At 39.6% G+C, this 212,500-nt stretch overlaps 16 protein-coding genes and 8 non-coding genes across 30 annotated transcripts in view; 11 read left to right on the forward strand and 13 right to left on the reverse strand.

Annotated features, from left to right (window-relative positions):
- The window catches only part of LOC140952460 (uncharacterized), a 20,089-nt gene extending 14,824 nt beyond the window's left edge, over positions 1 to 5,265 (forward strand). Inside the window, exons 16-20 of the mRNA XM_073401886.1 lie at positions 761 to 1,142; positions 1,554 to 1,580; positions 2,130 to 2,483; positions 3,137 to 3,703; positions 4,396 to 5,265. Of these exons, the coding sequence (XP_073257987.1) occupies positions 761 to 1,142; positions 1,554 to 1,580; positions 2,130 to 2,483; positions 3,137 to 3,703; positions 4,396 to 5,042 (1,977 nt within the window). The 3' untranslated portion in view covers positions 5,043 to 5,265. The remainder of the gene's footprint in view (positions 1 to 760; positions 1,143 to 1,553; positions 1,581 to 2,129; positions 2,484 to 3,136; positions 3,704 to 4,395) is intronic.
- Positions 5,266 to 10,578: 5,313 nt separating this feature from the next.
- Positions 10,579 to 26,358, forward strand: LOC140952204 (organic cation transporter protein-like). The gene is made up of 9 exons (XM_073401625.1): positions 10,579 to 10,959; positions 11,771 to 11,917; positions 12,767 to 13,047; positions 13,527 to 13,775; positions 23,346 to 23,478; positions 24,301 to 24,388; positions 24,662 to 24,770; positions 25,793 to 25,865; positions 25,964 to 26,358. The coding sequence occupies exons 1-9, from the start codon at positions 10,633 to 10,635 to the stop codon at positions 26,204 to 26,206; spliced, it is 1,650 nt and encodes a 549-aa protein (XP_073257726.1). The 5' UTR covers positions 10,579 to 10,632; the 3' UTR covers positions 26,207 to 26,358.
- Positions 26,359 to 26,665: 307 nt separating this feature from the next.
- LOC140952203 (organic cation transporter protein-like) lies at positions 26,666 to 35,033 on the forward strand. The gene is made up of 9 exons (XM_073401624.1): positions 26,666 to 27,244; positions 27,590 to 27,736; positions 28,639 to 28,919; positions 29,771 to 30,010; positions 31,626 to 31,760; positions 32,477 to 32,562; positions 32,958 to 33,066; positions 34,476 to 34,548; positions 34,667 to 35,033. The coding sequence occupies exons 1-9, from the start codon at positions 26,933 to 26,935 to the stop codon at positions 34,907 to 34,909; spliced, it is 1,626 nt and encodes a 541-aa protein (XP_073257725.1). The 5' UTR covers positions 26,666 to 26,932; the 3' UTR covers positions 34,910 to 35,033.
- Positions 35,034 to 36,573: 1,540 nt separating this feature from the next.
- On the forward strand, positions 36,574 to 51,084 carry LOC140952202 (uncharacterized). The gene is made up of 9 exons (XM_073401623.1): positions 36,574 to 37,435; positions 38,621 to 38,707; positions 40,814 to 41,047; positions 41,695 to 41,868; positions 42,607 to 42,777; positions 43,918 to 44,079; positions 46,705 to 46,863; positions 48,151 to 48,303; positions 49,211 to 51,084. The coding sequence occupies exons 1-9, from the start codon at positions 37,315 to 37,317 to the stop codon at positions 49,879 to 49,881; spliced, it is 1,932 nt and encodes a 643-aa protein (XP_073257724.1). The 5' UTR covers positions 36,574 to 37,314; the 3' UTR covers positions 49,882 to 51,084.
- Positions 39,504 to 39,576, forward strand: Trnak-cuu (transfer RNA lysine (anticodon CUU)). Its single transcript has one exon. It is a non-coding gene; the product is annotated as a tRNA-Lys (tRNA).
- On the reverse strand, positions 44,788 to 44,860 carry Trnak-cuu (transfer RNA lysine (anticodon CUU)). The gene has a single exon. It is a non-coding gene; the product is annotated as a tRNA-Lys (tRNA).
- Trnak-cuu (transfer RNA lysine (anticodon CUU)) lies at positions 47,262 to 47,334 on the reverse strand. The gene has a single exon. It is a non-coding gene; the product is annotated as a tRNA-Lys (tRNA).
- On the reverse strand, positions 47,588 to 47,660 carry Trnak-cuu (transfer RNA lysine (anticodon CUU)). The gene has a single exon. It is a non-coding gene; the product is annotated as a tRNA-Lys (tRNA).
- Trnak-cuu (transfer RNA lysine (anticodon CUU)) lies at positions 50,872 to 50,944 on the reverse strand. The gene has a single exon. It is a non-coding gene; the product is annotated as a tRNA-Lys (tRNA).
- Positions 51,085 to 64,511: 13,427 nt separating the features above from the next.
- LOC140951394 (LON peptidase N-terminal domain and RING finger protein 2-like) lies at positions 64,512 to 70,186 on the forward strand. The gene is made up of 2 exons (XM_073400635.1): positions 64,512 to 66,332; positions 69,285 to 70,186. Exons 1-2 carry the CDS (start codon positions 64,759 to 64,761, stop codon positions 69,949 to 69,951), a joined length of 2,241 nt encoding a protein of 746 aa, XP_073256736.1. The 5' UTR covers positions 64,512 to 64,758; the 3' UTR covers positions 69,952 to 70,186.
- Positions 70,187 to 75,605: 5,419 nt separating this feature from the next.
- On the reverse strand, positions 75,606 to 78,977 carry LOC140951962 (uncharacterized). Of its 2 annotated transcripts, none has more exons than XM_073401348.1 (3): positions 78,723 to 78,977; positions 78,237 to 78,395; positions 75,606 to 77,672 (listed from the first exon to the last, which is right to left on the reverse strand). In XM_073401348.1, the coding sequence occupies exons 2-3, from the start codon at positions 78,331 to 78,333 to the stop codon at positions 76,693 to 76,695; spliced, it is 1,077 nt and encodes a 358-aa protein (XP_073257449.1). In that variant the 5' UTR covers positions 78,334 to 78,395; positions 78,723 to 78,977; the 3' UTR covers positions 75,606 to 76,692. The 2 variants fall into 2 exon arrangements, with proteins under 2 accessions (XP_073257449.1, XP_073257448.1); XM_073401347.1 differs by having other exon boundaries at positions 75,609 to 77,672; positions 78,237 to 78,341; positions 78,723 to 78,975.
- A 1,288-nt stretch (positions 78,978 to 80,265) lies between these two features.
- LOC140952461 (uncharacterized) lies at positions 80,266 to 97,790 on the forward strand. Its single transcript, XM_073401887.1, has 11 exons — positions 80,266 to 80,513; positions 82,034 to 85,122; positions 86,017 to 86,190; positions 86,679 to 86,933; positions 87,129 to 87,362; positions 89,136 to 89,300; positions 92,709 to 92,900; positions 93,837 to 93,902; positions 94,906 to 95,079; positions 96,811 to 96,984; positions 97,603 to 97,790. The coding sequence occupies exons 2-11, from the start codon at positions 82,038 to 82,040 to the stop codon at positions 97,788 to 97,790; spliced, it is 4,707 nt and encodes a 1,568-aa protein (XP_073257988.1). The 5' UTR covers positions 80,266 to 80,513; positions 82,034 to 82,037.
- Trnastop-uca (transfer RNA opal suppressor (anticodon UCA)) lies at positions 88,433 to 88,519 on the reverse strand. Its single transcript has one exon. It is a non-coding gene; the product is annotated as a tRNA-Sec (tRNA).
- Trnak-cuu (transfer RNA lysine (anticodon CUU)) lies at positions 94,219 to 94,291 on the reverse strand. Its single transcript has one exon. It is a non-coding gene; the product is annotated as a tRNA-Lys (tRNA).
- On the reverse strand, positions 94,545 to 94,617 carry Trnak-cuu (transfer RNA lysine (anticodon CUU)). Its single transcript has one exon. It is a non-coding gene; the product is annotated as a tRNA-Lys (tRNA).
- Positions 97,571 to 110,312, reverse strand: LOC140952207 (ras-related protein Rab-35-like). Its single transcript, XM_073401628.1, has 6 exons — positions 110,155 to 110,312; positions 107,654 to 107,704; positions 106,914 to 107,037; positions 104,838 to 104,962; positions 102,573 to 102,697; positions 97,571 to 100,970 (listed from the first exon to the last, which is right to left on the reverse strand). The coding sequence occupies exons 1-6, from the start codon at positions 110,207 to 110,209 to the stop codon at positions 100,845 to 100,847; spliced, it is 606 nt and encodes a 201-aa protein (XP_073257729.1). The 5' UTR covers positions 110,210 to 110,312; the 3' UTR covers positions 97,571 to 100,844.
- A 1,333-nt stretch (positions 110,313 to 111,645) lies between these two features.
- Positions 111,646 to 128,184, forward strand: LOC140952206 (sn-1-specific diacylglycerol lipase ABHD11-like). Its single transcript, XM_073401627.1, has 5 exons — positions 111,646 to 111,832; positions 122,109 to 122,256; positions 123,604 to 123,945; positions 125,324 to 125,511; positions 126,920 to 128,184. Exons 1-5 carry the CDS (start codon positions 111,717 to 111,719, stop codon positions 127,074 to 127,076), a joined length of 951 nt encoding a protein of 316 aa, XP_073257728.1. The 5' UTR covers positions 111,646 to 111,716; the 3' UTR covers positions 127,077 to 128,184.
- Positions 128,185 to 128,282: 98 nt separating this feature from the next.
- Positions 128,283 to 130,433, forward strand: LOC140952205 (melanocortin receptor 5-like). The gene has a single exon (XM_073401626.1). It carries the CDS (start codon positions 129,231 to 129,233, stop codon positions 130,182 to 130,184), a length of 954 nt encoding a protein of 317 aa, XP_073257727.1. The 5' UTR covers positions 128,283 to 129,230; the 3' UTR covers positions 130,185 to 130,433.
- A 3,081-nt stretch (positions 130,434 to 133,514) lies between these two features.
- LOC140952464 (sn-1-specific diacylglycerol lipase ABHD11-like) lies at positions 133,515 to 138,637 on the forward strand. Its single transcript, XM_073401889.1, has 5 exons — positions 133,515 to 133,636; positions 134,854 to 135,001; positions 136,073 to 136,405; positions 137,540 to 137,727; positions 138,341 to 138,637. The coding sequence occupies exons 1-5, from the start codon at positions 133,515 to 133,517 to the stop codon at positions 138,513 to 138,515; spliced, it is 966 nt and encodes a 321-aa protein (XP_073257990.1). The 3' UTR covers positions 138,516 to 138,637.
- Positions 138,638 to 139,392: 755 nt separating this feature from the next.
- LOC140952050 (uncharacterized) lies at positions 139,393 to 145,042 on the reverse strand. The gene is made up of 5 exons (XM_073401460.1): positions 144,883 to 145,042; positions 142,502 to 142,537; positions 141,916 to 141,950; positions 141,298 to 141,376; positions 139,393 to 140,605 (listed from the first exon to the last, which is right to left on the reverse strand). The coding sequence occupies exons 3-5, from the start codon at positions 141,930 to 141,932 to the stop codon at positions 140,330 to 140,332; spliced, it is 372 nt and encodes a 123-aa protein (XP_073257561.1). The 5' UTR covers positions 141,933 to 141,950; positions 142,502 to 142,537; positions 144,883 to 145,042; the 3' UTR covers positions 139,393 to 140,329.
- A 677-nt stretch (positions 145,043 to 145,719) lies between these two features.
- On the reverse strand, positions 145,720 to 171,087 carry LOC140953033 (small G protein signaling modulator 1-like). Of its 2 annotated transcripts, XM_073402510.1 has the most exons (21): positions 171,039 to 171,087; positions 170,894 to 170,937; positions 170,596 to 170,671; positions 166,184 to 166,363; positions 164,576 to 164,756; positions 163,336 to 163,403; positions 162,311 to 162,597; positions 161,583 to 161,763; positions 160,701 to 160,985; positions 159,560 to 159,698; positions 159,106 to 159,170; positions 157,717 to 157,865; positions 157,353 to 157,421; positions 155,398 to 156,012; positions 154,283 to 154,407; positions 153,122 to 153,204; positions 151,981 to 152,090; positions 151,317 to 151,413; positions 149,956 to 150,067; positions 149,534 to 149,589; positions 145,720 to 149,219 (listed from the first exon to the last, which is right to left on the reverse strand). In XM_073402510.1, the coding sequence occupies exons 1-21, from the start codon at positions 171,052 to 171,054 to the stop codon at positions 149,131 to 149,133; spliced, it is 3,027 nt and encodes a 1,008-aa protein (XP_073258611.1). In that variant the 5' UTR covers positions 171,055 to 171,087; the 3' UTR covers positions 145,720 to 149,130. The 2 variants fall into 2 exon arrangements, with proteins under 2 accessions (XP_073258611.1, XP_073258612.1); XM_073402511.1 differs by lacking the exons at positions 164,576 to 164,756; positions 170,596 to 170,671; positions 170,894 to 170,937; positions 171,039 to 171,087 and having other exon boundaries at positions 166,184 to 166,221.
- Positions 171,088 to 178,130: 7,043 nt separating this feature from the next.
- On the reverse strand, positions 178,131 to 191,411 carry LOC140952761 (guanine nucleotide-binding protein subunit beta-like protein 1). 5 transcript variants are annotated; one of them, XM_073402209.1, is made up of 10 exons: positions 191,251 to 191,411; positions 187,957 to 188,079; positions 187,437 to 187,552; positions 186,447 to 186,493; positions 185,163 to 185,232; positions 184,656 to 184,799; positions 183,536 to 183,624; positions 183,115 to 183,221; positions 182,084 to 182,320; positions 179,692 to 179,824 (listed from the first exon to the last, which is right to left on the reverse strand). In XM_073402209.1, exons 1-9 carry the CDS (start codon positions 191,364 to 191,366, stop codon positions 182,134 to 182,136), a joined length of 999 nt encoding a protein of 332 aa, XP_073258310.1. In that variant the 5' UTR covers positions 191,367 to 191,411; the 3' UTR covers positions 179,692 to 179,824; positions 182,084 to 182,133. The 5 variants fall into 5 exon arrangements, with proteins under 5 accessions (XP_073258309.1, XP_073258307.1, XP_073258308.1 ...); XM_073402210.1 differs by lacking the exon at positions 182,084 to 182,320 and having other exon boundaries at positions 179,653 to 179,824; XM_073402208.1 differs by lacking the exons at positions 182,084 to 182,320; positions 183,536 to 183,624; positions 184,656 to 184,799; ... (3 more) ...; positions 187,957 to 188,079; positions 191,251 to 191,411 and having other exon boundaries at positions 178,131 to 179,824; positions 183,115 to 183,216.
- A 130-nt stretch (positions 191,412 to 191,541) lies between these two features.
- LOC140952597 (microprocessor complex subunit DGCR8-like) lies at positions 191,542 to 201,416 on the forward strand. Its single transcript, XM_073402026.1, has 9 exons — positions 191,542 to 192,051; positions 192,938 to 193,080; positions 195,082 to 196,026; positions 196,864 to 196,964; positions 198,351 to 198,450; positions 199,018 to 199,074; positions 199,831 to 199,908; positions 200,310 to 200,426; positions 201,198 to 201,416. The coding sequence occupies exons 1-9, from the start codon at positions 191,877 to 191,879 to the stop codon at positions 201,261 to 201,263; spliced, it is 1,782 nt and encodes a 593-aa protein (XP_073258127.1). The 5' UTR covers positions 191,542 to 191,876; the 3' UTR covers positions 201,264 to 201,416.
- Positions 201,417 to 204,654: 3,238 nt separating this feature from the next.
- On the reverse strand, positions 204,655 to 210,351 carry LOC140952918 (QRFP-like peptide receptor). Its single transcript, XM_073402374.1, has 3 exons — positions 210,296 to 210,351; positions 206,155 to 206,375; positions 204,655 to 205,418 (listed from the first exon to the last, which is right to left on the reverse strand). Exons 2-3 carry the CDS (start codon positions 206,372 to 206,374, stop codon positions 204,664 to 204,666), a joined length of 975 nt encoding a protein of 324 aa, XP_073258475.1. The 5' UTR covers position 206,375; positions 210,296 to 210,351; the 3' UTR covers positions 204,655 to 204,663.
- Positions 210,352 to 212,500: the final 2,149 nt, after the last annotated feature.

Consider the following 212,500-nt stretch of genomic DNA (forward strand, 5'->3'; position numbering starts at 1 on the left):
TTATTTCTGTATCACAGCACCTATTTGCATTTATCATGGACAACACTCGTTTGTAGTAATATAATTTCAGATATATATGTACTTAATATACAGTAACTCGAACTCTGAAGTGAAACAAAAAAAAAACAGTTCGAGTTAGCGGGGAATTCGAGTTATCCGAGTTCGAATAATCGAATGTTCCATTATATATAAATATTTTGTTTCTTAACAGATGTAAGGCTATTTTCTACTGGAAATGCTGCTAATAAACTTTACTATCATCACGGCATCATCATCATCATCATCATCATCTTTATTATTATTATTATTATTATTATTATTATCATTATTATTATTATCATTATTATTATTATTATTATTGTTATTATTATTATTATTATTATTATTATATTCGCCTTGGTTTTTCAAGGTCGATTAAACAGTAAACGTATGTATGGTGGGTTGTGAAAAGTGAGTATTTTTGATTTGTTGCACTAACTTTCCTTGTTGCGATTCGTGGTCGCTGGCATCCACACTTTAGAAATAAAAAATCTGTTATCACGGTCTGTGGAATCGATGGACGTCTGATGAGAATGACCTCTTTTACTCCGAGTGTAAACCCGAGTGAATCTCTACTCTACACGGCTTAAGCTAACTCTATGGCGCGAAAATCTGCGAAAGGAGTTAACTGGAGGTACACTTGTATCTCACCAAAGGTAAAGTAGATGTTTATGCTGTGGACTAGTAACCATGGTAACAAAACGATGCTTCTCTTCTGTAGGTGATATCAGGACTCGATGAGCATTATACAAAGTCAGAAGTTCTGTCCACCATCGAAGGAATCAGTTATCCTGGCGGTAATACAAAGATTGGAGCAGCCCTCACCAAAACTAAATTGGAACTCTTTGAGAAAAGTGCTCGTGCTGGAGTTTCCAACATTGCCATCGTCATTACAGATGGCAAATCACAGGATAACGTTGAGGCCCCAGCGCAACAGCTGAGGGACTCTGGTTGTACTGTGTTTGGTGTGGGAATCGGCAATAAATACGATAAGAAACAACTTCAGGAAATAGCTACGGATCCAGACTTGCAACATGTATTGGATGCCGATTTTGATGCACTTGATTCAATTATCGACAAGATCGTGGAAATTGCTTGTAAAGGTGGGTGCTCGCAATTTAGCGTTTTAGCCATTTTAGGAAGTAAACTTTTGTTTAGCGAATGCAATCCTCCCATTTTTAAAAAAATCGAGAATATCTGGCAATAACATGGCTTCACCCTGCATGTAAGATCTCCAATTCGCCGGGAATGGCGGGAGGCGAGGGGTCAGGCTGCACACGAGTTGCTTGGCTCGGAGAATCTTAGTATCCCCGCACTAACTTATCGCGTGTCAATCGCAGATTTCCTACGACCCTTTATCTTCTTGCAAGTTCCAAATGGAGAGCTTGTATTTAGGCTACATAAGCATAAGGTTATTTTTTTTTATGGGAGGATTTCTCCCCTTTCTATATTTGTTGTTTGTACTGCTATACGTTTTCTCAAACGCAAGATGTCTTCTGATTTTTCTTACACAGATGTAGGAGGGAAAATACAGCAACTGGGTAAGTTAGTTTTTAAAGAGTAAATAAAAATCCAAGAAAGCGCACTCCATCCATCTACATCTAATGTTGGTTTATAGAAAATTATTTTAGAATACTTTGGCATACACTGTAATTCCAAGCTCATTTAATAAAACAGTGTCATTTTTGAAGCAAAATCAGAATTAAATTCTGCGTTATTAAATTGCATAGAAATGATGAGGCTACTGATTCAGTACTTATCCTTACACTGGTCATAACGTGACAGTAAAATTTCAGGCAAACCCTGAAACCTAATGCTAGACAGCTGTTTGCAGCTTTGCAGTGACTTTTTTCTTCTTATTTAGTTTGCTTTGCAAATGGCATAAACAGGACTTATGACTGAGTCCGGATTGAAATGTTCACGCAGACTGGTTGGGCATGTGAGGAACTAACCTCAGGGAGTCTCAATCGCGTCTATTGAAGTTTACAAACTAATTAACTTTACACATTATTGTGAGTTGAGCCGATGAAAATCGTAGCTGTCATTGCAATATCTTTGCATTCGGACAGAGTTCTTTTCTTATCGTTTAGGTGGAGGAGGCGGTGGAAGTAGCTCAAAGTATATATCTATCAAAGGTGGAAAAAGTGGTGGCAGCTCAACTTCCGGAGGAAGTAGTTCCAAACTTATTAGCATTAATGGTGGAAGTAGTGGGAGCAGTTCTGGAGGAAGTAGTTCTGGAATTATTACAATGAAGGAAGGTGGCAGTAGTTCAAGCTCGTCGATTCGGATATCGTCTGGAAAAAAGTTGATAACCATTGGGAAGAAAATCACTTCGGGTAGTACATCGAAAGGTTCTACAAAGCAAGGAGACCCCTTGTCTATCACAGTGGACCAGGATACAGACAAGCTTGCCCAAGAAAATCTGTGGTCGGGTAGTCTTCTAGGTGTGTGTTTCAATGGCAATAATATGATGATAAATAACAACAGTAGGTTTTTCTTAGACTATAATCCACTCCCTTCAGTGAGGACAATAACAAAAAGAAGGACGATGAATATTATATGGTTTATGCATGATAACGACGGCTAAGAGACCAGAAAACGTCGCATTTCACGTGTCCAATGTAATACAAATGAGCTAGAACAATCGATTTTTTCCTTATTATTAATTTTGGCACATGCCAAACGCGACGTAGTTTGAATTGGGCCTTAGATGATGGTGATGGTGATGGTGACATTGAGAATGATGTTGAAAATTATTACCATAATTACTCACAAAGATGATGATAAAGAAAGAAGACGTGGATGATGCTGATAATGATAATGAAAATGATACTTTTAATGATTACTATAATAGTTATCATAATAATGAAGAAGATGATGATGGGGATAATGATGACACTGAAGATGGTGTTGTTATTGACATGTGATGATAATAATTATTACGATACTAAATGTTACACACGTATCGAGAATGAAAGCCATGCACAATTCCTGATAAATGATTGAATAAAAGACTTGATAAGTTGGAATTACTTTTTGAAAAGACAACCAATCAAACAAGCAAGTTTGATAATCTCTTTCATTCTATGATTAACAGGTTCTGGAGTCTGCAGGGAGAAGGTTGACTTGGCATTTCTCATTGATGCTTCGGGAAACAAGGACTCTAATGGACAGCAAAACTTCAAAACAAGTCTAGAATTTGCCAAAGCCATTGCAAGTATGTTTGTGATAAACCAAGTGGAATCCCATATCGGATTCGTCGTAGTCTCCACTAACTCTCAAGTCGTCCTCAATTTCAAGACATATTTTGACCAAAAGAGTGTGGAGAATGCCATAGATGATATACAGTATATGGGAGGTGTTACTGACATTGGTACCGGGCTGGAACTTGTTAAGACCGAACTATTTGATTCCTCCTCTAGACAAGAAGTGCCTCGTATTTTAATTGTCGTAACATCAGGGAAATCAACCAAGGACGTCATAGCTCCTTCAAAGGCTCTTAGAGATACTGGTGTCACCGTGTTTTGTGTTGGAGTTGGAAGTAATTTCAACCAAACTGAACTCGACGAAATGGCTACAGACCCCATTACTAGTCACGTGTTTTCAGCAGACGTCACCCAGATGGGACTCGTTGTAAAGGCAATTAAAGGCAAAGTCTGTCAAGGTATCGATTTGAATTGATATTTCTATATTGCAAGTTGAATCTGCATAGGAGTGGAAATCAAGGTTTTCAAGACAGGGCCTATGCATAGGTCTTTCGTCTAGTTCTTTGAGGAACTAGGTATTGTAGGTGACCTCCAAAAAGCCTAGCCTGCGTACATCGAGCTGTCCCGGAATCTCAAGCTCGCTGCATATGGGCAGGATTTGTTTTTCTTCTGGGGCACTCCACGCATTTCTTTTTTTCTTACATGAATCTCTATCCGCCATGTTCCACTTTGTAAATGTAAACAAAACTCATTTTCCCGCCACTGCAACGCGCATCTCTCGGCCGTAAAGGTCTGGGATATAAATGAAAACAGAGCACGCGCAGCAGTCGTTCACGGCTTCAGCAAGCCGCGGACAACGTTTCAGTGCAATTATACGAATACTTTCACGTCCAAGGTAAGCCGCGGCTTGGATAAGCCCATTCCAAAACCCCTTGGCCAGGATAAGCCGCGGCTTGTGCTGGCCTTGGGTTGAATAAGCCGTGAACATAGATTTTGTACCATTTATACGGGGTGTTCGCGTCTTATGTAAGCTGCGGCTTATTTTCTCTCGTATAAACGGCCCTATTGTGCAATCTAATGTAAGGACATATAATTGATTAGTCGGTTAGAAAATCTCATTTAAAATTTTATTTTCCTTTTTTTCTATAAGCCAACATTCAACCAGTGGCCATGTTTCCATTGAACGCCCGCTACAAGGCGAGGGACGTCATTGGAGGAAATCCCCCCGGGATAACGAACCTAGTGATAACAGCGGCGGGTCCGGACGGCCACGAAGGTGGTGCGCTTTCTTTCCTTGGGATACCGGAGAGCTACATCGAGTTTCCAAATGACGGAAAACTTGATACAAAGGACTCCTTAACGATTCTCGCGTGGATTTTCCCCGAGAAGGAAGGACCAATCTTCAACTTTAAGACAGATGGATGGGGAGCGAATCTGTGGCTAGCACAATCAAGAAAGTTATTCGCTCATTTCGTGGAACGAGGCCAGCACAAAATCAGCAAAGTGGAACCGTTGCAAAGTACTAAAGTTATTCCAAATCAGTGGAATTTTGTCGGTGCCACTTACGACCACACTACTGGAGCAGCTGGTTTGTGGATAAACGGAAAGTTTGAGGATTCCAAAAACTTGGGTCATATTGAACTCGCAACCAATTATAGCATTAGAATGGGAGCTCGGGATGGGGACAAAAGAAATTATCAAGGTCGTATCTCGTGTTTGCAAGTTTACGATGTATCGTTGACGGCTGACCAGATTAATAATGCGAGAGATAATTGTAAACCTTATGAGGAAAAGTGAAGTTAATTTAATGAGATTAAAGATGGAGTAATATTCAGCATAGCATTTAAAGTGAATGCCTCCTTTTGCGGAAGAGAACGCCATGTTCACTGCAGCGCGAAGTGGGCGAAAATTAAGCTCAGGAAGATCACCCTCATTTCAAGTTCGTGTGGTCGTTGTTATAATTGAAAACTGATCAGCATCACTTTAAAGTGCATGTAAAGAAGAAATACAGATGCACATCATGGCGGTTCAAATTTATCCTGGGTCCCCTGGGTGCCAGAGACTTTTCTAGCGCGGTTTCCGGTTTCTGTCAAGTCTTCGGCCAACACCTAAATTTCCCGCCGCACGCGAGAAAAACCTCTGGTACCCAGAGTAGTTCAAATTTGCTCCAAAATACTAGCCTGCCACGCAGGCTACCAAAATACAGTAAATGTTACAATAAAAGCTCAAACGACAAAAAACCCACGTATTTCAGTGAATATGTCGAACTTATCTTCCTCTCCTGTTTCCTCCTACGCAGTAAGCTTTGTCCTAGCTAAGTGAAAATTAAAATCTTTCGGTAGTGGTTGCAAGTCCCTCGATCTTACCCACCCCACCGGTGCCCCGGGGGGCCGGGTGCTTCGCTATCCACTCGAATGGGAAAGCCTGCTAGCAGGCTAGTCATCGCAGTCAAGCTGATTAGCGTGATCATCAATTATGTAGGAATGGTAATTTTGAACTCAAGGAAACATAATGTTACTGTTACTGTACTAAAAAAATAAAATATATAAGAGTGAAATTTTTCTGTGTTAATTAAAACGCAATCCATGGAATAATATAATACATTCGTAATAATTTAAAGTTTATCATATATCTTCCAAAACAATTCATCTATACATTGTCGATTCAGCTGTGACAATTGAAGGCTGGTTTCACAGTCCCTTAGATTTATAAGGGACGGAGACTCAAAAAAGTAGTAAACAGGGCGACACGCAACAAGAGCTAGGAGGTATAATGGAGACATTTAGTCCGAGAGTCACGTTAAAGGCAAACAGCGAACGTCAGATTCAATTTGAGAATTTCTCAAAATAGAAAATAAGTAGATAAGAACATTCCAAGACAATTGTTACAGGAGGGTCTCAATGGGGTGGTGGCTTTTACGGTTATCGGCTAAAATTTTGGCTCTTTTACGGCTATCGGTTAATTTTTTTCAGTTACGGTTAACGAAAAAGTTAAAAATTAACTTCTTTTGTTTCAAAAAGTTAAATATTAATTAACCTGTATTTTTTTTAATAAAGCTCTTCGGATCATCTCGGGATGAAATAAGCTATTCTTTTGAAAAATTTTAACATTTGATAGATTATACTTTTTATAAAGTCTTCCACTTCTAATATTATTTTACACTTAGAAATGTCAACAGTCAATTTAAAAATAATCTTTGTGAAAAAGCAAAAGCAGAAACGCGAACGTCCAACTCAAGGTCGGGGCGCGATATGTATTATAACAGGAATGGCCGTTTTCACACTAGAGAAGGATTATTCGTGTGAGACGGGTTATCCGTTTGATGATTCGCGTCAGACAGGTAATACGTCTTAATTTGAAAATGGAATAGTTTTATGTTTGAATGAACAATCCGCCTGACTTCTAAAGACGGGATTATCTGTTCCACATAGCCTGTGTACAGCCGCCCCCTCCCCCCAGAAAAAATCGGAGAAGAGGTGTCTCTGGGGAGGACGCGACTGTACACAGGCTAGTCTCAGACGGATGATCCATTTCTAGCTCTAGTGTAAAAACGGTCGATAACAAAATTCCCGTGTCCAGTGTTTTTAGTGATAGCGACGGACTGTACGGAACGACTGTCTGCCGTTGCCTTGTCCGCAGGCCGCATTATTCTGCGCGACTAATGCGTTTCGGGTCACGTGGTCCGAGCGAGTTCGCCACCGAAATGCCTTGACCGAGATTGCGTGGGAAGACGCTGTACAGGGACTAGGCATGGCAATGTCTACCGTAGAGTCAGAGAAAAACAGGGAAATGTTGTTTATCGGCAACGTGTTTTACAAACAGTGACATCTCTACGTGTTGTTTCACTAGTGTCTCGAGGGCACGACCTCCGGAAAGAAGCCACACTTTCGCTATGGAAAAATTAGTTCTCCGAGAGAGCGCCGGATGGAGCCTAGGTCTTGGTTAAGGCGCTTCGCCTAACGTGCGTACAGAGTCACACTAGCCGGGAAAATAAAAAACGCAACCATAAGTGAGTTTAGTACCTTCCTTAAAAGTAGCAAATCTAGGGAACACTTTCTTTTACGGTTAACTCTTTTTTACCCTATTTACGGCTAACGGTTAAAATTTTTCAATTTTTACGGCTATCGGCTAAATTTTTTACCGTTTTACGCCTATCGGTTAACCCCATTGAGACCCTCTTACAGACAAGACTAACGTGAAGCTATTATTTTTGCGATGAAATCTTCATATTTTAGCAGATTCTATTACCAGGCGGCCAATCATCGTATTACCAGTTGCGTTGCTCTCACAACGCAAAACTCTTATTAGTTCTTCCATGGAAATCTGTCAACATCTTTCAAAAACGCGCCAGCCACTATCAACACTCGACATAATCACAATTTACAGAACAAATAACAGCACAGAACAAATAACTAGAGTGGCTCTTGTACAAGCAACTAAGCAGAAAGCCAACCCCGCAACTGATGAGTTTCGCGTGGAGAACCAACCGAAACCATGGTCTTGCCTGATCACAAAGTGGGAGTAACAGAACGGTCGGAGGGCTGTTAAGCTAATTCAAAAGTTATCATCAAGGGAGGAACTACGTGCTCCAGTCCAAAAACTCACATTATCTGTAGAAAAACAAGCGGCAGAACGAGCACAGGGTCCAGAGGAGATGTGTTTGTCGTTAGAACATCAAAACCCGTCGAAAACCTCGGAAAAAATGGGTTATTTTGATCGCGTTACAGTTTCGTTACACATTCTATAGACCGCAAACCAGGAGACTGAGGGCTCGCAAGATCGGCTTCGCACTTCGTGCCTGGGTCGCCCTTCGGTCACCCTTCGGGTGACGTTCGTGCGCCAGCGAAGATATGGCTTGCGGTAATTGAGTTTCAAAATGGCGAACAACAAAGTCGATCTGGTCAGATAAGAAGCGAAGAAATCGTTTACAGTAGATTCATTAAGATCCCATTGGGCTAATTAATCGTGCTAAGCGACAGGTATAGAAATTTTTCAAGGTGAGACTTTAAATGAGTAATTCATTTATTCACACGAAACTCCTCTGGACCCCGTGGTACGAGCAGTCCCCGCCGCGTGTCGCCTTTTCTCGCGTGGGGTGATTTTCACTCGCGCTCGCGTTTCGCACGCTCTACTATCCCTGAGGAAAAATGGGGAACTACTCGTAGTCTACCAGAGGGAATAGGTTAGTTACTTAAACGATATCTGTTTAAGACCGCGGTTTAAGACAACCCTTACTGAACTTACTCTATAAAATTATCTGTTTAGAAATAAGGTATTTTGAGAAAAAAATATGTTCTTCTATTTTTTTCTTTATGTCACCGTGCTTATGTTTACGATCAGCAATGTTTGCTAAGGTGAGTTTAAGGTTGGGCAAGCTGAAAATAGATTCACAGTAACGTGACCGGTGCTTAAAAGAATCTAAGCCGATCACGCAGGAATTCAAAATACTAAGCTTGAAACGGATCATAGGGAAAAAAAGTACACCTCAATCAGATAAATTTGTTAATGCAAAAAGTATTTTTCTTTGAGGAATTTTCTCTGGATCTTTCAGATAGTACTATGTGCATTTTACCCGTAAATAGACAGATATTATTCCCCATCTTACTTTGCAGCAGTTACAGAGAGTTTGTGGTCGCATCTCTCACCGTTTCGTCCTGTTCCTTGTTTCATTTTATGGGTGTTCATTTCCCATTGTACTTTTACTAGCAAGCAGACGTTAGACAGCTTTAAGTATGAGGGCACTAACAGAATATAATAACCGTGATCAAGTCGGTCAATATGTTTCTGATATTTAATACTGTAAATTCTCTATTAAGCCCCAAGGGCTTATTTATTTCACCCGAGAACACGCATAACAAGGTATGCAAAATGGCCTTAGGGGTTCACTCTAAAGCAAGTAATCATGCTGTGAAGGGAGAACTCGGACGTTTTCCTCTCCATCTCATTATTCATATTAGAATTTTTAAGTACTTCTTAAGATTACTTACCTTACAGAATAACCAAATTTTAAATAGCGCCCTAGAGATAAACATCCATCTAAATAATATAGGTAAGCATTAATGGTTCACTACTGTGAGACACCTATTACACTTTACTAAATTAAATGATTATACCCCAAATCTGCCACATCTTGACTACAGGACATTTCCTCACCTGGTTAGAATGTTTAAAAGAAATTTGTTTAAAGAATACTAAGAATACTGGTCGAAAAGTCTGAACAAGGATAAATTCGACCCCTCAGTTGGCAATAAATTAAGTCTGTATAGTGAAGTGAAAAACGAAGTCAGATTTGAATGTTATCTTGATTTAATAAAGGACGTTAAGACAAGAGTGGCAGTAACCAAAATGTGTATTTCTTGCCACCTATTGAATCTGGGCGCTACAAGCAGATACCCAGAGTTGAGAGGCTTTGCCCCCTTTGTAATAGATCCGAAATTGGTGATGAATTGAAATGTACCCACTCATCACTTTCTCATATAAGGGGTATCTTCTTGGAGAGCCTATACTCGATAAACAGTAATTTTACGAATATGTCTTACAAGGCACTATTTCTATATATCATGTCCATGTGCTTTCAAAACATCTTAAATCTCAGTGCCTCTTATATTGAAAATATTCTAAATTGTTATGCATCCGAACTCTAATTAAACTTTCTTACCATACGAGTAGCGTAGAAGCCGTACATAGCCAAGTAATTTTTTCTTTTATGATAATATTCAATTGTTTCTTTGTTTCTTACTTAACTTTTATTTTACTTTTTGTCATTGTTATTGTTTTGGTACTGAAATCTTCTGGTCGAAGATAAAGTCAATAAAGTTGTTGTATTTATTTCAATTTTGGAGAGGGGTGTGTGGGCTTAACAGAGACGGGGGGCTAATTTAATTTAGAAAAGACGATGGTATCAATTTTCCATAAGGACCTAGCTAGAATACAAAGTGGAAAAGCTCAAGTACAAGAGGTTGGAGGTCACGCAGTCGAGGATCGAGGATCAAAAACAAACTCGAACTTCCAGTTACTGAATGAACCATCCAGGATCAGTCAACACGAAGTTTCAGAGTCGTGACTGATTGATACTGTCTACCATTTCTTAGTGAAGGATAGTGAGGGGAGGAAAGGGGGGCTAATTAACCTTCTTCCCCTGAAAAGGAGGGGCTTATTTGAGAGGAAAGGCTTAATAGAGAATTTACGTAGCCTCCCACGCAGACGCTCTTACGGGTTCGTCACGCAATCATTCCTCTCGTGGGGTAGGAACGCGTGACGAACCACTAAGAACGTTTGCGTGGGAGGCTAGGATTTACGGTGATACTGTGGTCAAGTCGGACAGGTTAATATACTTCCGAATTAATTATGCTCGCAAGGCAGGTTGGAAGCGTGAAGCACTGAGTAGATGATGAATAACCAAAAACAGTCGCCACCCCCTAAAGAGGGGATCGAGAACAACGACAAAATCATTACTGAAGACAAGAACTACGAGTTTGACGATCTCCTAAGGCTCACCGGGAAATTTGGTCGCTATCAAGTGGCTCTTTACGCCTTCATCTGTTTGGTGTCGATTCCAACTGGCGCTCAGCTCGGCATCCCAGTTTTTTACGGTATCTCTCCTCCTTTTAACTGTAAGACCATCGCTGGAAATGGAACTTGTTCAGCGGGGAAATGCTGCTCGAGTTGCGTGGAATACGATTTCAAAGGAAGTTTCACTAGTGCCGTGTCTGAGGTAAGAACCATTTCTCTCCCTGAGGCATATCTTTTTCTAGATGACATAAACTGACTATGAGTAGCTAGTTTTCCACTTGCTCACCATCGTTACCTGTCTGTTTTTGTGATGATTAACGACCTTTTTTCTGGGATGAAGCCCATGATCATAGCCCAAAGTAAAAATTTCAATTGGTGTTTTGTATTTCCGGCAAACGTGTGAATATTCGTGAGTATCGTAACCAAAAGATGACCTGAAACGTATAGAATTGAGAAAAAGCTGTAATTGACATTTTAGAGACAATACTGTGTTCTAGACGAAAATTTACTGATCTCTGTAATCATACTAAATTACAGCGTCCTCTACGTCTAGATTGGTCTCACTTCAAATATTTTTTAAACTTGAACTTGAATCACCACCCATTTTAAAGGCGGGTCCCTTCTTGATAACCCTGGGACCGGGAGTACGTGACTATCGTTGTGTCGTAGTATACTTTGCATAAGCCTTTCCAAAAATATCACGGAAACCGATTACTTCCTCCCCCACCTCAACCTAGATGTCCACGTATAGTATTTGTGGACAAGCCCAGTTATTACCAACCATTTTTTCGCCGAAAAATGCTGGCTACGCGCGAGTCTGGGAAAAGCTTAGTCCATGACTTTTTTAAAAATGCCTTAAAGAATAGTTTTTTCCTCGCAAGAACAAAATAAGCAACTTCGCGTTGCTAAGATTTTACCCTGCGGGTAGCTAATCAGAACACAGGCTTTTCTTCAACTTGCCCTTTAACGGAGCCAGCCAGTGGTGCTTGCCTATTTCCTAATTGTTTTTTTAGTGGGATATGATATGTGATCGTCGCCATTTACGTGCCATGAGTCGAGCGGTTTATATGTTGGGTATATTAGTTGGTTCTGCTGTATTTGGTGCTGTATCAGATCATTTTGGGCGAAAGATTGCGTTTTTTACCAGCATTGGAGTCATGGTGAGTGTATAATATCTATCCCTCAGCTTCAAGGGGGGCTTTCTTATTTTGGCACGTTCCGCCAAATCAAACAGGGTGTGGTTTTCGGGGTCTCGCGTTTAATGAGGGTCTTGAACAGGGTATAATTCTGAACCGGAAGCCGTGAACGAGTTTTGAACGTTGGCGGCTCGCTGACTGATGTCAGTTAAATAATAAAATAAAATAAATAATAATAAAAAAGATATTTCTGAGAGAGAAATTAAAGAAGACAGGGTCATGAAAAATAGTCTCTTGTACAACATGGGTAGCGAAATGAGTTAAGGTCGGGGTTTGAAGGGCTAGGCGGCTTTCCTCTCCCAGAACTTCCAAGTTTCTCACCCGTGGGGGCACTCCTGGGAATTCTTAGTGGGGGTGTGCAGCCCGGTTCCCCAAATCCTGACCCTTTTTCAGACCAAGAAAGGTCATTTTCCGCACCCGTTTTCAGACCAGACCTCTGAAATCCTTACCAGTTTTCAGACCTGGCCCTTTAGGCGCAGGCAGAAATTGTCACCATTACTCAGATTAGGGCGCAAACAAAAAATTTTTCAAACCATTTCGAATTTACGTATTTCTCTTTCTTTGTTACTCATTTCGAAAACCCTACCCGATGGGACGGCACATACCTATATAGCTTATATAAGGAAGTACCCCGGGGGTTTCTCTTATTCATAACCAAACAAGGGCATACGTAATGCCTAGGAATTTCCATAGCTCTAAAAGACTGAATGTCTGTTCCCAAATAAGATTTTCGTTTTCAAGAACTCCGTATAGCAGAACTCAAAGTTGTTTGACAATTTTTAACCTTTGCCGGCGTATTGCCTCATTTTCTAGGCTGTTGCTGGTGTAGTATCGGGAGTAGCTGACTGCCTGTCTCTATTCTTGTTGTTTCGTTTCATCGCTGGTGCTGGTACCATTGGCTGTATATTGGTCAAATTTGTTTACTGTGTTGAGATGGTCGCCAATACTCATCGATCATGGGTCGGTATTATAAACATGATGTTTCTCGGTATTGGAAGCTCGCTGTTGTCGTTGATGGCTTTCTTGATTCCAAACTGGCGCTATTTGATGTTGGCGGCGACAATACCAGCCTTCTTGCCGCTTCTTGCCTGGCGGTAAGTAAAACTGTTGCGTTGCTTTGAGTAAAAAAAATTCGTTATGGTTTCCACCAAATAACAAGTGGTTTTAACGAAGAGGCCTGTCTGATGAAAGAGAGAACTCGCCACTCCGCTTTATAAAAGATGATTTAACATCCACTTAGTCTCGGAATTAAGACAATTTTGGGCAAAAGTACCCTATACTGTCTTAAACAGGGAGAACATAGAAAAAAATGTTGCAATTTTCTTAGAAAGTACTTTACTCATGTTTTACCCTGGGTGTCAGTCGTTTTTCCTCACGTGCGGCGGGAATCTTCGGTGTCGGCCGAAACCACAAACTCCGATCCACCCCTGGCCTTCCCCCTGCCAGCCACTGCTCTCCCACCAAAACCTGCGTTCCATACATCCTTGGTAATTAAAGCTAAAACAATAGTATTGGTTTTAAAATCAACCCCAAGTCGCTAACTACTCATGCACGTACGGTATACTCGCGTCAGGTGGATTCCCAGATCGCCTCGTTGGCTTATCGCAAGCAACCATTTAGACGAGGCTTATGAAGTTCTCATGAAATATGCCGAAGGAAATAAAGTCCAACCGCCTGTGGACCCCACTCATCTTAAACACTTGATTCGAGTAGTTTGGGAGAATGACGCAAGGAAAGAGACGGACAAAAAAACGTATGGGTTTTTTGATGTCGTCAAGACTCCAAGACTACGAAAAAGATCTCTGATCATGTTTTTTAACTGGTAAGAGTTTACTTTAGGGTGGGGGAGGGGTTAAAACATATAATAGGTAGCTTAAGCGAAGGAGCTTTTGAGGGACGTATGTCAACTGGAAGTGAGGCCTTTCCCCTTTTAATATGCCTTGATGCAAACAAATCTGTATTGGCCAGTGTCTTTTCTCTTATAGACACGATCTGCCAGAGAATTTGAGCAAAACCACTGCCCAAGAATGCAAAACTTCTATCTCCGGTGGACCGTGCATCGTTCAAGAACGCCTTTGCGTAAGCCCCTTTATGAAAAAGTACCGCTATCGTACTAAAAACCTGAGCTGAGGGGAAAGCGGGTAGCTCTCGCCTTGAACAGGGAATTCGCATTTGAAGGTCACCGAGTGTCAACCCTCCGCACTTCCGTTAAACCTCTCCGGATACAGACACGTTCATAATGCGGACGCCCCCATTACAGTTCTTTTGGTCCCAAAGACACCAAACTTCGTATAATTGCTACCTCTATAATAAAAACACCTCTACAATGTGGGGGCTTACTGTCCCTTTGGTTTCTTGCTTTCTTTTGTAAGAAAGGTTCACCATAATTATTTGCATCTAAGAGATAACCTTTCGAAAAGACCTCGATTCGACGCAGACCTTTTTCTACTGGTGTTCAGTTGCTCATAGTTTTGTATTGAATCATTTTTGGGTGGGTAAGGGGGATGGGTATAGTATTGGGAAAAGTGCTGAGAAACAAGGCTCTTACGTTGTAAAAATGTACAAAATGATTGGTCATTCCTCCATTCATTGCAGTATTCGGTGTTGTAGAAAGGATTTGTTTGTTAAGCTGGTTCAGTCTGTTCTTTTACGAGATACTCTTAACATCTGAGCAAATCTCTGGAATAGTTACTGTAGTTTATTACAATCTGCAGTCCTGAGTGCAGAGACTTTACCCCATTCATTAGGGTGCCGTTCTCGCTTCCCGCTGTTCCAAACTATCACGTTTTCAACTTACATAAGAACCGATCGCGAGAATGATGCCTCAGTAGGGGTGATGTTCTAACCCCATAGCCGAGATCAGTCACTTTTAAGTTTAAAAGTTGGCTTTGAGTAATTAAACAAAAATGGCTATTACACTTAACTACCCCGTACAAAAAGTTTAAGAAGGAAGCTTGACTTTGGTTCTGCAAATATTTCCCTAGGAACGTCAATGCGATTATTTACTACGGTATCAACTACAATGTCCATAACCTAGCTGGGAATCTCTACCTAACTGCTTTTATTTTGACAACGGTTGGCTTCCCTTCCGCTGCACTGAACTGTTATTGCCTAAAGAGGTGGGTATCATAGTGCGTTTGATATCATTTGTGATATGAAAGTATAAACAATTTAGTTGTGTCTACCAGTTTGTAACTGCCACTAAGCAACCAGAACAACAACAATAACTACTACTACTACTGCTGTAGTATTACGTACGCAGCGTTTAACATTTAACTTTTTGCAATAACAGGTGCGTGCTTCTACTAATGTACCTTTTCATTAATGTCAGACTTATAAAGCCTACAAGACTTGAAATCCTTTGGGATTGCTCACGCAGTCTTCAAAAAAGACTAGTACCATTAACGATCAGAAATATGTGCAAAGCGAGAAACTGAATCTCTTTGTTTACTACGTACTATTAAATTAAAAGGATGGGTTATTGCAGGAGAATATAAAGGGGCCTCTTTTGGTTGTTGCTAGACACACGAAAGGGGCTTATACGCCTCTAGCTTCTTGAATACTTAGCAAATCTTCAAACTACATCCGCGCAATAACCAACAGTGGTGCCAATCATCGTTCCTGTCGATTGTCTTAGGCAGCGTTCACACTTGGTGCCCGAACACGGTACAGTCAACCCCCTTTATTGCGGACACTGTAGGGCTCTCGAGTTGGTGTCCTTATTAGCGAAACTCCATAATAGTGGTAGTTGATTTCAGTGAAACATCTGTAATTTGTTTTGGCCGGAGATTTAGCAACTGTCCGTGTTATCGGGGTGTCCGTTATAACGAGGTGTCCGCAAGGCGAGAGTTGACTGTACTCACTGGGTAGTAATGTGAACACACTTATTTTTCAAGTACCCACTCTAGATTTCGGGCACTGTACCCAGGCACTGGTTCCCGGGAACCAAGTGTGGACAGTCCTTTAGTCAAGGTGACTCACCACAGTGATTTGCCTATTAGGTTTGGTCGCCGTCTAACTTACAGCACGTTCATGATGTGTTGTGGAGTGACCTGTCTTGTGGCTCTTTCAGTAAAAGGTGAGCCTTTGATGGTATCTTATATCAAAGCACAGTGCATTTTAAGTTCAGAACATCTGCGAGCAGAGGCGAACAGATCATAGGAGGAAACCCAAAAACAATTACATTTTTGAACAATCCTGGAATTTAGTGGCAAAATGCAACGCTAGTTTCATTAAAAGGATCAACCAGTTAAAAAGTGATATACAATCCCTTCGATGTAAGAATTTCAGTCTCAAACAAGTGTAAGGTTTGATAGGGGAGGTGTGGACCCCCCTGACCCTCCCCCTGGATCCGCCACTGTATAAAAGGGTAAGCGGTTGGTCCTCGGGGCGAAGCCTCCCCGTGTACGTGCGTATAAGACTTTGTTGAGTGCTCCCCCCCCCCCCCGGAGGGGGGCAGACCTTTGGAAAGTGTAACACACAACCTGGTAAATGCCTGGGGGATGGACACGCTTGGAATTGACTGAGTCATAAAGTTCGTGATGTTTTTAAGACCTCTTTAGTGCACTGTGGTAATAACCACATAATGTCATTTACTTAACTGTCATAATGTAGATTATCCAGTGGTGCTCGTCGTACTTGTGATGTCTGCAAAATTTTGCATCTCCATTTCCTTCTCGGCGATCTACTTGCACACGGCAGAACTTTACCCAACAGTCATAAGGTAAATGAGGAAGGCTTGGCGATTTAATGTGTTACTAAATTCGGGTTTCGAGTTCAAGCATTTCCGGCATTGCGTAGTTTCCTGAGACAAAAAAAGATTGCTTCATGGCATTACCTCCAATACACCCAGGTATCCTATGCTAAGCTAGCATCCCTTCCAGGGGTGGAGGAAGGGGAAGTATAGCAATACTAGCGGCTTCTTTATTCCGATATAATCCCCGGCATAAGAGGGTCGAAGAGGATTAGCCTGGTATAGGACCGTTTAGGGGTCATCATTAAAGCTATTATTTTTACATCTACATAATTTTGCCCCAGGAAATGATTGACAAAACTTCACGGAAAACTTATGTGAAACAGCACGAAGAAACATTTGGTGGCAGATAAGATCCCTTTCCGCAAAACTACAAAATGAATGGGTTACTTATCATGGCCTTAGTGTTACCTCCGGAGGATCGCAGGTGGAAGGAAATTAGTAGCTGATTCGTAATCGAAGTTTTACTGGAAAAATGAACGTGTAGCTGTGAAAAACACAACTCCACCTCCCCTTCCCTCTCCTCTAAACCCAAAGAAAATTAAGGCGAAATTGATAGAGGGTAATATATTCCGGAGGTCGTCTAAGGCTACCTTGAACCAGTACTATCCAGCCAGGAAAAGCAAGTAGGAGGTACGCTAGAGACTTAAAATATCTCCTGGTAGTATTCTTTTATTTATCACTATCATTATTATTCATATTAATTTTTTTAGAAACAATGGAGTGGGATCTTGTGGAACTGTTGCCCGAATTGGCGGAATTGTTGCGCCTTATATCGTTTTACTGGTTTGTATATTTACATTACTCACAATTTATGCTACTTTTTTGATGTATTGAAGCAAAGATTAATTTGTCTTGGATTAAATGCTCTTTGATATCCCTTCCGTGGTACATACATAAAAAAATCAATACAAGTTTGTAAAGGCGTTACTCTTCGTCCAGGCCCTTACCTCGGTTAAACCAATAAGTTAGAGTTATCCTCTTTTACTTCTGTTAACGATATGTATTTATCATTGCTACATATAGCACTGCGCAGTGTTACTATTTACAGATCGAAAACTCGGATGAACTTTGTGAAATTAACGTAAAAGCGACTTCCTCACTTTTAATTGACGTGTATCATAAAGATGACATGTTAGCCTATGAAATTCAAAATGACAGAAGTCAGACAAAAATTGCAAATAAGTCACACTGACGTTATTCCTGTGCTGCGTTATTTACCCACTTCCTCAATTTCCCCACCCCACCCCACCGGATACCAGTAAGACTCCCCCACACTAGATTAAGTAACAATACTAAATTTTAATTTCCTTATTTGATAGTCCGATCTCCCAAATCTGATGAAAACATTTCCTTTGTTGATATTTGGAGTAATGGCGGTAGCCGCTGGTGTTATGGCGTTTTGGTTACCAGAAACTCTAACGTCTCTAATTATATAGCAGTCAGTTAATCCAGTATTGTCAGCACGGCTATTATCCTTTAATTTCTCAGAACTGTCCAATTTGGGATTTAATTTGGACAGTTTTCAATATGGAATTTGAGTAAAAAATGCAGAAACTGTCCTATTTGGGAAAAAATAGGACAGTTTGTTTCGGCCAATGAAATCCGAGAAAAAACAATGGATTGTGAAACCAACCAATCAGCAGTGAGCAAACGTCAGCACTAAAAGCCGCACAGGTCGCCATTGTTGTTGACAACATGGAGGAATTCAGTGAAGAAAATTTGCCAAATTTTTCCATCTTTAGCAGTTCTAACACAAATGAGAGATTTCCATGGTTGCAGGAAGAGGAAATTAATACTCTTAGAAGCAGAAACGAAAACTCAAACACCGCCAAGAGCACAAAAACGTGGCTGAACGTTTTCAACGAGTGGAAACTCCAGCGTAACGAAGCGAGACGTTTTGAAGATATCCCTCCAGAAGAGCTAGATGCAATTCTCTGCCGCTTCTTTGCCGAAATTCGAAAAAAAGACGGCGGCGAATATGAACCAGAAAGTCTGGCAGTGATGCAGAGCGCGTTGGACCGCCATTTAAAAAACGCTGGCAAAAAACACAGCATCAGGGCGGATAAAGGTAGGGCGGTGAAACGAGCGCGTCCGAGCAAAAAGGTGTGATGCAGTGGACTGGGACTCTGCTTAGAAATGTCGCTTGTTTTCGACTTCGGTCAGGGCTTGCGATGTGGTTTGTACATTAGACACTGCCGCTGTCACTGAATTATGGCAGCTTGAATTGTTTTCTTGCACTTCTTCCTCGTTACTTTGTGCTGGTACGCTGCCTCCGAGAGGCAAATGTTGCTATTTTTTGCGGGAGGTTTAGTTGGAGTAGACAAACATCTCTTTTAAAGGGTTTCTTTTATTACTTCCATGGCTCTACCACTGAATTATATTTTCGTTCTGCTACTTGCCAATGTCGATGTTATTCCAAAACAAAAACAACTAAGTACTGTCTAAAACACGAAGGAAAATCTCATCCATGTCATCCCTAGCAAAACTAAAAGACAGCAGTAGATGACGTGTATTTTATAAATGCGTGCAGCTCGTGCAAGGTGAAATTATGCTAATTTCAATCACCATCATCCTTCTTTTTAATTTTGAAAAAAACATCTCATACGTCTTTCTGTTACTTCGAAACTTCAAAATTAGTTTCCCCTCAGTTTTTACTGTTTACCTTGTTTTGTTTAAGAGAGAAAAACGGAGAAAAAACCTTAAAACTAACCTCAATAAATTTTGTTTACATGCGGTTGCCGGATTTTGCAACGCATTGCGCGAATCGCCATGGCGCGTTGCACCCGAGAAGCAAAGTTTGAAGAAGTACAACGCCACTATATCAATATATATCAATCTAATTTTTTGTTATGTTATATAAAATTTATCCCCCTTTAACATATGTAAAAATTGAGGTTAAGAAGTGTTAAGCTTTTGCAAACGAAACGGTGAAAGACGATCAGGTGATATTTAGTGGAAGGGGGAGCTATTCAACACTTTCAAATAAAACTCAAATTTTGGCATTATACGACCGACAAGTTTGACTTATGGACGTACAGACACAAACATATGAAACTGTTTATTGATATTGTTATGAAACGAATTTATCTATTTAACATTGTAGCCTGAAATTACAGAAAGAAAATAGGATTTCCGGTTTCCAAAAAGGAAAATTTCGCCGGCCTTCAAGCGCACCGGAAGCGCGGAAAGAGCGCTCGCGCCAGTCCTACTCCGCATCACACATTAAATGAAGAGCGGAGCGCTCGTTTCACCGCCCAACCTTTATCCGCCCTGCACAGCATCTTGCGAGACCGCGAATTTGAAAAGTCAAGGCAACAACTTGAGGCGAAAGCAAGAGAATTGAGAGTGAAGGGTTACGGAAAGCGAAAAAATGCATCTCACGCTTTGAATGAAGAAGACGAAGAATTCCTCTGGCAGTCAGGTCAGCTCGGTAAACATTCTGCTCAAGCTCTGGTCAATGTAAACTTTAAAAATGTCACTGAACACTTTGGCCTCCGAGGGAGACAAGAGCACTATTCAATGACGGTGGAAGATTTCAGCATCATAACCAGTCCTGACAGCGTTGTCAAATACATAACTTTTAAAGAAGGTCCTACAAAAACGAGGCAAGGAGGTCTCCGGATCGCCCACAGAGCTGTACAACCCAAAATGTTTTCGACTGGCGGCGAAAGATGCCCTGTAATGCTTTTCGAAGAAATGCTGTCTAGAAGACCACCAGAAATGAGAGACAGTGGGCCATTCTACTTGACAACTATTTCAAAACCCAAGGGCCAAGTATGGTTTAGCAGACAACGAATGGGTGAACACAAAATTGGACAGCTTATGAAAGACATGGCTGTCAAGTCTGGTCTAACTGCTGCCACTGGTAAGAAAATTACCAATCATTCGAGCAGAAAAACTTGTGTGCAAAAGCTAAAGAATGCTGGTGTCCCGAGGGACAAGATTATTGATGTTACTGGACACCGTAATATTCTCAGCCTTAATTCATATGAAGGAGATGACGAGAATCAGGCAAGGGAACTGTCAAACATAATCAGTGGATGCAAGCAAACAAGTGATATTCAACAACAACCTGCTAACAGCAGCCCCAATAAGGATAGACTACCCCTTCAAGCCAGTTCTTCCAGCAACAGTTTCAGTACCATCAACAACTTTACAGGTCCAGTGAATTTCTATGGTGCATTTCCTGGCTTTCCAGGTCTATCTAATATGCCAGTGCCAACTCACCAAAGCACAGAGCCACCACATACATGGAAAAGGATCAGAGCTTCTGTACTCTCAGACTCAGATGAGGACTAGCTATTGCTGACTGCACAAAAACTTTAAATTTACACCTTTCTTGTATTCATTGTAGTTTTGCACTTTTTTAATGTGTGCATGTTTTGTACAGACTAAAATAATTAATTTTATTTTTTCTGCACTTTGTTAATTGCATTCTTTTCTTAATCTTTTCCATCTTTATTGTGTGTGTGTTATTTCTTTACACACTTTTATTTCTTGATATTGAAAACTGGATAGTTTCAAAATAATGGAATTCTAAATTTTTTGACCTTAAAGTTTTACAGTATTGTTATATTTATTATATTTATTAAATTCAATGGTGATAATGAAATTCATTTCTATTTGGACTACAGCATGTATTTAAAAATGAATTAAAATAAAAAAATTATTAAGATTTCAGTCTGTTTTTTATCAGAGACAGTTCCCATAGTTTTCCTTGCAAAGCTGTGTTTCCTCACTAGCTATATAATTAATAAGTAAGAGGACTACATGCTTGTCCAATTTGGAAATAATTGGATTCAAAAAATTCCTCTGACAGCCAAATTGGACTCGGCCTACGGCCTCGTCCAATTTTGGCTGTCCTCGGAATTTTTTTCATCCAATTATTTCCAAATTGGACAGCATGTAGTCCTATTACATATACAAATGCCACAGACCGTCGAGCAAGCAGAGACATGGGAAGAGGATTATAACATCTACTGTTGCAAAAAGCCTGTGATCCAGTCCACTCGCGGGTTCGCTACGGCAGAAGACGAAACAGAAACTTCCATATAATATAGAAAGGGTACTTTCTGTTCGATGACACTGTTCAGTGGCACGAAGCATACTACAGCATAGTAAAGGGAAGGCTGCACTTATTGAAGACACTCTACACACTCATCTTCCTATATGTTCTGTACATAAAAAACCCTCTAATTTGCAGACATTGGCATCGGTGTCTACCTTAAACAGGTTTCACTTTCTTGAATCGAATATAAAACACTCATATTACACTTATGCAACAATTTCTGATCACTTTGGAAGAAAAATATCATTCTTCATGAGCATTGGATTTCTACTAAGCATCTTCTTTTTCCCCTTTATACAGTGGTGATTAGACTACCTAGGAAACACATCCTCTTTTTATCTCTCGTTCCAAGTTTCTCGAACTCAGAACTCGTCGTGGAAACGCCTCGCTACGCAGGCTAAGAGATAATAAATCAATCTTTATATGAAAGACTACTATATAGACAGAAGAGCTTATACGTGACTTTAAGCAGCAAAAAGTGGGTTAAATACAGTAAAAACCGACGAATAAGAACCTGGTTTTAAGAACCTGCTAAGCTAAAAGTATGCCAAAAAAGTGTTGTTTTAACGAGATTGAAACTGATTCTAAGGGTAGAAAATGGCTCATACAATTTAAATAAGACGTAAGATGGTCTTATAGGCTTTATTTTTCTGTATTTCGTTTTCTGTTGTGTTGGGTATTGTATATTTTAACATAGAATGGCGGACCGCCCAAAAAAGCAATGATAACTAGCAAATAACCGAATCATAGGTGGAAACGAAATCATTCCTGTAGCATGAGACTAAAACAGATAAGGTTCTAGTTTGCTTCTAAACACGAGTTTTTTTTTAAAGCGTTTACCTAACTACTTCCCTAATTTGTCGGTCAATCATGATTACTGTCCTTCAGTTTAACGTTCCGTTTCTAAGCTACCTCTTCGGCATTTACTCGATGCTGCTGCTATCTTTGATTAATTGTATGCGGTACCGAAGTCGCTTTAAACGCAAACCTGGTTTGCTTACCTCTCCTCTCTTTTACACCGAGACCAGCAAGCTTAAGTCAGCAGTTTACTCCCAACAGAAGAATTTTTGCCTGCATATCATTTGTGCTGAATGCACAGAGAAAACTATCTCCATGAAGGAGGATTTGATCGATACCTTTGTACCTCCATTTATTCACGAATCGGCAAGTAGAGCAGCATATAAGACCCTCACATAAATCTCTCGTCTTCCTCGAGATTAGTCACTAAAACGCTCTGGATCGAGACCTTGATGAATACTTCCACAAGCAAATAAAGACGTCTAGAAAATAAAAAAGCAATTACTAAACGCTCACTTCGTTCATAATCTGCTTGCTTTCTGGAAAATTATTCGAAATCTCTTGATCTCGTCCACCTACGTTTTACGTGATGTCATCGCAAAGGAGTGAATATCCCGGATAATAAGAAAACCAATCGACTGCGCATGTTTCTGATCTTACATCCGACAAAGTGTGACTTTTTCCCGCTATTGTAGAGAATAGTGTGCTGGCTCGCATAAGGCTTGCCAGTCATAAAAAGTGTACTAATTTAGCTATTTTTTCCGGTTCAGGATAGCCAACGCCTTGATCTTCAATGGATTGAACTACAATATCAGGAACCTGGCTGGGAATATGTACCTTAATTTCTTTACACTGTTTGTTATTGACTTCCCAGCTATTGCTGTATCTTGCTATTGCTTGCAACGGGTGAGAATTAACTACCACAAAACTGCCGGCTCGAAAAATTGAGAAGCCATAAGTTGAAAGGAAAATCACCCGACGTTTGTGTGAAGATGAACCTAGCATTACGATGATTTGGAGATGTGAGAAACGTTATTTGAAAATCCGATCGAAGCTACTATTTTACATTTTATTAAAGAATTGCCGAACTGTTGAAGTTGGTCGATTGAAATTGCTAAGTTTAGCCACAATCGGCGACAAAATTGTTGAGACAGTACTTCGGAGAACAAAACAATCTCAGTGTACCTCTCCCCTCTCCCCTCGATTCAAAGTTGGGGTGTTTGCTGTTTTTCACAGGTAGCTCGTACAGCGGCATATCATCGCCTTCAGGGGGTGGGTGAGGGAAAGTTTCATTTAACCTTTTTAAAGGTGGTAAATTGTTGCAAAGGCTCTTTAAGCAAAAGCGTCTAAAATTACGTTTTGTCGCCGATTATAGCTTTTATATTATAGAGGTACAGCGTTGTAGCAACTAACAGAAGACAGCAAGATGGACAGAGAAAGGTGCAAAAGAGACACAGGCCCGAATCCATTTTAGAGTATACACTGAAGTTTCTTTTGTGTGCCTCACAAAAATTGTTAGAATAGAGCAATACTTCTCCCGATATTGAATGACTTTTTCGCCTTTCTACGACCCTGGGAGAAGAAACCAGTGCGAGAGGCCCCTCTCGAACTCTGAAGAGGTCCACAATACCTGGGTGTCTGCCTCTTCCTCACATTATCCATCTCATCTCCTTATATGAAGTCGTGGAGTGTGTTAATTTTGTTGTAATTTAATTTGTGTTGAGCAGATTTGGTCGACGTTTGACTTACTCCTCCTTCATGACATTTTGCGGTGTGGCCTGTCTTTCGGCTGTGGCAATCCCGAGTAGTGATGGTAGGATGATACCTAGTCTGATTAGTTAATGACAATCAAGTTACGGTTCCCCGATTGCAGTCAACTCTCTGTTATCGTAAACGTACTTCTAGAGTTAGTCTCTATATTAACTCATTCGTCTTTCACTTAAGCCTTTGCTTTCTTAACAGTTTGGAGCATTAGCTTGCACTACGGGTACGATTCATTGATCTGTTATAGAATGAATGTTTGCCGCATTTCTCTTCCACTTCAGTCTTGAACAAGTGTTGAATAATATTGAGTTTAAATTTTCAGAATACCAAGTCGCCGTTGTCATTTTCGTGATGGTTGAAAAGTTTTTCGTAATTTCTACCTTCACCTCTGTCAGTGTGTATGCGGCTGAGCTTTATCCGACTGTAATAAGGTATGGACTCTCACAGTCTAACAAGCTAGTTGCCTTTCTAAAGATCAATTGAAAGTCAATGTTCTCCTTTTCGCGCCCCATTCGAGTAATCGCATACTCCATTTCTCACTTTTCCCTTCCCTTTCGAGCCACGCATAGTACTTGCGACATTGATCTTTACCCGGTTGGTCGCCCCATGAAAAGGTAACACACATTCCGGAATCCGGGAAATTTTGCTCGTGTAATCTGGAATCCTGGGCTTTGGAAACCGGAATCCACAAAGTGGAATCCAGAATCCAAGACTGCCTTGGATTACATTATATGGGGCGAGGCTCGATTATTACGTTACATTTGGCTTGAAATATTACGAATAAGAGAGAAGCAGGTGTGACGTTTATGTTAACGCTACCAGCTTTGGGGACAAACGGCGGGAATAAGCGCTAAGTGTTGAGAAACTCTTAAGAGAAGACGAGGAAGACTACGCCGTGGTAATCCCGTAGTAAGGAACACGTTTGCCCCTCTAGATTTGGAGATCCCTCCACATCAGCGTTCGGAGCTTAAGAATACCCTAGCCTGCGCGCAGACGAATATTAAACTCTGGTTAACTAATCAGAGTTTAGTTATCGTCTGCACGCAGGCTAGAATACCCCTGCGTAACACTAAACTGATTAAACGCTAACGCAGCGGGAATTCTCAACTAGTTATGTTAGCATCTCGCTTTAAATGTATATTCTAATTCCCATTTTTCTGGACTGCGAGCAGTCTCTTAATTTCTTCAAAGTCGCTCGGGACGCACCATGTCTGAGAACTCGACGGATCTTAAGAGAAAAGACGGACTGCTCGCAGTCTACCATTTTTCAGGTAATCTGAATTTTTTTTAGCTTTTTTCCATCTATGAACGTTTTTGAAAACTAGGTTATATTCGCGACTGACAATACTTGGAGATATTATCTAAATATCCTTCAGGTGGTTCTGTGTTATGGCTTTGTCGTTAGTAACGCTTCTTCATTGCTTAAAACATTATTTTATTTACGTCTTGATAGGAACAACGGTGTAGGATTGTGCTCAATGGTTGCTCGGGCTGGAGGAATAGTTTCTCCATATGTCGTCCTTTTGGTAATTTTTTTTTCCAGTATTCTCTCTTCTATAATATTTTACTTTGCCTTAACCTGATAGCGATCGCTTTGATATTTAGTTATTTTAAACCTTTTCAGGCCGACCTTCCAAATTTGGGGAAAACATTCCCGTTACTTATATTTGGTGTAGTGGGCATGGCTGCCGGTATTTTGGCGTTTTGGTTACCAGAAACTTTAACAGCAGAGATGCCACAGACAGTGGAGCAAGCAGAGGCATGGGACGAGGATTACAACCTTTACTGTTGCAAAAAGCCTCAGATCCAGGGTCCACGCGGTCGTAAAGAAGTGGCAACGGAAGGAGAAGATGCAACTTTAGCGTAGTCTAAAGACATAATTACATACTTAGAAAGCCTACGTCGTTAGATTTTATTCATTTTCAGCATTGCGTAAACTTGGAAGACGTTTTGAAAACGTCGCATACTGGCCGAAATGTTTTGGGGCACTTTCCTTCCCAGGAGGGGTACTCAACGAAGTCTTGTACGGGGAGGCTCCACCCCGAGGTCTAATCCCTTACCCTTTAATATACCATTTTTGACGGAAAAATGTACCCCTTTGGACGTAGCCTCACCGTATAGGCAACTATAGGGAGTATCCCCGAGCTTTCCTTTTCTCTCGTCCTTTGGTGTGATACCTTGCCTACAAGCAAGTTAAAGCTTCCCAGAGAGTTTGCTTGTAGGCTATGTGGTAGAAATGTAAAGGACCCACTTTGATAGATTCGCTTGCATTTGAATTTTGAACGTTGCACAAGTTGGGTTGGAGGGTACTCCTTGTTATGGATTGCAAAGTCCGTAAGCAAGCACCAAGTTTCTATTTGAAGGTGCTCGATCAACTCTTCTATAAATGAATATATTCAATGAGTGCGAGGTGAGAGTGTTGTGTGATAGAACAATATCCAAAACACGCAAACAATCACTTGATTTGCTTTCGTGACGATGTGCTAAGTAGCTAATAAGTAATTATTCAATGATTTTCAATGAAGCAAAAAGGTCGTGACATGACACCAGATATATATTGCTTGAATTTGCTTACCACATAGAATAAGCCAAAATGACTGAAATGAATGAAACAGCCGATTTTCAAGAATCTACCAAGAAAGACAAAGAAAACAAAATTTACGAGTTTGATGACCTTTTAAGGCTCACTGGAGGATTTGGCCGTTATCAGGTCGCTTTATACGCCTTCCTCTGTCTGATCTCCATTCCTACCGGAGCACAACTTCTGATTCAGGTCTTCTACGCTGCCTCGCCGCGTTTCTCTTGTGTTTCCGCGCCTAAAAATGAGACTTGCGATCCTGGAAAATGCTGCCCAAGTTGCCAAAAGTACGATTTTCAAGGTCCATTTACTAGCACTGTCTCCGAGGTATATAATTTATAATGAGTAAATTCGTTGTTTATTTGATAAGTGTTCATCGCAAAGGTAGTCTGACACATTGATAAACAGTATGTTCAACCAAAATAATGTGCATTGTTGAAATATCTCTAGTGCGGCAGTGGGAAAGCGTTCAGGGATTACACGATATAGTGGACCCCTTTTAAAAAGCTTCGAAAGTGACGAACGTCCGATCAAAGTCTCCAATGTTTGACTTGTCACGCAAACTCAAGTGACGAACTAAACTGCACTAAGACGGCCACACTTCTATGTTTTTACGCAAAGGTGACCTTTAAAAGGGAAACTTAGTAGTAAAAATTAACACTTATTTTTCAGTGGCATCTTCTCTGTGACCGGAGGCATCTCAAAGCAATGACTCAAGCTGTGTATATGGCAGGATTGCTGGTTGGCGCCATTGCATTTAGCAGCATTTCTGATCACTTCGGAAGGAAAATCTCATTCTTCATGAGCATTGGATTTCTGGTAAGCATTTTTTTTCCCTTTATAGTGATACTTAGCCTGCTTAGCACTCTCGCCATCGTTCTAAGTTTCTCGACGAACTCGTGAGGACAAGAGCAAAAGGTACGAGATTAATTTTCATAAGAAACTATTACCACCACAAAGACAGAGGAGTGTAAGGTTCCATACATTTTATAAAAGACTGTAATTATCAAAAAGGGGTTTAAATACAGTTCGAACGTAAAAGAAATATTTCACTTATTCATTGAAGGTTAACAGTGTCCGTGTTTTGTGGATTATTTATTGTTATGCGGGGAAGGGGGGAAGGGGCCCGCCTTATTTGGTTGGGGCTTAGCTTTATAAAGATGCTGGGATGAATTAAAGGTTATGAAAACCATCATCTAAGTAGCCTGTCTGCGTGTAGCAGATATAGTGAATTTCAAAAGAGGAGAAACTTTCTTGTATATCATATAAAGCGCGTGATGGCAATACAAGGTCAGAATAATCTTGCAAAGATTTCAGATGGAACACTGCCCGAATGTTATATTATCCTGTGACACTGACTGGCGCGTTTTCATTAATTTACTTTTGCTATGCTCCACCTTCTTGGTGGAACTTAAGGTTTTTCTTAGTAAGACTTTGGCCTCATCATAAAAAACGACTTCTTCAAAAACGTTAACAATTCTTTAGACAACGATAAAAACGTCAGCTTTTACTTATGCTTTTCTTGAACGAGAGAACCAAACTCTTGACGACGAAAATGGCAGACGGGAAAAATGTCTGGAAAATTGACGACGTGGTCATTTCTGTCGTTTTCCGTAAACGTGGAGAACGATCTTTCTTTAATCATAGCGGAGTAAGTTAACTGAGCCGACTGTCAGTTATATGAATAATATTTGCTTGGCTCTCCTGTTCTTGCTCGACAGGCGACCTTTGCAGTGGCTTCTGCTGTTGCGGACTGCCTATCGCTTTTTTCACTCTTGCGTTTTTTCGCTGGTGCTGGTACCATTGGCTGTTTATTGGTCAGATTTGTTTACTGCGCGGAAATGGTTGTTACTGTCCATCGATCGTTCGTTGGAATGATAAACATGCTGTTTCTCAGCGTTGGAGGATGTGTTCTCGCCTTGCTTGCTTACTTGATCCCAAATTGGCGACACCTCATGTTAGCTGTCTCGTTACCAAGCTTTTTGCCACTCGTCGTTTGGTGGTGAGTGATTCATTTCCTTTAGTAAAGAATAGCTGAACCATATTTCCCTATTATCTAGGCAGCACTTAATTAGCTTGCCACATGTTCAAACACTAAGAGAGAATTTCCTGCCCACCTTAGAAGCGTAAACTAGCTCTCATTTGCCATTCCTAAGTTGCCCAGAGACCAGGATCGATTTTCAGTGTGAGTCTATTCGCAGGAACGAGCGGATGGTAGCAACATCGAGTAAATGTCACAAAGGTAACTCAGGGAAGGAACATTTAAGGTGACGAGCAAAAATCATGATTGACCGCGAAAACTTAAGGAAGCAGTTTGGCAAACGCTTAAAAAAACTCGCTCGTGTTAAGAAACAAATCCGAAAGTTTTCTGTTCCATTATCATGATTATAACTTAAATTAGCCTGTTCCAGGCGTTCAGATAGTGGGGAGCGGTGCGAAGTAAAAGGAGCGCGCAAAAATAAAAGCGAGGGAGGGGGAGAGGTGAGAGAGGCTACGATTTATGTTGTGGTGGGTATCATATATCACAAGATAAAGAAAGGGACTGCCCTTAGAAGCAATAACAAGCAAATAACCGAGATAAAAATGAAAAAAAAAAAACATTTACGTTTAGCCTGTTCCAAGCGTTCAGATAGCTTCCCTCTCCCCCTCCCTCGCTTTTATTTTTTCGCGCTCCTTTTACTTCGCACCGCTCCCCACTATCTGAACGCCTGGAACAGGCTACATAAATCGAAATACTGAAGACTAACTACTTACTTACATCTTACTTTAATTGTATGACCCATTTTCCCCCCATTGGAATTAGTATAAAACAAAATGACTTTCTTTTGGCATGCGGAAATTCCTTGTTTTCAGGTGGATTCCTCGCTCTCCCCGTTGGCTTATTGCTAACAACCACTTAGAAGAAGCGAACGAGGTGTTACTTAAATACGCTAAGTACAATCACGTGACTGTGGACTCTAAGCATCTCAAACACGTCATACAGGAGGTTAGGAAGAACGACGCAAGAAAGTCTGTTGACGAGAAGTACGGAATTCTTGACACCATGAAAACACCCAAGTTACGGAAGCGAAGCTTGATCATGTTCCTTAACTGGTAAGAATTAAACGCTTACTCGGTCTTACTCCTCTACCCCGGCTGAACCTTCAAGTTACTGGATACCTTGAGAGGTGTCTCACGCGCAAGCTATGTAGCGCGTTCCGTTTCAAATGCAGGTACCTAAAACCTATATCAAATTAAAGCTTATTTAATGGCTTTCTTAATAATCCAACAGTTTTTTGAAAAATTGTACTGTCAATCTTGTTTAGGATTTTTTAATGCGAGCGATCGAATCAGCTTTCGAAAGCTAAAACTCAAAGGACTGTTTATTTGTCACTGATTTGATTTGTTAATTCAAGTGTTTGGATAGTCAAAGCCCTAAAAATGCGTGTCGCGGTTTTCCCATTTTCGAAAGTTACCAATTGAAAATAACGTTAAAAAAGAAGTTGGCTGATCGTAAAAAAATGCCTGTCAACAAAAAACGTTTATGAGATAAAAAATTCCCCGACATGTTTTTGTTGCTTACACATTAAAATAACATTACCCCAAATTCTAAGTCAATCGATCAAGTTCCCTCGAAGTTATAGCTTCTTCAAGTGTCCCCTCTAAACGAAAAATATTAGTCGACAAAAAGGCGATTAAAAACAATCCCTCGCTTATTAAACCTTCTCCGCCCACAAATACTTCTCAGGAATCTGGCACAATAAGCGCTTGTATAAGATTACTTCCGTTCGATTTTTGCGCTCTCTTTTCATTTTCAAACAACTCCACTTTTCGACTTCCACTGGGATCAATAGTGAGATCACTTTTTTTCGCAAAGCTGTGGAAATGAAAGACCACAAATGCAGCCTCCGCTCGGTCGAAAACCAAACTGGCCGGTAGAAGGTTCGGCGACTTCCACTGAGCCGACTATTGACATAGAGAGAGAGTGATGATTTAACAGCAATGGGACTACTCTGAGTAGACATGAAGCACTCCACTCAGCTATATTAGAACGAATGGTCGAAACGATCTTTTTCTTGGGCTGTTATTGTCAATTGCCTATCGAAATTTGTTTGAGAAATTTCATTCCCTTCCTTCTATGATATTCGTTTTAAGAATCATGCAGTCTTAAATTATGGTTATCTGCAACGGGTTGCCTTCTTAATTACTATTTTATTTTCACTTTTTTAGCTTAAGGAAGTGGGACTTGAAAAATGCTGAATATGTTCCCGAATTTTTAAAGACCCTTTCTGCTATTTTGATTCAATTTTCCGCCTGCTGGAACCGATGGGTTCATTGAACTCCAGGTTGGATTCCCACTCCTCAGACCAGTCTTTCGAATCCTTGGAAATAAGATCCTTTATCAGACTAATCTGACGCGGAAAGGCCAACTGTCTGGTCATCGTTCATTGAGATTCCCTTTCGCCCTTCACTTTGTGCGCTATTTTGAACTTGTCCATGGACATTTTAGTTATTACTACTTTTACTTCCATCTGAAGGTATCCACTAACCTCAAAAAGGTCATTCTTGAAGTCATTTGTTGTAAGCTAATAGAAACAGAACCACCCAACGCTCGTTTAGGCCCAAATCGCCGCCAGCGTAAAAAAGTTCTGTCCCGGCCTATCCTCAGCTCAGAAACAGACGTTATTATACAAAAAAGTGTACTAATTTAGCTATTTTTCCCTTTCAGGATAGCCAACGCCTTGATTTTCTATGGACTGAACTACAATGTTAGGAATCTGGCAGGGAATATGTACCTTAATTTCTTTATACTGCTTGTGGTTGACTTCCCATCTATTGCTGTATGTTGCTATTGCTTGCAAAGGTGCGAAACAGCTATCACCAAATTGCCTGTTAGAATAATAAAGTAGCCATAAGTTGAAAGGAAAATCACCCGACGTTTGTGTTAAGATGAGCCGTGCATTGCAATGATTTGAGATGTGAGAAAGGCTAATAAAAGAACGTTGTTTAAAAATCGAAGTTATTGTTTTACAGTTCATTAAAGTATTGCCGAACGTTGATGTTGGTCGATTGAAACTGCTAAGTTTAGCCACAATCGGCGACAAAATTGTTGAGACACTTTCCTTAAATGGGGTACTTCGGAAAATAAAAGAATCTCAGTGTACCCTTCCCCTCTCCCTTCTATTCAAATTTGGGGAGTTTGTTGTTTTTTACAGGTAGGTCCACGGCGGCACAAATACTTTGAGGGGGTAGCAAGATGGACAGAAAAAGGTGCAAAAGAGACACGGGGCCGAATTTGTTTTAGAGCATACACTGAAGTTTCGTTTGTGTGCCTCACGAAAAATGTATGTCTAAGAAGGCTAGCCATTAGAATAAAAACCTACTTTTCCTGATATTGTTTTAGACTTTTTTACATGTCTACTACTCTGGTACAGGAAACCCGTGCGAGAGGCCCCTCTTAAACTCTAAAGTGGCGCACACTATATGGGTGTCTGCCTCTCCTTACACTATCCGTCACATCTCCTTAAATCAAGTTGTGGAGTGTGTTATTTTGTTGTAATTTTAATTTCTATTGGGCAGATTTGGTCGCCGTTTGACTTACTCCTCCTACATGACATTTTGTGGTGTGGCCTGTCTTTTGGCTTTGGCAATGCCAAGCAGTGATGGTGAGATGATACATAGTCTGATTAGTTAATGATAATAGTTATCGTTGTCCGATTGCAGTCGACTCTCTCCTATCGTAAAGGTACTTCTAGAGTTAATCACTACATGAATTAATTCGTCTTTCACTTGAGCCTTTGCTTTCTTCACAGCTTTGAGCATTACCTTGGGTACGTTTCATTGATCTCCTATAGAATGAATGTTTTACAAATTCTTATATCACTGTAGAAGGGATTGTAAATTGTCTGGGGAGCCGTAGGGATTTTTATTCCTTACCATCATCATCATCATCATCATCATCATCATTATTATTATTATTGTTGTTGTTGTTGTTATTGTTAACATTATCACTATTATTATCATCATGATCATTAGAATGATCTTGAGTTTATATTTTCAGAATACCATGTCGCCGTTGTCATTTTCGTGATGATTGCAAAGTTCTTCGTAATTTCTACCTTCAACTCTGTCTATGTGTACACGGCTGAGCTTTATCCGACTGTAATAAGGTATGGAGTCTCACAGTCTAACAAGCTAGTTCCCTTTCTAATGATCGTTTGAAAGTCAATGTTCCCTTTTTCGCGACCCATTCGAGTCCTCGCACACTCCATTTCCCACTTTTCCTTTGCCTTTTGAGCCACGCAGGTTACTTGCGACATTGATCTTTGGGATCATTATATGTTTCTGGAAAACACCACTCCCCTAAGCCAAAGTTTTTGCCATAAGTGAGAAGTAACTGTTAATGTTGGTTTAGGGGAGGGGTAGGTGGGTAGTTTCCCAGAAAGGTACATTGATCAGATCTTTGCCCGTTGGTCTCCCCATGTAGGTAATCTAAATTCCGGAATCCGGGAAATTTTGCTCGTGTAATCTGGAACTCTATGCTCTGGAATCCGGAATCCACTGTGTGGAATCCAGAATCTAAGACTGCCTTGGATTACATTTTATGGGGCGAGGCTCGATTATTACGTTACATTTGAGATATTGAGAATAAGAGACGAGCAGGTGTGAAGTTTATGTTAATACCACTGGTTTTTGGGACAAATGGCGGGAATAAGTGTCAAGTGTTGGGAAACTCTTATGAGAAGACGAGGAAGCCTACGCCGTGGTAAACCGTAGTTAAGAACACGTTTGCCCCTCTAGATTTGGAGACCCCTCCACATGAGCGTTCGGAGCTTAAGAATACCCTTACCTAACACTAAACTGACTGAATGCTAACGAAGCCGCATCTCGCTTTAAATGTATATTCGAATTCCTATTTTTCAGGCAATTTGATTTTTTTTTTCGCTTTTTCCTATCTATGAACGTTGTTCAAAACTAGGTTGTATTAGCGACTGATAGTACTTGCAGATATTTTTTATTAGTATTCACCAAATCAGTGGATAGCAATTTTTGCGCGTTCTGATTGGCTCCCGTAACTCCCGTGTCCTTGGATATTCACTGTTTTGGGACGGGATTCAAACGGCTTCTCGTTTCGCGACAGTTTCGAAAGACCGCAGTAAATGAAGCAGCTGAACCAACAAATACCAAGAAAGAGACAAAATTTGGCTTGTCGGTGTTTACTGGCCGATGGAAAAAAATTTTCTCATTGAGTTTGCAACAAAATGATAAAAAATGATCCCCGAAACACTGTCAATTGAAACGTGCACAAACTCTAACTAAGTGACGTCGTTTATTTACAGAAAGTTCCTTTTTGATTTTTCCCAACCGATTTGGTAAATTCTAAAACAACTATCCCCCTCAGGGTCGGTTCATAGCGCTAGACATGTACCTCGACGCTTCGCATCTCAGTATATACTCCACTATTCACCTCCCCTTTGGGGGATAGTTGTATAATATCCTCTAAGGCGGTTCCGTGTTATGATTTTGTCGTTAGTAATGCTTTTCCTTGATTAAAACATTATTATTTACGTCTTCATAGGAACAACGGTGTAGGATTGTGCTCAATGATTGCTCGGATTGGAGGAATAGTTTCTCCATATGTCGTCCTTCTGGTAATAATGTATTTTCAGTATTCTCTCTTCTATAATATTTTTCTTTGCCTTAACCAGATAGCAATAGTTTTTCAGTGTGTTTTTGTTTAGTGTTCTTAGTTATTTTCTTCCTTTCCAGGCTGATCTTCCAAATTTGAGGAAAACATTCCCGCTACTTATATTTGGTGTTGTGGGCCTGGCTGCCGGTATTTTGGCGTTTTGGCTACCAGAAACTTTAACAGCACAGATGCCACAGACCGTGGAGCAAGCAGAGGCTTTGGACGAGGATTACAACCTTTACTGTTGCAAAAAGCCTCAGGTGCACGGCTCTCGCGGTCGCAAAGAGGTGGCGAAGGAAGGAGAAGATGTAACTTTAGTATAGCCTATGACTGCATTACATGACTGGAGAGGCCACGTAATCAAAGTTTTGTTCATTTTCAGCACTGCGTGTACTTGAAAGTCGTCTTGGAAAATGTTACAGAGCTCAATAAATTGTTATTTTTACAGTGAAATATACAACACATTTTTCAAAAAACTTTGTATAAGATACTTGGGAGCTTAAACAAGGGCGTTTGAGCGACACACGTCGACCAGAAGAGCGATCTTTTTCACTTAAACATAAATTGACTCTACCAAATTTGTATTTCTTAGTCTCTTTCTTGTTATAGAGACGATTTGTCCAAAAATTTGGGCAAAAATACCGCTCAAGAATGAAAAAAAGTCCACTTCCGGTTGACGTGCGTGGCTCAAAAACGTCTTTGCTTGAGTTCCCTATTATACAGTTTCGTTAATGTAAAAATTCTGGGTGCAGGTGTCAGAAATTGGAAAGAGGTTCAATTTAAGGTGGCCCTGAACCTTAGGTGCTTATAGTTGGGACGCCCTATCACCGGAAGTTTGTCAAAGTTATGAGCAAATACCTAGTCCCTTACACGAAAAACTACTGCAACAACAATAGCTAGATGTCAAGTGAACTCTAGGAGGGAAATCAATATAACCCGGACAAGATGTGTATAAGCTGTGTGTGTTTTCTGAGGCCCAACGTTCTCCGTGCTCGGTAAGGTGGGGGATAGGGAATGTACTTTTGATTCGCATAAAATGCCTTATAAGTCCAGCCTAGCAGCTGTGCTTACAACAGAACAGTTTTAGTTGATGCGCTGTAGTAGAAAGGACCCTTTTGATAAATCGATAGGCTCGATTTCAGCCGCTCTCTCGGGTCCGCCCCGGGTAGGAGCGCCGGTGAACTTATTTCCCGAACATCGCGGCAGGACTGAGAATCAAGCCTAAATATTCGACAAATCTTTCGCGGGCAATTGAATTTTAAATTCTGCTGGAAAAATTTGCTCTGTTTTTTCATGGTGGCTGCCTTGAAATTTTAACTCAGTTTAAAGGCTGTTATGACAATAAAAATTGCTGTTATAATGCTAAAAATATGAAAATTTGACATATCTACAACATTTAATCTTAGCTCCCTCAGTTAACACACCTTTGGCGGGGGTTGGGTAGTCCCTATTGTATGCGGGGATTTTCTGCTCGAAAGGTTTATGTTTTTCTGGCAGGGGGTATATGAATGGGTAGGGATTGTAGTTTAGTGCATCCATAAAGTACTTCATAGAGGAAAATGGAAATTGTATCTGTTGTTGTTAATACAGCTGATTTTTCCACGAAAAATAGATTCTTAATTTTGGATCTTGTGGGAAAAAGGAGATTGGTTTGTCACTAGAGCGAGTTTCGAATAACTGGGTGCAACGAAGAACATGCCCCTAAAGCACTCAATTCTTAAAAAGGGTTGAGTGGAGAAAATGATTGGGTATTTGCTTGATACCAAATTTTAGCACTGATTGTAATTGAGTCAATAACAAACTGCCTGGTTCTTAACTGCCCTTATTTCAATAATGCTTTTTACATAAAAAGTTATTCAAAGCTATTGTGAACCTATTTCACACGGACAACGAAGGGGCAGAGTCAAGTGTCCGCATTACAGAGGTTTCTGTATTGTAGAGGTAGGGATTTTATATGAAGTTTGTTTTGGGTGGACTGAGTGAGCTGTAGGCAATAATAAGGTTAATTCACAGCACAGATGCGCAAACCAAGTGAGGGCGTCCAAGCATTGAGGCTCACTAGTGACTATCAGTTATCAAGACGACCGTGAAAAGCAATTTCACGCAGATTGGTTTCACGACATAAACACCAACCATAGCACTGACCTGCCTAATTCTCTAAAGTTATTCGGGTCAGAGAATTTGTGATGTCAGTTCAAAGAAATTTAGCATCCTAACGGAAGACGAAATCTTTCGCTAAAATTACGAGTGAAATCTTTCCTTTTATGTCGCCATTTTTGTGTGTTTATCCTCCTTGTTTTTATCAAACCCGTTTTTCATTGGATAGGAAAAGATGATATTGTTGACACCTGTAGTCCGCTAAACTGCCAAGGTAAATTGTACACCATATAAGAATTGTTTGTACATTAGCGAGATTAAAACCAATTAACTAGATAGCTTAAAAAGTGTTGTTTTGGTTCTTGCCCAGCAGGAACAGAAAGTTTGATTTCAGTCATCTATGCCTTTCTTTTAAATTTAAATGTCAGACTATCAGCTCAGTGTACTCCTCAATTACACCCAAATGACATTTACCTGTTCTTGTTGTTAAATATAGCGAATTATTTTATCTTGGATTTAGATAAGTTTCATTTTCTAGACGTCCCTGCCCTTTGCAGCAATCGATCTCGTTCGCTGTGTTTTTCTCTTAGTAGATGGGGAATGCCGTTTTTTGATTGTAGAGGCGCTGAAAATGCACAAGAAAAAAGCGGGGAAGTTTATGTTTATTCGTAACGTGTTGGTGGTCGTATTTTTTCCATCTGTTGCCCTTCTAAACAACATCTCAGCGGAGTTGAACAGTTCGTCTGTGGCAGGTAAGCTGTGGCAATAAATTTAATTTTTACTCAATCAATGTAATTGTAAGTTGAAATTATAAATTGATCTAACTGCTGCAAGAGTTGGATACGAGAGATATCTCTCATAAGCTCCTTGCTTAAACAGTGCAACCGAGTAAGCGAAACGCACGGCGATAAATGCGTCGCAACAAAATTGTGAGAACTAGCTTTTAAAGACTGTCCACAACTCTCTATACGTGAAAAAAAAAAACTTCACTTCTTTAACTGACAAGTTAGTTATTTTATCAGTTAATTTGCAGTCATGGGAAAATATGTCTGCAGTAAGCATAGTATAAACAGCCGTCAAGTCGGAGGCGAACCGAACAGCGTTCCAGAGCGTGAACATGCACACTTGTGTCTACGTTTGCAGTTCAGGTGAAAGAGTTGGTCGCAAATCAAATTTAAGAAATGTGCCTTTGCAGTGTTTACTATTGTTAAGTTTAAGAGTTAAAAAGCTAAAAACTTTCGCGCAGAAACTTTATCAGCTCCTGCGAGTTTAGAGAGATTTAGAATCAAGTTTACGGCAAAAGTTAAACGGCAAACGACAAATTCATGTTGAGAAATTTTAAAATAGGAAATGAGCAGTGCAACCCCTGGCAACTGGTCAGTTAAATCTCAGGAAGAAATCAGTCTGGATTGAAGTTAATATAAGTTACCTTTCCGTTGTGATTCTCTAGTACATGTCAAAAAAAAAAAAAAAAAAAAAAAAATGCTAAATTTGGTCCGTCTTTTTCACCTGATCGCAAAATTCAGTTATGAGCTCAAAAGTGAATTTAATGATGGTAATAAGACTGAGTGGAGACTGAGTCCAATTCGGGTCTATAATCATACGAGTGTCGTTTTCACCTTATTGCAACTTTCATTTGTTTAACATGCCGGCTCAAAAGTGGATTTAGGCATGTCCACACAAATCAGCACATTTTTATTTACCTGGATTCGTGTGGACGGGGCTTAAACCGCTCTGAAGGGCGGTTTCAAAACAATGCGGTATCGGTGACCGGATTGACAGGTTTCGTGTGAAGGGAGCGCCCATTCGTGGAAAATAGTTTACGGTTTCAAAAATAACCAAATTCGTGCGAACGTAGTCTTAATCTACAAAATTATAGATACTCTGCATGATGAAAATACTCACGAATTCATGAATATTTTTCCTTGTCCATTCAGAACCTGCCCAGGATTTTTCCTCCATTATAGAATCTTTGATCCCTGATGGGGAAAAAGAGCTGGTTAAGAGGCAGCAGCAAACAAAGGGTAAGTAAAACAGAACTAAAAGGAACGCGCACTCTAAGGGACAGTTGGCAACTGAGACTTTGTTCCTTTCTTTCCACCTCCATTACAACTCCCCTATTTTGTTTTTGCCCATTTTCCTTCTTCTTTATGGAACTCAAGGTTTTTGTCATAGTAACTGACTTCAATAAAGAAAAGGGCTTAGCTTAGAACCTTTTTTTATCTGAAAAATAACCTTACAGAAAGCACTCGACACACGCCGGAGTTCCACTCTAACCCCCTCAAAATGTTTTACCACCATGGCAAAATTTCTCAGTCCTCCGATTTCAACCCTAACAGCCCTCAAATGCGCCCAATTGTACCGCTTAAAAGATCAGAGGCAAATATGTTTTACTCATAGGTCCTTGAGTCGATAGGATAAAAAGTTCTACGATGAATATACGCCAAAACAATTTCAGACTAACCTATTCTTAGGTGCACGCACAGCTTTATACTGCGGACAGTTTTCTTTGATCCAAAGATAATGATATTCAAAATTTCCTAAATTCTAAATTACGCGCATCTCCTCTATGCAAATTGTAGCTTGGTTAATAAAGGCACATGTAAGACTACAAGGTTCGACAAGGATTATTACAAGGATTACGGTTAAAAAGAGGTTTTTGCTGATTGTATTCCCACGACTGTAGTTGAACGGCTGAACGCTATCTAATCCCCGCGCAAATAATCAAACCAGTGGGTTTTTGGTGTTTTTCTTTTCTGCTCTCAGCAAAGGTCATTGCCAGAAGTACTGGTCAAAACGCTAATCCAAGGGCCATTAAGCGCCCGGCTAGCTCAGTCGGTAGAGCATGAGACTCTTAATCTCAGGGTCGTGGGTTCGAGCCCCACGTTGGGCGCACGTTTCTTTTTTCTTCTTTTTTGTTTGGTTTAAAAGATGCTTGTTTCATGAAATTAAAATAAAGTAAATTATAAAAACAAAGACACAATACTTGACTTATTCAAAGAAATTGTTTAAAGTTTCGCTTTGACTGTGGAGCGATGTCGACCAAGATGATTTGATTCTGTTTCTCGAGCTTAGTTACGCTAACCTTCCTTTGCGTCAATTTGTAAGTGCAATGTAGCTAGATACAGTACAATAATTGGGTCAATGATTAGTGCAAAATTAGTCTTGTGATAACATTATAGATTTAAAGGATTATTGGAGCTGGTTGGTGGAATCTTTCTAAATGAAAATGAAGAAAAAAATCAGTTTTAGGGAAGTTTAGCTGATGCTTGGACTCTTGGTGACTTCAAAAGATGTTTAAGTACTAGCGATGACGCCTTATTAACAGTAAGAAACGTAAGGCATCCGAAGAATAGGGGAAAAAGGCTTTTTATCCTTCCTTGATCTAAACTAATATGCTCACTGGATAATCCCTCCGTACATATCTTACTGTTATCGGACGCGCTCCAACAACCAGCTATGGAGGCTGGCAGTGAGAACGATCACAATGGTTTCACTCCAACGATACGGACTATACTAATATCGCATTGGACGGATGGGTCTGGTTTTGTACATCAGAGTCGAGCTTCCGTGCGCGACCACCCCTCGTAAGAGACCACCTCCCATAAGCGCCCAATTATCCAAAAACCTCAAATTTTCCCAGTCAAATCCCCATAAGCAAAACCTCTAGTAAACGACTACCTCTCATAAGCCACCGCGACCAGTTTATGGCCTAACGGTTTTATTATTTTTCAATGTTTTTAACGTCTCGTTAGCGATCTCTTGACGTATGATGTTGTCTCTGTTCACGGTATGTACTACGCCGCTCAGACTGTAACGAGAACTTTCAGTAACAACATGGAACTATACTTACACGAAACATAGAAATTGTATGTAATAAATTATCTTACAAAATTTAGATGTGTCAGGACTTCTTCTCGGAAGAGAACCATTGTTTGTCGATTCTCGTAATCGACCACTAAATCTTCACATTTTGGCTTGTCGCTTATGGGAGGTTCGACAGTACGTTTACCCAGTAAAGCTTTTAGAAAAAAAAAATCCTAACTGAAACCTCGGTTGAAAGACCCAATTCGCAAGGGTAGAATGGTTATTTTTTTTTCCTTAAGGTACTTTTAAACTGTTTATTCTAGATGAAAGAGACAACGAGGAGATCAATGAACTAAGTCGGCTTCAGGACCCAGCTGTCACTCAGGACCCGCCCCAGGTGGGTGGAGCCATAAACGATGGGGACTCTAACAAGGAAAACTTGAACTCTCCTGGTGGACATGCCCAGGTCCCCAGTGACCAAAAAGAGACAGGATCGAACGCTTTGGCCAACATTTCGGAATTTTTGAAAAACAAAGAAGGCGACGCAACTATTCCAGGTAGAAACTGATATCAGAAGCAAAAGATAAATGTACTTTTAATACAACAGACGTATTTAGCTCACTGAATGCAGACATCTTGGTTTAGACCGAACACCTTTTTGCGAGGAATGCTGTGGTCGCATTAAATTTCACTTACTTGACCGTAACTTAGCTATCTATCTTTTAAAGCACACACCTCTTTAAAGTAGGAACTGGTGGCTGGCTGGTGTGAGCTCAGTTTCACTCGTTAAACTTTCGGGGACTGATATTTCCCCAAGAAAGGTGGTTAACTGGTCTAAGCTTATTTTCACTTACTTGCCTTAACTCAGTAAACTCGCCGTGAGGCAGACACCTTTCAGTCTAAGATGGACATGGGGTTGACTGACCGAGGTTTAATTTCACTTGTTTGTGTGCAACGCAAAAACACTCTTTTCTCTTATTAAAAAAAACGAACAGCGCGCAAAAAAGAGGAAACGGCTTTCTTTCGCAGTAAAATGTTATACTGCGAAGCATGTTTAAGTTGGTTGTACAATTAAACGCGATTTTCAAACGGAAGGTCTTCAACGAGTTTGAAAGCGGAGAGTGAGACGGGCAGATCTGATAACAAATTGTTCCACAGGAACAGTTTTTGGTCGATTATCTCAAAATGTCTTTCTACTTTTTAGTGAATGGAGATTTCACGCTGTGGACGCCATGGTCCCCCTGTCCTGATGCGTGCGGTCGAACGGCGCTGAGATCACGTGAGCGCTATTGTACTAACCCAGCGCCCACGAATGGTGGAAAAAACTGCGAAGGACCTAGATTTCAACTAAAATTGTGTAAAATAAAGCAATGTGCAGGTTTGCGTACTTTTTCTTTTGTTGCTGTCATAGTAATATGTACATCTCATCAAACAAAAGACTGAGTTAAAATGCCTACCGGTACTACAATGGGATGGCCAGGCACAGATAACACAAGAATCAAAGGCAATGTTTGTTAGTTTTTTGTATCAATAAGTAGAAGAGTCAATTGTACTGAAACATAACGCATACCCGGTTTTCACAAGAATACAGAGCTAACTCCTCAAAAAAGTATTGACTGACAGAACCCATTCAAATCATTTCTTGAAATACTGTTGAAGTGACACGAACTCAAGTGCTATCGAGCAATGCATTGTTTTGTATACCATTTTGCACATGTTAAACTTGGGGCTGAAACGATGAGGTTGCACCCGTTCTCGCTGGCACAAGGGAGGCACATACTCTGAAAAGGAGATTGAGTTGTAGCAATTATAACCAAGAACCCAATGTGCATGCGGATTCGCGCAACAGGTAGTTGCAAGGGTAAGAGACGGTCAGAGCCGCCATCTCTCGCGTTGGAACGTAAAAACTGAAGGAAACCTTTCTTTGAAATACGTTCCTCAGACTGTTTAGATCAGTCATATCTTAAGGCGAGTAAATGTATGCGGCGAAATAAATAGCTAGTTTAGTCACGTTCCCTGTATTCAATTTCAATTCCAAGTGAGACACAAAAATATGGAAATCCCTTAACGGGATTTAGAAAAAGAGTTTGTGAGTTACGCTTCTTGACGCTTGCAGTGAATGGAGGTTTCTCATCTTGGTCCCACTGGAGCCATTGTTCTCAGAAATGCGGACAAGGAATGAAGCATCGACGCCGCTATTGCAACAACCCGAAACCGGCGAACGGTGGACAGACCTGTAAGGGATCTCACAAACAGGCCAAACCATGCTATGGCCGGCGCTGCCAAGGTACTGTGATCAGTGAGACTGTACTCTGTACATGTATCCTTGGTTAGCAACCGTGTGAGAAGGCGGCCATGTTGGTGGTCAACACAATAGAATTTTTTCTCGAAGAATTTACATGAGATTACCAGAGGAGAGAAATGCTTTTTTTCTTCACCACGAACATGGCAGCCGTCACACGTACAAACCAGCAATTGGTGTTGTCGTATCAAATCATACACCAATTCTTGGCACGTAAGACTCCTTCCCCGGCTATCCGTTTTAACCTTTCAGTATTTTCAAATGAAAACTATTATCGTCTAATCAAGGTCTGATCTCTTCACAGAACTTATGTACGTTCCTCTCTTTTTCGAGAATCGATTTCTTTTGTACACTAAATTCATTCATTTCTCTGATTTCTCCTTCCTTTCCTCACACCAAAACTATGCCTCACAACCATATCTCTTAGACTAAAACTTAATACTTTCCGTCCCCGTTGTACTCTTTTATTAACTAATGTGTTTTTTATCTCAGGTAATTTTTATTTCTCCTTTGTTTCCATTTCATTAGCATACATTACTATACCCAAAAACAAAAGAAAAACAAAAATTACCTGAGATAAAAAACTAACTACAACATACACATTAGTTAATAAAAGAGTACAACGACGGAACGTATTAAGTTTTAGCTTGGTTTTTCGAGAGCCTCAATAGGATACCGAAACCAGCTTAAAAAAACAAAAAAAACCCCAAAAAAACAGGAGCTCAAATACTCGATACTCTCTCTTTCAAACGTGGGTTAATGACCTTGGGTAATTGCACAGGAGTCTGATTTCAAAGTCATGCCACATTCAATGATCTCAGGTAAAAAAAAAACTGAAAGTGATGAATGTTTTGCGTAGTGAGACACGTTTTACTCTTGGCTTTTTTTCTTATATATGCAAGTTCTTAACTCAATAACCAACCTTTTGTAACTTCAAATGTCACGATAAATGATTTAGTTTGTGACTGACATGTTGAGGTGGTCTCATTGGGGTGACGTACATTGTAAGATAGGTGTATGCTTAAAATAACCTAGACGTGAACATATCACCCATTGCATCTCCTATGCAATACTCTCTCACGGTAGTTTTGCTTTTAAGGTTTACCTTTTTCCATTTTTTTACAGATCAAGACTCTATAGTTGATATAAACCCTCAGACAATATGTGGATATAATCCCTGTGCAGTGGCAAAGTGCATATTATTACCGTACGCAACGTGTGTCAGTGATTTTAAATGTAGGCCGGTTTTCTTTGATTCTGAGGAAAGAAAGGTTCCACAGTGCTCAGGTGAGTGAGCTACGTTTGATTAAATTTTAACGGCGAAGTTGCACAGAAATCATCGTGGGTTCCCATTAAGGTTCTTTAGCCCAGTCATCCCTACCCAAATTTTCCCTCAATCCAGTAATCCCGATGTGGCATCCCGTGCATACCTTCGATCCCGAAATTCACCCCATTTTGCTTTGAAATCCCGAATCTCGGGATTCAAACAACGAAAAACCTATTGGGGACTAACTTCATAGACACTCTAAACCGGCCATATGTTGAAGCAAGATCCCTAAACCGCTTGTGAGGACTTCATAATATAAATACCTTTTCGAGCTGAAAGAAGACTTTGATACACAACCAATGCGGGGCTATAAAAAATGTGATTCAAATGACATATTCTAACGCGGAAAATCTAGTCCCTTCCTTATGCGCACTTATGGTTTGACAATGTCTTCGAGAAAACTTATCCTACGGCAATGAGGTCTGAAAACTGACAAGAAAAAGTAAAAATGAAGGGAAGAGAGCGGAGAGGAAAGAGATAATAACTATGCTTCATGCGCGCCGCTTGAAATCACAAATGAACTGATCTCCCTTTGCACCAGAAATGAAAGCAGTTTCCAAATTTCAAAATAATTTTGCGTTTGCCACTTTATGTCAAGATCGAGTGCTGAAGTGGGTGAAAAGCAAAATAGTACACGACAAAAGTAAACTTTTTTGGCAAAAATAAGGCGCCCAACGTGGGGCTCGAACCCACGACCCTGAGATTAAGAGTCTCATGCTCTACCGACTGAGCTAGCCGGGCACATCCATAAACATCTTTTCAACTTTAAAGTATACATTTGGTAAAAGATTCAGGTGATGAAAGGCGCTGATATTATAAATATTCATAATGATCTCGCCAAGCACTCTCAGCTAAGGAGGATACAGTTAATGGAGTTTTAAGTAACAATTTCAGTTTTTAAAGTAGCCTGCTTAGAAGGTGGTCAAAACGGAGGAGAAAGGCGAAAAGGGCTGCTGGGCGTGAAACACGTTCTTCATGACAACACTACATATATATGCGTATTTGAATGGGATGGGTTTATTTTGGCTTAAAAGCATAAAACAAAAACTACCATGCCAATCAAAATTTTTTTCAATAGAAGGCAGGATAACCATAGTAGCTGGCCTAAATTTGTGTGGCTTTTATTTAATATTACTAAACCTAATTGTTGATAAAGCGGCAAATATTCCAGTGAAAGCGGCAAAATTACCGGCTGCCGGCTCATTGACTATTGTCTTGAATTTCAAAGAAGCCAACCTTGACAGGAGGAAATATTACTTTGGATTTGTTAATGTAGAACAATTTGTTAAATAGTGTGCGTGTTGGTATAGTAAATGAGCTTTATATTTATCCGTGTTTCAACAATTAATTTGGCTGGAAAACATTCGATTCGGTTGAGCCCAAGAAGTGCTACATGTAGCATGTTCAAGTTGGTTTTCGGCTCATTGCAATGTCTAACAAGAGAAGGCAATTTCTTTTAATAAGAACCAACAGGACTTTGCAGCAGTGCAATGCAGAAGAACATCGTTCGACCGACTGAACCTTCTTACCCAGTGAGTAAAGTGTCCAGTTAGGAGAGATGTCCGCTTATGACCCTCCAATATCGAAATACAAATTCTCCAGACTGATCTCCGTATTAATTTCCTTAAACAATAAGTTAACAGAATTTGTTTAAAGATAAATCAATTTCGAGGGTCTCAATGGCTTTGGCGGTTGACGTATAAAACTTTAGAGCTTTTGACAGTTGAGGGTACTGAATTAAGTGGAAAGTTTGACCAAGAGTTTAAGTAAATGTTAACCTCTGTATAAATTAATACTAACTGTTGTGTTTTGAAGGTTGAGTCTTGGCCTTTCACTCACAAAATTTCGAAATATTTTCGGATAAGAAATATTTTCGGATAAGGGCAAGTTGTGTGGTCTTGTAATGTCTAAAAAGTGAGTGTTTTCGAGAATACGGGAGCTGGTTTTTCCAGTTTAGGGACTCTTCAGGAGCCAGAATCCCTTAAAGACCAGCTGAAGTAATGAGATTTGAAATACCTTCTAAAACCTTTTTGACGGTTGACGGTAAAAAATAACCTTTTTTAACGGTTTATGGTTAAATTTTAGGGAACAAGAGATGTTTAGATGGAAGAATAGGTACGGGGTCTACGACCTCGCCTCGGTAATCATATTAGTGAGTTTACGCAACAGAGGCAGGAAGAAGAGGACGGCAAATCGCATGCGCGTGGCGACAAGGCTGTTACTTGCGTGTTTTGTCGTGATCTTCATTAACGTCAATGTTTTCTGGTCTTTTACAAAAAGATCTGTTTAAAGGAAAGTGAAGTTTGGTGAAAAGTTATTTCAAACAAAATTATTGTCTCGTTTGTCACACAAAGTTTGGCGTCTTCTTTCCTCTCCCGTCCTGTTGCGTAAGTTCACTATTTTGTTAAGTAAATCAGAGGGCCATATCTGTGGTAGGCGTAAGGCGAGGAGGAGGAAAACCCGCGCTCTCGCGCCCTAGCGAGCCAGATGGGATAACAGAAAAGGTTGTCCCAAGAAGACAAGTGTCTAACGACTCTTACCGCCCTTTATTAAGCACTGAAAGCATTTCCCATTATTTCTAACAGGCGATAATCTTTACCTGAACGTAAATGCTCAAACGGTTTGTCGTTTTGATCCCTGCAAGTATACCACCTGTCTTCAAGGTACTGCCGCCAAATGTGTTGTCAACACTAGGTGCCATCCCGTGTTTCTTGATGCTTTTGGAAAGATTATGAAATGCAAAGGTATGATTATTTGTAGCAAAAATAATAATACAGAATCAGAGATAGGGTCGAAGGCGTCTTAGGTAAACATTTTTTTTGGAACGCAATTAGGTGAAGACGTGGTTGTTTAGCTAACGCTGATACCTTGGAAATAAGGCTTTCACGGTGAAGCGGTGAACGGAGAACAAAACGTTTGTCGCGGAGTAGCTGGGTAGAGGGCAGTAGTCGCGGGGAATGGGAAGGCCTGATCACCGCAGGCAAACAGGCTCGCACTCACGCAAAAATTCATCTGAATCTTGGGAGAAAAACATTCCGCTTTTAACACTGGAAATTCGTGATATAAACGCGTTCTAAAATGATATGACCGGCGACAAATGGGGCGCAAATAAAGAAAAACCGGTAGAACGGTATTAAAATGACGCCCAACGTGGGGCTCGAACCCACGACTCTGAGATTAAGAGTCTCATGCTCTACCGACTGAGCTAACCGGGCGCTGTTGTGCTGGCAAGTTGCGGCAGAATTATAGGATGTTCAATCTCAAATAATTTACTGGACTACAGTTTCTTCGAAAGTACCCGATCCTATAATCCTGCTTCACCTTACCAAAAGTTCTGTCTATGTCTCCTTTGCAAGCATGCACAAAAAGGCAACCATAAAAGAAGGATCAAAATATCATTTCCGTAAGTTATTCAGCACATTCCTTTACTTCCAAAAAACAAATTAGTGGCCGAAGGAAAAAGCTGGACGCCCAACGTGGGGCTCGAACCCACGACCCTGAGATTAAGAGTCTCATGCTCTACCGACTGAGCTAGCCGGGCGGAAGGCGGTCACTTCAGGAGAAAATGATCCACTAGATCTCTGTTATATCTTCTTTGCGCGCATACAGAAACAATAAACATAGGCTTAAGATGAAAATCATTTGCAAAAGCTCTTTTCAGCCCATTCGTTAACTTACTAGCAAAAAAAGAAAAGGTTAGACCCTTGCCGTTAGGCTTAAGAGTCCCATGCTCTATTGAATAAGCTAGCCGGACGTATTTGAGGAAGGTGCATCACTTTACTTTGTCCCAACCACCACAAAACTGCATAATTTTGAATGTTTTAACTAAAAGAAATCAAAGGTATATATAAATAACCTACCTAACCTACCCCTCCCCTAATACAACGCTAACACTAACTTCTAATTTATGACAAAATGTTGGGTAAGGGGAGAGGTGCATAAGCAGTTTCTCAGAATCTTATCCTGATCCCACTATTCACCACACAAAATGGAGTACACTCACTGGTAGGCTATTCTGTTTTTCTGCACAGGTGTATTCAAGGTCCCAGCCAGGTATATCTGTGGTTATGACCCTTGTAGTGGAGCCACTTGCACTTCGGATCCCACAGCACGTTGTCTTGTGGACCATACTTGTAAATCAATGTTCGTCAATGCCTATAACCAGAAGACAAAAGGCTGCAGAGGTTAGTAAAGGTATTTGGTCATCTGAGTTAGGATGACAGTGGTCTTATAACACGCACAGCAGGACCCAGTTGTTCGATGGCCGATTAGCGCTAACTCAGCGTTAAATTAAAATCCGGATTGAAAGTCTGGGAAATTTTCTCTGCTCTTTTTAGAGCATCCAGTCATCAAATTGTAGACAAAAAGAATTAAACTGAGTAAATCTATATGTTTGAAATTTCGCACTAACGGTGGAATATCTCGCCCAGGTTGGGCGTGTTAAGGAATTAGTTCTGATTTTTATAAAACAAACAAATATAGCCTGAAAAACAACTGACATTTAACGGCGCCACCACAGGTTTCCCCGCGAAATGACGTCTGAGACGCGAGTGCAAAATTCCACACAGATGACGTATCGCTAACCAGATTTGGGTAGTGCTGCTTCTGATAGGGTTGAAGCAAATTTCTTTCACGGCAGGACCAATCGGAAGCAAAACCCAGATCTGGGTACTAACACGTCATCATTATGGAATTTCTGCGCTTTTGTCTCAGACGTCTCTTGCCGGGAAACCAGTGGGGGAGTCGTGAATTGTCGGCTGTTTTCTCAGGCTAAAAAAACAATAACAAAAAATAGTAGCGCAGAAAGAGGGGTCTCATGTTTAATCAGCTAATGAGTTCCATTATTTCGCTGGATAAAAAGGAGCGAGGTAACACTGTTTATGACTGCCTCTTGTTGTATGAAAAGTAATTAGATTTGCTTTGGATTTGTTTTGTAGGACTTTGTGGTTAGCTTGAACACTAAGAAGGGTTATATGCCCGAAAAGTTTGTTTCTTCAAAGACATTTATTACACTTTTTTATAATTTGTTACAATATCATCCTATGAGCTTTTAGTCAGAAAAGTCGTTCTTATTTATCACCTCTTATTTAGCTCGTCACCACATTATCAAAGACGATGAAGAGGGGGAGCAAGTCAGGGAGGAAGGAAATGCTAGCGATGATGAAGATCAGTTAAGCAAATTGGTGGATTCAAAATTAAACGGTGATGACAAAGATACTGATGCTGAAGATGAAGACGATGCTGACGACGATGGCGCACGTTTAAGAAAATTGATGCGTAGTGCAAAGCTTAGCACCCGTGAAAAATCCAACAATAACGATGATGAAGATGATGATGATGATAACCAAAAGTCAAAGGATAGTGGGGAAGTGGTTGAGAGTGTCGAAGATAATAGCGATAATGAAATTCTAGCCAAGTTGTTGAAGTCAAAGCTAAGAGGCAAAGAAAAACTTAACGATAACAAAGATGATGATGATGACGATGATAATGATGATGAAAGTTTACAAACCGAAGACAAACTTGCCAGTTCAAAAGAAGACGCCAGTGATGAAAATAGCGATGGTGACGATGACAACATTGATGCCAACAATTCTAACGAAACCGATGACAACAAAAAGCGAAGTAAATTTCCGCTGAGATTTAAACCTCCAAAATTGAAGGATACCCACAAAAGAGTTAAGAAGAGCAGATTTAGACATCCTAAGAAAAAATCAAAGCACTTGAAATCGAAGCATAAGCGATGGTTAGAGACTGCAAGCTGAATCACTTCATGGTTGGTTCATGATGAGAAAGGTTGCAAAATGGACAAATTTAATAATGGAAATTATGAAACCTTTACGAACACTATTATTATTGGTTTCGGTCAACCTTTTATATCGTCTTGACTGTTCCAAAGCAGTTACCTTCCCAATGCTTGCCCTTACAATTCCAGTAGGGGGAGAGTCTAACTTTGGGTTGAATGTTTAATAGATCGTTTCCCGGAATAACAATGTATTCACTTTGGAGCCAGGCTGAGCTTTTTGTACTCTCCATACATCTGAATATTGTATTTTGTACGGTGTTACAGATGTTACAGTCAAGTCATTACCGTAAGAAGCACTCTTTAGAGATTCATTCTTCTTTCTGAGAAAAGTCATCCAAAGCCCACTTTTCAGTAAGAATGCGGTAACGCAGCACGATGATTGCTTCTAGTGGGCATGCAGTTTTGATGGATTTTTGTTTGCTTTTTGAAGTCAGTGGTGAAACTTTTATCCTTAAAGAATTAACGGCATTACATATTTTTTTAGGTCACAGTCATTTGGTTCTTGAACAATATGTTCGTTAAGCAGTCACTGGATAAAATTAGCTGTCATCAACTTGAACATGCTCCAATGATAACTTGGCTTCCTTTTTTGAGCATCTCTTGACCTGTTCGTAAATAATCTCCTTGACAACCAAATATTTTTAACAGTTCTCAAATTGGAAATTCTCAATAATATTTTCTCAACAGATCCGCCTTTCCTTTCACAATTTTAGGTCTAAACAACTCAACATCAACATGGTCATAGTAACCAAGACCTCAGCTCCGGAGTAGACAGACTTTCTAGCTGATTCTTACTCTTCTTTTTTGCATTTCTTGGCAAAAAAAAAGAACACTGTGAGTCGTCTCAACGGCTTTTGATCACCTTGGTAACAAAACTGATCATGTTTAAAATAAAAATGAAAAGCACTTGTGCAATTGTTTTTTTTGAAGCGCACATAGAAAGAGAAGACGCCCAACGTGGGGCTCGAACCCACGACCCTGAGATTAAGAGTCTCATGCTCTACCGACTGAGCTAGCCGGGCTGTTGCACTATACATAGCAGACATTTTGATTGTGATTCGTTTTACTCTAAAGGCCGATTATAACTACACTTCGATTTTCATATTGACATTAAGCGATAATTAATCTATTTTTGTAAATAAAACGGCAATTTATTGCGCTATCTAAAGTCTGTTATTCAGTTTTTTTAATCTGGGAACCTCGTTTCCGCCTTGAAAACGACAGGACAACGAAATAGTATAAAGACTTCGGTTTATACTTAAGGATATTCTTCCGGATTCATTGATTTTCCCAGATTAATTACAATTGGGATGTTCGGATTCGTTTATACTAAAAAGCAATCTCCTCTAGTGTGAACCTAGCCCAATAGTTGTACACGCAATTGTTTCGAGTAGAATACCATGAAATATACAACGAGTTCGTCTTGTGCAACGAAGAACCTTTTAGTCTTGGATAACACACGAATCAACTACAGGATAACCCTGACTCGTCCCCAGTCGTCTCTCTTGAGAAAGGAGAGAAGCGCGAGGGGTGATGGGAACGAGGATAGGCCCGATGGAACGGCCTATTTCCAAATTTAAAATTTCAGCACCGTCCGCCACCTTGAAAACAGGATCTGCCAGTCGTCTCTCCCCTTTCCTCCTTCCCATCACCCCTCGCGCTTCTCTCCTTTCTCAAGAGAGACGACTGGGGACGAGTCAGCATAACTTCCACGTAAAATGAATACTAAACCTTTACATCATAGGTTATAACGGAAAAAGTCGTTTTTCGAGTTAACCCGCACCTTTCAAGTTTGCGCGCTTACCGATGACTGGTTGAATTCTTTATGACATTGGATATTATAAATAATGCAGTTCGGCAGGACTAATAAGGGATTCCCGACTATTTAAAGACAAAACACTATCATATATCGTAGGCGTTAACAATTGTAAAACAAGCGGGTTCGTGAAGGATGCAATACCGCTAGTTTGGGTCTCCTGTGCGTTTTTAGTTACAGCTTCATGAACAGTTCTTGATTATGTCAAGATGTTTTAACTTGAAATTGCAAATGATCTGCGTGAACAGCATTTAAGCTTTAGACAGCACCTTGGTACAGAGGTTTGAAAACCCGACGGTGTCCAGCAGAGAGGCATATTTGCTTTCACCTGCCTTGGCTTACAACCCGTGGAGTAAGACCAAGGTCTAAAACGATCTATTCATGATCCCTGGAGCACTCCCCGAATCTCATGCTACAGTAAGCTCAATCAACATCATTGTTGTATACATGTCATACGATATTATAAACGTATGAAATTTTAATAGATAACTCAACCATGAATAACACAGAAACCAACCGTAAGGTGTGTGTGGTGTGGTAACGGAAAGAAAAGGTGGCCGTTAGTGGAGGTACGACTATACTGCAGGTTGACCATTTATTCTCTAACGTGGTACCTTAATACACACCCTGTTACGCTTCATCTCTTTTACTACGCTCAGTCAGGCGGTGCTACGTCAATTAAAATCCACTCATGCGCGCCGAAAGATTACTCACTCGCTTATATTGTGATTCAACACTGTTCTCGTAAAGGATACAGCAACAAAAATGGGTTGAAAGAAGAGAATGGGAGGAAATCACAACTCTAAAGGCATTTGGATTTGTATTGTTCTAACGCTATGTGTCAATACAAACTGCAAGGGAGGTGGCCGGCAAGGTGAAGGTACATATTGAAGTGAATTCAAGTGTTAATTATGTTACACCTGTTTTGCTAATTCGCCTTGCGAAATTTAATTATACAAGATTGAAATAAGACATACTGAGCAAAACGTTTATATTAAAATACAGACACAGCACTTAGTAGGATAAGACCAACGTTTGTAATCTAAGGTGTAATTCCTCGTTTATTTTTCAAGTGCTGCTCTCAATATTCATTATCGAAGTTACGAGAGTTGGTTTGCCTAAGTGACCGCCTAAAACAGGTGTGATAGATAATTTTTGCCTTGACAAAATTAAATATAAACTAGAGAGAATTTTACTGATCAAAATTTTTTCGATAGGTTATTGAACTGGAAAGCGTTCAGGACGTCGCACGTTTCAATTTAGTTTAAGTTTAAAGTTCAGCAATAATGGACTCACATAGAAATATTTCAGCAGCTTATAATGACCAGAAATGTATGCTTTCCAGTGAGCGTAGAGATGTACATTTTTAACCATCAAAATGCAAGGTATTTTTGTACAATATTTGGCTGCGAATCCTTTACTACAGCCTAAAATGTAACCAAGATCTCTTGCAAAGGGATCTTGCGTCCCATTCTATCGCCCATTCAAAATAGAAGAACGAGAAGGTGGTTGAATCGCGTGGGTGAGCGCGCTGCGCGTGTCTCGTCACGTTATTTTAGTTACCAAGAACAAAGTGAGAGCGGAATCAAACAGGAGGAAAACGCCTTTTCATTAACAACCCTATAGAAAGTTTTGGATCAAGTACAAAACGTTTTGACCATTTTTGACCTTGGTTTGAGTCATATGAACACTTGCTAATGGTAGATAGTAGACGTACTTGTTTTATCTAACTATGGGGGTCTTCTATGCTGTTCTTCATTCTATTGCAATAGGCCAAAAAGACTTTGCCCAAGTTGAAAAAAGTATGGACTCAAAAGACTTGATGTTTCGAAGAAATGAAAACCATCAGCCATCTGTCTCGAACGAAGAAGTAATAGAGGTGGTAGATGACAACAAAGCTCAACCTTTTGATTTATTACCTGCTGAGCCAGCGCCTGAATCACTCGTTGAAGTTGTGGACGAAACCGACCACAATGAGTCTCAGGGTGGTAGCAATGAATTGAAAAACAGAAAAGCCTCAAAATCCTCTCTGGAAAGCAACAATTCTTTCATTCCGGAGGCTGTTTATAAGGCTCAACGAAACAACCTGTATGCCCCACTGATGCTTCATCGGCAAAACGTTCACATAAATACAAAAGAAAGTGCAAAAAGACAACATACATTCAAGTCAATGATAGTTCCAAGGGTTTCCATTCCTGGTGAACAAGGGATATTAATCAGAAATAAGGAGCGCAATGTGTCAAGCGCCCATGACGATTTCGACAAGTTCATTTCTACGATAGGGCTAGATAAATCGTCTAATCTGATTCGCGTGATTCCTGAGAAGGATATTACTTTTAGCCCACCCCGGACAAGCAAGAAAGCACACTGGTCAACGAAAACTATCAAAGGAACGTCCAAGAGTCTATCCGATGCACCACAGTCAGTCAACGTGTCTAAGGATTTACCTTTAAAGGAGAACGGGAGCATTTTGCCACTGAAACCTCAATCAGAAGGGAAAAATCAATCAAAATCAAAAGAACAATATCAACCAAAAAGCAATTATAGTGTCAGCGTGAAAGTTCTTTCTTCGGCGAACACGACGGGATCACAGCAGCCAATTGAAATGCAGTTTACAACCCTTTACAACAGAACTCACGTTGGTTCTATGGGTGCTGAGCAGAAAATTGACAAGAACTGTACCAAAAAACTGAGATTGCAAGACAATTGCGGAAAAACCCAAGGAAGTGATAGCGTAGAACTGAATAAAAATACTAACAAAAAAGACCTCGCAAAAATACCGCAGAATTCTAGTTACAGCAATTCCTCTAAAGAAAATCCTCGCAATTCTAATAGCAAACCAAATCAGCTACCAGCTCTGAAGGTAGTCCATGATACTAAAGATACGTCTGCTTTTAACCTGACTAATCCGTCGGCCACACCGATGATGAGACTTAATCCTACAATTACGAAACATTTGTACGATTTAATAAGGTTCTTTAAGACCTTCAATTTTCCAGTTAATGATACAAATAATAACCTCGGATCAAACAATGTGACTCATACAAATAAAACCATGAGGAGAAATAATGCAACAAACAAAAGCGACAAGCACATTTTGGAAAATATGCAGAGAGTTTTAAATTTTTTCCAGGCTAACAGATCCGATGGAAATGACATGAGAAACGTAATAGGACTGACAAACACTTCTCGCTCGCCTTCATATGACAAGGGAAAACGGCTCCAGCTATCGATTTACAGCGGGTGGAAAACGGCAAGTAAACGCAAAGAACTTCAGTTAAAGGAAAGTGACTCAAAGATTCTCAGGCAGACTCAAAGAATCAAGTTTTCCTCTAAGACAGAGGAAAACTTGACTAAAAATGAAGGGGGAGCTCTTGAGATTCGTCTTTTTGAGTTAATGAAAAATGTTAGTAGAAAAGAACTTGATAACCTAAAGAGCGACATCTTGAAAGCACTACACTCAAAACGACTGAGGACTAACGTCTCGGGAGAACATCACCAGTCAACTCAACGGCAACATCATAACGATCTAGGAAAACAGGGAGCCATAAAAAACCAAAAGCAACATGCACAAAAAGTAGTACCTCACCAAATGCAACAGAAAAGCGCACATCAAAACATTGATAATGCTTTTGAACTCGGCCTGTTTGAATTGATGAAAAATGTGAGCCAAAAAGAGCTTGAAAAATTGCGAAATGACATTATAAAGACATTGAGTTTCGAAAGACTGAGGAGTTTCTTAAGAGAACAGAAGCATCCTCATTTGCGACCACAACATCACATGCCTCTTGAAAAACAAAGCCAAGTATATAAACAAATACTGAATGGGAATAATAGCAACGGAACAAACCTTGGAAAAGGGCAACTTGAACAGAAGCAAAAGGTGCACAATCACACAGAGAAGGTGTACATGTTTCCACATGGAAAAGTCGACATAAAGATTGCTCAGCCAAATCAAACAGGGAAAAATAAAGACAATGACCACAATCAGGAGAACAAAGAAGCTGGGAAAGCGATGTTGCTTCTTAAAAATTTTCAAGTTAAGAGGCCGCGACTTCTAAAGCTAAAGATGGCTTATTCAAAGAATTCTAAAACACATCCAAACTGCAGCTCGGTCAACTTAAATGGTGCCGCGAAACATATTGAGAATGGGTGTGAGCAAAAATTGAGTTCTAATAATTCGGTCTTCCTTACCGATCAAATCAAACATTTCTTCAAAGACTACCTTGCAACTACAAAGTTAGATTCCGGTAATGACAATCAAAAACACCTGTGGGAGGGACGACGAAAACAGCAGGAGGAAAGTTCTTCCACTTCAAAAGAAAAAGGGGAAAAACCTTTGAATGAAAAACAGGGTGTCACAAAGGAAACAAGAGTCAACAAAATAACGAACTTTCGTCTACATGAGCAATCACCAGAGGTCGGACAAACGCAAATTCCAGCTAACCACTCTTCAAAACACCGTGTAGCATTAAGCATGTCTTATGTAGCGAATTCTACAAAAATTCAAAACTGTAGTAATCACCATTTGAAGCACCAAAACGAACTTGGGTGTCATCAAAAAGTCAGTTTTAACCCATTAGCTGTTCTTGCAGCTTCTGTTGTACATCCCAAGTTCGAAGGAATCAAGCCAGAGACTTCCAGTAATCTTCATCTGAATGCTTCGCATAATGATTCCGCGTTTGGGAGTCGTCCACTATTCAGACTGACGAAAAAGCTTCAAAATAAAGGTGGGAACAGCGTGATTATAACAAAACGCCCAACAGTTCCAAAACTAACAATGCATCATGATGTAAATGACGTTAACCCGAATATACCCACCCAGGAAGAAGCAGATCTTATAGGAGAATATTCTCAAACGCAAACCCTGGTGCAAAAACTAGGACCGGATGAAGTTGAATTGACTGAGTATGTCGAACAAGGTAAGCCATGATTCCACGATGCAAATTCACCTTTACGTCCAATGTCTGAGTTTCGGGATCAGGCTATAGTGTACATTGTACTGCGCCTACTAGTGACAAATTACTCTTGTGCAAAAGCAATATAGTTTTAAGAGATGGTTGGTCCACGAAAGATTAAATGTTTGCATGAGAAGAACAAGTAGGAGTAGAGTTCTTCGATTAAAAAAGACGGAAAAAAAAGCCTTTTTATAGTTTAAAGGCCCAGGGCTTTTTATGCAAGGGAATTTAAACCTTTTTATTCTGTCGATAATAAATCCCACGGTGGAATATTCAGATGTCACCTACGTAGTCTTTTATGGCATCAATTTCATATCTTATTGTTCGCTTTTCAGCCTTTCACGAAAAGAAATTTGAATTTTTCCACTTTGTCGATGGCAACGTTCGAGGTAAAAGGTTTAATGACACGTACGACGTTCTTACAATCTGGCCACAGTTAACTGTTGATTATTTCCATGTTACACAACTCAAGGAATATCAACCATTAAAACAATACTAATAACTTTACTGACAGCGTCTGATAAAGGGAATCTCACAGTTATGTGGTCTGAGTGGTCACCCTGTTCAGCGTCCTGTGGCAATAAAGCCACTAGAAGAAGAACTCAGTACAGATGCATAAATGGTTCGCGCGAGATTAGAGAATGCGAGGTCGGCGGTGAGCAGCAAGAAACATGCGCGAATAAGCCGTGTCCAGGTATGTATGTATCATTAACCATATGCCACTGTATTTCGCATTTTACACACGATGAAACATTACATGTCTTCGGGACAATGTACAGCTAAAACCTTGTATGAAGTAGACCTCATATAAAGTGCCTGCCAGACTTTCATTCTACTAATCTCTACGAAGAAACCTATAGATAACCTACTACGCAGACGTTCTTAGGGATTCGTCACGAGTTACTTCTCCACGTGTGTCTATACTCCCGATGTATAAATTAAATGTACTGCGTCTATTTCTAGTCAACGGTGGTCTGAGTAAGTGGTCAGAGTTTAGCCAATGTTCAAGGACTTGCGGAGGAGGGGTGAGCAAGCGCTATCGTCAATGCAACAATCCAGAACCTCGACATGGAGGAAGGAAGTGCAATCAGAGTGACATGCAAGAAACAAGATCGTGCGGCAACATTAAGTGTATAAATATTCTCAAGGGTAAGTGTACATTGCAAAATACCCTTATTCAATATTCCTTCCATCAGAGGTGGGCATTACACATAAGACCTTTGCGTGAGGTGTCCACGAAATATCAAAAAGCGTGCAACTGGAAGCTTGCCAGCTTAGTGCGGGACCGTTTTTGCTTGTTTGTTTTGTTTTAGAGAGCACGGGAACGTCGTGGTCTTATAGGAGTAGTTCGTAGTCTTATAGGAGGCGGCGTTGCCGAGCGGTAAGGGCGCTGGACTTGAAATTCGGGGGCCCCGAGTTCAATTCGCGGTCTGACCGCTAGCTGGATTTGTTTTCGGTAGTCCCGAGTCCAATCCTCGGCCTCACTTAGCCAACTGGTTAGCATCCGACCTGTTCGGATTCTTAACCATGTTATGTCTCATTTAAATTAGATTCAATATCCCTGAAAAGCCCTACAAGGGGAGAGGATAATTAAAGTATTATTATTATTATTATTATTATTAACGTCGTGCTGGAACATTCGATAACAGAGTTTTTCGGCTGCAATAAAAAGACTGGACAGAGTGAACATTCTTCATTACTACCTTAGAATTTTTTCATCTAAGTTGATTTCTCTAAATTTGCTATAGGTATTCACGTTGCTAAAGTAGACCCTAAATCACTCTGCGAGTTTAATCCGTGCGAAGAAGTTGGCTGTTTGTATGAACCAGCAGCAAAATGTATTGTCAATTTTGATTGCAACCCGGTCTTCTTCGACGCCGAAGGCAATATGCTCCCAAAGTGCAAAGGTAGGTAAGTGGTTACGTCAAAATAAGCGCATCTTGTAAGCACCGTTATCAAGGGAGTCCAGTCAGGCCAGGACGGATCTAGGGAGGGTGGGGGAGGCTCTCTCGTACTACATATTTAGTACTTTCTTAATTTTGAAGAGAGTAATCTACAAACGCTTAATCGTTAAATGCTCAACATTTTTATTCCGGTGAAGTAGATGTGCGAACTCTAACATTTATGTAACGTAGTAATCTTTAGATCAAGCAATACTTTTCTTAAACAAGGGATTCGAGGGATTTCCACATCTCGGTCACAGCAACCTAGTGGATGGTGCACCCAAACATGCCATAATTCAGACTATAAATTTCTCAGCCAATTTTATTCAACTTTTTATAGGAAAGAACGGACTGTATTCTCGCATTCCTGATGTAATTTGTAACTTCAATCCCTGCGTCTCCGAGCGGTGCTGGGAAATCAGAGACCAGTGTGTCGTTGACTTCAATTGCAGACCTATATTCATTGGAATTGACACACGAGCAATACCATTGCGATGTCGAGGTACCAGCATTGGCCATTTCCTTGCAAAATTGTCAGGTTTCAAAATTATATTCCTCAGGCCACTTAAGGCATGACTATCTAATTAAATATGCATATTTTGATAAAATGCTATTTAGAACGGTTTGCTTCTATCAATGATCCTGAAAATTGAACTACAAATGTAGCTTAATGCCCTTGGCAATATGAGTGCATTTTAGAAGCTCAAATTTTCGTCCCGTGACTGATAATTGAGAATTAACGGTCAAAATATTTACTCTATAATGGGGAAAGGATAATGAAGGAGCAACAAGTTCTTTTAGGTACATTTCAGAGGCTATTAAAAAGGTTCTTATAAATTCGCCTTGTGTGTGTGTTTACGTTATAAAATAAAGGGAAAAGGGTCACGTGACTTATTAATTGGTTAAATAGCTAATAGGATGAATAACATTTCCAATCATACAAGGCGAATTTACGATTTACACTGTTTATGTAACATTTTGGTAGTGAAAATTCCTAAGATTAAGGTTTGCAACCCTTCCCCATTTAGGAAGACGTGTTTTGTGACGTCATTGACGAAGCAATGTCACGTGTTCTCTGAAATCACATTTCACATGTTTTTTTTCGTTGAGCCACATTCGTAGTTCACTTTTCAGGAGCACTGATGGAAGCAAACCGTTCTAAATAGCATTTGCTAAAATATGCATATTTAATTAGGTAGTCATGCCTTAACTGGCCTGGGTTCACTCAAAGACATACACTACACGAACACTTGCTAGGAAGATCTAGTGTTCAACACATTGTGTCATGGGTTTTGCAACAAAATCAAATGAACAGTCCTCTTAAGCCTCCACGGTTGGAGAGCGGCTCTCAATTAAGTTCTGCTAAGGGTAACGTTCCTGATCAACCCCGACACCATATCCGACCGCACCCTTACATTTAAGGACAAACTACACACGATAAGAATTGAATGCTGATGCGCTTGAGACCTACAAACACCCGTCGGATGTAAGGACAATCGCACTCCCATACCATGGTTAGGACACTCCTTTTCTTGTTCTTTACTTTTGGACCAATTTTTCGTACAAAATATATTCTTAATAAAATAACTATGTCTAGTCTGTCTGTTATGTGTCTCATCAGTTCGTAGCGCTGTAAGAGTCGATCAGATCAAAAGCTACCAGAGCTGGAATCAACTAAGTTATAACAAACAACTTCCGGTAACCCTTGCAAGTGAGGTGATGCCATCATTTACGCGCCTCTGGTACCCAGTGGTTTCTCCTTCTGTAAGGCAGCCGGTTTTAAGGTACACCTGTAGGAGATATTATTGCTCGTTTGCAGGAGGTCGCGTTGATGGTCAAGAATTTTATTGCATTGCCACCAACATGGTCGCCTTGTCACGTGTTGAAAACCAAAAACTGGAACAAGAGCATGTCCTACATAGAGGATATTACATGGCCGGAGGAGATACGAAATTTCTCTTCAAGGGTTAAATAATATTCAGTTGTTCGCGAAATTTCGTATCTCCAGCGGCCGTCTAATGTTCTATTTATTAGAAAAATGCCAAAGAAATACCAAAGCACTACAATTTAATTTAGTTTTTGCTGTGAAAGGGGTTATTTATTATGTAACCACAGCAACGGTGAAGATGTCACGTTTTCGCCTACCGCGAAGGCTCAGCTGGTATTTTAGTGATGTTTATGTGATAAAATTTAAGATATTGTTTTATCGTTTTAAGAAAGGGCGTGACAGGAGTACCCGTGCTCACAGAGCAAGGGCATGAATCAACCATAAACTCAACCTACAAATGGATTTGAGCCGGACACACTGGTGCGAGGCGACTGCTCTCACAACTAAGGCACCCTTGCTGCTCTTCTTGGAAACGTTGTAAAATACAAAGTACAGTTGAACCTCTCCACAACGGCCACCTTGGGGACAGAAGAAACTGGCCGTTGTAGAGAGGTTTAAACAAGAGTAAATACCGTAAAATTCCGAAAAATAAGCCCCGGCGCTTATATTTTTCAAAGGCCCTTTTTGAGGGGCTTAATATTTTTGGAGGGGCTTATATTCGGACGGGCTTATCTACGGAGGGAAATTTGCGTTTCAAAATCGATTGGCCAAATTGTAAAGGGAAGGAAATTTGCCATTTTTGCTTTGTTTTTCTTTGTACTCGAGGGCAAATTCCAAGTACAAGCCCCCCCCCCCCCCGGGGGCTTATATTCGGAGGGGCGATTTAACAGAGGGTTTTTTGCGTTACGATTTTGGGGGACTTATTTTCGGAATTTTACGGTATATAGACTGTCCGCAAAAAAAACTGACCGTTGTAGAGAGGTGGCCGTTGTGGAAGGGTGACCGTTAGTGGAGGTTCGACTGTACACGTTTAGACCACTTGAGAAGTGACTTCATGAAATAAAGACGCCCTTCACGTTTTGCTTTCTGCATTCTCCTTTGCTTACTTTACGGCCCAAAGTCGCTATATTAGGTTTGGTCGGAGAGGCCAAAGTATTGAACAAAATACCGCGATACATGAAATATACCAGTTTAGTGCCTGTGTTTGCAGCTGATTGTTTGTATTGTTTTCGATCAAGGTTGTCTAAGACCCCATTAGCGTTTAGGCCAAGGGCTTATTACTACTTTACACACAGGAACAGAATGTTTACAGGTAAGCAAAGTTTAAAAGAGATTGCCCGCATAAGTTCATACAAAGCAAAAAAGTTCAACTTGAAGCAACTTTTTTATGTGTTGGTTTTGTGTCCATGTTTTTTTTTTTTTGCAAATTTGCAGCACAACCATCTAAACCGAGGGTCTTGACGGTTGCGATTGAAAAACCAGAAATCAGAAATTATGATGATGATGATGATGATGATGATGTTGATGTTGATGATGGCAAAGACGACGAAGATGACACCCAGCATGATGACGATAATGATGACGGATTTGTCCATGAAGACATTGATGATGATGATGATTCTGATCAAAAAGTAAATGCACCTGTCCCTTTTCTGGGGACAGAAGAAAGTGGCCGTTTGTAGAGAGATGGCCGTTGTTGAGAGGTTTAAGCAAGAGTCAATGTATGGGCTGTCCACCAAAAAAACTCTCCGTTGTGAGATGGTCGTTAGTGGAGGTTCGACTGTATCATGAATGCGAGCATCACCCTTGTTCCTGGGGATTTTCTCGCCAATCCCAATATTTACGTAAAGAGGTTGCAAGAGAAAAGGTTGCAAGAGTTAATGAAATGATCACCTTAGGGAAAATGCTTCCATCTTTATCAGCTAATTCTTTACAACTTTAAGCAAATGTAAGAAGATCATTCTAGAGAATTTGTATGTGGTTATTGGGGCTTACAGGGTTAATAAAATCTACGAAAAAAAAGTCTGTATAGCAGAGGCCTGAGAAATGGCGACGAAGGCCGCAAGGAGAAAAAGTCTCCCACGCATGTCCTCTTCCCTCTCGCGTGTCGCTCTCGTGTCCTTATTGTGCATCCACTGTGCATTAATAATTATACGCGATCAAACGAGTTAACAAATTAATGTTAGGCAAAGTACTTCAAAGGTAAGGTCGTAATTTTGTTTACGTTTGAAACATTTTAAAGGGACACAGTCAGCTGATGCACATGCGCATTAGATACTATTTCTTAGTTGATTTACATGTCACAAGACACGCGCGTGAAACAGAAAGTGAGAAGCGTATCCGGAATACTCAAAACATACCGGTGATTATAGGCCCTAAGCCACATGAGAGCACACATTTTTTAATATACCATTAAGAATTCACCGATGGATTTGTCCAGGAAAAGCCGAACATCGACGAATACTTCTGAATTCAATCATCAGCAGAGGTGAGAAAGGACACGGAGTCTGCATGAATAATTGTCGAAGGTTCAAGATCGAGAAAGCTTGATTTTTCCTAACACATGTAACCTTTTCCATCAATTTTCCAAATACATATAACGATTATTTGCTCGCCAATGTTATTGATTCATTTCTTTTGTTATTTTGGTAAACGAAAGCGATTTCTCCCGCCCGGCTCCTACGCGTTTCTCACCTCTTCTTTTCACGCTCCTTTGGATACTGTTTTTAACCAAATATGATAAAATAATGTCCGGGATGGGTTAAGTTTGTTCAAAAAAGAGGTTTTGCGTAAAGGATCGAGGATCGACAGAAACACTAGGCAAGATTGAAGCGGATTTCTAGATGTAGCCGACGCGTACATTTGATTTCGGGTTGAGGTAAACTCTTTTCCAACCGGCAAAAGTAGTGTCCAGGTCAGCGCGGTCACATAGCTGACTTACTAAACATTTTAAAAGTATACAAAAAAAAAGTTCTCAGTGAAACTGCAAACTTTCCGTCGCCATTTGCCAACACCTTTCCTCGGGCGAGAAGCATTTTTTAACGACAAGATGCTCTTTTAATATTTTGAGAAATGTGAAAGGAGAATACACATTCAAAAAGTATTTTAGACATAATTGGCGGTGTTGTTACGTCACTGTAAATAAAATCCCACTACCAGCTACATGTAAGAAAGCCTATGATGAGGCAAGAGCAAAAAACACAAAAACAAAACATGGCAATCGGTTTTGTTGTGCCTTCTTTCCTTGTCGTTCGTTAAATTTTCGCATGTTTGTAAGACTGTCATTAGTTGTGCGTGTCCGCACGATATGAAAATGCTTGGGTAGGTAGCTTTTTTAAGCTGATTAATCATTGGTCATAAGTATGCAAGTTGCAAAAACTGAAGTAATAAATCTGCGATATCGGACATAGTCGAGTAAGGAAAACCAAGCCCGGAAAAGCACCCTTATACTCTGTCTACTCTAGGGGTGTTCTACAAAACAACATACAAAACGAACACCATACTTTTTATGTATCTTAAGCATTTTTGGTCATTTCTGATAATGTTTCGTTTCGTTAAAAATAATACAGACAAGTAGGTTTGTTCTCAGCTTACCATATTTCAAAACATGTCATTGAAATAATAGTGTTCGATAGAAGCTGTCAAAGTTACTCGCGGTGAGATCATGATATTTTAAAACTTTATTGGCATGCTCAAGTCTATTGTTTCTTTTGTTCATCCCTTTGAATATTCTCGCACTTTTTTTAAATTTCCTCTACAGAGACAAAACCACGTGTGGATGGTTACGTAATTTACGCCAGTTTCATAATATTGTTTGTTTTAAGAACCTTAAGTGAATCTCTTAGCGAAGAAGTAAATATGATTTTTGCCAAGATTTATCTTTTGCATCATCAAAAGCGTGCGCAAAAAAAGAACTGACGGACAGTTGAGATGGCCGTAGTTTACTGGTGTCTACACTGCCTTAATTTAAATTCTGTTTATCAAACACGTGAGTACGGTCATGCACGCGTGATTATATAAGAACGATTACATAAGTACAAGTAAAGCACAGCCGGTAATCAAAACCGAAACACAATGATTTTCACTCATTCTGCGCCGAATGAATGTCAAGTTACTTCCTTCTTTTGAGCAAGAAGTGCTTGAAACACCATTTGTCGTTTTCGGCCACAGTACTGTATTTATCAGTTACAAAACAGCTGTAACGGTGGAAGAAGAGTTGAAATGAATATTTTTCTACCTGTTCGGTTGAATTTTAATTTTATTACGGCCGAGTATTTATAACTTATCGCTAATGACGGAGCCGTTGGAAGCTTACAGCGAGCTCAGTTCAGGATCAGGGGAGCAGCGTCCCAAAGAAGAGCCACAGTTTTCGCTCACGGAGGAGAACCTAAACGAAGGCGCAGAGAAAATCAGTCATGGTAGGCAGTCAAGGGAAAGCCAGCAGCCACAGTGTGACTCTGAAATACACGAAATTTTTCAAGGACATTCTTTTGATATGGCTAGTGACAGTTGTATAGAAATGGTAAAACCAACAATTGCTTGCTCGATAGTGGATTTTCAAAGGCGAGCTCTTCTGAAAGAGAAAGCAAATAAAATGATGAGATGCAAGGAAACAGCATTATTGCACTGTCCGCTTTGTAGCTGTTTTTACGTTGCACCTATCACGTTAACCTGTGGACACACGTTATGTAAGGACTGCATTTTGTCGGACAATGTTGATCAGATTCTGGCTAACATCGACTGTAAACAATGTGGATCTAAAAGCAATATACAGCAGCGTTCCGTAAACGTACTTGTTACTTATCTAATTCAAAAATGGTTTCCGCACGAATATGAAAGTGACGTGAAGAAACTGGAAGATATCCAGCGGGGCAGACTACAAGATGGAGAACAAAGAAAAGTAGTTGAAACTCTGTCGGGTGTTCTAAAAAATTCACCTTTGAATTTTAAGGCATTAAAGTGGCGAAGTCAAGCGCTATATCAGATGGGAATGTTCGGCCAGGCACTGAAAGACGCTGAATTGGCTTGCATGCTAAGGCCTTTTCTTCCTCAGGCCTTCTATCAGAGAGGGCTGATTTCGGTCGCTATGGACAACCACGAGGAAGCTGCATTAAATTTCGGGCGCTGTGTTGGTCTTGACTCGACCACTTCGGAATATTATGTACAACTTTTGTCGAGTCTGACTGAGGTTTTACGATCGGAAAGGTGTGTTCTTGGTAAAGAGGGAATCGCGGAACACTATGCGACTGAATTGACAAGCGAACGTTCCAAGAACACGGAAAATAAAGTATGTAACGAATCGGAAAGTGACAATATTGAAAAGAATTCACGTGTTTTAAAAAGCACGAAATCAATCATCAGCAGCAATCCTTCTTCTGTTCGGTCTGATTCTTACCAGGGAAAACAGACTGATCTAAAACGTCCATCAGAAAAATGTACTCTATCGTCCACACCAGAAAATACCTTCCCATCAAAACGCGTAAAACTTTCCAATCTAAACGCGGGCGAAACATTTATTACGAGAAAGGAGGGAGACTTAGAGCAAGAATCCATTACGACAAAGTGTGAAGACTCGATGCAAGAGTCCATTAGGCGAGAAAAGGACGATTTGACGTGCGAGATATGCTACAGTGTTCTCTTTCAACCAGTCACCACAACTTGTGGCCACACGTTTTGCCGAGATTGCTTGCAAAGAAGCTTGGACTTCAAGCCTGACTGCCCTTATTGCCGTCAGCCTCTCGACTGTGTAGTTGCCAGGAACTATCAAGTTACCAACGTCATAAAAGAGATCACCGAGAAACTATTCCCTGACGAATACGCGGCGAGGGAAAGTTGGTTCGCCAAAGAGAAAGCGAGTTGGAAAGGGTAAGTTCCGAAAGTGATTGCATAATATTTGAGCGGGCTTTCCTTAAAAAAGTAGTTAAAGCAAAAATAGAGTTTAATGGACGATGGCTTACTGTTTATTAGTCTCTCAGGAATCTTTTGGCAGGGTTTTCGATATATTGCAACGAGTTTTCACATCATTACTGAAGCGAAAAACAACTTAAAAGCTAATTCATCATTTAAAGTCGACGCCGAAGTCCGTCTTCTGTGCAATGATTAAGCGAAGAAAGACAAACTGAGCAGATGGACTTGTTCTATTGTAACTAATGGAAATAGCTAATGATTACTGGACAATGTGGCCCAAAACATTACCGAGCTAGCTCAATTACCCGGTCGTATCGATTCATTTCATCAGTATTAGAGCAAAGTGACAGACAAAAACAACTTCTATAACCTCCGTTAATTTATCTCAATACATGATTATTGTCGCGAACATTGCCGGTAAAAAAATGAAACAGTCGTCTCGCATAAGTTTCCGGCTCGCGAGAAAAACGTGCAGGTGACCGTAAAAACATGTGTACAGGAACGTGACTAAGAATATGCTACGATCCTTCATTTGTAAGAATATAATTCGACGAAAAAGCCACTCACGTTGACTGGCACACGTAAACAAACCTTTGCGGTTAACGCACTTCGAGGTTCGGCTCTGTGGTCAGCAAGTGTTTCTTAATGTCCTTTGAAGTCCCATACCTGTGGCGGTACTGCCAAAAAAACTATATGGGCATTTTCTGTCTTTTGAGGACACGGGATTACATTAAGTGTTTAGTCTTGCAGGTTGTAGGTGCTTTGGAAAAACAATCTATTGATCAAGGGTCTGTACTTAGCGTTAAGGTAGATTGCCACCGTCGCGCAATTTTTACGTGCGAACGCATTTAAAGTTAACGCGCGTAAATAAATAGAGTAATGTATGCAAGGTAGCGTGTAAACGTAATGGTTGAACCTCGCCCCTTTTACGTTTACGTGCGGCCTTTCATACATCGCCTCTTTTCTAACACGCATAAATAACGCGACAGTTGAATTGAAACTTTACACCCTTTGATTCCCCAAAGTAAAAAAAGATGGTAAAATCTGGATAACAAACACTTCAAGGAAAACCGATGACGCAGATTCGTATAAAAAGGCAGTTTTTCTTTCACTTCTGTAAATGCATATTTTTCTAATTCTTAAACGATTGGCTCGGTTTTTACTTTACATCGGTGAATTTTAAAATTACGATTTGATGCATGACCTTATCAAAAGGATCACAAAGCCAAAGTAATACTCTTGTTAAAGGCGGCAGTACGTCAAAACCATAATCTTTTCCCTGGTACATGAAAGTACCCCGGGGGATTTCACTGCGAAACTGCCCGGTGGTACGTGTATAAACATTTTAGTAAAGCGCCCTTTAATACAGGAATTGAAAATCCTGTATTGGGTAAGATCGGTAAGGATTAGTCGTGTAGCCTAGGGCAACAAGGCTGACAAAGAGTAGCTGCCGGTGACAAAAGTCCCGAGGATACAGCACAATAACTGTGGACAAATTCTTAAAAGAGAAGTTTTGAGTCACAGTTTTGAAACGTATATACTTATCTAGAAATTTGTCGTGCGTAATCCATGTCGAAAAGTCTCCCTAGAGATTAATATTCCTCGTTTGTTTGTTTGTATTTTTTTAAAAGAAATATTTTAAGGATTTCCATCAAACTAGAAAAATCGATCTAACTTTCTCAAGATGCAGAAACCGAGTCGTGCCCCTTGAAACTACCATCTGTAATGCAAATTTAGACTCTTCAGCATTGTAATCATTCCTGATTGCTTTTAATTTAAACGACGCCGGCTTTAATTTTGATTGCACGTGTTCCTCAAAATATCACTGAGCGAGACGAACGTATCAATACAACCCATTAACCTGGTGGCCGATGATATAGGATCTTAATGTTAGTAAACTCAAGGCAAATTTTATGCGCCTTTGACTTTCATTTCGGCTGGCGTTTTTGTTACATTTAGGCATGAACTCAAAACTAAACTTCACATAGCCTGACACGTAAAAATAATTCTATTATGCAACTTACTTTTTCGAAACACGTCAGCGTGAAAAACCCTCGAACAGAACGTTACGCGACTGTCGCACCATTTTTTACATGCATTTTCTTAAAATGTAATCTGAATTAGGATGTATTCCATTTCGAGTTTCTAGTGTGTAGGAAAATGAGGGGTGTTCACTATCGTACCGTACTAATAGTCCTTTCAACAAAAACAATTTAATATATCTCGATAATTTGTGGAAAAGTTTTGAGAGCGATTTCGTCACATGTCAATGGATGCTAAGCAACAGCGACCATACGTCGTGTTTTCTAACAAATAGCTACGTTGAAAAATTACATAACAAAATGCTATAATCTTAAGCTTATCGCTAATGCAGTGTGTCATTTCCATGATGGGCAGTTTGTGCGAAACCAGTAACTTACAAGTCCATCGCTGGAGGGGAATGAGTATCAATTAAAACGCAATTAGAAATTAGACACTAGAGTGTCCACGAACACAAATTACACCAGAAATTCAGCTAAAACTCTTAAAATTAGCGCAATGAAGCCGTTGCAGGGGAAAGTCAGCGTGCCAACGAGCACGCCGCGGCCGGCTCTCGCTAACACAATCTTAGATGCCATTTTGGCTCTTTTCATGATCCCAAAAGTTACACTGGCCATCAATCACAATCGTTTACACATTCTCTGTTCTTAAATTAAGCAGTCATGTGCTTTCGCTTTTCTAACATGAACCTCATCACGAATGAGTCTTAACCAGATTGGCCACTTAGCACTTGACCATATTTCTAGCTTTTGTATACATCTCATCTCAGTTCATCTGACTTTTCCTGTTTGAAGTTAGCCTACGTAGAATGTTTCGAACTGTTTTGTGTTGTTTTGAATGATGCTGATAAAACGTTAAATCTTGTTTCAGGTGCGGGGTCGATGATAGCGTTGATGTTCCCATCTTTGTTTGCATGCTGGCATTCCCTTCTCTGAAGTACCCTCTACACATTTACGAGCCTCGTTACCGCCTGATGATAAGACGATGTGTTGAGCTAGGATCCCGTATGTTTGGCATGTGCATGAGCGACCCGGACTGTGGATTCTCGGAATATGGTACCATGCTTTACATCGAGAACATGGAGGCGCTTCCTGACGGACGCTGTATAATTCAGACTACGGCCAGGAGAAGATTCCGCGTCATTTCACGTGTTTATAGAGACGGGTATAACACTGCGAAGGTTGAATGGCTCGACGATGAAATACCAACCTCATGCGCTGAAGAAAGGGAACTCGAAGCACTAAACAACGATTGCGGAAAATTGCTGGAACTTTGGTTTAACAGTTTAACTCAAATGCAGCAGAATTGTATAACAAATGCAATTGGACCTATGCCTCGCATTAACTCGGAGAGCCCAGTGTCTAGTTCTAATGGTTCTTCTTGGGAATGGTGGGCGTTAGCTGCTATCCCTCTTCAGGATAAAGCAAAGTTGATCATATTATCGATGAAGTCATTGGAAGAGCGGCTTCGAAGTATTCGCCGCTTTTTAGAGCTTTTAATAACTATGAGTTCGGGAAATGATTTAGGAGAAAAGTAGCGTCGCTGTCGAGCTAGTCACCACACAAGTTTTGCACTTCGTCATTACCACGATTCTTGCTGGTAAACCAAACGATCCAGAAAATGCTTGCACACAAATTTCGGCTTAGTCTTCTTGATGCTACTGTATTTTTTGAGTGAAAGAATAAGCTTTTTTGTTACCATTTCAGCGAGATTTTTTTAAAAGTAACGCTTTAGACCGTGACTAGGAGAATAAACTCAAAGTCGGCCTATCACCTGTTTTTTGTCCTGTTTTTCCTTTAAGATGAAGAAGACATCGTATAATGATACAATATATGTCTCTGCATCTTTTACGTACTGTTACCACTGTCACCTGTAGCCAGTTTCATCACTGGTTTGTTTGGTTTTTTGCCAAAAAAAAAGTAAGATCAGTAAGACAACGATGGAATTTCTGGCACTTACCTGGAGGAGGAGGCCACTTAAGGAAGTTTGCGTAGAAGTGTGTCGCCGAGGGCACAAAACCCCAACCCAGTTTAAGTCAAAATTCGTTCATTTCGTTACCCTATTTAACACAAGAGACCTCTTTCGCGCATTCCATTTCGCGTGCGGAACTAAGTATTTCTTTTAATTCTGACATCACAAAATTGAAAGTTAGCACCACAAGCATGCAGACCGCGCACCGCCAACCTACTATCTATTGGAATCTCCCGACAGGCATTTAGTGTTTTTTCTTGAGAAAATTTGAATTTTGTAGCACATGGGCATAAGCAGACAGCGAAGTGATGATGATAATGAGAATAATAGTAACAATAACAATAATAGTAATAGTAAATTATTTCTTATAGACCATTAGCGCTTTACAATAAATAAATAGGGTTTGGAAATACAAGAATTCAATGTTGATAAAATTTTTAAAACATTAAATTTTAAAATATATTAAAATCGTAAACATGAAGTAAAGATGTGCTTTTTGCTTTCTCTTTAAACATGCTAAGATTAAATTTGTATCGTATTCCAGAGTTTGGTGGCATATAAAAAAATTTGGAGATGTATTCGTAAGGACGAACTCAGAGATCCTCTTAAAAGTAGGATGAACCAGATAAACTAGTTAACCCTTTAAAGCCTAAGGAGTGGTCAGTATGAAATTTCCCCTTATATCAACGTTTTATAAAACCGCGTGGTCATAACAATTGAGGTTATGGTCAGGGAAGATTAATCTTATACTTTTTAGTTATAGATACCTACTAAGATAAATTCCCCCCACTACTTCTGCTGAAAACAAATAAGGACAACAAATGAGAATTTGAATTTTGATATTAGGGTTAAGAGGGTTAACAAGAGGAGAATAAGCCGATGAACAGACGGAGTGTCAAGGTGTTGACAGTGATTCACAAAGAGCCTTGACATAGGAGTATTTAGAGAGTAAACAAGTTCGTTCCATTGATTTTTTTATTGTTTTACCAGGGGAGTTTTTTGGAAATGGTCAACGAAAATTAATTGTCGTTCTTTTTTGTCAAAATAATACTTAACTGCAAAGCTCATTCACAGGAAACTGGAGTTTCAGGACATTCTTTGAATTTAAGGCACAGGGTCCACAGGAGCCCAGTTTGAACACATGAATTACTTTTTTTTAATGTCTTACCTTGTACGTATATATACCCTCATCGCTTCGCACAATTGAATAAGCCTAATTCCGGATCTTTATGGCCATTCGGAACAGATTTCCGACTCCGGCATTTTGAAAATAAAGAACTGCTTGGCCATTTCTTCGCAACTTCGTGGGTGCATAACTTTCCTGACTATGTATTCTTTAAGAGCCCTCTGTCCTGAGGTCTGCGGCATATATGATGCGTGACGAAACTGTAACGCGTGGATAACGTGATCCAGGAGGGAGTCATAAACTCGTGAGCGCGGCTGTCCGATGTGCCTGGCCATCGTGACGTCACAGCAAAGTGAAGCGTACGACGAGCAGAATTTTCGAAAATGGCGGTGTTATTGTTTTTCATGTGAACACTTTGAGCTTATTTTTTCCCGTGTCATGAAGCAGCAATGTGGTTTCTCTTTTGATCGAGGATACCATTACCTTATATTCCAACGGAAGAGGTAAGTGCATTTTGATTACTACGTGAAAATTCTGCAAAAAAGGTTTCTGAAGGGTTTAGGTGAGTCTCCAAGTTAGGAAAATTATGGGGGTGCGGTGCGACCTTTCGCTCGACAAAAACCCGTTTTTCCCTGGATAAAAAGCATGAGAAAACTTGTAGCTTTGCTCCAAAGTAGTTTATATCTCACAGAATCCATATAGCATATAATAAATGTCAGGGAATGAACCACAAAAATGATCAGTGTATTTATTCGAATCAGTTTCCTCCGTTATAATTTTGCAATCTTGTTGAAGTGAGGTTGGTTACGAAAATTTGTTATAAATGAGCTGTTTTGTAGTTATTTCGGTTCTTCAGTAAGACGTATAGAAGTATACTGAGTTGTTAAGCTTATTATGACCTCGTAAAAGCCCGATCGTGAAGAAGTTCACTCTTTTTGAGGCACTACGTACCATATTTAATCTAAATATTTGTTTAGCCCTTGTAAATTTTTGTACACCTTCTGAAAGTTAAATTATATATTAGGAAAGCCCCGGCGGTGGGGGGTAACACTCTTGAAACAAGAGACCAACAGGATAATTTTAAACCGCACTATCAAGCCTGCATGTGTACACATATGTACACTGTATTTCACTTTCAATACCCTCTCAACATCTGGTAGTATAATGCATCAGTCAATTGAAACCCCGGCCTCCTGATCCCTGAGACTTAGCGGTGAATTTAACATTAACACCACTAATTTTTTCCCTTCCCGAGCCAAGTAGTTTGTTAAAAGCACCTTATGGCAGGGAATTAGTAGTTGTAGTTCTAGGTTTGATTTAAACCGCTCTCTTCCATCTAGTACTCTGTATTTATTAATTTTATTTTCAAACCAATGGACCTGTTAAAAGAAACTCTCAACGGCATTCCATCCAATTCATGAGAAATGTCATCCACTAGCTGAACTTTGTAATTGCTAACAGCGCTTCCAACTGTCGGTTAGCCTGAGATCATGCCCTCTCCCTATTATCCCTTTATGTCTCTCACCGGAAGATGGCATGATACATTTCTTTGTCGGATCACATGTAAAAAAGCCAGAATCTGGACTTTTTTCTGATTGGATAGGAAACAATGCGGATGATTTGCGCTGCTCCAATTGGCCAAAATGCCACCATCCGTTAGTTGTGGTTGATTTCAGTCTGCATTTTTGCTTGCGTAATGAGCAGTGAATTCACACGCGAGTTTGTTATAAAATTTCTGCCGGTTCAGTTTTCTTGAATTTGAAGAATGCGTAAATAGAAATTTCATATTTTCCATCTCATTGTATACTAAAAAGTTGCAGTCAAAAGTTCACTGATCATTTGAATGCAATTTGATACTGGCTACAAGTTACAGAAACGACAAACGGGTTCACTTTTCAAATAATCAATTCATGAATGGAATCTTGACCTTGATTGACTGTAATTCCTCCTTCAGAAACCTGCGAATTATTCTGAGCAATCTTCGCTTTCACAACACCTTTCAGTTCGTAAAATATGTTGTGTCAGCCTAATTTTTTTTTCACTGCTTTCGAAGTCAACGAGCTCTAACCTGTAAATTCTTTATTATTTGTAGCTGTTAAATAAAGGTATGGCAGCTCCAGCTAGCAGTATTTCATCACAAAAACAACACATTTAAAAATTTTTTTTAGGAAGCACCATCTGAACATGGACGTACTTAAAAATGTTCTTTTCCCTAAAATTTATTTCAAAAGAGACATTAAAATATGATTCCCGTATGGTAAACGCTTATTGGCTAATAACATGACAGGTCAAGAAGACGTTACATTATGTAAATTAGGGGGCGGTTAAGAGCTTGTTAAATGAATGCATCAGGTGTTATTTTTTTTCCCTCTCGAGCCAAAGAAACAAAGAAGCAAAAAAAAAATTACGCCTGATCTCAGGTTATCTGTCGGTTTACTTTCGTTTTGCAGTGTGCTTTGCAGTACAAAACAGTATATAAATCGTAAACAGGTTTTCAGTAGTATCTATGGTGGTATGGACTAGAAAGGTGTATTGGTAATGCTAATCATTTTCTGTTTTTTCTACAGGATTAACACTACTTAGACCAACGACGTTTCCAAGCTTACATCTGTTACATGTAAACAGAATTGGAGACTAGACTGGCAGGCCTCTCATTATTACTTATTCTCTTGGCCTCTACATCATCGTTCGATCAAAAAATTTATGGTCACTCCAGAACATAACATTTGATCATCTACTTGTTCTTTTTTTTGTTATTGATAATGTGATGAGGATTTATACCTAGAAATTATTTTGGTGAAACTGCTCACAGACAGGATTTTAGAAGAAAAATAATGAATAATGTGTTTTAACCACCATAGCCTTCAAGTCAATTCATCACTGAAAGCTTTAGCCTGAGAATGCAGACAGATTTCCAGTTGTATTTTTTAGTGACGTGAAACTACAACCCAAAATGTTTTGTTTAATTTGATTATTTTTGTCCAGCTCTAGTGCTTCTTGTACTGTCTTAAGTAATATGACCTGTCTAGACATTTTTCCTGACCTTTTCTTTTATTTAGTAAGATTATCTTGCATAGTTCCATGGAAAGTAAAGAAAAAGTGTTAATAAAAGATTTACACTATAAGTATTTTGTTGCTGGGATACTTGGGTATCAGCTCTAGAAGCATAATTTCAAGTGAGGTAGATATACTCCCACATAACAACAGACTTGGGAAATAGTTTCCTTATATACTTACCTCTGAGGAGCAAATGGAGCAATTATTATTTACCAACGAAAAACTTACACCCGAATAGCTTCGGCAATCCAAGCATGTACAGTGTAGTTTAGGTGAAATGCTTGAATCTGCACTGATAGTTGGAATATGCGGACCCCCACGGAAACAGTTACTCCAGATTTCGAGCGTTTATTGACCAGTTTTAAAGGCGTCCTTATTACCATTTTTTTGGGGGGAAGATTGAACGGTATAGCTGAACCTTGACAGAATATTTGTCCTCTCATTGATACACGATTTGGTACCTTCAAGAACTGTCTCTTCAGGTCGTAAGCCGTTTTCAAGTAAGCTTCAATGTCGCTGTCCAGGTTCGAAGTGAAAATGTTCAAATCGCCGAGTCACTAGCCTTAGCGTTCTGTTCCCAATTCTGAGATATTTTCCACCTATTTATAAACGCCATTGTTTTGATTCTGATTTTTTCTTGAAGGTATTGTTTTCAGTGGAAGGCTCCTGTAGAATCTTGCGTCAGCCCAACTGGCTATAAACGTAGTATGGGTGTAACATATTTCTTAGGCAATTTGTAGACTTAAACTGTATTCAAGCCCCTCTCAAGTCCAAACATTGACATAAAAAGATACCCTCGAATTAATCGTATTACTCGTTTCAATTCGAGAGCTTTATTGTTGGATTAACTGGCTTATTTCTCTTGCCCTTCGCGGCTGACTCGCAAGGTACCTGCGGAAAGTAGTGTTTAAAGCCACTGATCATTTTTATGAAATTGTTATGAGATTTAATTTTTCAAAAATGAGAAAGAGTTTTGACCTCTGTAACTTATGTTTTTGTCTCCAAGCACAGTATTGTGGCGTTTCAGAGTTACAGGCCATTAAAGATGATCTTGGTGATGATTTTTATCGATCGGTAGGAGCGTTTGTCAACACTTTTGAGTCTTGTGGCCAGTGTGTTTTTTGTTTTCAGGTTAAAATTCCGTTATTGATACTTTAAATGATAACATCTGTAGCTTCGCTTTAGTGGTTGAAATGATTTGCTCTACTGTTACTGAGAAATTGGACCGTGAACTTTTCACGACAAGCATTTTGTTTACCTTCTTTCAAACCTTCCCGGGCGGGCTTGAACGTGACGTCACGATGGCCAGACACATCGGATTTTCATTCGCCAATATCTGCTCTAGTGCCCAGGCCTTAGTTTATGACTCCCTCCTGACGTGATCGAAATAAATCATTGGTTTTCAACAACAGGTTTTTCAAATTCTCTGATCTGGCCCTGTGCATTTGGGGGCCTGTTCGGCTCGCGTGAACAGCGAGCTCAAATCACACTTTGCGGCCAGAGCGGTATAACTATAACTACGTGTAAATTTTGAAAATAAAGCGATTTCTTTACCGTATGCTAAGTAATCTTTAGGTCATTTTCCCCTTTGTTTAGGCAATATAACTTAAGTTTTAATCCTGCCTGAGAAAGCGATCTTGTCCGAGCAGCGAAATATAATATCTCAGCAGCATATTAAAGATTTTAAGAACCTTGCGCAAATCAATTTCACATGCAATTGTTTTAGGCACTGGTGAGAGATGGGATGGATCTGAGTTACCTACGTATTATATTCTTTTCATTTTTTACTTTTAAAATTCTCTTTTCCTTTCCTTGACTTAAAAAATTCACTTTTCTATTTGTTTACTTTTAAAGTTTAACAACGTTCTGGATTTAAAGCTTTCAGTAAATGAACGAAAATAGGTCCTTACTTCTTTTTCACACTTTGGGTTCATCATAAAAAGTCCAGTAGATGTCCAATAGTTTGTACTTTTAAGCTATATAATGCCTAGACCGTTTGCCAGTAATTTTCTTGTTGTCCAATGAGGAGAAAGGAGAGTCCATGAACAAAATTAGCTCCTTACTGGATTTCCACAAATTCGTTTTAGTTATTAAACATCTAGTACAGTCCAATAGGTTGTATCTTCAGGATATATAATGCCTGGACCGTTTGCCAGTAACTTTCTTGTAGTCTAATGAGGAGAAAGGAGAGTCGACCAAGGCATCACGGCCAATGCCATGATCACTAGCAAGCGTATCATTTTCATCAATATCCCGCTCTAAGCTTGACACCGGAATGTCTTCAATCTCTCCGGGAACTGCTTGCTTTAGAAGCGCTTCCTGCATTTCCTTTTTCCCAAGAAGATCTCTTGTGTCCCCTTGTTTTGCGTCCTCATTGTTCTCTACGCTGCCATCGTATGCACTGGAATTGATGGTGAAGTCGTCTTTAAGGGCGTCGCGGATGAAGTCTTCAACTAGCGAGACATTCCTTCGAAATCGATCGATATTGAACGGAATCTCGCTTCGTTTGTCTATAGTGATCTTATCTAAGTCACTGTCGCTGTCTTCGTTTGAGTCTTGTTCGCTGTCCCCTTGATCGCCTTTCTTTTTCGACAAATATCCTTTCACTTCGTCAATGAGAGAAAAAAGCCTTCTTTCCAAGTTAGAGATCTCTTCGAGTTTCTCATGCACTTTTCCTTTCGTTTCATCGCTACCTGCAGCAACAGTGTCATGCACTTGCTGAGTGGCATCGCTGCCCAAATGGCTTGCGATTTCCTTCTGAACGACTTCATCGATCAGTTCCTTAGCAGTAACAGCATGATACTGACTACCACCAGCAGCAGGATGTGCAGCAGCAGCAGCTGCCCGTTGTTTCTTCTTGTGAAGTTTCTTCAGCGCATTGTCCACCGCCTCACGAATTCCCCCTTGGTCGGAATAACTGTTCTCTACCTTATCTTTGAGATCATCAGCAGTCAGCAGTGTATGTTCCTTGAATGCGTCCATTACAGGAAATGCAGCTCTTTGATCTGTGTCCTCTTGTTTTTCTTCATCCTTCAACAGGTTAGTTTCAACATTTGAGCCCAACAGGTCGTCCCCAAGCCCTAGATGAAGTCCCATTATATCATCTAAAAACGGAAAAGATATTTAAGATTTAATAGTTGAAACCAAGGCACAGAAACATCGGTAGTTAGAAAAGTAATGCCATGGAACTACTCTTGTGGATTAATTCCCATGTCTTGGTATAGCTCTTTGTCCGAAATAATTGAATCACATAGCAAACACTACTAAAAACGTTTAACCCCTGAGGAGTCAGGACCTTAAGATATGACTACGAGTACGAGTCCCGGAAGGTACTTTGTGAAAATTCAGCTGAGGTGTAAGCATATTTTCTGAAACTCTTGCCTTAGTCCGGACCGAAATATGAGATTTTCCCTACCCTATTTCAGACCCAAACAGTGAAACGCTTAAAACCAAGAAAAAGTTATCAAATAGCACTACGGTTAATTGACTTTATTCCCCTTCAGTGCAGTTTTCTAAATAGCCTCGACCGGAGCAATGATTGCTCCGGTCAAGGCTATTAAGACAAATACAGTACATTCGTGAAAATTTGTTAAGCCGGGTGGCCTGTGCAAAACACATGGATATTCGCAGCATATCGTTACTCACTATGGTAAGTAATTTTGACAAACCTCGTTTAGACGTTTTCGAAGCCGTCTTTGGATCGGACAATACTACAACAGCCATGCAGAAAACATTTGCAGCAATCCATGCACACTTCCAATACATAGTGGATTCTTCAAATCAAAAGAGAGTAGTCAAAAGCGATGAAATTGACTTGGTGACGCTCACTTAGTGATGTAGATTTAGCATGTTGGAGTAAACATAGCAATTCAAAGACGGTTATTGTAATTTTCCACATATTAATATTCTTCACAAATAATGTCTTTTGATACAGTCGAAAGCTCAAGGTTGCCAGTGTTTCGTAACAGCATGCAAGTACAGATATTGCTTTGACACGCTGTTCGTAACGAATAAAGGAATTTTCTTTATTTCTAATCCGTTTCCAATTAGTGTTACATCCTTCCTCTGCGAGTAGTCAAAGCAAGATCAAGAGCGCACGAAATACGTTCTTATTTTCAATCACATCTAAACAATCATAAATGCATGGACTATACCTTAGTATTGCTGTAGAAGTCTTTCCTTTACTGTAACCAAATCATCTGTCTTCTTGAATTCTCCTTCTAATTCCCGTTTTCCCTCTTAACTATAGGCGGATTACAGATATCTTCTAGCAGAAAGAGCTTATAAATTAGAAATAACTTTTCTGGTATTTTGCTCTCGTATGGCAGGTACCTGTCGAGTGGGACTTACAGACGAAAAAATCTGCGATAAGGGCTTAATTAAAAGAGCTTAGCATAATGAAGCGAACTGGTTTTCGTGAAAACGAAGTTATCGGTGCACCGATGCGGGGTGGTAGTGCATCTTAACTGAAAACGATGAACTATGATGTAAAATGATTTAGCTTCGAGTGCTCACATAAATGATCTATTAACGCATTCAAAACAACCAAAACGACCGGAGCACGAGGGAAGATGCGAATGCATCGATGTGACTACATGAGTAAAGATAATTACCATTTCTCAACACTGCCACTCATAAGTACTTGAATCGATGTTGCCAAGGGGAATTTGAACCCTGAAATAAGGTTGCTTTAAGTTTTTTGTTACTGTTAGCAACCAGATTATGTGTAACCATTTATTGTATTCAGCTACAGACATCACATGTACTGCCGTTCCACTCCCAAAATTAACCTCTGGATAGCCTCACTAGGAATCTTCAGCACGACAGAGACTGAGAGGAAGGAGTTCAATGAGGGATCTTTTAAAACATGCAATGGATCAAGTGAATACCCTCATCATTCTTATGAAATAATAAAGCTATGGAAAATATCTACATGAATTACACTGAATTACATTTCTCTTTTTCTTTTGCACTACGTTTTAGATAAAAATGATAACACCTTGTTAATATTACATTTTTTCTTTTACCACTATCCAAGGTCAAAAAACTTTCAGTCGCCTGGGCACGGTGTTACGTCATGAATGTACTGAAGTTACGAACTAACGCTCTAGAACCTGCAGGAAGTTATTCCTTGTGATTATGTTCTAGGCATGACAATTGCAGCTTTCAAGATATTCCTCTCCAAGCGGACACTAGATGGTAGTGTACCAACGACTTAACAAATAATAGGAAATCAGAGGTTAACCATCAAAGAAAAACTGAAGTACGTCTAACACGTTTTTCCAATAAAGGAAAACGAGACCAGGCTTTACCTTACTTATTGAAAACCCCTCGAAACCAATATAACAGACTTTAACCTGAAGTACATTGGGATAGACAACAGACAATTCGCATCCATGGGTAAGCGCTAACCTCTACGTTTCTGTTCCTCTAGCAGGATACGTGTTGCAAAAATAAGTCTACGCTCAGAACGTCCAGGAGTGAGCTACAATTGTAGGACATCCTCAATCGATATGATTGCCAGCTAGTCCCACACTCTATCGCATACCAGCAATCGAACATGACAGTCGTACTTTAGTCCACCTACTCACACAAAAACGCAAGAGAGTTGAGGGAGGTGAAAAACTTTTTGGTGTAGAGCACGTACAGACCTGACCCGACTGGCGATCAATCGATACACATTCCAAAGTGATTTCATGATTTTTGATTTCGGTCACGCTTGGATAGTTTGTTCCTGTTAGTGCCTTCGAAATTGTGCTACATGGATGGCGATTTATAATGTTCTTGAAGTTTATCGCAAGAAAATGAGATAGTTAAATGTATAAAGCTACAGACCTACATAATGCAAAGTTACATGGAGAGATGTAACCCATAAGGAGTTGATCGTTTTTTAGAAGAATGTTACGCCAGATAACACACTAGACAAATGAAAAACGGCTATTAAGGTACGAAGAATTAATATGTTATACGACCTTAATTATTAGGCAGTTTGTCTTGGTTTTAAGTGCTAAATAGTTTTTAGTTTGTCCGTATTTAAACAGACCTTTAGCCTTAAGGTAACACTACACTAACGTTTCATTTGAATCTAGCAAATGTTTGTTTGTTTAACTTTAAAATAAGCGATTTTCCGTCCCTTCACAACGGCGAATAAACTTCTGCATTTTGAATCTTTTTACCTGACTGGTCTCTCCTTCGAGAGAAAAAATATTTTTTTACCTTTAACACATAACGATTAAAATTCTTGTACAACTTCAAGGTGGTTAGATTCAGACTTAGTCATAACACAATTCAGTTAGCTTTCAAATAACCTATTAATTTACGCTAAAGTTGGATGGCAATCTATTTCGGGTGGCAATGTAGCAGTAATTGACCTATAAAATATATGAATTGAAAAATGACTGGACAAGTAAATATATGATTCCATTCTCTTAGAACTACTCATATGTCCCACGCTACAGGTAATGGTGTTTCACTTCGTTAGTTTCTTTGACCCATGCACTGTTTGGGTGAATGAATATTCAATGAAAAAGGCCGATTTAAGCGTCTACAAACTTTAGGACCAAAAAAACATATTTATGTGTGCTATAAAACGCTTTGCCCGAATAATCCACGGGTCTTAGGGAGGAGGTTGTAAATACAATTCTCGGTCCAATGAACTAGATGTGTAAGGGAAAATACACTGCTGCAAAGAAATGAAAAGACTCTTTCGGAAAATAGCGGACCTAGGGCGTTTTGTTTGTTTGTCTTTTAATTTTCTTATCTCTAATACAGTGTTAGTCTGCCTTAAGACATGTTACATGACAGTCGTTTTAAACGCTGCAACAATGTGCAACTAAATGTTGTTCTTCCGGCTGTGCGAACTGAATTTAGGAAAAAATCAATTATGTACCAGGGAGCAAGGACCTACAATGAGCTCCCGGACTCAGCAAGCATTGCAAATCTTTGGTTCAATTCAAAGAGATGCTGAGGACTGTTATCATGTGATTTTGTTGTATAGTTCATTTCTAAAGTATCTGCCTTTTCATAGTTGGTATTATTCTCATGCATTTAATTTTATAGTTTATCTGGATCCCCGTTAATATCAGCCCTGCTGAAGGGGCACATCCTGTATAAACATAAGTTAATAATAATAATACAGTAGAACCCCGGTAACTCGGACTCTGAAGGGAAACGAAAAACGGTTCGAAGTAGCGGGGAGTAATTTCAGTGTTTTTTTTTTTCTTTTATCAAGGGAAAGAAAATTTAGTTCGAGTTAGCGGGGAATTCGAGCTATCCGAGTTCGAGTTATCGAGGTTCTACTGTAATAATGATGATGATGATGATGATGATGATGATGATGATGATGATGACGAAACCAGTTCCGAGTTGCCTCCGAACTGTACGTCTGTCTTTTTTTGTGTTTTTACTATTAATTTTACTTTCCTTGTGTCATCTCATCATTCTTAATTCTTTTTCTAATATACAGAGAAATGAGGATCGTCATTTTAATCGCCATCATTTTGCTTATCATACAATCTGATACTGTGGCCAGCAAACGCAACCATGAGCAAAAACGCAACGAAAAAAACTCGAAAACAGTTGAAAATCAGGAGCAACGAGATATGTCGTTGTTATACGGTGCTATGAAAGATTTTGAGAAATCTAGCCATACAAAGGACGTTCCTTTTAAACGTGGCGAAACTGATACCCCAACTACAAAGACTATGTCAAGAAAAAGTAACAAATTTGTGATACACCGAATGCGGGCTAGGAATATGTACAAAGAAGGTCGGAAAAAAGTGTCTGATCATGGAAAGACTAAAGAAGATGCTAAAACCCATAGCAGAGTAATGCCCAATCACCATTCAGAGATGAGAGCGCCTTCTATTGTTGGACATGGTCTGAATTTAACAGCTTCCCCAAACGGTAAAGACCTTTCAGTGAGAAGTCACAGAGACAAAATATCCTCAGCTTTCAAAAGGTATAAGGTTCCAAGAAAACACCACAGACATACAAGGAAAAGGACAAAGGTGGAAGAAGCTATGACCAAAGAAAGACAAAATATTGCCAAGACAATCGAGTCTTTGGATGACTTTCCAGGGTCTTTTTCCAAGGGACTTGACTTGGATGGGATGGACGTGACTGAAGTTACTATGATTGACAACAACACTCTCTCAGACTACTTTCATGCTTTAAACGACAATTCAAGTCAAAACACCGCCAATAACAATGGCAATGAAGACTCAATATACACACCTACGTCACCCTCGACGCCGACTTCCAAGTATTCATGGGATGACAATTCGCCTTCATACACGGAGGACAGCAGCAGTGACAGCAACAGGGGTAACGATGATTTCTACGATGCTATTGAAAATGGTGACAATCCACCTACGATTAAAACGAAGAAGGCTCGACCTACAAAATCGCATTCTCAAAAGTACATTAGTAGATCAAGCACAGCTGCCATATCTCCTTCACAGACTTCAAGCGCAAGCACACAGTTTCGACAGCCTCCTATTTCTCGGGAACCTTCTCAAGAGGATTTTGACAACTTTTTTCGAGGAATGCTTGATCACTTTGGCCACCTAAGAAGGCCCAATGAAACGGTGAAGCAGGCAAACACAGTTGAAGTAAATTCTCAAGACACGCATGACAACCAAAAAAATGTAACAGCTATCGTAGACGGACATGATGGACTTAGTAAAGCAAACGTAAAAAAACTGGTTTCGCTTGGAAGCCCAGAAAAAGCAGATGAGACACAACAAGTGCAGCTGCAGAAAGTGGAGTCCACTGCAGTTTTGAATACTCCGTTTTCCGAAACTAAAGACGTTGGGACGGATAAACAAGGAGCAGGGGTGGCATCGTTTCGTCCAACATCGAATTACGGAGTGGAAAGACCTTCCGGCGAAAGTATAAATTCATCAAGTAAACTTTCATCATCACAGCAGAGTCCCCCAAGTCCCCCAGCAAATTTCGAAAGTCTACTTACAAACTCACACAAACCAACCCAGCAGCAGACAGCAAAAGTTACTCCTACCGTTGGGAGACCGCAAGACGCTCTTTCATTACCATCACCTTCTGCAGGAACACGTATCATGGGAGGAAAGATATCCGGTGGTCAAATATCCGGTGGTTTAATAGAAGGAGGACATATCAAAGCCGGATTAATAGAAGGTGGTATCATCAAAGGGGGACAGGTTGTTGGTGGCCAAATAACCAACGGAACCATGGAAGGTGGAGTGGTTGTGAATGGGAAAATGTTGGGTGGACACTTGGTTGATGGGCGACTTGAAGGAGGGCAGTTACTCGGTGGAAATGTTTTCGGTGGGAAAATAATGGGAGGGAGCGTAGAAGGGGGAGACATGAAAGGCGGAGTGGTGGCAGGTGGAAGATTTCGAGGGGGAAGCATGCAAGGTGGACTGCTTAATGGAGGTGAAATTCAAGGAGGGACAGTGAAAGGCGGCAAAGTCGAAGGTGGCATTGTGCACGCAGGTAACATAGAGGGGGGTGAATTAAAATTTGGAGATATATCAGGTGGCACTCTCAAATCGGGTGCGATGCTTGGCGGGGTGCTAAAGAACGGCAGCATAGACGGAGGAACGCTTAAGGGCGGAGTAATTGAAGGGGGGATTTTAAAAGGCGGGGTTATGGAAGGTGGACATCTAAAGGGAGGGCTTGTTCTAGCAGGTAAAATTAAGGGTGGGACTATTGAAGGAGGGGTGATAGAGGGGGGTGAAATTGGAGATGGGGTTTTAATTACGGGGGGTAAGATAAATGCTACGATCATAGGGACAGGAAGTTCTATGGAAATGAACCGGAAGCTTGGTGAGTTGTTTAAACAAGGGGAGAATTCGCAGAAGTTAGAGCTCAAAGTTCACCAGCAAAGATATCACCATGGGATTCACAAGGTTCAGACCGCAGCAGAATTCATGTCAGACTCGCTCCCAAGTCCAAAAGTGCCTACTCCAACAACACATCAGTACAACACTGGCTTGAAAGGAATAAGTTCAAATTTGAACGTTAAGATTCCTTTGCGGGAAGGAGTTCTTAAAATGCTTCCGAAACAACACGAATCTTCGGATGACGACGATTTAGAAAAGTTATTGAATGAGAGAAAAGCTAAAAATGAAAATAACCTTGAGGCAGAACAGTCTTCTCAGCGGTTCTTTGAAGAAAAGGTACCAGATCGAGTCACACAAATCCAAAAGAAAAGTAGTAAGCACCACATCGTTTTTGATGGTGTTGGGTTTGATCTTCCTAACGAAGATTTCATTGATCTCATCGATAAAATAAAGAGTAAGGACCTCATTAAATTCTATAAAACGCCAGATACGAAGGAAAAGTCAAATTTAGAACAAAGATTGGAACCAACACATTCTGCATCTTCGCCGATAAAGACTATTGAGCACATTAAACCCGAAGATCTGGAGATGAAACTCAGTTTCCCTACAAAAGCCAGATCTAGTGTTACCCACTCGGATAAAGAGTCCGATGACGTGGAGAAGACACCTTTACACAAACTATACGGAAAAGAAGGGGCGCTGGGTTGGAACCCAAAGGACCGTGAGAGACGTAAGTTGCTTATTACAAGATCCTTATTACAAAACTGATAAATTCTCAATGCTTGCATTCTTGGATTTAACACTTTATGATGAAGTGGGCGCCGTAAGATATTGCCCGGTAGGGTGACAATAAAAGTACATTAAAGGATCGGCCAATTATTCCCCTGAGTGATTTGTTTCATTGTTCCTCCTTAAGACCCTCATTACATAAAGTGTGTTTCTGTATATTATTTTGTTCGCCTTTAATAAGCTTGGAGCGAGCTTAATAGTTTGTGTAATGTGATACGTGTAATTCTACTTGCATACAATAACTTATATTGATTTTAAGAATTATTCCACCAGCGCATGATATATTTGAAATTGAACAACGGTGCGATGCAATTTATTAATTGATCCGAATGATCAAGGAAAGGATTTAAGGAAAGATTTGTCTCCAGTATCGGCCAAAAAACCGTGGAACTGAATTATACATTGATTTAGTTTTTACCTCATCATATACCACACAGACGAATAGTGTTTTACACCCGCTCTGGTTGGCTAATTCCGATGTACATGGCAAACCAGTGCTTGAGAAGGCGCAAAGAGCTGGTGTTGCCCATTTGTACGTAATTGTAGGGAAAATAGTAAATGCTGGTCCCGCTGGCTAATTACTAAATTAAATATATAACTTATCTTATAATAAGATACGTGAGATACATAATTATTCACTTCCTTGCTGGTGATAGGTATGAAAAATTACCTAAAAGATTTCATAAGGAAATATTCACCCGGCTTTTCACCTTCGACAAAAAATAAAGCGGGACAACTGATAACAAAAGGTTCATTCGGACCACAGTTAAAATAAGGTATAACTAAATAACACCAACTTATAAGCGTGTTGTTCTTTGACGATTTTAATTTCCAGTACGGCCAACTTATCACTGGTCTTTAAACAAACGCATTAAAGATCGGATTCCGGGAAGTCCTGGGCCCGCTATACGAACCCACGGAGAAATGAAAGCTATTCGAGGAGGACTGCATCTTAACGGTAACAATTCATGGCTGGGAGCTGGTGACTTCTCAGGAGGCTGCATAAGCGGTATGGTAGCATTCCGGCTGTTGTAACTGTTGCTTTTCTTGTCGTAACTTAAGGGTAGAAACAAAGGACCTGCGGGTTCTGGAGGTTTATTGGGAGTAAGAGATCGGAAACTCCTGGAGCGCCAATGGAGCCATGTTTTCCAAAGGTGCTGGAACGTTTCCTCAGAGAATTTTTGGCCGTTTCAGGGAACTATTATCTCAGCTAAAAATTTTGATATCTTCAGAAGCCTTTCGTTCTTTAAAAAGATAGTCAGGACAAGTGCAATTTTCAAGGAAGCAATTAGCATGCCGACATTTTAAAACTTTTTTCTTGGACGTAAAGGAACCAAAAACAGCAGTTCAGTCCACTGCCGGACAAGTGCTGGGCAAAGGTCTGATTGGGGTTCCAACACGTTCTTCTAAATTTTCAGCTCCTAGACTGAATCCGCTAGAGATCACTGACTACAACTTATATAAACACCTATCTGATTATAAGAACTTAATTTGTAGATCCAGATACATGCGAAGATGGCTTGTCGTTTGAGATGACCTTTCGTTTAGACAAAGATGCATTAAAGTATAACGACATGAAATACCTCGTCGATTCCGGAGCATCGACATTCAACTCTAAAGGATTCAGTCTCTACACCGTTCACGGAAATCTGAGAGCTGATTTAGCTATTGCAGATCATGAGTTTTGTTTGCAAATCCCGTTAACAGTCCAAAAATGGCAGGACATTCTTGTCACTTGGAAGAAAAGCGAAGGTAAGGGCTATTGCATTACATTGACATTTGCGGCTCCGTGGAAATAACTCGGCCGATTGGTGCATGAGCAAGAAAAAGCAAAACGTTCTGATCCCGTAAACCTGAAGTCTAAAGTCTTAAAAATATCAAAACGCACCTTCTCTAAATATTTCTTGAGGTAATAAAGGAAGGATATGTTATTATTGTGGTTTTCAGGAATGAAGATGTACATAAACTGTGAACTGAAGGCACATACCGAGGGAAGTGAGCACTGTATAGGCTGTCACTCTAGAGGCTGCCACATGACAGATATCAACACCCTACTGATGATTGGAAGGCCGAATTACAGCCCGCACTTTCACTGCACTAAGTTTGACAGTGGTGACGTCACCTTCTGGGAGAAGTACTTGTCGGCTAAAGATGTGGAAACACTATGTGGAGCACCCACAGGTAAGGGTTGATTTAGATGTCAAATTCCAAGTCATTTTTAAGGCAACAGAGAAACCACCGGAGCCTTCACTCTTAGTGTTAAAAACAGGACACGGCGAGTAAACTTTTCTTGAAGTAATAAGTAAGCCTCAAATTTGTGACCAAAATTTAGTCTAGTAAGTAAACCGTGGGGGAGGGGGAGCTGTGCGTGACGACTCCTTTAATGCCCAAGTCCGCCTTTTGAAGCTATTTCAGTACGTTTCGGCTAAATAGTGCTAGTATGCAAAATAATGTGTGATTTGGTTATTAGGTTAGGAACTAGAGATTATGCTAAATAGCAAGTTAATTGGTCAAAATCCACTCAATTACTGAGCTTTTGTCACGTTGTTTTGCATACAGAGAATAGAATAGAGAATAGAATAGTAAACTTTATTAATGTGTCGGAGCTGTGTGGCTTGGGAACAACCCCATACTAAAAAAATTTCTAAAATATGCCGCTTGTGGAGTCCTGCTTTAAACTTACAGCCATGTTAAAACTACTTTATTTCGGCTGTTTTCTTTGTTAGCCACCACGTAAATTGGCAAATATGACCTAGCCATAAAACAACAAATCATTACACGGTTGCACGACAATCGATACCCGATATTCTAAACGCATGACGGATGTAAAAATGATAGACTGCATGGCAAATTTTATTGTGAAATTAAAAACTGACACCAAATCTCTCTAAAACATTAAATATGGTGTATTTCTAAGGAAAATACTTTAATGGGAAAAAAAACTTAATACACGTATCATCGGCAATATGTGGGAACAGACAGAAGTTAAACGTGAAAGAAAAATTAATTATCGTTCATTTTAATTTCACACCCTATATACTTTAGTCAAAGGGTTAAGCTTTGCCGAGTCGTTCATATGAGCTACTCTGATTCGCTCGGGAAGGAAAGAAAATCATTTATTAAGTGTGACTTTTCCGTAGGCTATGACCCAGTGTTCTTTTCATTGAGTGCATTATTTGTTTTTCACTATTGTTCACTTAACGAAACTTCCGGTGGTATATTCTTCATTTTTGTAAAAACAAAACAAAACCCGCGCAGAAGGCGGAATCGAACCGCTCCGACGCTAATCGGCTACAGGTTTGAAGCCTGCACCCCACACCAGTGAGGCTCATCCGCGCAATGATATAGTAGGGAACTCTTGAGTATTTATTAGATTATTATTGTGCATTCTCGCTCATGTGGTGCGTTAGTCAGTCACACTTTCTTTTTTCTTTCTTTCGAAAGCAATTTGTCTCAGAGAGAGTGTTAAACATGCAGTTTTATGTTTTACATGTTGCTGTGAGCAGTCAGAACAAATAAAATAATAATTTTGTCTATAAGCAATAACATCTCTTTCGAAACGATATGCTATGCCATAGGCGCATGCGTAATAAGTGTTTCGATTTTTAGTTGTCTACTATGTTGCTCTTCCCTGATGTTTCTGAATGTTACCCGTTGCAAAAAGGATAACCCCTTTCTGCCAAAGCCAAAATTTTCATTAAAAATATTTTCATTGCTAAATATTGTGAGTCAATCCTTTAAAGGAATTTCAAAAGCGTTGACCGTAGATTTTAGAGTAGGGTGACTGAGAATGTCCGCTTAAGAAAGCATTCTGCGTGAGATACAGTAATTAAATATAAAAGCCTTGAGTGCTACGTTAAACTAAGGTGCTACCTAATTAATTCATCTTCTCGTCATGGTGAACATTTCAGCCATGTGCCGGTTAATCTATATTTCTACTTAATCATTTTGTAGGTGAAAAGGAAGCGTTCAGTGAATCGATATATCAGCCCACTCCCACTATTCTCCCGGAGGTCAGTCAACGGAAATTTTTTTCACCAACTGTCAATCAAGCAGCAGTTCACGCTTACCCACTTCAAAGTTATATAGCAAATCAGCTGTATTTTAATCGTTATACAGGTAAGGGTGCAGAGCCGCTTTCTTCAGTTACAAGTTCTCTTTCGAGGCACTTCGAAAGTAATAATCCACATGCTTTATTTCCTGGTGTCTCAAAAGTGCGTAAAAAACAAGACAGAAATAGTCTCGCTTTAGAACACACCAAAGGGCGTTGGGAAAAAGTTTCCTCGAGGCAACTGACGTTGCCTATTTCATCTATAGTCAGGGGTGTGGTAATGCCTTCTACAATTATAACAGCATCAACTATTTCAAAATCGCACGATAGCCCTAGATTGGCCGGCATTGCCCGTTCCAACTCTTTTCTACTTCATAAGCTTTTCCCTTACTATGCAAAGCAGGCTTCACAAACTGAGACTAGTCAAAGTACAAAAGGGCAACAGGATAGATTAACCCAATCAAGAGCAGATTTTAGTTTCCCCTTTAACGTTGCGTTTCAGTCTAAGCCCTCTTTGCAAAGCACACCGGTTCTAAAAAATACAGTAACACCATACATTAACTATAAAACCATAAGTAGTCGATATGAGAATCAAAACATCATAGCCTCTAGTTCACCAAATGGCTATAATGATGCTAGCATCGTTCCTTACAAAAATGCCAGGTTAAGTCAGACTGCAAATGGGTTAATGCAAGCTTCTTTTGACCCATATTCACACCTAACAAATCGAGTAACAGCAGCTTCTACTAATATCTTATCATCGCCTAATACGCATGAGCCCGCTCTATCGACTGAACGAGTAGGCGATATCGCTGGTGTTTCGAAACAATTCTACACCCGGCTGTTGCCGTGGGGAAACGAACGTAGAAAGGTCCCAACTGCAGACAAAATTGTGACTGAGGGGGAACTAAAAGAAAAGGGGTTGCTGGCACATATTTTGTCACGTGATCATATCAATTATAGCACGCGTGTTATATCGAAAAAGAGTAACCGTAGCCACTAAACGATAGGGAAATACAGTGGCGAGTGTCTCTACCTAAAATAGGACTCAGTTCAGGAAAGTAAGAACCTAGATTTGTCTGCTTGCAGTATAAAACCGCATCGAAGATGAAGCAAGAGATTTGATTCACTGAAAATAGACAGCATCGTGTGAACGTAAAAAAAAATATTAGCACAATGTGAATTTCCGCATTACAATTTAGTACCCTTTCTAATCAGTATTGTTGGAAGACTTAACCAGTCCATCTCTTTATTCTTTTCTTAACTAACTAACACATTATCTAGCCGAAAGGGTTTTCTCTTGCTAATTCTTTGAAAGGTTCACAATTAAGACAAGTCAAACGCAAATAATAATCTAAGTATCATAGGCTTTAGACAAAGCGTTCTTGTTGTTACTCCTAATCAGTAGAAATAGCGGACTAATTTCCCAAAGACATACACTGAAACTAGCTGAGTATTAGATACTTGTAATCAGGATTCAAGGACTAAAACGAACAAGCAATTTACTACCAAGAATCTGCCAATAACATTTACTGCACTAGAAGGAGAATGAGGCAAGATTATTCCACTAACAACAGTAACCTAACCATCTCTGTAGCTCTCGTCGTCACTCGCCTCTGATCCATCTTATGAGTTTTTCCATGCGTTTTAGTCAGTTTTTAAACCATACTTAACTCAGTTACCACTGCAGTTGTTTGACGTGAGAAAAATGCAGTACATACGTTTGGCGGGTCCTTGGAAAGATCTTCCGATTTTGAGCAGATTTTGCCGGTTGCTAACATTGTGACCTATTCTTTTAAATCTATTACCATTATGGATGTGACTGGAAACTATTGTGAGTTTACACTAAAGCATGTATTCTAAGAATAAAAGGATATTTCACGTTTTCTAGACGTTGATTACTGGAGCGGTAAAATCCTTCCCTGCGATGCGTGTTGCGCTTGACAATCCCTCAATTTGCATCCGTTCTAAGGAGCCGTCCCTTCTGTCTGTCGTGCTGCAACCCTTCCAATTATCGTTACCGGTATAATACCGTATTTCTTGTTGTCTACATTACAAATAACTAATCCCCTTTAGGCCGCAGCCAATAATAGGTTCGTTTGCGCGATACCGGGCACTTGAAACGTGACCAAGAAGCGAAGCCTCAAACTGGGGAAGAGTATAAGATTTTGGAACCATTGCTGGTACAACTTCAGGCAAACAAATTTCAAGGACTTTTCAAGGATTTTTCAAGGACAAATTACAGTTTTTAAGGACTAAGATAAATCGGCATTCTCAGCCAAGAGCGGAGAATCCTCGCCCCCTCTTCACACCCCCCCCCCCCCCCCCCACCCCCTTTCCACCTCAAAGACAGCAACCAAGACAGGAGTCTGATACATAAAATATGATTCTCCGACTAAATTCCTAAACGTAGTACTCATTACAGATCGACAAATGGCATAGATTTTAGTGTTGTATGCTGACAACGCATTCGTAACGAAATAGTAAAAAGAAAAAGATTTTGAAATGTAACGCAAACCAAACGCAAAAAATCAGCGCCCTGATAGCCGGAAAATTCGATTTGGTATCGCGCGATTTTTCCACTTTCCGTTAACAACTACCATAACACGTGAGATATTGTGTTTAATGAGTCACGAGAAAATAAATCGCCGGGTAGACCAACACCAGTGGTAGTGTACTCTGACTCATAAAAACAAAGCGTTCTGCACAAAGGATAAACCAAACCTTTTTAACTAATCACAAAGCTTGTGCTGTGAGCACGTGGTTTCACTATCTCATCACTGCAAACTGAAGAAGACTCTGAACAGCCTAAAGTTTAACCCTTAAAATGATAAGCTCTTCAGTAGCACTTTGCTGCGGTACCATTAATTATAAGGTACACTGTACAAGGTACACAACGTCAGAAGCTGTTCACTGATTTGTACCATTCATGGTAGCTGTAGATTTTGAGTGTGTGTCCATTTCAGTGGCGCTGTTTATGATACTGTACAAGATGATTTAAATAAAGAAATTTTACCAATACCTTCCAAAATTATTTGAAGTGCTCTTATAGTTCAACGAAAGAATTTGATTCGGGATAACATTGAACACAGCATAGACCAAAGGCCGGATTCTGTTATTCTCACATACGTAAAGGAACATTTCTAGCAACTAATAACAGAGTGTCAATTCTATCTTGTTACGTTCCCTTCTCTTCATCTTAGTTTGTAAATTGTAAAGGACGCGGTACTTTAGTAAATAGAGTAGGGAGACTGAAACTGGGGTAAACAGAGAGGGAAAAGCGATTAGATAAACGAAAACACAACAGCCTATCGCATTCCGCACTTGTGGATTCACTATGAACTTCTTTTATACCCACATAGTATGTCTGCTGATAGATTACGCAGGTGTTTGGCTCAGATTGACGGGTTAAAAAAGGGCCATTGACGTAACTGTGAGGTGCAAATGATGTTCTAAACCTAAAAATTTCAATGCAGGACTCGCCACTAGGACCACTGACGTGGGCCATCAGCTGTTCACATCGTGGAGTGCTTGGAGCGCATGCTCAAAGACATGTGGTGCTGGATTCCGTACTCGCACGCGCTCTTGTATCAACCCGAACCTCTTTCCAAATCTGTGTCATGGTCTTTCCATACAACACCGATCGTGTCTTGATCGGTTGTGTACAGGTAGGGAACGCAGTTCAAATTACGGTTGATAAAAAGACCTGATCTTATTTCTATCCAGAGTAAGCGGCACCCGCGTTATCAAAGGAAAGGAGAGGAAAAAATTCATCTGTTTCTGTCTTTACGGACAGACGAACGCAGACCCAAGAGACGAAACGTAAACGCAGACCCTCTGAACAACTGATAAATGTTAATACTTAGACGTAATAGATAAAGGAACTGGCAAAAATAGAGGATGTCAAGCAATATCAGAATAGAGGTGGCCGGAAAGACATGATATAGGCACGATTACAAGAACATCGTCCTGGTTTTCCGAAACGACGGCTGGATTGAAAATAACGAACGAAAGAGAATGGAAGGAAAGCGGAGTGTTTGACGAGCATTTGCCGCGTCTAAGCGGATGCAAGAGAAAACGCAAAAATAGAAAAGGAGGAGAGAGAAGAAGGAGAAAAAACATCATAACGAACGTAAAAGGAATATGCCAAATAAAGAAATACAATTAATTAAATGAATGAAGTTAAAAGGAAGGGTCGACATGTGAAATTGGGTTGTTTCTGCTTTTGCAGTTCATTCGTGCGAATTCATAGACGTTCAAACTAGATTTTCCAGCAGCTGTAGACTCCTAAGTTATTGTTATTCTTTCTGCTATATTTCAGCATATACTTCGATGTTATCAGTCCTTTCCCCACAACGCAGCAGATTTTTCCCTTTGGAGCAGGCCGCGAAATCTTACACAGGTATTCATTCAAGTAAAGACAACTTTTGGTATTTATATCACCGGCTTCTGTTTAACTATTTTTACACAGATACCGGTATCGGCAGTCAGTATTAACAAAGCACTTTACGTCTCTATTAGTTGTAAATTAATTTAAAAAGGTAAATGGGGAAATGAAAAGCAACTGCAGTGATACTCAAAGAAACATATATTTCTCTTTGTAGGCAGCTTTCACTATGCGGCTGCGAACATTGGAAAGGAGAATGCTCTTGCTCGAGCCATGGCTGTAGGTAAGAGAATATATGGAAACTTAATTATTTCCATTACTAGTATTCGAAGTTTTATGCTACCTCGCGCTCGAAAGAGAATGGATAGTAGGAAATTCATTTTAGAACGTAAAGTTTTAAAGAGACCTGAGAGAGAGAAAGTCCGGTTTGGTCAGGAAAATCGTAGCGTTATTAAACTCAATCGACAAACATACTCGTTTTCGAGTTCACATAAATTGATTTATATTCCGAACTCCCTGTTTCATACTTTGAGTACGTGTCGAATTTAAAGAGCTAGAACAAACATCAGCATGAAGAGAAAAAAAAAATTAAATAAATGCGCCCAACGTGGGGCTCGAACCCACGACCCTGAGATTAAGAGTCTCATGCTCTACCGACTGAGCTAGCCGGGCGCTGTTGTGCTGGCAAAATGCGGCAGAATTATAGGATCTTCAATCTCAAATAATTAACTGGACTACAGTTTCTTCGAAAGTACCCGATCCTATAATCCTGCCTCACCTTACCAAAAGTTCTGTCTATGTCTCCTTTGCAAGCATGCACAAAGAAGCAACCATAAAAGAAGGATCAAAATATCATTTAAGCAAGTTATTCAGCACATTCCTTCACTTGTACAAAATAAAGTAGTGGCCGAAGGAAAAAGATGGACGCCCAACGTGGGGCTCGAACCCACGACCCTGAGATTAAGAGTCTCATGCTCTACCGACTGAGTTAGCCGGGCGCTGTTAGTAAGGAATGCCGACAATAGCTGGCAGTAGACAACACTACCAAAAAACAATACGGTTGAACAAGAAGCCGTAATCAGAAACGATGACCGATTGAAAAAGTCAAATGGGTTATTTTTGTGGAAAAAATTGCACCATCGCGAGTAACACGTGCTCAATTTTTGTGAGGACACCACGCTGAGGAAAAACAAACATCGCATGGCGTCGAAAATTACCTTGGCTCAAACGACAGTTTGTATATTATTTAAATAATAAACATTCATGATTATTTTAAACTCCTTCAGACGGCGGGTACGGTGAGTGGTCCGACTGGGGTGTTTGTGACAGATCATGTGGAGGAGGTGCTCAAGTGCGAACTCGTCTCTGTAACAGGCCCGTTCCCAGTAGGGGCGGAAAGATGTGTCATTCATTAGGCCCAGCTATTCAAGTACGGCGCTGCAATCGCAAAGACTGCCCAGGTAACTTATAAGTCAATAAAAATCCCTGATTTTAAAGGAAATTGGTCGTTATATCGCTTTTAGAGGATTAACACTTACTATACATCTGCATAAAAGTATCGGTTTCATCCGCTTACCTCAAGTTATTCATGTTATATCTTCGTGACTGTTTGCATATTTGTTGATCTCTGTTGACCTTTGTTTACTCCAAGCTTTGCACTCATCTACGGCCATAGAGTGCTCATTTTTACGTCAAGACAAGCCACCTAAAATATTTTGCCGTCGAAGAACATAAGATTAGGTATTTCTCTAAAGCTTAATGTACTTGTTAGAACTTATCTACTTAAACAATTTCTTCATGTACTGTTTTTATTTTTAAGTGCGTGCACGGACGACACGCCACGGCGATTTGCAATACAAAACCTCGTTTGTTTAAGAGGTCAGAACGAACTGTTAACGCTTACTCTGTTATAAACTTACCTTTATACGTACTTCTGCCTTTCAAAGAGCAGAAATTTCGCTTAAAATCCCCTCAAATTGTTAATTTTTCGCGAACATATTTTTCAACTGACTCAAATGACTGACACGAGCGATGCGCTGTTTAATTTTGGCGCGAAATTTTAATTTCCGGTTCTTAAATGGCTTCCTTTGAGGAAATAGGTAAGAAATGTTATCGAATGTCACGAAGTCCACTACCATGACTTCCCCAATGATAAAAGTTCCTTGTATTTTCAGTCACTAAAATATATGTAATTTTATTAATCAGTCGGATATATTCCTAGGCTCGTATTAAATGCCCTAACGGAAAACGTAAAACTTAACTATATGATGGATTTCCGAGATCCCCAAAAAAATCAAAACGAAAAGCATTATAAAAAAGCACTGGCACATTGTAATGATGCGCCACATGAACGTATGCCACCCACGGTCCTTTTTTTTTTTTTTTTTTTTTCACATTTTCCACGCTATACCCAATATCATACCGATGATTCCTCCTTGAAGCGAAGCACAGTCGGAGTTCCCGGAGGGGGCGGGTTAGCCAACTTAGCCTCACTTTGTTTTGAGATTCTCCTTTTTTGCTTGAGGGAATATTCGCTCTTCTTTATAAATGACTTTTTTTTACTAAATATGCTCAATTTAAGGATTAGACGGTTGCCGATTTTGTAAGCGCAAGTTTTAAGCATCCGGGTCGCTTATTCACGCCTACCCCTCCCCCCACGACACATGTATGCCCGACCAGGGAACCGTTTCTCGAAAGTCCCGGTAACTTTTCGGGCCCGGAAAGCTGTTTTATGTTTGCCGTGTTTGCATTTAAGGTCAAAATTTCAATAATTTTGAAAATGATAGAAATGAAACAATCAGTTAACGAAGCAAAACTGACTGGTTTGTGTGCTAGGGACTGTGCTACTATTCAACAGGATCCAACAGGTTTTGATTTGAAAATTTGCCTTCGGACCCGAAAAGTTGCTAGACTACGAGATGTCCCCCATTTTTCCTCAGGGATAGTAGAGCGAGCGAAACGCGAGCGCGTGAAAATCACGCGCGCTCGCGTTTCTCTCGCTCTACTATCCCTGAGGACAAATGAGGGACTACTCATATGTCTAAACGGTTGCCGGGTTATAATAATAAATGATGTTGGTGATGATAATGATGATGATGATGATGATGATGATGCTTGTGATGATGTTGCTTATATGATGATAATGATGATGACAGACAACTCATGGAAAAATTCTTTCTTTACTTGCAAAGTTGATGGAGGTTACAGCCCATGGAGCGAGTTTGGTCTTTGCTCAAAATCGTGCGGAACAGGAGGACTCCAGAAGCGCTATAGGACATGTTCAAACCCCGCTCCTATGAACGGCGGAAAGCCCTGTTTTGGACATCCTTATCAAACTAGAGTTTGCTCAGTAATACCTTGCCCAGGTACTAAAAGTAATATCAAATAGGCCATCTCCGAGTTCCAAAAACTCTCATTTTCAAAACCAGGCTAACTGCAAAAACTTTTCTTGTAAAAATGAGTTTCATTTTAGAGGGAATGAAAACCCATTTTCATATCATTCAATGGCTTCGCACTTAGCCTCGCCTTGAAACAGAGGCCTGGGGCAAATAGGAATGGCTAATTAGGAAAGCTATATCTTCCCGAGATGAAGGAATGTAGGCTCCGGGGCTCCCCTGCAACAAATCTAATGACCGCGCATTTCCAGCAGACCCTGTGAACCTCATTGCTTTTCCAGGGTTTTAACGCAATTTCCAAATTACAACTAAACAGCTACATGTTTAAAGATACTAAGTACCTCACTAGCCTGTGTATAGACCTCCCTCCTCTCAGGAAAAATCGGAAAAGGGGCGCTTCTCCGATTTTTCCTGAGGGGAAGGGGGGAGGGGTCTGTACACTGGCTAGTACCTGACCATCTAGATGGCTAGATGTGTTTCCTTTTCCGATCACTCGTCATAACAATGTGTCCCATTCACAATCTCGAAGCTGGCTCATTCCCACAACACGATGAAAGAGATTTTAAAAAAATTTATTTCAATTTACAGTTGATGGAGGATACAGTATGTGGTCTCCATGGTTACCGTGCGATGCAGACTGTGGAGGGGGGATACAAGAGAGAAGCCGTTTCTGTAATAACCCAGTTCCCCAACCAGGGGGAAAAGACTGCAGTATCTTAGGTTCCAATAAGGAAACACAATTTTGCAACGTGTTTCCTTGTAGTGGTAATTTTTAGCCTAGTAGTGCATTCTGTAATGAAAGATCTGGTTGCAGTTGTACTAGCAAATCCCTTGATTTAAGTGCGGTCAGGGCCCTGTCTTTGGAAGCCATCTTGCCTTAATTACGGGTTAATTGCACATGAGTATATGAGTTGTCCTGGCAACTTAACAAGTGCTGGACTGGCGTAAATCAAGTAAACTGGCCCAGCAACGTAGAAATGAAGGCAAGAAACTCAGATAACTTGTTGCATCAAATTAACTGCTGGCTTAGAACAGCAGTACCCTCGGTACTGATGGTATAAAATGAAATTAAGCCGGGACTTGTATAGTAGAATATTTCCACAACAACCAAACACAACCTATTTAAAAATACTACCACAATGTTACATTTACATACTATCATCCTATAACTTTTTTCTATCAAAAAAAGACTTTTTTGCACACCACTTGCATGAGTTCAATGATGGCCATTTTCTTACCATAACAATTTTCTGTTAAATGTTTTTTGCCTTCAATATAATTAACTGTGATATAATTTGATCAACAACAACATACAACTAGCTGTCTTTTTCAAGACTCATTAGTTACCTAGTAACCTTGGCACAGCTAAATAGGCAGAAATCTCCATAATATGGACACAAAAGGGGTAGATTCCTTATAGAGATGTCTGTATTATAGAGTTAGCAATAAATGCCACAATAATACTATTGTATTTAAATGTCTACTAGCTAAGTAGCTGACCCAAGACAAATGCCTATAATAGAGATTTGTTTGTTTCAAAGAGCTGTCAATAAGGAAAGATTCAATTGTCCATCTGTTTAGCTGTTGCCATTGGCCACAGTTAATGGGGAGCTTAAGCAATGATGATGACGACAACAACAAGGATGGCAAAACAACAATAGGGTTAGTAGATTAGCAAAACAATGACTCTACATGTGCATTAAGCTTTTTGTACATTTCTTTGCTGTTGTTACATGACCACGCTTATAGTTACCCAATTTCATGTTTTGTGGAGGATTTTAATTTATACATGAACAAGATAAAACGATTTTCTAATTCTTTTTTAAAAGCTTAGATGGAGTCTTTTAGAAGTAAACCTCAGAGAAAATCGCCAACATTTGATGAATTGAATGACATATAAGGCGATGAATTTTGAAACAGTGAGAATTCTCTCTTCAAGAGATATTTTTCCCACCATTACTGTCATTGCTCAAGATCCCTAATGGGAGAAATACTTCATGGGCATCTTCCCAATGAACTAAGGAAGACCAAAGAGCCTTTGCTTGCAGCATGATGCAGAACAAAAGAGGCATCTTTGGGAAAAACGTAAGGAATCTGTGAACTTGACACATTGACCAGAGAATAAAATTTAAATCAAACAGTGGAGAAAGAAAATTTAATAATAGTAGTTTCTTTCATGAGTATGATAACAGGGAAACTGGCATCACAATGCAGTCTATCCTCTCGAAGAAGGATATCATTAAGACCAGCACATAATTTCCATCTTATACAAGTGTGTGCTTTGTAGAAAGTCAAAGGTAATGATTGACGGACAGCAGGGAACGACCCAAGGTACCCATTTTAGGGAGGTGTCTGACTTATAGAGAGTCAAAGAAAATGACTAAAGAACAGCAGATACCAACTCTAGGTGTCTGTTTTAGAAAGGTGTCTGTCTCATAGAGAGTCAAAGAAAATTACGGAAGAACAGCAGATACCAACTCTAGGTGTCCATATAGGGACATGTTTGTCTTATAGAGAGTCAAAGAAAATGATGGAAGAACAGCAGGGACCAATTCTGGGTGTCCGCTGTTGGTAGGTGTCCATCTTAAACAGAGTCAAAGGAAATGACTTAAGAAAGGCAGGTACCAACTCTAGGTGTCCGTTTTAGGGAGATGGCCTCTATATTGGCCTTATAGAGAGTCAAAGAAAATGACAGAGGAATGAGAGGAACCAACTCTAGGTGTCTGTTTTAGGGAGCTGTCTGTCTTATGAGAGAGAGGTGACTGTTCTCTGTCTCATACAGAAATTTGCCTTGAAGAAATGCAAAGTTAATACCTTAAGAATTGAAGGAACCAGCCATTAGTGTCTGTTTTAGGTAGGCGTCTGTCCTATAAGGAAGAGGTGACTGTAAAAATACCATATCATGCAGTCTAAGATTACAAAGTGTCCTACAGTGTGTACTTGTAGCTTACTGTCTCTTTGCTACATCATAACATTCAGACTTTTTGGGTGCCATACTTTATTTCCCTCAATGAATCACCTCATGTTCCTTCATCGGATTCTGTGCAAATGTAGCCTGTGTCACAGATATAACCTTACCCCAGTTAGCAATGTCTGCAAAGCAGTGCTGATGTCCTTGTTTTTGGCCCTCGATGAACTCAACAAATTGATGGAAATACACTTCAAATTTCCCTTCCACCTGACTGACAAATTTACAAATTATGGCTTTTTAAACAGGCTTATCATGGTGAGTACTAAATCCTCATACACAGGTGGGGGCCCGGCAGAACAGCAATTTCCACCATGTTTTTCGCAGATGAACTTAACCAGAAGTTTACTTAAGTATGTGACACAGGCTATGCAAATGGTGATCACTAACACAGAAGACCTTCTGAGTAGTGACATCAGCAGAAAAATTAACTATGCTTAGCAGACAATCAATACCAGAGACTTCCTATTGTTCTCAAATCTCACAAAGTGTTTTAAAATAACAAGCTGAATAATCTGTGAACGAATTTTAAAGACATTTCCACGGCAGCTCTTTCAGGTGTTGAAACTGATTTTCTACTCAAGATTTAATTGCAATATTCTGCTGAGGTCACTTTACATAGGTCTATTCTCCTAAGGATTCTAACTACAAATAATTAAACCCAAAAAGGTGATGTTTGTACATGTACATGATGAAATACAAAATAACATGGGACGTTGATTCTGTTGACCACATAATGAACAATAATAAATTTACAGGTCTCATAATTCATTATTTTACCTGAGTGGTTAGTAAGCATCCATAATCTTATCACTGGACTGCCTGATTGATAAAGTTTCTAAAATCTTGCTTATTTATAATATCAACAGAATTTTCCTCTTCTTTTTTGTTTGTCCTTTTTAACCTTTATAACTCCAGACTGTTCATTTGCTTTTGCTAGTTTGTCTTTCTTTTGCTTAAGAACCATGTGTGTTATTGCATTGAATACCTGCAAAACAAAAAGGCCAAAGTTTTCAATAATGCTCTTCTTTTCCAAAGTTCTAATTCACATTTTACAAATTAAAATTTTTTGCATTAAGTTCAAGTGAATTAATTGTAACTGCCATTCCGGATTTATATGTAGCCTTTGTACAGACATCCCCCCTCCCTCAGAAAAAAATCAGGAGAAGAGACGTCTGTGAATCGCCGTTGTTAATCGTGTTCTGGTTACATTTGCATAAGTTATTTTTGTTTTTTTTTTCTCTGACAGTTGAAAAGGTGTTGACAGACCAACACGACTCTGGACTTTTTTAGAGCATGTACGCAGTTTTTCTCTCGGATGTTCTCAACGTTTATGGCTAAGCTAGTAAGCTCTAACTAGAATATCTATCTAAAATGTCATTTATGACGAGTATATTATGCCTTCTTCATATATTCTAACACATTCTTCGGTCTTCTTTAAGCTCATAAAGTTGGTCTGTTTACTGTGCATCGATTTCCTGTGGTTTTTGGTTTGACAGAATTTTGATCTCAGAAGCACTGTTTACAAGCGTTTTATGCAGGAGTTGATCCATCCAATGATTTCAAGCAGGTTTCACGTAAAGGATCGTTCACTCTTCTTCAGCAAGGAATTATAATAGAAATAGCTCTACTTTTGCCTAATTCTATGAGTCATGACCAGCAAATGTAGGCCAAATGAGCCTTTTAAAGATGCCAGGGGGCGTCTGTAACAGGCTAGTCGCCGAACATTTTCACGCAATGTCCACTCTAAAATCCAGATATAAGATCTCTGATTAGGCATTGAATTCTGTGGGTCCTTCTCTTTTATTTACAATAGCCACCGGCAGAGAACAGACCCACCCGCAACCGGTGCAGCAAACATCGGTGGTCCATTAACTTAACATGCCTATTCCACAGAGCCGTAATATAAGTAAACAAATTTAAATGCGGTAAGCTGTCCACAAAGGCTGAGGTTTTCCCTGGGGAATCTACACGTATTCTGAGATTCATTCACCAATAACAACACCAGAAATTACTTGCGTCATGGCATCACCATTACAACCAATCAGAGGCTTTCCCCAACATTCTGGGGAAACGGGAACACGATTAACGACGGCGATTCACAGACATCTTTTCTCCCGATTTCTTCTGAGGGAGGGAGGACGTCTGTACACAGGCTAATTTATATGGAGTCATCAGCATAAAACAGTCCTTGCTTACATCTCTCCACCAATTTGCAATAACAGGCTGCCTTTTAGCAAGTGGACATTTTTCATCTTGTTCTTTCTGGATATGCCAACTTATCCCATAATTTCACAATAATTTAGTTCTTGTGCTGTCATGACTTCTCTTCCCAATTCAGGTTAAAATTTTTTAACCTAGTTTAATTGTTTCTCAATTTCCTGTGTATCCAAGCCAAGGCAAAGGAAATTGAGAATCAACCTTGGTTTAAAAATTCTAACCTGAATTTAATTTTGACCTCTAACATCTATTCACAAATTCAAAAATGATCTGTCACCTCATAAACATCAAAATAATGAATAAATAACCCTGGAAGGTATGTTCTCAAGCTATTCCACATCAATGATTTCCAGACCTTTCAAGTACATACCTCTTCCACATTTTTATTGTCTTTTGCACTTGTTTCAAACACCTGAATTCCCATTTGTTCTGCAAACTTCATTGCATCCTCTCTTTCAACAACTTTTCTGTCTGGATCATCATCTTTGTTACCAACTGTATATGACATAGAGAATTCAATCAGAAAATGTCAGTCACAGGTATTTTCATGAAATTAACCGTATAATAATGTATTATACTTAATCATATATTATTAACATCATTACAGTGTGACAAGGAATCTCAGGAATGTTTATTGTGTTATCACCAATCACAGCAAAGATCAGGACATGTGAAATGGCCACAAAACCACAAAAACGTTCTTGCTTGTGGTTCAGTTTTCTCATGCCTGATTGGCTTTTTTCTTGCAACACAATAACATTCCAAATAATTCTGGTGTTCACAGTTTTCCTGGTTTGACTGTAATATTATCATCAATGCATTACAGAACTGTGCTTATTGAAACTTGTCAATGTTAAACGCAAATTTTGTGTCAATCAAATGCCTCCTATTAATTGTAGGTGGAAACTGGTGAGACATTTTGATTGTTTTGGAGACAACAGAAGAACAAAAGATACCAGAAAGATCAAGTTACGCTGTCTTAAAGCATGATGCGTGACTTTATTCAGTTGCAGCATTTCTTATATCTTTCCTGCATTAAAAAGTTGGAATAAAAAGTCTGAAGTGAAGCTCAAAATATTTCGAAATAAACAGGGTGCCCAAAAAGGCGAGCATGTGAGAAATCAAAGGCGACGTTTTTGTCTCCAGCAAAATTCACCGATGAAGGGTAATTTGCATATAAGTAAGTGAAGCGAAATAGACACATATCGCTGTGGTTGAAAACGCAAAGTTTCTTCCAAGTTTTTTCCTTCTGAAAGCGAAAATTCACATGAAAGAATTATGCTTTCATAAAAATTGGACAAAATGAAACAAAGCATATTGGACAAAAGTAAGGATATTTCAGTGTGATGGAAAGGATAGATAATTATTTTGTATACTGACAAAAACAATAATGTTTTTGTCAGTATGCAAAATTATTTCAAAGAATCAGTCTCTATCATGGAAACAATAAGCTAACACTTCACTCAGAGAGTCAAAGGACACAACATGGGTCGGCATCATTTCGTGTGCGCATAAATATTCATGGGACCCACAATTTTATGGCCAACACTTTTTCAATAGGCAACATTCCCTAATGGTAACTAAAAGTAATACCATTATCATCATCATTGGCAGAGCTCTGATCTCTGCATATAGGTAAACAGCTCTGCCTTTACAAAACCTAAAAATGTACAATTTAAAGGTTTCTTTAAGGTTACGGACAATCACCTTCATATACAGTCAATGTACAATTGACTGTGGCATGCGAGTGTCAATTTTATACAATCACCTCTTTCTGAGATGGATGCCATGGTGCTCTAAATGATATGGTAATGGGTGGTGAGTGACAGAAAATGACTAACAAATAACTGGACAAGCTCAAGCCTAAAGACTCTGGAAATTATTAGAATTTGGACAAAATGCGCGTGAAATTATTCCAGGGGTGCCCAACGACAGTTTTCTGCAAAATATCTGTTTGAAGGAGCAAATATAGCCTAGAAATTTCTATACTAAAAGTAAAGCTAAGCATTTCTGGATAACATTTCTATTCATCTAAGATATTTGGAATTTTTTCAATTAGCTTCCCTACGATTTTCGGAGTTGGATTTTTCACATTTTATACCCAAGAACTGGCAATTATTAGTACAAAAAGGTCAACTAAAAATTTTGATATAAAGGAAAATTGTCTCCTAATATTTTCTAATGGAAATATGGCGACTCCGTGTCCTTGCAGTTTCGACAAGAACCACGGGGATAGCTAAAACTTTCAAGATGGCCAAAGTTCCCCTAAAACATCCAAACACATAAATAAAATTTTTGGCAGTTCCAAATTAATGAAACAGACTACTAAAGCATAGAGAAATCCATTTTAGACATTCATGACTTGTTTGGAAAGATTCAGTCATTAAGTGCCCATTACCATTTGATTACACACACACTTTCCATCTTCGTATAACGAATACTGTTTATGGAAATTGTTATGAAAGCTTTTATTCTGTTACATTTACTTTACTATACACGTACAACAAGAACATGTGAGCTCCTAGGTGTTACGTGATTAAATAAAATTGATTGATTGATTGAAGGCCTTTAACTTGTGAAACAGTAAATGTAGGTTGTTAGTTAAACAATATCATTGCCCCAAACATCTACTTACCCAAAATTCTTACTACCTCATCACAATTTTGATCAATTTCATGTAACCATCTTTTCACGTTCACAAATGTGTCCGCACTCGTCACATCATATACTACAATAACACCATGTGTCCCACGGTAATACCTGACAAAAAAAAATCATACTCTTTTATAATTGGATACTAAATGACAACTAATCTAATGTCAGAATTCTCTGTTTAAAATGTAAGCATGTGTCATGAAAATTGGAGGGAAAATTTGGTAGTTCATTGGAGGTCAGTACTTGATTCTAGGCATCCCCTCATTTAGTAAGATGTAACACCTATAATATACAGTCAAAAATTTGCTTTTGTAAACTGCTACAGGGTACATGTATATGTGTGTCAGAGAGAGGTTGCAGTGGCAAAAGCAATAAACTTGGCTAGGACCACTCCATAATGAGGTGTTGTGGTCCAAAATGAAATTCAGATGACAATGATTTCAGCCCAGTTTGAGTTTCAGTTCCTTTGTCAGCCAAACCCAATAACTCTTAACCATGAAAAATTAAGGCTAGGACACAAGGGAAATCAATTTTTACCGGAAAACTCTTTCACCTGAATTTCATTTTGAACTATAACAAAACGAAGCATTGCACTTGAGCCACTATGCTACAAGTATGGTATTCATAGAGAATACTTCATGGAGAGTGCGGGCGTACGGTATTTACGCACGAGTTATTGACATAACAGAAACCAGACGAGTGAGTGCAGCAATTGAGCGAAATTTCTGATACAAAAACAAATGTGCAAATACCATACAAAGCACTTCCATGTGGTATTGTGTTTATTATATACACACTGAGACAGTCATAATTTTGGCGGCTTTTTTATTTCAAATCTTTCCAAAATGCTAAAATTTGCCACTACACACTGCGAAATGACAATGAAATCGAAGTATCAGCCGATTAGTAAAAAGGTTTAAAAATATAATGAGGGTAAGGATATGAGGCAATCCAAGAACTACAAGTAACCTTAACTGTTTGTTCTCAATGTACAATTGAAAATGAATGAATTTAAGTAAAATGGCAGGTTTGAATATAAGTAGAAGACAAATTAGCTCTGACAAAAAGCACAACTTAAGCTTACGTCCTGTTTATTTTCTCCCTTTCCGATGTTGTTTTGCCGCCCGGCTCCCTACAGTTTTCTTCATCGACAATGAAACAAACAAAACTATTCCACTCCAATTTCCAGGATGTTTTTCACTTTTTTAGAACAAAAATTCTTTGAAAAAAACTTTTCTCATTGAATGTCTGCGAAGCTGCAAGCACCTATAAATGGCAGGAATTTTGCCGCGAAACTCATGGCTTCTGATTAGACATATCATTTTTCTCACATGTGAAAAAACATCGTTCACGATTCTTATTGGAAGTATCTTTTTTTTTTTCATGTGTAAAAACCACCTTCGCTCCTCTGATTGGCTAGAACTCAATTGCGTATGAAAATTTACGACATAGCTTTTTGCTGAGTATTTCTCAGTATGTACTGTATATAATAAATACATCTTTTGTCTGACTGTAACCCACTGGAGATAACACATCCTGTGACCAATACATTTTCCAGCAAAGCTTGATAAATGAATAATTCATTTATCAAGCTTTGCCTTTATGATACAAACCTTTAGCCGAGAAATCTTTTTACTCAGAATCAGCTTATAGCTGAATGCTTTGTTCCAGCTTATTGGGATACTAAAAGTAAGAAGGTTGTGCTATTACAGATGCTCATTTGTTTTGACTTCCACTAGAAAAGAATACTGTAGTCTGAATACATAGAATGCAATCTGATGATGTGTGTTTGGACCTTTTGTCACTCACTTGCACTCACAAACCTTTGGTTATCATTAGTTATTACTATTAATAGAAGGGACAGTATTTCTATTACTTATTTTACACTTGAATAATAATTCACGTGTAAAATAAGACAATAATTATTATTAAACTTCACACTGTGACCACAACATTATTTCATTGCCAGAAATTTGCTCAACAAGTGCCACCATTACTCAACGTCTTTGCAACAAGTTCCTAAAAATGTCCTTGTCTACTGTTAAGTCAAACTTACGTTGATGTTATTGTACGAAATCTTTCTTGGCCTGCTGTATCCCAGATTTGTAATTTAACCATCTCACCATCCACGTTTATCTTTCTTATCTTAAAATCCACCCCAATGGTCGTAATGTAATTTCCTACAAATTAATAACATATAAATATATCACAAAAGGTACCCAGAAGTTATTTCCCTTTTGAGATCAATATTAACCTGGACTAGATGTGCCAATTGTCAAAAAATCTGGGGACAATGCCAGATTAGCCTCAGAAAACAGCTGACATTTTGCAACACTATTACTGGTTTCCTGGTTCATTATACATCTCTGGGAAACTGCCCACCTACCCATCCACTCAGGCAACATTACTTCTCACTCAGGGCAAAATGTTGGCTTAGGGGAGGGGCAGGTCGGCAGTTTCCCTGAAATGTATAATGATCTGGTTTCTCTGTGAAATGATGTGTGAGAGGTGAGAACAGAAATTCCATACTGATGACGCAAGACTACCCAGATCTAGGAAGTGACACGTCATCAGTATGGAATTTCTGCGGTCGTACTCAGATGTCATTTTGCAGAAAAACCAGTGGTGGCATCGCGAAATGTCATCTGTTTACTTAGACTAGCAAAGGATTTGCGTCACTCAAATCAAGTTTTTACTGAGACAGCCACTCAAGGTGATCTACAAGGTGATTTACAGGACATGAAAAACAAGCCTGGTTCTATTGTATATCTAGTAATTCTGTTACAAACACTGTACCTGAGAACATATTATCTGCAAATCTAAGAAGCAAACTGCTCTTTCCCACACCTTAGAAGAAAAATAAAATTATTGTTAGCAAAAAAACGTTATCTATCAAAAATTATAAGTGAACTCTAGTCTCAAGGTCCTACACTATCAGTAACTGTCAGTAAAGGCCAGAGACAGGGTAACAAAAGGAAAATAGAGCCAAAAAATTTCCTACCAGTTCCATTTCCCAATTGCTAATAGGCCATTTTTGAGTTGCCCCAAGCCTCTGTTTCAAATTGAGGCCAGGTGGTAAGCTATTGCAATGGAAATGATTTCTTTGAGCCTCGTTTTGAGAGTGAGAGTTTTTGGAACCTGGAAATGACATATTGCATATTGCATATAGCTGGCAACTTGAAAACTCATATATTCAGGTCAAACCCAAATTGCAGTTTGGTTCACCCCATGCAAAGTGAGGCGTCTGACCCCTGTCTAACTGATTACAATGAAGCTAATGAAAGTTAAGTTTAATAAAAACACCAGTAAACAAAATGAACATTTCGTGTTATGTGGCTACTTAAGGTGTTTTCATACAGTTTTTTGGAGGTCATACCGATATTTTTTGGTCGCTTTAAGAGTGATTTTATCCTCGTCCAATTGCCATAAAATTTTCACCAGTGACTAACTATGAATTGAAGTTTGTCAACATACAGTTTTTAGTAAAGTCGATATCACTATGACAACAATAAACAAAAAAATTGAAATCAATAAAAGCCAAATTTTGCGCGATCTAGACCTGCTACTGAAAATCCAACCCTAGGAACTTTAAGTGTGGTGTTTAGCATATAACCTCCACGAAAAACAAAAAATTCTGTATGTTTGAATTAAAATTAAACCTAAATATATTTTAAACCTGATATTTCTATATAACTCAAATTAATCTCAAGTAGCATCAGAATGCTGCTTAATATCATTTTTCACTGCTTGGAAAGTTTGGTGTATTTTGTGTCTTGTTATCCTAAAAACGAACCTGTTTTCTAACCACCTATCTAAGTGCGACTTTACTTGAAATTTGACTTTTAGCAATTTTCTTTATATCTCTGGAATAGCTTGAAAGAATTCTTTTCAAACCTTGTCACATAATCTTCACGATGTATAAGTTGTAGTTAATTTTTTATCACAGGTAATTTTTATTTTTCCTTTGTTTCAACTTCATTAGCATACATTACCATACCCAAAAACAAAGGAACCTGAGATAAAAACTACAATACCTTGAAATTTCAAGATGAGCCTAGCCTACGAACCAACCGAAAATCCTTGCTACAACAATTTACTGTTTTGAAACTATGCTAAGTTTTCCAAATTAATGCTCACCATTTATACCTCCGTGACCCCATGAATTTTATTGCATCTTTTGATGTAAAGCATTGTCAATACTTTCACTTTCTTTGGCCCTCGAAAAAACTGTATCGAAACATCTTAAAATAAGCACTTAAATGTAGCCTTCACAGAGATGTGTACATTAACATGGTATATTGTTTTAACGGCAGCAGGATTGGCTCAGTCAGTAGAGCCCTTGATTGTAGAGCGGGAGGTCGCAGGTTCGATTCCCAGGGCCAGACCAACACTCAGGGTCTTAAAATAACTGAGAAATGAAGATACTCCCTTTGCACTGCAAGTGGCTTGACCTTCACATGGTTTGGATGACCACGTAAAAATGGCGGTCCCATCTCCAGTTGGAGACTAAAATTAGTGTCCCCAATTAGTACTTTCTTGCTAAATACCTTGACACTCAAATAAAGTGCATTTTTATTTTTTTACTTTTTTTTGAAAGCTTAAGTCTGTGGACAGGTCACCCAGTGTGACCAATCAAATTAATGAAACCCCTTTGCATGGTGGTGTAAGCTTATTTATTTCTCCTGATCAAAAAAAGTTGTATTTTCTTGAGAATCGTGATTGTGAATACTCTTAGGAACTCAATGGCTAAATGAAGTGGATAATAATGGTCATAAAACTAATTTGCTTTTAAGAAAAACGTTAGGGTCATCGTACAACAGCTTGAATATTTGCCGACAAAACATTTCTAATTAATTGAGCTTATTTAGAGGACTCAAAAATAAAAATTGGCAAGGGTCCTTTTAAAAACCAGGACAGTGTGAACTAGGCCTGAAAACAAACAGGACAATTTTTAGTGATATGAAGCCCAAGATTGTTTGAGGAGCAACTGCGATAAATCGATTATTTTCACGTTAAGTTATTGTACGATGTGCGGCCGAACAGATCAGACACATGCACGTTTGTTTACACTGTCCTGGCTAATCGATCGCAAGCCGGCAGTCGTGTTAACATTCTCAGCGACGCACAGAGAAAGAGAAGCCCTTGCTGTGCGTCTTAAGCATTCAAAAGAAGCTTGATCAGAGCTTCGCAAACCTTTTATGTGTGTCAAGAAGATAAGTAATTTTTCAACACCCGAAAACTGTCGCAGCACAAATCTCCCCGGTTCAGTCTAAGGTCACAGTAAAAGTAATGCTTACCGCTATCCCCAATGATTAGGAGCTTGAATAAATGGTCATAATCCTTCGCAGCCATGTCTTAATTCTTATTTAAAGCATTTATAGTAACCTAAATAGCATCAGGGTATATTTTCGGTCGTCTTGCTTGCACAGGAAGTAAGCTTATGTCAGAGTACGACAAATTGTTGGTCACGTGGTAAGTCGAGGTGGGGCTTAAGCTCGACCCAGACCCTTGGCAGGAAAATGTAGAGGCTCGGCTAGCTGGGATCAAAGGGCGCATCAGGGGTGAATCCCGCCCGGGGAATCCCGTTACATTACTGGAATCAAGGTCACTAATAACTTCCTTGCACCCTGTGCTGGTACCCACACAACCTAACCAAGTGACTCCCATTGCAGATCCCTTCCTCTAGTACTAGCTTTTAGACTTTGTATCATAGAAGAGTCATTTGAGAAATTTAGAGTCACGTTTACATGGCAAACGACAAACGTGAATTTGTTCCACGTGACCAAATTTTTTCCTTTGCAGTAAAACCACATTTATAAGGACACTGAGGTACCCATAGAAAGTGTCCGTATTAACAGGGTGTCCGTTTAAAGGAGGTTGAATTTAGAGAAAATGTACACTTCCTTTTCCCAAGGACAAAGTAAACTGTCCGTGTTAAGGAGGTGTCCCTATTACATGTTAGCGGAAGTCCGTAAAGACGGGATTGACTGTACTTGTCTTTTACTGTTTATCATGTAACTAAACGGAAATCAGTCGCAAAATATGAAGTGCTGCAAAATATATTCAAAATTTCGACAGCAAAATTACGACCCTGGGTACCAGAGGTTTTCCTCGCGAGCGGCGGGAATTTTCGGTGGCCGACGGCCGTCGTACAAAATTACTTAAGACCGTCCAACGGGCGCCGTACAAAATTACTTAAGACCTTCCCAATGAGAACTGCCATGCGGACGAGAAAGATGAGGAAAGCTTTTCCTTCTGTCTTCTGAACAACTACGTTTCGCAAGGCTCCAGTCTCCGTGGAGCTTTTCCAGGGCGGGGCCGCGTTACAATTCTTCAAGTTTCTTTTTTTGGTATTACTTCAAAGTGAGCCTTAAAAACACATTGGAATAAAATAAACCTATGAAATAATGATTCTATAAACCTCGACTATTAGTGTATGCCGGTACGGTGGCTTTTCGATGGGCAGCCGATGGAAACGGGTTGCAACTTGAAAAGTTTGGGCCCACATTTTCAAATTCCTGTGCTTATAGCTACTTGATAACTTTTCATTTTGTTCCAAGTATAACAAAAATGACTAAGAATTCAGCTCACCGTTGCCCAAAAAAATGATAGCCCCTTAGAGAAGGCTTAATCCTTGATGCGCACCACAAGGGAACTGAATCATTTGAGCCGTGTGTTAATTCAAACGTACTCTTGTGTTTTCGTCACAGTGTTGTGACGTCATTATGATTTTACCAATGGGATAGTCCCTTCCATATATAGGATATAAACCGTAGAATTCACAATCTCCCAATTAAGTTAAAGCCATAAACGCTCACTGAACTTCAAAAGTCAACCTGCACTCAAAAAAAATCTCAAAATGGGCTTCTGGCGCTGTCTGTTGCCATTTGCCCACAGGAATCAGTCTCTGCTTGCATTCCGGTGTATAACAAGGTTTCAAATCTCACAGGTTAATAACAGTATTGCAGATGAAAGGTAGGTACAGTGGCGTAGACAACAGGGACAACAGGGACTCCAATTCATTAGACAAACAGGTTGCATATTTAATAGCTAGTAATAATTCTTTCGCAAAAGATAGTCGAGTAAGGATGACCTCACAGAACACGACTTCAGTGGAAGAAATATAATAGTCATTGTGAAAATTAACACCAAACTTGATAGTCCCGTTATTTAAAATTCTAACATTTATACTCCGAGGCTTTCTGATCCTATTTCGATGTTTGGTTTGGTTTTCTATTGTGTTCAAGTCGCTCCTGGACTGCGGATTCGACAATGAAATCGTGAAAAATTTGCACTGATTTTAAGCCGTAAGGCCTCTGAGTCTTGAGAATTTTGGTTATTCTTTCATGTTACGCTTACGCTAAATAGACCTACTGTTTCATATAATAGTAATAGAATGTCCATACTCATGTATACCCTGTATACCCTGTATACCCATGTATACCCTGTATACCCAGTATACCTTATATAGCCTGTATACCCATGTATACCAAGTATACCTTGTATACCCTGTATACCTTGTATACCCTGTATACCCATGTATACCCTGTATACCCAGTATACCTCATAGACCCTGTATATATACCCATGTATACCCTGTATACCCTGTGTACCCATGTATACCCTGTATACCCTGTATACCCATGTATACCCTGTATACCCATGTATACCCTGTATACCCAGTATACCTTATAGACCCTGTATACCCATTATACCCTGTATACCCAGTATACCTTGTATACCCTGTATACCCATGTATACCCTGTATACCCTGTATACCCAGTATACCTTGTATACCCTGTATACCCATGTATACCCTGTATACCCTGTATACCCTGTATACCCATGTATACCCTGTATACCCATGTATACCCTGTATACCCAGTATACCTTATAGACCCTGTATACCCATGTATACCCTGTATACCCAGTATACCTTGTATACCCTGTATACCCATGTATACCCTGTATACCCTGTATACCCAGTATACCTTGTATACCCTGTATACCCATGTATACTTTGTATACCCTGTATACCCATGTATACCCTGTATACCCAGTATACCTTATATACCATGTATACCCATGTGTACCCAGTATACCTTGTATACGTTGTATACCCATGTATACCCTGTATACCCTGTATACCCAGTATACCATGTACAGCCTGTATACCCATGTATACCCATGTATACCCAGTATACCTTGTATACCCATGTATACCCTGTATACCCTGTATACCCAGTATACCTTGTATACCCTGTATACCCATGTATACCCATGTATACCCTGTATACCCAGTATACCTTGTATACCCTGTATACCCATGTATACCTTGTATACCCTGTATACCTTGTATACCCTGTATACCCATGTATACCCTGTATACCCTGTATTCCCATGTATACCCTGTATACCCGGTATACCTTGTATACCCTGTATACCCATGTATACCTTGTATACCCTGTATACCCAAAGGCATATATACCCTGTATACCCTCTATACCCAAGAACTCCCTGTATACCCTGTATACCCATGTATACCTTGTATACCCTGGATACCCATGTATACCCTGTATACCCTGTATACCCGGTATACCTTGTATACCCTGTATACCCTGTATACCCCTGTATACCTTGTATACCCTGGATACCCATATATACCTTGTATACCCTGTATACCCATGTATACCTTGTATACCCTGTATACCCTGTATACGGAGGTACTCCCTGTATAACCTGTATATTCATGCACACTCTGTATACCCTGTATAGCATTGTATACTATCAGTCAGTTATATCTGGTTAAATACAGGATTTACAATTCTTTCGACATATTTGCTAGTATTTGACCGTCAGGGGAAAGGAAACTATCCATATCAAGAGGTAGATTATTAGCTATCTGTGAAAGTTCCATAAGTTGTATTTGCCAGTTAACGGAAGAGCGTTTTGAAGTCAGTCGGTTACGTTTTTCTAAAAAGAGGATGTAACATGGCAAGACCAAAAAAGATGAATTAACGTCTTTGAGGAATTGTTGCAAAAGGTATATTTGTTATTTTCCTTTCGTCTTATTTTAAGTCAGAAATTATTGGTTGGTATGTGCCTATGTAATAGTATAAATTGGAACTCTATCAGTTTGGTGCTTTTTGTGCATCGTACTTTGCGCCATAAGATATGCAAGTTCACAGTTAAATGTTCCTTCTTCGTCTAAGTAGTTACAGTCTTGAAGTCATTTTAGTTGGCTTTTACGTGTGGTTAAACTTTTGGCTCTGGTCAGTTTTTGGTAAATTAATGGACCTGGCTTTTCTCTTTTAACAATTCAGTTTTCACTCAGTGTTTCAAAGTTATAGTCTCTTGTCTCAGCAGTATCGGTAATATTTTTGCGAATTCGTTTAACAGCTGATAGTAAACCGTAATAGCTGAACGGGCGTACTCTTAAATCATGTTTGGAGGCAAAATCTTTGAGAGTCAGAAAATTATCGTTTCCTGATTGGAGGTGTTTAACTTTGGAGATACTTATTTCAAACCACTCTTTAAAAAAATAATGTTCATTATCTATCGTTATCAAAGAGTTGAACCACAGAACCTGTTCTTGAAAAGCGATATCAGAACTTACTTTGTCCACAAAGTTTATTTCTTTCCAATATTCCAGTTTTTCTTTATTTACAGGGTCCGTTGCCCTAATCTCTTTTATACTGTCAGAGACTTTAGGATTACCACGGAAAATGAGATCGCGCCCGTAGTTCTCCAGTTATAGATCAAAGATAAATTTCCATTTTCCGTTTTTAGTAGTGTCCAAGTACTTTTCAACCCATGTTGTTTTAAGAGATTTGTTGAAAGAGTAAATAGAGAATAATACATGGTCGCGCGGAGATATGGAATTTATCTTCGAGTGTTCACACTCCTTACATCCTCCTCCTCCATTCCTTACCCTGTAAGGAATGGTGAAATATGGGAAGAACTATAAAGCGAAACTATTTTCGACTTTGACTATTTTGCTAAACATGTCACAAAAATGGCTGTTCTTATTTTGAGTTGGCATACTGGGTCATAGTATGCATGACAAAGAACTCTAGCTCATTCAATCCAGGATCTTTGATTTTTTCGTTATTTTCTTTCAGTGAAAGTCTTGATTGTTTTGCTTTCACGGTATGTCTGTATTTTTTACTTCGCTTTCGCGGTGTTGTACATTTTTTGTCTCAAGGAAGTCTTTGGTTTCCCCCACATTGTTTGCCTTGGCACCATCCACAACAACTGCATGCGCTCATACAGGTACCGTATTCGCTGATGCACTTGCACCTGCCTTTGTAGTTCCTTGACGCTTAGCTTTTGCTTTTGATTTCTATTTATTTTTTTTTGCATCGACATGGTTTTCTTGGAGTTGAGATTGGCACTTTCTCCGTGGAAAGCGTGGACTGACTCTCGAGAGCATCGAGATTGCTGTTTGTTTCAGAAGTGAATTGCTCCTGCTGATCACGTTGGGAGATAATTAGCGCATCATAGTGTCCTAGACCACTTGCATTATACGCCAGGTAGACGACGTTTTAGGCTGGCACCATCCCTTCTGGATAAATTATCACAAAAGGAGTCAAAAAACTTGGATTTAAGACAAATAAAGGTATTTGAATAACGTTTGCGATTGCTAGAGGTATAAGATCGCCTAGCGGACCTGAAAACGCCCCCGATTGGATAAAACGATCTGCCTCCGAAAAAAAGTTTACATCACTGGGCAGAAATGACTAATAAAAATCTACTCCTTCTCCCTTCAATTCTTGGACGACTTTAATCGTGAGAATGCTACCAATATCGTTGATGGATGTAGATGTGTCTCTTCCCACCTGTTCCGCAAGGTGCGACATGAACAGCGATTCATTATGTGCATTCAAGCTCACCATTTGTTGCAATTGCATTGCCACTACCATAAAAATGTCAAATCCCCAAGTCGAGGCTAGTTCAGTAAGCCTTTTTCTCTCACTTTTTGTTCGGTCTTCAGCTACAGTTTCATTTTCCATTAATGCCTTTGTTTTTAACGGTCTAACATAAGTAACTATCTTCTTGAAATTGAATAGTTTTGGCCCCGTTTTTTCCTCAACGATCTTGCTCATTTTCCACCACTGTAAAGCGTCTCTAAGAATGACAAAGTTTTCGTCATCCGGCTTTAAACTGTTCTGCACGTTTTCACCATCACTACACGTAGAACTCTCGCCATTGCTATCGATTAATGATGTAAGACGGGTTTGTATGTGAGAAATACTCTATTGATATTGTTTTCAAATTTATTTTTTTATCTGTAGCATTTGTCATCACATGGAAATATATTTCGTGAACTTTGTTATTGGTCCCGTCAGGGGTTCTGCTCGTTTGCGGTACTCCTGTTAACAGAATCTTCTTTCTACTGTTTATGAGCATGTCTCCTATAGATGGTAAGTTTGCATCGCGTTTCCTGTTTGAGTTAAAAAGGGTTCTTTCAAAGTGAGTTCTTGCAAGATCTACTCCAATTCGGTTTGTTACTGTTGTTTTCTTCAGTCCTCGGTGAAGCCGTTCGTTTCGTGTTGTCCCACAACCTGGGGGGATGTGTGACAAACATCCCTTTCTAACGTGACATTCTATATTTTTTAGTTCTTTTCCAACACTTTTGCTGATAACGCGAGCGCCACTTGAATATCTTATACGAAACCCATTTTGTGATAAAGTTGTTTAGGTTGCGCAAACGAAATCTCTTCAGGTGCCGGAGTTGGAAGCTTTCTCTCGATGGTTTGATCTCTCTGATCCCCGAAGACCAGTGAGTAATCTTTGCAAACCTCTGCAAAGATATGAGAACGTTTTGACACCTTTTTTGTAATTCTTTGTATGGCGTGAAACAAATCCAACTTGACGGGGACGTTTGGGAAATATGACGTGAGCAGGTGGTGCCACTTGCAGCAATTGTCTATGTATATTCCTGACAGTTTCACACCTCGATTTTTGAAGTCTAACGAGAGAGCTTAAAAAAGAGGTTTTATCTCCTCAAAACTCTCTGACATAGCGAACGACCACCTTATTACTTGTTCTTTCTCGTTTGTCATACAGAAGAGTGATGTGTACTGCGTAATCCAGGCGCCGTTTTCTTTTCTTTCCAAACCGATATTTGCAGCTGCCTTGAAGGTGTGGTCACAGCTAATCCATTTAGCATTCTGTAAAAAGGTGTTTTTTCTCATTAAAAGAAGCAACGTAAACGCTTCTTATCAAGTTGTCACCTGGCCAGGGAAAAAGGTTTCCAGGAACGTCAAAATTTAACCCCTCAGCTGACTGTGTGAACCCCAATTCTTTCGCTTGGTGCGCGTCATTTAGAAATTTGAGAAAACCTGTTTCTTAATGTTCTTTTGTACCTTTCTTTTATGAGCTCTTCAACAGCCGATATTGCTAATCCTCTATCTAATAAATCTTCAATTTCATTTGACAACCGCATAGTCATACCAGATCGGTGTGTGAGAACAAATGGCACGCACGTATAAACCTCTGAGGTGTCGTGGAAATAGCCTGCGGGTATATCGTGACCATGCTCACATTTATATACTTTGCTTACAAGCAGCACTGGACTTTCAACGTCGAACAACATTAGGGGGTTTGATCTGTCTTTTCTTGCATTATTCCACTCATTGACGCTTCCCCTTGATAGCAAAGAACATCTTCCATCTTCAGCGCACAAACGACAATACAATTTTCTTTTTTTGGCGCGAAAAGCCGGATGTTGTCCAAGAGGATCGAAAAGGATATAGGGAAGTAGAAAGTAAGCATCTGCGTCGTGTCTCCAATCGGGTCCTGTAATCGGCGGTGGTGATGGTATGACGACAGAAGGGGCCACCATTTCTTCATTCGTTGATAAATCGTTTTCATATTCCACTGTTGGTTACATCAATATCTCTCTCTGCTTTTCTATCACCTCAAATCGCGTCACAAACGTCACAAATAGCACAAGAATGTTAATAAAAATTATTAACATTGAGATGTGCATGTTTGATTTGTGTTCCGTCTTTCTTACTCTATCGTCCTGGCCTACCCACGGTGTGATGCTAAAGGAAAATTTTACGTGAATGTACTTATGACGGTTCATTGATTTGTAGCCTAGGTATGTCCGCCCCCTCCTCTCCAACCAAAATCTCGCGCGGGCTTATTGAGTGTCACTGCGTTTCATCAGGTCAGCATATCTTCGCATACTAGTTCAATTCAAATGCCAAATTTATTATCCCTTAAATATGTAGCTTACATGACGGCATTTCAGGGGGGTTTTAAAAATTAACTGATTTCTTTCCAATATTAAATTCTTTACATAAAAGGTTTTATTTGCACATCAAGCATGATTTGTTTACTTAAGGGTAGACAGGGTATACCGGGCACACACTGTATACAGTGCATACATGGGTATAAGGGGAGTACATAAGTATACATGGGTATACAGGGTATACAGGGTATACGGGGTATACTGGGTATACATGGAAATACAGGGTATACATGGGTATACAAGATATACAGGGTATACAGGGTATACATGGGTATACAGGGTATACAGGGAGTACATGGGTATACTTGGGTATAAAGGGTATACAGGGTATACATGGGTATACAGGGTATACAAGGAGTACAGGGAGTACATGGGTAAACAGGGTATACAGGGTTTACGAGGTATACAGGGTGTACAGGGTATACAAGGTATACAAGGTATACATGGGTATACAGGATATACATGGGTATACAGGGTATACAGGGTATACATGGGTATACAGGGTATACATCGGTATACAGGGTATACATGGGTGTACAGGGTATACAGGGTATACATGGGTATACAGGGTATACAGGGTATACATGGGTATACAGGGTATACAGGGAGTACATGGGTATACATGGGTATAAAGGGTATACAGGGTATACATGGATATACAGGGTATACAAGGAGTACAGGGAGTACATGGGTATACAGGGTATACAGGGTTTACGAGGTATACAGGGTGTACAGGGTATACAAGGTATACAGGGTATACATGGGTATACAGGATATACATGGGTATACAGGGTATACATGGGTATACAGGGTATACATCGGTATACAGGGTATACATGGGTGTACAGGGTATACATGGGTGTACGTGGTATACAGGGAGTACATGGGTATACCGGGAGTACATGGGTATACAGGGTATACATGGGTATACAGGGTATACAGGGTATACATGGGTATACAGGGTATACAAGGTATACATGGGTATACATGGGTATACAGGGTATACAGGGGTATACGGGGTATACAGAGTATACAAGGTATACAGGGTATACATGGGTATACAGGGTATACAAGGTATACAGGGTATACATGGGTATACAGGGTATACATGGGTATACAGGGTATACAGGGTATACAAGGTATACATGTGTATACATGGTTTACAGGGTATACAAGGTATGTATGGGTATACATGGGTATACAGGGTATACAGGGTATACATGGGTATACAGGGTGTACAGAGTATACAAGGTATACAGAGTATACATGGGTATACAGGGTATACAAGGTATACAGGGTATACATGGGTATACAGGGTATACAGGGTATACATGGGTATACAGGGTATACTGGGTATACATAGGCATACAGGGTATACAGGATACACAGCATATACATAGGTATACAGGGTATACAAGGTATACAGGGTATACATGGGTATACAAGGTATACAGGGTATACATTGGTATACAGGGTATCCTGAGTATACATGGGGTATAAAAGGTATACAGGGGTATACAGGTTATACATGGGTATACAGGGTATACATGGGTATACAGGGTATACATCGGTATACAGGGTATACATGGTATACAGGGTATACATGGGTATACAGGGTATACTGGGCATACATGGGTATAAAAGGTATACAGGGGTATACAGGGTATACTGGGTATACATAGGTATACAGGGTATACAAGGTATACATGGGTATACATAGGTATACAGGGTATACATGGGTATACAGGGTATACATGAGTATACAGGGTATACAGGTTATACACGGGTATACAGGGTATACAGGGTATGCATGGGTATACAGGGAATACAGGGTATACAAGGTATACATGGGTATACAGGGGTATACAGGGTATACAGGGTAAACATGGGTATATAGAGTATACAGAGTATACAAGGTATACAGAGTATACATGGGTATACAGGGTATAGTGGGTATACATAGGATACAGGGTATACAGGATACACAGCATATACATGGGTATACAGGGTATACAAGGTATACAGGGTATACATGGGTATACAGGGTATACTGGGTATACATGGGTATACATAGGTATACAGGGGTATACAGTGTATACTGTGTATACATGGGTATACAGGGTATACAAGGTATACGTTGGTTTACATAGGTATACAGGGTATACATGGGTATACAGGGTATACATGGGTATACAGGGTATACATGGGTATACAGGGTATACTGGGTATACATGGGTATAAAAGGTATACAGGGGTATACAGGGTATACTGGGTATACATGGGTATACAAGGTATACATGGGTATACATAGGTATACAGGGTATACATGGGTATATGGGGAATACAGGGTATACATGGGTATACAGGGTATACAAGGTATACCGGGTATACATGGGTATACAGGGTATACAAGGTATACGTGGGTATACATAGGTATACAGGGTATACATGGGTATACAGGGTATACAGGGAGATAAACAGTCTATTACTATTACATGAAGGATATATCTATTTGGCGTAAGCGTAACATGAAAGAATAACCAGAATTTTGATACATGACATGGGTTATTACCTTTGGTCTTATTTGCGCTGAATCACAATAAAACGACATTGATTATTTAATGGGGTCCCGTACTACATATAGTCAGATATAGTACACTTGATAGTGCGTGATTTCAGTCTTATTGATCGCGTCATTAATAATGTAAATTGCAACAGAACCTCCCTAATCCATAACTTCAGCGCCTTGAAAATGCAAAATTTTTGTTTCGCTCCGCATGCATATTTGTATTAAGAAAACTTGTGACCATCCGATTGAAGCAACATATAGTTAACTCCCTCTAATTTAACATGGATTCCATTGGGATCGGCACTATGTGTCCGTCTTAGCGAGATGTGCGTCTAATAACTAAAAGGAGTAAAGAAAAGCATGGACCAACTCTTGGTGTCAGTTTTAGCGAGGTGTGCGTTAAGAGACTCGACAGTACTTAATTCTTTGCAAATAATAGCATAAGTACTAAGATAAATATTTATATCTGCTTGGCTTGTCACACACAAAAGAGAGCGTTCCTGGGAACAATATAAATTAATCGAAGGTCAAATGTCTCAAAGTTGCCTTTAGACCTTTCAGTTAGAGAAAAAAATTAAGTATATTTTGAAGTGTCGTTTAACACCTTGGTAAAATAAAATCACCAACAAACTAGACTGCAAAACAGTCCGTATTTTTGCGTATTCAAATACGCGTTAGCAGTCAAGCGAAAGTTCGGGAGCAAGGCTGAAAACGGAGGGAGAGACGCTAAAAACACGCACGTTGTGAGGCTTGCACGCTTCGCGCGTGTGAAACTCTTCACGCTGGACCGATTTTGAGGGAAAAAAAGCCGACTATTTTACAGTCTATAACAAAAGTTAAGATTATCAATTTGCCTTCAATTAAACGTTCGAGATATAATATTGAGAAAAAAACTCTTTCACGATTTTAGACGTGCCGCATGGTGGAAATGTACGCACCAAGGTTCTTGTCCTTCTTTTGACGTAAATGACAACTAGAGATTGGAGAGCGAAATTCCCGTATATTAGGGGATCAGATTCGGGGAAGAATGTTAAACCGTTTTCGCGTACACGTGCTAAAAATCAGAATTGCTGATGAGGAGGTGAGGTGAGGGAAGAGCAAATAAAGAATAGTTAAACAGTTCAGTCTTTCCTCAACTGTAGTACTATACCAGTAAGGGAGGGGTAGGTGGGTAATTTTTTTACGCCTTTTTCAGGCGAGTAAAGGCAAGTGCGAAGTGGGCATATATAGAGGGAGACACACTCGCGTCGGGGCGAGGCGTATCTTGCGCTTCTCCCTCGCTTTGCGCTTGCCTTTACTCGCCTGAGAAACGCGAAAAATAGACGTCTTTTTTTCTGCAGGCTTACACTGATCCAACGTCTTCCACTGATCCCTATATTACTCCTGATATTAATAAGGGTCTTTTTTTAATTACATTTTAGGTCACCAGTGCAGTTAGCCTATGATAACTTTGACGCAAACGCTGCCGGGAAATATTTACCACCTCTAATGATCCTGCATGGCTTGTTTGGTTCCAAGCGCAATTTCAGAGAGTTGGCAAAGATGTTCAACAAAGAAACTGGACGACAGGTAAACTATTATTTTGTGGTTGCATTGGTTATGAGGAGGTGCGCTCTGTGATTGGATGGAAACTCACAACCATTCAGAGGTAAAAACAAAATTACGCGCCTTTTCCCACCCTTCTTTGGTACCGGCAGACTACATGTATTTGCCCCAAGTTGTCATCAATACATTTGAAATTTAGCTCACATAGTAATTGGTCAGAGTAGTTATTTAAGCTGTCTTTGCAAGACTCAATCGAACCCCAAACTCCCAAGCACAACTAAAACGACTGTGTTCTTCGGTACTTTCCATGGGCATGGCGGACTCTTACACGTCTTTGCCGATGGAATTCGCGCAGCCCTATGCTATTATTAGGGAGCTTAAGCGACAACGACGGCAACGAGAACGGCAAATACGCACTAGTTTTTGATTGACAAAACAGCAACACTGCAAAATGGGGGACTACTCGTAGTCTACTCGCCTTTTCTCGCGTGGGGTGATTTTCACGCGCGCTCGCGCTTTGCTCGCTCTACTGTCCCTGAGGAAAAATGGGGGACTACTCGTAGTCTACACTGCACGACTACGACGTGAAACTTTCTAATTACACGTTTTATGGAGGACGTAAAAACAAGACAAAAATTTTCAGTTTCTTTTTCTAACCTAAGGTACAGTATTTCAGAATCAACTCTATAAAAAATTGCCCAACGCTTGACAAATTAAATCAATAGAATAAAAGTGATAAAGTTTGAAACAGCGCAAATTTGCTTAAGCTCCTGTAGCAGACTATGAACTGTTCTCAGTAGAGGCTCCAAACCCATGATAAAAAAGAAAAGGCAAAGAGGCCGATAGCTCGAAATAGTCATCTTATTGACAAACCTTAGGCCGATGGTGTGCTCATTTGATCCGGGATGGTTTATTCACCAACTGAAAGTTTGGCTTTGTTTATATGATCCTCGGCCGAGTATGACCTCCAACTTCTTCATGTACTTGAGCTTTTCCACTTTGTATTGAAATCCTTTAAGGAGAACTGATATTAAGCCCCCCCCCCCCGCCGCCCCTTCAAATGTGTTTGAAATAAATAGGCTCCCCGGGGAGGGCTTAATAGAGAATTTACTGTACGTTTACAATTGATTTGATAATTTTCATTCCTAGCTTTTTAGAATCGGCGAATTATATTGATAGCTTCACTTTCTAATCAAATCAGTCGCTAAAAGATGCGCTTTCCCGCCTTTTTTGCCAGTCTTATGACTGATAGCTTGATAATAGGCAGTTTCTTGGTGTTGAGGACGTGCAAGCAATCCCTAAATGACGTAATACAAAAGATTGAATTGCTTCAGGACTACCAAACTCACGTTAAACACCGTTCCATTGCAGATTGTGACTGTGGATGCAAGAAATCACGGAGACAGTGACCGCAGTCCCCACATGAGCTTTTCTCTAATGGCTTCGGATGTATATCATCTTATTCAAGAACTGCAGCTTTCCAAGGTGGTTTTATTGGCAAACAGTATGGGCGCAAAGACGGCGATGACCTTCGCGTTGACACACCCAACTTCATTAGACAGCCTCATAGTTGTCGACACGTCTCCTTCCCCCAAAAGAAGTCAATTTGCGGAAGAAGTGTTTCCACCTGGCTTAAAAGCACTCAAGACTGTAGATTTAAATCAGATAAAAGACAGACGAGATGTTGACAACGTTTTGAAGGACGTAATTCCTGTAGGTGTTGCCTTACTAATATTACTCCCTTAAGTTATTTTTTTTTTGCAATAAGGCAGACGTACTCTGTGGCGGATCCAGGGGAGGGGCACTGTTCCCCCTTATTTTGAGACCAAATTGAGGCTCAAAGAGCCGTTATAAAATTTTTATTTGAGACTCCCCTCCCCCTCATGTCAGGGTCTGGATGACCGGGGGCCCCTTATCTGAAAGTCTGGATCCGCAACTGGTACCGTATGCCCTGAATAAACCCTTCGCTCTAATAAGCGCTAACCCTTTGACCAATTAGCAATTGAAATAAGCCCCCCCCTTCCCCCTCGACTTCGCTTTACAAAATAGTTAGGACTTCACCACTATCTCGTCCTGGTCGTCTTCGGGATACGCACGGCGGGAGCAGGGAGTAATGGAAATGCGAGCTGTTTGGGAGAGGCTAAACCCCCGGGGGGGTACTCCCAAGTGCCCCCCCCCCCCCCGGGGGGCTAAACAGCGAGACATTGAAATCTGCAGAGCTGATCGTGCTCGGTAAAAATTAACTTTGCAAGACATAGATACTGCAGCGATAGTAGCCTGTTCCTGGCTCTCAGATAGTAGTGAAAGGCACGCGAAAATATGAGCGCGTGATTGGTGAAAAGGGGGCGCTTTCTCAATTTCGCGGCCGACCCGTCTATCTCGGCTATCTCCTGCTGGAACAGGCTACACTGATAGAACCTAAACAGAGCGCGGTTGTAGCCGTTGACAGATGTCTCTCCATTATTGTGCCTTATCGGAAAAACGTAACAACAGACTTAGCACTGCTAAATAGGAATACCCGCTCACTCTGTTAAAAGCCCTAACAATGGACTGTCACACCGGCCGAATTACGCCATATCACGTGCCTTCGGGAGGGCAAGAGTCCCGCCAACGGAGTCGTGTTGCTGTCTCGCAAAGAAAATGTACAGGATGGCCAAACTAACCTTAGAATTTAACATGGACAAGACCGTTCAATATGTACAGCGTATTGGACCTTCGGCCTCGAAATACTAAAGTAACAAATGAGGGATCTATAGAAGACCTGATTAGCAAACATGCGTCATTATTATTATCATTATATAGTTATCATTATAACTATTCGTATAATTATAATTATAATTATTATTATTGCTTTATTTTGAAAAAAATGGCTATTTATAAGTTTAGTCACGCTTCAATTATCTCTATTAATCCCCTTGAGCTGCAGGTTTTAATTCATTTAAGTGCATAAATGAAGTATTAATTCTTCAAAGTAGATTCCTCAGTATTATATTGAATTCCCCTGTTTCTTTAATCGAGGAAATACGTCAGTTCAGTTCCTGTATTTATCTAATAATTCGACTTTTTTTTCTTGGTTACCTAATTAACGCAGATTGAAGTTTTGAGGTCTTACTTTTTGAAAAACTTGGTGAAAACTGACTCTGGATTTAAATGGAAAGTGAACCTTGAAGCCATAGATAACAACCTCTCAGAGGTTTTAAGCTTTCCAACACAATTTCCACACCAGAAGTTCAATGGAAGGGCTCTGTTTGTTGGAGGAAGCGAATCAGAATACATAAGGTACGTATGAAAAATACGCGAACCTTGATTTGAAATAGGTAGATGAATACTGCGCACTATTATTCATTAATTCTATTGCCTTCTTTTGTTTATTTGTAGCTGTTTTGTACTATTTCTTATTAACTGTTTCACGGTTCAAGTAAAATCACTCTAAAGCCTACCAACAAATAATATTTTAAAGTAGAAATATATTTGAACTGCACTCTCATTTTTTATTGCATTGCATTGCCTTTGCTATGGAGATAATTGCCGTGGGAGTGTTTCCATAAAACCCATTTCAAAAGTACTATATCTTTGTATATCCCTGGGGCTTTTAGCACCTGATTTGGAAGGTCTCAAGTCAGGGTTTGCAAACCTTTTCTCGGTATACTACGGTGGAAATTCTTAACGAACAGTGGCGGATTACGATCTTTAAGTATTAAATTGGGGGGGGGGGGGGGGGGGGGGCCTCAGCCAGTAAGAGGGAGGCCCGGCCTCCTCGAACTACGGACATCAGTTTTTGCCCCGGGTACCCCGGGCCTCTCCCCGAGATCTGTCACTCAGAAGAACCCCAGTAAAGAATATCGTTCTTTGTACTAAGGACTTTAAAGTCCTTAGTATAAAGAACGATATTCTTCACCCCAGCCGTAGTAAAGTGTCTGGAAAAAGACTCGAGTGAATTTTCAGCTACGCAGCGGGGAAGTGCGTCCCCCAAAAAGGAGGATTAATCCTAGGGGGAAGTGGCATTAGTGTTAGATTTAATTCAGGTCACTAGTTGCACCTTAAATATATTTCTGAATGCAACCTCTTTCCCCAGGCTTTTTCCTTAGACTTCCTCACCTTCAATTGTAATTGTTATTCTATATTACTGATCCTGATCTACGCAAATATCCGGCTTTTCAGCCTCGCTGTTTTTTGTCCAAGTGGTCCTTGCAAGAATTGTTCGCTAATTTTTCCTTAGAAGCTAGAAGGGGCTCTGGGAACCAGGTTGTTTTGTATGCCACCTCGCTACTAATCAAAACTACCTCGAGTACATTTAAGGGGTGTTCATTTTTTGCAGCGAAATCGCTGTTGGCGTAGAGACTGAATAGCAAAGCACCCACGGAGAGGCTGCGGGAGAGCATTATTTTAAAACTGTGGACCCTGGAGTATTTCATCCGAGGACCCACCGCTGGGGCTGGCGAAAACTTCACCGAAAGGGTCCTAATATATTTAACAGAAAAAAGGGTCACTTGCACAATGACGTCATATTACTACTACCACCAGAATCCTTTAGAGTTTTCCATTCTTGTGCAAATTAGGGCTTTTGTTATTTAAACCTCGCTGGGATTTCCAAATATAAATATGAAAGGAAAAACGAAAAGGATTCTGGTCGTGGTAGTAAAATGACGCCATCGAGCAAATGGCCTATTTCTGTTGTTTTATTTAGTGAATCAGATTATCCTACAATCTACAAGTTATTTCCCAGAGCTGACATCAAGTTTATACCTGACAGCAGGCACTGGCTTGTTATTGAAAAACCGAAGGAATTTGCACAAACTGTGACGGAGTTCCTGGCAAAGGACACTGCAGATCACCAATTTTAAACTTCTTTATTGTAGTGTGTTATTTGTGTCTTCGGTTAATGTTTTGAAAGGTTATTTTAATGTTTCACTCAATTTGGTGGCTGTTGCCACAGTTTGAATTTTGAAACGTTTCTTGACACAGCTCCTTGAAAAGGGATGCAAAATTATGACATACCAAAGTGATTGTCTCAGATCCTGAGAGGTCTTCTTCAAATAAACCTGTGGGAGGGGCAGACAACAAACCAACGGACGTTGTGAGAAATAAGCCTGAGAAAACAGCCTACATTTCTAGACGCCACCACTGGTTTCACCAAGAGATCACGTGAAGAACCCTGAAGCGCAGTAATTCGATCCATACTGATGACGCTCAACTCACAACCCAGATCTGAACAGTGCTTCTGATTGGTTGAAGCAAATGTCTAACCAATCAGAAGCACTACTTATGTCTGGGTAGCGATACGTCATCAGCATGGAATTTCTACCTTCGTTCCTCTCAGACGTCATTTCGACGGAAAATTAGCGGTGGCATCGCGAAATGTCGACTGTTTCCTAACGCCACTGAGACATACAACCGCAAGTAAAATAGAATGGAGACTGGTTTCAGAATCAGGTTTTCGGCAAACGGCAGATGTCAATTTGTACCAAGTGACAAAGTCCTTCCCTTTCCTCGTCCTTTATAGAGTACAAAAATAAGTAGTTTCATGTCAGGTTCATCCATAAGAATTATTTTCGCTAGTTTTCATCTCCCCTTTCCTTATTTGAGAAATGGTAAACTTAAATCCCGGGTTTGCCGTTAACGTCTCACAGAGAGGTCAAGCATCACGTTTACGTCAAGCGGCAAACGCGAATTTATACCACGTGTCTCTTTACCTGTCGTTTACTGTTCATTATTTCTACACCTAAATTAGTAGTTTCGCGCAATTTTTTATCCATAAGAATTGTTTGAGCTGTTTTTATCTGCTCAATTTTTATTTTGACAAATCCTCAACTTGAATCTGACGGTTGCCGTTTGCCGTACACGTGAAGCTTAAACTCTCTGAAGCCAGAAGTCGTTATGTTGCTATAACAACTCCGATGTCAATACAACAACGTTCATTAAAAATGTCCACCCCAGATCTAATAATACTGAAGTGTGGTAACCATTTTCGGATGTCCAAGTGCCAATATCAACATAGCCAAGACACAAACTTGGGAGGATTTGCCCCTAAAGGATGCAACCGACCCGTTTGGAAGCAACAATAAACTTTACAAATTTATAATCACGTATTCAAACCAGAGACAAAAAGCTACAAGATGATCGTTTCTTTTAAACAAACATAACAGATCGGATTTACTTATCAACCATGCCTTTCCAAATAAGCACTCCAGCTGTCAGAGGTTCTAAACAAACAAGCGGGGCATTTATATTCATGGTCTGCTTAATTTTGAAAATACATATACTTAACTGCTCAGAAAACCAACCCTAGTCAATTGACATAGATAATTGTACGAGATGCTATTGTCGCACGATTTCATATACACTGAGCAAATTCAAATATTTTGTCAATAGCCTTGAATACAACGTATTATTTCTTTAACAGGTGCTTTTTCTTCTTATAAAAAAAAACTCTCTGAATAATTCAGAGAAACGGACCAATTTTGTAATAATAGGAACTATGCATGAAAGTATACGGTGGTTTCAGGTTGTTAGCTTAATGCGTGAGTCAAGCGTTTCGTTATTTTCGTTATACGGGAAGCCCATCTCCTTAAGACATTCTTAGTGTCAGCTTGAGTACCAACGAATCTTAAAGTGTTAAACAGATGGACAAGGTAAATTATGATGTGACCATAGTGATTTAGTCCGAGCCTACGTGAAGAGTAAATTTTGCAGTTATATGTTCAAAGAGTCGAGATCTTCACATACCCAGGAGGAACATTAGCACGATCACTATAAAATAACTGACAAAATATATTCTGATGTGAGCATACTGATTAAGGCCGAGTCTACAGGAACAGTACAGTACATTTTGTAGGTAAAGGCGCAAGAGATCTGCATATAAATGGGAGGAACATTACCACCATCACTGAATTAACTGACGCAATATATCCTATGATGTGACCATACTAATTCAGGCTACGGGAGAGTAAATTTTAAAGTTATAGCTTCAAAGAGATCTTCATATAACAGGGAACAACATGACCACGATCACTAAATTAACCGGCAATGGATTAAATAGCACTAACAGCAAAGCGGAAAATCTCTTCGGTTGTTCTGGGGCTTTTGCGAGTGAAATGCACAGTGAGTTAAAATTCCTATCAGTTTTCAACGCTATCCTTGCCACTGCTACAATTATGGGGAACACTTTCATTCTAATTTCCCTTCGCAAAGTATCTTCGATTCATCCGCCGACTAAACTCCTGATTCGAAATCTAGCAGCAACTGATCTTCTTGTTGGCCTCATATCAGAACCTCTGGCGATCGTTTATTGGACATCTTTAATCACCGAGCGCTGGGATATCTGTTATTACTCGTTTTTACTGGGATTGATAATAGGGTATGCTTTATGTGGAGTGTCACTCTTTACATTGACAGCAATGAGCATCGACAGACTAATTGCTTTGTCCTTGGGGCTAAGATACAGGCAAATTGTAACTTTAAAGCGAACATCGGCTGTCGTAGCTACATTCTGGGTGGTGTGCCTGTGTTGGTCTGCTACTTTTCCGTACGTGAGGAGTTATCAAGCAGTCATATGGGCCAGCTTAATAAGTATTATTCTCTGTTTGATAATCTCGGTGTTATCGTACACAAGAATCTTCCTCGGTCTCCGTCACCAAGAAAATCAAGTCCATCAAATACAAGGTCCGACTCCTGAGGAACTACCCACCCAATTAAACATTGCGCGATACAAGAAAGCAGTGACCAGTGTGTTGTGGCTGCAGATGACCTTACTTATTTGTTATTTACCACATGGTGTACTAGCAGGTTTTTCAAGTCGCGGCCTTTCTCAGTCGATATCTTTTTTCAGGCAATTCACAGTGACACTGATATTCCTTAACTCAACATTAAACCCAGTTCTTTATTGCTGGAAGCTTAAAGAGATAAGACAAGAAGTTAAAGAACTTTGGTTGCTAAAACATATCTGCAAGTGATCACACGGAAGATCGCTGGGTGGGTACTTACAGGGTCTGCAAAGGTATTCTCGGAACAGGGATTTCAGCGAACTGTGGTGCGGGATTCGTGAAAACGCAAGATTTCTTAACGGGATACGGGATTTGACCGCCACCCGGGAAGCCGCGTGATTCACCGAAATCTTAGCCTGCGTAACAGTCGTTTCAGTTTCCTTTAAGCTAAGCGGGGCAAGAATCCAAGAACGAGAGACGCGCAAGGGCATTGTGCTAAAAGGAACAAAAAAAAGTAGTAGCGGGGAGGAGAGGGGCGGGGAAGGAAAGGAAAGGAAAGGAAACGGCGTTTTCGGTTCCCCACCTCTCCCCCGACTCATCTTAATTTTTGCTCCTTTCCGTCTTGCGCGTCTCTTCTCCCGCTTGGCTTAAAAAAAACCGAAACGACTGCTGCGCATGCTATCAAAATCTTGGCAAGAGATGCGGTATTGGGAACGAAAATGATATTCGGGATAGATGTGACAGAAGTTTGGGATGCGGGATTGTCGTGAAACGCTAGAAGCAGGAATGCGGGTTCAGCACTCCCTCCCACCCGCCCTCTCCGCTTTCATCCTTTTACATCAAAAACTTGGTTATTATCAAATGAATTGATAGAGACAATTTGTCACAGTATAAAAAAGGAAGTTGACGTTTTAAAACGCTAGACTTTCCTTACTCTGACAAGTAGCTACAAGGTCGGATAAAACTCTTGAGACATTTCCTTGTATCAGCTGCTTATACCGTAGATGATTTAATAGACGCCCGTAGCGTTTATTTAATTCTAGGGGTCCAGGAGGGGGCGTTAAATAGACTGGAGGCGTTTAACAGAGAAAGGGGTTTATTATCATAAGAAAACTAATATGCTATCGGTGAAAATATCAAGAGAGTTTATAATTAGCAGAATATCCAGTCCAGGCCATATTCATACGTCTAGGCCGTCAACGGAGACTACGAACGCGCCGAAGCAAAGGCCTTTTAGAGTGACGGACGGCAGCCGGAAGTGGATTTTTTGCGTTTTTGTCCAGATTTTCAGGCAACACAATTGTGATAGTGTCAAAGCATACGAAAAGGGAAAGAGCCTCCTTACTGTTTGAGGTCCGTCGCTAGAAAACACCTGTGCTTAGGCCAAGTAAAAAAAAACGTCTCTCGTCCCCGCCCGCTTCATTTTTGGGGGCCGCCTCTCTTTTTTTTATTATTTGTTATTAATAACGTTTGTACGAACAAAAACCAACAGGCGTTACTTTTACTTTGTACCCAGTTCTCCTCAATTGACTACAAAGAAACTATATTAAAGCCGAAGAAGAAAATCACGAGAGCTTTCAGGCAGGCTAAATTATAGTCCTGTTGATGTTTCTAATGTACCCTTCCAATTGCGATGTATCGAATGATGCATCACCTTGTTGTTTAAAACATGTATCAAAATAGAAAAAACTTGTGTTTAATCAATATCTGACGTTTCATTTTATTAATATTTGACTTAAGAACTCCAACTTATCCCTGGGGGAGGGTAATAACGTGTAAAGAAATCATTTAATTGGAAATAATAGAAAGTCGGAAATAACAAAAAAAGCGCCCGACCGCTCTCTTTTTTTATAGAAATCCGGGTGGGAAACATTTGTTTTTTTTACTTTGCCTTTAAGTTCTTTATTAACTAAAAACTTCCCCAAAATAAGCGATCTTAAGGGACTGGGGTTGAGGCGTCCACAAAAAAAAAAGGAAGGGAGTAACAGGGGTGTTTGAAGAAACTTCTTCGAAAAACCTACAAAAGAGTAGTTTGCAGATCGGAGGAATTTGTTAAAACGATGATGACACATGAAGACATGAAGAATGAAGGAAGATAGAATCACGAGAACACACCGTGTACAAACACGCAGACTTGAGGGCGTTAACAGTTGCGGATCCAGGGGAGGGGCCCGAACCTCCCCTTATCTTTAGACCAAACTAAGGCCCGAAGAGCCGAAAAAAAAATTCTTTTGGGGACTGTCCCCACCCTCCCATCTCAGGGTCTTGATGACCCCCCCCCCCCCCCCCGCCCCGCCCCCGTTATCTGAAGGTCTGGATCCGCCACTGGTTAACGCTTTATTTTCTGGATGTTGTGCAAAATGGATGCCGGCTAATAACAACAACATCAACTAATCAATAACATATTACAGTCAAACCAGGTCAAGCGTACCCCCCAAGAATACATTAATGAATTTATTATTCAAAAGTTGAATCCGTTGCCAGTTGTAGATTTCGGATTGGTCTCTGCATTCTTGCATGTGTAATGAGCCGTGAATTCACACGCGGGGCAGTTATGAAATTTCTACCAGCTCCATTTTCCTGAAATTGATGTAAATGTCTTCTAAGAAGCTTAATCCATTCAAAGATTTCCAATCTGACCAAATACAGAGAAGTTCTCGTAAAATATTCACTGCTCATTACGCCTGCAGATCGATGCAGAAATGCCGCTTTGAATTTGACACCAGTTACGGGAACGACAAACGGATTCATTTTTCAAATAATCAATTCATTAATAGAATCTTGGGGGGTACGCTTGACTTGGTTTGACTGTAACAAGAATACAAAACGTAAATAACTAGCACTTGCTAACCGGCGCTGTTAAAACTGTTAAAAGATGAGATGAATTAAAAATAAAGTGTTAGTTATGTATTATTAGTAACGCATACAAATGAAGTTTTTGTAAGAAACATCCCGGAAGCAACATATATCTGTATTTAACTTACAAATTAGAAGGAATAAGTTGACATACACAAAAGAACGCCATCGACTATGTAAATTACGGAAACCCTTGGTAGACCGAAAGTGTTTTTACTACTTAAGAAATGCGTACCATGTACAATGTAACGAGACGCGATAAAAAAAAGTATTCTTTGCCTACCAATTATAAGTAACAAATATAATTAACATAGTAAAAGACCTTCTAGGCTAAAACACTCTTTAATCTGTAGAGGCATGCAAGGCAAAATGATGTATAAAAGGAAAGCTGTCTGACCGTCTGGCTAACAGTTTCGTTTGCGCGTCTTCGCTGTCTTACTTAAACCCCTTGCTCCGCTTCAGTAAAACGTGCTAAAATTTGGATATTTACAGACAAAATGCCCAGAATAAGCACATTAAACATCAACTTTGTTAGATTTGGGTCCTGTTATACCTTTCCGATAAAAAAATAAGCTTCGGGTGAGGCCTTCAATGGGCCCAAGAAGAAAACGAAAAGACTCTGGGGACAGCCCTTGGTTTGACGGGAAGGCTTGGCTTCTAAGGGGTTTGCTTTGATTACATAACCTGGCCATCTTCTTGGAACGCCTTGCAATGATTTGTAAAATGAGATTCTTACGACTACAAAGATTGTTTCAATGCGTTTATAAAGACCGATTTACGGACAGAAGCTGTTTTGTAACGCGATATGAAAATTCTGTCCTTCCGTACAGTACTTTAACTGTAAGGTAAGTGAATGTCTTCGAGATTTAAGGTTCGTAATCGAATGTGTAAAGTTTTATTTCCCAACTTCCGCGTTGGTGCTCTGGTTTAGATCAGAAGTACGGTTAAAAGGAGCAGGATTTACTTGTATCATTACCCAAGGGGGCTACTTGGGTCAATGTTTGCTGGGTATGTGCCGTAGGCCTCTCAGAACCCCTACGCCATTAAAGTCAATTTATATAGACCCCATCATCTTAGTCACTTCTGGACAAATGTAGTTTGCTTTCACGCCACCATCTGTTTATGCATCAACCTTAAAAAGCGCAGTGAATTCACTCATTATCTTTCAAATTCCTAGATATAAAAAAAATTCTCAACCCCAAAATCCCGAAAATGTGCGACCCCATTCTTGAAATTCTTAAGGACGGACCATTAGAAAAGTTATGAGGGAGTGGGGGGGGGGGGGGGGGTGGATTTTCGAGCCGCAGGAATTTTTTGTCGTCATCAAATTCCTTGTATGAATTTTTTGTTAGGCCATAGCATGAATATTTTTTAGGATTAATTGGCGTTCATGAATTTTTTTTCATTTAATTTTCCCTTCCGCAAATATTTTTTTTGTACTTCGCCTGCCCACCCCCCCTCCCCATAAGTTTTCCAATGGTCCATCCCTTATGAAAATGTATCCCCATTCTAGTTGTGGCACATCCCCATTAGCCTATTACTACGAAGTACCTTCCCCTTATGGATGAAGATTTCCTATTAAAGAGGTCTTCGAAAGTTATTTCTGATGGGTGGCTTTATCGGCAACATTAATCTGTGAAATATTTCATAGGGGTATGGGAAAATTTTCCTATTTTCTAAGGGTGGGACTGTGTCGGTTCTTCTGATCTTTATTTTCTTTGGGGGTGGGGGGAGGGAAGTCAAGTCACCTCTTTCATAAGGAATTGTGGCAACTAAATGGAATGCCCTAGTCAAAAATCTGCTTATCTCTTTTTGTCCATAACATAGACACAATTAGGTGGCTGTCACTAAGATTTCAAGTTCTCAGGTTGATACGACAACTAGGTGGGGATTCATTCAGCTCGGGATTTCTTTTGGTTTTATTTTTCTTCCATTTTCCTATAGAAGTAGCCGGAGGTCACGTTCACAGTATAAAGAGCATGGCCCTAAATGACAGTCCTGCACATAGTTACACCTCTAATAGCACTGTTAACTTAAGTCACACTACGTACTTTTCTGTTAGTCCCCCAGTAAGATTAGCTTATGATAGCATTGATTCCAACTCTGATGGACAAGATTTACCACCGCTGGTGATATTACACGGTCTGTTTGGATCCAAAACAAATTGGAGAACTTTGGCAAGGCACTTTCACAAGCAAACTGGGAGAAAGGTAACTTTCTAAAAAATAATTTTGTTCTCTTTGTACCTCTAATAGTATGCTTGAAACTTCACTTTCTTCTGTGTTATAAGATTAAATATGATATATACTATATACATATTTAAGTGATCTTAGTGTTTCAAGCACTCTGATTGGTTGAAGTAAATATTATTCAAGAGAGGAGGGGGGACTCCCACATCTCTATGAATAAGGAGTGTAAATTGCAGATTTTGGTTTAAGTTAGGGTGTTCAGGATGGCTTAGTGGTGTACATGTGTACATGTAGAAATTTAAAAAGTTTATGAAATGATAGTGAGCTAGACTCATGATCAGACATGACATAGATAATTTCTAAGTTGACAGCATTATTAACAGCGCCGTAGCTAGTATGAGGCCAACCGAGGCACTCGCCTCGGTAAAATTTTGACGAATTTCGCCGATCATTTTTATTTTACATAAGCGATCATCGGATATTTTTAACGCATCATGATATTACAAAGAATTCAGCAATTCAGTCAATATACTATGAAAAAATTACCATATCATCGATCTCAAGGGGCTACGTACGTTAACCCAAATTTTTTTTGAACAAATACTGATCAAAACCATTGGCGAGGTTAACGGTCACCCAGATTATGTAGCTTGTTTCTGATTATTGCTTTTTAAATTCCACTTAAATTAACTCGAAAAAAAGTTACCGAAAGGGCCAGAAAACGCTGCAAATCGCATTTCCAAGAGACTAAAGTTCAAAATTTCTCGGGGGGGGGGGGGGGGGCATGCCCCCGAACCCCCCTAGCAACTCCCGCCTGCCTCGGTTGGCCGTTTGGTCTGGCTACGGCACTGATTAATAGCACGAGAACAAGTTGTCAATTGATGTGATGCATGTCCACATATTTTGACCCTCTTTTGTGTCTGTGCGAATTTGTAGTAATGTTCTTACTTCCTCAACAAATTTGTGCAATAATGCTTGCTATACACCCAGGCTACCTCAAATCCTGAAGCTTCTGTAAATAGTTGTGACAGTACCTTTGCTGGGTCTGCTGGTTTTTTGATATTCAAACACCCTTTGGTATCTCTGTCATAGATCATAACAGTGGATGCAAGGAACCATGGAAAAAGTGAACACAATCCACAAATGAACTATTTTCTCCAGGCTTTAGATATGTGTCACCTTTTTCAAGAACTAGAACTGACCAAGGCTGTTGTTATGGGTCACAGTATGGGTGGAAAAACAGCCATGACATTTGCTCTGTCTCATCCAGAGTCAGTGGACAGTCTTATAGTTGTTGACATGTCGCCGACTAAACTCGACTTAGATGAAGACATTCCAAGATATTTGGCAACAAAGAGGGCAATGAATTTAAATCTTATTAAGGATAAGCGAGATGCTGAAAAGATGTTGATGGATGTTGTGCCTGTACGTTGATTATTTTAAATATTGTTAAATCATATACTTACGCTTCCCAAGCTGCGAATTGACAGGGTGCAAAGAAAGTCATTTTAACAGCTTGCCATTTGAGCAAGCTGAAGCTAACATTTACTAGCCCAAAAAACGTTTTGATGAGCAGGTTGATTTCACAGTTCTTCTGTAATTTGAATTTCTCAAAAAACTTCACTTGCCCATCGGGCAAGTTAATAACAGAATTTACCAGCCCGATAGCAAAATCCACTAGCCCCGGGCTATCGCACACTACTTTCTTTGCATGCTGATTGATTAATTAACAATTTACTATCAGTAGTTGATAGTTTATTATCAAATATGATATTGAATCTCAGTTTTCCTTGTAATACAGTCAACTCCCTTCATAGCTGACACTATGAGGACCTCCAGTTAGTGTCCTCATTAGCGAGAGTCCGTAATAACGGGAGTTTATTTCAGTCAAATATCTATAATATTATTATTACAGATAACTTATTTATTTTCGCTTTGGATTTAGCTGCTGTCCGTATTATCAGGGTGTCCGCAAGGCAAGAGTTGACTGTATCACTTGCTTCAAATTGTGCGTTGTATGGACTGTATTAGGTCAAACAAGAGATGCAGTGTTTGTATCTGATATCCAGACACAAAGAAGTGGATAAAAATAATAAGAAACAACCAAGTTTGTTTAACCCAACTGTGAGGTGTTGAGATTATTATATCAGATTTATTAACTCTGTGTTTAGTGTTTGATATAACTTTCCACATGAGTAAACCGGAATTGAAATTTTACCCTTTGCAGAAATTTTCTAATAATATGGTAATTAAGGTATTATTTCCAAACCTCACAAAATCAACTTCTATACCATAAATCATTATTGTGTTCGAAATTAGAGTGTCCCCAATTCAATTGTCAGTGAGTATGGAGGGTGGGGGGAGGTTCAGAGCCATCTTAAAACACTCACCAGTAAAAAATCTTTTTTCACAAATTATTTGCAGTTAGTCATGGCCATGAGATCAATATCGGCCAACAGCAGAGAGAGCCATTCTAAAGTCAGTTTTTTAATTTGTCAAGCCTTTTGCATGTAAACACTTGAATATCATGTCAATCTCAATGGGCTTTTTGTGTTGCAGAACTCATTTTTGAGGTCATTTTTCTTGACAAATCTTGTGAAGACAGAAACTGGATTTAGATGGAGAATCAATCTAGAAGCTTTGGAAAACAACCTCCCAGAAGTGTCCAGTTTCCCAACTGATTTCCCACATCAACACTTTGATGGAAAAGCTCTTTTTATTGGGGGTGCTAGATCAGACTATGTCCGGTAAGTAAAATAAGTAAATAAATACCCATAGTACTATTTTTCACTACCATATAATGTACCATATAATGGTGAGTGCTGGAATTGGAACTGGAATTATTGACTTTGAGTAGAGAATAAAATGTAAGATTATACCAAAATTGAGTTTGTTAATACTATCATTATGGAGAAAGCACATTTTAGGCATTAAAATTTACATTAGTGATGTAATGATACTGACCAGAGGTTAGTAATTTGCATTTAACTCAAAGTATTCTTTGAGCATTGAGGAAATAAGTTATTTGGCACTTGATGCGTTCCTTGCCCACTTAGGAAAAACAAGGACCTTTGACTCAATATAATTAATAAGTATTCTTTGACCATTTAGTGCATGTGAAAGAAAAGTGTTCAAACAAACAGGCTACTATAAAATTGGTAAAGCTGCACACAAAATCAATTTTCGCCTGCATAACAAGTTAGTCCTATTTATCCAAACACAATTAAGTGTGATACAAACACAGAAGGCAAGAGGCTAGAGGCAGCATACGTTAATTCAGCTTTAACATTTCACCCTAATCTATGTGCAGTAAAATAAAGTCCTCCCTCTAACTAGTAAACATCTGAAATTTCTTTGTAGGGTAGAAGATTATCCAGCCATTCACAAACTATTTCCTAGAGCAGGCGTTAAATTTATACCAGACAGTGGACACTGGCCACATGCGGAAAAACCGCAGGAATTTTTAGAAATGGTTACAGCATTTCTGGATGAGTGTCTACAAGATCATGAGTCACCAGATGAAGAAGAAACCTGAGAAGTTACAGATAACCTTTAGTTTGAGGAGGATAAACTGCTAGATGTTTCTTTCAATTGGGCTTCATTAGCTTGTGCATCAAAAGGAATGCATATAAGTAGGGGGGGGGGGGAACTTAACTCCTTACCCTTCTATATACAATTTTGACAGGAAAGGTACCCGTTTCATATACCATCCATTAAAAAATGGTAAAAGTACATCACTAAATCAGAAAGTCTTCCAGTCATTCTTGTGTAATGTGAATAGATTAAAATGATATGGCTATAATTTATGGCCCTCTTGCATACATAGATTTTCCTACACTTTCAAATACCTCAAGTCATGAATTCACTACCCTTTAATACATCTGAAGCCCCCCCCCCCCCCCCCCCCCCTACCCTTTTGGACATTAAAGCAGTGATTACTTAGTGCCTTATTCCATCCCCTTCATACACTGTCAGTTGAGGGCCAGGGATTCCCTTTACAGTATGTTATGACTTGATCTCTGGCTTCTAGAAAATAAAGCCAAGAGTTGGCACTCACAGTGAAAGGAATACTTTTAGCACTGAAAAGAGGTACAAATGTGGCCTTCAATATTATAAGTGGGAGTGTGTGTTAGCACAACATGCTTGTAGTCATGATATTTTGTGGATAAGTGCTTTGAACATTTTACATGTCCTGTTGATATGGACACCAGTGGAACAAATGTATCAGAGGACCATAGTAATGAGGTACACATTAATTACCTCAGATTAAGTGATTGTATAAGGCACTGATGTAAGAAAGAAAAATATTATTAGAAGCTTAAAGTGTTTGTTTGTTTTTACCTCATAATATTAGCAGTATTTTTTGGACCCCTCTGTCAACAGGTGCACTGCAGATAAATTATCCACTTCAATGCAATCTCTGTACTTTATTTTGGAATTACAAGCACTTGAATAACTCTCACAACAAATCCCATTCTTATAAAGTAACAAGAGGGTTCTTCAGCAAGTGTGACATTCAAAAATGATTTGTTCACAGCTGCATCATTAACTCTTGAAAAGCTTTTAAGGTCAAGGTTGACTGGAAAGCTTTGGAATACCTGCAAATCCTGCTTTCAAGTACAGTACATGTATTTATGTGACACTTTTGGCTACATTTTGTGTCATGATATATAATTTTTACAGTAGAATGCTGTTATCTCAAACTCAGTACTATTTAATTTGCCAGTGGGTAAACTAAAATAAATAATCATTTAATATCCAAATGGACAGATTAATTAATATCCACAAAGATCACACAAAATGTTACATAAATTGTGCTTTTCTAAGAAATCAATAGGTAAGTTTAGTCACATTTTTATAATGGATAAAAATGAGACCAAGTTGGAAACTAGTCAGTCATAGCACACAACCTCAAAGTTATATCAGGAACAAACAATAGGGCCATTTATAACAGGAAAAATAAGACTTGCTTCACATAAGAGGCATCTTGAATAAGATTTTAACTGTAACATTAATACGGGCTTGTCTTACACAAGACACAAGTAGCTTATGTAAAGAACAGGTGTTACTAGCTGTTCTTAGATAAGGTACATTGTAGCTAAGTCATGTCTTATTTCAGATGACATGTGCTATTTATTTTCTATGGGAAGTTTCTATTTTACATAAGCCACGTCTTGTGTAAGACGTGTCCTATTTTATTCATGTATGAATGGCCTGAATCTATCATATTTGGATAACAGTACCCTACTGAAATATGAATTTGCAAATGTCTACCTACTGTGTGTATAATAATATTGTTTCCTCATCTCCCTTGAGACTACCCTTGAATTTACTTTTGCATGTGTCAATCTAAAGCTCAATGTGATCGGGGGCATCAAATTCATCTTCATGTTCTTCAGTTCCAGGCCCTTCAGTTCCCTCTTCATCCTCAGGCTCCTCCTCCTCCTCTTCCTCATCTCCAGTCTCCTGATCCTCACCCCAAGTCCCTTCTTCTTCATATGTCTCCTCTAGTTCCTCTTCTGGTTCTTCAGGAACTTCATCCCTAGCTACTTCTGATTTCATCATGCCATGCTTTTCTAAAATCTGGCAGATTTCTTCTTTACTTTTCTCGGAGACATCTTCTTCCTAGAACACAAAAACAAACACCAAAAATAGTACACGGATTCGCCTCTTCAGGGCTTGGAAAAAAAACTTGACTTCCAACTTGTCTTTTAGGCAAACTTGCTTGAGGACACTTCTTGCTTGTCTTAGTCTATAATTTTGTTAGAGGATGACTTGCCTGGTCCCTTGCCTATTGGGCAAGCAAGCTTTAAAAGTTACTTGCCCAGCAAGAAAATTTACTTGTCCTGGACTACTGGATGGGACTTTTTTGGAACCCTATGATCATAGCGAGTGCAGCTGTCAGGGGCACCCAGCAACTTTTTTCTGTAAAATGACTGAAAATCTACTTGTCCTGGACTACTGGACAGGACGTTTTTCCAGTCCTATCCTATGTGTACTAGTGACGAAAAAGAAAACAGTTTCCAATCCAAGCTAGGGTTTTATATAAGAGCAAGCTGTCGGCAAAATCCACCTGCTCCTCTGCAAGGCTCCCTTTTTTTTGTAACAACATCTTAACATAATCTGTGATCTAAGTCCAATAACTGAACAGACACATGGCAAAATGGAGTCGATTTGCAAAATAGCCACTAAAGTTTTTGGTACTAAGCCACAAAATATATGACACCAAGAGCCCATTGCCTGATAAGTGACAAGGGAAAGTAGCTGCAAAGTATACAATTTAAGTGACAAAGATATGAACTGAATGGCATACATACCAGTACCACCTTGTTCTTGGCATTCAAGAACACCATAGCTGGGTCTTTGCCAGGAATATACATGATGTTAACATCATGGCTTCAAAGAATTAAGGATTATGTAAGGTACAATAAATATTTTGACAAATGAATAAATCACAATGACTTAAAGTCAGTACTGGATTAATACATTTATTAATTAAATTAAATACTTAAAAAATTATCCTCTCTTCTCATGGCGCTTTCCAGGTATAATGAAACAATTAAGTCAAATGGAACATAACATGGTTGAGAATCCCAGCTGTTAGGAGGCATACCACTTGGCTATTTTAAAAGTGTGGCTGAGGAGTTGTACTTGGTACTACCAAAACAAATCCACTAGTGGTCAGGACGGGACTCAGAGCCTCTGGATCACAAGTCCAGCACTCTAACCCTTCAACCATGCAGTCTCCTGTGTGGTACATGACCTTCACATGGACAAAATTGATGTGAAATTTGACTCAGTGATATAGCCTTAAAAAGCACGCTTTTAAAACATAAAAATACAGGCAAGAGCTAACATGTACATGCTAAGCAAAATAAAAGCAAAATTAAATTTTAAAGAGAAATTTTCCCTCGTTGTTATTCATAAAAGGATACTAGTGAGGTAATAGCATTCTAATGAAGGCCTTCACCTGTGTTTATAAGCGACATTTCAAAAATGTGTCATACTTAAAGAATATCACTCGGCTGAGTGGAGAGGCAATTTTCTGCGTATTACATAAACACCAATGAAATACCAAACCATTTCACTTGAATATTTTTTTTGCTGTGAAAATTGCAATAATATTTATCATTTAGCCATCGCAGTGACGATCTTTTCATGTACAAAGATAACATGCTATTTTTATGTGTGAAGATATCATGCTATTATATTCCCTTGATAAGATTTACAAGCAGTTAATTCATAAAAATGCCTATACCAGGGTTAAATTAGGAAAATAGCACTGCTTAGTAATACAAGGAAACATAAACTACTGACACAATAACAAATTAATGTCCAGAAGTTTGACAAACTATTCAAAAATATTGTTTGGATTCATTGACTTATTACATTCTTCCCTGCTAGCAGAGGTCTTTCATGGCGAGAGGAAAATGAAAGGAGGGAGAGCTGAGAGAGTCTCTTCCCTTCCTCTCATTTTCGTCTCACCATGAGACCTCTTCTCGCAGGGAAATTACATCCTACCTCTGGAAGACGATTTAAACGTCATCCACCACAGGTCTAAGAATAAAACAAAAGGATGTAGGTTAGTAATCTCACAGTAGTTTTTATAACAACATTTTCCATAAATATTGTTTTCAATATCTTTAGGGGCAGGGTTTGAGCTAGGATTTGATCACCGGGGGACAATTTGTCCCCTTGGCTAAAATTTTGGGGGACATTTTCATTTTTAGGGGGACAGAAATTTGTACACCCTTCTGCTGATGCAAAGGGGTTTGTCTTCTTAGCAGGGCTTCTGATAGGTCTCGGAAGAAAAAGTCAAATTTCGCGGGATTTTTAGGGACAAATTCGCGGAAAAATCGGCTGATTTCGCGGGAGTTTTTCGGGGCAAACTTCACCAAAAAGCAATCGGTAAAAAAACGGCCGATTTTGTGGTTATTTTCAAGGCAAACTTGGCTAGAAATTGATCGGTTTTGCGCTGATCAGACCAGCCTTTTTAACGTTTTTCTAACAGAGGTCATCATTTGCTCTTTCAACAATAATACGCTCCAGAAATGGACCAATGGCAAAGCCTTTAACATCATGGCTAGTGCCCAGTTTTTTGCAAAATAATCTGTTTGCACGTTCCAAGATAAATTTGCAAGTTTACGGCAAGTAAATAGCCCCAATAGCTGAAATAAGTTTCAAATATGTTGTACAGACATGTATTTGATAAGATTTCTACCGAATGTCGCGGCTCCGCGACCGCGCAAAGAATGAGAGGCCCTGTCTTAGATTTCCGACAAAAATAGCAGTAGAACGTGACTGAAAAGTAACTTTGGAGTGAACTGTAAAGATGCGATAAAATATACTTTCCACGTTCTGTTTCAGCTTGCAATTTCTGTACTGAAATAAATCTCTTCGTATGTGCTTCCTTTCGAGTTTTTTCCCTAAATTTTGAAGGGGACAAATTGTCCCCTTGGCCGTTTTTTAAAGGGACAATTCCGATTGCAGTGCGGGATTGGCGCAATGGCGCGGCCTGGCTCAAACCCTGTTTAGGGACAATCATTAATCACAAGGGAAATTGAAAACAATACTTAATGCAAAATTTAAGGGGGGAAACAAAGTGCATCGTGGAGAATGCCATAGAGGAGAATTGGTAACTTAGTAGCAAATTAAGATCTTTATTTTTTTAGGGAATGGTAATGAATGATGAGTTTGAAACAAGGAAAGGAAAGTTGAAACCAGGGAAAAAATTGAGCCACAACATATAAATTGGTGCACAAGGGTATACAGGTACCTGCAGTGTGTACAAAGGTATTGCTATGTTGTGGTACAATTCTATCCATGGTTTAAAATTTCAGGTTCCTTTGTTTCAAACTCAACATCAGAAATTACCATACCCAAAAACAAGGAAAAGTACCTTTAAACCCAAGGAAATATAATTGAAACCCAACATAAAAATGGTATTACCCTTGACTCTAGTGGTAATCAGAGATTACTTTCAACTCATCAAATGACAAAGCATTTGTATTCTCCTTCGTCAGAGCAATGACTCATCCTCATTGCATAGGTTTAATGCCAAAGAATAACCATAGCCACAAACATGTACATTTGAATAGTGAAAACCTCTTACTTTCTTAACCTTTAAAGGTCTCAGTATACATACAGGAGTCATTTTTTGGCGACTTGCGCAGCCCTGATCGATTCTTTTTTGTTGAATTTTGCACCCCTTCCCCCTCTTACCTGGCCCCTATCATCATTCCCTCCCTTAAGTCAATACAGACACAAGGAAGAAGGAACGATAACATATCCATCTGCCACGTCAGTTTTAATAGCTGAACAATTAACAGCAAAAAAGGTGAATAATGTAAACCCATGCCAATTTTATTTTTTCCCAAAAAGAGGACTGTGTTTTAACACTTACATAAATCGATTTAAAAATAACTGAGCTGTACTGCTTTAGGTATTTTAGGTTATTTATTTTGTAGCAGACATGTGTAGTACACGCCAGGATGAACTAGGGACACGAAGTTTACAATTTATACCACAAGACTCAACTATATGGAACACGTTCAAGAATACTGACTTTCCCTCTGAATTCTATCGAATTTGACCTACCTACAATTTAAAACAGATGGGGAAGAACAAAGGAGTTTGAATAGGAAAAGCTGGAAAAGCATTACAAAGCCGACTGGCTCAGATGGACGTAGCCTGCGTAGCAAGCGTTTCCGTGCAGTTTAGGAGCAAAGAACGAGGAACGAGAATCAAAGACCGCGCGAAAAATGGCGTAAGTAGAATCCCGTTCCTCGGTCTTTATTTGCTCCGAAACCAAACGGGCGCAGGCTAAGACGGACGAACTGCAACTTATTAAAAACACGTTCAACAAAACAAATACGACTGATAAAACTTTATAATTAACAAACCTCTAAGCGAGCTCTCACGATAGGTCCCTTGTCGGTGTCCTTTTTCTCCTCACAGAAAGTGAGTGTGAGGAAAAAAGAGAAAAGAATTGCGGAAAGCCACATTGTGCAGCCGTATGTCCTTCCGTCCTCGTCTGGGCCTTCGTCTCCTCGTCTGAAAGAAGCTTGGGACAAACAAGGTTCGGACTTTTGGGTAATTTTTTCCGAACATTCGCGAGGTGCCCCGAGTATTTGGCGAAGACGAATAGTAAAATCTCAAGTCGAGATTCAGAAATTTTTTAAAAAGTTCATGTGCATGGGGCAGGAAACAATGAAAAAACTATAGAATAAAACAAAAGCAAAAACAACAACAAAAACAAAGTAAAGACATATACATACATCTCTTACGATGGAATAAAATTCTGGCTGACATTTCAGACTACACTACTTTCGGTCTCTTAATGAGTTATGTACACAGCTGATGTACACTTTTTTGGCTGTTTAATAAAGATGTGCATTTTTACGTATAGTTTTATCGAACTCACGATAAATTCCCATACATATCCTTTAAGAGATGGCTTTATTCACAGGGTAATAACTGCTGCAAGTAGGCTGTTGTGAGCCTGGGATCCCTGCGGTCAAGGTTCGTTCGGTTCTCATCCGCTAGCGGAAATCAATCATTGTGTATAGGGTCCCCTGGGGCGGAGGGTAGTAACTAAAATGTCCTTGCAAACTCAATAGAAAACGGGAAGTGGTCGACGGAGAGTTTTAATGTCCTTAATGGTAAGTGCGTTTTTGGCCCCAAATGGAAAGCTTGCTCGCAGGCTATCACAGCGACGTAGATTTTAACAAAACGGCAGATTTCATTTTGTGTTACATTTTATTGTCTGTTATTAATTTTTACATCTTTCTTTTCAATACTTTAAGGGAAATCATTATATTCAGACAGGGTTTACACGGACGTAGTTTCACATTAAAACGATTTCTGGAACTAAAACAGTTTTGTGCCCCGTTCACACCAAACCTTAAACCGTTGAAAAGCTGTTTAGTTAATTACGGGTTAAATTTGTTTCTTTCATAAAAGCTACCAAATGATTATTTCACTTACAAATTTGGCACAAATTAAAGAATAGCCGAAATTTTCTCGAGCTCTATGTAAAAGCCAGTTCTTAGGTTATCTTTTGGTCATTTTCATTTTGTTAAACCTAGTTTAACTAAACATGTTTTCATTGTGTGAACAGGGCTTAGGTGTTTAGATGGACTTGTTTTAAGCATTCGATTCAGATAGAAGCAAAATTGAAAAGCAACTCAGTTTCACTGTTTCCAGTAAATATGAACATTATGATTACTTTTAAGCCAATTCCGAGTTCCAAAATCTCTCACTTTCAAGGGGACGAGGCTAAATGCAAAACCTTTCTTGTGAAAATGAGTTTAATTTGCGTGAATACAAAAATCATTTTCATATCGATAGCTTCGCACTTAGCCTCGCTCTGAAACAGAGTCTTGGGGCAACTCTTTTGACCCGTATTCAATAGCCGTCTTAATCCTTGAAGCCCCAATATACACGTACAAATTCTCCAAACTGATCTGATATGAGTTGAGAGAATCTGACAAAAGATCAAAGCATTTTCTCTCAGGTGATCATTTTATTAAGTCTCATAACCTAACTGTATGGACATCGTTAAGAGAAAATTGATCTTGCTCACTGTTGGGACTTAAAGGGTTAAAAGCAAATACCACGGTTGCAAAATGAAGCCATGTCCGTGTAAACGTTGCATTCCTCACTAGAAATTCGGTTTTAAACAGCCCTACACAGAACACAGTCACGTGACCAATATATAAAGCTTCATCACCATATATGGTGTTGAGCTTTTTAAAACAAGAGGTAAAAATATGACGAAACGAAGAAACTTAGCAACGAGTAGAAAAAAAAAGAATACTTAAATAGGCCACCTTTCGACCTGCCTATAGCCTCTTTTTAAGAGAATCCTCGCGTTCATCCTTTCACAAAAAATAAGCTTTTACCCACACGCAAAGTTTAAAACTCATTTTCATTCCAACGGTTGTGCACAAAGTAAAACTTTAATAAAGAGACTTTGTGCAACTCGAAAAAAAGCTATTAAAATTCTACAACGCGTTTATAGAAAGTGCTATAAAAATAAATAAATTTTAAGAAAAGGAACATGGGCTGAGTGAATGTCACAACTGAGCTCTGTGGAAGGCAAACAAACAACTATGCGAAGCGTCGGCAGGGGGCGCGGGAAGTTTATACCATCTAAATTTCTTTTTCAAATAACGCAGTAAATGAAAGTTAACTAAGTGCTTTTCAACTCAAAAGTTTCGTTACAAGCAGAAAAAACTGACTACTTCACGGCCTTATTCTTACGGTCTTGTTCATAGTGATGGGGGAGAAAATTTAACGTAGGTAATCACAGTCTGTCAGAGATACCAGCTCAGAAGGGAATTCTACGCTGCAAGAGTTTTATTTTAATGGTCTGCATTTTCCGCCCTAACAGGACAGAGATGAAGCGCTAAACGTTGAACACTCCGTACCGAATATTCTGCAAGTTTCGCCTGCTAACAAGCTCTCCATTTATGGCGAGCAAAGCGAGCTGCGAGAAAACGAGCTGGAAACACCCCTGCCACTCGGGTCTCCTTTCGCGTGCTGCTCACGCGTGACTTCTCGCGACTCCCCCAAATGGAGAAGTTGCTTGCAGGCTACTGAAAGTTTAGAGACCAATGTTAATGTCTGAGAGCGTGAAAAAAATGGTTCAAGGAATTACGCCCAGAGGCCGATGGTTTAGGGATCGACACCTGCAACCAACACTTAGAGAAATAGTTAAGTGTAGTCATGGGCTCCTGTGAGTCCTGTTTAGAGCCGATCATTACTACCTTAGTATTTGATGCTTGCGCAAACACTACAATAGCCGGTTTTTTTCTCAAAATCGGTTTAGCTTATCTTTCAAGTCTCACACGCGCCAAGCGCGCGAGCCTCACACGCCCATATTTTTGGCGTCTCTCCCCAGTCTCGCTCTCCGCTGGCGCGTTCTTGAATATGCAAAAATACGGACTGTTTTGCAGTCTATGAAAACAATTGAGGGGTTGGAACCAGCCCAGTCAACTTGATTTCAGGACCTAATCTTTAAAACCAGCAACAACGCCATTACACATAATTATTAAAGGTGCGAACTATACAATACTTCCCAGTTGTGCGACCAATCAGTGGATGCACATAAGCTATCCCTACTGTGAAACTGCAAGAGCTCACAAATAAGGTCTGGTACGTCATGAGCCTCATTCACGAGTCCCTTGTCCCCGATTAAGGGAATTTCCCTTACAGGTTAAATTCAATTTAATTTAATTCATTTTATGAGGATTGCTTCTTTGGATTAAAGTTTTTGTGGCTTCTGAAGCGATCGTAACGCAATACTTTTCGATATGGATACGGAGCATCGCGCGACGACTACACTGCGTGACGACCACACTTGTGTATGACTGTATCATACTGGTACGCCTGTGTCAGGTTGTGCGCAGAACACCCACTTTTTTCTTGCTACAAATTCTACACGCAAGCAAAGAAATCATCTTTCTGAAGGGTAACTGCGGGTGGATCATTCAACATGCAAGCACAGAAGTGGTCTACGCAAGCCATAAATACTACGAATGGAGTGGGTTCCTTTTCCATGGCTTAAATATTTCAAGTTTAACTTTAGTAACAATATCTACAATTGTAGGGCTTTCAGATAAGTGCTTTCCTCTACGCATTAATAAAATTTACCCCTGCACAGGTTCTCAACATTATACTGAACCTAATACATTAACAATGTACCCTCGACGGATTGTATAACATATCCTCAAAATATTTTTACAAATAACAATATATTCAAGAAACTTAATATTTACGTCTCTCTTCTATGTACATACATATCACCTAACGACAGATAATTGGCATATAGATATCTCATAAGTTTGAGTTACTGTCACACCGTCGAAGTTATCTCAAACTCAAATTCTACTAGACTGTGAATTTTTTTCCAAATAAGTTACAAAATAAGTTTTAAGTCAAATCGACCCCTCAGAGTTAATTTAAAATAACCTCTTGCATTGTCTATCAATCTATTTAAGGGCAAAAGGACTAAAACATACAGAGGAGCCGAAGTAAATCCAGTTTACAGCACGCGGCTGGTCCAATAATTTAAAGCAGAATTTTCTAATAATACTTTCCCTAAATAATTTTTCGTATTGTTTTACCAGCTGGTAATAATTCCTGTTTTACTGGTTCTTGATAAGGTCCTGAACTTTAGCTACCAGTCCTCGCGCCACACTCAGAGCAGCTCTCGCATCATGACGTTCAGCCATTTCTGTAGGTTACAAGGAAAAAAAAACTCATTTTGGAGGCCTTATTAGGAAAGGCAAAACGCAATGAATTCACCACATTAAAGAGAGGTTTATCCTCTCTTGCCACCCTAGAAACAAGAGAAGAGAACTGGAACCGAAATGTGTGCCGCAATTGTTTCTGGGATAGTAGCAGTCCCAGAAGTTTTTGCAAGTTAACTCGGCCCAGTTTCCTTCTCGTTTCTGTTGCGAATACCGATAGCAAACGCCACTTTGCAACATACGCAACATACGCAACATACTGGTGGGGGAGGGGGGAAGAACTTTCATACTGACTTACCGTTGAAAAACTTGATAATATCTGTGAAGTCCATCTTATTGTCCAAAATTATATCTCTAAAGTAAGAAAAGTAACAAAAAATAATAAGACTCGGCTCTCAAGTGGTTGAAACCTAAGGTTTCATAAGGACCGGGCCATTTTCTATCTGCTTGTCAGAGACAAGAGAGAGTTGGAGATAGAAAAATGAATACCACAAGAGACAAGGCTTTGAAACAGTGACATGGGGCAGCAATGGTGGTGACAAAAGACACAAAGATGGGTTGAAACTGTGACAGCGACAGAGAAAAGTGCAAATACAATAATAAAATACTGATAGTCACATGGCTTCCTCCTCGAAACGCGAAACGAGAGGTTTTGAAATTCAGACTAGAGACATATCTAAACCCTCTAAGAGGGCCTCAGTAATTAAGCGATTTTCTTACCTGTAAAACTGGAGCAAAGCGAGGGCAATAAAAAGAACAAAATGTTCGGAGGTGCAATGTCTCGCGGCCCAAATTGTTTCCCACACCACGAACACATCGTCATAAACGAGTTCTGAAAGAAAAAAAAGAGAACAGTTCAACTATGAAACGTTACGAGTGAAAAGGATCGCGTAGTTAGGCTCTGCCATTGCGTGATTAGCAATTTTGTGGTTTACGTGAGAGACTCAGGGTGCTTACCATTTACACAAACCAACCGCGTGGAAATCTTCTGCATAAACATAAAACCATAAAATTGGACACGGATTGGGTCTAACCATTTGACTTTCCAAGCGGAATTGTTTATGTAAATGGCAAGTAGAGACTTTTAGAATTATGACGGTATCCAAATCTTGCTGTTTTAACAAAGACCAAGGAACTGTAATAACAAAACAGCAATAATAAAGAATAAAGACTCGAGTATTCCCTATATTTCGAACGGACAAGCCTTTTTTCTTCGAGTTATTTATTGAAGAAACGGAAAGTCGCTGCAGATATAAATATAGTCAAATGGTAAGTACCCTGAGACAGTGTTGTTTCCATTCGTTACTTACGAAACAAAAAGGGAACTGGAGCTAAAATGTGTCCAATTGTTTCTGGGATGGTTGCTGCGGACGCGCTATTCAGCTATTGGCTAATATTTTTCCCCGTCCCTAGAAACAATCCCAGAAGTCTTTTCGAAAGATAACTCGTTTCTGAAGTGGCGAATTCGACAACACCAACCCAGTCTTCCCAGCAGTCTCAGTACGACCTATGACGTCATACGATAACATCACCAACAACACCAACCCAGTCTTCCCAGCAGTCTCAGTACGACCTATGACGTCATACGATAACATCACCAACAACACCAACCCCTTCTTCCGAGCAGTCTCAGTGCGGCCTATGACGTCATACGATAACGCCACCAACAACACCAACCCAGTCTTCCGAGCAGTCTCAGTACGGCCTATGACGTCATACGATAACACCACCAACAACACCAACCCAGTCTTCCGAGCAGTCTCAGTACGGCCTATGACGTCATACGATAACACCACCAACAACACCAACCCAGTCTTCCGAGCAGTCTCAGTACGGCCTATGACGTCATACGATAACATCACCAACACCAACCCAGTCTTTTGAGCAGTCTCAGTATGGCCTATGATGTCATACGATGACATCACCAACACCAAGCCAGTCTTCCGAGCATTCTCAGTACGGCCTATGACGTCATACGATGACATCAGACTTTAAAAGAGCAATGATGTAAATAGAAAAAAATTCTGCAAGTCTGAACGACGACGACGACTTGAGGAAAGGATTTGTATTGCTGTACATACCTCTTTTGAAGTCGAGCAGGAACCATCTGTAGCAGAAGTAGAAATGCGTTAGGTCACCATTCTGCTGAAGATGTTCAAACATCTCTGGGTCCAGGATCTACGCGGGGAGAAAGCAAGCGGATAATTTAAATGTTTAGGGCCCCTTAAACGTTAGGGTCCAACAGTGATACTTATATAACGTCTGTCTGTACAGTGATAACACTTTAGGGAATGGCTATGAAAATACAGCAAACGATTCCCATGCATTGGAGGTTATTAAAGAATGATTCTACTTGCGTAAACATAATGTTAAATTCCAAAAAGTCAAAAAGTTGGGGCGAGTCAAAGAGGAAGGGGCCTGGAGAGAAAATGAAAACCGTATTTACTTTCCCTTTCCCCTCCCCCCTGCCTCCTTCGTTTGCCCCGACACCTACCCTAAGTCCTGCAATTTCTACTCGCCCCAATTTTCCTCTGTTACAAAAGACGGTGGGCAGGGCAATACGAACTGAAAGAAGCAGATTCCGCCCGCCCTAAATGCACCTATAGTGTAGGCTAGATTTTCAAACAAACTCTCTTCATTAGTGCATTATAACATTACGAAATGTACACAGAATTGCGCTTACTTTCATGACAGAGAGACCAATCCAAAAACTACTAACCAGCAGGAAGAAATAAGTAAACTTACTTGAATTAACGATCTCATGTTGGCAAAATGAGTGTCCATTGCACCACCGTGGGGAAAATTGTTGTTCATTCTTTGCATAAGATCCACAAAACAACTGTACGTGATCGCCTCTGTGATAAAAGGGAAAAAAAATGACAACAACGTTGGTGAGAAGGACTATGCCTTTCTTTTATTTATCCTTCTGGTCAGATTCCACGAAAAACGGAACAACTTCGTCTGCGATAGCAGACGCCTTTTCAGCTTCATTTTACGCGCTGAACCAAAAAATAACAATGCGCCTACTCTCGCAGGTTAGGCACAACTAAAAATAGCTGGAATTTCTCTGAAACGGCCAAAAATGCCAGAAGTACGTAATAAATAACAAATGGCAACCAAGGCAGGGAATGGTGCACCTTTTTATTACCCTTCTTAACTCTTAGATGGCGATCGCTGGAATCCCCATACAAACCCTTGTAATGTGAGGGCTAGCTGTGGTAAAACCAATGTGACAATGAAACGACGTTCTAACTGAATGGTCACATTCATTTTAATTCCAACCATTCGCTTCTGGGAATTTTGCAGAAAACACCTCGTGAAACTAGTCGAGCCACTTTCCGATCACTGTCTGGCTATAAAGAGCTAAACATGTCCAAAGCGCCGTTTAGAGGTCGAGCACTTCACGGCCTTCTGTTTCAGATGCAAAGTAACAGCTTTCAAAGTTCGGTCAGGCACTGAGTGTAAAATTTCACACAAGTAAGAAGATAAAGTTGCCCTTGACCGTTAAAGCTGATGACGTCACAAACGGTACAAGGGACGTGGATTCAGCACGAGCGGTTACCTGACTCGTACCCAGTCTTCTCTATCTACATTTGGATGCAGGAACTGAACGCGAGAAGCGTGACCGAAGGGAGCGCGAGGGGTGATGGGAAGGAGAATAACGAAAGGGAGAAACTCTCCCCTCTTTCCTCCTTCCCATCACCCCACGCGCTCCCCTTGACCGCGTTTCTCTCGTAAATATTAATGAGAGACAAAGAGACGACTGGGGACGGTTTAGGGCGATTTACAGGCGGTTCAAGGGCGAGTGGGCTAAATTCTATAACCCATCCTTTCAAACGTTTATAGACTGGCGCATGCGTCCTATGAAGGCTGGCATGTGACTTACCATTATCAAAGATGACAAGAAGGGGCGCAACAAGATCACACATTCCTTGAACATAACCAACATCCAGGGTCTTCCAGACGTAACTACAGATTGAAAAAGTAACAACTATTACAACATAAATCACTTAATAGCCTGTACCAGGCTCCAAAATAGTAGAGAAAGCGGATTGAGAAAAGTTGCATGAAATCCGGTTGGGTATACTCCGCGCAGGCTCTCTTTTTTCTTAGTCCGTCAAGCGAAACGCGCGCGTCACGAAAATGACCGCCCGCGTGACTGAAGGCGTCAGTAAATCTGAAGAAAAAGAGAGATTGCTAGCAGTCTACCGATTGGGGGCTGTGGAGAGAAGGAGAAGTGGAGCCTGTAAGCATTCTTTTTAATACCTCATTTCGGTATTCTATTAGGGCTTCTGGTATATCCTATAATTCGTCAATTCTGAAAGCTTACGTCAAAACTGGAAGTGGGCGGTGTAATGGGCGGACTGAGGTATTTAAAAAGATGCGTACAGACAAGCTCTCTCCTTCTTGTTGCTCTAATCACTACCTAAAACAGAATAGAATAAACAACCGGTAACAGGTGTCGTCAAAGAAGATGTCATAGTAACCCTGATCAAAACAAATTTTCGTCTTTATCCAATACAGCTGTGGTGGTACTTTATCCAAATCTTTGTTAATGGCGATGTAGTTTACGCTCAAACTTGGGAGGTATTGACTCCGAAAAACCCCATCGAGCCACCTTAACATTACTGTGTTCTGTTCTTATACAAAAAAGTCTGTTTAAGGAAAGGTGAAGTTTGGCGGAAAAATTTCAGACACAATTATTGTCACGGTTGTCACCAAGGTTTACCGTTTTTTTTTTCCTCCCCCCTCCTTTTGCGTAAGTACACTAATAATACCTCAAGACAAATCGTTGACTAATCTCGTGCGTGACTTTGGACTATTGCCCCGTGCGACTAACAATCGCATGTAGCCGTCGCAGAATTCTGCGACGAGACAGACAACCTCGTTCCCAGGACCCTATCCTACTCGTTCCCTGGAGTCAGAAAGAGAGAACCCTGGGAACGAGGTTGTGAGGTAGACAACGAGAAAAAACAGTTATTGAATTTGTTCACACATGTGAGAAACGCGTCTAATACTGTCTTCTAAAGATGATGTCAAATATTACCTGCTGATAACGTTTCGTAGTTTATTGAGGTTTTCGTGGGTGAAATACGGATAATTCCGGTCGCATCTCAGCACGTCTTTCTCAATGCGGTGAAGGTTCAAACCGAAGTCATCAAGGAGTTCGGTCTACGAAGAAAAGAGACAAGGAGTTAGATCCTGAAAACAGGGTCATATTCCCCACTTTAAAAACGAGAAGGAAACTGGGCCGAGATAACTTGCAAGGACTTTTGGGACTGTTACGACTGTTACTAGGGATACGGAGAAAAAATTGGCCAATATCTGAGCGGCGCGTCCCCAGAAACGATCCCAGAAACCATTGCGGGAAACATTTGGGCTCTAGCTCCCTCTTCGTTTCCAAAGTGGCGAATTTTCCGTCATTTTGGAAAAGACGATTAGAACAACTGACTGTCTGTTGATGAAATTCTAATCAGAAGTAAGACTATCCAAATGAAAGCTACTTAGCAGTATTTTTCCGTGTACATCACGCCGCACAAGGTAGTTAGAGCATTTGAGTCAGTGGATGAAATCCTACAGGGAAAAGCTACATAAAAATACTGTACTAGTCCGTTCTTAGCTTTGTCAGAATGGTTATGTAATTTTCTGTAGTACTGTTTATTATGGTGTCCAAGGTGGTTGAAACTTTGGTATCTGTGGATGAAGTCCTAAAGTGAAAAGCTATCGAAAAATACTCTCAAGAGGTACTCAGTTTGTTCTGTTGTACCAGTTGGTTCCAACTTTTATCAGATTGAGACTGTATGTTCATGAAGTTTGTTCATCAAGACCTAAGCAGTGCTTTCCTGTGGTACTGTTCATTACGCTCCTATCTATTGAGATCAAGGGAAAAAATCCTAAAGTCTGGGTATTCAAGTAACAAGTTTAAAAATATTTGTTTATAGATCAGCAAGGAAAAGTATCAAAATCCCTGGGTCTACGACATTAACTTGTGAGTATATGACATCAATTTCTTCAAACGGGTCGTTAGGGTAAGAGTAGAGTTTTTTTATTTTTTGTTTTTGTTTTTTCATCGTTAACTGTAACGATAGCTTTTCCCAGCCTTTTTCATATTTCATAACGTTTTTTAAAATTGGGAAAATAACAAAACAAAATGGAACTCACTGAATATGGACACGAGGATTTAGATCCATTGCTAGTCCGACTGCACTGTTTACAATATATTGGGCTGTCCATGTCTCCATCGGAGTCTTTTTCTGAGTTGTGTCTCGATCCATGTCCATTGGGAATATGACCAGTAGCATTGCCGTTTAGTTCCGCAACGGAATCAAAACTCTTACTGCATTTCTGGCAAGTTCTTAAAGAGGTCGTTATCTTCACATTTTCTTCTCCACAATCGCTACAACAGCCGCTCTCGGCATCGTCGCCGTTTTGGTGTGGAATAATGAGCTGACCGTTCATTAATCTAGCCTTTGCAGCTTCATCAAGTCCTTCGATTTCAGGCTCTTCAATACTCACTCTCTGGTGAGTGAAAGCCTCGGATTTTTCCAACCCATTGTGAATCATTTCTAACTGTTCATAAACCTCGTCCCTGCTTCCAGTGCTGCCCATAGAGATGCCGTCCACCTCATGTTCCTTCTCCTGCTGTTGAATAACGCTTTCTACATCTTTCCACTCCTCCATGATGGAACGGAAGTCGTTTTGAGCAGTTCTGTCGGTTTCTTGGCGATCTCTGGGTGTACTTCCGAACTTGTAGTGTCCCAGTAAATATGGCCACACCTATGAAATAATTAGTAAATAAAGTGATTCTGGAAGCTTTTAGATTAAGAGGATATAGTCACGGCTAAGTAAGGATGTTGAGGGCCATAAGTTCATCAGTATTATTTGGTACTAGCAGCCTGAATAAATATATTAAAGTCGCTATCTATGACGAAGACGACCACGACGATGATGATTATGGTGATGATGATAGTGATGATGATGGTGACGATTACGATGACGATATTAATGATAATGGTGATGACGATGATGATGATGATGGTGATGATAATAGTGATAGTGGTGATGATGATGGTGATGGTGATTATCGCGCAATGCTAATAGTGGTGGAGGTGATGATGGTCCAACAATGGTGACAGTACGGAACTTAAGCCACTACGACGACGACCACAACGACGACTTAAAAAAAACAATAGGTTTAATGATCAAAACAACCGCTCTGCACGTGCATCACGCTTTTTAGTACATTTCTTTGACGTCCACTGCACGACTATGACGTGAAACCTCCTAATTTGACGTTTTATGGGGGACGTGGACATACGACGACAAATTGGGCTTCCTCTTTTTGAACCTGAATAAAATCCTTAAGAACTCAACTCCAGGAAAGGTCGCCTGCATTTCACATATTGAGCAGGTCCAAATAGACGCGATTAAGTTTGAAAGAACGCAATTTCATTTTTTTACCGACGTTTTTACTGCCGTCGTCGTCGTCCTTGCCTAAGGTCCGAGTACTGAGTGTAGTCGAGGTGATGATGATGACGATGTATTCCTGGTGATTATACTGAAATTGTCAGGACAATCTTTCTCCCAGCAGCATTATTTCACCGACATCAAACGTTTAATTTCACCTTTTGACAGCTGTTTATTTTTTTTTTCTTCAATATTGTATTTGTAAAAGTTCAAGGTCATTTCCGTTGCTACCCGACTTAGCCTGCGTGGCAACGACCACACGAGGCCTAACGTCAACATGAACACTTCTTAAATAAAACTGCACGGCCTGACACTGCGTGGTTCTTTGATAAAGATCTTGACTGAAGGTGATTTCCAACAGTTCAAGCGGTGCTTTTGTAATCTTGATGTCTTCACAAACAAAAGTTAACCCTTTAAACCCTGACATCATAATTCAAATTCTCATTTGTTATCCCTGCAAGTTTTCAATAGAAGTAGTGGGGAGAATTTGTTGAAGTATCAATTAGATTCATCTTGTGTGATCATGTCCTTAATTCTCATGACTACTCTGTTTCATAAAGCAGTGATATTACAAGGAGAAATTTGATGCTGATCACTCTTCGTTTTTAAAGGGTTAATTTGTTACTTGTTTCTAGGGTGATCAGTCTTACCTCTTTTCTTATCGAGTGCTCTATTCCACCAAAATACACATACTTCTTCACTGCATCTTCGTCTTTGATCTGAAAGAAAGTTTGTAATCTAAATAGAAAACAGGTCATTTCTTGTCCTAAATAATTATTATCGTGTGAATCGTTCTATATCTCTATCTCTATTGCTATTCTCTGTAAGCAATACGAACATCACATTGAGACATTGACACATTGAGCCATCCCTGGTGGCGAGATCACTGTTACGAAGCTTGAGCAACTACAACGGTGATAACAGTACGCAAATTTGGCGCCAAAAATCTTGACTATACAGGTAAATTTATATTTTTTCACTATCATGACATTCGACCTACAAGATCAAACTAACCTGCCCTTTATGGTACAAGCTTCTCCACACTTGTTCCGTGAGTCCCTGAGAATAATCAACACCATTCTCTTCCGAACTGATTTTGTTGTGACGGACAAGCCAAAGCAAGTGCGTTCTCACTGTTTTAAGGTGGCGCACGTACGACAGCCCTGTAGACAGTTTCGAGACAAAAATTAATTTCTGCGGTCTATTTTACTTACGAGAGGTACACAAATAGAATGATCATTTGAGACGTTATTCTGATACAAAGTATCCCTAGGCCACCGCGCAGAGGTTCTTAGAGTTTCGTCACATCGTCCATCTCCACTGAACGAACGCGTGACGAAACCCTTACAGCGTTCGCTTGACAGGCTAGTGTATCCTTGGATAAGGGCCACCCAGGAGAATGACAGTACTTAATCCGCACACGTTACAAACTGCTACTTAACGCCATTTTGTGCAACCCTCGGTAATAATAATAATACTTACTTACTTGGCAGTGCAACGAAACAATGAGGGATACTAGATTGAACCTTACAAACTTCTCGTTTGGAACTGGTAAAATTGCGAGCTAACTTGTCCACAAACATTTTATTTTTTATTTTTGCGGGCACGCGAGGAAGGGAGCGCAAAGCGCGAGAAGAAAAAAAGGGGACGTCTTCTTTGGGAAAGAAGAGTCTTTTTCAAGTCATTTTCCCATGCCAACGCCTTGATACAGTCTGTTTTTTGATTAGACATCCGCACACCCTTGCGCTAGCGGTCAACAATTTTTCCCGCGGTTTTTATATTCAAACGCGCGTTCGACGAAAAGGGGTCTGTGAACTGGCAAATTGGGAGCAGTCTCTAGTTTAATTCAATACAGTGTAGCACACGCGCGAATCATGTGAACCCTCAAACACTGAGTACCAAGCCTCCAGCAGTAACGCCGCCAGAATCGAGGGAACAGAGCATTTGTTACTCACTAACTTCGGGAAACGTGAAACGAAAGCTTGAGCTTGACAATACCCTACGAGTAAAGCTTTCTTTCCGGCATGACTTGAAGTATATGCGGAGTTCTTCGCGACCCTGTCATTCGCGTAGTTGGCTTGTTTACACCTCCAGGAGGGGGCACATGCAAAAAACCGTGCAAGAAAAAAAATCCATATTCGCAGGTAGCTTCACAAGGGTGAGACAAAATTGAGGGAAATAAGCTGGCTCCTCCACAAGCTTTCCAAAGGCTTAATAAGTGGAGCAGAGCGATAAGCGCGAGAGCTGGAGACAAGCGAAAAGGGCGAGAGGGGATGATGGGAAGGAGCGCAGAGTGTTAGCGGGGAGTGACTGGGGACGAGGAGGAGAAAGAAGAACACTACTGAAATTGTTTTTGATCACATACTATTGGCCTTGTAAAGAAACATAACATCATTTACTTACATCCGTTGAAGGCTCTTAGAGTGATTTGCCGTCTCATGGTCTCACAAGCACTGCTGAGACATTCCCTGAGAAAAATACATGCAAAAGAGTGACGACAAGCCTGCAGTTATTACTCAATTACTATGACAAGCACAAAACTATGTAATGGAGACCGATGATGTCATATATCATAGACTGTGACTCTGTTATGGAGAGATAACTATTTTGTCTCTCTAACTTTTAAAATTTGAGGATGAAATCCTAGATACCATTCAAATGAAACCTCTAGGGCAGAAATTTTGCATGGTGCTTTTTATTTCTTAGAATTCTCCAAAAAGAAATTTAAACTTTTTGTGAACTTTTTTACACTGGCAACTTATTGGAGTGGAAGTGCTAATACCGGTTTGACTGTTACTGTAAGACAGAAATGCAGGCTTCAAGGCACATGAAAAAAATGCACATTCTGGTAACCTACGTTGTGTGGGGTGAGGACTGTTTTTGATTCCGTTTAAAGCTGGAATGTAGTCGCATACTCAGGTCCTGCCTTTTCCATGGCAACCCAACTTGCTTCTTGATAGATCGTTGAGACGAAAATCTATCCATTTCTTTATTTACTAGGGCGAAAGAGAACAAGCCTATTACAGTGGAACCCTGCGTTACGACCACCCCATTCATGCGACCACCTCGTTATTACGACCATAATTTCTTGGCCCAACGAAGTCATTTTATTATTTTGAAGACCACGTTAATGCGACCACCTCGTTATTACGACCAGGAATTTTATGGCCCATCGGTGGTCGCACTGTAATGCCAAATGTGTGCATGAAAAATTCTTGTCTAATATTGAAGAAACAAGAATACAAAAAGAACCATTAATCAATCGATTAAGGTAACAGTTTAAATAAGAGGAAAAAGCAAAAACGACAAGGAACACGGCGGAATGAAAAATTAACTATTACTTTGCTATTGTCTGTACTATACTTCTGATGAGTTTAAACAGCAAAATTAATGAAATCAGTATGTATAACCATTCTTAGTTTTCTAACCAACTTGCTTATAACAAAATCTTGCCTGAGTTTAAATAACACAGAAATCCTATGCAATCCTATGCATGTGAAGTTCTCAACTTTTCTTGACTATTGTTTGCACCTCTTATGATTGGTCGAAACCTTTTAAACCTTAAAGCATTAAAATGTACTCGAAACTGATTCAAAGAGGAAGTAATTATTATATCGAGTTAACCCTTTAAGCCCTAACAGTGATCAGCATCAAATTTCTCCTTTTAATATCGATGCTTTGTAAAACAGAGTGGTCATGAGAATTAAGGAACTGATCACACAAGATGTATTTGCTTGATGTTTTATCAACGTCTCCCCAATACTTCTGGTAAATGAATAGGGGCAATAAATGAGAATTTTAATTTTGATCTTAGGGTTTAAAGGGTTAAGGAGATTCTACTCTTATTCTATTTTGACTGATACGATGCAGAGCTTCTGCCAAATTTGCAACCATCATACGTTTTTATAGAGACCTACATTACAAATCTTGCATTCTAATCTATATGTTGAAGGGACCTGTGGTGACTAAAGTAAGACAGTAAAAGCTTAAACACATACCCAAGTCCTCAGGTTTGGTTCCAGATACTAATCTAAATACATAGTCTTGATTTGTATTCTCTCCCTTGGAAATAGATACATTATCCCCCGCAGAAGGTCTTTTGAGGCGTGGCAAGCCAAGTCCTTTTGAGCGTGGGTTAAAAAGAGGGGGATCTAGCTCCCCATGTGGGTGCAGTCCATTCTCCAGGCAGTTTAAGAATGACAGTAGTGATCCTGTCGTTGGGAAGCGTATTGGTGGACGCTGGACTCCATCTTGTCCAATCAAGATTACCACTCCATAAACACCTGAAAGTAATAACGAATGTATTATGCTTGTATGTTCACAGCTGAAGTGTTTCTGGATATGGCTCAGACTACTGAAAAAAAAAACAATTACTGATTGTGAGTCCTTAACTAAACCCCTTCAACCACATACCATAGTGAACTTGAAAATACATGTATTGTAATGTGTAGTTCCAGAAAACACCCATACCACCCCAACCCTGCACCTCTCTGGAAATTACAATAATTTTTTCCCCTCCTCCCCCAGTTTCTAATCCCTTCTGAGGGGGGAGGGGGGAAAGAGTATGGAGATTTACTGTTATTACATTGCAGGCTCCTCTGGTGGCCTGCAATCGTCATCTCAAGGTTGCTATTATGCACGCACAGCACATATGTAGCCAGCATTCATTTAGACTTCCACTAAGAATGAATGGAACGTATAGAACACAATCTGATCTTGCACGGTTTGGACCTTCTATCGCTCATAATATGATTGTGAACGTTTTGACCATGTATGAGTTTGACATGAAACTTAGGGAAAGCACAGCATTAGAGAAAGATTTTCTACCTTCTATCGTCCTAGCCTGCTCTCCCTCATCTTTGGTTACTACTATTCCTTACCATGTTGATGGCAGTGTATGTAGACAACATCATGTAAGTTGACAGTGAGTGCGTAATCCCAAAACTGGCTCTTTTCTTGCTCGCAGGATCCACTCATCAACTTATTAGGTGTCCACTTTAGTAGCAAGCTTTCATTACTCTTGTGCAGCGACAAGTATCCTGCGATGGGGTGTTCCTCATGCTGGTCAACAAACATACAACATCACTTGGTGAAACACAACAAGGGCCTGTTTCTTGAAGGTCCTAGTAACTTTTTGAACCCGGAAAGCTGTTCTGTGTTTGTTGTGTTTGCATACAAGATCAAAGTTTCAATAATTTTGAAAATAATACAATGAAACTATCAGTTAACGAAGCAAAATGGACTGGTTTGTGGGCTAGGAACTGTGCTACTTTTCAACATGTTTTGATTTTAAAATTGCCTTTGGGCCCAAAAAGTTTCTGGGCCTTTTGAGAAATGGGCCACAGCGCTTGAAACTTGACCTATCTAGCCATACAGGCCAAGTAGATTCGCTTCTTGCCAAGCGGGGCTGTCACTAAGGGCTCAAGGCCGGGTACAGTGTATTTCCTCCAGCTACTATGCGCTACCCCTAGCTAGGAAAATAGAACCAAAAGAACTTCCTAGCTGTTCAATTCCTTGCCCAATAGTTCCAGTCTATACAACTGTATTTCTTTCAAATGTAAACACATCCGATAAACTATTTACTAGCTTGTTTACTGGTTTTACTCACAGGTTCAAGGTAGACATTGTTTTTTCCATACAAAAGAGCAGCATATGAGTTCTGATGGAGAGAGTCAATGTGTTCCCTTGCCAACAAGGGTGCGACAGCTACATTTTCATCATAGGATGACATCCTAGCTCCAAGTTGTGGCCGTGATGCTGATGTTGTCATTGCAGGCGTCTGTTGGAATAGCCCACTATGTATTCTGTGTCTCTGAACAAGTTCATCTGCCGATGGGTCTGTCCAGTAGCTGTCGGGAGTCTTCATCTTTGAGAAATCCAAGGCACACGGACCATCTGAAAAATGTATAAATGATTATATGATGTGCAATGACTTTATAATATTATACAGTATGAACTTTGGGTGCGTTCCTTTGGGATGATCCGGATCAGGATCAGTTATCTCAGATCACTCGGATCATGGTAGATCAAAATTAATGAACCGATGAATCCACTCTGGACAAGGATTCATCGGTTCATTGATCTACCATGATCCAAATGATCTCGGATCATATCAAAGGAATGCACCCTTTGACAACTTGAACTCCCAACTAACTTGAACTAAGTCTGATTTTCAGTCATTTTTACTCAATGAAAACTCGAACTCGGATCAGTCAAATTCCCCACTAACTCCTACTAAATTTCCTTTGCCTTGATCAAAAATTCACTGACATTTACCCCGAAAACTCTAATTCTAGTTCTTGTAACTCCACTTTGATGCCAACCCATTATAATAGCTCTTCTTGTTGTTTAATTGTTAAAAACACTAAAACTATCACTACTGCAACTTGAACTGCTTTTTCATTTCATCTCCCATCAGAGTTTGGGTTAAAGGGATTCTACTGTACTTTCCTTCTTTCATGAACAGAGCCCCCATCCTTACGAATCCAGATATTTTTAAAACCTCATATTTTTAGGTCTTTGTTTATGATGCCATTCAAAACACATTTTAATGACATTGTTATTTCATGCAATACAATACAACTTTGATTATGATAATTTTTAAGAACGTATAGACCAAAAATCATTACAGACCTAAAAGTTCAATAAATATCCTCCCATCTGCAGGATCACTGAGGAGTGCTTCAGGTTCATAGAACTGGCTGCAAAATTCATCAATAGTACCACAAAATTACTTGTATCAAGTCAGGCCCAAAGGTCAGGAATAATCCTATTTGATATATATATCCACCAATGAAATACCAGGTGAGCTTTTGCATGAAAGTATGTTATCTTCAGACATGAAATAACATGTTACACGTTATTTTCACACGTGAAACTATGACCATTGCTTTGGCCGGTTACATGATAAATCATGCCTTTTTGCCACCAAAAAAATTAAGTGAAGTGGTTTGGTGTTTCCATGTCACATGAAATGCTACTTAAACATTTAAAGGGGTTGGTGGAATAAGGCCCTAGGTACAGTGACTCCTAATATCATGTCTGTCCAATTCACCCTTGATTAACAAGTAAATACAAGCCATTTGGAAAGAGAATCTTTATCATGAGCATTGTTTGTTTTTAGGAATGGAAAGCAATGAACTGATACAAGTTAACATGGATCACACAAAAATAGCCTCACCAATGAACACCCTAATGATACTTAAAACTGGTCTGAATTTTATTCACATCAGGGCCCAGTTGTTCAAATGCCGGTTAGCGCTAACCGGGGGTTAAATTTTAACCCGGGTTTCTTTATCTTTTTATCTAAAGCACTTTCTCAGATAATTTTCTGTATTCTTTTTAGAATATCCAATCATCAAATTGTATGCAAAGAGAATTAAACTAAATTTGCTTTTTAAGCTCTCATGTCTGAGTTCAAATTTCGCACTAACCCAGGGTTATCTTAACCTAGCTTTAAACAACCCAGCCCAGAGCCACAAATAACAGTTGGTCATTGGACAATGTCTGACAAAATTTGCCCATGTCCCACAAAATCCCACCTGTGGTCACAAATGATGACAGGACAGATAAAACACTACAGACTATCATTTTGTACCTGAAGATTAGCATAGTCATTATCAAAAGAAATGAGAAAATAAAAGTAAACATTATGTCAACAGCTTTTTTGGTTTTGCTGACTTAAATGGTGAACTGGTTGGACATATGTCCTTTCTAAAAAGAAAAACATTGCAGGATGGCACAACCTAAAGACTTTCAGTATGTGTTTTTTCCACTGTGTGAGTAAAAGTGCTGCTAGCAGAAAATTTATTCAAAAACATGGTCACCTGAAAAAATGAAAAAAATGCAATTCATCAGATACTGCATTAATTACCTTGCATTTGCTTGAAGGTCCTCCACAATTTTACGAAGTAGTTTTTCTAAGAGCGCTATTCTAATCCACAAAAACTTGCCACAATGTCCACTGATATTATAACCATTGATTTTTTTATTAACACTGCTATTTAGGGCAGAGAAGTTCAATTTCATCTTTAGTATTGGGCTCTCAGCAGGGCCTGAAAGTATTATTCAAATACAAAGAATATTTGTGTCAAATTATGAATCAATTTTGTTGCTACATACGGGGAGAAAGTTCAAAAAGTCATTGCAACTACATGTAATATGTTATAAATGCTAATAAAACAAAGAGAACATTAGTCTTCAAAGATAACAAAGATTAACAATAATAACTGAAATATAAGAATATAATAACAAATTATTCAAAATAGCTGTTATAATAAGTAACATTAAATGTTATTTTATTTTTTTTGTAAAATCCAATTTTGATGTGTAGTGCAGCATGTATCTGAATGGCATTGTCATGGTATTACAAAAACTCTCCAAGAAAAAGTCAACCAAATTTTCAAAATTGCCAATAATTTGAATTGATAGAGGTTTTAATTAGCATAATTGTGATATAAGAATTATGCCTTTCTCCAAAATGTTAATCAACCTTAAGAATTAGTCAATAATGAATATGTATAACTTTGAGAAAGTTCCATGAGAATATATCAAATAATTTTAATCATTATGAATATTATGCAAATTATCTGATATTTTCAATAAAATTGAAATTACAGATATAGAATGAAAAAATTATCATAATTTTTTTTTATTTGACTTTTTTTGCCTGAACAATTAAGTATCAAAAACATGATCAGATAGAAGCAGGACATATAACCAAACCTGGAAAAAAAGATATACCAGTAACTTACAATATTTACTACAATTTTTGTTCCGGCAGCTATCAACTGGAATTGATATCATGATCAACAAGTTTTTTTCAGTTCAAATTTATGCTGATCTACATTTTTTAAGTGAATGTCAAAGTCATGTCGGAGCCTTAGTAACAGACTTAACATTGTAACAATGCCAAAAATTAAAGGAAACATACAAATTTCACAAATATTATAAAGGGGTTAAATTTAAACATTTATAAAATTGACTCTAAAGTGATGGCAAACAAAACACAGGTTCCTTACAGATTTTTTGATCCAAAATTGAACACCCTTTTTTCCCCAAAACTACCAGTATAATTTCTTTTTCCAGACTTAAGGCTTAAGATTATCCACATTAAAGAATTAGTTGAGTGAATTTGATAAAAAAAATCAAAGCATTTTTGCTTTGCTGATCCAAGGCTGTACTCTAAGGAAAATTGAAGGGTCAGCCCCGTGTTCTGAACCTGTAGAATCTGGTGTGCTCAGCATAATGCTGGTTTTATGATTTTGTATGAAAAATGGAAGATTTTTTAGTCGCCCTAGAGCAAAAGTTAGGCCCCAGCGTCCACCGGGCTCTTCTATAGCACAGCCTTGGTAATCATTTTATGAATTCTCGTAACCTTTTCTCTGAATGATGTATTGATGTTGTTGGGAGAAAACGGACATTGGTCTCTCTTAGGACTTAGAGGGTAAAAGCAAGCAGAAGATAATGATCTTTTTTGTACCTGGCATTGAGCTTTTGCCATCCTTATTAGCATCCTCTTCTCCTGACAGTTTCTTCACAAGTTCTGCAGCTGGCTCTGACAATTTTGCCAGCTTCAAGAGCACTGATTGTGTGTCTTGAGCTGGAAGGAGACCAGCTGCTCTTTTCTTTAAACCATGTGCAATGCCTGCTTCCACAGCCCCTGCAAAAGAGCAGAATAATACACTATTGCAGACAACTCTCTCTGAAACCAGCACTAAGTGTCTGTCTCAGAGAGATGTCTGTCTGAAAAAGGATCAACTAAAAGGAGCAAAGAAAGGCAGGGATAGGAGTCCGTCTTATAGAGAGTAAATTGAAAGGAGTAAAGAAAGGCAGGGACCAACCCTAGGTGTCTGTCTTTGGAGAGTAAACTGAAAGGAGTAAAGAAAGGCAGAGACCAACTTAGGGTGTTTGTTCTATGGAGAGTCAACTAAGAGGAGTAAAGAAAGGCAGGGACTAACTCTGGGTGTCCATTTTATGGAGAGTCAACTAAAAGGAGTCAAGACAGGCAGGAACCAACTCTAGGTATCCATTTTATGGAGAGTCACCTAAGAGGAGTAAAGAAAGGCGGGGAACAACTCTAGGTGTCCATTTTATGGAGAGTCAACTAACAGGAGTAAACACAGGCAGGGACCAACTCTAGGTGTCCATTTTATGGAGAGTCAACTAAAAGGAGTAAAGAAACACAGGGATCAACTCTAGGTGTCCATTTATGGAGAGTCAACTAAAAGGAGTAAAGACAGGCAAGGACCAACTCTAGGTGTCCATTTTATAGAGAGTCAACTAAAATGAGTAAAGAAAGGCGGGGAACAACTCTAGGTGTTCACTTTATGGAGAGTCAACTAAAAGGAGTAAAGAAACTCAGGGACCAACTGTAAGTGTCGGTCTTATAGAGAGTCAACTAAAAGGAATAAAGAAAGGCATGGAGCGGGAGTCCGTCTTACAGAGGGTTAACTGAAAAGTGAAGAAACAGGGCTTGATATAAGGGCCTGTCTTGCCGGTCATGTTGACCAGTCACATTCGATCGTATTGACAATTAAATAAATTAAAACTTCCATGCTGTTCAGTTGTTATTAGTATGTAGGGAGTCGCTGTGTATTGTGGAACTTTGTTCGGAAATCCTGCATGAAATGTAACTAGAACAGATGTTTACAATTAGCGCATTGAACAGACATCGGGGTTCACGCACTTCCAGTCACAAATTTAAAAATACTTTTACTTTTATTAGTTATTTTTTTAGATGAATACAAATTTCTTCCCTAGTAATGGGGAGTAACATGGATTACTGGCAGAGTTTTAGGATCAAGATCTCACACATGATACGTACACCAGAAATCATTATATTTGGAGACATTGGACAAATTTAATGTGTACGATAATCTACTTGTATTGTTGACAATGAGTGCTTTAAAGAGCTATAAGCTCTAAGCAACAACTTTTTTGGAAATATATAATGCCAGTTTTGGTTTGTGGAACCCTGGTTGAAGAGTTATTTATGTTACAAATTCAGTGACTGGCCAGAAATGATATGTGACTGAACTAAACTGAATTTGGCTGGTCATCATATCTGGAGACTCTCCAGAAATTATTTCAAGACCTGAGAAAGGTAGGGACCAACTCTAGGTGTCTGTTTTAGTGAGGTGTCCACTAAGAGAGGTTGACTGTATAATATAACAACACCTAGAGAGTATGGATCAGATACTTCCACACTCCATTAAAAACTCTAAATAAGGAAACCAACTGATTAAAAAAAAATTGAATGATAAGAATTATTGAAATATCTCTTGACAGACTTTATTTGGATATTTTGGCAGCCATTTTTATGCAATTTCAAAAACACGGCTAATTAGAATTAAAGAACCATTATAAAAACCTTGACCCCTACATTCTGGGGGTGTGTCCACAGAAAAGTGGGTAGCCTAGGGGTGTGTCTAAACATTGATGTGTTTTGTGGTTTAGCAAAGTACTACTATAGGCCCTTGACATGTAAATATTGGCTTCTTAAAATGCAATATTGTGGAATAAAAAAAGCTTTGTATGAAAGTTCAATAATTCTATGAAAAAACAGAAATTCAACGGGTTGGCCCAAAGATAACTGACAAAAATATTAACGACCATTGGAGTGATAACTGTCATATTTCTTGCATGCATGTTCCCTCCAAAAACAAACTTCTTAAGAAATTAGACCCATTGCATACTATCTCTTTTGAGCAAACGTGTGTGTAGAGAAATAACCAGATAGTTGAGAGAAGGCCTGCCTGATATATGAAAAACTGATTTTTTTCACAAATGCAGTTTTTCCAGCGTTCAACTGTCCATGACTGACAGGTTACAGATGTTAAGTGACCTTAATTAAATTTAGTGAAAAATTACAGTGCCCCACGTTGGATACAATTCAGCAATGTATTACCTACAATGCGTTACATAGTGTACATAAAGACAGTTATTGACTATTGCTTTTTCTGTTGTGGTGTAAAATGTCGAAACATAGAAAACATCACAATCAATAACTTGGTGACCATCGTGAGACAAATGATAAACAAGGAGTCTATCAATGCATTAAAAGTTTAGAAATTTGGCCTCCCTCAAATTCTCCTCTTGAACAAAGTGACTCTTGAGGATACAAAACTGGATCCCACATTTAGTATATAAATTATATGCCAGGGTTAAATTTTATCCTTGGTTTAAACTTTATTTTCTTTCGTGTTATCATATATTAGCATACCAAAAGCCAAGTGAGAAAAGGAGTAAACTGAACCACAATATATTGTTTCAGTGAAAGCTTAATATGAGACAGTTAACCAAGGGACTAGAAAAATCTTTCTTTACAACATAAAACCAGACTTTAATGTTAACTTTTAATCCAGTTTCATGTTTTTCACTACAATTTGGGCTAAATTCAAAACAAGACCAGAGTTGGTGCACCAAGGTTTGATACACCGCACACTGGAGTTTCACTAGGCTCCTATGCAGACATTCTAGGGGCTTGTCACGCATTCCTGAACATCCGCATAGGAGGCTTGAGTTTCAATGACATAGACAAAAGGGAGAATCAATTAACTAGTCAAAATTGTACAAAACAAGCAGTTAATTTAAATATTTCAAGAAAGCTACTAAAGAGACTATTCTCTGGTGCAATCACCATCATGAGATCCATTTTCAATCGAATTCAATGTTAAGAGCCATCCATCTGTGCTTACTTCCTGCAACTGATCACGTACATTATAGGTCCCAATATAAAAGTGATTTTTAAAGAGAAAAGGCCATAAAAAAATTCCATCTACACTAAGAACTTGAAGGAAAAAACAAATTAAAGATATAAGCTGGTTATTATTATTCAACAAATAAAAATGACATTTGTAGCAAAAAGAACTTTGCGTGTTCAAAGCTGCACTGAGATATTTGATTGTGTAAATAGAGCAAAAAATTATGCAATTTGCAAACTGAGCTGAATTTTTGAAGTGGTAGACAGGAGAGTAAATCTCCAATGATAATTTTTATGTTAACTATAAAAGTTCATTAAAGTCACAACAAAGCAAAGATGCCTGGTGATTTTTCAGATTATGCTACATAAAAACATGGGAAGAAATATTTTTGACAATTTAAAATTGAAGCAATTGACAATATAAGACATATATATTTGCATACATTGGAGCACGTCTCGATCGTACATCAATTTGGGTCTCATAATTTTATCAGGAAAGAGCACGTATACTTTACATTGAAAAAAAAGTACTGAAGGAAGATCAAAAATTTATTTTTTGGTGGGTTTAAGCGCTGACGTCTTCGCTATCGAGTCACAGCTAGTTAGCAGTTAGCAGTTTATCTATTATGTATTACGGAAGAGTGTCTCTTGGGTAATAATATTTATGCGAATTTCCCCGGAGAGGGAAATTCCTAAAATAAATGGTTTTTTTAGAGATATTTTCTTAGAAATTTTTATAGAAAAACCTTAAGGGAAATCTCCATCCAAACATTGGGCTGGTTTATTTGTTTTGATGGTTGTGTGTAAACAAAACTTGCTCCGAGGAAGCTCGATCCAGAATAGATCAGGGGGTCGAGAGCGTCGCGATCAAATGGCTCGACAAAATTTGCACTGAATTATTACAACATGAAACCGGCTAGATTTGGTAACAGAGAGAGGAATAAACCAAGAAACAAGGCTTCGAATGCAGCACACCAATTTCCACTGAAAATAAAATTTTGCTTCCCGCTTTTCTGCCCTGTTTTTTCACGAACAAGCTTCCATATATCTGAGTCGATTAAGCGATGCAAATGAATATGATAATAATCAAAAATAAGCACCAAAAATCTTGTAATGCACACGAAATGAGCATTGAAAAATCACACTCTTACATCAGAAACAATCCTAGATACGAAGAATTTAGTTCTTACCGCAAAGGGAGGTTATACTTGAGCTGTCCGCATGAATAAATTTCTTTGTGACGGCTTCTTCCATCAGTTGTTTGACCTGGGAATCGAAGAGCAAAGATGAGAATTTAAAAGGCACTGCGTTTCGAAAATCGCATTTGGAGGCATAAAAAACCTCAGTTTTCGAATGCTTTGCCTTTCAAAAATAACACATAAATTCTACACAGCGCTAAGCAAAAGCATACAGAAGCAGGAGCAAAGTTCTGGCAGAGTACTTATCCTAGGGGCGACAAGAAAGAAATTATAGCAAAATTTCATTCACCTCTTTCTTGAGGTTCTCCAGCAATTTCTTTCGCGTCTCCTCATCTGAAATCCAAGAATAGTATCGCAGATATTAGCCTTCATCCATTTTAACTAACATAGCTTTCAACGTGCACAAAACGTAGCACTTCTTCGCGTATTTTTACCTTTCGAGGGAGCCATCTTGGTCTTCCGGACGAACTCAATTTTCACATGAATATTCAATAATTATGGACCAATCAGAGCCTTCGGATAGCAGGATATTATTGCCCATTACAGTGGGCATAAAATTTTGGATTTTTGTGCAATTTCGATTGGATCAAATCCCGAGTAATGTTTTCTCGTGCTGCCATTACATTTATTTGGTTTTGTGTGTTTGTTTTTTTCTATGCGTACATTTTTCTCCTTGAACATCTGTCACAAGCCGACACCGAGTCTGATGACAAAAAGGAATGAATTTAAGCAGGCAACAATTGAAAAAATCTACTCAACTTTATATAAGGAAGCAAACCTTTCACGACCTTTCACTTTAACTAGCAAATATAGTTTGGCAAAATAATCAGGTTTTCAATCCAGTCGCATTGAATATCGTAAATTAACATTGTTTGGAATAAATCAAAATTTGGGGGACAAACAACGGAGAGGGCATCGCTTTTGTCTTTCTTTTAATCAATTTAAAGTTTGTTGGCCGTAACATCGAAACATATTTTATCAGCGTAAAATAATGCAAGGATTTGAGTTCTACACTGGAAATATTTCGACCGAATTAATGCGGATATTTCACCCTAAGGACTTCATTATAATAATAGTGAAAACGACCAAAAACGCCTACGTTGGTATCATCATCGAAATATTTCTTTTGTTCGTAACAGTAATTTATTTTAATTTAAAACAATTTTAATAAATCTTTTCTCTTTGCCAATAAAAAGAAAACTCTATAGTGAATACCGTATAAAGTATTAATGAGATCGGCGATGTAATTCAGTGTTTAAAAACCTAGAAAACCGCCCATTTATACAGAAACAACCTCAGTATATACTCATCTTACTTCAGTGAAACGCATCGATCTTAAGTACTGCCGGTGAATTGTGAATACCGGTAACTGTGAAGTTGTTAATTGACCGTTTTGTCGTGTCAGGAGCCGATTACTGGCCGTGTAGGAAGGTTAATTTGTTTACATTTCTTTAAAAAGAGAGAGCATAACTGTTTAAAAGTAAAATGTTAAAATGTTTAGACTATTTTGATTCTCGTTACGCGCGAGATTAAAATTAAAATTCTATTACTGAATGCCCCAAGAGGCCCCGGCATGAAGCAAGATCTTAAACTTTAAACCGGCTCCAGTTCAGCGCTGAAGAATTTTCCGTTTTCTTCTAGTAAAAACTTCAAGCAATTGTTAAACTGCCTTTCTAGACCGGGGTCCCCCACTCCATGTAAACAGGCCCTTTGAAGTGGTTGACTTTTTTAAAAGACAAACACAAAACAATGGTTTCTTGAAGAAATTTAAATATATAATTATTTTTATTGTTAAACATAGATTCAAATCACGTTCTTGTGTACGTCACACCATACTGTAAAGCATATGCTTCTGTGTAAAGAAATAAAACAATTCTAAGCATTCATCAGTCTAGAATAATAGCCTTGACTAGGGTAACAATGAAAAGTACATGAGCAAAAAGGAGTCCGGCTTTATAAAGTCAACCGCAATCTAAGAAGACTGACGAAGACAAGTCAGACAACTGTACATGCGACAAGGTCCTTATTGCTTTTGTTTTAAGACTTTTATATTGACTCAAGAAGTATGTCTGTACTGTTCGGCGGCTAACAATCAATCAAGTCTCATTGCAGAACATTCACGAAAGATGGGGTTGATGGAAAAGCCGAACTGCCGGTTTTATCTCCTGCCGGTTTTACCGTTTATAAGCCGTCCTAAAACCCCTTACGAAGATGTGAAAGCCGACAGTTTACGAAATACGAATTTCGATTTGGTCACATTTCGCCCCATGTAAGGAAATCTGGATTCCGGAATGCGGGAAGTTTTGCTCGTGGAATCCGAAATCCGGGAAAACTTGCCTCTATGTGAAAACCGAAATCCTGGGCCTTGGAATCCGGAATACAGTTCAAAGAATCCGGAATCCCACTAAAGATTGGAATCCAGAATACAAATTCCACTGACTAAGACTGGAATTCCAATACCTGGAATCAGGAATCGATGGCATGGAATCAAGAATCCAAGACTGTTTTGGATTCCCTTACATGGGTTTACGCATTGTTTTTGCACCGTAGTTAGGATGGTCGGGCAGCGGGTGGGCAACGTTTCATTGTAGAAAGTTCTAACTGAAAAAGAACTAAGAATAGCCCCTCAGAACATCAGCTTTTGAATATGTCCTTCACTATCAACTCATTAGATAAAAAAATTGTTTTTGTATATCGCGTTATAAAAAAGTATAGAATGTTTATATCTCTTTATTGTTTTCGTATCTTTATTCAAACGCGCCTTGAAAATGCGTCAATGTGGTGACCCCCTCTTGTACACAAGACAGCCGATAGATAAACGACAATCAGGAACAAATTTCATTCCCACAACAATTAATTCTTTCCAAAGTCTATCCAGTTTGAACACACTTGAAATCAGCAGATTGTAAACAATTTGACAATCTAACAGATTAATTATCGAAATTTATATTGCAACTTGTAACTCCTTTAAAAACACGCGAGTTGTTTTTCAAGCAACGTTTATCATCTCTATATGGCCATTTCGTTGTGGGGTCCCAAGACCCTGGAAAATAGCATAGGATATAAAGCTTAAGACAAAATAAAATCAGCTCTAGATTCATGTAATATTAGACAAATGAGTTCTTGACTCTATTAACTCAGTTAATACCCTCCCTACCCCTGTTGAGAGACAACTGTGGGGGGTAGGGTAATAACAGATAATAATCAAGAAAAGCTGACATACTTTCTCACTTTCAAAGTTTTCAAAAAATACCTGGTTCTCCCACTTTCTCCTTTTCCATTTGCATGTTATTTCTTCTCGTTTGCCATGCTGATTTCTTTGGTTCGATAAACTGGAAGAGCACAGCGTTCATTGTGAGATGCAAAGCGATTTTCGTTCAGTTTACAGTCGCTGGCTTTCCATACACAAGTTGTACCCTTGTAATTTTTGTCAAATACTCTGGAGTAGTAATTATAAATGTTTCCTCTTCAAAACATGAATTTCACCTCGACGAAGGTCATTGCTATAAATTCAATGACAGCTTTCGCGTGACGCCAAGAAGCCTGATATAAAAGCTGGCCACAAAACTACAATACATCCTCTGAAAGAACATTACTCTTCCCATATATCAATTCACTACATCGGCTTTTCACCAGCAAATAGATTTCGTTGATCTTCTCTTCTAATGGCTTCTAAATGTAAGGAGAAATCTATTATAAAGTTGTTGTTTTGTGTTAATATATCATTTCACGCTTCCGTTTCAGACTTTTCAATAATTCATTAGCCTTTCAGAGAAGAAAAAGATAATATTTTTAAAGCGGTCTGGTACCGGTAGAACTTTGCTTAACAGACCTTTGAGGCTGACCAGACCATTTCGGATTTGTTATATCGCCTTGCCTTTCGGTCACTTTTGGCTCCAACTTTCTTAAACTTTGGCTTGTTGAAGTTGTGCCTGCTAGAATTACTAAGCCACAATTTGTAAGGGGCTTTATAATAATCCGAGGTTATCCTGGGAAAAAAAATTTAACTTTTTAAAACTGATACTTTAGCAAACTTGTAACATTTGTTACAACAGCATTCGGCACATTGTTGAGTTTAGTATAAAAAAAGTTCAGTTCAGTATAAAAAAAATTTAAAAAGGGAAAAATTTGAGAAAAAATAGAAGTATTTACTTGTATCGAGAATACCATACCACAGATCAGTTTATTTTAAGCATTATTTTCGGGGTGCAATATATGCACCATTGCGTCGTTTTATTGTGTGAGGTTTACATTCCAACCTCTACTAACGGCCACCTCTTTACAACGGCGACTTTTTCTCCATCTGTCTCGGCGGATAGTGGGAAAGGGTAGGCGAGTTTTCCTCGTTGACGTCACAGGTTTGACCTAGCTGAGAACTTTTGGGGACTAGACGGAGAAACGCCCACGCTGGATTGAGAGGAAAGGTTCGACCCTCGATAATCCCAACAACTTTGAGAATATGTCCTCTGTAGGGAGAGGGTCTCAATGGGGTTAACCGATAGGCGTAAAACGGCCAAAAATTTAGCCGATAGCCGTAAAAATTAAAAAAATTTAACCGTTAGCCGTAAATAGCGTAAAAAAGAGTTAACCGTAAAAGAAAGTGTTCCCTAGATTTGCTTCTTTTAAGGAAGGTACTAAACTCACTTATGGTTGCGTTTTTTATTTCCCGGCTAGTGTGACGTTAGGCGAAGCGCCTTTTAGGTGTTAACCAAGACCTAGGCTCCATTTCCGGCGCTTTCTTGGGGAACTAATTTTTTCCATAGCGAAAGTGTGGCTTCTTCCTGGGGATTAATATTTGCAATTTTCAGGGGGCTGTGCCCTCAAAACACTAGTGAAACAACACCCAGAGATGTCACTGTTTGTAAAACACGTTGCCGATAAACAACATTTCCCTGTTTTTCTCGGACGCTTCGGTAGACATCGCCATGCCTAGTCCCTGTTCGGCGTCTTCCCTCGCAATCTCGGTCAAAGCATTTCAGTGGCGAACTCGCTCGGACCACATGACCCGAAAGGCATCAGCCGCGCGGAATAATGCGGCCTACGGACAAGGCAACTGCAAGACAGTCGGTTCCGTACAGTCCTTCGCTATCATTAAAAACACTGGACACGGGAATTTTGTTATTGGCCGTTTTCACACTAGACTTAGAAATGGATCATCCGTCTGAGAATAGCCCGTGTACAGTCGCGCCCTCCCCACAGACACCCCTTCTCCGATTTTTTTCTGAGGGGAGGGGGCAGCTGTACACAGGCTATCCGGAACGGATAATCCTGTCTTCAAAAGTCAGGCGGATTGTTTATTCAAAATTAAAACTATTCCATTGCCAAATTAAGACGTATCACCTATCTGACGCGAATCATCAAACGGATAACCCGTCTCACACGAATAATCCTTCTCTAGTGTGAAAACGGCCATTTCTGTTATAATGAATGTCGCGCCCCGGCCTTGAGTTGGGCGTTCGCGTGCCTGCTTTTGCTTTTTCACAAAGATTATTTTTAAATTGACTATTGACATTTCTATGTGTCAAATAATATCAGAAGTGCAATACTTTATAAAAAGTATGATCTATCAAATGTTAAAATTTTTCAAAAGAATAGCTTATTTCATCCCGAGATGATCCGACCGAAGACCTTTATTTTGATTTAAAGATACAAAAAATACAGGTTAATTAATATTTAACTTTTTGAAACAAAAGAAGTTAATTTTTAACTTTTTCGTTAACCGTAACTGAAAAAAATTAACCGATAGCCGTAAAAGAGCCAAAATTTTGGCCGATAACCGTAAAAGCCACCACCCCATTGAGACCCTCTAGGGAGGATTAAGTTAATGAAGGAATTAGCGTGCAGTGGGTATACAATTACATTGCCTCTTGTTTAAACCTCTCCACAACTGCCACCTCTCCCAACGGCCACCGCCAGTTTTTTCAGCGACTGACGAAAAAGTCAAGAATATTCACGAAATTTGAACTGTATCAGGGCGCGTTGATGATTTACGTGGCAATCGCATTTTGATTCTGCTCCATTTGTACACACAGCTGCAGTAAGCATTAATTGTCCGGCTACGATACTTATAGCGTTGCGAACCTTGCACGTTTTTTCATGTTGACATTTTGGCTCAAAACATTATTTAATTTTTTTGTGTGTCTTTATTTTATCTCGGTATATTATTTACGTTGGATACCCAGATGGATAGCTCGCTCGCAGGAAAATGTTAACCCTAATGATAGCACTTTCTTCTCTCCCCAAACTTCCACTGCTTTCAAAATCAAAAACAGTGACTGCGCCAGAAATGTCGAGCACTTGCTCCCCGAAAAATTATATACCCACAGCACGCTAACTCCTTCCATTAACTTAATCCTCCCTACAGAGGACATATTCTCAAAGTTGTTGGGATTATTGAGGGTCGAACCTTTCCTCTCAATCCAGCGTGGACGTTTCTCCGTCTGGTCCCCAAAAGTTCTCAGCTCGGTCAAACCTGTGACGTCAACGAGGAAAACTCGCCTACCCTTTCCCACTCTTCGCGCAGACGATAACAGTCAGTCATTAGACACTGACCAAAGTTGACACATGCACGACCAAATAAGTTGATACCAAAGACTATCATTCTGCAAATGAATAAAATTTACCTTGGAGCGTAATGTAGAAGTGATATCAACGACATAATATTGTAGGCTGTTCCAGGCCCCAAGAAAGTGGGGAGAACGGATCGAGGAAAAAAAGGGCGAAAAGCCGCTTGAGGGCCAAGGAGAAAGCGTGCGCTTTTTTTCGCTGGTCGCTCGCTTTTTCGCTCGTACACACTGACCAAGAGCATGGCACAGACCATAATGTAATATTGTTGCAGTGAATACAGTATATGGCACTAATCAGTCTACTTGCGGATTCCGCACCTATCACGCACAATTTTTTTTTAAAGATCACCACCCCTCCGCTAAGCCAATATTTTACCCTTAGTGAGAAGTAAGTGTTAATGTGAACTTAGGGGAAGGGTAGGTGGGCAGTTTCCCAGAAACGTATAATGATCCAAAATCAGAACTTATGTGTTATTGATCGAGTCCAACCGCATGTCTTTAAATTGTCCGGCCGAAAAGGTCACTTAGCCAGTAAAATGTTCTTTCGAGAAAGAGGCGGAATTATTTGCAGCTCTGTGCAAAACATATGCGTGCCAACAAACAGATCCTCACGAATCAAAAATGGTGCAACCCGCGACCAGGCTCCCAGTGGAGTAAAGAGGCCAACCGAGCGGGAGACTGAGGAGGAAACGGGACCTCGCCCTGTCCTCTCCCCATTCCCCCGCTCGCTGTCGTTGTTATTGTTGTTTTTACGCTATTCACTTTTTCCCCCACCAAGAAGCCTGCTTCCTGGCTAATAATGAAAGGGTGATTTTAAGTGTGGAGGAAATATTGTGGTGAGACCACCCAAAAGGAACTTTCACATGGTGGTATTTATTTATTATGAAGAAAGACTAAAAGGAGCTTTGATAGGAGGATAATGGTCTTAATGGATAATGCTCTCATGATCCCTTCATAAAGTTTGAGTCTGTGGACGGAATTCTATGGTGTGAACTGTAAAATGAAAGCTCTTCAGCAGTACTTTCACATTGATGGTACTATTTATTACTAACTTTTGAGTAAACTTTTTGTATGAAATCCGGTGGTGTTACCATTCAAATGAAACCTCGATCTCTTCAGCAGTACTTTAACATGGCACTGTTTATTTAGTATGTAGTTCTAACTTTTGAGTCTGTGGATGAAATCCTATGGTGTGACCATTCACATGAAACCTCTTAAGTGGTACTTTCACATGGTGCTATTTATTTAGGATATAGTTCTAACTTTTGGTACTATTTGTTTTCAGACTTTCATAAAACAAAATTGGAAGCTTTTATCCAGAGGTTTGATTTGCTTTCTCTTGGGAGTCAAAGTTTTAAAGTAAGCTTTTTTGATACCCTTTGATCCATTGTTGAGCTGGGAAAGTATCATTAAACAGCGGAGATGAAAGATTTCGCAGCAGTCTATACGATCCTTGTATTGGTATATAACCCATCATTTTCATGACATCTCGGCAATATCGTTCAATGATGTTCATGTCTAAAGGATCTGCTTTAAGTCGCCATTTGTTCAGAACTTCTAGCGAGTTTCTTATAACAGACGTGGGGTTCCTTGCTTGTTGTTGAAGATCGTTAAAATTAGGCTGTGTTGTGTTGACTACCCACTGTTTAATGCTTTCAAGTACTTCAAGACCGGCAAACTCGAACAAGTAATCTAAAAGCTGCAAAGGTTGAACTGCCAGGTCTTCGTATCTAACCAGTACATAGCGACGTCGAAGAGACAGGTCCAGAGATTTCGCCAGTTGAAGGTTGTTTTCTGTTACTTCGCAGTGAAAATAAACAAATTGTCGCAGTGACGGCTTGGATTTGTGATCCACCTCTCTAAAGAAGGCCACTTTCCTGGCCGACATCACAACTGGCCTTATGTCTCGAATTAAGTGAATTACTTTACATTCGATTCTCGCCAGTTCACACACACCAAATAGCTTCTCAACTGAATTACCGGGAATACGGTCAAAAAGCAGCTTGTATACGATTGTGTTGTACTGTGATTTGCATGAATGTTCAAGGGTAGCTTCATCTAGAGGAAAACAAAAATTAAAATGCCATCTGGGATCCGAAAGTTCATATTTACAGAAAGGAGGAGAACTCAATGCCCGGCTGTAGTGCCGATAGAAGTGACCAAAATGGCGCGCGGCATTTTCAGCGCTGAAATCGCACTGGAAAATGCGGTAAAGAAAATTCAATGCGTACGTCTCGTAATTTTGGTCTTTCTGTTTAGGAATCAACCCGTGAAGAGGCTCGAAGACGTAGAAAACGCGCGGATGGTGGTTAAAAATATCCGCCAGGAATGTCGAACCAGATCTGCCATGAGCTACTATGAGCAAAACTTGACGTTTACTTGAGGTTTGTAATTGTGGATTTGCCGAGGAGGTATCCTTTGTTGTGTTCGCAGGAGTCCATGTTACCATCTGCTTATCGGTTACAAATGCGTCACCTAACGCAGGAAATGAGTTTTGTATTTTAAAAATGTCTTGAGGATATCTTTCCAAGAGAGCAAACAGAAATCCGACAGAAAGAAAAGCGGCTGTTATCAATACACTGAAGAGATGCCTTTTAGTTCGACTTCCAACCATCTTGCCTCACTCAGCGTGTACGCCATAGGTCGAGGAGATCCTAAAAATAAAATTTAAAAAAATAATGATTATCGTAAATATACAGCTAAGAATTCGACTATAGAATACATGTAAAAGATTTGCATTTCAATGTAACATGTTCTCCTAGGGACTGAAAATATTACAGCATTTCTCCAGCATACAGTGTCAAAAAGATTTAGTCAACAAAGTTTCTTAACCAATTGAAACTGTAGTTTGAACTTTCAATTTTTTGAAAGCAAATATAAACCAATTTTAACTAGATCCAAAAAAGGACTTGGTAAATGTATACAGATCCTATTTCCAAGAAAAGATCGTAGGATAAATACTAAATTTTATGCCGTTAAAACTTAACTATTATTAACTCTATTTACGGTCGAAATTTCCTTTTAGTTTTGGCCTCAGTGTTTTTGCACCTGGTTTAAGCTAGATACCGTTAACACATCCAAACTTAGCAGTAAAATAATAGCAGCGTTAATTACTTTCAAAACTCTGCTTGAAGAAAAACAGATTCTCTTGAATTCGAGTCCAAAGAATACGCGCTTTATTCAGCAAGAAATACTGATACAATTCTGAAAGAAATCACGAAACGATCTTCTCATGCTGAGCATCTGAAACCAAAATATACTCACAAATCATGCAGCTGTTTGGAAACAATGAATCACCCTAAAGCGACTTAGAGACGAGGCCGGGTGGATTTTTAATGTTTTAAAATGAAATTGAGAGCGAGAAATAGCTTGAGTATAGAAAGAAAGTCGCGTGAAAACGTCTATATGCCACATGAGAATCATAATAGGAAAAAATTAAAAACTCGTTCAGTCGTAAAGATGTCTTGTAATTAGGCCTCAAGGCATAAAAAAATAACAAATAGGCCGATCTAAATTTCCTTCACTTCTTTAAAATTTTTAAACGGAATGACGTGTAACCGTAGCAACGGAGTTTGAACAAGTCATCAAAAAAGAAAAAAATTAAACATTGGAAACAATGCTATTCATCGCGTGCAGTTAAGAACGAGACTTTAACAGTTGCAGAACTTTTTAAGAAAAAGCTTTAAATTTTAGTTGAAAAAATTTTTTTAGCATCTCTGAGTACAATAGAAATGAGTTGAAAAATGAAATTTGGAAATCCTTTCTTTCTTATAGTGGCATATCATATTTACCAGTGAATTTAATCACCAGGCACGTTTATGCCAAAAATCCTGGTCAATTCGGATAAGCGCTTTTCTCGGATTGCAATGGATGTATTAAATAAGGTGGCATCACTTGCCATAGAATTTTAGCTTCGTTTCCTTCTTAATTAAAACTTCAAAGTAGTAGATGGCCGACAAAAAAAAGCGCATTTAACTGACTTGAAGAGAGCTTTAAGGTTCAATTTTGCGTTTAAGTATTAAACACAAACAAAATAGATTTGAATACTCACAATCTTTTTTCTTGACCATTCAAAAACAAAACCAACATTACTGGCTGTTTGTTGAGGTAATTTTGATGAAGAAGCTAACGTTCGTCGCGTAATGCCCGCTTCTTTGCGAAATTGTGCTCACACTAAATTTGACTTTCAATGACTCATTCTATTTCATTTTGTTCTATCCAAGTAGCATCTGATTGGCTTGTGCTACGTATTAAAATAATTAAAGCCTCTTTAGGGAGCCTGGTTTATAACAAAATCACAAAAAAGAGATCGACTAATTGCCTTGTTCCCTGCTACGAAAAATGGTTTCATGTGGCTGAGTGGCCATGTCATTCCCATCCTTGGAGATCCAGGAGCGGACAGTCGAGTCGAGAAAAACGGCAGCGAAAGTTTTTAAGAGCGGGCGAGAGAGCCCTGGATGCTACTCTTAACGAAGCAGTTCCACGACTCATTTGAATGCTTGTCTATATTAGAGACCAGCATCTATCGCACTGCTTTCGTGATCTTTTTATACGATGGAGTTACCTACAAACTCTTTCTTTCGTCCTTTTACGCTTGCCTCTCCGAAGGAGTAAGTTTTGGACTTCGCCAATAGGCAGCGAGCGCAATATGTAGGTAGCGAACTCGAACGTAGCGAATTTCAGACAAGTAGCGAAACCGGTGTAAAGCAATGCGATTACGAAACGCGAGTGACTGGTGACGAACCGCGAGGGACCAAGGGAAGGAGAAAGAAGAAAGGTGATTTCCTTCCCATCTTCCCTTTGCGCGCAAATTTATATCGAGAGAGAGACGTCTGGGAACTAGGCAGGCTCCTGACTGTGCCTTAAAAAAGGAGGGAATAGTTGCAAAGGCGGCATAACCTCATTTTACTCACCGTTCCACATAACTCCACCGAGTTGAAAAAACTCGCCATCAGCGTGCTTGTCACTGAACAGCCTGTCTTTTCTCATTATATAAAGACCACAAACTGATCCTGGCATCTTTACCACCAGCGGCAAGCAGTTGTCCATACTCTGGCAAGTCGTCCGAAAAATCCACTGCATTGACAGTGTCTGTATGGTAATCGAGATAGGCCAGAGGGGTGAGCTTTTTCCAGTTGTAAATCCTTAACCTGTCCGGGAAGAACAACACGCTCTAAAAGGGTATTCTCGGGATCCAGGATTTCGGCGAAATGTAGTGCGGGATTCGGAAAAACGCACAATTTCTTGACGGGATACGGGATTTGATAGCCTGCGTGCAGACGATAACTAAACTCTGATTAGTACCGTCTGCGAAGCAGCGCAGAGATCCTTGTTCTGAACCCCCAACGGACTCAACCAATTACCGGAAGTGCGTTTCGAATTTCCCTTCAACCTGATTGGCGATCACGACAAACAAAACAAAGGCCTTTTTTAACTGGCCAATCGTGGCGCGTACTCAAATCTGGGTACACAGCTGGAAGTCCAGAACAAGGATTTCGGCGCTGTTTCGCAGACGGAGTTAACCAGAGTTTAATTTCGTCTGCGCGCAGGCTAGGGATTTGACCGATACCCAGGATTCGGGATTTGCCTTAAACGTGATTCTAAATCTTTCTTAAACGCTTCCCTTCCTTAGCCTGCATGTAAAGTCTCCATTTGAGAATCACGAGAGGCGACCACGCGTGACCTACGACTTGCGCGATTTCAAACAGAGAGCTTTCTCGCACGCTATCTTATCTATCTCTCCTTCCTCTTCCAGCCATTTGTGGAGCGGGGTGGGTGGCGCTAAAAAAGACTATTACAGATCGTTTCGCTACAAAGTCGTGGACTCGCTAAGAGTTGTCGTCTTGCGGCGAATCGACTTCAAGATGCAGCGAGACGAATTTACTTGTAGCGAAACGACTTAATAGCAAGGCGACCGGAGAACCGAGCGTGCGACACGTCTTACCTGCTGTCCCATCCTCCAGTGGCCATGATCTTGCCGTCTTTTCGAATTTTAACAGAAGAAATTCCCTGGTTCTTTAATTCAATCTGTTTGTCTACTGATATTGCGCACTAAAGTCAGAGCATAAGAGGTTGTTAGTAATTGCTAAATTTCTCAATGGAAAGTTCTTTAGGTCTGAAAATAATTCAGTTGCATTCTAGACAAATCACACCCCATGTAAGGTAAACTGGATTCCGAAATCCGAAAAATTTTTGCTTGCAGAATCCGGAAAATTTTGGCCTGTGGATGTTGGAATCCTGGACTTTGGAATCCGGAATCCCGCTAGTGATTGGAATCCAAGTTCCACTGACAAAGAATCCAGGAGGGTGCTCGTATAAAACTTTGTTGAATGCCCCACCCACCTCCTGGAATTTAATACACTCACCTGGGAAGATATCAATGATACACATATTTTGTTGTCTGCTGAGCCTGAGACTATACGAAGATTTTTTACATCTACATCCATACAGAGAACTAAAAAGAAAGAAAGAAAAAACTGTTCCAGAAATGGTAGCCTCCAGGCCCCAGTTGTTCAAACTTCTATACAGAGGCAAGTATTAGGGAAAGAGATAGCATCGTCCAGTGGATATCGCTATCCACCTTTTGAACAACTGGGGTCTAGACATATAGTGGGTGGGGGGGGGGGGGGGGGTTAGGGAGTCCAAGCCTCCTGTCTTCTGTACCTTACATCTTCGGCTCCACCCCTTTTCTTAGCTTCCTCCCTTTAGCCTTTTTTCAATAATGAAATGTTTAGGAATAATTTCCCCCCTGTTTCTTTTGCATCCTGCCCTTTTAGATTTCCTATCTCCCTCTCTCCCTCCTATACCCCTTCCACCCCCCAATTCTCCTGGGCTCCCACTCCCCTGATCTCCCCACCTAAGGTAGCAAGGCCCCTTTTTTGAATAAAGAGGGTGCCTTATTTGATTGAAGGCCAGAATTCAGGATTGAAAGTGTGCATGAGCTACAGGATGCTGGGTTATGTGTCTGCCATTTTGTCCTTTTTTTCAACATGCAGGCTGCTCAGGTAGTGATCATGATTTTGTCACAAATGGTTATGGTGAGTCCTGGAACTCATCTTGTGAACAAATCATGAGTCCCAGTCCAGAACCATTGAGTCCCAGTTCCAAAATAATACCGGTAAGTCCTAAATTGAAATGCTTGGGCCTTTATTAAAGATATTCTTTTGAAAAGCACAACAAAGACTATTAGAAAAATGCAATCACATGAACTGGATATTCTACAAAAACATCTTCAGATAGATCGACCGATCTTTGCGTCCTACAGGACCCGTGCCATGAACTTTTGTGTATCTTCGGGATTTTTATGCGTCAGGGACACAGGGTGCAGGGGGAACAAAATCACTACTCAGGACTCAAATGGGCATTGCCACAGACAGCCCAATAAGAAGGTGGTGCCCTGGGGTACCATTACTTAATATAGGACCCCCAGATAACAGGTTTTCATATATGGACGTCCTACCCACTAAACAACCAATTCATTATTACCTGATTCAGAATGGACTGTAATGTTGCTCAATTTTTTTTCCTCCATTACATCCCACAGTAGCATCTGACCATTTTCATATCCTGCAGCCAACAGAGGCTTCTGTGTTTTTGGATTGTTAAATAGCGACAAACACATGCACATTCCTTCAAAAGAAAGACAATAAAACTGAAAACAACTTTTAAAAAAATGTGACATGAACCTAGTTTAGTGGCCTTAGCTCATTGGGCACTTTAATCAGAATTTTTCTCTCTGGATGGTTCCTTTGCGGTCCCACGCAATTGATACACCTTTCTTGATGTACAGCTCCAAAAAAAATGCATACCCAAACCATGGATCTCCAGAAATTTCAAGAAGGAGTGGGGTCTTAAAGCTTCAAAAAAATTAAGGAAAGTTTGAAGCTAAACTGGAATTTCTAAAGAGGTAGGGCAGCATGACCCAAAAGATCCTCAGTGGGAGGAGAATGGATACATTATTCTGGAACAAGATACTGATATTGTCTTACTTACCCAATGACTTTTTCTCCTCAGACTTGAAAGTGAAGAGGGTTTTCTTAGATTCTAAATCAAGAATGTTTATCTAAAAATTCATTTAAAAAACACACAGAAGTGTTACTCAAAATACAATAATATTTGCTACAGAATAAAAAAAAATGTAAATCCTCCCTCCAGCCCCACCTCTCGAAAAAGCCTGCGCCCCCTTCCGGAGGAAGAAAATTTTTAAGCCCCCCTCCCTCTTTTAAGCCACCCCCACCTTTCCCTCTTATTCTTAAATGATAGACTATATTTCACTATAACACATCTTCATGTGGACTGATCTGGTATGGTGTATTCACATGCTGGAAGACTGGATTTGTTTTTGAACTTCGGATTCATGAACTCCAACTTCACGTGCCCGGGCTTTTGCACTTTTGCACATTCTAGTTCTTTATGGACAGCTACCATAATCTTCACTAAATTAAATGAGCCCTCCTCTCTCTTAAATAAGCCCTGTGTCTCTAAGCCACCCCTTGGGCTAAAAATAGAGGATTTCAACATCTTCCACTCAAAAATTGTAGTGAGTAACAGGGACAAACACATTTTATTTACCTGCTGTTGTAGCTAATTGTATAGGAAACAATCAATTAATTTTGAACTTAATCATTATAAATTTTCATCACTACTCTGGCAGAGACAAAATTTTGAGCTTTTGCCACTGCTTAAGTCTTGTTGTTGATGTTGTTTTTTGTTTAAAAAAATCAGAATTTTCTCTCAGCCAGTGTACATGAAGCAATTCATTCCATTCTTACCTGGGGAGCAGAGGATTCTCTCTTACATGGCTTTTAGTGTTAACAAAGTCATTTGCATGGCTTGTCAGTCACGCAGTTGGTTTGTTTTATATGCCCCTTCATAAACAAACCAACTATGTACGTGACAGAAGAGCCACGCTCACAGGGTATTCAATTCTTTATTTTACACCATATAGGGCACTTGCACAAGTTATATAACGACAAATAGAAGAAAAAATGGAATAATAAGTAATCATCAGGCTAAAAAGAGGTAATGTACATTAATGTGTGCAGTGACCAAAGTAGCAAGGGCCTTCTAGTTGGACACTGCCACATTCAGATAAATGGCAGAAAAGAAGAAAAAAAAAACTTGAATTATATCAGTGATGGAGCCAACAGAGTAGAGGTACATGTAATATCAAGTTTGATTAATCAAAAACTAGTATTTCCATTTGTTCTTAAACTTTTAATATTATATGGTAGATATTTGAGAAAAAGTGGCACAGTTTCCTACATTGTACCTTACCTCAGATTGTTCAGATGATGGCAAAACAATCCAGTTTGAGTCATTTCCTGAAAAGAGCATTATTTTAAACTACCACGTCAATATTAATCAAGACAAGATGTAAAGATCAGCCACAACAAAGAATTTTCATAGCAAAAACTGAGAAATACTCCACAAAATGAAGAGTAGGGGAGTTTTCTTTAACACTGTACAAAATATAGAGGTGGATCTAGGGGGAGTGTCTTATGTGGGATGCTCCTTCTCGATACATGTACACCAGTCTCCAGATGAACTCCCCATTCCTGTTATTAGAAAGAGGATGTCAATGGGTTAACAGAGCTCGAAAAAAAAAAAACTTGAATTGGAACTTGAAATTGGAACCAAGTGGTGTCTAAAATACAGGGTTGTTCAAGAGGGATTCCCTTATGTGGACTCTCCTTCTTAAATGGAGTCTCCAAATGAATTCCTCTCTTATTAGAATTAGAGGATGTTTATGGGTTAACAAGGATTAAAAAAAAATTGGATCAGGACATGAAATGGAGCCAAACAGTGTCCAAAATACAGGGTTTGTTCTGAGGGGGATCCCTTATGTGGACTCCCCTTCGTACACCAGTTCAGTCAATATGAACTTCATCTGTTTTTAGAATTAAAGGATGTCAATGGATTAACAGGGCTTGAAAAAAATGTGAATTGGAACTTGAAATGGAACCACATGGTGTCTAAAATACAGGGGTTGTTCTTGGGGGATTTCCTAAGGTACTTGTGTATTCCCTTTGTTACACCTTCTCCTTTCCCCTTATTAGAGGATGACAATATAATGATAGGCCAACAGAGATTGAAAAAAACTTTGATTCCAACTTGAAATCCTCTGGATAAGAAGCCCTTACAATTTTGCTTTCCTACAGTCACAGCTTGCTTGTACTCATATTAATTGCAGAATTAAAAGACTAGAACTTGTCTAGATTGAATGAATCAGCTATGGCCTGAAAGAAGGTTTGCACCTCAACATACCTCTTGGTGAAATACAAAACTGGCAAAAACCAAGAAAAGGAACTGAAAGACTGTTCACCACTTCAGATCTTCCTTCACAACAGTTCCACGATTTAAGATACCCATCTCGTCCATGACTATGAGAAACATGATTGAGGCATCATCATCTGACAATGACAATTAACTTTCATGCCAAACTCTGTTTCATTTGGATATTTTTAACAGTTAAGGAAGGGATGGTGGACTCACAAAAAGGAAATGAGTGTTTTTTGGTGGATTCAGAAGGCTTGACCTTTGTAATGGTAACCATTTGAACAATAATTGAAAGGGTATATATTATCAAGTCAAACAATCAGAGCTCTTTACTAAATTCTAGGCAGTTTTACAAAACCAGTATGGAATTGTTTGAGCCAAAATGCAGATGTCTTGCTCATAAAATATCCCAGCAGTGGGAAGCAATGAAAAGTGACTGTATTAATTTTATCGGACAAGGAAATGCAAAATTACCAATTTTCTTACTTTTTTGATCCCTCCTACTAACCTGACAACTTTTCCACCAGGAAGAAAATCTGCAGCAAGGATTCCATTCCCATTATGGCCATCCAGAATAAGTACTGTTCTTTTTGTTTTAAGACTCCATAGGTTAATAATACCTTTAGCAGACCTTGCAATGAAGTTACAAATATTTTTAATACCGAGCGACTTTAAGGTAAAACCATGAACAACAATATATAAGGAGCTATCCATTAATAATTATTATAGCCGTAGGGTGCAAGAACATCGTATCATCCATGATGACCCCATTGAGTTTAGAAAGGTCGGTTCCAGCTATTTAGTTACCTCCTCAGGCTGGAGAAATGAGGCACAAGCATCCCAAGGTGGAGTTGGACTTCTGCTAAGTCAGAAAGCAAGAAAAGCTCTGCTGAAAACCAAGCGAATCAGCAAAAGAATCATGACGGCTGAATTTGATGGCAATCCTAAGACTACTGTGATTGTTGTTTACGCACCTACTAACTGTGCGGATGAAGTTGAAGTCGAGGAATTTTATAATGACCTGAGAGATACCCTGCAGGATGTCCCAGCACATAATTTTCTTGCTTGTATTGGAGATTTCAATGCAAGACTAGGGCCGGATGAAGTTCCATTCACATATCATGATGTAACTAACAGAAATGGAAAGTACCTCGTAGAATTATTATCTGAGTACAGTCTAATAGCAGCTAACACTCAGTTTAAGAAACGACCAGGAAAATTGTGGACCTTCATAGGTAGCACAGGATCGTTGCGGCAACTCAATTACATATTAGTGCGCCGTAACTGGAGGAACAGCGTCCAGAATGCTGCCGTGAAGCTTACAACACCTTCAGCACAGTGGGTTCTGACCATCGGGTAGTTTGTGCTAAAATCAAGCTTAGTCTTGGAATATCTAAAGCAGCCAAGAAGATGAAATATGACTGGAAGCAGTTTTCCACTGACCCAGACCTTCAGTGGAAATACACAGTCGCTGTCAAGAATAGATACCACGTATTGAGTGATCAAGGTAATGGGGTTAAGTATGAAAAGTTTGTTAAAGCCAACAGACAAGCTATGGAAGAATGCCTGCCTAAGAAAACAAAAGCTAGGAAATCCCTCCGATCATCAAACGCACAAGTGGTATCAGCCCGCCAGGAAGCACAGGCGGCGCAGAGTCTGTACGAATGCACCAACACCGTGGAAGATAAAGAAGCTTGGTCTCAAGCCCTGAGTAATCTGTATAAAGTTTATGATCAAGTGAGGGAAGCGGAATTAGAGGCACAAATACGAACCATCGAAGCCTCTCATGATGCCCAGAAATATGGTGAGGCATGGAAGGCAGTTAATGAGATTACTGGAAGGAAAAGAGCTAAAGAAGGTCAAGTAGAGGGATCAAGCCGTGAGGAACGAGTGATCACATGGTTCACCCACTTTAACAAACTCCTGGGTGATCCCCCAGAGGTAGAAGATCTGGACGAAGAAATACCAAACATCTTTGAGGACCTTGATATCAATGACGGCCTGTTCACTATAGAAGAGCTCAAGAAAGTGAAATCTTCATTAAAAATCGGGAAAGCAGCTGGCCCGGATGCAATACCACCTGAAGTATTCAAGTTATGTGACTTTGACAACATATGTCTAGACTTCTGCAATCAAGCTCTGTTAAAAAATGACAAACCTGATCTGTGGTCCTATATGAATATCATCCCTGTACCTAAATCTGGGGACTTGTCAAAGACCGATAATTACAGGGGAATCAGCCTGATTTGCATCATAGCCAAGATGTATAATTGCCTGATTTTAAACCGAATCAGGAGTGTAATTGACATCCGACTCAGAGTGAACCAGAACGGTTTCCGGCCCAAAAGATCTACAGTGGCCCAAATATTAATACTCAGAAGAATAATCGAGGGAGTTAAAGCAAGTAACTTCGAAGCCGTCATGACTTTTATGGACTTCAAGAAGGCATTCGACTCAATTCATCGGGGTAAAATGATGGATATTCTTAAAGCCTATGGGATTCCACCTAAACTATTGCAAGCTATTGAGATGATGTATACGAATACAAAGGCCAAAGTGTTTTCTCCAGATGGAGAAACAGAGATGTTCGACATCACAACCGGTGTACTGCAGGGCGACACATTAGCTCCTTTCCTGTTTATAATCGTGCTTGACTATGCTATGAGAAAAGCTATGGCTGGGAAAGAAGAAGAGTTGGGATTTACCATCACCCCTCGAAGATCAAGAAGACACCCCAAAGTAGTTCTTGCTGACTTAGACTTCGCAGACGACATAGCACTACTGTCAGATGAAATAGCTCAAGCTCAGGAATTACTGCTAACAGTTGAAAAAGAGTGCAAGAAAGTTGGCCTTGTACTGAATGCTAAGAAAACAAAATCAGTTGCTTATAACATTGATGATCCAACACCATTACATACATTTGATGGCACTTATCTGGAATGGAAGGATGACTTCAAATATTTAGGGTCATGGGTTGATAACTCAGAAAAAGACATCAGCATAAGGAAAGCGCAGGCTTGGAGAGCTTTGAATGGTATGACGAAAATATGGAAGTCCAATATGAGTAAAGATTTGAAAATCAGATTCTTCATAGCCACCATTGAATCAATCTTACTTTATGGATGCGAGAGCTGAGCTCTGTCAAAAGCACAAGAAAAGTCGTTGGATGGAACATACACTAGGATGCTGCGAAAAGCTTTAAACATCCACAGGAGCAGCCACATACCAAACCAACAACTGTACAGAGATCCACCAGCAGTCAGCAACAACATCGCCTCTCATAGGCTACAACTTGCGGGACACTGTTATCGCCATCCAGAGCTAAGTACCCAGAAATTAGTCCTTTGGGAGCCCAAACATGGCCATCGCAGGAGAGGAAGACCGAATACTACCTATATTGACACTCTTAAGAGGGATACTGGGATATTCGAAGCAAGTGAGATTGCTGCACTGATGGCTGATAAGAGGCTGTGGAAAGATCTAGTGGTTGCCCGCCTTCGGGCGACTAAGTGAGTGAGTGAGTGCCGTAGGGGGGGGGGGGGGGAACCTGTTGAATTCAGTATCACATGACAGCAAATTTTGACCATTGAGAATACTCATCCACATCAAGAGACCAGTTTAGTTTTCTCCATCCTTCTTTTTTTCACAATATCAACCCACCGGGTGTTCCAAACAACACCAAGGAAAAGCCTTTGCAGATTTACCACTGTTTCCCGAATAAATGGAAGGAGGGGTGGCAGAACACAAGAGGAAAAACCGAAGGTTCCACTTTCTTTGTAGAAATTGAGGTTAAAATACCTACCCAGAAAGTAAAAGCCCTTCCTCTCTTGTAGACTTTGGAGCAAACCTGAGAACATTGATAGCTGCTCCGGTACCCCGAAAGACATACATTGGATCCGGTGGGCTTCTATTAGCCATAATTTCAAGACATCTGTCATTAGAAAGCTCTTCAATGCTCTGGAAACCAATTTTTGATCCAGGCGTTCAAATGAGCAATGAGGAGGACTGGAGACTACTACAACGTAACTCCGCTGGATATTGAGGGCGCAAGCAAAATGGCAGCAGGTTCGGCAAGGTGGTGGTGACTTGCAATTTTTGTCTATTTTATCTCGATTCTGAGGAGTAATCTCGTTTCAATCCGTAGTCTTTAATTTTTAGGTCTGAAATGATGTTTGAGAGTTGCATTTTGTGAGTTTTGTTCGTGTAACTAATCGCGTGCCGCGTCGGTTTGCGTCACGCGCAGAAAATGCCACGCGCTGCTTTCGATTTTGCTTTGCGTATGCAAGCAAATTTCAATTTCGTGTTTTGCGTTAGTTAACGATTTTCTCTGAGGATCCATCAGTTAGTCAATGCATTAGCCGAAGCATTCAAGTATTGAGAATCGAAACCTGTTCGACCTAAACATCGAAAGCTTTCCTTGACATAATAATGGCAAATGAAACACCACCTGGTCAAACTTTTTCCTCGAACGAGGCAGCGTTACCAGTCGAAAAAAGGGCGCCCTTAAAGAGGAAGTCCGACGAAATCTTGGGGAATGATCAAAAGAGACGGCAGCGCAGCGAGGAGTCGTCGATTGCGGAACAAGATCGGAGAGTTATTATTAGTGAGTTGTTTGATACTTATGGACTGTTTAATAGCTGTATGTGAACCAAACAATAATAGCATTGAAGGCTGGTTTGTAGATGTTGAAGGTCAAATTTATCCTTTGTCCGCATTTAATTTTCCTATCCTTCATTTCAATCTTACTATTATCGGGAGAATTGGTAAAAGAACCAAGTATTTTTCTCTAGGTGATGATCATTTTATTAATAGGCCTTGTCACGGTTTTCGACGCCATCTTGACAAGTAGGCAAACGTGTGAGAAATCACAGTGTTTGTATGAGAATCTAATGTCGAATAATTGCCGTAAAACGGCTGTTCTGAAAGAAATATCAATTGTAAACTAAAGCTACAAAGCAAAGGATTGTACTAAAAAATTTTGGGGACGTACCTGTGCTCAAGTTTCTTCAGATGCTTGCTTTAGATTTTCCATATATTTGTCTGTAATTTTTCCCGGGACTTTCTTACTGGCAAATGTATAGAAAATTTAAAAACATAGTTCTAGGTCTTCTAGTGCATGGCACGCCCTTAATTTTTTTCAGTAGAATCCTTAGGGGTGAAGCTTTAGTTAACAATTCATATTTCTTTCAGAACAACTGTTTTACGGCAATTATTCGATATTAGATTTTCATACAAACACTGTAATTTCTCACGCGTTTGCCTACTCGGCAAGATGGCATCGAAAACTGTGACAAGGTCTATTGTGATTATCTTTTCTCTTGGTTATGTATAGATATTGTCAGGAGAAACTTCATGTTGATCACTCTTGGGTCAAGAGCTTCCTTAAAATTTGATATCTTGTTTCCCTCTGTATGATATTCTGATTAAGTTTCCTTTTTCATTGAACAATTTAAAGACTTTTCCTCTTAGGTTAACTGTTATCTTCTTAGTGAAAGGTAGTCTCCCAAAGCTGGCTCTACCAGATGGCTGGATAGCACTGAACCATCGTAGTGGTGGAATTGTCTACCTTCATAAACCAACACGAGTGTGTACTTGGTCCCGCCCCTATCACATTGGTGGAGGAAGTGTCAGGGTATTGTGATTCATTATTAATTTTATTACATCATTATTATTATCTTTATCTTTATCATCATCATCATCATCATTTTTATCATTATCATTGTTGTTTTCATTATCATTATCACCATTATAATGTTAATAATATTATCATGATCAACTTTATTTCCATTTTTTAATCCAGACTTCAAGTTGTATTTTTTTACATGCTAGAAACCTCTGATATATTGAAAGGAAACCTTATTAATTACTTAAAATTTTGTTGTTATTTTAAAATAAATTTCATGATTTGAAATATACAGGTAATTTAATTTAAAAAATGTCATTTAAAATTATTCTAGTTATCATTTAAACAAGCTTTAAGGACAGAAAAACATCATGACAACTATGATACGTTTTCCTTTTTGTGAAATATGTGATGTATTTTGCTTGAAGAATTTTATTATTAACCATTTCACTGGTTTTTAGTAAATTGGTTTCTTAGAAAACCATGGACAGCATTTGATTGCTTTCTTAAACCATCGAAGTATGCATTCATAATTTATTACTTTAAGTAACCTTTTTGCTGTATAACCAGTTTTTCCACATTATAGTCCTTAAAGACAGCTTAATATAATTTCACTGTACAGCTGAATGGCTGCTCCATAGTCATAATGAATCTGTTTAAAAGTGATCTTGGGAATCTGTTTTGATCTAATAATATTGAGGTTTAATTATTTCATGTACCAATGATAAAAATAAAATAATTATTAGTGAGAATATTAAACATAAAATTGAATCTATATATATCTTTATGGTCACCCACCTTTCACTTTTCTGCATCTTGCGCTTGCCTTAAAACTGTCCCCGGTTGGCCTTTAATGCCCACAGGAGGCAATTTTTGTCACATGCAAGGAGCTAATATAAAGTGAAGTGGGATGAGTGAGTTATATTAGTGCAGTAAGACAGCTGAAGATAGTTCTGAGACAGGACAGTATAATTTATCATTGCTTCAGCCAAAAGCACTCATGGTTTGCCGGGGCCTTGAAAAGTCCTTGAAAATCGAAAAATTGTGGGATATCCTTAAAAGTCCTTCAATTTTTATCAAAAGTCCTTGAATATTTTTGAAAGCTCCTTGAATAAAAATAACCTTTGTTTCAAAAAAGTGTTTTGTGCAAAAAACCTTGGTGATCAGGTCATTGTTTGATCTACTGTACCAGCAATCCCAGCTTCCTGAGAGGCAGATTAGAGCAAATCCAGGATTAAACTTTTAGTGTGATTGTGTTTATCTTCCAGTAGATTGTCTTAAAAATAACTAATTTTGTGTTATCATGTCTGGATCTCATATTAAGCTCTGGTTACATGTCCCTGTAGTAAAAAACCAGAGCTTAAAATTTGGCTTAACGCTGGGTTAAACCTAACTGTCTTTTGAGGAAAAAGGCCCGGGGTCCAGTTAAGAAGAGGTTTTGGTGTAAAGTTAGTTTGGTTTGCACCTGTAAATTAAGTATTCTCATCATGTGCTGATTTATTAAACACTCTGCAATGTAGGTGTTCTTCTAGACATTTCCTCTTGGGTACTTTGTGAATTCCAGGTACAATAATAACCTCTGGGTGCAATTTCATAGTGAGGTTGTGGCAGGGGGGTTGTGTGAGCCTCCTTCACAGATTGTTAGTGAGACTTCTTCAAGCAAAGCAAAGCAAAGCCTTAAGAATATAATAATGCATAAGACACTAGGAGAGTTGATGTCTGCCATGTTATGACCTGTACAATACATGTACTCTTTGTTTGTTCAACCAACATTGTCTGTAGGTATACTTGCTATTCAGGGGTGATTAGTAGCCCTATTTTAGCTGGCTACTGCATTATAACAACCCTGCCACTTTTAAGTTTGAAAGTGAGTCAAGCAAAACAAATATAGGAGGATTTGCGTGATAAATGATCAGCTACTTTCCCTAAAAGATGAGCTACCTTTTAAAAAACCTTATTGACAACCGTGATGATAATTAGATAAATAACTAAGTACCATCAACATTTCAGAAACATGATGTGCCGTTAGCTTCCATTCCATGCTTTCACCAAAAAAAAGGAATGGCTTTAGAGGAAGCAGAAGCCAAAGGTGGAAATGAAGAGAAAGACAGCTTTCTGTCAAAGCAAGGAGCTTCAATTTTGAATGCACTAAATATGAGCGAGATGAATAGCGATGATGGGACACCAAAGGAGGATGCTGATATTGAGAAAGCACACCTTGTTGAGGGGCAGGAAAGAAATGGACTGGATGTGATCATGAGCCTTGCCAATTCAGATGGTGTGACAGAAAGTAATGAGGTGACTGGTGTGGAGATGGATGATGTGACACAAAAGGATGCTGTGACAAAGAGAAGTGATTTGGAAACACAACACTCACAAGTTGTAGAGGATTGTAGCTCTTCTAAACAGCAGGAAGGTTTGGGAAATGAGACATCTATGAAACCTGAAAAACTCGTTGAAGAGAGCAGTGGACCTCCGTTGGATCTAGTAGATGCTAAAGAGCTTGGATCATATCTTTCAAATTTATGGGAATTTCAACCTCTCACTTCAGACCAAGAAAAGAATGCTGTCAACTTCCAGCCACAAGTTTCTGATGACCTTGAACTGCCAGCTTCTTTAGAATGTCAACCATACGCACTGAAAGGTCCAGACAATTCCAAGCAATCAGGCAAAGACCTATTACTAAATCCGGGAGGCAAAACTCCAGTAGCACTTTTACATGAATACTGTCAACGAACTTTCAAAACTAAACCAGTTTATCTATCCAGTGAATGCGAGAGCGCACAAACACCATTTATGGCTGAGGTTCAGATAGATGGAATCAAGTATGGAATTGGAACAGGGTCAAACAAGAAAGTAGCGAAACAGGTTGCCGCTGAGGCAACACTAGAAGTGTTGATGCCTGGAGTTTTCAACAAAGTGCGTGATTACCAGATATCAAAAGCTGAATTAGAGGTAGGGAAAAATCATAAGAATCATCATTAAAAAAATCTTTTCAGATAGTTTTCTTATCGTTTTATGATAATTTGATTTTTCCTACTTTGATTGACTCTCTTAAGTAACTGGTGTTTCAATTCGTTAAATTCAGTTGTTTAAATCTTTATTTACCATTTTTATTTATACCCACTGTAATAATATCAAGTGAAGGCCTCACAAAACTGGGAGATGAAAAAATCACTACTTAATGTATTAGCCATTTTAGATTTTTTTGTAAGGCACACAAGAAACTTCCAAATGATATTAGAGAGTTTTAGCTTCATGTATATGTTGTGGTTCAATTTTATCCTTGGTTTAAATTTTATTTTCTTTTGTTTCAAACTCATTATCATGCATTACCGTACTCAAAAACAAAGGGAAATAAAATTTAAATGAAGGATAAAATTGAACCAGAACATATACTTCATACGGCAAATGAGAATTTTTACCACATGACTAAGTTCTCCCATTAATTTTAGAACTTTACTGTTCATTATTTCTACACATAAATTAATAGTTTCATGCATCTCTTAACCATAAGAATAATTATTGTTTTGAGCTGTTTTTATTTGCCCATTTTCTATCTTGAGAAATTCTCAACTTGAATCAGATGTTTGCCATTTGCTGTCTACATGAAGTTAAAACTCCCTCATGTTAGCTCAGGGCATCTTTCTTGGTTGCCTCTATATCGTCTACAGGTCTGGTGCATGATGGTTGAATTAAAACCCTTCTATGGTATTTATGCAAGTTGTATATTATTACGTATTAATCCCTTAACTTGATATACATGTATTTGTTTGCTTGTACACTGCACAGTTTTTTGACAAAATAGACATCGGTGATCCCCGGATCCCGGAGTTCTGTTCAAAGACAACACTTCCTAATCCATCACAAATCCTTGACGAATGTTTAAAAAGGTGAGGGCCTGTTGAATATGTTGATGTGTATCTTTTTTTTTAATATGAAGAAATTACAATCAACTTTCTCTAAACAGATGCCTCTATTTGACATACATCCCCCTTATAAGGACGCTTAGAGTCGGTTACTTGAATGATGTCTAATTTACAGCTGTAGCTCATATGGCCTAAGAAATCTTTGGACCTCCAGATTTCTTCCTTAGTTAGTGATTTAATGAAGATAAGTGCCTTTCTAGTCTATGCAATATGCTTTCATGAAGCTGTTCTTTAGATGTATGTGTTGGGAAAGCTCAAAATGTACAATTAGGTCATTTTGTTAGCACTGTCTAAAAACTGTTTAAATGACCAATCCTTTACACTTTTTGGGCAGACACAGAGCTGACTGTATATGCATCCTCAAGATTTTTTGTTTGTCCTCATTCTTGTGTAGATTCTTTTCAACAACCCCTGTATTGAATATAACACATAAGGAATGTTAACATGATAAAATATTGCAAAGGACATTTACAACCAGGCAGCTTCTTACTAAAAAATAGTAATGATATTGTGCCTCTAACTGTTGACTGCTTTATCACATTGTGGCTGGCTGTCACAGATTTTGACAATCTGCTTGTCTCCCTGCCTGCTTGCCTATCTGTCTGTCTTTCTGCCTCTCTCTTTGTCTGTCTGTCTGCCTGTCTGTTTATCTGTCTGTCTGCCTGCCTATCTATCCATCTGTCTGTCGTCTGTCCATCCATCTGCCCGCCTGCCTGCCCATCTGTCTGTCAGCCCGCTTGCCTGCTTGTCTTTCCATGTGTCGGTCCGTCTGTCATCCATCCATCCATCTGCCCTCTAGCCTGAATTTCTTCCGATTACTTCGAGTCGTTATTACTCCCTCAGTAACATCTGAATCGACTGGCCGTTAATGCGGTCCAGTGACGTCACTACTCTTTGATCTTTGCTTTAATTCATGCAAAAAGTAAAACACGATTTTCAAGTGGCAAAACGAGAAATATTGTTTGGAAATGTCTGCATGATACAGAACTGCTTTGTTTTTTCATATTTATTTATTTATTTTTCATAATTATACATAATTATGCGAATGTTTAGACAATCAACCAATCAAAATCACTACCCGGTTTTCGGGTAGTGAGTGACGTCACTGGACGGCATTAACGGCCGGTCGATTCAGACGTTGTTGAGAGGAGAAAACAACTCGAAGCAATGGGATGAATTTCAGGCTATCTGCCCTCCTGGCTGCCTGTTTTTCCATCCATCCACCTGTCTGTCTGTCCGTCCGTCTGTCTGTCGGTCCATCTCTCTCTCTGCAGTCAACTGTTTAACCATAGTCTGGAACACAACTTAGCCATCAACAGGTTCCCTGAATTTGCTCTCTTTTAATTGCAGAAACCAAGGTGTATGTCCCTCTTCTATCAACTTCACAACCGTCTGTGCGCCAGACAGAAGTCTCTCGTATAAAATAACCTGTGGCAAACACGAAGCAATGGTATAACACTCTTTCTCTAATAGGCCATATAATAATAACTAATAATAATAACTTTATTTCTATAGCGCTCTTTTCCTATGTTCAAGGTGCTTTACAGTCAAAGTCAAGGTCTTTACAGTCATATCCCCTCTGTCAGTTTTTAGGATGGAGGATTATCATGTAAGGCTTTTCTGAGAGGAATGCATGCACTAGGAATTTGACATACCAAACACTCACAAAAAGGGAATACGTGCAAAAAAGTCTTGGTCTTTTTTTTAACAAAAGTGCACCCGGAGGCTTCCATCATGAAAGCAATTGACAAACTAAGGGAGGAGGCCCAGGCAAGGGGCAGGAGTGTGGAGAAAAATTTTTCCTCTCCTCTCCCCTTCTCCTCCTTTCTTTTGAACCATCAACCTCTCCCCTTGGAATCATTTTTTTTTTACTTGCGCTAATACTCTGACTCTGTCAGTTTCAACTTCCAAATTGTTCGCACCACAAAATACAATTGCTTTGCGGGCTAAAAAAGTCTAAGTTTTTCATTTTATTTTTTGTCTTAGTTCTTAATGTGTGACATAATTATCTTTTCAGGGTCCTTGTAAAAACAAGCGACTTGGAAAGCAGTTGGCTGCACAACAAATTTTAAAGGTACAACCGTTGTTTTCTTTGACATTCCACTCTCCTTTTATGTGGAGTAGTTGTAGATAAAATCTCTTTGCAGAATAAACCAGTATTCATCTTAGGGTGCTTTCCATTAATTTTGTCAGAACTGACCGGTCAGACTGTTCCCGTTGCGATGATGACTGGTCAGGCAATGGTCAAGCCGGCCAGTTCTGACAAATGGAAAGCGTCCTTAGTTTTGATTCAGAGTTTTCTTTGTTTCCTAACCCCATTTATTCATAGGGAAATCCTGATTTAACCTGAGAATAAATTTTACCTGCAAAAGATACACATCTAACTTTTATAAGTTGACCTGACCATTTTATCAGCGCTTTTGTTCCTGACCCCTTTACAAGTTGATCCTTACAAAACTTCATTACTCTCCATGACAGACTCATACAGTATCAGTGCCAACAGCTTCTGTCTTAAGGTGATGTTACACGGGACTATTTGCAACGACGATTATTGGTGCAACACAGCGTTGCCATGCTGGAACAATGTTGTGACCATTTGAAACAATGTCCCAACAATATTGCAACGCTGTGTTGCGCTAAAAATCATCGTTGTGAATTGTCTCGTGTAACGTCACCTTTAGAGAGAGTTGGCTGTGTATACTTCATTTTGCCAAGTTCAACTTTGCAGCCTCATCTTTCTAACCATCATCATCATCATTATCATCATTATCATCATCATCTTTTTACCTATTATTTACTCAAAGTATTGATGTTGGGTATTCTTTTGTAGAAGCTTCATCCACACCTGGAAAAGTGGGGTGCCTTGATCCGCATCTATTGTGACCGACCTACTGGTGCAATAAAAAAGGTACATACTGATTTTCTTTTGGGAAAAAGGCCTTCTCCCTGCTGCCGCCTCCTCTTCTTCTCGTCCCCTGGAGCAAGAGGGCCCTGGGGACAAAAAGAAGAGAAACTTAGGGATTGAGGTTGGGTTTTTTTTTCTGTTGCTTGACTAAGGGTCTGTTCACATGAAGTGGGGGGAACCCTGGTGGGTGAGGTAATTCGCTTAGGTGGGGTAACCTGCCTGTCCATATAATCTTTTAATTTGATCATGTTTACATGAGAGGCTATATGGACAGGCGAGTTACTCCACCTGAATGGGTTACCTCACTTAACTGGGGTCCCCTGCCACCATGTAAACAGGCCTTTAGTGTCAAAGATTTTGAAGTACACTAGATTTGATTCAATTTTTCTTCTTCTTTTTTTAAGTACAAGAAAGATGATGGTGAATATATCAACGAAAAGGAACTGCGTAGAGGCAGTGCTCAACAGAATCCTAATTTGCTGGAATGCCTTAAAGAGGAAATGAGAAAACTCAATACAGAGGTTTGTTTGTTTGTTCTGGCTTATCGCTTCTCGTAAAAGAAGAAACAGTTTATGCACACAACTGAACTGCATTAAAATAACACGGGAACCTCACATCACACCGGAAATCATTGTGAGAATACTTTCAATTCACAAAAGTAGAGTTATATTATTCCAGGGTTCATCGGAATAAACGAAAAGAAAGGCGAGGGCGTGGAATTAAAGAAAACCCAGGAGTGGTAACACTGTAAACTTTCAATTTCCGATGAAACTAGTTGCTTACTTATCCAGTCTGTAGTCTGTTTATCACAAGCACTTAACTGACGTTTAATTTGTCCAGCGTTTAATGCCTCGGCCTTTCCCCCTTATTTACACTAGATGACTTACCTACCCCACCCCTAGCCTAACATTTTGCCTAAGCGAGAAGTTAGCGTTAACGTTGGGTTAGGGGAGGGGCAGGTGAGGGGTAGTTTCCCGGAGTCCTATAGTGATCCGACGTCTTAAATGTCTAAGACGTTGTATACGTCCTGTAATGTAAATAGGCATATTCAGTAAAGACAACGCAACGTGAAAAAAAAAAACAAAGCGGAAGCGCGCGGAAAGGGCTGAATGCGACTTCGGATACTGAATTTGCTGCTCTGCCATTGGTATATTAGGTTTCTAGATCTGCGCGCGTAGTCGTCAGTGTGGTGACTTTATCTTTGCTAAATCTGCCTGCATGGTACGGCAAATGATGCCATGACTGACCACTTTTTCCTTATATTGTCTCTCTTTTTTTCTTTTGTCTTGCAGAAAAAGAATGGGCAAACAGATGCCAGATATAACTCTTCAGCGCCCGTTTTTACCGTGGATATTTAGAATTTAAAGAAGAATTTTATTCGTTGTATAATTTGATGCTAATGAAATCAATTTTATTTCTCTGGCAAAGCTAAAACATACGTAAATTTATTTTGTGTGGTAAAACATTTTTAAATTTTAAACAGGTCAAAATAACAAAACATTTTATTTATATTTCAGTACAATAAAATTTCAACGCTTTAAAAGCGTTTCTAAAAGCATAAGAAATAGAGACCTTCGTGTCCTGAATAACTGGACTTTTCGATTCTAACCTGTTACAGGCGTTGAGGGACTTGTCAGAAATTAGCAGGGGGGAGGGGGGGTGGAAACAGAGGGAGGGTCACAACTTTTTGAGACTGCAGAAAAGGGAAGGGTCGTGAAAAATGGGCCGTTAAGAGGGGGAGGGTCGTGCAAATATATGTCTGTGATTATGTCGAGGTTCACCCACAGAAGAAAAAAGAAGTTTTTTATTTTGTAAAAAAAAACACCTGGGAGAAATAGGAGAGTCGAGTGATCAGCTGTCAGAATCAGAGTCGGACTTTCTTAATGCTGTCATCTAAAATGTATGTATATGGCATTACAAAGAACAGATTAGAAATATATTTTGAGCTTTCATAATACTGACTCACTCTAGTGTACTGCAAGAACTAGATTTTATCATTTATACAAGAGGGGGAGGGTCAGGATATTTCAGGCCAAGGTCAAGGGGAGGGTTAGAAAATTTCACTCCCATTGCAGGGATGAGTCACCTCATTCCCGCACCCAAATTTAAAATTCCCACCCCTCCTGCCCCCTGCTAATTTGTGACCTGAGTACAGATAGTAGGGACGGCTTGAAGAAAAGTGAGCGGGCAAACACAGCAAGGGGTCAACCTCGCCCTGTGACGAGGTTGGGAGGGGGTGGGGAAGGGAGTGAGGGCAAAGGAGCTTCCCCTCCTCGACCTCCGTTCTTCCACAATTTTTCCTACGCTCATTATTTCGTGCCACTCTCCACCATCTGAACGCCTGGAACAGGCTATTTTGATTTAAAACTCCAAATGGTACAATTTAGTGAATGGTGTATCATACCAATTAGTTTTTATCTTTTTTCCCGTTACAATCAAATTGCCGCACTGAGATGGCCGTAAGATTTGTCAATGCATGTGCATCTGGCGTTTCTTGTATCTATGTTTTATTTAATCGAGATAACCACTCTGTTTTTGCTTGAAAACTCAGGTAGTACAGACTGTAAGTTCCACCGCTTTAAGCGGAAATTAGCAATAACGGTGGGATACTTTCATCCCGGCTGGTGAGTCTGTGTAACCCAAGTTATCTCATTTCGTAAAAGATGAAATAGAAATTAAATACTGGTAACTTACTACTTGGTGTGAAATCTTTAATGGAACGATTTTTGGGCTCGATTTTAGCCTGCGAACAAAGACGTATTCCCGGTTGTCGCTTTTTCTCACCACCCTAAGAGAGAAGCGACGGCCGGAAATAAGTCTGCGTTCGCAGGCTGGCTCGATTTTAGCCCAGGACTAGGCTCCACAGTGGGGTAAAAAGGCAAAAAACGGGGCCAAATAGGAAAAATATCGGCGAGCGAAGCGAGCGGCTCGCCGATTTTTTTCTCTTTCCCCCCACCACCCAATGCGGAGCCGAACATCGGCTGATAAACGAGCTTATTTTTCCGTGAGTATTGTAGTGGTGTTAATTCGGGATAGATCGGGATACTCGTCCCCAGGGCTTTTCCCTTAGAAAACGGGAGCGAAATACGTGGGGACGAGGTTGATGGAATGCCTGGTAGTATTAAACTAAGGTTTATTTCAAATAGTTGTTTTCTTGTTGTTTTTTCATTTTCCATTTTTACAATACAGGGAATGCATCAAAGTCAGAAAAGTCAGACATTCCAACCCTCCCGATTTGTTGTGTTGTCTCCCGCTCTCCTGATTTTTAACAGATTCTCCCGATTTATCAAGAAATTCTGAAAAGAAGGGAAAAAATTGACTAATCTTTAGTATTTTTTTTGCGATCTGAGGGTAAAACGTTACATATTACACTTTCCTCTCGTACAATGAGTTACAGAACAACTCAGAAATGATGTCAAAACGCACTTGAGAGAACCTAAATTTGCAAATTTCTAGGGAAACATGCCCCAGCCCCCCTTAGAGGCTCATGCCTTCGGCGCTCGTATAAACTTCTTCAAAGCTAAAATGAGTCTCTCTATTTTCCTTTAGAAGGGGTTGGAATGTCTGAAAAACCCGCTGAAAAGTTTACAATAGAGAGATTTAACGGCAAACGTAAAGGGTAAAGGTGACCCTTTAACATCACTCTTATATCACATGTTCCCCACATAGGATTTCTGCATTATTCAACTGAGATTTTTATTGTTACAGAGAAGTTAGTTTGAAAATCAGAGGTTTTAAAATACGATTCTGCTTTGCATCTAGCAATTTTGCTGTTTAAACCAATCAAAATGTCAATAGAGTGTACCCATCCTATTTACAGGTCAAGTTACGTGTTATGCAGAGTTGAACACGTGACTTGAATTTTTCCAGCCATTCGCAGCCACTCGCTGATTTTTGACTTGTAATAAGCACTTGAATTTTCACGTTGACTACTCTTACAAAGACGTAAGTAAATTTTCTCTATATTTTCTTTACTTTTACTTTAAGATATGTTGCCAATTAAAATGCCTACCATTACAGAATAAACTAGCCTTAAAAATTACTAAATTTTAAGGGCTAAAATGTCATTTGAAATAGCCGGAAAACAATTGAACTTCCGTTCTCAGCTGATTTAGAGTTCGATGCCAAAAAAATAGAATCAAAAGCTGGAATCATTTTGTAAATCGTCAAAACTACAAAAATATTTTAACATCTGACAGCGGTTACGCTTATTTAAGCACTGGCAGATCACACTCTACTAGAATTTCATGAAAGGTCACCGAGAATTTTTTTAAAACTATCTTGAACATCTTGCGGACGACTAGTACTAGTGATACAGCAGGATAGATTCCCTTTACGGTCTTCAGAGACGTTTTGCATGGACTCAAAAGACCTTTTGTGGATGACTGTCGAAAGTTTCTTTACTTGTTTCGATCTTGTCACTATCTTTGTTCGGGTCTTGTTTTCGATCTTGCCTGGTGTCCCTGGACGGCGTTTTCATAGGCCGTTTCGATGACGTATCCAAGCGATCCTTTTGGACCACGTGATCCGAAAAGAACCAATACAACGCATGGGAAAACGAAACCTAGGGACTGCCATGTACCTAGACGTCTCCTTTTCGATGTGCTGATTTGCGCGCAATGGACAGTGGGAAGGAGAAAGCAGAATTAACCTTCCGGTGATCCCTCGCCCTTCTTCTCTTGTCTCTTGCGACCACCACTGTTCCCGACCAAAGTGCAAAACGAAGCGCCTTAAGAGGAGGCAGGCCTAGGTATTAGGCTAGTTTGGGTCCACAGAGGTAGAAAAACCGAGCTCAAGAGGAGTTTTACTGATTTTTCTAACAGTGGGAACGCCTACTACTCTGTTACCATGACAACAATAGAGTACGCTTCGCAGGCCCCTATTGAACCCTTCCATGTACCACATGTAAAGCAGCGGGTCAGCGGCTGCGTTGAGAAGAACTAACAAAACAGTGATGATATAAGCCGTTGAACCGTAGTAAAATCCGGAAACGCAAAAAATCAGCAGATACAGGACATAATTCGGCGACCAGCACAAAGTGTGCACAAGTGTTATGACAATCAACATGAATGTGACTCGCTTTCGAGCCTTCAGCCTTGCGTATTGGACCAAATTTGTGACCTGCTCGTGGTTGTTCCAAAGTTTATGAATGACCCTCGAATATAAAAGTGTCATGGATATGATAGGAACCAAGCAATTCACCGCGAATACAAAGGCAACGTGACCTCGCTTGGGGTACCACTCCGCCCATTCCTCGATACAGAAATCTTTGCTTGGGCTGTAAACAATCGCGGACATACTTGGCACTGTTAATAAGCAAGCGAAGACCCAAGATATGACCATAATCCATAAGACGTGTTTATTCTTCAAGCGGAGTCTTCGCTTTAGTGGATGGACCACCGCGAAATACCGCGCAGTAGCAATAGCTATGAGTAATATCCCGGATGAAGCGGCGCTCAGCCAAATAAACACACCACCTGTTATGAACTTGCATAGATAGTTCCCGGATGTACCTTTAATGTGAAGAAAAAATGATATGTTTTTAGGAAATAAATGAATTTAGCAGAGGATTGGAAAAATACCGGTAGCATTGGAGTCTCGCCTACTTTCGCTTTTCGGGTACACAGGAGAGTGCAGAGGTTTTAGATCACAATTATGCGGTATGTTTCAGCTGAAATACCACTGATTAGCCTCTCTCGCAGACGTTCTTACTGCGTGTTTTCGACTTGTTAAGCGCTTAAAAAACATGGTTCGAGTTATCGAGGGTAGAATTATATAGAATGATCCGGAAGGGAAACAAAAATTTCTCTGAGTTGGCGCGAGGTTCGAGTTATCGAGGATTCGAGTTATCGAGAGTCGACTGTATAGGACTTCCGTTAGTGTTGGAGATATGAAGATAACTGCAGGGAAATTTTAGTTCGCTAGCCACTTATTTAATGTAGGGTGAGCTCAGTTTATTGTCATACTAACTCTCCCTTGCCAACCGAGCTTTTTCACCGTTCTCCACTCTCTTTCTCTCTTCCCTTTCTCCAGCATCAACATGTTTTATATTTAACTGAGACACCAAAATAAAAGAACCTCACACGACAAGAGAAGAAAACACCCTCCAATGACCTTTACGGGTCAATTTAAGTTTCTGGGAAACTTCCCACCTACCCCTCCCCTTACTCAACGTTAACATTTGTGTCTCACTAGGGGCAAAATTTTGGGTTAGGGGAGGGGTAGGTGATCCATCTATTCTGAGCTTACCTGTGGGATGTTCAAATGTATGATGAAACACGTGTCTAGGCAACATAAATACGCCAATCAGAATGTCAGCTACAGCGAGGTTCACCAGGAGATAGTTCATTGGCCTCCGCATCTGCTTCCTGCGATAAACTATCAGGCAAACCAACATATTCCCGGTCACGTCAATCAAAATCAGCACGAAGAAGAGCACTGACAGAAGGATGGCGGGAACGGAAGCCATTCTAATAACAATAAACAGGAAATTAGCCATTTCCGAGTTCCCCGAGCCTCTGTAGCAAAACCAGGTTAAGTGCTCAGCCTTTGATATGGAAATGATTTTTCATTACAGTGTGACCGTAAAACTATTTTCACCTTTTTCCCCTTAATAATAATCATAGTCATCATCATCATGGCGGGTCTGCTATCTGCCTTTGATATCGAAATGATTTTTCATTCTTATGTAAATAAAACTCATCTTCACAAGAAAGGTTGTGCACTTAGCCTCATTTTGAAAGTGACGGTTTTTGGAACTCGGAAATGGCCTATTAGTAATGTGCCCGGTAAATCAGTGATTAGCAAAGTCTTAGAAACAGTCATCGCAAAGACATCATTCCGTTGCCCTTTGACTTGACTAGGGTTACGCAGTCTCTGGTAACGAGACTCCCGTTTCATCAAAGGGCCTCTTTCCCAGTTCTGCTGCGGCTGTAAATAGCCACTTTCTCCGCACTATTTGGGTTGTTTCTTCCCTGTTGGTATTCGTTGAGATTTTCATTACAGCGTGACCGTAAACCTATTTCCACCTTTCCCCCATAATAATAATAATCACCATCACAATCATCATCATCATCATCATCATCATCATGACAACAAGAAGGAAGAAGGACACTAGAGACCCAAGGCTGCAGGATATAGGTCGATATAGCCAGGATCCTCTGGGCTCCTGATAAAGCTTGAAACTTTGAAGAGACAAGGCCACGTATACAAACTTGTGGTATGTGACATGAACTTAATGATAATGAATGAAGGATATTAGAGTGCCAGTATGAAATTCAAACCTTTCCCATGCGCAGTACGAGCAAAAGCTTATGCAAATTATGGAATAGTGAAATGCCCAAAAAATCGCTAGGACTGTGTCAGACTTTAAGCGTGCCGTGTTACAGGTGTACTGTCGCAATTTGTAATAATCATCGCACTTTGTAATACCTGTCGCAATTTGTAATAAATCCATCGCACTTTGTAATACCTGTCGCAATTTGTAATAAACCGTGTCGCACCTTGTAATAAAAAAGGTGTCGCATTTTGTAATAACAGTCCATCGCACTTTGTAATAAACTAAGCTGTCGCAATTTGTAATAATTCCATCGCACTTTGTAATAATTTTTCTGAGAGTGATTCAACTTACTTCGTCAACATTAATATAATGCCAAAATATGCATGGTACTTCATAAACAAAGATGATGACGTCCGCTAGCATGTAACATGTCCGTAACATTTTCTTTGGTCAAACATGCATGTCTTCCGCTATAAATTTTTCTGCCTTGATTAATCACGTGACTAACTAGAAACGCTTTTATGAAAGACATGAAACTGCCTGTGACATATCACCAAAAAGATATGAATCACGTTTAAATTCAAAAATATTTAAATAAGAAAGGCAACATTTAACAACAGAAAATTCATGAATAACCTGGCATTCGTCGTCCAAATCCATGTTTGCTAGCCACGTGACACGTGAAGTCTTCGGCGGGGGGGGGGGGGGGGGGGGGGGCGGATAATCCCATATATGGATGGGCTAGATAGGTAAGTACCGCCTGATAGGGTATGGTTTTTGAGGATCTCGAGCCTTTAATAGGGTATCATTTTTTACGTTGTTGGCCTTGTGTCTTTGGTTTGATCCTTAGATAAGGTAACTCAAGTAGTAATGGATGGTTTATTCCATCCTTTTCATTTTGTAGAAAAACACTAATCCAGAACACGCTCGGAAGAATTGCAAGGTCTTACGAGTTGTATATACGCAGGCAAGGATAATTTTTTACCATCCCCATGGTATTTGCTTTAGAGGACTCCTTACAGAAAACAATTGTTTTAAGATGGAATGAGTACCCCTTTTGTTCCTATATGAGACCAAATCAAGTGAGAATAATGGACCAAATGCCCAGCCGGCTCAGTGTAAGACCCCAATTGAGTGTTATAAAAACAGGTACATACGAAGGTATTGGCCAGCAACTAATTGGATTTTGTGGTTAGGTTTCTGTTGTGGTTCGAAGGTTTGCCACTGGTGACGTTTTTTTTTTATTTGCAGTAAACATTTTGAATCTTTCCAGGCCTCGTTTGATTAAGTTGGAAGCCACTATTACTTCTTTAAGATTGCTCGTTAGACAAGAACGGTGTACCACGTGTTGTGTCAACCTGTTATAAGATCTAACAAGGAAAGCTTGAACTCTCCTGGTGTCCTTATTCGAATGATGTAGGATGGATGTTACGATTAGCGGAAATTAAATGCTTTTTAAGAAAGGCTTGTTTGTGTCTAGTGTGTCTAGCTCTGTCTAGATCCTCTACTCTGGCAATGCTCTGTCCAGAGGCACATCTCCGTATTGGCCATATAAGGAAGTACACCCGCCGGGTAACCATTGAATGCAAGCCACCTAGTACAATAGCAAGGTTCAAGAATACAGCATTTCGTAAGTCAGATAACTAATCAACATTAATCTAAAAAAATGTTTAGGACTGTGAATAAAGTTAAATGTTTGAATGTGCGGAGATTTTACGTGCTAGCAGATGTCATCTCCGTCTTTGTTTATGAAGTACCATGCATATTTTGGCGTTATATTAATGTTGAAGAAGTAAGTTTAATTACTCTCAAAAAGTTATTACAGAGTGCGATGGAATTATTACAAATTGCGACAGCTTAGTTTATTACAAAGTGCGATGGACAGTTGTCGTTACAAATTGCGACAGCTTTTTTATTACAAAGTGCGACACGGTTTATTACAAACTGCGACAGGTATTACAAAGTGCGATGGATTTATTACAAATCGCGACAGGTATTACAAAGTGCGATGAGTATTACAAATTGCGACAGTACCGTGCCTGGTTTTGTAGCTAATGTAAGTTTGGCTCAGGCTTAGAATTACAGTAATGCTATTAGTTGGGCACTAGACTTTTAAAAGTCACCGATCATTAAGAAAACTGTAGATCCTCAGGGTCAAATGAGACTTAAAATGTCCTAGAACCGTTTTTAAAACGTGTCGTGGATCATCAGAACTGGTTGTCGCGAATTTCTTTGCTGAAAGAAGTCGACTTGTGTGAGCAATCCTAATTATCAGAAAACTGTTCAAGTAAAGAGAATCAAGACCGATCTACAAACAAACGCAGTTGTTAGACTTGTTATGACTTGCGTATTTGCAGAATGAATTTTATGACCTTCAATTAAAAAAATTTGGCAGTAGAAACCCCACCCAAGATTCTCCGCAGTTTGTGTTGTACATACTATGAAGCGCACGTTACATATCCTGTATAATAAAGATAAAATAATTTGCGAAGCGTTTTCAGTCAGAGCTGTATCTGAAGAAAGGGACCCAAAAAGCTGGCAAAAAGATTGGCCTTTTTGCATTTTATGTTTACTCAGATTTCAAGCTGCTAATACCTTATACACCGAAAATCCCTGTGGTGAATAGAAATTTCCATTGTAAGAAAAAAAATAAAACAGAAAAATACATGGAGTTGATGATTATTGTGTATCTTAAAACTTTGTTTTTAAGCGTGGATAACATGACACTCGGAAGCATAAATTCGGATAAGATTGATTGCTGCGAGTATTAAATTCGCACGAAATCAAACTCGCGGAGAATGAAAAGTGCGAAAAGACCAACCGAAAAAGAAAAATACATATCGTTTTCTCTGAGCGCTTCCTCAAGAAATGTCAATTCTACGAGCGCTAAAAGGAACGTAAATAACTGAGCATTTATATTTCAGGCACAAGCTATATCATCAAATACAAAATGTAATATGTATCCTTAAATACATTTGAGTTGTGTGGACCTTAACTAAAAATTCGCACCTCAGTTATAAGGTTATTATTTTTAAATCATCAAACATACAAGTAGATCACAGTTTCTCCCATACTTATCATACAGAAACCGATTTTCGCATACTATCTTACCTGGACTTATGTCAACCAGTCTCTTCTATGTGTTTAGTTCTTCGTGAAGTTGTAACTATGCTTATTGCCGAGGTTTGCCGTGAGATCTAAAGCTAAAAAAAGTAAATATAAAATTATTCGAGAGCTGGTTGGTCCTTGAATCTACGTGGTCTGATTGGCTGGCAGCTCGAGATTGCGAAAGACACTCTAAGGCTCCGATAATAATTGCAAGAGATCTCGCCATATTTGACGTTAATTCAATTAAGGAGGAAGTGAACTTAAAAGTAGAACAAATTTATTTGCACTATTTCCGCCCGTCTAAAGAAGACTACACTATTATCGGCCGATTGAAAGCAAACAGTGGGCAGAAGTGTTGTTTCTTATTGTAAATCTCTGAATAGGCAATTTTTCGTCCGTGAGATTATAACTACAATGGAACCTAGATATAACGAAGTGCCGAGGGACTGGCAAAATTTTTTCGCTGTAACGAGGTTTTATTATATCGAGGTTCTTTTCCATATATTTTATAGACTGCGAGCAGTCTACCTTTTTCTTTAGGCTCTAGTTGTTCAAAAATTGGAGAGTGCCATCCACTGGATAAATCACTATCAAGAGGATAATTGAAGGAATTGTAAAACAATCCTTTATTTAGCTGACATCTAGCTCCATTAAGCGGACGCTATCGAGGGTACTGTGAGTGTTCGCTTGCCACAGGTTTTAAAGGTTTTTTTTTTAGTTACGGACGGCAACCAGAAGTGAAATTGTTGCATTCTTGACTAGTGGTTCTGCTTAAATGTTTGGGTAAACATCTCTATAGGAGTAAAAACTCGAAGCAATACAATGTGGTAGCATTACGGCATATTAAGGAAAGGCCTCGTTTCGAGGAGTTGTCCGGTCCCGTTCGCTCAAAATCGCCCGTGCTTAATTAAGTTCCTTATTTAATTAGGAGACTAACGTCGACTCTTGTACGTTATGTCAGCAATCTGTAAATGCGGAAAATTAATGTTTAACACCGCTGTATTAAGTTGACTAAGTTGAAGAGGCTTGAGTATTGTCTGGATCTACTGCTGACATTATATATTATGGAGAAATGACAGTTATTTACACTTTTCAATAAACATAAACAAACGCTTGGAAATTTGTTGAGTTTTTCAACCTTAATAATTACAGGGTCTTTAGGGTCATTGTCTATAAGCCAAGGATTCTGGGTTTAACTTGTCTGCGTCAACAATAATGGCAGCGCAGTTAACTTGGGGATTGCAAAAATCGATCTTCTCGTTTTTCAGTCCGCTATTCACTATTTTTCTCATAGACCATAATGCATCCTGTTTATCCCCCAAAGTTTTGCATAACCATTGTCTTCGACTTCTCTTGAGACAACTGTAATACCCAGGAGAGATTGGAAACAATGGTTATGCAATTGGGGGGAGGGGTGGGGGTAAACAAGGTGCATTATGGTCTATGTGAAAATAGTAAATATAGAAAAACGAGAAGATCCTGTGGACGAAGTTAGAAAAGATTCACAACCAAGTTCAAAGTTTAAAACAAGCTCACTTTTTCAAAAGATTATCGTATTTAAAAGTTACAGAAAAATGTGGTTCGCCGGCGCCAGCATGACTCTTTAACCCTCTCAAATGTTGTGCCGCTGCAAGTCTACCTCTCTCGCAGCGCCCCTTGAGGTTATAGTGCGTTACAAAATTGTACACTTGTAGAGATTATCATGGGCTGTCAGGCTAGGGACCTGTGACGTCACTAGAATGGCCACCAATTTAGGTTTTTACTGGTTATTCGGTTGTTTGTGCAAAAACCTGGCATTTTTCCTTGAGAATGGTGAGACAGTGCTACTCATGAAGTCATGTCGAAACCAAAACTTGCCAAAATGTGGAATAAACAAATAACAACTTATTTCTGGCTAAAAATCTTTTTCTTTTTTAACAACAAACTATTGTCTTTCTTAGCTTCGACGAGCAAAATACCACAGAATAGGTTTAAAATGGCTTTTGAAGAAAGCATTTCGTGTGATACATAATTAAGGTTTGAAGTATCCTGGAGGGGCTAGTTACCATGACAACACATGCTCTTTTTACAGTTAATCCAGGATTAGAAATAACAGGGTTCGAGAAAGTAGGCTCTGAAATTTAAATCGTCTGGACACTGTCTAAGAAAAGAATCTTGAAATTAAAAGCTCTGGAAAATAAAAAAAGGTTCGAGAAAAGTATGACTTAT

The sequence above is a fragment of the Porites lutea genome, chromosome 11 (assembly GCF_958299795.1).
Source record: "Porites lutea chromosome 11, jaPorLute2.1, whole genome shotgun sequence".
NCBI lineage: Eukaryota > Metazoa > Cnidaria > Anthozoa > Scleractinia > Poritidae > Porites > Porites lutea.

Coding starts and splice junctions, on each gene's coding strand:
- LOC140952204 (XM_073401625.1), top strand. CDS start 10,633: ATGATGAATAACCAAAAACAGTCGCCACCCCCTAAAGAGGGGATCGAG. Junction 11,918..12,766: donor TTACCAGCATTGGAGTCATG/GTGAGTGTATAA, acceptor CTCATTTTCTAG/GCTGTTGCTGGTGTAGTATC. Junction 24,771..25,792: donor CTTTATCCGACTGTAATAAG/GTATGGACTCTC, acceptor ACGTCTTGATAG/GAACAACGGTGTAGGATTGT.
- LOC140952203 (XM_073401624.1), top strand. CDS start 26,933: ATGACTGAAATGAATGAAACAGCCGATTTTCAAGAATCTACCAAGAAA. Junction 30,011..31,625: donor TTGATCATGTTCCTTAACTG/GTAAGAATTAAA, acceptor TTTCCCTTTCAG/GATAGCCAACGCCTTGATTT. Junction 31,761..32,476: donor TGTTGCTATTGCTTGCAAAG/GTGCGAAACAGC, acceptor TCTATTGGGCAG/ATTTGGTCGCCGTTTGACTT.
- LOC140952202 (XM_073401623.1), top strand. CDS start 37,315: ATGCACAAGAAAAAAGCGGGGAAGTTTATGTTTATTCGTAACGTGTTG. Junction 46,864..48,150: donor AAAGATTATGAAATGCAAAG/GTATGATTATTT, acceptor TTTTCTGCACAG/GTGTATTCAAGGTCCCAGCC. Junction 48,304..49,210: donor GAAGACAAAAGGCTGCAGAG/GTTAGTAAAGGT, acceptor CCTCTTATTTAG/CTCGTCACCACATTATCAAA.
- LOC140951394 (XM_073400635.1), top strand. CDS start 64,759: ATGACGGAGCCGTTGGAAGCTTACAGCGAGCTCAGTTCAGGATCAGGG. Junction 66,333..69,284: donor GAGAAAGCGAGTTGGAAAGG/GTAAGTTCCGAA, acceptor ATCTTGTTTCAG/GTGCGGGGTCGATGATAGCG.
- LOC140951962 (XM_073401348.1), bottom strand. CDS start 78,333: ATGTATTGGAAGTGTGCATGGATTGCTGCAAATGTTTTCTGCATGGCT. Junction 77,673..78,236: donor TTCGAAAACGTCTAAACGAG/GTTTGTCAAAAT, acceptor TTCCGTTTTTAG/ATGATATAATGGGACTTCAT.
- LOC140952461 (XM_073401887.1), top strand. CDS start 82,038: ATGAGGATCGTCATTTTAATCGCCATCATTTTGCTTATCATACAATCT. Junction 92,901..93,836: donor TCTTGATCGGTTGTGTACAG/GTAGGGAACGCA, acceptor TTCTCTTTGTAG/GCAGCTTTCACTATGCGGCT. Junction 96,985..97,602: donor CTCAGTAATACCTTGCCCAG/GTACTAAAAGTA, acceptor TTCAATTTACAG/TTGATGGAGGATACAGTATG.
- LOC140952207 (XM_073401628.1), bottom strand. CDS start 110,209: ATGGCTGCGAAGGATTATGACCATTTATTCAAGCTCCTAATCATTGGG. Junction 104,963..106,913: donor TTTCGTACAATAACATCAAC/GTAAGTTTGACT, acceptor TTTTTTTGTCAG/GTATTACCGTGGGACACATG. Junction 100,971..102,572: donor ACAATAAAAATGTGGAAGAG/GTATGTACTTGA, acceptor TTTGTTTTGCAG/GTATTCAATGCAATAACACA.
- LOC140952206 (XM_073401627.1), top strand. CDS start 111,717: ATGGGCTTCTGGCGCTGTCTGTTGCCATTTGCCCACAGGAATCAGTCT. Junction 111,833..122,108: donor AACAGTATTGCAGATGAAAG/GTAGGTACAGTG, acceptor ATTACATTTTAG/GTCACCAGTGCAGTTAGCCT. Junction 123,946..125,323: donor TTTTGAAGGACGTAATTCCT/GTAGGTGTTGCC, acceptor TAATTAACGCAG/ATTGAAGTTTTGAGGTCTTA.
- LOC140952205 (XM_073401626.1), top strand. CDS start 129,231: ATGACCACGATCACTAAATTAACCGGCAATGGATTAAATAGCACTAAC.
- LOC140952464 (XM_073401889.1), top strand. CDS start 133,515: ATGAGATTCTTACGACTACAAAGATTGTTTCAATGCGTTTATAAAGAC. Junction 135,002..136,072: donor ACAAGCAAACTGGGAGAAAG/GTAACTTTCTAA, acceptor TCTCTGTCATAG/ATCATAACAGTGGATGCAAG. Junction 137,728..138,340: donor GCTAGATCAGACTATGTCCG/GTAAGTAAAATA, acceptor ATTTCTTTGTAG/GGTAGAAGATTATCCAGCCA.
- LOC140952050 (XM_073401460.1), bottom strand. Junction 140,606..141,297: donor CCAAGAACAAGGTGGTACTG/GTATGTATGCCA, acceptor TTTGTGTTCTAG/GAAGAAGATGTCTCCGAGAA.
- LOC140953033 (XM_073402510.1), bottom strand. Junction 156,013..157,352: donor AGCACTCGATAAGAAAAGAG/GTAAGACTGATC, acceptor ATTATTTCATAG/GTGTGGCCATATTTACTGGG. Junction 154,408..155,397: donor AATCCTCGTGTCCATATTCA/GTGAGTTCCATT, acceptor TTTTCTTCGTAG/ACCGAACTCCTTGATGACTT.
- LOC140952761 (XM_073402208.1), bottom strand. CDS start 179,784: ATGGTTGGAAGTCGAACTAAAAGGCATCTCTTCAGTGTATTGATAACA.
- LOC140952597 (XM_073402026.1), top strand. CDS start 191,877: ATGGCAAATGAAACACCACCTGGTCAAACTTTTTCCTCGAACGAGGCA. Junction 196,027..196,863: donor TATCAAAAGCTGAATTAGAG/GTAGGGAAAAAT, acceptor TACACTGCACAG/TTTTTTGACAAAATAGACAT. Junction 199,075..199,830: donor CTGCACAACAAATTTTAAAG/GTACAACCGTTG, acceptor ATTCTTTTGTAG/AAGCTTCATCCACACCTGGA.
- LOC140952918 (XM_073402374.1), bottom strand. CDS start 206,374: ATGGCTTCCGTTCCCGCCATCCTTCTGTCAGTGCTCTTCTTCGTGCTG. Junction 205,419..206,154: donor TACATTTGAACATCCCACAG/GTAAGCTCAGAA, acceptor TTCACATTAAAG/GTACATCCGGGAACTATCTA.